Source organism: Zalophus californianus, chromosome 15 (genome assembly GCF_009762305.2).
Source record: "Zalophus californianus isolate mZalCal1 chromosome 15, mZalCal1.pri.v2, whole genome shotgun sequence".
In the NCBI taxonomy this organism is placed as follows: Eukaryota; Metazoa; Chordata; class Mammalia; order Carnivora; family Otariidae; genus Zalophus; species Zalophus californianus.
The window spans coordinates 50262483-50548721 of NC_045609.1; the positions used below are offsets into that span (position 1 = coordinate 50262483).

The 286239-nt window shown below is 49.3% G+C and overlaps 3 protein-coding genes and 1 long non-coding RNA gene across 18 annotated transcripts; 1 reads left to right on the plus strand and 3 right to left on the minus strand.

Moving 5' to 3' along the window:
- Positions 1-1229: 1229 nt before the first annotated feature.
- RASGEF1A (RasGEF domain family member 1A) lies at positions 1230-144351 on the plus strand. 8 transcript variants are annotated; one of them, XM_027589537.2, is made up of 16 exons: positions 1230-1300; positions 10984-11036; positions 11139-11297; positions 66816-66917; positions 132375-132575; positions 134970-135092; positions 136708-136845; positions 137699-137920; positions 138551-138625; positions 138953-139045; positions 139502-139604; positions 139692-139771; positions 140514-140705; positions 141578-141701; positions 142170-142242; positions 142546-142707. In XM_027589537.2, the coding sequence occupies exons 5-16, from the start codon at positions 132381-132383 to the stop codon at positions 142568-142570; spliced, it is 1443 nt and encodes a 480-aa protein (XP_027445338.1). In that variant the 5' UTR covers positions 1230-1300; positions 10984-11036; positions 11139-11297; positions 66816-66917; positions 132375-132380; the 3' UTR covers positions 142571-142707. The 8 variants fall into 8 exon arrangements, with proteins under 8 accessions (XP_027445338.1, XP_027445348.1, XP_027445331.1 ...); XM_027589530.2 differs by lacking the exon at positions 1230-1300 and adding an exon at positions 7394-7500; XM_027589547.2 differs by lacking the exons at positions 1230-1300; positions 10984-11036 and adding an exon at positions 7390-7500.
- LOC113919943 lies at positions 143808-147519 on the minus strand. The gene is made up of 3 exons (XR_003519175.1): positions 146389-147519; positions 145496-145634; positions 143808-143942 (listed from the first exon to the last, which is right to left on the minus strand). It is a non-coding gene; the product is annotated as an uncharacterized LOC113919943 (long non-coding RNA).
- Positions 147520-151962: 4443 nt separating this feature from the next.
- CSGALNACT2 (chondroitin sulfate N-acetylgalactosaminyltransferase 2) lies at positions 151963-196768 on the minus strand. 7 transcript variants are annotated; one of them, XM_027589431.2, is made up of 8 exons: positions 196685-196768; positions 179441-180376; positions 177038-177254; positions 175594-175695; positions 172154-172332; positions 170482-170576; positions 160173-160254; positions 151963-154117 (listed from the first exon to the last, which is right to left on the minus strand). In XM_027589431.2, the coding sequence occupies exons 2-8, from the start codon at positions 180099-180101 to the stop codon at positions 153825-153827; spliced, it is 1629 nt and encodes a 542-aa protein (XP_027445232.1). In that variant the 5' UTR covers positions 180102-180376; positions 196685-196768; the 3' UTR covers positions 151963-153824. The 7 variants fall into 7 exon arrangements, 6 of the variants coding, with proteins under 6 accessions (XP_027445232.1, XP_027445254.1, XP_027445278.1 ...); XM_027589447.2 differs by having other exon boundaries at positions 153825-154117; positions 196597-196708; XM_027589442.1 differs by lacking the exon at positions 196685-196768 and adding an exon at positions 196325-196590 and having other exon boundaries at positions 153825-154117.
- A 10035-nt stretch (positions 196769-206803) lies between these two features.
- Positions 206804-260744, minus strand: RET (ret proto-oncogene). Of its 2 annotated transcripts, none has more exons than XM_027589376.2 (20): positions 260666-260744; positions 234532-234798; positions 232475-232762; positions 230016-230260; positions 228635-228830; positions 227797-227996; positions 225476-225734; positions 224602-224727; positions 223940-224050; positions 223282-223404; positions 222153-222409; positions 219633-219780; positions 218035-218142; positions 216772-216986; positions 216566-216688; positions 214569-214639; positions 213160-213297; positions 211919-212018; positions 210227-210374; positions 206804-208870 (listed from the first exon to the last, which is right to left on the minus strand). In XM_027589376.2, exons 1-20 carry the CDS (start codon positions 260736-260738, stop codon positions 208713-208715), a joined length of 3354 nt encoding a protein of 1117 aa, XP_027445177.1. In that variant the 5' UTR covers positions 260739-260744; the 3' UTR covers positions 206804-208712. The 2 variants fall into 2 exon arrangements, with proteins under 2 accessions (XP_027445177.1, XP_027445185.1); XM_027589384.2 differs by lacking the exon at positions 260666-260744 and adding an exon at positions 237314-237393.
- Between the last annotated feature and the right edge of the window lie 25495 nt (positions 260745-286239).

The window sequence follows — 286239 nt, forward strand, 5'->3', positions numbered from 1 at the left end:
TGGAGATTCATGTAACTAGCCCTACACTCAAGACACAGAACAACTATGGCACCTCAAGACTCCCTCAGGCTGTCCTTTATTGACCTCCACCCTCCTCTCTCCCTCTCCTCTCCTCCTCACCCCCAGCAGCCACTAATCTGATTTCCATCTCTACCATTTTGTCATTTCAAAAGTGTTTTGTAAATGGAATCTTACAGTATGTTGCCTTTTGAGTTTGGATCAGTGTTACTTTTCTCACTCAACACAATTCACTTGAGATGTGCCCAAGCTGTTGAATGTGTTAGGACGCTGTTCCATTTTATTGTTATTTCCTGGTGTGGATATACCACAGTTTGTTTAACCACTCACCCACTGAAGGACTTTTTTTTTTTTTTCCAGTTTTTAGCAATTGGGAATAATGCTGCTATGAACATTTGTGATCAGATTTTGGTGTGAACATAAGCTTTCATTTCTCTGTGACAGATGTCCAAGAATGTGATTGCTGTGTTGTATGTGAGTGTATATTTAGTTTTATAGGAAACTACCAAATTGTTTCCCAGAATGGCTGTACCATTTTACATTCCCACCAGCAATGTATGCATGATCTAGTTTCTCTGTATCCTTGTCAGCATTTGGTGTTGTCACTATTTTTTATTTTCATCGTTCTGATAGGTATGTAGTGATATCTGATTGTGGTTTTAATTGCATTTGGATAATGGATGATGATGTTTAACATCCTTTCATGAGCTTATTTGCCAACGTATATCTTCTTTGATGAAATGTATGTTCATGTCTTTTGCTCATTCACTGATTTTTTTTTAAATTTTTTTTTGTCCTCATTGACTTATATGAGTTATTTATATACTTCAGATTCAAGTCCTTTGTCAGATATATATTTTGCAAACATTTTCTCCAAGTTTATAGCTTCCCTTTCCATTTTCATAGCAGTGTCTTGTATCTTTTGAAGAACAAAAGTTTTAATTTTGATGAACTCTACTGGTTTTTGTTTTGTTATGAATGATGCTGTTTGTGTTTTATTTAAGCAGTCTTTGCCAAACCAAAGGTCACTGAGATTTTCTCTTTTGCTTTCTTCCAAAAGTTTGTGCTAATTACACATAATTATCTTCAGTGTTTGATTGTTGAAATGACCTACAGGACCCATAGTTTATACTCATATTTTATTACAGGTATTGCAGTGCCAGCAGAAGGAGGATATGCACTGCAGGGGTCTGAAGATCTCAGGTGGAGGCTTCTTTGAACTTCTACCACTCAGTTACCAGGATACACTTTGCTTTCCAGTCTCAAACCACTTGTGTACTGTGTATGTGAAGCCCCTCAGTATTGGAAGCCCAAGTGTGCTCAGGGTGGGGTCTTATATTTATATTGAACTGGTCACAAATGCACATTACAGCTATTTGACCAGCCTTAACTTTTAACATCCCCCAGACCTCATTAAGACTAGGTACAAATAATAAATTCAGTGCTTACTGAACGGTGTTGGCAGGCTGGTGGTCCTGCTCTGAAACAACTCATTACCCATGGTTTATTTTTTTATTTTATTTTTTAAAAAATATTTTATTTGTTTATTCATGAGAGACAGAGAGAGGCAGAGGCAAAAGGAGAAGCAGGCTTCTCATGAAGCAGGGAGCCTGATGCGGGACTTGATCCCAGGACCCCGGGATCATGACCTGAGCTGAAGGCAGACGTTTAATCGACTGAGCCATCCAGGCACCCTCAGCAGGTTCTTTATGCAGTTTCAGGATTTCTCAACATGATCTCTTCAGAAGCATAGAATTCTTACATGGCAGCTGAGAACCCCAAAGCTGAGTGTTCCAAGAGACATAAAATCCTGAGCCCAAATCTGGCCCAGTACTATTTCCTCTGTATTCTGTTGGTCAAAGTGGCTAAAGAGCTTGCCCAAATTTAAGGGCAGAGGACGAAGACCTTATCTTTCTATGGGAGAAGTTCCAGAGAATTCATGGCCATCCTTCATCTGCCACAATGGAACAGCCAGATTCCTCCTCTGAGACCCAGCCAAGGACTGATGAGTTGGGAGGGAAGGAGGAGACCACCAGGCAGAAGTTATAGGGCAGGTAGTCTGCCAAGGTAGGGCTTCCTTCAGGGTCAAGAGCCTTAGTATCTAGTCAAGGCTATTCCATGGCAAGTCTCTGTGCTCCCCCAGCCTGTTTTCCTTCTATAAAATAAGAGTTGATGATTTCCAGACTGTCCAGAACTGTACAGCATCCCACACATTTTACCTTGCCTGTGGCTGTGAGATTTCCTGCCTCATGAGACAACAGTCATGGAAACCAACATGTCCTGGGGTAGGAACTGCCACTCTTCTGAATATTTGCCATCCACCTTCCTAAAGTCAATCTCTGCCCAGCCACAGGGATGAGATATGGTGTCATACAAAGAGGCCTCATTAAGCAGTAATCCTCAAATATCGTAGGGTACTATTTATGTAAATTATTTTTAAAAACACAGTAGTATATCTGTATCAGCCAGAGTTCATGTCATCAGAGCTGGTATTTATAATGACCTTCTTCATTACCCATTCTGCATTCTCTGCCTTTAGAAAACACCTCAGCTGGTTGTGATTGTTTACTTAGTAGGGTGACCCAAATCTTCGTTCCTGAATGGTCTGGGCCATTAGCAGTTGTGCCTGACTTGGCTGTTAGAGTTTTCTATTGATTTTAATCACAGGGCATGGTAGTATAAGAGACTCCCTAAGGGATCTTCTGTATTCCAGACATATTTCCTTACCTCCATTGTGTAGGAGCAGCCCAGTTTGCCCTTGGTAATCAGGATCAATCACCTACATAACACAATGACTTCATTTGCTTGTTGGTTCAGAGGCATGAAGAGCCCGAAGTGGTCAGGTGGCAGTCTCAACTTCTAGTTTAGTGGAATCATTATTGTGCCTCCAGGGGCAAGCATTCCTCCCTTAGATCAGTGGAGCATAAGGCGGTGGGGATGGGAAGAAAAATTTTTGCTAGTAGATCATGAGGGAGAATAGTGAGTGGAGCCACTTCCATTTCCACTTCTTGATTCCTGGACCTATGAATCCTGGCTATGGGGAAAATAGCATCATATTGGATGGTGATTTCTGCATCCTGCGGGACACTGTGACAGTCCCTCAAGGTATTTCTACCCACCTGGCACCAAAACTGAGTCTTTGAAAGGCCCTTTCACCATTATGTCAAGCCACTGCCCTAGGATGATGGGAAACATGGTAAGATCAGTGGATTCCATGAGCACAGGCCCATTTCTTCACTCCACTTGCTGTGAAGTGAGTTCTTTCACCAGAAGTGGTGCTGTGTAGAACACAAGATGGTAGATAAGGCATTCTGTAAGTCCACAGATGGTAGTTTTGGCAGAAACATTGTGGGCAGGAAAAGGGAGTCCATATCCAGAGTAAGCTTTTATTTCCATAAGACCAAAGTGCTTGCTGTCATTTCCATGATGGAAGCTGTCCAACAGAATCAACTTGGGAATGGTGCAGTCTCTGCTGCTGGCAAGTGAGGCAGTGGCTGCAGCCAGGTTGGCCTTGGTGAATGGTCCCTGTTGCTGAGCCCATGCATAACCTCCATCCCTGTGGTCAGGGCCACTTTGTTCTGATGATAAGCGCATCGTGTGATGAGTGGGGTGGCTGAGTAGTAACCATGGAGTGGATCATCCTAGCCACTTGATTATTACAATCCTCCTCTGCTGAGGTCACCCTTTGGTGAGCATTCACACAGGACACAAATCATGTTTCTTAGCCTCCGAGAGGTCTATCCACATACCTCTTCCCCAAAATTCACCATCACCAATTTTCCAATTGTGTTCCTTCCAAATCCCTGATCATCTAACGAAACACTGGCTACAACCCATGAATCGGCAGAGACTCATGCCTCTGGCCATCTCTCCTCCCGGGAAAAAATAAACAACCAAGTTTATTGTTATTCTCCAAGATCATTCTGTCCCCTCACTAAATAGGTGAGTTGAGTGGGGATGCAGTGGAAGTCACTACCCCTGCATCCTTCAAGTCCCTGATGGTGGCAATAACCTCTGCAAACCTTCCAAGAAATATTGTTTTCCTAGGCAGAGGCAGTTCTAGTGGCTTCCACTTGGCCTTTCCCGCCATAATAGCCCTCACTCCACAGGTCAGGGAACCAATATGAGAATTCTGCCAGTTGCTGAGCATGTCTGTTCCAATTCTGGAACTGGACAAGTAACCACAGGGTGGCATCAGGGACCCACTGTGCCCACTGAGAGATGAACTGGAGCTAAAACTCCATGGATCACCTGTGCTCCATAAGCCCCTGCTCTGAATGGTGGGTTTCCAGGAATCAGTTCAGAGTCAGTGTCCAATAATCTCTGAAAGGTATAATTTCTTCTTTTTCTCCAACGCACAGCAGTGACCCTGGCAAATAGCTATTGGTCCCTTTGGGGAAGGCTAAGAGAAAGATTAACAAGATAAATTTTTGGCAGTTTAGTGGCGTCCTTCCTCAAGAGGACCTGGCCTTAAATAAAGGCCTTCCCTTTATTTAAGAAGTTCTGGGTCTGTGAAATGGCTTAAGCCTGGGAATTGAATGAAGGCTGTAACTCCCTGTTTTTATGATTCAAGTGAGACTTTTGTTCACCTGACCTAGAATTCTTCTACTAATACAGATCTAATAAGAGTTTAGTAGACTGCTCATCTCTTTCTCTTCCTGGGACACCATGATCAATGAGCCAACATCATAGGGCTCTGTGAGTCAGACTGTTCTGATTACTGCATTGACTCTGTTGTCTGTACTACCTTGCCTGTTGGTGATTGAGGGCCTTTGCTCAGCCCCTGCCACCTCATGATCCAATTGTCCCCATTGCATTTGGGGATCCCAATTTAGTAGCAATTCCGACTGTAGTTTTTGACCTATAGTAAAGAGAAGAGTGACCAGATTGTTCTTTCAGGGATGCTGGGGGCCCCTCACAAATTTATTTCTTACAGTCATGGGGAAAATTGGCTCTTCTGGACCCTTCTGGGGCGGGTGACCAGGTTTTGCATCATAAATGCACTCTAATATTACAATCTTCCTAAGCATTTGGATACTTTCCTCTACAGTATACCAAGGAAGCTCTGGCATTTCAACTTAATTTAGTATCGGCCACTTTTGGGTTCAGCTTTCAGTCAGCCAAAAAACCCATTAGAATACTTCCTAGCCCCTGGAGCTACAATAACCTGTAATCTGTACTCTCTGCTTAATAGGCCTACCTCATTAAATTTGGCCTGATCTAACTTTCTGTTCTTTCTGCCATCATCCCACATCCTTAATATCCATTCCACACATCACAGGGTGAGCAGAGAGGAGGCACTAGATCCATGTTGATGGTTGAAAAACCTCTCACAAGACCCCAAATTTGATTGTTGGCAACTGAAGACAGAGTATGTCAGTTCAGATGCTCTGGGTCAAAGTGAGGAGTGCAAGAAGTTTGTTGGGAGCAACGCCTATGGAAGATAAAGCAGGAGGACGCAGGCCTGGACAGAGGGAAACTCAGTCCATGATACAGCCCTGAGCAAGGCCTGGTCAACCCAGCGGGAGTTGAGAGCAAGGACTTGCCTTTTGAATAGTGCAGTGCTGAGTGGAGATGGCCAAGCGAGCCTCCTGCCTTGCTTAGTTATTGGGGGCTGCTCTGGAAGAGTGGGCTTTGGTTTCAACACCATGAATTAACAGAGAAACAGTAAATTATCATAACTTGTAAAGTCTTTCAATAACTCTGATTTCACTAGTTGAGAGATTTTGGAAGTTTGTGGCCTGCCAAGGGAGACTGAATAGTTCAGTCCTCTAGTACAGAGCTGTGGGAATTTTTGTAAATAACAGAGGGCACCTGTTTTCGTGCCAACTGACTCAGTCTATGAATAAATCTCTGCTTCCTATCTGCACTTGCCTGTTTAGTCAAGAATAATTGTAGAACATGCTGACCCCTGGGAGATTCCCATCTCCCCAGGGCACCTGAGGCTGGGGGGCTGCCCTCAGCTTCAGCCCACAGGAGCCCTGGCATCAGAGGGAAATGGAATCTGAAACATTCCTTGCCATGGTGGTACAATTTATTTTCCTTTTCCTTCCCGTGGTTCTTAGCCTTGCCCTTCATCTCCCAAAGAGATGCAATGGGACAAGAATAAATTTGTAAGCCAGGCTGAAAATTGGGTGAGCATAAAGAGCTAGAGTCTTGGAGCTCACAGGGATGCTCAGAATGGCAGTCACATGTGGAAAAATTTGAGCCCTGGAGACTGCATCTAACTCCTTATTTTGCTCTGCACTGGCTGTGAGATGTGGAAGTTCCTTTAACTTCTCTGTGCTTCCCAACTAATGTGATAATCACCGAATCTATCTTCCCAGGCTGAGAATGCAATGAGTTACTCTATGTAGAGAGCTCAGATCAGTCGGTGACAGGCTTAGTGAGGGCTTAGTAAATGTATCCTGTCATTATATCTACTAGCTGTTGAAATGCTGAAATAAAATAATTTCTCCATGCATTGGTAAGCCCTACCTACCCTACAGCACTGTCCTGATGGCCAAATGAAAGTTACTTGATGTCCCCCCCATCACAACCCAGTCCCCCATAGAACTCCCCAGAGGAAAATGGCTCCCAAAACTATATGCTCAGAATTCCTCCTGACAACCGATCCAAGTTTCAGGTGTTCAGGCAGGGGGCCACTAGCACCTCTGTAAAGGTGTCAAGAAGAGCACAGGGCTCTGCCCAGCTCTGAGCCCCTGAGGACACCTCATGGGCAGCCTTGCCATCCTGCCTGAGCCCCTTTGGGCTTCATTCCAGGCATCCTGGGGTGCATCACAGGCTACGGTTCCACTGTGGGGCCATGGTCTTCACGTCCTTCATTGTTGTCTGTTGTCCTAGGTTGTCTTTTGGGATCCGTTTCTTGGGTTTTACAGAGGAAGTTTCTTTGGGGAGTATGGGGGCTCAGGAGCGGCCAGGGGGAGGCTATTTTTTATGCAACTTAGGCATTAGTGGCATTCCCTGGGGACAGTGTTTTGAAGTCTCTGTCCCTACTCTCTAGCCTCTTCACCCCAGTGGTATGGGACATACGCCTCCTTTTTTTTTTTTTAATTTTATTTTTAAGTAATTTCTACACGCAATGTGGGGGCTCGAACTCACAACCCCAAGATCAAGAGTCACGTCCTCTGCCAACTGAGCCAGCTAGGTGCCCCTGCCTCCTTCTATCTTTGCCAGTCCCTCCCATGGGGCTTTCCTTGAGTGTTTGACCAGCTCCCTTAGCCGCAGCTTCCCCGCCAGCTCCCAGGTGGCTCCTAGGCTCCGCCCTTCTGCAGGCCCCGCCCACACCACACCTGCTGGCCAATCCTGGGCTCCGCTCTGCGCGCATCACAATAGCGCCCTTGGGACCGCCTCCTGCAGTCCTGCCAGGGCCGAGTATTGCCATGGGGACCACAAACAGCCTGGGCCAGTAGGAGAGAGGAGGACTTTCCCCAGAGGAAGCGGCCTCACCTGGGGAGACACTCACACGTACCCAAGGAGCAGGTGAGCGGCTGAGGGGCTGCGAGAGCACGAAAACAAGTCTTTCAGAGCCCCCCATAGCCCTCCTTGTTGGTTACTGAAGATTTGGGCTGTCCTTCCTGTCTCCTCACCCGTGTCACCTTTCCAGATTCCTTCTGCTTCTCGTACCCAGGCCTCGCAGGTCCTTGACTCTTTGTCCCCGACACCAAAGTTGTTTCTTCCCCAAAAGTCATTCCTTTCTTCTTCGTCAAAGTAATAACATTCTTTGGGCGTCTTGAGCAAAGCGCTCTGAGCTGAGTCCCCTGAGGCCCTTTTCCTGTTGTCAGACATTGGATTGGAGGGGAGAGTCTGGCCCAATTCTGACCTGTAGGACTGGAGACCTGGGACTGGGTGTGTGTGGTCTGGGAGTGTTGTCTCGGGGAAGTGACGTGTGGAGCTGTGGTGCCCTCCGTGACCACCAGGAAGGAAGAGCTTCTTGGGGAGGTGGACTTTCAGTGGCTGAGAAGTTGAACTGACTCCCCACAGGTGATACCCATTTCTAAGCCCCGGTCACACCTCCAAGCTTTCCACTTTATCTCACCTTCCCTCTTCCTTGAAGCTCTTTTCCCACTTTGCTTGAGGTGACATTCCTCGGTCTTTTCTCAGTGGGCCCCCTGAACCTCACCTTCTCCACAAGGGATGGTGGCAGTACCACAGGATTAGCCCTTGGATCTTTCCTCTTCTCTTCATCCTGCTAAGTGAAGTTATTGAGGCTGTGGGTTCAAATCCTGTGGGCTGACTCTCCAAACCTCTGTCTCCAGTCTGTTTTTCTGGACACAAGGCCCAAACAGCCAACTACCTTATATACATCTACATGTGGCTGTCTAATAACTATCTCAGATTGAGCATGTTCAAAACAAAATTACTGGTTATGCTTCAAAAAACATGAACATCCATTAGCATTCCCTATTTCCAGGAAAGGAGCCAGCTTTACCTGGAGACCCAGGCCTGTTTTCTATCCCATCTCTTATCTGGTCCATGTCTAAATCCCATTGCTCCCCACTGCTCTAAACTACTGCAAGAGCCTAAGAAGGGATCCCCCTGTTGTTTCTCTGGATTCTAATCAACTCTCCCTACTTTTTAAAAAAAAATATTTTATTTATTTATTTGACAGAGAGACAGCGAGAGAGGGAACACAAGCAGGGGGAGTGGGAGAGGGAGAAGCAGGCTTCCCGCTGAGCAGGGAGCCTGATGCGGGGCTCAATCCCAGGACCCTGGGATCATGATGTGAGCTGAAGGCAGATGCTTGATGACTGAGCCACCCAGGCACCCCATCTCTCCCTACATTTTAAATGAGAACACATCACTGTGACCTGGATGGCTGGTACCCTCCTACCTCCCCTGCTTCCTTGCTTGGCTCACACTTGCCCCTATGCAGTCTCCTAATGTAACAAGCTCATTGTTACCTCCAGTACTTTTGCCTTCTTCGACCATCATATCTAAACCTGCCCACTGGTCTAAGGCACTCCCAAGAAGGCACTACTCCAAAGAAAGAAATACTGCTAATAAGCATGTGGAATTGTTTTCAGTTTAACAGTTGTGGTTGAATTACTGGCTCTGGACATTGAGCTAGGCAGGTGGCTTGCTCTGGCCAATGAAACTCTTGTGGCTGTAATGTGAGCAGAGGCTTTTTCTCATGTGTTTCTGCCATTGTGAGCAGAAGAATGTGCCCAGGTTGTCCATTGGCCCCAGGAGAATTAAAGACCCAGGGAACAGACCTGAGCCCATCCTGAGGCCAGACAAATCCGAGCATATTGGCTGACACCCAGCCACCCCACAGATTCATGAATATGAAACAAAGTCTTATATGCCACAGAGACTTTGTGGCTGGCTGTTACAGAGCATGATTCTAGCAATAGTCAACTGATATACTTTCATGGGAACTTTTGTAATTCACAAAGACATACAATGTTTCATCTAGGAAACTGGCAGTGATTTATAGAGATACAGAGATAGAGACTATGAAATATGCATTTGGCAAAGGTTCAGGAAACAATAAGAGTGTAAATTGGTAACAACCTGTTTGAAAGTCTTTTTTTTTTTTTTTAAGTGGACTCCATGCTGGGCATGGGGCTTAAACTCATGACCCTGAGATCAAGCTCTGAGCTGAGATCAAGAGTCAGATGCTTAACCAATTGAGTCACCTTGGCGCCCTCCTTGTTTGGAAGTCTTATTTGGCTATCTGTGTCAAAAAAAAATTTTTTTTAAAGATTTTATTTATTTATTTGACAGAGACACAGCCAGAGAGGGAACACAAGCAGGGGGAGTGGGAAAGGGAGAAGCAAGCTTCCCACGGAGCAGGGAGTCCGATGTGGGGCTCGATCCCAGGACCCTGGGATCATGACCTGAGCCAAAGGCAGATGCTTAATGACTGAGCCACCCAGGCGCCCTCTGTGTCAAAATTCTCATACTAGCTCAATAATTCTATTACTAAAAATTTATTCTAAGAAACAATTAAGGGCATGCACAAGATAATTACTGACAAGGGCATTCACTAAAATGTTATTTCAAAGGGTGGTGAAATGTAAATGTTATCAGGGGACATTGTTGCTTTATAATTTCCAAATGATGCACACTAGAGTACTTCTGACAGAAGCATCTGTTATGTTGAATGCTTGGCAATGTGCCAGGCAAGTAGGTCTCTGAGGGAGGACTGAGTCCCATGTGTCCATGGCCCACCTTCTGTCCCATTGTCCAGAGTTCACCCTCAGGTCTGGCAACATGGAGAGAAGCTCAATCATGGCTGTTTGCTCACCTACCCTGTTCCTGGGGGAGCAGAAATTCTGCCCTGAAGAAGTGGAGGCAAAAGCAGAAACAGGAGGGATTTTCCAGCAGGGAGGGGGTGCAGATAGGTACTGGGGCTCTGGCAGGAGCCTAGAGCTACAGTGGGAAGGGAACAACATTGTTCTAGGGAAGCTACAGAAACATACTGTACTGATTTCCCAGGCATGCTCCCACGTGATCAATGAGTGCCCTTGATGAAGCACTTACCCATGATCTTAGTTGATCTCCAGACTGGGGCTGAAACAGACAGCAGTCATCAAAGCTCAAAGGGACAATCTTCCTTCAGGTCTCCAAGTGAAAACGAGATATAACATCATGATGCTGTGCTGTTCTAAGTTCTTTGTACACGTTAATTCATTTAAGATTCATAACAAGCCAAAATGGTGAGGCCCTCACCATTATTCTATGAAAAGGGAGAACAGAAATGTAGGCCACGGCTAGCTTGTGGCAGAGCTGGGACATGAACTCAGGAGTGTGTCATTCAGGTTTCATACGCTCAGCCACTATGGCTTGGATCCCAGCTGGCTGTCAGTGGCTCTAAAACACCTTCTCTGCCTCATTGCCTTGCTCTGGAGAAAGGAGCAGACTGAGGGCTGGGAACAGGTGGATTGTCCTGGCTGGCCACATCAGGGACTGCTGCAACATGTAAGATTACTTCTTAATACCAAGATTCCTTTGGAGCAGGGCTGAAGCAGAGGATGATCCTGGAGAAGTGCGAGCTACAGACTTCTCCCCAGGTATGAGCCCAGTCATCTGTTGTCTCATCCTGGGGGCTGGGGGCGGGAGGGAGCAGGAAGCATGCTGGGCTATCACTGAGTCTTTATTTTCTTCTCCCCCAGAGCCCAGGCCTGTCTCTGTCTATTCATGGAGTTTGTAAGTCAGCGTGAAGGCTCATTGACTGAGGATGTGTGACTTTGTTCCCCCTGGACGCTGAGGGCAATGCAGTACCAATGCACAATGCAACGACATACAAGTCTCTATGGATTCTTGAAACACAGGTCAGTGCCCCAGCCCCAGTCCTGTGGTGATTTGCTTATTTCGCTTCCAAAGAGTCCTAGGAGTCCTTACCCAGTTCCCTGGGACACTCTTTTTTTTTTTTTTAAATTTTATTTATTTGAAAGAGATAGAATGAGAGACAGAGAGCACAAGAGGGAAGAGGGTCAGAGGGAGAAGCAGATTCCCCGCTGAGCAGGGAGCCTGATGCGGGACTCGATCCCGGGACTCCAGGATCATGACCTGAGCCGAAGGCAGTCGCTTAACCGACTGAGCCACCCAGGTGCCCTCCCTGGGACAGCCTTACAGGTAATGTTAGCTGATGCTAAGAATCCTGTACCCATGAGTCTTTTTTTGTAGCATCCTTTGCTTAGTATCCAACCAGTCCCTTCCACTCTGGCTTTGAGACAGTCCTTTGTTGGACATGCAATTTCTGGCTTTTAGCTTATAATGGATCTTCTGGCAAGTATGGTAGGAAAGCAGAAACCATCTGCTGAAGATAAGACTGAGTCTTTAAGTTATAACAGTAGCCAGCAATATCAGAATGAAGAGAAGTAACCTTTTGTGGGGTTTGATACAGAACATCACAAGGATGTTCCCAGGGGACATGAACACATTGACAGAGCCAGGCTTTTCAAGTCATCCTGTAAAGCGTACAAACTCTAAAATGTTTTTATTAATATAATATTTTATTAATGCTTTGTACATTTGCCTATACAAAATTAGCCTCTGAATGACTGAACTTCACTTTTAGATTTTATAGCTTTTCCTACCCTGTGGGCTGGCTAAATAAGTCAGCAGGTCAACTCCTTAATGTTGCACTAATACAAAATGTAGAGCTAATGGAACATAAAGGATAGCACTGGGCCTGTTATGTCGAGGGTCTCTTGCATGTGATTGCCATGTCAGGGTGGTTAAGGTTGAGGGAGCAAGCCTCGGGGGCCTAGTGGCTGGCCAGGAAACACCAAAACACCAAAATTGGGTGTAAAACCATGCTGACAGTCTTAGTTTTTTTGAGCTTAGTGTCTGATTATAAGGAAAACAACATCTAAAAGGCTTGTCTGAAGAGACTGGCCTCTTGGTTGGGGCTGAATCCTAAGTATTTGAGAAGAAGACCTAGGCACAAGGCCATGGGTAGAGAATGTCCTAGGGCATATGAAGCTAGCCCTTTCAGGATATAACACAAATGTAGTAAAACTACAAAGAAAACCAATCGAGGAAATCATTACAACTGAAGATAAAAGTGGACTTGAGGATGGGTCAAGGGGTTATGTCCATATCCAAGGCCAATGGTTTGTACCCTTGAGATGTAGACTCAGGCACACAGAGGATGTCTGAGATAATAGTGTGTTCTCTTTCATAGACTGAGTCTTTACTTATGAACACATTGGCCCATATTTATTAGTGCTCTTTATATCTTACCTTTATAACGTCTCATGTACAAAATATCACATGTATTCTTTTAAGATGAGAAACGTGATTACACACAAAAACTTGAATCGCAATAAAATCTGTGCAATCCAAGGATACAACTATTGAGTCTCCCTGGCATAAATGTCCTATGCAAATATGGTTCAGGAGAAACTTATCATCAAGATGAGTTAAGGAAAAAGAACCAGCAAAGGATCACTTTGAAGATACTGCCCAAAAAGAGAAATAAAGGGTACACAAAGGGACGAGGGAGAAGACTGTTGCTGCGAGGTACATGGAAAGCTTGACCAAACGTCTTGTATCACATGACACAAGCTGATAAAGGAGTCACCTCTGCAAACAAGGGACACATGTTGTGAGACAAGAGCTGAGGGGAAGGTGGCAGGACCTCAGAGGAAGTGAAACGTGATCTGGCAGAGCTCAGGGATGGGGAAGCCCAACTGGGAAATGATGTCCTCTGGGAGCAGGCAGTGGGGAAAGGAGAAGGGAGTTGCTGTTTTCCGTGATGCAGCCTTAGACATTTGGCTCTTCAAACTGTGTGATCTATAACTATGATTTGAAACATTTACAGAGAGCCTCTTTCTTCACTCCCACCCAGTGTTGGAGTCCTCCGAGCGGCCTTGTGCCTTCTGCACCCAGCTTGACTTCTTTGAGGTCTCTTGAGCGATTCCCTGGGTGAGGCGGAGTCCCGTTCTCAGGCACATTCAGAAGCCAGAGAACCAGTTTTGGACATTGCTGACAGGTTGTGAAGGACTTTCCTAATTCCAGGAGGTGGGCCAATAGAGCCCTCTTGACTCAGATGTTATTTTTCTGGAAAGATTTTATGAATACATCTGGGAGCTGGCTTTTGGATTCCAGCCTTGTGGGTTTTTCAAAAGGTAATTCTGGGGCGCCTGGGTGGCTCAGTCGGTTAAGCGACTGCCTTTGGCTCAGGTCATGATCCTGGAGTCCCGGGATCGAGTCCCGCATCTGGCTTCCCACTCAGCGGGGAGTCTGCTTCTCCCTCCGACCCTCCCCCCTCTCATGTGCTCTCTCTCTCTCATTCTCGCTCTCTCAAATAAATAAATAAATAAAATCTTCAAAAGGTAATTCTGCTGCTTTACCCTTCTAGAGTCACAGGAATGCTAAGGAGTCTGCTCACATGTCTGCAGCAGCTGGGAGGCCCAGTATAGGACTGCTCTGCAGTGGAGGAGGCTTTCATTAGGACAAGCTGTTCTCTCCCCTCGCCCCATGGCTCCCTACTAGCTGGTCCTAGATCTCTGCTTTCTGGGGCTCCAGGAACCTTCTAGGCTCCCTCTCCTGGGCTTTTCCCTTGTTTCCTAATCTAAGCTTCTCACACCCCAAATTCCTGGTCCCTCCCAGGTGGTACAGCTTTGGTCCCTAGCTTCATAGTCCCTGACCTCAAGGCCCTCTTTATCCTGTCAAAAATACCCTGGCCGTCTTTTCCCCAGGACCCTGGCCCTCCAATCAAGTCTCCTATTTCTTTCTGTTCTGGCTCATTGCTTCTGGACATCTGAGCACTGAATTAAAGATGGGGATGTGGGGACCTGGAAGTGATGCAGAGACAAAAGTTTAGGTTATATACCATTACCATGGAGACATCCGGTCATGTGCTCTGGGTGCAGCTTCATGGGGTGGGACCAGATATAGACCAGGAGGAGTGCCAGACTCCCCCCCATATAGTGTTTCTGAGCAGCTCCTCCTGGGTCTCTTCTCTCCCCCTAATCTTCCCAGACCATTGGGTCCCTGCGAAGCATCAGGTTCCTGGGGTTCAGTGAGGAATTGGGAAGCTTCACGATCAAGGAGCTGCCCCACTTCTAGCTCTGTGTGTGAGGGAGGCAGAACAAGTATCAGATAAGGCGCCCATCATAGGACAGGTAGAGCAGAATAAACACCAGCTAAAGGAGATCATTGGAGGACCCTCAGAATCAAAGGCCAGAGTGAGAGAAGTGAGGAGGTTCACTCCGCATCAGGGAAGACCAGAGAGTGGAAAAACAAGTCTTGGAATGGAAGCGCATGAAGAGGACTGGATGTACTAGAGACCCATGTGGCCCCAAGAACTCAATACCTCTGACTCTGGCTTAAAAGAGGTCCAAGCTGTCAAGCTGTGGTGAGGTCAGGGCTTTTAATGAAATGGCATCTGTTAAGGAGGACTGGGTGACTTAAGGGCTACCCTGCCCAAGGATCCATGGCCTGGGCCAGTTTCTTGATGTGTTCTGGAAGCCAATGCTTATTACCACTTTATTCTTGGAGACATGGAGTGAATCAACAATGAACTGAGCCAAAGTCTAAAAATATATGCATAGAAATGTAACAAGTGCTGAGAATATGGCCAGATTGTGAATAGAAGGCTAAAGCAGCAGAATTACCTTTTGAAAAACCCACAAGGCTGGAATCCAAAAGCCAGCTCCCAGAAGATATATTCATAAAATCTTTCCAGAAAAATAACATCTGAGTCAAGAGGGCTCTATTGGCCCACCTCCTGGAATTAGGAAAGTCCTTCACAACCTGTCAGCAATGTCCAAAACTGGTTCTCTGGCTTCTGAATGTGCCTGAGAACGGGACTCCGCCTCACCCAGGGAATCGCTCAAGAGACCTCAAAGAAGTCAAGCTGGGTGCAGAAGGCACAAGGCCGCTCTTGCTGATGCTCCAGAGGGGCATGCTAGCCTGCAGAGGTTCACAGGACCAGAGTGAACAGCAGTGAAGGCCTTAGATATGCAGAAAGGAAGAGGGAAAGGGAAGGTAAGAGAAAGTGCAGAAATACAAAGCAAAAAGCAAAACCCATCAAAGCAAGTAAAAACTTACAAGGAGAAGAGTCAAGAGTAGGAAAAATGACAAAACTGTGGCTCCATCTGGAACGTAGGCAAGCATCTTTGGTACCAGAGAGCCCTTGCCCTCCCCACCTCTGCTAGGGGCCACAGGGCAAACTCTGGTCAAGGGCAAGACAGAAGTGACAGCTCCAAAATTGTCATAGCAGTGCATCTCGAACTGAAGTGTTTCAAAGACAAGCAGTGTAAAATCATTTCTAGGAAGACATGGGGGTGGGGTCTCATGGTGACACTTTCTTTCTTTTTCATGGAGTAGAATATGGGCTCAAAGCGGGGCCTCCCCCTGGCCTTTATTTCATTTAGGGATTGAGAAGTTTAGTGTAAATGTAATTCTTTTCAAGAATGTTTTTCCCTCCCAATTTCTAGAATTTATTGTGAAGTGAAAGTTTTATGAATCTGTGTCAACGATATCTTAGGTTTAAAGATCTCCCTATTTGTGCATCTGTGGCTTCATGTGAAAAAAAAATTTCAAAATTAAGAATAATAAAAAAGAATGCTTTTGTTCTATGTTATTTTAAAGAAGCTCCCCTAGAGAGTCTGCTGTGCCCTGTGGGATGGGCACCATTCATCCTGTCAAAAGGAACTGGGATGTGAAGAATTTGGAGTTCATGACCATGTTTCTGCTGGACCCTTGACAAAGCACTTTACCCATCATCCCATTTGTCCCTCAGGACTGTGCTGTGAGGGAGGTGGGTTTCCTGAGGGCCACTGAAGTTATCACACCTCCTCCTCCACAGCAAGGGCAGTGGTCAGGAGAGCCACACTGGAGAGCTCCTGGTGCTTCACCTCAGTCAGAACTTACAACCACCAAGGCCGAGAGGTCCTATCTTCCAGCTCCCAGGACTCCCCTGTGCTCGTCCTTGGTGCGCTGCCTCAGCCTCGATCTCCTCTGTCTCAGTCCCCCCAGTGATGGGTGAGGGGGCCCAGCAGAGTCACTTCTCCACAGAGTCACTTTCTCCACCAAATATTTGATCACGGAGGGGGTTGTGAGCTCAGACACTGCTCTGTGGGTGATGGAGTTTATCATCAGCATTTGCCCCGCAGAGGGGGGTGCCCTGCACTGTCACCTCACCCCAGATGCTGCAGCACCTGAAACTGTGCAGGTTCTTATTGTTTCCATGAATTCTCTTTTCAGTTTTCTTAGGCTCTTTCTGCTTTCCCTGTGTTCTTGTCAGAGCACTTTCTTTAAGGTCAGAGAGGTGGGGGCAGTGACCTCAGGGCCAGTGGGGCTGCAAGGGAACCCAACACATTGCATCTAGAGGCCACCCCTGACTCCCTGAGCCCAGAGCTACCTGCCCCTTTCCCAGTCCCTCTTCAGCCTGCTCCTGGAGGCAAGCACTCTTGCTTTCATGTTGTCAGGATGCCCTTGGGAGCCCCTGGCCAAGGCTGATTTTTCTGTCATCCTTCCAGGGCACTTTTTTGTTGACACAATGGTAGGACATCTTTCCCTGCCCTCTGCACTGTTGGTCTAACCCCCGACTGACCAAAAAGCTGCCTGGCACTCAGTTTGACTGCTGTCTAAAAGGACAGGCTCAGAATTTCTGAGATCAACCCTCAGAAGACAGTTGTCTTGGTTGCCTGGGACTGGGTTCTCTGACTGACACTGGCAGTGAATTAATTCCTTCTGCAAGCTCTTGACTATCTCTCCAATGGATGACCTGGCTAGCAGCTCCCTGGTTAACTAAATAACTAATGTCTTCTCACAAGGTGCTGGGCCCATGTCTGCTGTGTCTGAGCTGGGAAGGCCAGAGAATGCTGACGGCCCCCTCCTCATGCTCTGCCTCTGTTGGGATCTCAGGGGTCCTCAGAAGCAGGTCTATCTTGAGGAGCACTCTTAATTGGAGGCCCATGGAGCCTAAAGGTGCCTGACATCACATTCAGTGTTGTGTGTGGAGATGATGTATTCAGAATTGTGCATGGATGACAATGTGCATTTTCTGAGGAGACGGCCAATAACATTTGTTGAGTTCTCAAAGGGTCTAGGAGCCATGAGAAGTTACGAATCATTTATCTAAGGAGACCCATCCATCTCAGAAAGGCCCAAGATTGACTCTCTGGATCCTTTTTCATTCCTGTTCCCAGACACCAAAGGGACAGGGAGGGGACGTGCAGGGAACCTTGTGGCCTGGGCTGAACAAGAATGTGGGAGGCAGTTCAGGACCCTGTGGTCTTCTGGGTCCCATTCAGGGTCCTGCAAAAATGACTTAATGACCCCCCATCAAGGATCATCAAGCTTCAGGGGTCCATGAAGTACACTGCTATAGGTGGGTGTGGGATTCCCACAGAGGGTCCAAGTCTGCTTGTACTGTGGTTCTGGAATAGTCCAGAGTGGCCTGAGGCTGACTCCTGAAGTGGCTAAAGCATATAACCATGTTGCTGTTAGGCTTGTGCACATTTACTTTGGGATTCACCCAGTTTCCCTTGGCTCCAATCTCTTGTAGTGAGTCAGCTGGTTTCCTGGGCAACTGGATTTTACTATTAGGTGACTTTTTAGACACAGCAACAGCCAGGCAGCCAAAATCAGAAACTCCCTATCATGTACCTTACCAATACTGGGGACTTCGGTGGGGGCTAAAATCTTTGTATGTGGCCTTTCACTGAGCTGGAACCTTGACGGTGGAAGGCCAGGGAGCAGGGGGTACCTATTCGGAGGCTGTCTCACTTTCACAAGTCCTAGAAGACATTTTTCTTTGCTTTTGTATGTTACAAATATCCTTGGCTGACACCTAATTTGTCTTGCAAGTGACTCCAAAATGTTACAATGCTATTTGGCTATCCCGTAGGGGTATTTTGGTAAAAAACACCACTGAATGGTACCCAATGACTGATCATGGGATTTGTGACACAAAAGCCTACTTATTCCTACACACAAACTGGCTGGAAACTTGTTGCTTGCTTGCTTGCTTGCTTGCTTGCTTGCTTTCTTTCTTTCTTTCTTTCTTTCTTTCTTTCTTTCTTTCTTTCTTTCTTTCTTTCCTTTTTTAAGATTTATTAGAGAGAGAGAAAGAGGGAGAGACTCTCAAACAGACTCCCCACTGAGCATGGAGCCCAGTATGGGGCTCCATCTCATGATCCTGAAGACATGACCTGAGCCAAAACTAAGAGTCGGACAGTCAACCAAGTGAGCCACCGAGGCGCCCCAGAAACTTGTTGCTTTCTTTTAGGATTGCCCCTGATGTTGCCCAGTGTCCATTCTGGCCCATCAGTTTCTCCTCCAGGGAAAAAGAGATCAGGTAACTTACTTCAAGTAGGAAAAAAACTGGGCCTTGACTTAAAACAGAAACCCTAACCACTTAAGGGGAATTCTAGATTGCTTTTTTCTTTCCTCATGCCTCTTCACTTCATGCTTTACAGGAGACCCAGAAAATGGACTAGTGCTACGGACTAGCAGGTGAGTTAGATCAAGACATTGAGGCTATAGGTCTCCTTGATTAAGAGGTTTTTGAAAAAGGACTGGGAGTCGGGTGAAGCAGGCATGGCACTCAGCTTAGGGACATTTAAGAGGCTGTCAAAAAACCCTGTAATCCAGCCAATGTGTTGTTCTGGTGGTGGAACAGTGGATTACCCTGTGCCTGGCAAAATGGAGCTCGTGAATCTGGCTGTCTTCCCCCATCTGACTGTGGTGCTGGGCCCTTGGCTTGCTCTCTACCACCTGGTTCTTCATTTATGAAGTTACCTCCACATTTATGAAGTACACTTGGGATATCCACAAAGAGCTTCTCATCTTCTTGGTGTCCTCACTCTTCCTGGGCTTTGGAGTCCTCTTCCCCCTGCTCTGGGTTGACATCTACATATGAGCTCCCAAGGGTTCCAACCAGGAAGCCTCAGTGAATCCCTGCTTTTGTAAATTAATTTTTTTTTACTGTTGCTAGAAGTGTCCCACCTGCTGCTCACAATAAAGGCAGATGTGTGACTGAAAAAAACCCCAAAACAACCTAACCCTGTAATGAAGATAATATTTTAATGTAATCTTTTTTTAAAAAGATTTATTTGAGAGTGAGTGAGAGTGAGAGAGATCACAGAGGGAGAGGGAGAAGAAGACTCACTGCTGAGAGGAGAGTCCGATGCAGGGCTCGATCCCAGGACCCTGAGATCATGACCTGAGTTGAAGGTAGACGCTTAACTGACTGAGCCACCCAGGTGCTCCTTAATGTAGTCTTTTTAAAAAATCAAAACTAATTCCAAAAAGCCCATGATAAACAAAATGTCATTTTAGATAAAGAAGGCTCAGTAACAGTGCCATGCTCAGCTGTAGTGGAATTTGAGGCTGAAGGAAAAATCAGTGATGCTGATCCTGTTTTTATTTAAAACTGTGTAGATGCTGAAAGGGCCACCCCCAGGTGACACTCGAAACAGATGGAGATGTGCAGGGATGGTCCCAGGTTTGATGGACCATCCAGGGGTGCTGCTCCCACAGCTCAGTGTTTACATTAATGGAACATTACATTAATGTTCTTACTAGGCTGCCTTCTTCAACATAACCTCACTCTCCTAAGAAACTCTCATAAACAACTTTATTGTTCATTCTAACAACATCTGGAAAGACACATCAACTCCTCAATAGGAAGCAGGAAACAACAGTTTAGACATTAAAACACTTTGAACCTTTGCCTTGCTATGTCCACCAATCCTAAACTATCATATCATGAGCTTATGCAGTTCTAAGCCCTCGAGTTGAAACACCCACACTAAACCAGACTTCAAAGTCTCAAAACATCTTGGCCTTGCTTTTTCCAACCAACATGCCCCACAACACTCTGTTGAGGTAGTTGGTGTTCTCCCTTCTCAGTTTCATCTTATGGAAAGAAAAGGAGGGAAAGAAGGAGGTGGGGGAGGAGAGAGGGAAGGAAAGAAAAGGAGGAAGACGGGAAAGGAATGAAGAAGAAAAGAAAAAAGAAACAATGGGTGTATCAGATGAGTTTCTTTCTATTCTTGGTCTTCTATTTATTATGCAAACAGTAAAAAGAAGTCAAGAGAAAAATAATTACCTAAGATGCAATCTTGTGGAGGAATTAAATTTGTTTTTTCTTCTCTTTTCCAGTATCTGTTAAAACCATTAATAATTTAAAATAATCAGAAGAGATCATAAGTAAATTTTTATATTCCGCATATTTTTAAGTGAAATAAAAATGGAAAAACCCTGAAGCCACACCCAGCACAGGCAGAGGGAGTAGAGACGGATGGAGTAGCTATGCCTGCACTGGTTTGGGAGGGATCGTGTCATCCCTGAGCTAAATCTGAGAATAAAATCAAGATTTCAGTGAAACCTGTCCCTCTAATCTGAATGTCTCCTTCCCAGTGTTACAGCATGGGGGTTTATTGAAAGAACATATCCTGGGGCAGCCTGGGTGGTTCAGTCAGTTAAGCTTCTGCCTTCAGCTCAGGTCATGATCCTGGGGTCCTGGGATTGAGCCCCACATCGGGCTCCCTGCTCAGCGGGAAGCCTGCTTCTCCCTCTTCCTCTGTGCGCTCTCTCTCTCTCTCTCAAATAAATAAATAAATAAATAAATAAATAAATAAATAAATAAATTATTAAAAAAAAAAACAAGAAAGAACATTTCCTGACATTAATATCTGAAAGAAGTTTGTTTGAGTGGTCACCTGTCTCAAGAATAAGACAAATAGAAATAACTCTCATAATTTATAATTGAAGAAACAGAAGCCTAGAGACAAAAATATTAGTATCTGTTCCCAAAATGTTAGTATAAACCCCCATATACAGCATCATTTACACTTCAGTGAACTTCTGGTAAGTGACATCTTTTTAGGGTTCATTTTTATCCTTTGAAGAACTGAGATGAAATCTCTGCAGCATTTCTTATTTATTTATTTATTATTTTTTATTAACATGTAATGTATTATTTGTTTCAGGGGTACAGGTCTGTGATTCATCAGTCTTGCACAATTCACAGCGCTCACCATAGCACATACCCTCCCCAGTGTCCATCACCCAGCCACCCCATCCCTCCCACCCCCTCCACTCCAGCAAACCTCAGTTTGTTTCCTGAGATCAAGAGTCTCTTATGGTTTGTCTCCCTCTCTGGTTTCGTCTTATTTCATTTTTCCCTCCCTTCCCCTATGATCCTCTGTCTTGTTTCTCAAATTCCTCATATCAGTGAGATCATATGATAATTGTCTTTCTCTGATTGACTTATTTCGCTTAGCACAATACCCTCTAGTTCCATCCACGTTGTTTCTCTACAGCATTTCTTCCTGCGTTAAAGCACACTGATTGGGAGCAGGGCAGCCATGTACCCATTCAAAAGGGTATCTTTTCCAGCCTCCCTAGCAGCTGGATTCCCTGTGTAGTCCCTATGACTACATTTCAGGCAATCTGTATGGAAAAGACTATGTGTGGTTTCTGAGCAATGTTCTTACTAGGGAGGGTGTGCACCCTTCTCAACCCTTCTTTCTCTTTGTTGTCCAGAATGTATATATCATGGCTGGAGCTCTAGCAGCAATTCTGGGCCATCCTGCCCTAGAATGACAGTGCAGAGAGCTAGGAGCCCACATCCCTGTGGATAAACAGAGTGCTATCCATGTTTACACTATAGCTCTTTGGGATTTGTTTGGGGATAGAGTTAATCCTTCCTGATAAAGCTTCTCTCTTGGAGTTGCTGTGTGGACATCCAGAGGAAATCTACAAGTTGGTCCATGTGGTGTACATCTTTTTTTTTTTTTAAGATTTTATTTATTTATTTGAGAGAGAGAGAGAGAGAGCACAGAGGGAGAGGGAAAAGTAGACTCCCCGCTGACCTTGGGATCATGACCTGAGCCGAAGGCAGACGCTTAACTGACCGAGCCGCCCAGGCGCCCCATGTGTGGTGTACATCTGAGGGAAAACCTGAAAGTCCACAAAGTCGAATGTTTAACATGACCAAATTCAGCACAGGTGGATTTTAGGTAATTGCCACTTTTTTCCTACTGCTTGACTTTTTTGTTTTTATTAATTTTCTATAATCAAGTATCACATAATAAAAACTAAAACGGAATATAAAGAAAACATTAAGAACATTAAGGGGCATCAGCAGATAATTCACAGAACCAGAAGTGTACTTTTAGCTGCCATGAAAAAATGTTCAACTTCTTGAGTTATTAAGTGAAAACCCAAATCCTGAGATTCTCTTTTGCAGTTCTCAAGAATCAGATTATCTTTACATAATAATACCCAGGGTAATAGAAGACATGGTGAGCCCATCTGTCACAAATACATATAAAACCTCCCCAGTGAGGCACAGGACAGATGGGGGTGGGAGATGTGGTAGGGGCAAGAGAGTTTGCTAAAGTTCTTCTTGTGTGGGGCGCCTGGGTGGCTCAGTTGTTAAGCGTCTGCCTTCAGCTCAGGTCATGGTCCCAGGGTCCTGGGAGCCGCATTAGCCTTCCTGCTCTGCGGGAAGCCTGCTTCTCCCTCTCCCACTCCCCCTGCTTGTGTTCCCTCTCTTGCTGTCTGTCTCTCTGTCAAATAAATAAAATCTTAAAAAAAAAAGTTCTTCTTGTGGCAAGAAAGAAATGGATACTGTTAAGTTTAAGAAACAAATATAAATAAATATAAGTATGGCTCTTAAGGACAACCATTATAAAAAACAAAGTGCATTGCTTTTTAAATTTGTATTTATTTTTTTGAGAGAGAGAGTGCACGTGCACATAGGGTTGGGGGGGCAGAGGGCAAGGGAGAGAGAGAATCTTAAGAGGCTCCACACTCAGCACAGAGCCAGATGCGGGGCTCAATTTCACGACCCTGAGATCATGACCTGAACTGAAATCAAGAGTTAAAGGCTTAACTGACTGAGCCACCGCTTTTAAAGCACTAGGGAAATACTCCCCCAGATTTGATCTATACAATGGACACATGAAAGAAAAGTAGATAAAACCTCTTAGTAAACTAGATCTATAAGGGAACTTCCTTAATCTTGTTAAAGTTATAAACCCAAACCTTAACATCTACTCAATTTAAAACTTTAGAAGCATTCCCTTTATTTATTTATTTTTAAAGATTTTTATTTATTTATTTGACAGAGAGAGACAGCGAGAGAGGGAACACAAGCAGGGGGAGTGGGAGAGGGAGAAGCAGGCTTCCCGCGGAGCAGGGAGCCTGATGCGGGGCTGGATCCCAGGATCCCAGGATCATGACCTGAGCTGAAGGCAGACGCTTAACCGACTGAGCCACCCAGGCGCCCTGAAGCATTCCCTTTAAAACCAAGCACAAGATCTGATGTCCACATTATAATTCCTGCTTAGCGGGGGGGGGGGGGGGGGGGAGTCTGCTTCTCCCTCTCCCTCTGCTCCTCCCCCACATTCATGCTCTCTCTCTCTCTCTCTCTCAAATAAATAAATATAATCTTAAAAAACAACTCCATTGTTAAACATAGTTCCAGAGCCTGGCAAAACTCTAGGATAAGAAAGGGAGGGAGCGGGGAGAGGATAGGTAGGTAGGTAGGTAGGTAGATATCTAGATAGATAGGAATAAATGAGAGGAAAGAATATAAAGAGGGGGGAATAATAACACTGACAGAATCTACAGGCAATGTGATCATCTGTTGAGAATATCCACTACATAAAACAACTATGTGTTTTGCCCTAGAGCTTCAGGAAGCTCCTCCTTAATCTGGATGTCTTCTCTTTATGCCCAGGTTGTCTTTAGGGAAGAAGTTAGGACATACCCAGACAATGGTAGTTCCAACAGTAGGAAAGTCTTTGTTTCTACCTCCAGCATCCCAGGGGTAGCATGAGAGACAGAAAGCCTTGGGATGACCACGGCTTCAAAAGCCAGCTTTTCTGTTTTTACTGTGTTAATACGTTTTGTATCAGTACATAAATATTATGTGTGTTGCTTTCTCTCTCTCTCTCTCTCCACACACATCCACACACATTACCCCTCTCCCCGCCCCCATGCACATGCACACGGACCCTTACCTTGACCAAAGAAGTGCAAATCAGAATCAGAAAAGTATTCACTAAGTGACATTTCAGGTTGTGGGCCATTAGCTATCTTTTAGGTTTTACCTTAGAAAGACTGGTAATTTTATAATTGCCTGCCCATCCCAGAGGAGGGAAAATCAAGTGTATGTATTTCACAAGAAATAAAGCCAAAAGCCAACAGCAGCCAAAGGAAATTCTGATTTACCTTCTCTGGCATCAACTCCAGGATATGTTCTGATTGAAAATTCAGGGACCAATATATGATCCCTGTGATTGTTTCCAGGAACTGAGCCCAGAGAAAGTGAAGGCTTTATAATTAAACCCTGGTTAAATGTTAACATCCTTAGGAATATATTTCCTTCAATGGGCACTTCTTGCTTTTCCAGCATGAATTAGAGATAAGTTGATGGGACATGGCAAGTTAAGCACTTAGCCCTGTGCCTGACAGGCTGAGATTTCAATTCTACAAACTCAGATGGCACAGATGGCCGTGTGCTTCAGGACTCAAGGATGAGAAACCGGGATGGTGTCAGGACAGTCACATGGGCTGCATTGGTGTAGGTGGAGGGTACTTCAGTATTTCCTTCCATCTACATGGTGAGCAAGAAGGACATGTGGAAGACTCTCCTGTTGTCAGGAAACATATGTAAGAAAGAAGCCAAGTCCTTATTAGCAAGCTACTTTGTAATAGAAGCCCAATCATTTGAGTAAATAAAAATAAAATGTTAATCTGTCAGGCCAAATACAGATTGAGATGCACAATTGTTAAAGAATTATTAAATAAGTGGCAAGTTTCATATAAAAAGGAAAAATAATTTGGAATGTCAATATTTTCTAACTCCTAAGAGATCTCAATTGAAAAATAATAGGAAAAGACTTAGCTGGAAAATAGAGTTTCTTTCTTTCTTTTTTTTTTTAAGATTCCATTTATTCATTTGAGAGAGAATGAGAGAGTGAGAGAGCACAAGCAGTGGGAGCAGCAGAGGGAGAGGGAGAAGCAGGCTCCCCATGGAACAGGGAGCCCTATGTGGGGCTCGAAGGTAGACGCTTAATCCACTGAGCCACCCAGGTGCCCTGAAAGTAGAGTTTCTATGTCAAATCTGTCCAACATGCCTCTGTTCAAAACACCTTGGAGGGATTCTTTTTAAAAGATTTTTTTTTTTTTTAAGACTTATTTATTTGAGAGAGAGCGCATGTGTGCACGCTGGGGGAGAGACAGAGGGAGAGGGAGAATCTCAAGTAGACTCCTTGCTGAGCTCAGAGCTCAACTTGGGGCTCAATCTCATGACCCTGAGATCACAACCTGAGCCAAAATCTAGTTAGACCCTTAACCAACTGAGCCACCCAGGTGCCCCTAAAGATTTTATTTTTAAGTAATATCTACACCCAACATGGGGCTTGAACCTACAACCCCAAGATGAAGAGTCTCATGCTCTGATGACTGAGCCAGCCAGGTGCCCCTAGAGGGATTTTTGGCAGATTCTCAAGGTCTCATGTGGAATACCAGTGCAGGGGGCCTGGGACTGGGCTGGGAAAGGACAGTTTAAGAGTCTTGAGGTTTTACATTGAATCGACAGTGACCCTAAGTTAGCCATTCATTTTCTCTCCAAAATCAGATAAAAACAATTATGATCTTCAGATAAACTAGGTGGAGCTGAAATGCTGAACCACCAAGTAAGAGAGGAGCCATAAACAGGCAGAGGAGGGAGGGCTCAGAATGAGCTGCAGGAGGAGTACACATCCTGCCCTGCAAAATGTAAGCACCTTTCGTGCAAGATCAGGTTGGTGTGCAGCAGCCTTCTCTGTGTGGAGAAAAAGGAGTGGGTACAAATAAGGAATCTCACACCTAAACCATATAGACAGGAAAGAGTCAGTTTGGTGGAGAAAAGGGGGACTCTCCCCAAGTCTGGTCACTGTTGGTGAGAACTGACAAACCCATGAAAGATGTGAAAGGCATAGAATAGTGGGTCATCCCTGAGGGTTGGAGTATCCACATGGTGGCCACTTGGGAAACCAGCTTGCTGCCATCTAGCAGGGCTGACTTTAGGCACGTCCTAAGTCCCAGCCATACATGTCCAAAGGAGCAGACCCCAGCAGGACTCTGGGGTAGGGGCCCGGGGGGACTAGGCAGCTTTGTTGTTCTAGATAGTCTAGATAGGTAACATGATAGAGCCTGGGGAAGACACAAAGGTCCTTCTACAGAAGAATAGGGAAATTGTGTACAGTCGTTGAAGTGGAATGCTGCCCAGCAGGGACGATGGCTAACAAATGTTACCACTTCCTCCAACTTGGAGCAAGCTCTCAAATAAAATGTTGGTTAGGAAAAGCAAATGGCAAAAGAAGATATACAGCATAAAACCACATCTTTGAAAGTCCAAGTATATGTGAAACAATTTAAGTGTAGGGATTAAAAAAAAAAAAACACTATCTATGAAGTATAATAGGTGATTAGTAAGCACATATTTAGGGTCATGGTTGCCCTGCAGTGGAGGCACTAAAGGGTCCCAAAGATGGTGATAACACCCAATTCTGCAACCTGAGTGCCAGGTACATTGGTCTTTGTTCTATTTTCTTCTTTATCTTAGATATATGTTTTATATTTCATAAATTCTCTCATGTGTCAGAGATTTCATTTTTTTAGGATGGAAAAAGATAATTACATATTAAAACCTTGACTAGCCCTGGGCCCTACTTCACATGGACCTTCTGCAAAGAGCGGGCTCAGAAAACACCTCCAAGGAGATGAGTTATCAAAAAGGGATCAGAAAAGGATCTATACAAAGACATTACGAGGAAAAGGGAAGGAAGAGGAAAACAAGAATGCTCAGATAAACATTCTACAAGGTCAACAAACAAGGTCTATGAGACCAACACTTTGTACTGACAGAGACTGGATGGGGGGAAGGGTGGTTTCAAATACCTTGACAAAATGGAGTGTGGAACTGCTAGGGACCTCTGGCTAGAGGTCAGGGAGGAACGAGAATGTTCCCCGGAACTAAAGCTCTGACATGGGAGATTGTCTTAGGGATCTCCCCAGTCTCTCATCTATCATTGTAATTGAACCATTTAAGCCATTTCAAGTGGTGTCTATTTTTAACTCACTCAGCCCCTGTTTAGAGATCTTCTTGTGTGCCAGGTGCTGTACCTGCTCTGGAGGCTTTGGTGTCTGGAGGTAGAGGTGACAATTACATGGTGCCATGAGAGGGGGATGCAGGGTTCCTCCAGCAGAGGGTCTAAGCAGTCCAGGGCTCTGGGAAACTCGTCAGAGGAAATAGCATTCCAGGTGGAGCCTGAAGGATGAATGAGAATCAGTCATGGTAGATGAAGGGTGGAGGGTGGGAAGAATGTTCCAGATGGGAAAAATATGCAAAGGCCTAAAGGAGGCAGAGGGTGTGGAGTTCTAAAGGAGAGGCTTGAGCTGCAGGCCAAGCCCAAACAGGGATGCCTTGCAGGCCAAGTTAGAGAATGTGATGCTATCTTACACGAATTGGACAACACTGTTTTAAGCAAGGGAGTTATATGATCAGATTGGTTTATTTTAGAAAATTCACTCTTTCCCATTACATCAATTTTTACCCCATTGAGACCTTTAATCTACCTACTCTCCTACCTTTAATTATCCATCACCCTCCTCACTTCCTTACCTACAGAGCTCAGATTCCAAGAGTCATCATCATAAACACTCCCTCAGTTCAACTTTCCCTTCTCTTGCTCTACTCTCTCATTGCTGGGCTCCCCTGGCTGCACCCCACAATTCAGCCTATAACACTCTGGGGTAAGAATAAGGTGTTGGCTGGATTATATTCCTTCTGGAGGTTCTAAAGGAGAATTTGTTTCCTTACCTTTTCCAGCTTCTTGGCTCTGCCCACATTCCTTGACTTGTAGCCTGGCATCCCTCCAGCCCCTGCTTCTGACCTCAGATCTCCTCTGATTCTCCTGTCTCCCTCTTTCCCTTGTGATTACATGGGGGCCACCTAGATAATTCAAGATAATCTCTCCATCTTAAGATCCTTAATCACACCCACGAAGTCCCTTTTTCTATGTAAGTTCCCATTCCCACTTTCCAATGATTAGGATGTGGATGAACCATTATTCTGTCTACACACCATCTTCTAGGACAATATATCATACCCTCTTCACTCCCCTCTCTTTCTCAGCTCTGTCTCCCCACCGTATCACATTTCTTTGGAAAAACGAACTCCATTAGACCAGAACTGCTTGTCATCCTGCCATCAAAATGATAGGATGACAAAAGGGTACCATCCTACCCACCCTGCATCTGGACTCACACTCAGCTGGGCCTCCTGTCATCCTGGATGCTGTGTCCCAGCTCCCATCTACAGTGAAGACATTCACCCTTGCTCTGGCTCTTCTCATCAGACAGTTCTCCGTGGTGTCTCATGTTTCTGCACATTTAACTAGGCACTGGCCTTTGTTCTGGATGATCTTCACTAACAAACAGCCTTGGAAGATAGAGATGCTATCTACTCCTGAAGCAAAGGGCAGCCATGTATCTTTTACTAGCATTCATGAAACTTGGCAGGCTAACTTGTTAGCTTGCAAATGGGGTAAAATCTCAGTCCCTTCAGTTCTCAGCAGAATCCATTTCCTCTAGCTTCTCAAGGTCTTCATACCTCACTTGCTTTTCTCTACCATCCATTGTTCCCTTTTTAATGGCTCCTTCTCATCAGCATATAGTCATGCTCCAGCATATCTCTTCTGAAGACCAAAAAGAAACTAAAAACTACTCTTGTTTGACATCTGCTTGCCTTCCCACTACAAATCCATTTCTCTGTTCTCTTATCAGCAAAAATTCATAAAATTATTGTCTCTAGCAGTGCTGCCCAATAGAACTTTCTGGGGGGGGGCGCCCGTGGCTCAGTAGTTGGGTTTCTGCCTTGGGCTCAGGTCATGATCCCAGAGTCCTGGGATGGAGGCCCACATCGGGCTCCCTGCTCTGCAGGGAGTCTGCTTCTCCCTCTGCCTTCCGCTTCCCCTCGCTTGTGTTTCCTGTCTCGCTGTGTCTCTCTCTGTCAAATAAATAAATAAAATCTTAAAAGAAAAAGAAGAACTTTCTGGGATGGGGGAAATGCTCGGTCTCTGCATTGTCTAATTTGGCAGCCACTAGCCTCAGGTGGCTGTTGAGCAATTGAATGTGGCTAGTGTAATTGAGGAGTGGATTTTTAATTTAAGTTCAATTAAATGTAAATAGCCACGTGTGGTTAGTGGCCACCATATTGGAGAGACAGATCTCTAGTGACTCTCTATTTCACATGCTCTGTCTTTTTCCTATCTGACTTCTCAGCTGTACTTGACCCGATTGACCTATCTGTTATTCTGAGGCATTTTGTCTCTGGCTTCTATGACTCAGCTCTTTTAATCCTGCTGTTCTACTCTCCAACTCAGTCTCCTTGGTTGGCCTCCTCTGCTTGACCTGTAAGTGTCTGAATGCCACAAAGATCCATCCTGTGCCCTGTACTCCTCTGCCTACACTTCTCTCCAAGTGACCTCACCAGTTACCTAGTGTTAGATATTATCTACAGGCTGATGAGTCCCAAGTGTGTGTCTCTAGCCCTGTCCTCTTCTCTGGGCACTGAACACTCAGATCCAATTGTCTACTTTACATATCTGTGTGGGTGTTCAACAAACATCTCAAACTTAATACATCCAAAATAGACATTTGATTTCCCTACAACGTGTTCTTTCAGCTTTTCTATCCCAAGAAATGCATCTACTCCACCCAATTGCTTAAGACAAAAACGTGGGAGTTTTTGCCGGGCCTTACTGTCAATGCTGTGGGCTCTACCTCCAAAATATATTCATATCCATGTCTTTAGTGTCTACTGCTAATTCCTGACTTTAAGCTGCCATCCTTGCTCCTGGTTTATGGCAATAGCCTCACCACTGCTTTCTTTTGCCCTGTTCTATGTATGATGACTGCACAGCAGCCAGAAGGAGCTTCAAAAGTACAAATAATCTTGGGGTACCTGGGTGGCTCAGTTGGTTAAGCATCTGACTCTTGATTTTGGCTCAGGTCATGATCTCAGGGTTGTGAGATCGAGCCCCTTGTTGGGCTCCACACTCAGAGCAAAGTCTGCTTGTCCCTTTCCCTCTGCCCCACCTCCTACTCACACACACACACACATACTCTCTCTCTCAAATAAATAAATTAAATAATTTTTAAAAAGGCACAAATAGTTTTGAAGGTGTTTTTTAAAAATCCTCTAGTGGGGTTCTCTTGCATGTAAAACATGAGATCAGTGAGCTTGTCAGCCCACCTGGAAACCTCCCACCTCTGTGTCTCATGTTACATGAGATTCTGCACTATCCTTATTGTTTAAACCACTTTCATTTAGATTTACTGTTACTTGAAGCCAAAAACATCCTAACTGACCCCAATGCTCATTAGAGAATGGCATATTAGTAATTAAAAGTTAGAAATGAATGAAATAACCCAAACTAGAGAACTGATTATGAAACCATTATTGTGCAATGGAATAGTATACAGGAGAGAAAATATGATGTAATAGATATCTGTTTGTTGACATTAAATTATGCTTATTGTGTAATGTCAAGTTTAAAAAACATATTTCAGTGGCATTTATATATGAATACACATACACACAGACACATACATATACACACCCATTATAGTGAATAATTTGTTTCAGGTGGACGTAAACACATCCTATAAATGTATATACACACTTTACCGTGGTTATAACTGGGTAGTAGGATTACGAGTTTTTGTTCTTTATGATATTTTTTGATATTTTTAAAATTTTAACAAAATAATTTTATAATGAAAGCAATAAAGGCATTTGACATGAAAATAGTATTTTTAGGGTGCAACTGGTTAAGCAGATTGCCTTATTTATTTATCCCAGCTTTATTGAGATATAGTCAACATCCTCACAGTTGTTTAGCTTCTTCCTTTACTCACTTCCTTGACTTACTCGCTTTGTCAAGGTGCTGTCAGGTCAACTTGAGGTGTCCTGTAGTAGAATTGCCTTTAGAAATGTTGTCAGAGCATGTGGCAAGAAAGGTGTCTGCAGGGGGCCACCAGGCTGAATGAAGCATGGAGGGGGTGGGTCCTGATTGCCCTTCCCAGGCAGTGGACAGACAGTGACTTCCCTAGCCCCTCCCTCCCACTCACGGCAGGAGGCCTGTGGCAGTGGCCCATACTCAGCCACCCTGCAGGGGCCCCTCATGGGGCGCCCAGACAGGCCCCATCTGCCACAATGGTGCCAGATGTAGCCACAAGAGGGCGAGCAGAATTCAGCTGATGTTTGGAGTTGCTCCCTTGACAATGGAACAAACATAACCTGGCTTCTGTTTCATAATGCCGATCTGTTCAGCTGAGTTCCTATACTATTGTGGTATGGGTAAATCCCCATTTACTAGAGTTAAGTATTAAAAAAATTCCCTCTGTTCTTCAGGGACATAATAAGGGGTATTTCATCCTGATATGACTTTACAGTGTGTGTTTGTGGGGAGGCCCAGACCCTGAGCCTGCCTGATGCTCCTGCTGTGAGGACAGGAGGGCCCAGCACACTGGGCTACTGCTGAGGGAAACCTGTGCGCACCTCAACAAACAGAGGGAGTCTGTGTTCACGGATTGGATGATGCAACATCATTAAGGGGGCAATTCTCTCCAAAGTGTCTATAGATTCCATGCAATCTTTTTCAAAATCCCAGCAGGAATTTTCTGCAGAAATTGGCAAGCTTATCTCTGAGGGCAAAGACAGCCAAAAGAATTCTGAAAAAGAACAGAATTGGAGGGCTTACATTTCCTGACTTCAAAATACTGTAAAGCTTCAGTAAAAAAACAAACAAAAAATAGTGTGATACTGGCGTGTGGACAGACCTATATATCAATGGAACAGACTTGAGAGGCCAGAAATAAACCCTTATGTTTATGGTTAATTGGTTTTTGACAAAAATGTCAAGGCAATTCAATGGAGGGAAAGGGTAGTTATCTTAACAAGTGGTGCTGGGACAAAGTAGGTTAGTGGTTGCCTGGGGATGGGGTAGGAGCAGGGAAAGAAAGACTGCATATGGGGTGATAGAAATGTTCTAAACATGGATTATGGTGATGGTTGCTTAACTCTATAAATTAACTAAAAATCGTTGAATTCACACTTAAAATGGGTGAATTTCATAGGCGAGGGAGAGGAAGACACCTCAGCCCAGAAGCAGGTGGGGTGAGATGTACCAGCACTGAGTGCGAAGTGGGAGGGTCTGAGCTTGCTTCACCCACCCCCTTGCTGAGCCTTTCAAAGCCTCAGCCTCTTCAAACTGGAATAACTAAACTTGCAGTTGATGCCGATGTGAGGCCCCAGGCAGGCCCCTCCCCTGTGGGGTCTCACTCAGCCCTCAGGGCCAGGAAGGGAGCCCTGTCCCGGACCCTCCCTGTCTGGCTTCAGAGTGCCCAGAGGCCATGAGAATCTGGGGATGGTGCTGTCCTGTAGGAGCGCCGTGTGCCCCCCCCCCCAAGGACACTTAACTGTTCCAATGGCTGCGTTTAAAAAGTAAAGCAGGTACTTCTCAGGTACAATTCATTTTAATACTATATTTATTTTTATTTAGTTAGAAAAAGATTTTATTTTTAAATAATCTCTACACCCATGTGGGGCTCGAATTTACAACCCCAAGATCAAGAGTCACATGATCTACCAACTGAGCCAGTCAGGCACCCCAGTACTATATATTATTAACCTCCTATACCCCAAATATTATCTGACATATAATCAATGTAATAATTATTAGCGAGATAGCTTATATCCTCTTTTTCTTACAAAGTCTTCCAAATGTGACATGTATTTTACACTCAGCACATTGCCGTTTGAACCAGCCATATTGCAAATGCCCATCAGCTGCCTGTACCTCCTGATCACTGTAGTGGAGGGTGTAGGCCTGAGGCACCTGACAGACACAGGGCAAGATTCCATGTTACATTGTAAAAAACACATGTGTGGCCATCTTTGGAAAATACTGCTGGGGGGCTCCCTGGGTGGCTCAGTTGGTTAAGCCTCTGATCCTGGATCTTAGCTCAGGTCTTGATCTCAGGGTCCAGAGTTCAAGTACTGCGCTTGGGCTCCACACTGGGCATGGAGCCTACTTTAAATAAACAAAAAACCCAAATGCATTAGGGGTGCCTGGGAGGCTCAGTCTGTTAAAGCATCTGACTCTTAATTTCAGCTCAGGTCTTGATCTCAGGGTTGTGAGTCCACATTAAAAAAAAAATACTGCTGCAAGAGTTCCTAAATTAACGTGCAACCTAAATCACAATCCATTACAAAAATATGTAGCCCATCCTGTACAGCTCTTCCTGTATCTTTCCAAAGTGACTTCACACCATTCCCCTACCTTGACCGTTGAGAGGCTGCATTATCCCTACCCCCACAGGCAGATTGCAACCTTTTGGGTCCTGGAGATCTGAGTTCCCACTCTGGTTCTGCCACCTCTAAGCTGTGTGGCCTTGGGCAAGTCTTCTAATCTTCTTAGGGTCAGTTTTGTTGTTTTAAAAGTGTGGATGATAATTACATCCCTTTTGTGAAACAAATATTTATTTACTTTTAAAAAAGTATTTTTATTTATTTCTGAGAGAGAGAGAGAGAGAACAAGCAAGCAGGGGGGAGGGGCAGAGAGGGAAGCAGGCTCCCCAATGATCAGGGAGCCAGATGCAGGACTCGATCTCAGGACCCTGAGATCATGACCTGAGCTGAAGACAGATGCTTCACCAAACCCAGGCAACCCATGAAACACATATTTATTGAGCTCTACTATATGCTGGGCCTTGTTCTAGATGATTGGCTGCAGTGGTTAAAAAGCCCTGCCCTCATGGTGCTCACATTCCAGGCAGCTGCATCTGCCTCCTGAGCTGTTGAGAGAATTTCAACAAAACAACACATGCACACAGGCACTCAGCTCAGCTTGGTCAGAAGGACTACTGGGGAATACAGGTAGTCATTGCCTTCATCATCATCATCATCATCATCATTGCTGTCCTCTCTTCAATGCTCGTCCTCCTAGGACAGGCAAAATATGTTCCCACAGACTACAACACACAGGAAGCCCTAAGACAGGGAACTTGTGCTTCAGATTAAGAGTCTGAATCTTTTGGGACAAAGAAAGAGAACTGGCTGGAAGAAAAAAGAGCATTTCAAGCACATCATCACCAGCACTATAATCACTTAAAAACAGTTAAGTCAACCATGAAATTAACAAGGAGCAGAAATCTGTGTTCCTTCCATTCAGATCTCCATGGCCGGGCTTCACATTTACTGAGATAAATGTCTCCCATGATCACCCTGTGCCGCCAAGAAGAGTGTCCCTTCTTGGAGATAATATTCTCATTATTGCTAGACAAACAGCATTCAGGCTTCAGCAGCAGTCCCAGCCCCAACAATATCTGACCAGGTGACAGTCTCCATCCTCTGGAGAAGACTGGGCTGGAGATAAGGAGAGAGATCTTCTCCATGTGGCTCTGCCCTACATCCAGCCCACCTCACCCACCCTGACCAGTGCACCTGTGCTCTGCCTCCAGCCTTTGACTTCCCAGCCCATCCCATCATACCTCTACAAGAGTGGAGCCAGAGTGACCTGGGGAGTTCCACAGGAAATCCCAGCAGTAACCAAGGTGGGCAGAGGGACATGTGATACTCAGGGAGATGGCACACAGAGGTAGGTGGAGTTCTAGAATCCAGTCAGACTGGTCAGGAAGGGGCACAGTTGTCTTTAGGAGGTGGGCAGGTTGGCCCACAGGTAGGAATGGGGTAGCTGACAGGAGGGGAATAGGTTAACTCACAGGACAAGAATGGGGTGGCCCACACGTGGGTTAGCCTTTCTCCATCGGGAGCAAACCCCTTAGCTCTGCAGAAGCCCATCTACATTTCCCCTTTGTGCCTTTCTTTAGGACTAAGGGAGGACTTGCCTGTCCTGGCTAACAAGGACCATGTTTTGCCATCCCTAGTTTCTCCCTCCATGATCTTGGGCTCTCAGAAAGTGGGCTCAGTGATCCAAGGCAAAAAAGGCTTTTGCTCACAGGTATTCTCTGAATCCAGAGGACTGTGGGGGCCACTTCCCCTGATACGGTTCAGTTCAATGAAGTTTAGCAACATAGTCTTTCACCACCCACCAAGTCCAGAGTTTGCAGGCAGGAAGAGGCATGGAGTCCTTGGTCCAGGCACTACCATGAGGCTCCTTGGGCCCACTGGCAGAGAAATGGGGCTTCACAGTCTCATGTGGTTTTCTTTCTGGAAATCACCCAGTTGCAGAGTTCCAGAGTTGGGAGGGATTCAGAGACCCTAGAGTCCAATAGGTACACTTTTACACCTCAACATTTCAGAAATTAGGACCTGCCTCTCCATTGGCAGCCCTAACTTTCTGTTGCCTAGGTGGCAGCCCTGAAGTTAATATTGCTTCCTGCACTTGTCACTCCTCGTAGCTTGACTGGAGGATGTCAGCCCCTCAGTGTTTCCATTAACAAACCATTGAAGGCCCATTGGAGGAAGAAATGAGTCCTGGCTGGTGTCTGAAACATTTTGCTGACACCTTCTGGTAAGATCGAGAAAGTACTAGCATCAAACCTTGCAGAATGGGGATCAGTGGCATGGGAAAGTATCCAGAAGGAGATAGTGGGGTTCTGTGTTCAGAAATGCCACATTATCCATTCTCCTGATGGCACAGAGGATGGTGTCGTGTGCAAAAACATGGGCATTGATGTCTCAGAGTCAGAAAGTGAACCTCAACATGTCTCTCTATGTCTCAAACACACACACACACACACACACACACACACACACACACACACACACACACACCTTTTCTGCCCTGGGGATAAAATACCTCCCATGACTGGGCAAGACTTGAGTTCTCTCTTCTTTTTGCTCCTGGGGGCCATCGTGACTGGGAAAGCAGCCCAGGAATACACGTTAAGCATCACTAAGACCCAGCAGGTGCTTTCACTTGTACACCTGTTCTTTGTCTCAAACCAAATCAAATCCTTTATATTTGCATTTGATTATCTTCTAATTAGACCAATAATACATGAACATGTTCTATTACTTAAAACAATGAAACCTACAGATGCCACAGAATTCCTCCTGCATGACCACTCACTCCCTGCCATTAAGCCCAAGGCGTTCCCCAAAGATGACATTGTAACTGGTGTGTGTATCCCCACCGACAGTTTTTTTTTTTTTTGCTTAATTTGCTTTTGCATAATTTGGATTTCATCTGTAAGTTAACATAAATGGTATCTTATGTATTCATGCTTTTGCAATATGCTTTCTCCACTTAATAACATAATCTTGGGAGAACGTCTCATATTAATGCATATAGGACAACCTCACTTCTAAATAGTTGAATAGTGAATTTATTTACATATTTCATGTTGAGAGACATTTGGGTTATTTTATATAGTTGCATTGCTATTATAAACGATGCTCAATAAACATTCTTGTATAGCTTGTTTATGCGTAGGTGAAGGAAGAGTCTTTTGGTCTAAGGGATTGTACATTTCCATTTTAGAAGATATGGCCAAATTGGCCTCCAAAATTGCTGTACCTTTTTGCACCGCCATCAGTCTTAAGTAGCATCAGCATTGACAGTTTTTTCCAAGTTGATGAGTGAAAAGTGTATCTTGATTCTTGAGGATGCACATTTTTTTCATGTCTCTTGGCTATTTCTAGTTCCTTTTCTTTGACCTACTTGTTCAATCCTCACACCCCAGCATCGCTGAATTTTCCTTACTGATGTCACAGGGACTTTCTTGCCTATTTAATACTCTTGCCTGTGATGGATGTGGTGTGTGTTGTGTTCATGCTGTAACTTGTCTTTTACAGCTGCATCTAGTGTCTTTTATTGAAGAGAAAGTTTTTATTTTAAATTTGATATAGCCAAAATTTATTAATCATTTATATTACAGATTTTGTAGTCTCTGTCTTAAGAATGACTTTCCAACCTCAAAATATATATATATTCTTCACTTATAAAGGAAATATTTTAAAATATTTCCTTCAGGGGCACCTGGGTGACTCAGTCAGTTGGGCGTCTGACTCTTGACTTCAGCTCCAGGCATGGGCTTGGGATCATGGGCTTGAGTTTTGCCTCCGGCTTGTGCTGTGTGTAGGGCCTGCTTGGGATTCTCTCTCTGTACCGCCCCCCTCACCGCCACCCCCATTTAAAAAATATATATATGTATTTCCTTCAAATGATTTTTATAATTTTGTTGGCATACCAGATGATTTATGCCAACAAAATTGTCTGAGTATTGGGAAGAAACTACCTACCATTATTATTTTATGAATGGATAGTTAGTCGTTCCAGTAACATTTTTTGAATCTGTATTTTTACACTCTTAGTTTATATAGTAAATTCCTAAATGCGTGAGCCAGTTTCAGGACACTATCCTCTTTCAAAGTGGATATCTATTCTATATATTTATTCTTACATAGTGTTTCAATTATAAGTTCATTATATATTTTTATATATCATGGAGAATTTTTACCTCATTACTTTCCTTTTTCATAACCATCTTTACTATTCTTGCACATTTTCTCCTTCAAATATAAGAATCTGTTCATCAATTTCATTGGGAAAGTCTTGTGTGGTTGTAATTAATGCTGAATTTAAATTCTACACTAATCTGGGAAAAACTGACGTTTGTATTATATTTAATCTTCCATCAAGGACACAGTGTATCTATTTATTCATGCAAATTTTAATTAAAAATACATTTATAGACACTACCTTTGATCATTTGCTCCATATAGGTTCTGCACAGTTTTGTTTCCTTTACTCCTAGCTGTGTTGCAACAGTGTTGCTATTATGAATGACATTTTTCCTTATATGTTATAATTTATCATTGCTGATAGATTGGAGGGCTTGGCATTGACCAGCAGGTTTCTCCACCTAATGGAATTTGTCCTATTTATTCTTTTTTCTTTAAAGATTTTATTTTATTTATTTGACAGAGAGAGAGAGACAAGGAGAGAGGGAACACAAGCAGGGGGAGTGGGAGAGGGAGAAGCAGGCTGCCCGCGGAGCAGGGAGCCCGATGCGGGGCTCGATCTCAGGACCCTGGGATCATGACCCGAGCCGAAGGCAGACGCTCAACGACTGAGCCCCCGAGGTGCCCCAGTCCTATTTATTCTTAAAGTTTGTTAGTTCAATTTTCTAGGTAAAAAATCACATTGTCTGAAAAAAATGACACTGCATTTTAGGGTAAACCTTGTACTCTTGTCCATTTCCTCCCTTGCAGTTATTAGTTTGTTGGGATTTTTTCACTTGATAATTCATGTTTTCCCATAGATTTCTCCACGATGTCTATGCTTTCAAACCTTTTATTGTACATACTGGCCTACTATGATTTATGTAATTTCTTGTATCTTCTTTCATCTTCCTGATATGGTCTGCCTCTGTTTTTTCCCATTTTCTCTTGGTGAGTCTGAGCAGGCTTCAGGGCCCAGGTTTCAAACGTGCGTGTGGCAGAGCCCCTCAGCGACTGTCCAGACTCAGCATTGCTACATTCTGGGGGCTGCTTTGGGTTTTATCCATTACCCGGGTGTGTTTTTTCCCATTATATGTTTCATTTCTATTTCATTACTTTCTTTCTCCTTTCTCAATCACTTTATTTAACTTTTCCTGGGTTTATTTTGATGTTGGCATTCCTGCTTTTGAACTAAGATAATGGTTCATTTATTTCTAATCTTTTTTTTTCTCTAATAAATGCATTTAAGGCTTTAAATTTTCTTTGGATACTGTTTTGAAAATATTTTCAAGTTTAAAAAGTAGAGTACTTTGTCATCCATTTCTTAGTGGTTGGTAATTTCTGTTGTGATGTTCTTTAAAATCCAAGAGTTATTTGAAAATGTTTTGTAATTTAGGGGATTACTCATTTGAAGCCAGTGAATATGGGCTGCCCAAATTATACTTTTGGATTTTTTTTTAAATTTTTTATTGTTATGTTAATCACCATATATTACATCATTAGTTTTTGATGTAGTGTTCCATGATTCATTGTTTGTTCATAACACCCAGTGCTCCATGCAGAATGTGCCCTCTTTAATACCCATCACCAGGCTAACCCATCCCCCTACCCTCCTCCCCTCTAGAACCCTCAGTTTGTTTTTCAGAGTCCATCGTCTCTCATGGTTCATCTCCCCCTCTGACTTACTCCCCTTCATTCTTCCTCTCCTGTTATCTTCTTCTTTTTCTTTTTTCTTAAAATATGTTGCGTTATTTGTTTCAGAAGTACAGATCTGTGATTCAACAGTCTTGCACAATTCACAGCGCTCACTATACTTTTGGATTTAAGAAATACTTAGAAGTTTATATCTCAGGAAATTTTTGTGTTTTTTAAAGATTAATTCTATTGTTGGTAGAAAGATTTTAATGAAATAATTTAAATTATCTGTGTATCTACTTATCATCCATCATTTTTTCATTTTCTCTGTTGATTTCTCAGTGAACTGGGTAAAAAATTCCCACTATAAGGGGAGCTATTTTAATATTTCCTGATGTTTCCATCAGTTTTTTTTTTAAAGATTTTATTTATTTATTTGATAGAGAGAGAGAGAGAGACAGGAAGAGAGGGAATACAAGCAGGGGGAATGGGAGAGGGAGAAGAAAGCTTCCCACTGAGCAGGGAGCCTGACACGGGGCTTGATCTCAAGACCCTGGGATCATGACCTGAGCTAAAGGCAGATGCTTAACAACTGAGCCACCCAGGCTCCCCTCCATCAGTTTTTAAAGATAGCTTTCCCCCCAGTTTTACTGAGATATAATTAACACAATACACTGTATAAGTTTAAGGTGTACAACATGACTTGACATACATATATATTGCAAAATGATTACCACAATAAGTTTAGTTAGCATCCATCACCTTCTATAGTTACAAGAATATTTTTCCTCTTGTGATGAGAACTTTTAGGATTTACTCGTAGCAACTTCCATATATACCATACAGCATTGTTAACTATTGTCATCATGTTGTGCATTACCTCCCCGGTGCTTATTTATCTTATAAGTGGAAGTTTGTACCTTTTGACCATCTTCACCTAGTTCCCTACCCACATCCCACCCCTGCCTCTAGCAACCATTAATGTGGTCTCTTTTTCAATAAGGTTTTTTTTAAGCTTTTATTTATTTATTTGACAGAGAGAGACACAGCGAGAGAAGGAACACAAGCAGGGGGAGTAGGAGAGGGGGAAGCAGGCTTCCCGTGGAGCAGGGAGCCTGATGGCGGGGCTGGATCCCAGGACCCTGGGACCATGACCTGAGCTGAAGGCAGATGCTTAACGACTGAGCCACCCAGGCACCCCAATAAGTTTGTTTTTTTAAGATTCTACATATAAGAGTGATCATACAGTATTTATCTCTCTCTGTTGTCTCAAATGGCAGGATTTCCTTCTTTTTGATGACTCCATTTTATCTATTTATCTCTATCTATATTTTTTAAGATTTTATTTTTAAGTAATCCCTACACCCAACATGAGGCTTGAACTTACAGTCCTGAAATCAAGAGTCTCATGCTCCCCTGACTGAACCAGTCTATCTATATTATATATATCTCCATATCTCATATTTTCTTTTTTCATTCATCCATGGATGGACACCTAGGTTGTTTCCATGTCTTGGCTATTGTAAATAATGTTGCAGTGAACATAGTGGGTGCAGGTATATCTTCAACATAGAGACTTTGTTTCCTTCAGATATATACCTACAAGTGAAATTGCTAGATCATATGGTAGTTCTATTTTTTAATTTTTGAGGAACCTCCATACTGTTTTTCATAGTAGTTGTACCACTTTCTGTTTTCATGAATAGTGCATAAGAGTTCCCTTTTCTCTACATAGTTGACAATATTTATCTCTTCTCTTTTTTTGTTGATAGCCATTCTAATAGGTGTGAGGTGATAATTTATGTGGTTTTGATTTGCATTTCCCTGATGATGAGTGATGTTGAGCATCTTTTCATGTACCTGAAGGCCATCTGAATATCTTCCTTGGAAAAATGTCTATTCAGGTCATTTGCCCATTTTAAAAATGGAACATTGTTTTTTTTTTTTTGCCATTGATTTTTACAAGTTCCTTATATATTTTAGGGGCTCCTGGGTGGCTCAGTCGTTGAGTGTCTGCCTTCGGCTCAGGTCATGATCCCAGGGTTCTGGGATTGAGGGCACATCGGGCTCTCTGCTCAGCAGGAAGCCTGCTTTCCCCTCTCCCTCTCCCTGAAGCTCCCCCTGCTTGTGCTCACTCTCTCTGTCAAATAAATAAATAAATAAAACTTAAAAAAAAACAAAAAACAAAAAAACCAAATTTCTTATATATTTTGGACTAACCCTTTAGCAGATACATGATTTGTGAATATTTTCTCCTGTTCAGTAGGTTGCCTTTTCAGTTTGTTGATAGTTTCCTTTGCTGTGCAGAAGCTTATTGGTTTGATGGAGTCCCACTTGTTCATTTATTATTTTGTTGCTTGTGCTGTAAGTGTTGTAACCCAGAAATCGCTGCCAAGATCCATGTCAAGAAGACTTTTCTCTATGTTTTCTTCTAGGAGTTTTGTGGTTTTAGGTCTTACAACTAAGTCTTTAATCCATTTTGAATTAATTTTTGTGAGTGGTGTAAGTTAGGGGTCTAGTTTCATTCTTTTACATGTGGGAAAAAACTTTATTGAGATATAATTCACATGCCATAGAATTCATACATGTTAAGTGTGCAATTCAATGGGTTGGGTATATCAAATTACTAATTTAAAAAAAATGGTGGTAAAGACATATAGCATAAAATTTGCCATTTTATTTATTTATTTTTTATTTTTAGAGAGAAAGGGAGAGTGTGCGCGTGAGCCGGAGGTGGGGTAGGGAGAAGCAGAGGGAGAGAGAGAATCTCTTTTTTTTTTTTCAAGAGAGAATCTTTTTTTTTTTTTTTTAATTTGACAGAGAGAGAGAGAGTACAAGCAGAGGGAGCGCTAGGCAGAGGGAGAGGGAGAAGCAGGCTCCCCCAATGTGGGACTGGATCCCAGGAGCCTGGGATCATGACCTGAGCTGAAGGCAGACGCTTAACCGTCTGAGCCACCTAGGCGCCCCTCAAGAGAGAATCTTCAGTAAGCTCCATGTCCAGCGTGGAGCCTGACGTGGGACTCAATCTCATAATCCTGAGATCATGACCTGAGCCGAAATCAAGAGTCAACACTTAACCAACTGAGCCACCCAGGCGCCCCTAAAATTTGCCATTTTAAAGTGTACCATTCAGTGGCATTAATTACATTCACAGTGTTATATAAATATCAACATTATTCCCAAAACTTTTTCATCATCCCGAAGAGAAACTGTATCCAATAAACAAAAACTCTCCATCCTCTCCCCAGCCCCTGGTAATCTTTAATCTGTTTTTAGTCTCTGAATTTGACTATTCTGGGTGCCTTATATAGGGGAATCATACAATATTTGTACTTTGTATCTGGCTTGTTTCACTTACTATATTGTTTTCAAAATTCATCCATGCCGTCGTATGTATCAGGGCCTCACTCCTTTGTATGGCTGAATAGTATTTCATTGTATGTATATAACACATTTTGTTTATCCATTTATTTGTTGATGGCACTCAAGTTGTCTTCACCTTTTGGTTGCTCTGAATAATGATGCTGTGAACACTGGGATACAAGTATTTATTTCAGTTCCTGTTTCTGTTCCATGGTTTCTATTTCTAGGTATCAATACCTAGGAGTAGAAGTGCTAAGTCATCCAGTAAATCCATGTTTAGCTTTTTGAGGAACTGCCAAACTGTTTCCCATAGCAGTGGCACCATTTTAACATTCCCGTCAGCAATCTATGAGGGTTCCAAAGCTGTGCTTTTGGTGTCTAATCCAAGAAATCTTTGCTACATCCAATATCATGAAAATTTCATCTATGTTTCTTCTAAGAGTTTTATAGTTTTAGCTCATATGATCCATTTTGAGTTAATGTTTATATATGATGTTAGGTAAGGGTACAACTTCATTCTTTTGCATGTGGATATCGAGTTTTTCCAGCACCATTTGTTGAAAAGACTGTCCTTTCCCATTGAATGGTCTTGGCACCTATGTCAAAAATCATTTGATCATATATACATGGATTTATTTCTGGGCTCTCTATTCTATTCCCTTGCACTACATGTCTATCTTTATGCCAGTACCATACTGTTTATTTTTTTTATTTTTTAGAGATTTTATTTATTTATTCATGAGAGACAGAGAGAGAGAGAGAGAGAGGCAGGGGGAGAAGCAGGCTCCCAAGGAGCAGGGAGCCTGATGTGGGACTCGATCCCAGGACCCTGGGATCATGACCTGAGCCAAAGGCAGACGCTTAACCATCTGAGCCACCCAGGTGCCCCAGTACCATACTGTTTTGATTACTGTCGATTTGTAGTAAATTTTGAAATCAGAAACTGAGACCTCAAGCATTGTTCTTCTTTTTTTAAGATGTTTTGTCTATTTGGGGTCCCTTGATAATCCATATAAATTTTAGGATGGATTTTAAAAATTTCTTTTTTTTTTAAAGATTTTATTTATTTACTTGAGAGAGAGAGAATGAGAGAGAGAGAGCCCATGAGAGGGAGAAGGGTCGGAGGGAGCAGATTCCCTGCTGAGCAAGGAGCCTGATGCGGGACTTGATCCAGGAACTCCAGGATCATGACCTGAGCCAAAGGCAGTCGCTTAACCAACTGAGCCACCTAGGCGCCCAGGATTTTAAAAATTTCTGTAAAAAACATTGGGATTTTGATAGGGATTGCACTGATTCTGTAGATCATTTTTTTTTGTAGATCGTTTTGAATAGTATTGTCATCTTAATAATATTAAGTCTTCCAGTCAATGAACATGGGATGTTTTCTCCTTTATTTATGTCTTCTTTAATTTCTTTAAGCAACATTTGGTGGTTTTCAGTATATAAATCTTTAAGTTTCTTAGTTAAAATTATTTCTAATCATTTTACTCTTTTCAATGCTATTGTAAATGGAATTTAAAAAATTCCTTTGGATTGCTTATTACAAGTATATAGAAATACAACTGATTTTTGTGTACCAATTTTATATCCTATAACTTGGCTGAATCATTTATTTGGTATAACAATTTTTTTATGTGACTTCCTTTGGGTTATCTACATATAAAGTCTGGTGCTTGTTTTGGCAGCACATATCATACATGTAAGTCTGCAAGTAGAAAAAAATTTACTTTTTCCTTTCCAGTTTGGATGCTTATTATGCTCTTTTCATGATTAATTGCTCTAGCTAGAACTCTCAGTACGATGATGAGTAGAAAAGTTGTTAAGAAAGGACATACTTGCTTCTTCCTGATCTTACAGGAAAAGCTTTTAGTCTTTCACCATTGAGTATGATGTTAGCTGTGGGTTTTTCATATATGACCTTTATGATATTCAAGTAGTTTCCTCTCATTTCTAGTTTTCTGTGTACTTTTATCAGGAAAGGGTATGGAATTTTGTCAGATGTGCACTTGTATGCATGTTATTTTCTTTTAATTGCATCCATTTCAATAGGATATTATTATCAGATCTTTTTTTACTGTATCCAATCTGAGATGTTTATTGTTTTAATAGGAGAATGTACACCAGGCTCATGTATTGTGATTAAGGATGTGCTTGGTTTAATTACTGCCAGTTTATTTTGTGCTTTCAATTCCCATGCTGGTTGTTGGTTTTACATTTCCTTTTCTGTTCCTCTTGTTATATTAAGTTTACTCCATTTATTTTATTTTATTCTCTGAGGAATATTTTAAGCCATGAGAGAATAGCATAACTCTTAAAGTTTAATCTCATGGTATAATCCTTAAATTTTTAAAATATTGCTAAAGTTTTTTCTATTGATGCCTAGCATTGATCGCCATTTCTACTTTCTTCCTAAACAAAATTCTCAGCACATTTTTTTTACCTCTGTCCCTTCCATCATTTCTCATGAAATTATGAAGTAGTATTCTTTTCCAGATTATTATTCTATATTTAGTGTCATCTGCACTTTTTTCAAATTAACATTATTAGTTTTCTTTTTTTAAGATTTTATTTATTTAGTTTTTTAAAAAGATTTTATTTATTTATTTTACAGAGAGGGAGAGTGAGCACAATCAGGGTGAGTGGCAGGCAAAGGGAGAGGGAGAAGTAGGTCCCCCACGGAGCAGGGAGCTCAATGCGGGGCTCCATCCCAGGACCCTGGGATCATGACCTGAGCTGAAGGCAGACTTAACCAACTGAGCCACCCAGGTGCCCCTATTGGTTTTCTTTTCATCATAACTTCTTGTATTCTTTTCCTTCCTCTGTATCTACTTTGCATTCTGCTAGAATACATCTTTTCATAATTCTTTCTCAAGTTTATGGGTATTAAAGGTTATATGTAAGTGCTGTATGTCTGAAGACTTAAAAAATTATTCTTTAAATGAGTATTTCTCTGTAAACAAAATCTATATTCAAAATTATTCTATTAGGATTTTGGAGGTACTATTCCATATAAGTTGCATATTTGTGGAAAAGGAGAAGCTTTATGCACATTTCATTTCCTTCAGATAAAATCTCTTTTATTTTAAATCTCTGGAAGTTTTAGGTATCTCTATTTTTGGAAGTCTGGAATTTCAGTGAGATATTATTAGAGGGGTGTGAGTGCATGTGCACAATTGAACGATTTTTAGTAAAATAAATTTATTTATTTATTTATTTATTTATTTATTTATTTATTTATTTATTTATTTATATATACACAGAGAGAGTGAGGTGGAGGGGCAGAGAGAGAGAGAGAATCTAAAGCAGGCTCCACATCCAGCATGGAGACCAATACAGGGCTGGATCCCATGACCCTGAGGTCATGACCTGAGCTGAAATCAAGAGTTGGACACTTAACTGACTGAACAACCCAGGAGCCCTTATTTTTAATAAATTAAAAAAATATATTTATTTATTTATTGGAGTGGGGGGAGGGGGCAGAGGGAGAGGGAGAAGAGAGAGAGAATCTCAAGCAGACTCCCTGCTGAGTATGGAGCCTGATTCGGGGCTCAATCCTAGGACCATGCAATCATGACCTGAGCCAAAATCAAGTCAGTCGCTTAACCAACCCAGGCGCCCCTGATTTTTAGTAAATTTAAAGAGTTGTGGCAGGCCTGGGTGGCTCAGTCGTTAAGCGTCTGCGTTTGGCTCAGGTCATGATCCCAGAGTCCTGGGATCGAGACCCGCATCTGGCTCCCTGCTCTGCAGGAAGCATGCTTCTCCCTCCCCCACTCCCCCTGCTTGTGTTCCCTCTCTCACTGTGTCTCTCTCTGTCAAATAAATAAAATCTTTAAAAAAAAATTTAAAGAGTTGTACAACCATCGCCAGAATTCAGTTCTGAACATTTACATCATCCCAAAAAGATCCTTTATACCCATCTTCAGTAAGTACTTATTCCTATTCACAGTCCTAGGAAATAACTAATTTGCTTTTTGTCCGTAGATTCCTCTGTTTTGGTTATTTCATAAAAATCAGGTCATATGATGTGTAGTCTTTTGCTTCTGGTTTCTTTCATTTTACATAATGTTTTAAGGTTCATCTCTGTTGTACTTCATTACCTTTTATTGCCAAATAGTGTTCCTTTGTATGGATACATCACATTTTGCTTATCAGTTGATGGACATTTGGGTTATTTACACTTTGTGACTGTTGTGAATAATGCTGCTAAAAACATTTGCATACACATCTTTGTGAGGAGATAGGCTTTCACTTCTCTTGGGTAGATACCTAGGTGTGGAATTGCTTGGGTTATATGGTAAATTTATGTTAACCTTTTAAAGAAACTTCCAAAATGTTTTTCCAAAGTAGTTGCATCATTTAAATTTCATCAGCAATGTGAGTGTTCTAGTTTCCCCAAATTCTCACGAACAGTTTGTATGGTCAGTCTTTTTTACTATGGCCACCCTAGTGGTTGGAAAATGATATCTCACTGTGGTTTTACTTTGCATATTCCTAAATAACTAAAGATGTTGAACATCTTTTCATTTGTGTATCAGCCCTTCCTATATATTCTTTGATGAAGTATCTCTTCAAATCTTTTGCCCATTTTAAAATTAGGTTGTTTGGCTTTTAAAAATATTATTTATTGGGGCGCCTGGGTGGCTCAGTAGGTTAAGCATCATGCCTCGGGTCATGATTGGCTCAGGTCAAGATGCCAGGGTCCTGGGATTGAACCCCACATTGGGCTCCCTGCTCTGAAGGGAACCTGCTTCTCCCTCTGCCTGCCACTCTCCCTGCTTGTGCTCGCTTGCTCTCTCTCTCTGTCAAATAAATAAATAAATAAAATCTTTAAAAAAATAAAAATATTATTTATTTACTGAGTTGTAAGAGATCTTTATTCTAAATACACTTTTTAAAATCAGGTATAAGATTTAAAAATATTTTCTTCTAGACTGTGGCTTGCCTTTTAATTTTCTTAGTCATGTCTTTTGAAGTATAGTTTTAAATTTTGATGAAGTCTAACTTATCTATTTTATCTTTGGTTGCTTGTGCTTCTGTTGCTTCTCATATCTAAGAAACCATTGTTTAATCCAAAGTCAGAATGGTTTACACCTGTTTTCTTCTGAAAGCTGTATAGTTTTAGCTCTTATATTTATGTTTTAGATATGTTTTCAGTTATTATATATGGTTTGAGGTAGGGGTCCAAGTCCATTCTCTTGCATGTAAATGTTCAGTTGTTTTAGCACCATTTGTTGAAAACAATATTCTTTTCTCCATTGAATTTCTTGGCAACCTTTCCAAAATCAATTGCTCATAAATATGAGGGTTCATATTTTGGACTTTCAATTCTATTCCATTGATCTATATCTCTATCTTTGTACTAATACCACACAATCTTGATTACTGTAGCTTTGTAGTAAGTTTTGAAATCAGGAAGTATAAGTCCTCCAATTTTGTTCTTTCCCCCACCCCAAGATTGCTTTAGTTATTTTGGGCTCCTTGAATTTTCATATGAATTTTAGGATCAGCTTGTCAGTTTCTTCAAAGAATTCATCTGGGATTTTGATAGAGATTGCTTTAATCTGTAGATCAGTTTGGGGAGTATTGCCATCTTAACAATATTCAGTCTTCCAATCATAAACACAGAATGTATTTCCATTTATTTAAGTTTTCTTTAATTTCTTCCAATTATGTTTAGTTTTCAATGTACAAGTCTTACACTTCTACTGTTAAATTTATTTATAAATATTTTATTATCTTTGATACTATTATAAGTGAAATTTGTTATGGGTTGAATTGTATCTCCTCAAAATCCATATGTTGAAGTCCTGTCCTTCAGTATACTAGAATGTGACCTGATTTGGAGTTAGTCTCTACAGAGATAATCAAGTTAAAATGAGAATATTTGAGTGCGCCCTGATTCAATATGACTGGTGTCTTATAAGAAGTGAAAATTAGTATGCAGATATGCATACAGTGAGAACACCCTGTGAAGATCGAAGTTATGCTGCCACAAGCCAAGGAACTACCAGAAGCTAGAAAAGGCCTGGAACAGATTCTTCCCTCACAGGACTCAGAAGAAATCAATCCTGCCAACACCTTTAATTTTGGACTTCCAGCTTCCAGAACTGTGAGACAAGAAATTTCTGTTTAAGCCATCCAGTTTGTAGAATGTTGTTATGGCAGCTCTAGCAAACTAATACAGTCTTATTTTCAGATTGTTCTTATGTGGTATATAAAAATACAACTGATTTTTGTATATTGATCTCGTATCCTGCAACCTTGCTGAACTCATTTATTAGCTCTAACAATTTGTGTGTGTGTGTTCTTTAGGATTTTCTACATTCTAGATTATGTTATCTGCAAACAGGGATAGTTTTACTTCTTCCTTTCCAATCTGGATGTCTTCAAAATTTGTAATTGAATATTTTTCTGGCTTTTTATTCACTCACATCTCTACTTATTCTAAAGTGTATTCTGTTTTCTCAATTAACTCTAGGTCCTTAAATGTTGGTTTCCATTGGATGTATTGACTTCCTCTTTTGTGTTTATTTTCCTTGGTTGTGTGTTAAATTATAGGGACACTTGACTGTGTTCACTTTTGCCTTTGCCATTTCCTGTTTACCCACATAGGAACGTTCCCGCAGCCCTGCCCAAGGAACATGTGTAAGCCCAGCAGTCAGTTGTGAGCCCAGTGGTGGAGGTTCCTGGAAAGGGGCTACTTGTCTTCTTGGGAGTTGCTCCAGGCTCTGTCAGGCCTCTGAGGCCCAAGTGCCTACACCTACTGTCTTTATCTTGGAGCAAGGGAAGGAGGAGGGCAGAGGGCCCAACCCCCCAGTTATTGTCCCCAGAATCCTCACCCCTCACCCCTCAGTAGCCCAGGCCCCTCTGCTCTTGTGACTCCTTCCTCTCAGAGCCTCCAACACAACCCACCTTTCACAGTAGTCTTCTCCTGTTATGGTTTCCTTAAAAAAATATTTCGTTATTGTATAAATTTATGGCCACAAGTGACTAGAAAACTGACCTCGTTGGTTTCATCCTCTCATCTGTACTATAGACATACTATTTCTCTCTTAAAAGGTCAACATGGAAAGGAACACAGAACACCTAGGAACTGAGGTGCATTCAGTGTCCAAGACTGCCCTCATCACCTCACTGCAAGCAAGTTAGAAAAGTGCCTATACCACGCTGGCCTGTCTGTGGCTCTGAGACCCTGACCAGTGGGTGGCCAGACTCTACAGGAACTTAGAGGAGCAGAAAAGGCTGAGCACCTTCCCAACCTGGCTCCAACCCCTGGAGAATTCCAGAAATTCCAAGCTTTACTGCCTTTGCTGGCAGTGCCCACCATGATGGATGCCCAAGCCCATGGTAGTGGACATGTGATTGATGCTCACGCTCATGGGTGCATGCTCACACATGCAGTGCTCACATATATGCCTCCTACCCCTGCTTCACATATGTGCACCCACATAGACATGCATATGCACTACACATGCCCAAGCATGGATGTGCACACATAAATGTACCCACACAGTTTTATTCTTCAGTTTTTCTCTTTCTTCTTTATTTTTTTTTAAAGATTTTATTTATTTGTCAGAGAGAGAAAGCAAGCACAAGCAGGGGGAGTGGCAGGCAGAGGGAGAGGTGGACTCCCCGCTGAGCAAGGAGCCCGACCTGGGACTCAATCCCAGGACCCTGGGATCAAGACCTGAGCCAAAGGCAGATGCTGACCGAGCCATTCAGGTGTCCCTCTCTTTCTTTTTCCATAGTTATTATCTCTGCTTCTTTATATTTTCCTGTTCCCTTTCCACTCTTTCTCAGGGAATCTTCTCTCACTTCATCTGTCTCCCTCTCTGTTCTCTCAGCCTCATTTTTGGTTTTCTGTGTTATTTTACCAGCCCTTGGCTATGCTGCAGGCAGAGAAGCAGTGGTTGATTCAACACCACTCTCTCCACCATGGCAGCCCCTTGTGGGGGTTTGGCCCCAGAGCGTGGGAGATAAGGAAGATGCTGCTCCACTGCTCCTAAGGAGGGCTGGGTCATGGTAGGGGGCATACAGTAGTGTGATAATCAGAACCAGAGACCCAGCGCAGTGAGCTCACACAGCACAGTCACTGCTGTCCTAGGATGTGGCCCAGGGTGCCTGCCCAGAACACCTACTCTCCCTTCCCTCATTCCCTGGGCAGGGGTTTATGGGCCACCCCCTCTGGGGAAGCTGTGGTTCCAATCCTGGGGTCATCAGAGAAAGCACCTCTGGTCCAACCTGGAAGAATGACTGGGGGTCTAGCTATAAACACCTCAAGACCAGGTAAGAGGCTTCACAATGAATGGGATGGGCCTGTAGCTGGGTGATCTGGAGTCTGCCTAATCCTTGCCATTGGCTTGGAACAAGTTTCCCAACTTCTCAGGGCTTAGTCTTCTCCTTTGTAAAATGGTTGCCTATTTCCCCCATAGTATGTGAGTGTAGCAAGACCCGAGTGGCCATCTTGCCCAGCTAAGTGAACATGAATCCTTCCTTGCATTTTCCACTTCTGTGCCTGTTTTTTTTCTATGCATTCATTCACTCATTCATTTATTTAATGAGCATATGCTGAGGGCATGGTACCATGCATCAAGAGTGCAACAACATTACCTAGCCCTGACCCTTTGAAAACACTCCTGTTTCCTCTTTCACACACTCCTTCTCCCCTTTTCTCTAAGAAGACTTTAGCTTGTGGGCCCTCCCAACCCAGAGCCAATTGTCTGCTTTCTTGAAGCTGACATTTAAAAGCAGATAAATCAGAAGGATGGAGAAAACTTTCTAGCCAGTTATAATCTGTTTAGATTAAAAACAAGTACTGTTAACAGTAGCATCCACATAGGAACTTTTTATCTACATTAGGGCTTTTTATCCAAACGAGAAGAGTCATTTAATTTGTGGAGGAGAGACAGAGTTGAATTTTGACAAACACAAGCTCCAGAAAGACAGGGGTGTTCAACTGGTGGGAACATAACTCCATCTGTGTTTGGCTGTCCCCTTTCTAAGGGAGAAAGGAATGGGGAAGGGGAGATAGGAAGGGGGCATCCGCACACCATGGGTGGCCTGACCTATGCTGGGTCAGGAGCCTGGGAGATGAGAGAAGCTGGCAACATGGCCCAGGGGACTCCATGTCCTTCCTCTTCAAGACCAATCATACCTTGCTTCCAAGGAGGCCCAATGTGCTGTGTGGGAGACAGGGCACTAACTATACTTCCTGAGAAATGCTATCAGCCTCTAGGCATTATCACTCTCAAATTAATGTTTCCATTATTCAAAACCAGTCTCCAGTCTTGGAGAGCTTGCCCTGCTGGTCTAGTTAAGCATGTTTTGGGAGGTGTGTGTATGTATTGTCAACTTCTGTTCACTGCCATGTGCTGGGCACTTTCCTGGTGTCTTCCATGTGTTACCTTCTGCTTTATCTGAAAAAGGGGCCTCAGTTTATGCCACTTTACTGATATGGAAACTGCTGCTTGCAGGGTACAAGAAACTTGTCCAAGTTCAAATAGCTGGTAAGTGGCAGATCTGGCATAAGAATTAGCTATGGCCACGTCCAAGCCCTCTGGGGCCAAAGCCCTCTCTGCCTCTAGTGCGGGCATCCCTAGTGTCCTTTGCCTCTCAGTTTGGGACAACAACCCTTCCCTTCAAACTCCCATGCTTTGTGGGGTCCTAGCAATTCCCAATATAGAGACATCTTGCACTTCCAAAGAAGAGAATTATGTGGCCAGGAAGCCTCACAAATTGACCTTCAGCAGCACAGGAGTGAAGGAAAGGCCAGAGAGTGGCTGTTGGGAAGACCCCATCCACTTCACCCCAGGAGAGCAGATCCACTATGATGCCACCGTGGAGGGGCTGCTCCACCTTCATGACCTCCAGTTGGAGACCTGCTGCTAGTGACTCAGTGTCCAGAAGGAATAGGTTCAATTCACAGGTTCTCAGCATGCATCCAGGAAGGTGTTCATGTTTATTGAGCATGTATGTTGGGCCAGACAACTTTTAGTGGAATTCCTCCCTTAGGCACTCCTGTGAGAAAGACATGATTGTCTCATTGAACAGGTATATAACAGAGTCTGGGAGGTTGACAGTGCATGATTATTTGTGCATTAATGTTGGCCTTCCTGCTGGACTCTTGGCTTCAGGAGCAGAGACCTTATAAGCCCAGCACCAAGTAATGCCATTTTTTGTCTGACCCCCAAATCTAAGTGGCTTTGACTACCCAGAGAAGGAATGCTATGGAACCCAGATGTGGTGTATCCTTTACTCCAGAATCATTGCCCCAGGAATTCTCTGCCCTTGGAGCCATGTAGTACAGAACAGGGACATTGGTGTGAGGCAGATCTGGGTTACAGTCCTGGATTCACCACTCACTGGTTGTGACGTAGTATCTCTGAGTCTGTTTCTTGTCCGTAAAATGGGAACAGCAGCAGCAGTACCCATCCCACAGGATTTCTATGACAATCAGAAGAGAGGAGAGATTAGTGTATGTGGTCATTAGAAGGTAATCCCTATTAGAAAGTGGTCAGTAGAAGGTAATCCCTCAGGGGCAGAGAAGGAAGAGTTTTGCATCACTCAGTAGTTCTGGGAACAGGGAGTTTCAATTCAAATAGAGCTAGTGCCCAACCCAGCAGCTATGTTGGAACCTGTAGTGTCATCCCAGTGAGACTCACTCTCTCTTGCAGTGGCTCCTACTACTCTCAGAATTTCTCCATATAAAGTTGGAACCGTAAAAGCACTTTCTTTCCCAATTCAAGGGCTAGTGGAAAGCAAAGCATCTCAGAGTCAGCAGTGTAAGCACTCAAACCAGAAAGAGAAAGCATGTTTTGGCCAGGAGGCAGAGCCATGAGATCAGTCTGTGTCGGTCAGGCACAACTTGACATTTTGGGGAACACATCACATATTTCTCTCCAGGGAGGTTGCCCAGCATCCAGTGCTCTCATGGCATCCATTTATATCTAATATTTGGCCTCCCAGCCCTTAAGTGACTTGGTGCCTCATACTTCAGAAGGTGCAGCTAGATTACTCAAGAAGGAGCATGTCAGTGGTCTGTGGCATTTGCAGGGCACTTGGGCACATCCCTACCCCAACTCCTCCTAGTGTCCGAAAGGAGGTTCAGACGGCCAGGAATGCCCTTAGACGCTGGCCTGGGCTCTGTCCTTGGTGCTGACCAACATCGCACCTCCTGGTGGCCAGCTGCCAGGGACCCCTCAGGCAGAGAGTGGGCTTTCCAATCTTTGTATGAAGCTGGATTTGGCGGCAGAGTTGTAAGTCCCTGAGCCTTCATGGTACCTGAAGACTCTAAATCCTTAGAATTTCCCAAGTGATAGGATTATCTTTGTTATTCATGGTGGGTCCTCAGACCACACCAGAGTTTAAGCTTACGAGGTGACTCAGGATAGGGGCTAGTCATACCAATCCTGTGATTAGAGGGTTGGGCCCTTGAGTCACATGACATCAGTCCAACTTCTGGGGAGGGGAGGAGGTTGGAGATTGAACCACATGGGCAATGAATAATTCAATCATGCTTACGTAATAAAACACTGGACACAGAAATAAAACTCTGAACACAGAAGCTCAGGTGAACTTCCCTGATTAACAGTACTCTGTGCTGGTAGGGTGACACATTCTGACTCTGTTGGGGGAGGACATGGAAACTTTGTGTTTGGGACTCTCCCGGATCTTTCCCTATGAGACTCTTTTTTTGGCTGGTCCTGATTTGAAACTGTTTTGTTATGGTAGGACTGTAATCATGAGTACGTGCTTAGCTGAATTCTGTGAGTTCTTCTAGTGAATTACCAAACTTGAAAGGTAATGGGAACCTCTAAATTTGTAGCCAGTTGGTAGGAAGCTTAGATGGCCTTGGGACCCCTAAGCTTGCAGCTTGTGTCTGAAGTTAATGTAGTCTTGTAGGGACTGTGTCCTTAACCTGTGAAGTTTGGTCTAACTTGGGGTAGTTAGTACCACAGCTACATTGCACAGATCCTTTTGTATTAGTCCTGCTTTAAGACTGCTACACTGGTTCCTCCTTCTGTTGGAACACCTCGCCCCAGATGGCCACATGGCACCATTTTCAACCCCTTCAATTCCTGGCTTTGTGTCAACTCAGTCAGAAATACCATAGAATTGCAGTCTCTAACGCTGGTACCTTTCATTTTCTTCCCTGCTTTTTGTTCTTAGCACTTCTCATCTTTTAACATACAATATAATTTCTTTTTAAAAAATGTTTATTGTAGTCATCTGCCCCTAGAATACCCATGTGGTAAGGGAATTTTACTTGTTTTGATCACTGTTCTGACCTAATGGCTAAAGTAGTGCCTGGCACATAGTAGGTTCTCAAGAAATATTTGTTTAGTGAATGAATGAATAATGCAAAAATACGTTAGCTCCCCAAACATCAACAAATAGTAGACCAAATAAATATAACAATACCAAACAATAGTCAACATGAATAAGCTACACTCATCAGTGTGGTGAATCTCACAAACAGAATATTGATGATATAAGTAAGTGACTGTAAAAATAGAGTATGATTCTATTCACAAAAGTTCAAGAATATCCATACATATCTAGGGATAAAGGTTTAAGCAGAGACAGGGAAATAAATATCAGGATAATGATTACCTCTGGGAGGGAGGTGGTAGGGAAAGGGTATGAGGGCAAGCAATTGGGAAAGGATGCAAAGGGGCCTTCTTGTGTACTGGCAGTGCCCTATTTCTCAACCTAAGTCCTGGTTCCATTGGTATTCTCATTATGATCATTCCTGAAACTGTATGTACACACTTCATCCATTCTTCTGTATGTATCATATATTTTCACAATTTAAGAAAAGGAAAGAGGGGCACCTGGGTGGTTCAGTTGGTTAAGCATCTGACTCTTGATTTCAGCCCAGGTCATGATCTCAGGGTCCTGGGATTGAGCCCCTTATCAGGCTCCACACTCAGTGGGGAGTCTGCTTGAAGATTCTCTCTCTCCCTTTCCCTCAGCCCCTCTCCTCACTCATGCTCTCTCTCTCTAATAAATAAATAAATCTTTTAAAAGAACAGAAAAGGAAAGAAAGAACTGTAGGAGGATGACTGAGTAGTGTTGAGTTCTCAGTTCCACTGACGAATTTATTGTGAATTTAGAGTGGGAGCAGGGCTGTGTGATTGCCTCTAGCAGCACATAGATACCTGAGGGGACATCTGGAGAAGGCAGAGTTGGATTTATCTGTCACTGGAGTTTTGCCAGGTGGGAGATATGAAGGTAAAAGAAGCAAGAAAATCCAGGGTATTGTCAAGGGAACAACTGAAAACCCATTCTATGGAAACAAGGGTAAAAAGGAAGGCAAGTAAAGTCAGGAGGGAGAAAACTGAAATCCTGGGAAGAACTGGTTTGGACGGAGAATCAGAGATCTAGAGGACCTAGTCAGTGAACTGAACTCCACGGAAGTAAAAATCTGTAAACCAGTGCAATTGTTGTGATGAGAAGTCTTGAAGGGGGACAAATTTGAGGCAAGACAATGTCTAGGTGCAACAGGAAGAGTGGGTGGCTGAATCGTCACGGATTTTAGTTCCCAGAACCTGCAGAAATCCCTCTACCCCAAAGCCAGCCCAAATAAAACAACACTCAAAGTACTACCAGTGTCCAGCTAGGCAGTTGCATCTTGGGATGTGCTCCAGAGCATGGACAGCAAGACTGCTTGGGGCAAAAGCACTGTTGGCTTTTCTCTTTTTCTCTGACCCAAGTACTTTTGGCTTTATCTGCAGCACATGTCGAGTTGCAAACACTTCTTATCTTCATGAGCATGACTACCCTGTTCTAAGCAACCATCATTCATCATCTGACTATCAGAACAGCATTTAACTTCTCCTTCCAACTCCCCTGTGCACCCTACTTCTTCATTTTTTGACAACAGTGGTAATGCTATATTCATTGGCAGTAATTAGTCACCCTGATTCCCTCCATAATAGATATAGCAAAAAGGTGGGGAAAACAGAAAACTTGTGGACATCTGAACAAAAAAGAGATGACAAGGTAGCCACAAGAAGCTTCTAATTATGGGCGCCTGGGTGGTTCAGTTGGTTAAGCGACTGCCTTCGGCTCAGGTCATGATCCTGGAGTCCCGTGATCGAGTCCTGCTTCGGGCTCCCTGCTCAGCAGGGAGTCTGCTTCTCCCTCTGACCCTCTTCCCTCTTGTGCTCTCTATCTTTCATTCTCTCCCTCTCAAATAAATAAATAAAATCTTTAAAAAAAAAGAAGCCTCTAATTATATTGGAGATTAAAATTACTTTTTAATTTACAGACAGTAAAATTCATTCTTTTTGGTGTATGGTTACTTTAGGTCTTGGCAAATGCATAGTCATGTGACCACCACCACAAATCAAGACATGGATACACTTTCATGGTCCCTAAAAATTTCCCTATCCTGTAGTCGATCCTTCCATCCCACCTTCCATCCAGACCACCGATCTGTTCTCCACCTGTACAATTTTGCCTTTTCTAGAAGTCATATAAATGGAGTTTGAATCCTTTTGAGTCTGGCTTCTTTCACTTAGCATAATGCTCTAGAGAATCATTCATGTTGTTGTTGAGTGGTATTCCATTGTATGGCTGTGCTACAATTTATTTATCCCTTCACTCATTGAAGGACTTTTGGGTTGTTTCCAGTTTGTATCAAGAACTAACAGAATACGAGGGGCGCCTGGGTGGCTCAGTCAGTTAAGCATCTGCCTTCGGCTCAGGTCATGACCCCAGTGTCCTGGACCCGCATGTCGGACTGTCTGCTCAGCAGAGAGCCTGCTTCTCCCTCTCCCTCTGCCTGCCGCTCCCCCTGCTTGTGCTCTCTCTCTGTCAAGTAAATAAGTAAAATCTTTTAAAAAAAGAAAAGAACTAACAATACAAATTACATCCAGTAGCAATATAGATTTGGACCTGATTAACCAACCTGACCTGATTTATGCAGAATATTCATTCTTTTCAAGGGCATATAAGACATTTACCAAAATAGAACATATTCTGGGCCATAAATGTATGAGTAGATTTCAGAGAATTGAAATTATTTAGAGTTCATCCTCTGCCTCTGCCTGTTGTATAACTAAACTGGAACTCAATAATACGAAGATAACTAGAAAACCTCCTAGTATTTGGAAATCAACCAACTAGAAAACCTCCTAGTATTTGGAAACTAACCAACACCCTTCCAAATAATTTATGGGCCAAAAGAGAGACAAAATGGAAACTAAAGGGTACCTGGGTGGCTTAGTTGGTTAAGCATCTGCCTTCGGCTCAGGTCATGATCTCAGAGTCCAGGGATCAAGCCCCGAATCAGGCTCCGGGCTGAACAAGGAGTCTGCTTCTCCCTCTGCCCCTCCCCCTGCTTGTTATCTCTCACATAAATTTAAAAAGATGGAAATTAAAAAATATCTTGAGCTAAATGATAATAAAAAGCTTAAAGCTTGTGAGAGACGGTAAAGCAGTGCTTGGAATGCATAGGTTTAAATGCATATATATAGAGGGGCGCCTGGGTGGCTCAGTCGTTAAGCGTCTGCCTTCGGCTCAAGTCACAGTCCCGGGGTCCTGGGATCGAGCCCCACATCAGGCTCCCTGCTCTGCGGGAAGCCTGTTTCTCCCTCTCCCACTCCCCCTGCTTGTGTTCTCTCTCTCGCTGTGTCTCTCTCTGTCAAATAAATAAATAAAATCTTTTAAAAAAATTAAATGCATATAGTAGAAAAGAAGGCTTAAAACCAATGAGCCTAGCTTCCAACTTAAGAAACTGAAGAAACAAAACAGTAAATATCTTCACCAAAGCTGAAATACAGACATAATCAAACAAAGGGTAGACATCAATGAAATAGAAGGCACAATAGAGAAAACTCAACAAAGGCAAAAGTTTTCTTTGAAAAATATGGTAAAATTGACAAAACTCTAGCAAGACTGATCAAGAAAAGAAAGAGAAAACAAAGATTCCCAGTATCAGAATGAAACATGGTACATCACTACATATTTTGCAGACATCTGTGGGCTAATATGAGGATGTTATGAACAACTTGTCAGTAAATCTGAAAATTTAGCCAAATTAAAAATATTTCAAAAACACAATTTATCAAAAGTGACATCAGAAGAATTAGATAATCTGCAAGGCCCTCGATCTATTAAAGAAAATGAATCTAATTTAAAACCTTCCCATAGTGAAAATCAAGGTACAGATGGTTATTAATATTCTCATTGAAAAGCAATTGAGCACAAATTTATGATCTGTATACCATCATTTATGTATATTATACTTTAAAAAGTTATAAATGTTCACTTAATAACAAGCAAATGCTCGCTTGAACAAATATAGTGATGGGTGAGGGTACTGGTGAAACAAAATTGGCCACATATTGGTAATAGTTGATGTTGGGCCATTGGGCTTACTACCTTCTTAGCTCCCACTTTTGTAAATGTTTGAAATTTTCCAAAATAAAATGTTTTTGTCAAGAAAACTCAGACCATAACATTACTCTGCAAAACCCTCCCCACCAGCTTGGCATTGAGTCAAAACCACAAGGGCCAATGGCCAACCAGACTCTCCCTGATCTGGTCACCTGGGCACTTCCTGGAATCTCACTCTCTACCACACTCTTCACTCATTTGCACACCAATCTGTCTCCTCATTATCGCTTGCACACATCCAATGCATATTCTCACATCAGGGCCGTCGCATCCTATGCCTCAAATATTCATTCTTTGGATTTATCATGGCTTGCTTCACTCAGGTCTTGGCTCAGATGTCACCCCTTCAGCAAAGACTTCCCTGACCTGCCAAAATAAAATAACTCCCAAAACTGGACTCCCTCCCTATACCCTCTTTCTGCCATGCTTTTCTCCAAAGCATCTGCATCATCTGACATATGAATATTTTCTTGTGCTTTTTATTTACTGCCTGCTTCCCACAAGAATGCAAACTTCAACCAGACAGGGGGATTCACACCTGTATCCCAGTGCCCAGAATGGCACCCAGCATCCAGTAAGCACTCAATAAATATGTACTGAATGAATTAATAAGAAAGGTCCTTAGCCTCTCCAAGGCAGGGATGGGGGATGTCTATGGAGTACTTCACCATTCTTCCACCCAAACCTCTTCATCCTGTGAGCTCCCTGGCCCTAGACCTGTTCCATATTCACTTGAGTCTGTGCCTGAAAGGGTCACTCCTGACCCCTGAGGTTGTGACCAGAGAACAAAGATGCCTGTTCAGAGAACGGGAAGCTTCACTGGGAGCCAGAAGAGCTGGATCCCGCATCCTCCTCATGGTGGTTTTGGAGAAATGGGGACTATGGAATCTCTCAGGGTGGTTTTTGAGCTTTGCTTTGCCTGCCTGATCCTGCAGGGTCCTTTCACTTCCCTACCATCAGTTTACTTATCTGTGCAATGGGAACAAAACCAACACCAACCTTATAGGGTGGTTGTGATGGTAAAGGGAATAATCAAAGCGACCAGGAATTGCCCACGGAAGCGGTTTCAGAAGCCAACATTTGGGCAGCTCTAGGGAGGCCCCAAAGGTTCTTTCACATGAGGTGGCCACATCACCTTTGGGGCGGTTTGTTGAATTACCCTTTTTTAAATGAAGGCTGGCTCGCTTTCTCCCTGCACTCTCTGCCTCCTACCCCAGAGTCCTGCGCCCTGCGCCCCGCGCCCTGGCTACGCGCTTTACCTCTCCTTCCACCTTCGTCCTGCACTTTCCCTCTCCACGCTCCCGCCCCGCGCCCTCCCTCTGCCTGCGCCCGCCCCGCACTCGCGCCCCGCGCCCGCCCGCTCCCCGCGCTCTCGCGCCCGCCCGCTCCGTGCCCGTTCCGTGCCCGCTCCGTGCCCGTTCCGTGCTCGCTCCGCGCTCGCTCGCTCGCGCTCCCCGGCGCCGGCTGCGGAGGGAGCCGCTCTGCCCGCAGCTGGCGCAGCGCGGGGGCGGCCGCGGGTGGGCGGGTGCCGCGGGCCCCGGCGCCGAGCATGAGCCGCCGGCGGCGCGGGCCGCGCGTTGCTCGGGGCCCGACTGCGGCGCGAGGGCTGCGCGGGAGCTACGCCGGCCCGGACCGAGGTAGGCAGCGGGCGCCGCTATCCTCAGTCCCTCGGTCCCTCCCTGTCTCCCTAGGGCCGTCCCCTCCGGTGGCCAGCGCGGGCGGGGCGTACGCGGGCCCCGGGTCCCGCCCGGCGTGACCGTCGCGGGGTCGGGGCACCGGTTCCCGGCACTGGTCGTGGGACGCGCGTGCAGGAGGGCGTGCGGGAGCCCGGCGTGGAGTTGCCCAGAACTCCGCCCCGGGCTGGACAGCGCCAGGACCCCCCGGCCTCCAGCGCCTGCGGGGCACCGGGCAGTCTCTGCCTGGGCGTGGCGGGAGTGCACTCCGCAGGCGGGCGGGGGCACCGGCGGGCAGGTCCGCTGCCCCGGGCCTGGCGTGGGGGAGGGGGCTGGGAAATCTGAGGACCTTGGGGTGGCGCAGTTGGAAGTTTCCATTTGCTTGTCTGCATTCTGGGCCCCGCGGTGGCATCTCACGCCTTTGCTGTGTGGCGAGGAAGTGGGGCGTGAGCTCAGCATTTGAGGGGAGACGACCAGGGCGAGATGCCCCTCTCTGCACCGTGGGCAAGGGTCATTTCAAGGACCGTGCTCTCTTTGCCCCAGGCCTTGCAAGGTGCAGCTGGTTCCGCTCTGCGTGTGTGTGAGGGGGGAGGGGGCTCCTGCTGTCTGGGGAGGACACGCAGCAGGCCCTTGCCCCCTGCATCTCTAGCTGCTTCTGAGCGCTGGAGCTGCTGGATATTTACAGGGAGGCTGCCTGCCTCTTGGGAGCCACCTGGGGGCTGAGATGTGGTGGTGGCCGGGCACCCTGGTTCCCTGCTTGGATCTGTGAGCCCCATCTGGTTCACCCTCCCCACTGCTGTCATTTTTCTCCCATCCTCTGGAGCAAGGGCAGGGCCCAGACGGCCACCAGGACATATAGAGTCAGGTTGGTATTCAGGGGAGCCTCAAAGAGGCAGTGATCTACTCTGCCCCTCAGGGGTCTTTCACCTGCCTCTGGACACAGTTTTGCCCAGTGCAGCCGAGCTTGGGTCCAGGCCCTTCCCTCCCCAGTAGGAGGCCTAGAGTGCAAAGCAGCAGCTCTTGTTATGAGAAGGGAGCTAGGGAGTCGGGAGGCCACAGGTCTTGACTTCTGAACTGAGGACAGACTGCGGGCCTCTCAGGGACTCAGCTTCCCCATCTGTAAATGGTTTCAGTGACTTTTAGGAATATTTCTGCCCTGACATCCAGGGACACTTTGTATTGGAACCTCAGGATCCCAGCCCAGAATAGGAGGAGGGCCTCCAGAGTGGGAGGAAGTGGAAGACCTTGGCTCTGGACCCGTGGATGGGTTTTGTGCCCCTCTAGCTTTTATTTGTTGTTAGGGACATGGGTCATAGTGACCAGCAGCCTTCTGGGGGGTCATGGCTGGGTAAGGGGTGGCAGTAGAACCCTGAGAAGGGAAGGAGCGGTAGAGACCCACATGCTGACACCCTCCCAGGGCAGCTGTGTACTCTTGCACATGGCTCCTGGGTTTGGGAGCACAAGCAGGTGGCCCCAGGTATGCCATGGGGGCCTGAAAGCCAGCCAGCAAGTTTGTTTTTCTCTGGGAGGCATCCTTGAACTGCCAGCCTGATGGCTCCCTTCCACCTGGCAAATTGTGGAAATGGAACAGTTCACACAGAGCAGAGGGTTTTTTGGTGTAACTTAGCAACTGCAGGCGGAGGAGGAGGGTGGGGGAGAAATACCAGCGCCGCCTGCATTTGTGCTGGGCTGACCTGAGTGAGGCCGGGGGCTGGTGGGCCTGGCCAAGTGGGGAGGGCAGCCCAACACAAGGGGCCCCCTTAGGCTGACCAGGTGAGGAACAGATCCGCTCGTCCATCCCCTGGGTCCTTCAGGGGAGAGTAGTGGGGGGCGGGGATGCTCAGGTATGGCCTGAGAACCCCCGAGTACACCTGTCTCCCCAGCTGCAGAATGATGGGCTGAATGGGCTGTATTGGAATAGCTCTGGTTGATTTTTGTTTTTTAACCACCGAACCCTGTTCTCTAGCCACATGTTTCACAGAAGCCAAATTTGTCAAATAGGCCAAGTGAGGTGCAGGGCTCAGGGCATCCAACCACAGTCCTCAGAAGTGGGGGCAGTGACATAGGTGCACCTCTGCATCACCCTACCCCAGAAGAGGGGCTCCAGACCTCCCCAACAGGGCCTGCTGGTCCCAGGGCCATGGTGGGAGAGAGGACTGGGGATGCAGATCAGGGCCTGTCCTGCTGATCATAGCAGTGTTTCTCTGGGTCCAGAGCACCCTGCCCCGGCTGCCCCCTGCTGGGACTCCTCCTCCCTCCCTCTTTCCCTCCTGAGGCCGTCTGCTTCAGCCCTGGTCTGCTCTGGCTGTTTTTCCCTCGGAGCTTCCAAATGTTGAGCAGAAATCTGCCTCCTATAACTCCCACCCACTCCAGGCTGCCTCTCAGTTCCTTTGCCCTCGCTTGCCCACCTCCCTCCTGTGGATGAGTGTTTACTTAGCAACTTGTCTTCCAGGCAGAATCTGAGGAGGAAGCAGGGTAGGAGGGAGGGAGGCCTGTGATCCTGGGGTGCTGAAGTGACATCAGGTGGGGAAGCTCCCAGGCCCATGGCCATGAGGGGAGGGCCTCTGACACCCACTGGTCACATGTCAGGCAGGGTGCCCTGACCTGCAGGGGTCTGGGGAGGATGCTCTGCCCTTTCTTCAGTATGTGCCCTTCTCACCTCTTCCTGGGCCCAGAGCCTGGGGCAGTGGGACTGTGTGTTTATGTGTCAGAGAGTGAACAGAGGGGGTGTCTGGCTGGCACAGAGAGGGGGGGGCTATGATCCTTTCAGAATGTCCCTGGACTGGGGACACCAGGCAGTCCTAATCTGACAACCTTGGAGCAGGGTTTGGGAAGGTCAGCTGATGTCAGCTCGGCAGTGGCATGGCAGGAACCATGGAAGGGAAAACCTGAAAGCCCCATTATGTCCTGGCCTGTTCAGAGCTTGGGAGGGACAGGGACCAGCTACGGAGGAGCAGGGCTCATCCTGGGGAATGGAGGGCCTTGGGGATTCACCTCCTGGGACAGGCTTCAGAAAGGCTTGTGAGAGGTGTCTGGCCAAAGTATGAAAGTGTTAGGATCCACACGGATCCACCCCAAGGGGGTGGCGGGATGACTGCCCCCTGCTACCTGCCCACCCTGCCTGAGGGGGGGACCGTAGTATGGCCTCAGGTGTCTGAATAGTCTCGTCTGCAGAAGCATTTCCGAAGAACCATGTAGGTGCCTTTGAATATGGTTCAGAGCATCCCCCAGTGATCCTGTCTGGGGAAGCTTCTACCCTCCTCACTTATTTGCTAGGGAAACTTCTCAGGATCCATGAGTGGTGTCGGGATGTGGACATAGCGCAGGAGAAAAGAGCCTTTCACCCCACTTTCCCACCATGAGCGCCTATGCTGGGTCTGGGGGGACAGGCTGCGGGACTTTGCTGCCCTGCGTGGTGGGTGGTGGTGGGAGCTCGGAGCCTGCCATATCCCTTCTGAGCAGCTGTGGGGTTCTCTGTCATGCAGGGTGAGTTCAGGGAGCTGTGGGCAAGCACCAGCTCAAGGAGAGCCTTGGCGCTGGGCCTCACGGAGTCTCCCTGACTCTTTAGAGGAAAACACCCCATTTTGCCCGTGGACCACACACTGTGAGCCCCCTGAGTCAGGGAGCCAGCCCCGGGGGCAAGACATTAGGCACTCAGGGGGCACTTCATTCCATTTGTCCAGCTCTTGTATCACTTCCTCACAGGGGAGGGGTTGCTGCCCTAGTTGACAGGTGATGTCATCAAAGGTGATATTACTTTCTTTTTAAAAAATTTTTTTAAAAATTTTAAAAGGTTTTATTTATTCATTTATTGAGTGAGAGAGAGAGCACACGAGCAGGGAGAGAGGCAGCGGGCGAGGGAGAGAGAGAATCTCCAGCAGCCTCCACGCTGAGTGTGGAGCCCTACCTGGGGCTCCATCCCACGACCCTGAGATCACAACCTGAGCTGAAATCAAGAGTCTGACACTCAACCGCTCAGCCAGCTGACTGAGCCACCCAGGCGCCCCTACTTTCATAAAGCTTCTTCAGCTTAAATACAACAACAAACTGCTCTCTGCCCTCTCCCCCTCCAGCTATTTTCCCCCTTCTCTCCTCCCCTGCAAGTAGGCTGACTCTGAAGCCGTGTTCTCTGCTTGCTCACTCCACATCCTCACTTCCCACTCGCTCCCAGCCCACTCCAATCTGGCGCGCCCTCGTCACTCCAGGGAAATGGTCTTCAGGTGCCTGTGGACATCGATGGCCCTCTTGGTGTTCACGCCTCCTGCTCCCAGGCATTTGTCCCCTGGGGCTCTGCAGCCCCCGCCCCCCGCCCCCGTGTGCCTCCAAGTCCTCTGGCCACCCTGCAGACCTCTCTGCAGGCTCCCCCTCCTCTCCTGGGCCCACTCACGATTCCTGTTCCTCAGGACCTGGACCTACGCCCTCTCCTCCCCAGCCACGGCTCCTGTTCCCTCCTCGGTGCTGATCCCATTCTAAGTCCTTTCAGCGTGGCCTGTTCTCTGGGCTCTGTCAGCGGTGCAGCCTGGGCCGGCTAGATGCCGTTCAGATGACCATGGGCGGCCTGTCTGCTGTGCCCCCGAACCTCACCTGCTCCAGGCTCCCCATTTGAGCAGTCGGTATGGCCAAGGCCTCCCTCTTGCCTCTGCCAGGTCTGCCCTCACAGTGACTGCGTGGTCAGCCTGTCACCCCAGGCCTCTCTTCCACTCCCTTCCCCTGCCCGCTGCTCTCTCCACAGGCCGGGCTGCCCCTCTGGCCTGCACACCTGCAGCGGCCTCCTTCCCCTGCAGTTCCTTCCCCACACCACAGCCAGGTGACCTTTTTAACCTTCTCTTTGTCAAAATGCTCGGAACCTCCTGTTCCCAGGCAGGACTCCCTATCCCCACCTAGTTGGCTCCCAGCCTTCCTGGGGGGTGCCTTCCCAGAGTGCCTGGGCCTCTGCAGCATGTCACCCCTACGTAACTGTGATTTCTTGGAGTCAGGTGTACACTTGGCCTGTTTTCCCCTCAGCTCAGACGGTGGCTGGGCTGGTAGACTCGGCAAGCCTTCCTGGAATATGTGCGAAAGCATGAGCCTGTGTGTGTGATGGGGCAGAGACACGCAGATCTGTGTGGAAACATGGGCCCGGGGCGCCTGGCCTGGACCGTGTTGCTGTCCCCGCTCAGGGAGAGGAGAGGGGAGCAGACCCAAAGCTCTGGGACCGGCAAGGGGCAGTCTCCGGGGAGCTGGAGTAGTTCAGGAAGGAGTAGTGGGGGTAGGGCTGGGAGGCCAGGCTCCTGCCTGTTGTCACCACCACTTCCGTTTCTCCAAGTGTCACCCTCAGACTCTACCTTGAAGAGAGAGTTCTCCCTGGATCTGGTTGCCATGGCAACACTGTTAACAAAGAGTAGCTTTCGTGGAGGAGGCTGGCTCACCCAGAAGCTGAGGGGGCTGGGAGAGGGTGTGCCCGTTCTGATGGGTTTGTTAGCTGAGCTGGTTTCCCCACCCCCAAGGCTGCCTGACCGGCAAGGACCCCTCCCTAGACCCTCTCTCCCTGTGGGGCTCTCTGGGCCTCTGGTACTCAGACCCTTCCCATGTGCATGTCATGAAGTCTCTGGATTCCGTCTGGGTGTGGCCTGAATCCCAGCCACTGCTGGGTCACTGGGGCAGACCCAGGGAGGCTTCTGACTTGGGACGTGGGGGGATGTGCCCAGCCCCAGCCCAGGCACTTCCTGGGGTGAGGAACCCTATTTTGTTGCTGTAGAAACCCAGGCTCAGAGGCCCAAACTTCTCCTGCCTAGGATTTCCTGAAGACTGGTTCTGTGTCCAAGCCCCTTCCAGCTGTGAACTGTGAACATTTGGGTTCCCTTCCTCCTCTGAGGCTATGGTCTTGATCGCATGAGGTAATGACATGCAGCGCTGGGTGGGAGCCTGGAGCTTCACAGCCCTGGCTGTGGTGACTGGGGAGGGTTGGTCCCCCTTGCTGGGACCCAGGTCTCTGCCTTCAGAGCTGAAGGAGAGGGATGCAGAGGGGAGGCTGGCCTGTGAACCAGCGGGGGGGGGGGGGGCGGTGGTTAGAGTTGGATGGGGTTGGAAGCTCACATAGAAGGAGCTCATGGAGTTCCTAGGGGGAGCCTCTGCAGCTTTCATGAGTTAATCACTGAGAGCAAGCAGGAGGCTGTCAATTATTCATTTTATTATTGTTGGTATTAGTAGTGGGTGGCCCCTACTGGGTGGATGAGGCCAGGAGCAGAACATCAGGGCTGCCCTCGGGAGAGCCCACCTCATTTCCACCCTGCCCGTGGACACCACCCCATGAAGGGGCCTCCCATACCCAGCAACCCCTCCCTCCTCTGGCCTGGGAGCCCAGCTGACCTCCATCAAGGTGAGCGTGTCTGTGAGTGTTCCTGTGAGTGATCGCTGGAGTGGGTGACCTGGGAGCATCTGGTCCCCAGGTCCCCCACTGCTGGGTCAGCAAGTGAGGTTTCTCAAGGATTTAGGAGGGGGGATTGACAGTGAGCAGGGTTGGCCAGAGTCCAAGCTGTTGCTCTGGCAAAGGCCAGCGCGGCCAGATCACTTCCAAGAATGTGGGGAAGGGGGCGTTTGGGGTAGGGCATGGAGGGGAGCCACCCACAAGGCATGAGTCACCACCTGGACCACGCCCCCAGCGATGCAGTGGCTGGGGTGCTCACAGGTACTTGCCGAACCACGAGGTCAGCTATCTGCAAACTGGCTGTAAAAACACCTCAAGGAGGGGCGCCTGGGTGGCTCAGTCGTTAAGCGTCTGCCTTCGGCTCAGGTCGTGATCCCAGGGTCCTGGGATCGAGCCCCGCATCGGGCTCCCCGCTTGGCGGGAAGCCTGCTTCTCCCTCTCCCACTCCCCCTGCTTGTGTTCCTGCTCTCACTCTCTCTCTCTCTCTCTCTGTCAAATAAATAAATAAATAATCTTTAATTAAAAAAAAAAAAATAAAAAAAAAAAAAATAAAAACACCTCAAGGATTACCAAAAAAACACTGTGATACAGGCAATGTTTTCTACCTACAATGCAATAATGATAGAAATTAATAACAAAACATAACTTTAAAAAGTCTAATATTTGGAAAATTTAAAACACGTGTAAATATGCAGTGGATCAAAGAAGAGATAATAGAAATTAGATTATAATGTATTAAATGATAAAAACATAAAGAGGGATACTTGTGGGACACAGCCATGGTGGCCCTGCAAATGTGTCGCTTGCCACCACCAGCTGACCCTGTCTGGAAAGCCCTCGGTCTTTGAGAAATCCACACACAGTTGCCTCCTCCTTGGCCCCGGAGATGGGAAAGAGGCTAGGAAGCGGCGCCTAGGAGAGGGGTTGGAGGCAGGGTGCTGGTGACCAGAACCCCCGCGGACTGCAGGGGTCCCTGAGGGAGGTGCCAAATCTCCCAGCTTGTCCTTGTGGTGGGGCAGCCTGGGGCCAGGGGAGCTGCCCTGCCTGTGAGCCTGCAGAGACTGGGGGGGGGGCGTTTAAAGCCCACTGTCTGGCCGAGGTGGCCCCCAGAGTGCAGCTCCAGGTCACAGCAGGTCATATCCCTGGAGGGGGGATGCCAGGCATGTCTACAGTTGGGCTGAGATTTTGAAGAGCTGTTGTTTTGTGGGGTGACCGTGGCGCTGTGAGGGGAGGAAAAGGAAGTCGTAGTGCCAGAACAGCCCTGGGTTCCAAGTGCGGAGAGCAAAGGACAGCAGGCAGTGTGGTGGAGGTCGGGGAGTCAGTGGACCCCCTGTCTGTGCTCAGACCTTGGTACGCAGGGCGCGTGTGTGGGCTCTGCGTACGCGTGCATGCGTGTGCATGTGTGTATGTGTGTGTATGTATACATGCATTCACGTGCACACACCAGGAAGTGGTCCTTGACCAGCTCTCTGTCCCAAGGGCTCTGCTGTGTGTTTCACTAATAAGTGACTTAATTTAATGTCCTAAATATTTTTTTTATGCTGGCATCGTTATACCCATTTTGTGGATGAGCTTCCTCTCTGGAGAGAAGGGCAGAGGCAGAATTTGAACCCAGGTCTGTCCTCTGTGCCAAGGAGCACTTTGGAGAGTGGGTAATGTGCTCCTGCTTCTGCCCGTGGTGTCCTGTGGCCTGGCTCACAGCACTGGCCACCTTGCCATGAGGTCTCATCTTCCTGAGGTGTATCCTCATGTGTCTGAGTCTTCTGCCTTGTACTGCTTACTGCTGGGCCCCAGGACCCAGTGCTGTGCTGATGCATGCGGGGCGGGGGGAGCTGTGTGCTCTCTCAGTTTGTCCAGGGAAGGACTGACAACATGGTCATCAGCCCTGGGCCTGATGCTAGGAGGCTGGGCAGGCCAGGGATGGGAGAACCTGAGACTGAGGGCTGTCCAGGGCCCACCAGACTTGAGAGGGGCACATCGGCCTGGGCCAGTAAGATAGTATGGGGTGAGGATCCCTGGCCTGGGGATGTGGGGCCTGCATTCCAGCTCCAGCCACTGTTTTCCTGCCTTGCTCCCAGCTGTCCTGCCTGGGGCTAGTTGGCTCCCTGGGGTCCCCACTCAGGCATGTCCTGTAGCAGGAGGGCCCATGAACCCTCCCAGGCTTCTTGCAGCCCAATTCAGGGGTGGGGGCACCTGGGACTGCCTGGAGAGAGGTGTGGAGAGGCTGAGCAAGTGGGCAGACAATGAGGGCCAGTGTGGGTGTGGTTGGCACAAGGATGGGCTATGGGCCTGGCCCATGAGACGCCCGGTGCAGCTGGCCTGCTAGCTTGGCAGCCCACCCCACACTGGCCGGGCCCCTCTGTGGCTCCCTGCCATCTAAACCACTTGGCCTGCCCTAACCACATATGGCATCACACACAGGGTAGCAGGTGGCTCCGTGGGCAGCCCCCTGAGGAGCTGAGGGCACCAGGCACCAGGTTGGCCATGAGGATGAGGCAGGGCAGGGGCAGGGAGAACTCTTTACCCTGCCCTTGCCTTTCACCTCAGGCCTCCTGACAGGGCGGGCTCATTTGGCAGTGCCAGCAGTGGGCACCTCCACCCATGAGTCTCCCACCGCAGAGTTAGACACCCCCATGCCCACCTACTCAGGTGATGCTGAGTTAAATTAAACTGACTTGCACCTCAGTTAACCCATCTTTCCGTGGCGGGTTGACTGGGGCCGGGTTTCTGGAGCCCCAGGGCCCTGGGTAGCTCAGGGGCAGGCAGGCCTCTATGAGAAGGCTTCCATGCACGCGTGCCCGCCTGTCCGCTGCGCACCCCCGGCAGCTCTGAGCTTACCTGTAATGCACGTGGCTTTTGCCTAGGGGCGTAAATGTTTTCCCACAGGGAACCGCTGCGCCTCTACAGCTCTGATGTTGGAGGCTCTCGTGTCCTGGCCCTAGCCTGCCACCCTCACCAGGCTGTGGCCATGCGCCTTGGCCAGAAGTGCTGACTGCCCAGTTTGCCAGGCCCTGGACAGCGGGAGGAGGGCAGGCTGTCAGGCCCGACGGGGCACACCATTCTCCAGGCCCGCAGGGATGGCCAGAGCAAGGCCCCCGAGTTCCCCAAGGGAACCCAGTGAAGAGGAATCCCGGCTGCAAACAAGGCATTTTATTGCAGGGTTAACAGTGATAAACACCGCCTAATGTGGCAGACGCCAGGCCCGGCATTGGAGAATGATAATGTGTCTCAGGCCTGCTTTAGAATGGGGAGGGTGCCCTGGCCTTGGGAACCTGTTGTGGCCCAGTGCTCTGTGCACCCACAGCCAGGGCAAGGGAGGTGGTGGGGGGCTTGGCAGAAGACCGTCGCTTCATAGGACACTGGAGCTGGATGGGTCTGCAGGCCAAATAGGACGGAGGTGGAGACTGCGGCTGGGAGGGGGGTGGGGCCCAGGTGCCAGGAGGCGAGGTGGGTGTGGAGGGGCGATTAGACCCAAGCGGGCCCAAGGAGAGCATGGACATTGTCACGGGTGTAGCAGCAAGACTCCGAGGGGCTAAGAACCCTGCCCGAGGCTGGATAGCCCAGGCCTGCCCCTCCTCACTACCTCACTGTGACTTCTGGGGCCGAGAGAAACCCATGCTCTGAGGTGCTGCCTGCCCTTCACCCCTTGCTTGAGAGGGACTTGGGGAAAGGTGGTGAAGAGCCAAAACAATGTGGGGAGATGTCTGATCTTCGTCCCATCCACCGAGCGCGTGTGGAGAAGCAGCGTGCCAGGCCCTGCTCAGGTTCTGGGAGTGCAGACAAAATCCAGAAATAGGGAGGGAATGAGCAGAACATTAGATAATTAGAAGGTGCTTGGGGGAGGAGGGAGGGAGTGTGGGGAGCTTCCGTTTAGAACAGGGTGGTTAGAGCGGCCTCACTGGAAGGTAGAGCTTGAGCCCCTTGGACATCTGGAGGCAGGGAGCTCCTTGCAGAGGGAGCAGCTGGTCCCAGGCCCCAAGGTGGACATGGGTTGCCATGTCCAGGAAGCCAAGAAAGCCAGGGGACACAGTCCATGGCAGGTGGTGCCTGGGGGCCACTGATGACATGTCACTTTGGGGTGAGCCGTGGACTTGTGACTTTACTGGGGTCTCATGTCTCCTCTGCAGCTTAGCCGTGTGCACATGTGGATGGTTCCAACAGAGGGGCAACTGACCCGCCACACCAGCTGTGTCCTCAGCCCTGTGCTTCCCCCAGGAGAGAGCCTAGTTGGGGAGCCTGCTTGGGGGATGTTGTTACATCGAACTTGAGGTGCCCTGGGAAGCTGAGAGAGACATGGTCTGTGTGCGGCCATGTGGGCGGGGACTCTGGAAAGGTCACCCTGGGTTCCTGACCCGCAATGCCTCACCTTCTTTCTCCCCACTCTGCCTTTCCTCCTCTCCCACTCTTCCTTCCCTGGGATTCCCGCCTGCCTCCTCATAGGGCTGCCCTTCCCCCTCCTCAGTTTATAAAGTTTGGCATATTGTATTTATTTCACTAGGCATTCAACAAGTAAAAACGGTCCATGTGCAGCATGTCTCCTCCCTCATCCCTGCCAGCTCCTAAAGGCTGAGGGAGCCCTGATGCGGGGCTTGATTGCAGGACCCCAAGATCATGACCTGAGCTGAAGGCAGACACTTAACTGACTGAGCCACCCAGGCGCCCCCAATTTTATTCTTATTTATTTATTTTTAAAGATTTATTTATTTATTTGAGAGAGAGTGAGAGAGTGCACTTGAGCCCATGCACGCAAACAGGGGGAGGGGCAGAGGGAGAGGGGGAGAGAATCTGAAGCAGACTCTGTGCTGAGCACGGATCCCGAGTCGTGGCTCCATCTCACGACCCTGAGATCGTGATCTGAGCCGAAATCAAGAGTCGGGCGCTTAACCAACTGAGCCACCCAGGCACCCCATGCATTGCTGGTTTTAACATCTGCGTGGCCTTCTGCCGGTGGATGCGTGGTAACTCATTCCTCCAGGCCCTGAAAAGTAGCCATTCAGATGGTGTCCACTCTCCTTTATAAGCAGTGACTGCAGCAAGCATCCTTGCCCAGATATCATTTTACTCCAGGTGTGAGCATATTTGTAGGATAAATCCCTCAGAATAGAACAGTAGGGTGAAATGGAGGTGCATTTGTAATTTTGATAGATTTTGCTAAGCTGTCCTCCTCAGCCATAGGAATTTATACTTCTGTTGGTGATAGATGTAAACACCTGTTTCTACATCCCCTTATCTTTGCCGATCTAATAGGTGAAAAATGGTATCTCATTGCAATGTTAGCGTTTCTCTATGAATGAGATTTGAACATATTTTCATATGTATAAGATTTACCTGTATTCTCTCTAGTGAACTAATGTCGGAATTGGCTGATGGTATTTTTCTTTTTCTTATTGATTCATAGAAGCTTTCTATATATTAAGGAAACTGACTCTTGGAGAATGAGTTGCAAATCCTTTCCTCAACTTATTGTATTTTCATTTTGTTTGTTCTGGTTTTTGCCATGCAGAATCTAAAAAATTTATGTAGTCGGTATTGTACATATTACATTTGAACCTTGTGAAATTACTGTTTCTATAGGTCAAAAATTGTTGCCCATCAGTAATTTCATGAAGTTCAAACTAACAGAAAAACTTCTGTACCATGAAACTATAAAGAAATACTCTCTTGTGTTCCTCTTATAGGCGTATGGTTTTGTTTTTCAAATGTGAGTATTTGATTTATCTGGTAGGACTCCAATTTTATTTTTTTCCAGATGGCCACCCATTTGCCCAACACCACTTATTAAACAATTACCTTTCCTTCACTGACTTGAAATATCACCTTTATTCATATACTAAGCTGTTATATGTGTTTGGGGTTATTTCAAGACTTTCTTGTTTGTTTCATTGCTCTGACTCTATATTCATGTGCTGATACCATGTTTTAAGTTTAACTGTTATGAAATTTGCAAACACACCGAAAGGTAAAGAGAACAGAATAATGAACCTCCATATTCTCATTGCCCAGATTCAGCAGTTAAGATTTTACCAGCTTGCTTCACTTACTCATTTTTCCTGCTTCCTTCCTTCCTTCACTCCCTCCCTCCCTTTCTTTTCTTTTTCTCTTATTCGTTTTCCTTTGGGCTGAAGTATTTAAATCAAATCCCTGCCCTCCATAATTCGCCCCTATTTACTCCAGCGTGGATCTCAAAGGAGGCTATCTGCAAACAGAACCAGGCGGTCATTATCACACTTAACAGAATTAATAGCAATTCCTTGCTGTCATCCAATGCCCAGCACATCTTCAGTTTTCCTTAATTGTCTTAAAAATCCTCTTCTACAGTTGACTCTTAAAATTAGTAACCAAATTGACTCCACGTGTGGCGTGTGGCATGTGGCTTTTATTTGTCACAAGCCTCCGTAATGTGAAGCAGCCCTTCCTTTCCCAGTCACCTTTCTTTAAGCCATTGGCTTGTTGCAGAACCATGGTGAGTCTGTGTCCCTAGAATGTCCTGTTTTTGAGCCTTGTCTGTTTGCTTCCTCGCAGTGTCATTTCACGAGTTCCCCCGCTCCTAGTATTCTCTCCAAACCGGAGTTTACCTCAAACAACTTCGTTTTACGGGGCTCCACGTTATTTGGCAAGAATGCTTCGTGGCACAGGCCCGGACGCCGCAGGAGTCTGCCACGGCAGGTCTGGTGGCAGTGGGCGTGAGCGTGGGGCCGATGGGCCCTCATCCCCCTGCATCCGTTCCATCCTCTGGAGGTCTCAACTCTTGACAACCCGTCTGAGTCAAGTATCCCATCAAGGGCTGCAACGCGGCACCTTTCTAATTGTTCCTTCCCAGTGCATTCGGGATTCTTCTGTAAGGAACGTTCTCTCATCAACCAGGGCTATCCGGTTACCCCAAAATGATTTCAGTAAAAAAAAGGCAGGGTAAGTGCTAAATTCTCTCCTTTGCCAACACATGGCTCCTTCTGATTTTGCAATCTGTGCTTGTCTCCATAACTCAGCAGCCTCAGCCCGCCACACCCTTTTTCATCAAATTGCTTTTGCCATGTTTTTCAGGCACAACCCTATATTCCCGCTAGTGCTTCTGTGTCTGGTAAGACTGAGTTTGCCCCGTTAACCGTGCTCGTGTTTCCCGCGGCCGGCACTGCAGCTGCCCGGTTGCCGCTTGTGACGTCACAGCCCGGGGGTGGTCGGCCCGACCTGGTTTTCCCATCTGTCCTGCTATGTGGAGGGGCAGCCTTCCAGCAGGTGAGGTTCCCCCCCCCCACCAAGATTGCTAGATCTTAGTGTAGCAGAGATGACTGCACGTCTGGGAGGCTGGTGAAGAGGATGTGTGGATGAGCCTCCCTGGATCGTGGGGAGAAGTGCCTCCTAGCTGTCTCGTCCTCTCTCCGTCCACTGACATGAGCCATCTCTGCGTCAGGAAGGAGGCTGAGAGGGGAAGCTGAAGGCCCTGACAGGCCCAGATCTATTGTAACCGAAGAGGTGCTTTTGCAGGGTTGAGAACATTCAGGAACATCAGACAAGTGGCACCCTCATGACATGGCAGAGGTCCCAGCTTGAGGAGATGCCGTACCCAGAGCCCTGGGGAGGCAGGGCACATGCAGAGTACAGAGGAGAAAGCTGGGTGATGAAGAAGGACCTCAGGAGCCGGTCCATAGCAGCCCCTTGAGGCATAGGCCTGGGCCCGCAGGAGAGCAGGGCCACCTGGAAGGGCCAGTCCTGCAAGTCCCTGGGCTCCCCTCCCTAGTTCAGTGCCCTGAGGCATCCTTGCTGACTTTTGGGGGTCTGAGCTCTGCTCCTGAGCTGCTGTGCTTGCATTTGGGGTCCGATAAGGGCCCCTGCAGGTGGGTTGATGCTGGGGTGGACCAGGGACAATAGGTAGAGGGTGTCTGACTTCACTGGCCAGAAGAACCCACTAGGAGCAGAATCCACTCCTCCTAAAGCCCTTTGCCCTCTCTTGCCCAAGGCCCTTCCCAGCCTGGCCTTGATGCCTGGCTACGCCTGGCTTAGAGCAGGGACTCCAGCAGCAAGGGTATAGTTGTGCATGGATTAAGGGGTCAGAGTGTTTAGGTGGCCTCCTCTCCCGTCCCCTCCCTGCAGAGCCAGTGCTCCCAGGTGGAGCCCCCCGGCCCCAGCTGATGTGGGCTGAATGAATGAACCCGCAGAAGCTGCCTCCCCAGTGATGCAGAGCTGGTGCCACGGAGGTGGCCGCCCTGTCAGCGGCCTGGCCTGCTGCATGGACACTGTGGTGGGCATCAGGAGGTATGCCCCCCATAACAGTGGCTCTGCTCAGTTGAGGGCTAGAGAGTCCTCCCCTGTAGAAGTGATGAGGAATTCTGCAGGCCGTGAACAAGGGCTCAGAGGCAGGGGCAGAAACATTGGGAGGAAGCAAGTTTCTGGAAGCTCCTAGGACCCCCCTCGCGCCCCGGTGTGTGGGGCAGTGCTGGGCAAGGGTACGGCAAGCCTAGGGTGGCCTTCATCTTGAGCTACCTGCTTCTTGGCCCTGCCTCGCCTGGCCTGGGCTCCAGCTGATCCCGCAGGTGGGGCACCAGGCTCAGAGTGCCTTCTTGCTTCTGCTTCCCAGGCCCTCTCCCAGCTCTAATTTTAGATCATTGGTTCTCAAAGTGGGATCCTAGGACCAGCAGCATCAACATCCCCTTGGACTGGTTTTTAGAAATGCAGGTTCTCAAGCCCTATCCCAGACCTCCTGAATCAGATACTCTAGGGGAGGAGGCTGCAATGTGTGTTTTGATAAGCCTCCGGGGGATTCTGATGCCCACTAAAGCCTGAGAACCACTTCTTAATAGCGAACAGCTCAGCCCAAGGGGTTCAGGCCTGGACAAGAATAAGACCCTCCCTCTTGGTTCTGAAAACTTCCCAGGCTACAGCCTGTGGTTCTGAGCCCACTGAACCTTACTGAGTGCCAAGCCTGCTCCCAGATGCTGACCCACCAGGGTCAGCCCAGAATGTTCTGTCCACTTGGGCCCCAGATGCTCACCATGCTGGGTATGTATCTGACTACCAAAGGCACTACAGTGCAGGGAACTTTGAGTTCAACACAAAATGGGAGCTTTTCTGTTCATCATATTTGCTTTGGTCTCTAGAGAGCTGCCCATGGCATTCAGCTGACTCAGCCTCGGTCACAGCAGAAAGCTTCCCCAGCCCAGGCTGACTGGACTTTTGGGATGGCTCAGGGGCTGTGGTCCGTGTCTTGATCAAAAACCCTCTAGGGGAGGTTAGTGGCTGGCCCAGAGCCAGGACGTGGGGGAGCTCCCTTCCCGGGGCAGCCCTGCCTGTCACCCCCACACACATTCAGCTCAGACAATCACTCGGGAGTAACTGGACCCAGTTACTCAGAGCACAGATGAATCAGACTTCCCGTAATTGGCATTCAGGAACTTGGGAGCTTGGAAGGGTTTCCAGGACACTCGGGGTGCTGACGTCTCTTGGCATCTCTCTCCCAGCCCGGGACAAACAACATCCAGGTTAAAGAGCCACTGCCATTAGAGAGAGTTTGTACCTGGCGGAGCCCCTCTTTAAATGGATCATTTGACAAAGGATCCCTGACGTTGGGTGATGGAGGGGGGTGGGACGGGAGGGAAGGGCATCATATCTGGGGACCCTTTCAGATGAGATCTTTTCACTCTCACAGAGCTCCAGGATAGCGGTTTGCCCCAGGTCTACAGAAGCACAAAATACAGTCAGAGAGGCTGAGAAACCCAACAAAAGTCACGCAGCAGGAAGGCTCAGAACTGGGACTCGGACCCTGCCTGGCTGTCCCCACAGCTCCAGGCCCTCCCATCGTGCAAAACCCAGGGTGTGGCCTCCAGGAGCAAGTGTCTGGCCTGGGCTTTCCTCCCCCTCCTTGCTTCTGCAGAAGGGCAGGGAAAAACGTTTAGTCATTAAATAAATCAAATTCAGGTCCTTAACCATGCGATTTGCTGGCACTGTAATGTGTTTGTACGGTTTCTGAAGCTTCTGGAGGAGAACAGAGTGGACAGAATCTGTACAGCCCCTGGGGGGCAGGGGAGAGACACCGTGCTCCGGGATGGTGTATGGGGGCCCCTGGGCAGGGCAGCCACAGAAGCAGCTATGGGCCACGGCTCCAGGAGTGGTGTCGGAGAGGCTGAGACCCCACCGGCAGCGTGGTCCTTCTGGTCTGCCTGCTGGGGAGCAGTCCGGGCCCAGGGTACTGGACATGTTTAGGGGAGGGGCAGGTTCCATGGTGGCCCACGTGGCCCCAGCGCCCACAGCCTGGCTGCCCTCCTTCCACTGGGCAGAGGGTCAAGGCTGCGTCAGACCTGGTGGATGGGGAGCCAGTTGTGAGGAGTGGACAGCACCCCATGAAGTCCAGGGAGGTCACTGGGGAGACCACGCATCCAGAGACTGTCTACCCATGAGGCCCAGGCTGCAGCACCTGCCTTTCCCTCAGCTGGTCCAGAGCACAGCGCCAGGGGCTAGTGAGTGGAAGAAGTGTCCCCAGGACGGGTGTCACCAAGAGAGCTCAGAGGGTGGATCTTAGCCGCCCAGCCCCTGCCCTCCCACCGGGCCTCCAAGCTCTCGGCCTCCCCAGGGTCCTGGGTAGATGTGGGCCAGGGAGACTGAACCCAGGGAGAGTGGGGGACATGAGCCTCTGACCCTTCATAATCCGGGGGGAGTCCCGGGTGGGGGAGGGTACAACCGATTCCGTGAAGCCCCATTCCATTCATTCTCCCCTGTAGCTGGGCTCGCTGTCTCTGGAGCCCACAGCCTGCTGCCCACCCGGCCTTTTCCCTTCACCACTCTCTCCTGTCACCCACAGTGCCCCTTCCAGTGCTTTCCACTCTACCACAAATGGTTTCCCCCTTCTCTACCTCTGCCCACCCTCAGCCTCACTCCTGTGGGCCTTTGTTTACCCACTGACCGATGGCAGGCCAATGCATGCCCTTCCCATCTCCAGCTAGGCTGTTGCCCTTCCTCTGCACATAAGCCCCCAGCTCCTCCTTGCCCTCTGGTCCACTCCCCAAGCCGAATTGCTGGGAGCCTGGGCCCAGGGCCACTGTGGGTCCTGGGCCTGGAGCTGATGTCCTGGCATGACTCTGTGTTTCTGGGCTAAGGCCCTCCTGGACCTCCCTGAGCCCCTGCCCAGGCCCTGCGCTGACTCTGGCTGGGGGTGGGGGGTAGCCTGTTTCTGCACTGCCTCCCTCTCACCCTGCAGCTGTGTCCTAGCCTGGCTCCTACCCCCTGCTGGTCCCCAAACCCTGGACTGCCCCTGTCCTGACTTCCACCTTCTTCCTCTGCAGCTGAGACACCTGTCCCTGCCCCGTCCCCCTTGGGGCGGGGGGAACAGAACCCCAAGCCAAAGTTGAGGAAGCTCAAGCCCAGACCAGGGTGACCTCTGGGGCCTTTGTGAGACAGAGGAAGGAGGAGAGGGAGTGTCCACAGGGCCCCTGCAGCCACTCTCCCTCCCTCAGCCCTGCCTATAGCCCAGAGACCCCGGAGACATGCCTGCAGGCCCGCCCTCCCATTCTGGGGCTGCGGGCACAGGGGGCTCAGGTACACTCCGTGGGCACGGGCACTTGAGGGTGCAGGTGGGGGGCATTATGCTGGTGATGCCTGTCCCTCACGATGCTCTGTTAGGGGCTCTGTGGGCCTCTCACCTGCATCAACTCCTCTAGTCCCACCAACCCTGAGGAACAGGGCAGTTCCTGCCACCATCTTACAGGGGAGGGAACTGAGAGGTTAAGGGAGGTACGAGCTGGCTCCGGGCCGTGCTACTGCCCCAGAAAAGGGGTGCTGCAGGGGAGGGCAGGCCCAGGTGTGGGGCCTCGCATGGGAACTCACTTCAGGAGTCAGGGGGCCCCTTGGTGGGCCTTGGACCCTCGGTGCTGCATTCAGAGATGCCTGTGGTGACATTATTGCAGGTGGCAGAGGCCTGTCCTCCTCCTTCCTCCAGGGCCTGTGAGGCCCAGGGGCCAGAGGAGGGCAGGGGCCTTCCTGGTCAGATGCAGTGAGAGGGCCCAGGAAAGCTCCCTAAGGGGTGCCCGTAGGTTCTCTGAAGGCTGGGGATCGTCAAATATCCAGGCTTGTTGCCAGGGCTGTTGGGTTCCATTGTGGTTTCCTGGCTTTGTTACCTGGCCTAGCAGATAGCAACTCTGTGTGCACGCTCCTGTGGTTCACAGGTCTATGGCCACGCCTGGCAGATTTGGCTTCTGAGTTTGCCCACAGCACCCCAGGAGAGCTGCCCTGGGAAGCAGCGTCTCAGGCACTTTCTCTGGCTGCCTCCGCTGGGTGGGGTAAGGCGGCCAGACGTTCCTTTCCTTTTCCTGTTCCCACAACGCAGTGGGACCCACACTCTAGGCTGCCAGGGTTAGCCCAGAGCCAAGGCCCCTAGCCTGGCTGGGCCCAGGACAAGCAGTGTGGCACCTCCAGCCTCAGTTTCCCCATCTGTGAGGCAGACAGCCAGGTCGAGGCTGTCCTAGCTCTCTCAAGGGTGAACAGAAGCTCAGCACACACTGCCTCGCTAGACCCCAAAGACTGTTTCCCTGAGTGCCCCATGCCGGTGGACTGGCTACCTTCCCTTGCTACCCTTTTCCCTTGGCCTGCTCAGCTCTGCTGCCTCTTGCTGACAAGGGGCCCCATGGGCCTTTGGTAGTTTGGGGGCCTCCTCAGGACACAGGTGGTGGGAGATGTTAGCGACGCCAGGTGGAGACCCTGTTCACAGATGCCTTGAAGTCAGAGATGCTTCCTGCCTGGGGGTTGTTGGGCTGTAGGTCTGGCCCTTATTACAGCTCTCCCCCAGATGCCCGTATGCCCGAGCCTGACTCCCCAGCACTGAGCACTTACTCAGGACTGGGCTCTCTTCCCTCTCCCTCATGTCCAAAGCTGAGAGGGGGGCCAGGAATCAGGGAGACCACCTTCCCCCATGACCCCCACAGCGGAGAGCAGGTGGTGAGGGTGCAGCTCTGTCACCCACCTCCCCCTTGCACACGTTGCTGCTCCCTCTGGGGCTCAGATGCCTTCTCTGCAAAAGGAGGTGACCCATAAGCTGTGTTCCAGGGCAAGGTGACGCTGCACATTGCTGGGGACCTGGGTGTTCTCTGGCCTGTCTCCGTCTCCAACTCTCCCACCTGGCAAGGGGCCCCCAGGGCTCCCAGCTCCAGGCCCACCTGGGCTCCACCCAACTCAATCTCTCGGGGTCCAGGTCCAGGAGTGGGGGAGCCCCGGCCACCACCCAGCACAGAGAGTCAGCAGCCCAGCCCTGAGCTCCCTGCGGTCAGGTGCACTGCGGGCCGCCTCCGGGCCCCTTTCTGCAGTGCTCCCCCCAGGCAGGAGACCAGCACACAGCCTCTACTGGAAATCTGATGGGGGAGGGCGGGGGTGAGGAAGGGGAGAGAGGGAGGGAAGGCCAGAAGGACCTCCCTAATTCACATTCATGAGGTAGCTTTTAGTGTTGCCTGGCAGCCAGAGGAGAAAGGAGGGTGTCCAGAGCCCAGACCATACTGATGCCCCAGCCCCACTCCGGGCTAACCTTCAGTGGACAGACAGAGCTGGGAATCAGGCCCCAGGTGGCTCCAGGTTCTCCCTCCAGGGCTGTCTTCCCAGAGGAGCTAAGGGTGATGGGGCTCCCAGGACTGGCCACACCCCTACCACCTGATGGTCCCGAGTCAGAAACTAGGTGTCCCCCTCCCCCAGCACTGGGCTCCAGGGCGCCCCTGATGTGAGGGTCTGGGCTTTGTTTCTACTTTGACCCTGACTAGTGTCTGTGTCCTTGGACAGACTTTCACATCTCTGACCTCAGTCTGCACTCCTGTAAAATGGGCCAGTAGCACTCATAGGAGTTACTGTGAGGAGTAAGTGACAAAGATGTGATGTTTAAATCCTAGGGGCCTTTCTGTCCTCAAGGGCACACTGAGCCCCCGTAAGTGGGGCTGCAAGACACAAGAGGTCCCACGAGGGGCCACCCCTGCCCCCAGGAGCTTGCAGGCTAAGAGAAGATGAGGGTGACAGGACCCCCCTAGACTCTCCCAGGCCTTTAGACAAATTGGACAAAAGTGCAGATGTGAGACTGGAATAGGACCGGGGTCAGCTTTGCACACCTCAGCCTGCACGACTGTCCAGGACATCCTTAGAGGGGTCCAGACCCAGAGTGGCCATCGAGGCAAGGGTGGTGGTAGTAGGTGGAGCGAGAAAGAGCAACACTGAGCAGGTGGCCAGCAGAGAAGTGAGGACATCAAAGTCAGCTGAGGCAGTGGGGAGCGGGGAGGGAGGGTGGCAGTGGATGTTGGCTCCTGGGAGAGGCCTGTGGCAGGACAGTGACTTTGGGAGGGTTTTCCTGCATCCCCATGCATTTCCCTCCCTGGCATTTCCACCTCAGCCAAGCCAGAGGGCCTGGGCTGAGCTGGGTGCGGCTCCAGTCTGCCGGGCAGTGACCAGGCGGTGGTGGAGGGGACTTCCCAGGAAGGTGCTGGAAACCCCAGAGCCTCCCGGTTTCCTCTCCAAATGCCTGGGAATTCAGTGGCCTCTGCCCAAGAGGAAAATCCCCAAATTTCCCTGCTGTGTTCTGTGGCCAGGGCTGCTGAGACACAGAAGCCTGCCGTGGGTGTGGGGTCCCATGTGGTCAGACCCCAACAGGACATGTCGAGTGTCACTCCTGTCATTGCTCGCATGCTATGAAGAGGCTGCCTCCTTTGGTCCCTCCTGTTAGCCATGACTCTGGGGACTCCAGGGAGAAGCGCTGCCTGAAGCTCACCCCACGGTGACCTTGAGCTACAGCAGTGGTTTCCGACTTGTTTTGGCAACACTCTGCTCAGTAAACACAGCCTTCTGGAGGGGCACTGCCAGAGCGACGGCTAGCAGGGTGCCCGCGGGACCTCCAGGACCCCTGTCCTGCACCGTGGGGACCCTGTGAGGCGGTGGTGTGGTGTGCACGTGAACGTGTCAGTTCCAGGCCCTCCAGGCCAGCGGGACTGGACTGGACACACGAGAGAGGGAGGGAACCGGGGGCTGGGGTGGCGGCGGCAGCACGTGAGCCAGGAGCCGGAGAGGAGGGGGAGGAAGGCCCAGGCGGGAAGATCCGCAGACCACAGTGGGCACCGTGCAGGTCCAGAGAGGCAGCTGCGGGGCCGGGGGGCGGGCAGGAGGTCTTCGACTCCTTCCAGCTATTGTGGTACCGTTGTCCCATTGAGGGGCTCGGGAGGCCCTGAGGGCTCCCTCCTCTGTCCCCCGCTGTGCTCTCCGCGTCCCCTCCAGCTCCTGGGCTTCCCACATCGGCTGTTTGGTCCAGCCAGGTTCCCCCTCCGCCCCTCACGCCAGGATCGCAGGAGGCGTTTCTGGATGGAGGCCTGTTTGCTAGATGCCAGTGTGTGACCACACGTGCCGGGCCCCGTGTGCCTGTCTCCCTCAGTCCTCACGGCAGCCTTGTGGCATGGGGGAGAATGTGCCAGACCCAGGCCCCACTCCTGAGTGCATCAGGGGCAGGCAGAGCCGTCAGCTGGGTGTGGTGGCCTCCAGAGCCCCCGTCAGATGGCCTGGAGCCGTGGAGCCCAGGAGGTGGGCGAGGCCCCTTCCAGGGGCCACCCCAGCCACATTCCGGTGCTCTGAAGCAGAGATGGTTGCCATGGCCCTGGGGCCTGTGCAGAGTGGCTGCCCTAACAAATTGCCACCAACTTCGTGGTTTTGGGAACTCACACTTGCCATCTTACGGTTCCGTAGGTCAGAAGCCAGTGCAGTCTCAGGGGGCTAAGGCTAAGGTGTCCCCGCTGTTCTTCCTCCCTGGAGGCTCTGGAGGAGGGTCGGTTCCTGCTCCCCTGGGTGTTTGTTCTTTGTGCTGTAGAGCTGAGCTCCCCGTTCCCTGCTGGCTGGCGGCTGGGGGTCCCTCAGCCCCAAAGCCTTGCCCATGGCTCCCTGCGTCTCAGAGCCAGCAGTGGGGTGTTGGACCCAGCCCTCTGACCCTGCCCCATGGTTAAACCTCTTTCTCTCACCACAGCTGGGAAGGCCCCCCGATTTTACAGACTTGTGGGATTAGATGAGGCCCACCTGGATGATCCAGGATGAGCTCCCCAACTCAAGAGCCTTACTTTAATCACATCTGCAAAGTCAAGTTGTCAGTGTAGTCCCTTTGCCGGAAGTCCCTTTTTCATATTCACAGTTACAGGGATTAGGTTACGGGCATCTTTGGGGACCATACCCACTGTCGGGGCCTTACATGGGCATCAGAGAAGCCTCTCTAAGCGGGGCCTTCAGTAATCACAGCCCAGGGCAGACCCTGTTGGGGCTCCCCTGCAGCCCAGCCTCCCCCGTTTGGGAGTAACAGGTCCCAGCGCCCTCCCCAGGCCACACATAAGAGTGTGTGGGAACGACAGTCCACCATAGTGGGGCTTTCCCTGTCTAGGGGTGGACCCTAGAGAAGATGAGGTGGTCTTTCCCATGAGCCGGCTCCTGGTGAGCTCTTGAGGTCCTGGGGGAGGGGTGCATGCTCTGTGAGGGGAGTTTGGGGCCAGGCATTTGCCTGCACTGGGGAAGCTCTGGCAGGGTTTTGAGGATGAGTGGTCAGCGTGCAGAGGGAGCACCTGCTCAGAGCAGGGCACCTGTGATGGGGGCAGAAAGGGTCCCCAGGGCCTCTGTCAGGGTGCTGGCAGCCAGAGAGCCGCAACCCAGCCACCTCTGCCACAGGCAGGAAGGGCAGAGTCCCTGCCTCCGCTGGGAAGGCCAGCCCCAGTTGGGGGAGGGGGCAGGCCCGAGAGAGTGTGGCCACAGAGGTGCTCGCCAGCCACCTAGTCGATTCTGGCAGCCCAGCCCAGCCCAGAAATGGCCTGCTCTAGTGCTACTGGAGGCCCCAAGCTTAGGATGGGAAAGGGGAGAACAGATCTAGAAAGAGCATGGTGGGTGCTCACCGTGTGCTGTGAGGGGTCTGAGTCCGGTGAACCCCTGTCTCCCTCCCACCCATCATTTGTTTGTCTCTGTGCACTTGCTGCCTCCCCAATGCCCCCCAATCCCACCCTCTGATGGATGTTCTGTCTGGCCCAGCACCCCTGCCTGGTGGCCTTCTAGCCACAGCCTGCATACGTTCCCTCCTACCCCGGCTAGAAAGGGCTGCTGGATGTTGAGCCCGAACCTGTGTCCAGGCCCAACCCACTCTACCCCACCCCACTGTCAAGACTCCCGGGGTTGAATTTCTCTGCCTTCACCAGGCCTGGCTTGGGGAGGGTCAGCTCTGCTCTATCTGGGGTGCCGGCTCCACCTGAGGACACCTTTTGATCTGGCTGATGGGGAGAATGTGTGTGGGGGTTGGGCAGCACCATGCACATGTGTGGGAGGGATGCGCTGGTTGGCCTACCCAGGGCTCCAGGCCCTGTCTGTTCTTGGGGGTCTGACCTGGGCAGGTCTCCATCCTGGCTTCTCCCAGCATTGGTGGGGGGACAGGTGCCCCCTGTGTCCTCATTTAGAACTCTGGCACCACACCCCATGGCCGGGGTCAGGTGGGAGTTCGGTGCCACGCCTGTGTGTCCTCAGGGGTGCTGGCACCCCCCAAGGTAGGGGCTCCTTTCCTGCCTGTTCCCACATTACCAGTGATCACACATGTTGTGGGGACTCCTGGGGCATAGCCCCTTCACTTGTCTTCCCGTGAACCTGGTGATAATAGAGCAAACGGTGCTCAGGAGGGTCGGGGGCCAGTCCAGGCCACCTGCCAGAGGCAGAGCTGAGCCACAGCACAGCTTGGGTCCTTGCCCAGCTGTGCCCTGCCCACCTTCCGGGTCTAGTCCTGGGGGAGCAGTCCGAGGTTAGGGGCAGCTCACGGGCGCCCGTGTGGCTGAGCAAGGCTGCGGAGCCTGGCATGCTGAGGCACCCACCCAGATTTCTGACAGTGCCAATGGGACGGCGGGCTCGCCAGCCACCATAGCCCGCACACCTCACGGTCTGGTCAGGGGCGGCGCAGGGAACAGGCCCCATTTGGAGGGGAGACGGCAGGGCCGTGCGCTCTGGGCTGACATCTCAGTTTTCACAGTGGCTCGTGCCTGTCACACACACCAAAGCCTCCTGCTCTGCTGCAAATGAGGAACAGCAAATCAATCGATGTGGCTTTTTCTTTTCTATTCAGTACCTGTGTGGGTATGTTCCTGCTCCAGCATTTGTGCCTCCTGGGGAGCTCCTAGTAAAGCTCCAAGTCACAGAATGGCGAGGGGGTGGCCTGGGGGGGCAGGCAGGCGGCATGCAGCGCCACACGCTGGGGAGTGACCCTGCGGCCTGGCTCCCTGGGCTGCCGCTCACGAGCACGTGAGGTGGCTGCTCCCAGCTGATCTGCTGGGCCTGGGGTGGGAACGGAAACTGAGTCTCAGAAATGGGCTCACAGAACAAGTGAAGCCAGGCTCCAATCCCCAGAGTAGCCTCTTTCCACAGCCCTTCCTGTTGGATGTCTGGGTTTCTGGCACCTCCCCAGCCCTCGCCGTGTGGGTCAGGGGGGTGACTACTGCCTTCTGTGCCTTGTGGCCCTAGAGGTGCCCTCATTATGCAATTTGCACTGCCCCGTGTGATGGCCGAGCCCTGACAACTCTTATTTTGTGAATTGGGGCAGAGGCCTCACACCAGTCCCTCCAGCTGCTCAGCAGCCTGCAGGAGCGCCTGCCTGGCCCAGGACAGATCCTGGTGGCAAGGACCCAGGTGTCTCAGTGCCTTGAGGACTGTCCTGCCTGAGCCTCTGGCTCTCTATCCCCTGCCCTATGGGAAGCTGCGCTTGGCCAGGGGGCAGGTAGGCAGACAGCTGAGTCATGATGCCCCTCAGGTGCCTTTAACATTTTGGGGGTTGGGTGAGAGGCAGACAGCAAAGGGACTGGCCTGGGGTATCTGGCCCACCTCCCCTGCTGCATGTACACCCACACCCAGTGGTTCTCAAACCTGGCTGCACATTAGAATCCCCCTCAAGCTGGCAAGAAGCATAAATTCCCAGGCCACATCCCCAGAGACTCGTTCAGTCAGTCTGGGGGTGGGGCCCAGGGATCCATTTTTAGCCCCATTGTTGGGTGAGGAAGGGGGACACTTTTTGAGAGTGAATTATGTCAGACAACCGGCAGAAGCAGGACTGTCCTTTGTCCACTGGGGCAATTGTCTCCTGGTGGTTGGTGACAGAGTGCACTGAACTGGGAGCCAATCTCTGCATCACCCAGCATAGAGTCGGCAAAGTGGCTTGGTGCTGTGGTGCGCCCTCTGGCCCCAGGTCACCCCACCAGTGCCGGGAGAGGCTGCTGGGCTGGGAGCTGTGCCCTCCCTCCCCGGTGTACATCACAGGCTGCATTTCCTAGAAGAGGAGACTGAGGTTCAGAGCGGTGAAAGGCTTGTGCCAGCGCCCTCAGTGGGGGATGCAGAGCTGGGGACTCACCAGGCTGCCTGGCTCTGCTGTGCGTGCTGGGCCGCCTCCCTCGGGGGCTGTACCTGAAGAAGGCAGTGAATAATCTTGCTTTAAAAATAAACTTGAACCACACAAATTGAAACATCTGCAGGAGCATTGCCCTGATTAAGGAACTCTCAGACCCTGGAGCTGAATGCCTCAATAGCTTAGGACCCAGGCAAGGCCCCTCACTCGGGATGCAGTCTCTTGTCCCGTCTGCACCTGACCAGGGACCTCTGTCCAAGGTCCTTGGCCTCAGTGCTCACTTGGGAGTGTTGAGCCCAGATTCCTGGGGATGGAGAGTGAATTGTTAATGTGCCTTGTAAAGAAGGTTTATTCACAGCAAAAATCTGCAACAGTCTGAAGGAGGGCTGAGCCCACACCGGGAGCCTGCTACACTTCTGTTCTCAGGCCCTGTGTCCTTCCTTCCCGCTGAGAAGGGGTGCTTGCTGTCTCCTGCTCCACAGGGCGCCCCTAGGCCCCCACCCTGCCAGAGACAGGACTCAGGCCAGGGGCTCCCTGCAGGCTCAGCCTGTTGCTCTTTCCACATTGGAGGTGACATGGTGTGTGGTAGGTGGTTTCAAACTTTCTTTAGCAGTGAAAGAAACTCAAGATAATGCAGAATAGATCCTAGGGAACCAGGCTGTATTTGAAAGGAGGTGGGGAAGATGACTGAGAGTCTGGTAGGGGAGACAGTCTTAGGGTGGTCCCAGGAAGAGCCAGGCAGCGGAGGCTCCTCCTCTTTGAGCGCCGGCAGGGAGGAGATGCGGGGGGCCAGGCAGGAAGAGCATTCTGAGCAGACCGAACAGCCTGTGCAGAGTTCTGTGGGGGAGGGAGCAGAGCCACCCAGCAGCCATGGGGATAGGGTCAAGGGGCATCTGCAGCTTGCCAGCCAAGTCACCAGGTTTTGTCTTTCTGGAAGCAGTGGGAAGCCATTGGAAAGTTTTAAGAAGTTGGGGCAGGCCAAAGCCACACACGTGATCCTATCTGTGGAGTGGTTAGCAGCTGGGGAGGGGCTGGAATGGGGGGCTAGCAGTGACACAGGGACCCCTGGGCGGAGGTTCCCGGGGGGAGAGAGATGGCCACTTGGCCTAAGCTGCCAATGGGGATGGACAGAGAAACGCCGGACATGGGAAATACAGGGCAGGCAAAACTGCTGGGGCCGGGGATTGGATCTGCGGCAGGGGTGGGGGAGGGGTCTTTGTAGCTCTTTTGCAATTGCTTCTTTTAAGACTTGTTGGCCTAAAGTATGTGTTTCCTCTGGGATCAGTTCTTCCCTTGGCCCTTTGGCATTTTGCTTTCATGCTCTTCATCCTTCTCTTGTGCCTGTTTGTGCCTGCTGAACTTGGGGCTGTCTGTTTTAAGGCAGGGGTCTGGGGGCTGGCTGAGCACTTCCTCTGCTGTCTTGGGGTCAGACTGTATCCCACAGAGTCTCGTCTGCTGCGTGGAATCCCCAGGCAGACACTGAGCGGTGGGGCCGGGTGAGTCAGCACTTGGTTCTCAGGCCAGTTTGGGTGCTAGGGGCCGGCTGTCGGCAGCACCACCCCTCCCCTCGGTGCCTGAGCTGTGAGCGCTTCACTGGGGACACCTGGCTCCACACTGGACATCTACTTAGAAGACGGTTTTCTGGGGCGCCTGGCTGGCTCAGTCAGTGGAGCGTGCGACTCTTGATCTCAGGCTTGTAAGTTAAGCCCCATGTTGGATGTAGAGTACTTAAAAAAATAAAATCTTTAAAAAAAAAAAAAAGAAGACAGTTTTCTATGTGGGGGTCTGCCCCTGCCCCTCAGCCTGGTAATGACCTGTCCCTGTCCTGTGGTGGGAGGGTGGGCAGAGCCCTCCCTGCGGCAGACCTCTGCATGGTCTCTTGTCTGTAGGCCCAACCTCTCCCCTGAAAGGTGGGGTTTCCTGTTCTGGCTTTTCTGTGACTTGGTTCATCCACCCACCCCCACCTGCCTTCCGTTTTCCGGAGGTGTGAGTCATTCTTGTCCACCAACGACCCACCCTCTTCCACCACTTTTCCTCTGTGTTCTTTTATCTCATGGAGGTTGGGAAGGGTGAAAAGCAAGTACATGTGCTCCGTTCACCGTCTTGAAGTCAGAAGAATTTCTTCCTGTAAAAAGTGCTCTTCCAAATCCATAGTTGCGTTACCATTTCTCAGGCCTAAAGTTGGGTTGGCATCTTTGTTTTCTCTTTCTCTCAGAACCCACATCTGATCGATGAGCACATCCCATCCTTGATCAAGTTCACAATCTGCCACTTCCCATCCCTTGCTCTGCTACCTCCCCAGTGCAGGCCACCCTCCTACGGATGTAGACTTTGCGAGAGCTTCTACCTGATCTCTTACCTTGACCTTGCCCCTTTGTCTGGTCTCCATAAATCAACCAGAGTGGCTAAAAGAGATTGTGTCATTCTCCACTCAAAGCCTCCAGTGGGAAGTAAAGAGAGTATATGGGTGGATGGAAGAGGCAGGGGACACCACAGAGAGGCATAGACTCCAGGGGTCTAAAGAGAAGCCCTCTACTGGGGTGAACAGTATCCCCCCAAATTCATGTCCATCTGGAATCTGTGATGTGACGTTATTTGGAAATAGGGTCTTTGCAGTTGTAATCAAGTTTAAACGAGGCCAATGACTGGGTGTCCTTGTAAGGAGAGGGAGATATAGAGACATGGAGGGAAGAAGGCCGTATTATGATGAAAGCAGAGATTGAGGAGATGCATTTATAAGCCAAAGAATGCCGGGCCTTGCTGGCATCCACCAGAAGCCGGGAAGATGCAAGGAGGACTCTTCCTTGGAACCTCGGAGGGAATGCTGGGCTGCTGACACCTTGATTTCAGATTTCTAGCTTCCCAGACTGTGAGAGGATAAATTTCTGTTGTTTTAAGCCACCCAGTTTGTGGCAATTTGTATGGCAACCCTAGGAAACTAATCCAAGCCCTTTTCCTGGCCCACAGGGGTCAAGGTTCGAGGCCTAGCAGGATCTGTTCTTACCTCTTACCACCCTCACTCTACCCCCAGTAACACTGGCCTTGAACAGGCTGTGCCTTGAACAGGCCATGGATGCCCCTGCCCCAGGGCCTTTGTACTTGATGTCCCCTTAGATCCAGATGAATTACTTCATTCAGGTCTTGCTGAGAAGTCATCTTATCAGAAGGGCCTTCCCCGACTGCCTGATGGAAACAGCAAAGCCCCCAGCTCCCCGCTCCCCCCAACCTCCACGTACCCCGGGCCCTCCCTGCTTGCTCTGGTTCTCTCCACAGCACTTCCTGCCAGCTGGTCTGTGCTCACATGTTTACTATTGGTGTCTTCCCTCTACCGTGCGAGCCTCACGAGGGCCAGGACTTTGTCGGTTGTATTTACGACTCTATCACCAGTACCTAGAACAGTGTAAGGCCTATGCTCGCTATGTAATCACCGAATGAATAAAAAAAAAAAAATCCAGGAGCCAGTTGAATAAAAGGGAACACCCCCAAACAGGCAGTTCAAGACAAAAATGCCTCAGTCTCACTCATAATTAAAGAAATACAAATTAAGTCTGCAATGGGCTCCTTCTCACCTATTACTAGATTGTAGTGAACGGAAGGGAATGGGGTGCTGTCCCAGTATTCCAGGGCAGTGAACTTGGACCAGCTCTTTCCTCCTTTTTTAAAAAGTTGAAATATATAATTCATATAAAATTCACCCCTTTAGAGTGAAAAATTCAGTGGTTTTTAGTATAGTCACAGGGTGTAGAACCATCCCCACTGCCTAGTTCCGCTACCTTTTCTTTATCCCAGAAAGCATCCCCCACCCCCATTAGCAGCTGCTTCCCATCCCCTACCTGGCAGCCCCCCGGGGCAGGCACTATCTATTGTGTGGCCTGGAACTGGCCTATTCTGGACATTTCACCCTTATCATATATGGTACGGCATACAAATATTTTCTCCCATTCTGGAGGCTGTCACTTTGGTATCTTTATAGTATCCTTTGAAGCACAAAAAAATTGAAATTGTGATGAAGTCTAGTTCATGTCTTTGTTATTTGGTTGCTTATGCTTTCAGTGTCATATCTAAGAAACTGTTGCCTAATTCGAGGTCACAAACTTTTCCCATCTGTGTTTTCTTCTAAGAGTTCTATGGTTTTAGCTCTTATAGTTAGTCTTGGATCCATTTGGAGGAGGTAGGGTAGGGGTTTAACTTCATTCTTTTGCAGAAGGTTATTCGGTTGTCTCAGCACCGTTTGTTGAAAAGACTATTCTCTCAGCCCAATGAATTGCCTTGCTACCCTTGTTGAAAATCAATTGAACATAGATAGATAGGTTTGTTTCTGGATTCTCAACCTGTTCCCTTGGTCTAGATGTCTGTCCTTGTGCCAATATCTCACAGACTTTATTACTATAGCTTTGTACTAGGTTTTTAAATGGGAGAAGTGTGAGTCTTCCAACCTTTTTCTTCTTTTTATTTTTATTTATTCTTTTTATTTTGTTGTTTATTTATTTTTTTTTAAGTTTTTTTTTTTTTTATTCATTTGCAAGAGAGACAGAGAGAGAACAAGCAGGGGGAGAGGCAGAGGGAGAGGGAGAAGCAGACTCCCTGCTGAGCAAGGAGCCCGATGTGGGACTCCATCCCAGGACCCTGGGATCATGACCTGAGCCGAAGGCAGAGGCTTAATCATCTGAGCCACCCAGGCACCCTTCTTTTTAAAGATTGCTTTAGCTGTTCTAGGTCCCTTACAATTCCATGTGAATTTTAAGAACAAGTTGTCAATTTCTTCAAAACCCTCCAAAAAACAACCCCTCTCAACACAGCGAAAATTGTGACACGGATCACATTGACTCTGAAGATCGATTTGGGGAGCATTGTCATCTTAACAATATTGTCTTCCAGTTCATGAACGTGGGATGTCCTTCCATTTATTTAAGACTAAATTAATTTTTTCCAAATATGTTTTGTAGTTTTCAGTGTATAAGCCTTACACTTCTTTTGTTAAATTTATTCCTAAGTATTTTATTCTTTTTGATGCTGTCATGAATGGAATTATTATCAGTATATAGAATTATAACTGATTTTTGTAAATTGATTTTGTATCCTACAACCTTGTGGAACTTATTAGTTCTAATAATGTGTGTGCGTGTGTGTGTGTGTGTGTGTGTGTGTAGTCCTTAGGATTTTCTATCTACAAGATCATGTCACTTGCAAGTAGAGATCATTTTACTTTTTCCTTCCAGTGTGTATTTCTTTTATATGTATGTCCTTAACTAATTGCCCTCGTTAGAACTTCCGGTACAATATTGAAGAGAAATTGAGGTCTTCTTTTAAAATACAGACATTTATGGCTGTAAATTTTCATCTAAGCATTGTTTTAGCTGCATTCTGTAAGTTTTGATATGTTGTGTCTTCGTTTACATTTATCTCAAGGCATTTAAAAATTTTCCTTGTGATTTCTTCTTTTCCCTGTTGTTATTAGGAACATGTTGTGTAATTTCCACATATTTGTGAATTTCTCAGGGTTTTTTTTTTTTGTTATTGACTTCTACTATTCCATTATGGTTATAGAACATACTTTGTATGATTTTATTTCTCTTTTTTAAAAAAGACTTTTATTTATTTATTTGAAAGAGAGTGAGAATATGAGAGATTACAGAGGGAGAGGGAGAGGGAGAAGACTCACCACTGAGCAGGGAGCCTGACGCAGGGCTGGATCCCAAGATTCTGAGATCATGACCTGAGGTGAAGGTGGACACCTAACCGATTGAGGCACCCAGGCTCCCCAATTTTATTTCTTTTAAATTTATTAAGACTTGTTTTATGGCCTAACATAGGTTTGCTTGAGAGAATGTTCCATGTGTATTTGAGTAGAATATATATTCTTCTGTCTAGTTGGTGTACAGTATTGTTCAAGTCTATTTCCTTACTGATCTACTGTTTAGTTGTTTTATTCATTATTGAAAGTGGGCTTTGAGGTTTAATACTATTTTTGTTGAATTGTCTTTCTCCCCCCTCAGTTCTATTAGTTTTTGCTTCTTAAATTTTGGGGCTCTGTTTTTAGGTTCATATGTTTATAATTGTTAAACTCTTGTTGGATTACCCCTTGTTTCATTATTTTTTAGCAGTCTTAAAAACATCTATTTTTTTAAAAAAGATTATATTTATTTATTTGAGAAAGGGAGGGAGAGAGAGAGAGAGCATGAACAGAGGGAGGGGCAGAGAGAGAGGGATAAGCCGACTCCCCCCTGAGTGGGGAGCCCGACTTGGGGCTCAATCCCAGGACCCTGAGGTCATGACCTGAGCTGAAGTCAGATGCTTAACTGACTGAGCTACCCAGGCATCCCAGAAGCACCTATTTTTATATGTCTTCATACACAGCTGTACATTATTACAGAATTACTCTCACATCCAATAACTGACATAACACAGTTCAACATAATGAGTAAGTAGCAATCTTAGAAATAGCTTTTTTTTTTTTTTTTTAAAGTAGACTCCCTGCCCAGCATGGAGCCCAACACAGGGCTTGCACTTAGAACCCTGAGATCAAGACCTGAGTTGAGATCAAGAGTTGGATGCTAAACTGACTGAGCCACCCAGGTGCCCCTTAGAAATAGGTTTTTAACATGAGTCTTTTTTTTTTTTCACATGAGTCTTTAAACAATGCTGTAATTGGTTAGAGATTGGAATCATATCCATATACCAAAATAACAGTTTTCTCAACCTTCTGAGTAAGTGGCACTCTAGAAACCTCTTTTATATTTGTCTCTTTTAACATGTCTCTACATGCATTATAGACGTTTAAGCACATCTGTTCACAGAAATAAAACTGTTCTCATTTTGACAAGCCTGGCGTGTACATAGAAATGTGTGGTTTTTTTTTTTTACATGTGTGTTTAGTCAGTTTTTCTGTATACAATACCAGTTGGTCAATACACACACCTAATTAAATTACACCTTTCTCAATTTTCTGAGAGGATGGCATTCTTAGAAACATTTTTTTGTATATGCATTTAAATACTTTTCTAACATGTATTACACAAACACATTTATTGAAATACTATTCTCAACCTGACAACCACAAAAGAATCATACAAACATCTTTTTTTCACATATCTAGTAACAATTTTTTTCTTAAGTCTATTTTGTCTGATAAATTCTATGTTGTCTGATATTAATGTCTATTTTGTCTGATATAGCCATTCTAGCTTTCCTTTGGTTATTATTTACACAGAATATCTTTTCCTATTTCAACCTATTTGCCTTTGACTCTAAAGTGTGTCTCTTGTAGAAAACACAGCATTGGATCATGTTCTTAAATCCATTTTGCCAATCTCTGACTTTTAATTGAAGTGTTTAATTCATTTGCATTTGATGTAATTACTGGTATGATAGAGTTTGCTATTTGTTTTTCATATGTCATGTCATTTTTGTTCTTCTGTTCCCCCCTTGTTGCCTTCTTTTGTGTTAAACAGATATTTTGTAGTACCATTTTAATTCCCTTGTCATTTCTTTTACTATATATTTTTGAGTTTTTACCTTAGTTGTTGCTTGGCAGATTGCCATTATCATCTTAATTTATAACAATGTCGTTCAGATTAATACTAACTTAATGTCGGTAACATACAAAAACTTCGCCCCTCTGCAGCTCTGTTACCTTTCTTCTCATTTGTGCTCTTGTCATCATAAAATTTACAGCCTTATACATTGTGTACTCATCAGTACATACTTATAATTAGTGATTTATGCAGTTGTCTTTTAATTCAGATAGGAGAAAAAAGTTATAAGCATCAAATACATTTGTACTGTCTTTTATATTTACCTACATAGTTACTTTTACTACATAGTGCTCTTTATTTTTGCGTGTGGATTTGAGTTTCTGGCTAGTGTCCTTTCGTTTCAGTCTGAAGGACTCTCTGTAGTAGTTATCCTAGGTTAATTGTTCTCATGATGAGTTCTCTGTTTTATTTATCTGGGCAATTTCTCCTTCATTTTTGAAGGATAGTTTTTCTGCATAAAGATTTGTTGGTTGACATTTCTTTTTTTCTTTCTTTTTTTAAAAAAGATTTTATTTATTTGAGAGAGAGAGAGTGTGTGCAGGAGCAGGGGTCGGGACAGAGGGAGAGGGAGAAGCAAATGCCCTGGATGCTGAGTGGGAAACCTGACGTGGGGCTCAATCCCAGGACCCTTAGATCGTGGCTTTAGCCGAAGTCAGACGCTTAACCAACCGAGCCACCCAGGAGCCCTGACATCTCTTTTTTTCTTTCAGTTTTTTGTATATGTTATCCCACTGCTTTCTGCCATCCGTGGTTTCTGATGGGAAATCTACTTGGAGTTTGTTGAGGCTTTTGGATGTGTAGATTAATTTTTTAAATCAAATTTGGGAAGTTTCAGCCATTGACACTTTGGTTATTCTTACTGCTCCTTCCCCCACCTTCCCTCTTTTTCTGAAATTCCCATTATACATATGTTGGCATGTATGATGGTATTTGAGGCTCTGTTTATTTTTCTTCATTATTTTTAGTTTCTCTTCCTCAGGCCGGTTGATAGCAGTTGACCTACCTTCAGGTTCACTGATTATTTTTTTTAATCTGTTCAAATCTGCCATTGAGCCCCTCTAGTTAAATTTTTTATTTAGTTATTAGTTATTATAGTTTCCAATACCAGAATTTCTCTCTCTCTATATATATATATTTGAACCCCTTTATTGATATTCTCCATTTGGTGAAACAGCTTCCATACTTTAATTATTGAGACATGATTTCCGTAATTTTTTAAGTCTTTTTCCCCCCAGTTTTATTGAGATATAATTGACATATAAAATTGTATAATTTTAAGGTGTACAACATAATGATTCGGTATATATATATATTTCAAAGTGATTATGCAATAAGTTAGTCAACATCTATCACTTCACATAATTAGAAATTATTTTCCTTGCGATAACTTTAAAGATTTACTCTCTTAGCAGCTTTCAAATATGCTATACGGTATTGTTAACTCTAGTCATCATGTTGTACAGTACATCCTCAGAACTTATTTATCTTACTGGGAATGTGTACCTTTTGACCACTTTCACCTAATTCCCCTACCCCTGCCCCCCCACCTCCTGCCTCTGGCAACCCTAGATCTAATCTCTGTTTCTAGGAGTTTGGTTGTTTTAAATTTCACATAAAAGCAAGATCATACGCCATTTTTCTTTCTTTGTATGACTTATTTCACTTAGCATAATGCCCTTCAAATTCCACCCATGTTGTTGCAAATGTCCGGATTTCTTTCTTTTTTATGGCTGCATAGTATTCTATTCCCATTTTCTTTATTCATTCAGTGATGGACATTTAAGTTGTTTCCATGTCTTGGCTGTTGTAAATAATGCTGCAGTATGTACATGGGTACAGATGTCTCTTTGGCATAGTGTTTTTCTTTCCTTTGAATATCCAGAAGTGCAATTGCTGGATCATATGGTAGCTCTATTTTTAATTGCTTGAGGAACCTCCATACTGGCCGCACCAATTTACATTTCTACCAACAGTGCACAAGGGTCCTCTTTTCTCCACCTCTTCACCAACATTTGTGACTGCTTGTCTTTTTGATGATAACCCTTCTAACAGGTGGGAGGTGATGTCTCATTGTGAATTTGATTTGCATTTTCCTAATGATTAGTGATATTGAGTACCTTTTCACATACCTTTTGGCCATTCGAATATCTTCTTTGGGAAAATGTCTATTCTGGTCCTTTACCCATTTTAAATGGGATTATTTGTGTCCTATATCTATCTGTCTATCTAGCTAGCTAGCTAGCTCTTGAGTAGTATAAGTTTCTTATATATTTTGGATATTAACCCCTTGTCAGATGTATGCTTTGCAAATATAACTTACATTCTGTAAGTTGCCTTACTTAATTTCTTTGAATACATTTTAAAAGGCTGATTTAAACTTTTTGTTTAATAAGTCAAATGTCTGGAGCACCTGGCTGGCTCAGGTCTCATGGAAGAACATGAGACTCTTCATCTTGGGGTCATGAATTTGAGTCCCACATTGCGGGTAGAGATTACTTTAAAAAAATGTCAAATGTCTGGACTTCCCCAGGGACGGTTGTTAGTGGTTGCTTTTTTGCTCGTGGACCATATTTTCTTGCACGTCTTGTAATTTTGTGTTGAAAACTGGATATTCTAAATAATTGATGTGGCTACTGTGGAAGTCCGATTCTCACTCTTCAGGGTTTGTTGTTATTGCTGTTTGTTGAAGTCATTGTGGTTTCTTTGTATAGTGACTTTTCTGAATCATTCTGTGGAGTGGCCACTATAGTTTCTTTTTGGTTATCTTAGTTGTCATTTAGTAATTGGACAGAGATCTCCTTAAATGCCTGGAACCAGTAAGTCTCACGGTGTCTGCCCAGGGGCTCTGTGTGCATATGGGGGGCACACCTTCAACTCTCAGCCAGGCAGTGGACAGTTCTGCCTTAGCCTTCACTTCCTGTGCACACGCCTGAGCATGCATGTGGCCTTCTGGATTCCCAGGAATACACTGCAACTTCTTTTGTTTTTTTTTAAAGATTTTATTTATTTATTTGACAGAGACAGAGACAGCGAGAGCAGGAACACAAGCAGGGGGAGTGGGAGAAGGAGAAGCAGGCTTCCCACGGAGCAGGGAGCCCGATGCGGGGCTCCAACCCCTACCCTGGGATCATGACCTGAGCCACCCAGGCTCCCTACATTGCAACTTCTTAAAGCCCCTGTGGACCTCTCATTACTGAGCTTTGTCTTTTAAGCTTTTTGGTTAGTCTACTCTTTGCTCCAACTATTATTCACTGCCTCAGGCAACTGTGAAGTTAAATGCCTGTAATTGTTTCTGCCAATCAACCCAGGGGAATAGGCTTTTCCTACTGGATGAGCTCTGAGTTAGGTCAAATACAGACATCCTTACAAATAGGATCTTCCAGGGAACCACCATTATTTGCACCACACATCAAATAATGAATTTTCTGAGAATGAGGCCTTGAAAGAGTTTCAGCCCTGTTCTGCACTCTGCAGTGGCTTCCAGGCTGCTGATTTTCATGACAAGTATGGGGTCTTGATTTTCAAGGCATGGGGAGCTAATGGGTGGAGGATGGGACTTCAGCAAGTTAAATGGCACAAAGCCTACAATTCTTAGTGAGACTCAGTTGTTTTTTTTTTTTTTTTTTTGAGACTAAATGCTTCCTGGTTTGCTCCAAGTCCCTAATTAATTTCTAAAGTTCTCAAAAAGTTGATTCTGATCATTTTTGCTAGTTTTCTTGGGGAGAAAGATTTTATGGGGAGAGGATTTTCAGAGGTGCTTCCTCTACCATTTCACTGACACCTGACCATCCTTTTTGGAGAGCACTTCTGTGATGTCTCTTTAAATTTATAATGCATGTAATCTTTGATCTGAACCATCCAATTTTAGGAGTTTATCCTTCAGATATGATCATGTTTGAATAAAAAGACCCTTGGCCAAGGATGTTAAGTGTAGGAATGTTTGTGGTGACCACATCCCACCTGAGTGCCTTTTGCTAAGGGATCTGTCATGCATGCGACACTCCAGCTACCTAGCAGAACGTCCTACAGCTATTATAGAACCTGAGGAGTTGCTCAGGAAAAAGAGCAAGTTGAAAATAGTGTGTGTGGTGGGAGCCCTTTAGTTCAGAAAAAGAACCATGTATGCCTATGTAAATAATTTCATGAACACAGAATGATTCTGGAAGGTTCCACACAAGGCACTGTTAATAGTGGGTCTCTGTCGGGGGGCTCGAGCCTGGGGTGAGAGGGGACTTACTTTTTCTCATATAATCTTTTGAACTGTTGGTGCTGGCTGGGGGAATGAAGAACACTTCTCTGCAGGCCATGCTCACCACTCTCCCTCCTACAGGGTCCTCAGGACAGGGGTGGGTCCCCAGAGGGGAAAGAGCATGTGCTCTGGTCTCAGCTCTGTGACTTCACTGGGTATCCTCTGGATAGCCCCGTCCAGTCCTGGCCCTGGGCTGCCACTCAGAGAGTGAGGACCAGGAACTGGGGGCACTGGCCCGGGGACCACAGCTGTCTGGGGCAAGAGAAGAGGGTACAGCAGCATCCTTCGAGAACCAGTGATCCTGAGAAAGAGAAAGAGCCCTACAAGGAATGTTTGTGTCTGCTCAGGACTAGACACGTGTACAGCACACAGGTTTGTGCACACAGAGGTCACCTCATGTCCAGTTGGCAACGAGCCCCCTTCCACCAGCCCCTTCCACTAGCCCCCTTCCACCAGCTCAAGATAGACTCTGGCTGTGCACAGACGCTCACGGCAGGCAGCTTCAGACCCTCCCCAGGGGCGAGGGCACAACTCTCAGAGGCCTGGTGCCTGCTCACACACCTGTCAGTCCGACAAGCCTCCCCTGTGATGCTCCTTTGGAGTCCTCCGGTGCTCCTCCCTTGCTCAGAGGCCCGAGGGGCTGGCAGGCCCTCCCTGTCCATCATAGGCAGCTTCTCCCCACTGGAAGGGAGAGGGCGAGGGGAGGGTGCACAGGACCCTTACGGTGACCCTGGGGCCTTTTCAGGGTTTCAGGACCTTTGAAGGATTACTTGTGACCATATCTGAAGGTGTGGGGGCAGGATAATCAACAAGGAAATCAGAGGAGGGACCCAAACTCTTCCTCAAACCTATAATAAAGTATAAGTACACTGTCAAGAAATGTAATGACTTCAAATGAAATGACTTCAAAATATTTGAAGTCAGTGAAGTAAATAGAGAAGCTCAAGCATAGGAGACCATATGTTCTTCTGTGGTTCAAACCTTTTCTGAAGGTGGAGCTCAGACGTACCTGTATCAGGCCCTGGCACCCTCTGCCCGTTCGGCCCCTTCTCCCCTGCTGGCTCAGGGACTGTACTAGGTCCCGATGGGCCCCACAACGTGCCTGTGCCCTTAGTTCAGTGCTGGGTGGGGGAGGGGTGGCGCGGTTTACTCCCTGGGCCACACAACCGCCTGTCCCGGGGTCTGTTGCTGGGCTGGCCCCCCGTCCCTTCATCTGTGCCAGGAGGAACTTTTTATGGATTCCGGCCTGTTTATTCTTCTTGAAAAAACATTTTTGAAATATTGAGATAACCGAAGTCCACAAGAGCCATGCTTGCATTTCCGAGGTGTTACTGCCAGCATTTGAACTCAGTCCAAGAAGAAAATGCCAACAGCCAAGAGGCTAGCCCCTCTGGGTGCAGGAAGGGTCCAGGGGACACGCAGCCTCTGGCTTGGGGTCCAGAGGAAAGAGGCAAGGACCCTAGGTAATCTTGGGACATCGTTCTGGGAGGGGGGGATGACACGGACATGGGAAGACAGTGGTTCCCTTGATTCCAAGAGGAAGAGGGAATATGTATTCCCAAGCTCTCCTCCTGCCACTGTGGCTGTGGAGTTGGAGATGTGGGCAAGAAGCGAGGGTTCCCAACCCACCCTAATGGCTTCTGCCTCCTTTCCCCCTTTTAAGAAACAAAGGCTTGACCTGAAAAGTCAGCCGTCCACTGCAGGGAATCCTCATGAGCCCCAGAGGAGGGCAGGTGCCATGTCTGTCCTCAGCCCTGGAGGAGAGGCAGAGTGGGGTCTGGCCAGCCCAGTGACAAGCAGCCCTGAGGCCGCACACAGATGGCTAGCCTGGGTCTAAAACAGTGAAGCTTCCACCCACATCCTGCTGAAAAGTAGCCATTGCCAGGTCAGCCCCAAATGGGTTCAAGCTGGCACCGCAGCTGTACTGGTGCTGCTCAGGGCCTCACGTGGGGGTGCCAGAACCCTGAAAGGCTTTCCATAACAGAAGAGATGAGAGCCTCCCAGGTAGTGCACCTCCCCTCCCACCCCCCAGCCCCAGCCCCAAACTCAGCCATTCTGCTGAGCTTCTGGGGAATTTCCAGGACAGCCATAAGTGGCCAGCTATCTCTCACTGCAGGCTCCCACATTGGTTTTTCTGTGCCTTGAAAGCACCCAGCTCTTTCCAGCTTTGGGGCTTTTGCACTTGCTGTGCCCTCTGCCTGGCATGCCCACTGGTGGCTTTACCGGATGGCTCCAACCCAGCAGGCCCATCTCTGCTCCAGGCCCATCTCCCAGGGAGGCCTCCTGTGACCCACAGCCTCGATGTTATTGCCTTTCTCATCACCAGCTCTATTTTGTTCACTGGCTTACTTGTTTGCCATGCCCTGCTCCCGTGATCCTGAGAGTAAACCCTGAGGGCAGTGACTGTGTCTTGGAGAACTTGGCACATTGTGAACATTCATTAACTTCTAAAAATGAGTAAGTGAATAGTCTTGTTAGGAATGCAAATTCCCAGCCAGTGGTTGAAGAACCCACCCATGAGGAGCTAGGGGAAAGGATGCAGATCCAGTGAGGTGCTCCCCTCCTAACCCTCACCTGAGGCAGACATCACGAATGTAGCCCAAGGCGTTTGATTCCTTGGAGCCCAGACATGAACTCTGATCCTCACAGCGACAGAGCCGCTGGCTGAGAGGGGGTGAGAGGAAGACTGGACTATAAGGTGCATGCTTTGAGCGGGCTGGCAGTCCATGGGCGAGGACCTTGAGGATGTCCCAAGTCAGGAAGGCTTTCTGGAGGAAGTGACAGGGTGGGCACTGGGGGCAGAGGGGGAAGGATGGTTTGGAGGTTCGGTAATACCACAAGTCTTAGAGGTAAGAATCCAGTGAGCACGTCCCGAAGACAGTCCAAAGCCCCCTGTGTGGAGACGGGGGCACTTGTTAGGCTGGCTCGGGGGCCCACTTGCCTGCCCCCAAGCAGCTCCCACAGCATGTCACTGCCTGCCATCGAGTAGAGCCTTCTGGTTGGCCAGCCGGAGGGAGAAGCTGGTGGGGTGTGTGGCGAGGGGTGACGACGACTGCTGAGCACATGCACCCATCGCTGAGGCAGTGCGTCAGCCTCTCCCAGGTGCTTTATGACAGAGAGGAGAGACTGCCCCCCGAGGACACACGTGTCAGCCCTGTGCAGCTGTGCTCCCTGATGCAGCCTTTCCTGACACCCAGCCAGGATGGTTCCCAGCCTTTCTGACCTCCCATACTCCCTATTCCCGTCTGCCCTGGGCACCCTCCATGCGCTGGTTACACCTCGGCCAGTGGGAACAAGTCTCCCTTCGCCAGGAGTCTGTCAGCGAGCTCGAGCCTCAAGTCTTGGTTTTAGAAAAAGAACATACATTGTTTTAGGGCTGATGACAGAGCCATTCGCGTTCTTTAGGGAAAATTTGGGAAGTACTTGACAAGGATAAATGAAGGGCAAAGGAGGGTGTGAGGAGAGGCCATCCAGGGCCTGCACCCTGATTAACCTTTCAGTGTGTCTGTGCCGGTCAGTTTTCTGAGCACATGCACACACACGTGCACACAAATGCACACACAGGCACATGCATGCACACACACCCACACACCCACAGATGGGTGTGCACACAACAGAGCACACACATGCACTTACATGCACACACGTGTAGCACACAAATGCACATGCATGCACACACACCCACACACCCACAGATGGGTGTGCACACAACAGAGCACACGTGTACTTACATGCACACACGCACACAAATGCACATGCATGCACACACAGACAGGTGTGCCCACAACACAACAGAGCACACAGTGCACTTACATGCACACACGCGTGCACACAAATACACATGCATGCACACACCCACAGATGGGTCTGCACACAATAGAGCACACACGTGCACTTACACTCACGCACACGTGCTCATGAAAAGTCACATGTGAACTTGTGCACACAAACACACACATGGATTGTTGTGCTCTAAACCAGGCCTGCCATCAAGAAGTGGCTTTTCTCCCGTGAGGTGCCTTGTGGGGACCCATCTCTGTCACCCACTTCTGGCCTTCTCCTACCCTGGCCTTCCCCGACGCGTACGCTAACACTCTGTATTACCTTGAACATTAATTTTGCAGATTTCACAGGGGAAAATTGATTACTCGGGGCTTTTTGTTGCCATGAAGCCATTTGCTCCTTGTTGATGGGTTTTCTGCTTCTTCATTTGCACAAGCCTGAGTTCCTCCCCCTCTTTTGGGCTCGGAGGTGGTAGCTCTGCAGGAGGCACAAGGACCTTCTTGCCGTGTCATTGTCTCCCTGGGTGTGGGCCTGTTCTCAAGGCTGTGCGGGTGAGGCGGTGGGTGTTGAGAGCTTTTGGGGGGAAGGGGCTCCCTCTATCTTCCCCTTGATACCCCGTGCCTTCACCACCCCCACAGAGACTTCATCGGGCCCCTTATGAGTGCCTGGTTTCTGTCATGACCTGTTTCATCTGGGGAAGTCACCTGCCCCAGCCCCTGCCTGGGTGGCCCTGGCCCCTCCTACTACGCCTCCTCCACCCCAGCCCCCGCCCCCTGAGTCTCACGGGGTCCCACTACTCTGCGCTCCTGCACCCCTCTCCCTGAATGGCTTCTGACCGTTCCCTCAGTCCCATGGCCCTGCTCTCCAATCTGGGTCCTGATGCCGCCTCCAGGAGCAACAAATCCCCACACACCCATGGAGGCAGGATCTCTGGGGACTGGGCCTGGCAGGTGCCTTTTCTGCAGGTTCTGGGAGGATTTGTTCAGCTTGAAGAGCCTCGTCTGGAGGAACCCCCCTAGCCCAGCCTGCTGGCCTTTTCTCCCGCCCCTGCGCCTGTGGCCGCTGCACCTTGCCGCTGAGTCCTGGATGGGGGGCCTGGGGTGGACCCCCGGCCTGCAGAGCCGGCGGAGGGGCCAGCACACCACGCCGGGAGGAACTTCAGGAGAGGTCTCGTCCCCTTGGCCTCCAGGAGACAGAAGCAAATGGATGGATTCTTGGAAGCCTTGTGTGAAAAGACATCAGGAATCCTCTGTGGCCCTTTAAGGCATTTCCCAAAGGCGCGCATTTGTGCAGGTGGAGGGTCTCATTCTCCGATGACGGGGGAGACATGTATATTTACAGTTTCCTGCCAGGCAGGGGCCTCTGTGGGGCAGCCCTGAGCCTGGATGCTGGACTTGGGTGTGGCAGGGCCACGGGCAGGGCCAGGGCTGCAGACCCACAGTGGGCCCTGGGGCCGGGTGGCCCGCCAGCATGGGGGGACTGCAGAAGGGTCTTCCTCAGCTGCTGCAGGGTCTCCTGGAACGTTTGGGAGGAAGCAACTCTGGTCAAATACATTTGAAAAATGCTCTATCCAGCGCTCCCTCCAGTACACGGCTGTCACAGAAGGGCGACAGGCTAAGGGGTGAATGGGCTGAGAGCCAGCTTGCCTTCTGCTTGTGACCAGGCCCTCCTGGAGCGAGGGGGGCTTTTTTCTAATTCTCACAAAGGCAGGGCAAAGACTAGAATTTCCCACCCCCCTAGGATCTACAAGACACTGAGAAGCTCTGGGCAGAGAGCCCTGTGTCCGCCCAGCGTCTATCCCGAAACGCTGCCCCCTTGTAGCCCATCAGGGGGCGCTGGCCAGAGGCCATGAGAGAGTCTCCGGAGCCCGGCTGGCCCCATGTGTGCCCCACCCTGCTCTGCAGCCTCAAGCAGGTTCAAGCTCTGCCCTGGGCCCCATCTTCTCACCTAAGAGTCGCATCTTCTCACCTAAGAGTCGTGTGAGGTTGGGTCCAAGCTGCGCTGGTTTCTGGGCGGATGCAAACCCGGACAGCAGCTCCGCCAAGGGCCCCCTGCTCGGTGCTTGTCATCACAGTGACCGACTTGTCATCATGGTGACCGACAGGCCCGCGGCCATGTGCGATGAGGTCAGATGAAGTGGGGGGGAATGACACTCTGTGACAGAAACAGAGGACAGTGGTCTGGGCTGTCCTCACTCCCCCTCCTGCCCTGGAACCAGGCCCATCTCTGGGCCTCTGCCCCATCCCTGTAGGATGGCATCAGGGGAAATGCTAGACCAAGCGGTCCTTCCCTCTGCCCTTGCGCCCCCGCCCCAGGTCGGCCCTGATTTGGTGCTCGCCTCCCTGCCAGACAAGGCCAACTGTGTCGCCTCCCTGTCCTGCCGGGGTACTTGCTCAGCTCCCACTGCCCTCCTGGGGGCCCCCTTACAACCCTCTTTGCTGAAAGGCTGCATAAGAAGTGGGGCCCACCCAAACAGGATTTGGCTCTCAGCACCATCTTGTGAGAAAGCCTGTCACGAGTGTCGTTTTCATTTGGGGTTGGGGAGGAGGGACTGAGGCTTACAGAAGCTGTGAACTGCTCCAGGGCTGTCTGCTGATGACATCACAGCCCACGTGCAGCTGACTTCCTACTTCCCCACCGCCCAGACACCAGCCACTCTCCTGGACGCTGTGGCCTGCTGTCCCCCAAGGCCGGAGGACTGCCCAGCCCGAGGTCATGCACTTATGGGGGCCCAGCCTCAGGGTTTCTGTCCCTCCAGCCCTGGGACCCTGCAGAACCCAGAAGTCTCACCCCAGACCTGATGTCCCTGTGACCATTCCAGGGTCAGCTTCCTGGCAGCATGGCTTCCAAACCCAGAGGCTGTGTTCCCTTGGCAAAGGAAATGTTCTCTGAAGACAACCACTGCTGATCATACAACCAGGCCCCTCAGTGCCCGGCCAGCCTTTCGGTGGGGCCAGCATCCATGTCAGAGGAATGGGAACTCTCGGGGTGCCGCGGCGGGTCGGGCCTTGCCGCTCTGGTCTGGCGGGAATCTGACAGCGGTGAGCAACCAGCGCTTCCTCTGCAATGTCCGTCCGTCCGTCCGTCACTGGCACTTGTCAGGGAGGCATGTCTGGACTTCCTTCTGGGTGCTTCTCTTCTCACCTTTCCTCAGTAGAGCGTTCTCTCTCCTTCTCTGTTCTCAGAAGATAAATGCTGGCTGCTGGTGTCACACAGAGGCCGGAAAACAACCTCACTCCATAAGCTGGCCCGGCCCAGGGCTGTCACCCAAAGGGAAGTCTCGCTTGTGAGAAAGTAATTTATTTCTTCATGAGCAGGAATCTTGAGTGTGGCCTCTCAGAGGCCTTTTGTGGGGCGGTGGAGAGGGCCAGAGTGTGGCCTCAAGCAGCCCTGGTGGTAGTCACTTGCCCACCCCACACTGGTTCCTGGGCCAGCTTGCCTACTGGTGGACACCAGGGCCGTGTCCTGTGGCAGGTCACCGCATCTCTGCCTGGCAGTCCAGCCTGTACAGCGCACGACGGTCCACGCTCTGCCCGCCTCTGCCAGCCAGGACGGGGGGAGACTCCGTGCGAAGGGGCAACAGGACCCAGGGGAGCACGCCCAGGTCGGGGGCCCTGCTAGGATCTGACCCCCCACAGGTGCTCACGGCCAGGCCTGGGTCTTTTCTTCGCTCCTTCCTCAGGTGGCCTGGGTCTCACGGAGGGACTTCACCGGGTTGGAGGAAGGACCCTCCTCCTACCTATGTTTCCTCCCTCCTCAGAAGCAGAGGCCAGGCTGGGCGCACGAATGTTCTCCTCACACACCCCCGAGTGTCTCTCTAACAGTCTGGCACCTGCTGGCACCCTTTACGGGAGCAGGGTACCCCTCCAGAGAACCGGAATCTCTGTGTCCTCCCAGCCTCCACCAGACGTACCCCCAGGCTCTTCCCCAGTACCCAGGGCCCCTGGGGAATTGGGCTCTCCTGGTGCAAACCCAGGATGCCTGCAGAGTGGACAGAGGGTGAGCCAGGGCCAGGCCAGGTGGAAGGGCCCCAGGACCTCTAGCCTTTGGGGACCTTTCGGTGGCAAGGGCTCTCCAGAGCATTCCAGGGAACATCCTGTTTTCCCAAAGTGGGTGTTGAGGTATAGAGGTGTACAGAGGTGAGGTAGCCTCCGGGGACCCCAGCACCAGCCCCGAGGGTGATGCCCATCCCTGGCATTGGGTCCCCACGTAGCCCACCTCCACCCCCCTGTACTCCTGCCACCCACGGATCCCTGTGCTCAGGGAGGAGGAGGGGAGGGGCAGGGGAGGGGTGCCCTTAGGCCGGTAATGGGGCAGTCTGTGCAGTTAGTTAGGATTAGTTACATGCTGCGTTACACCTGTGTGGTTAGTTACTCACCCTGGGGGCAGGTGAGCAGCTCTCTCCGAATCTGTTATCACGTCAGGACGAAGGGGAGGGCCTTGGTCCAAGGACAAGTGCAGGCTGTAGGGAGAGGCCTGGGAGGTTCCTGCCTCAGGGTGGTGGTGGGGTCATTTATTTAGGAAGAGCCAAGTTATCTCTGTGGTATGAGGAGGGAGGCATCAGAAGGTTAACTGTCCTCCCCAACTCTGCCCGCCCCACCCTTTCCTTCAGTGATGCCTAAAACCATTAGTGATTTGTTTGCTTAGAATGTTCTTCAACAGAAGGGAGTGTTCATGGGACAGTTGTAGGGAGGTGTGGAGGCCTGGGGGGCTTCCCCAGTGGACATTAAATAGTGCCTGCTTGGCCCGGGTCCCCTGGGGAGAGCATCAGCACCTGAGGAGAACTGGCACTCCTCGCCGCTCCCCGGGTCCGGCCACAGCTGCCGTGGAGCTCATGGGCGTGCTTGGGTATGAGCTCCACAGGGGACAGAGCCGCTCTGAGAGAGCTGACCGGCCCACAGACCGCGCTGTGTCACACGGCTTCCTAGTAAATGCTCTTAGCAAGGGCTTCTGAGTAGACTGTTGCTGAGTGTAGACAGCCCAAGCCATCTCCCAGGGGAGGCCATAGCCTCTGGACAGCGTGAACCCTTGGAACTAGAAGTTTCTAGAAGTGCTTGGTTTGTTTTGCTTCGTGTTTTGCCAGCCACCCTGACAGTTGTGTGTCATGAATCCTGCTTTCTACCCGGAAACAGTAAGTGAGAGAGTCCCAGGCTTGCCCGTGACGCTGAGGGGTTGGAGATGGAGCTCTGCCTGCACAGCTGTTCTGGGTGACGAAGGGCCCAGGGGGCAGGGAGTCAGTGCAGGAAGCAGAGCCCCACTGTCATCTGCTCCTCGCCCTCAGTGCCCCCTTCCTGCGCGGTCCCACAGGTGCCACACAGACTTTCAACCATGCCTCTGGGCAGCCGGGCCTCCCGCCTGCAGCTCAGGCCTCTGCGGTCTTAGCCTCTGCAAGGTCCTTGCTGTCCTTGTCAGCAGCCCCTGTGGGGGCACTTGGGTTCCTGCTTCCTCTGTTCTGTGAGGTCAGTCAACCCAATTTAGGCCACCTTCCATCTTCCAACCAACACCTTGCAGACTGCACCTTTTAAAAGAAGGGAGCAGGTGTTTTCACCAGAGGGGCCTTTGGTCTTGGGCAGACGAGGAGAGGGAGGCCAAGGCCCCAGTGTCCCTGAAATGCTCCTTCTCCCGAGTCAGCTTCTCTCAGGTGTGGCCCACAGCAGACTCAGAAGGTCCCTGAGCTCAGGTGGCTTCTGCCTGACCTGCATCATTATCTTTTTCTTTCTCAACTTTTAAAACATAAACTGTTTTGAAGTGTGCTGTACATCCAGAAAAGTGCGTAAGTCATCAGTGTAAAGCCTTGGTGTTTTTTCATGGGATGAACACATGGGTGACGGGCACCAGCCCCAGCAGCCACCTCGGAGCTTGATGTGCATGAGGTCCTGATTAGATGTTCTTTTGCGCCTGGCTTTTTTAGCTGCACACGGTTCGGTGAGATGGGTCCTCGGGGGTGGTTGACTTCGTCCAGTCTCATGGCCGTGGGGCTCCCCTGGGTGGGTACACCGCAGGGCAGGTGGAGGGCAGCTGGCTGCTTCCCAGTTAGGAGCCGTGGAGAATATTGCTGCTATAAACGCTCCTGGGTGTGACTTTTGGGGTGAGTCTGTAAGCATGTCTGGGAGGGGCTGCACCCCAGGAGGAATTCCTGGGTGGGGGCATGCTCCACTTTCCCATGCCTACGGGGACCCGCTTCCCATGTGGCTCACTGAGTCTCGCTGCCACTGCCCGCCGCTCGGAGTTTCCCCTGGGTCACAGCCTCACCGGCACTTGGCATTTTCTGCCTTTTCATTTTAGCCATTCTGGTAGGTGTTCGGCAGTGTCACACTGTGGTTTTAATTTCCCTTCCCCGATGACGAATGAAGTTGAGTGTTATTTCCTTTTTCTTACATTTATCACCATTTTGGAGATCCTTTTTTGTGAAATGCCTCTTCGACACTCTTGCCCATTTTTTCAAAATTGGGTCTTTTGACACTTTTGATTTGTAGGAGTTCTTTATATATTCTGGATATGAGGCCCGTGCTGGATACCTCCATCTATCTCTGTATCTGCACGTAACTGCACGCGCACACACACACACACACACACACACACACACACACACACATTTATTCAACAGATCGGTGCCGAGTGCCCCCATGCACGAATGTCACAGTCACGGGGGGACAGGAGGGAGCCTGAATTCTCCCTAGAGGAGACTACCGAGGAGGTAGAGGGAATGTGTGGACTGCAGAACAGTGAAGAGAAAAGTTCAGTGGGGGAGGAAGTGCCGCAGTGGAGGTTAAACACTGTAGATCTGTCACCGAGCAGGTGACAAGTCGGTCAGGACCTCTGGGGAGAGCAGAGTAGGCGGAGGGAGGGCGGGCAGGCCTGCGGGGGCTGGCACAGAGTGAGCGAGCGCTGAGTGGAAGGTGGCAGGCCTCCGATGGGGGCAGGTGGGCAGGTCACTGGGACTCTGGCTGTCATTTCACTGGGGGTTCTGGGCAGGGGCGGATGGGGCGTGATTCAGGACTTGAACAAGGCCCTTGGCCCGGCCGCTGTCTTGAGCAGGCATGGGTGGAAGCAGGGACACTGTTTAGGAGCTTGTTGCAGTAGGTCCAGCCTCCTGTCCCAGGGTCCCATCTGTCCTAGGTGTACGCACTGGTGAGGATGTCCAGGGTCACCATCACCCCAGACTCAGGCTTCCCTGCTCTTTGCCATCCTCGGCGTGTCCTCTCAGGGTCATGGGATGGACACACTGTTCTTGGCCTCATGTGCAGCTCCCATCATCTGGGCATCTCTTCCTGTGTGCCTTGTCTTTCCAGGAGCCCCCAGTAGATGTCTACTGCCCACACCGCACCTGGCTCATTCTCCACTCTCTAAAGCCAAATCTGGCAAGGTAACAAGATTCTTCTGTCAGTCCCCACGAGTCCTCCCTACAAGCTCTTACTCCCTGCACCCAGCTCCCCCCACCCCCAGCTTCAAGCAAGGGAACAGCCCAGCAGGGGTCAGCCCCGGCATGCCCATCTCCCTGCCTCTTCGGGCACTGGGAGGGGTATACACACACAAATGCTGCGGTCACACCTGTGAGCAAAGGAGAGCATGCTATCTGCATCTGCAAGGACATTCCCACTGTGGCGACAACGGGCAGAGAGGCCCTCCTTCCTCCTGGCGAAACACCTACCTTATTGCGGTCCTTGGGGACGCTGGTGAAATCTGTGGGTGAGCACCTAGGGAAAAGTCTCTGTGTCTGTACAGGAAGGTGCCGTGGGGCAGCTCAGCCACCTCCTCGGGGCTGGACCATCTAGAGCAGCAGAGGAGAAGGCTTGCTCTGGGCATAGGTGGCAGCAGGGGTGGTAACTGCCCACACGGACTCCCTGAGACCACACTGTGGCCACCTTAGGGCCCAGGTGTCATGCAGGGTTGTGGGCCAGAGCTGAGGACCACACAGAGCCTGGCAGGCTTCCCCAGGGCAAGAAGCCAGGCCTCACACTTCCTGGTACTCTGGGGCCATCTGAAGGGGTAGGGTGGACAGGCCCAGGACTCAAAAGCCAGGCTAGTCCCAGTGCCACAAGTCACCTGCCAAGTCCACCATGAGCTTTGTATCCTCCAGCTGGCCTGAAACGAGACGCAGAAGCAGCAGGGGCAAAGGACAGTGCGAAAGCTTGGAAGGCTGATGCGCCAGTGGTCTGTGGCCCTGGCCATTTCTGCCTGATGCTCCTCCCTGCCCCCACTGCCCACCCACAGGAGCCGCCCGAGGCTGCAGTTAACGGTGCAGGTGCTGGAGCAGTGAGAGCTGGGCTCCAGTCCTAGCAGAGAGAGTGAGGGGTGGTGGACAGAGCTCCAAGAGAAAGACACCTGTTTCTAAACTCCTGCATCCTCTAGGGGGAGGCGGGTGAGTGGACCCTGCACAGCCCCTAATTACACAAGACAGGAATAACCGTCCACGGGACTCAGCCTGGTGGCCAATCTTGGGACAGTTAAGAGAGCAGGCAAACAAGAAGGGGTAGCTGGGAGGAGAGATGGCTGTCTCACCAGGCTGCTGGGCATAGGATGGGCATCCTGGGACTGGTGTAGACACAGACAGAGTCACCTCTGCCCAATCTTGCCCCAGGGCTTGCTCATGAGCTCTCTTGGGCTTGTCTCAGCCTCTCTGGGCATCCCCTCCTCCTCTCTATTATGTGTAAGCTGAGAATGTCCCTAATCCTCTCTAGTGGTGACTTGCCCAGAGTCCCACCCCAGCTTGGTCTCCCACCTCAGCCTCTGGGCTCTCCAGTTCCAGATCTCCCAGGGAGGGTGCTCTTGGCTCAGTCCATCTTTTCCATCCAAATTCTCAGCGCCTGGGTTGGGGCCCACCGCAGGCACACGATGGAGGGGGTGACCTGTCACCTGACAGGATTCCTTCCGTGTGCTGGGGCTTCTGAGGGTGGAATATTGCCACATTGTGCCATGTGTGCCAGGACAGCCCCACGCCATGTCTCAGATTAGTCCTCCCACAAAAGCAGCTGCCGTATCCCCAGTGTTCACTCAAGGAAATGGAAGAACAATGATCGGTGTGACGCTTGAGACCAGAGTGAGCTCCCCGTCAAGAGAAGCGTTCAAGCCAAATGCTGGCCAAGCACCTGCTCTGTAGTGGCTATCTACGATGAGGTGAGGTCGCAAAGGTGGAAGAGATGCTCAAAGGGAGGAGATGGGGTCACAGCGGGGCTCTCCGCGAGCGGGATCTCACCAACACATGTGCTGGCATCCCTCACTAAGTCCCGACCGACAGAGCACCCCTTCGCCCGGTGGCACATAGGCGCCCCCAGCATCGACGGCTGGTGCGGCCGCCCGACTGACGCCACGGCCCCCCGCCGCGCCCTGTACTCCCAGCGCTCCGAAACCCAGCACCAGGCCCGTGCGCCCTGCCCTCCCCGCGCCCCTCGCCGAGCCCCACCCCGTCCCTTCCCCACCGCCCTCCGAGCGGCGCCCCGCCCCTAGGGCCCCCCCCCTGCCCCGCTCCGCCCCGCCCCGCCCCGCCGCGGGACGCCCCACTCCGTCCCCCGCCCGCCCCCGGCCCCGCCCCGTTTCTGGCTTGACCCAGCGGTCCCTCGGCCCCACGCGACCCTGCGTTCCCCCGGCCTAGCCCCGCCCCGGGCCCCGCCCCGCCCCGCCCCGCCCCGCCCCGCCCCGCGAAAGGCTGTGAGCTCGCCGGAGGGCAGAGGGCATGGGGAAGCCCTCGGGCGGGGTCAGGGGGCGGGAGCTTCCACCGCGCTCGGGGAGAGGAGCGGCCGCACGCCGGGCGCCCGCAGCGCAGGGATACAGCGCGGGGAGCCGGCAGCCAGGATGTTTCTGGAGCCCCAGGTAGGGCTGCGGCACGAGGCAGGTGCAGGGGGACGGGTCGCGAGGCGGCGACGTGGGTGCGCACGCAGAGCAACCCCTCGGCTGCGGCAAGACAGCGGGCAGGGGGTTCTTGCACCGCGGAGATCTTGGGAAGAGGTGCTGGCCATCCGGAACATCTCTGGCCCCTCTCGGCTCCGAAGGAGCCTACCCTGGGGAACCACTCCCTCTGCGTGTCCCCACTCGGGCACCTGCTGCCAGGTGGGCGGCTCCAGGGCTCAGAATGGGTGGATGGCTCAGGCTGCCACTGCCCTCCCTGGCCTGGCTTGCTGATGCCAGTGATCATCTATGGCTGGAGGGCACCTGCAAACCTAGTAGGGGCCCCTGTGGGGTGAACGGGGCCAGGGAGGCAGGAGACAGCAGCCCCAGCAGCAGGGCCAGGAGGAGGGTCGCTGCCCTGGGACTGGCGGTCAGGCTTGTTAGAGCCAGGACGACCCTGGATCCTTTCCGAGACTTGAGGGGCACAGAACCACCTGTTTGCCCGGAGGAGGTGGGGGAGAGGAGGAGGTCTGCGACGAAATGCCCGTGGGAGGTGTGTATGTGTGTGTGCCATGTGTGGGCGAGAGTGAGAGTATGTGAAAATGCAGGCATGTTTATATATGGGGTGTGTGTGTGTGTGAGGGAGAGAGGGAGAGAGGGAGGAAGAAGTGTGTGTGTGGGGGGGGGCAGGGCTGTGCGTATGGGCCCACAAATGCCTGTGTATTTAAGGAGAGTGAGCTCCAGGGTGGGGCTTCAAGGAGTGTGGGCTCCAAGGTGAGGGGCAGCTTTCTTTCTGCAGGAAAGGAGACTGAGAACATGTCCTGGACTTAATCCGAAGCATGAGGCAGGGTGTTGCATTTCCATGGCTGTTTATTAGAACCCATCCTTTTGGGACGGACTGGCAGTGTGATTCAGGGACAGGGTGCTGTCCCTGTTCCCAGTCCCCTTAGCATGAAGCTGACCGCACAGACCTGAGAGCTCAGGCGCAGTGAGGGCGGGGGGCACAGAAGAGGCCTCGGCTGAGCTGGCTCGCACTGGCTGTGCCGGAGACACAAGATGTGTTTGTTTCCTCATTCATCACTTATTCAGCACACATTTATTGAACACTTGTTGTGGGCAGGTACTGTGGCCTCAGCGGGGAACCAAACACCACAGCCCCTGTCCTCCTGGAGTTCACCTTCTAGCAAGTGAGACTGGGGGAAAAGCACGATCAATAGATGCAACATGAGGGGCACCTGGGTGGGTCAGTTGGACGAGTGTGCAACTCTTGATCTCGGGGTCATGGGTTTGAGGCCCCTGTTCGGTGTAGAGATTTCTTTAAAAAAAAAAAACTTAGAAAAAATTAAATACAACGTGGAATGTTGCATGGTGGTAAGTGCTAAAGAGAGAAAGTAAAGCAAGAAAGGGGAACAGGACATATGGAGGGTACGTTGGTCAGAATAGTTCAGGTTATCTGCAGAAACAGAACGACCCTGCCCCCCAAATCCAGTGGCTTTTAACAGCACAGTGCAATTTGGACCCTGCTCTTGGGGCGCCTGGGTGGCTCAATCGTTAAGTGTCTGCCTTCGGCTCAGGGTCCTGGGATCGAGCCCCGCATCGGGCTCCCTGCTCAGCAGGAAACCTGCTTCCCCCTCTTCCACTCCCCCTGCTTGTGTTCCCTCGCTGTGTCTCTCTCTGTCAAAAAAAAAAAAAAAAAAATCTTAAAAAAAAAAAATTTGGACCCTGCTGCAAGCCTTCTTCACTCAAGCTCCCAGGCTGACAGGCTCCATGGCAGAGTGGAAGAGAGGTTCCTGCCCTAGAATGTTCATGTCCCACCTGTCACTTCTGCTTGCTGCTCTTGAGCCAGACGAGTCACATGGCCCCCTCAGTATCACAGTAACGACAATCCTGCTCAACCTGGTAAGTCGGGCCCAGTGTACTGACCACCACCGCGGGGGTGCTGTTGGTGCCTGGGATAGGCAGTTAGGGGAGACCTCAGCATGTGTGGCTGCACACGTGAGGAGCTGCCAGAGGCGGAAGGGAGGTAAGTGGCATGGGAGTGGAGGGGCACACCAGGAAAACGCTAGGCAGGCCTTTGAACAGGAAGCCACCTCTGTGTCCAGAGGCCAGACCGGAGGCTGGATGTCAGGAGCAGAGCGAGCAAGAGGGAGAGGAGGTGGGGCCAGCACTGGGGCCCGGGGGCTCGGATCGGGGAGGCAGCGGTGCAGGAGAGAAGGGCCGATCCAGACATGCTCTGAAGTAAAGCAAGAGACCTTGCTGGAGGCCAAGATGTGGTGCTGGGGACAGAGAGAGGCAGGCTGACTCCAGGAAGGAGGACATTGCCCTCAGTAAAAGGTGGGAAAGGATGCAGGTGGAACAGTAGGGGGTGGGCAGGAGGCAGAAACAGCTTGGCATCCCCTGGGGAGATGTCGCCCCACAGTGGGTGGGCAGGCTGGAGCTTGGGGAGAGGTCTGGCATGGTGCTAACTTGGAGCCCCAGCTTGTCCTACCCTGTGGGCCCCTTGCTGCCTCCTGGCCCACTGCCTACACCTGTGTCTGCTGGTCCTGGGCCCAGCCTGCCCCAGGCCGCACACCACCATCTTGCTGGTTCTGCCCACTGAGGCGGGGGCCCTTTGTGTGAGCTTCGCCAGGGGCAGCGAGGTGGGCTTCGGGAGCTGCAGAATCTTGTGTTGACCTGGCTGCCCTGTGCATCTGGGACTGGCCAAGGGCAGGAGTACTGGCGACACAGCACTGGCTGCAGGTCCCGTACCTACTAAGCACAGGACCACAGTGGTGCAGTCTTTAAGGGCCAGGCAGTATGGAGGGCTGCTTGGGGGAGAGAGTCACATGTTGCTTTGGAAGAGGTAGGGTTTGAATCAGGAATGACGTGGCCTATGTTGGAGCTGGGGTACCTGTGGAAGCTGCCTGTACCTTCCATACCTCTGGGCTTCTGGGGCCTCATCCTCCAGAGTAGCTGCTGGTGAGTGACCTGGAGAGGGCTGGGTCTGTCAGGACTGCTGTGTCAGCCAGGAGACCAGTTCTGTCTCCTTGCTCTTCCTTCTCCTAATGTACTGGAAAACCCCTGGTCATCCTTGGAAGCCCACCTCAAAATCACCTCTTCCAGGAAGCCCTCCTTGACTTCTTCCTACAGAGTTAGTCCCCCGCCCTTTGCTTCCTCAGTTTTCAGCACAGACTCTGGTCCTGAGCTGCTCACGCTGTGCTGTGGTATTATATCCGTCTGCCCTGGCAGATACCGAGGTCCGTGGTTCTTCCATCTCCAAGTGTGCAGCACAGATCTGTAAGGCCTCATGGATGTTGGTTGACTAAGTGAGGGAAGGAAGGAAGGAAGGAAGGAACAAATACAAGGCCTGAAATGGCCCGTGGAGATTGCTTAGTTCTACCTCCTTGTTTTACACATGGGGACACTGAGGCCCGCAGTAGCCTGGCTTACTTGAGTTCAGCTAGGAGCTCAGGGGCAGAACTGGCTCCCAGACCAGGATGCCTCCACTGTGGCAGGTTCTGGGCTGGCTGGGTCCCTGAGGGTTCCAGGACAAGGGGGATCCCAGAGGCGGACAGGTTGAGGGGCCCTGGGGTGAGTGGTCAGGTGGGAGCATATGCATGAAGGCATCAGGGTTTTGGGGTCTCAGGAGAAGGAGGGCAGCCAGGGACCTTTACTGGGGTTCTTTGGCCTCTCCCCTCAGAAGTCCTGCGGCTTGCAAGGGCTCTGGCCCTGTGGCCTCCTGTCACTGGTGGGGTTTCTCTGGCCAACCCACCGCCCTGCCCCTCAGCCTCCAGTGGAATAATCCCGCCCTGACTGTCCTGCTCTCACCCGCCTGCCTGACTGGGGCCAAGCCCACGGCATTTCCCAAATGTCAGTGTGGCTGCCCCACCAGCCGCCCCCTGCCTGAGGGGTGGGGCTGGCGAGTGTGAGTCAGAGGACCCCGAGGGCCAGCTTCTGGGTCTCCCTTAACCCTTAAGAGGTCGCTGTGCCAGTAAGACAAGTGGAAACCCAGTCTCCAAGGTCAAAGGCTGCGGAGCTGACCTTCATCCTGGAGCTAACTGATCCCAGAGCCTGGCCTTCCTGTGAGCCCCAGGGCCGTGAGCAACATCCTTAGAAGAGGCTGGCAGGTTCCCAGAGGAGGCTGGAAACTGGCAGTGCCCAGTCCAGAGGGCGCAGATGGGGTCACAGATGTGTGGTCAGCAAAGCGTGCTCTGGGCCAGGTGGCTGGCCGGGGTGGCTGACCTGCGTGGACACTGTGTCCCTGGCCAAAGGCTGGGACACCTGCAGAGCTGGGAGGTCCCAGGGCACCGGCTCACACACACCTCTCCCTATTGCTGCCACTGGAGTGAGCAATCACAGCCTCTGCTCCACATAGACTGAGTGGGGATATCTTTGGGGACAGGGACACCTGTACCTAGGGGAGGTAGATAGGTAACCTATTCATTTTTTTAAAATGTATGTTAAATTAATTGATAAGTGGACTCTCTCTTACTAGTTTGAACAGATTTTTCAGTTTGGCTTCCTAGAAAGCCTAAGAAATTAATCAGATTATCTGCATATAAGGAACATTCTAGCTCTTCATTTCTAATGTATCTTTTATTTATTTTCTTATCTTACCGTGTTTTCTGAAAGGGGCAAAACAACATTAAATAATGGCAGTTGTCCTTGGCTTGATCTTCATTTTAATGAGAAGGCCTGAAATGTTTTACTAAGTCTGAAATTGGCTCTGAATTTCAATAGATATTCTTTATCATGAACAGGATGCTCTTCTCTTTCATTAATTGCCAAGAGTGTACACCGAGAATGGATATTAAATTTCATTGAAAGCCTCCCTATATCTAGCAAGATCATCAAATTCCTTTCCTCCTTGGACCTATTAATGTGTTGACTTATTAGCTTCCCTGAGCTTAATCATCCTCATGTTTCTGGAATAAATCCCACTGGGTCAGACTCAATTGTGCTTTAAAATGCTTCTGGGTTCATTCTACTGATAAGTTGCTTAGGGTATTTTTCATCTATATTCATAAGTAAGAATTTATCTGTACTTTTTATTAGGGGACAGATTTGTCACATTTATAAATCATAGTTATGTCAGCTTCGTAAAACAAGTAGGAAGGGTTTTCAATATGAATTGTGTGGTTGAAATAGTTTAAATATATAAAATTATCTTATTCTCCAAGGCTTGAAATAATTCATTTTAGAAACTGTCTCAGCCAAGAGTTGGTTTAATTTTTCCCTACGGTTTGGTTGGCTGTCAACTTACTTTAATTTGCACTATGGTATTGGTCTTTTGGGGTTTTAAGCATTTTTCATCTATTTTGGTTATTTATATTTTCTAAATAATATCCCAGTTCAAAATGCTTTCGGATCTTTTAGCACAGATTTATGTAGTCGATTCTTTTAAAGTTTCTCCTCCATATCTGAGGCTAGATTCCCTTTTTCATTCCTAGTAGCTGTATTTTTGCATTTCCTCCCGCCCACCATCTCCCCCCCCCTTTGTTCCCTCCCTCCCATCCTCCTGCTTTCTTTCCTCCTTCCCTTTCTTCCACCATTTTGTTGATTAGAACTGCCAGAGGTTTCTCTTTCTATTTTGTGTTTTGAAAAAAAAAAATCAGCCCTTGAATTCAGTCAGCAAGTTCTACTCTCTATTTCATTAAATACACTAATTTATCTTTCAGTAATTACTTCTTGTAGTTTGCTTTGCTGCAGGTCTGTTTTGTTTGGAAGCTCTTTTTAGCTTTTTGAGTCAAGTGCTGAGTTCATTTCCATTTTTTTTTGTTTACTTAAAATATATTGAAGTCTATGAATATTTCTCTGAGAACAGCTTTGGCCATATCATATTTTATGAGGAGTTTTCTTATAAGGGTTATTTCTCTGATGTGTCTGTAATTGGAGTTTTGATTGTCTCTTTAACACAGACATGATTTAGGGAAGTTTTTTAATCAAGTGGGTAGACTTTTTTAGTTCATCATTTAGTAATATCTAGCTGTTGTGTTAAGTTGTGTCCACAATGTTCGGTCACCCATACATTTCAGTTTGGGGACTCCTTTGGGGTTTCATTGGTGATAGGATGTGTGAACAATGCAGGTAAATACTCTGGATGGAAGAATATGGCTTTCTGTTTTGATAGCACGGTTTCCATGTACTGTCTCCTCATGCTTCCATGCCCCTGGTTCAAGGGAATGCACTGCCCTCTATTTATTTCTTTCTACCCCTTGTCTCTGGGTATCCACCACTTGTCAGAAATTGTAAAAGGTTCTAGTTGTTGTTCTGCTGTCTGTCTGGTCCATGAAGGGGAGCTCACTGCATTGTGCTTGGACTTGGACCGCTGACCCATTTCCTGGGCTCAGCAGGGCAGGTAGAGTCTCCTGTTTGCTTTTCACTTTCAGCCCTTGGCAGAAAGAACCAGCCTGCAAGAGGTGACATGGCTGGACCCCCAGCTCTGCCTTGTCAGACTGCATGGCCTTGGGCTGTCCTTAGCCTCCTGGTCTGCATCTCATCTGGAAAGTGCACAGTATGCCTTGGAGGGTGCTGTGGGGAGGTGCAGGATGGCCCAGCAGGGGGGAAGCTCTCTGTGAATGTCACTCATTGAAAGTGAGGTTGCTGGGCCGTTTCAGGGAGGTCCTGAATCCCTCCCAGCATGGGATTTCTTGGGGGCACATGCACGGCTGGTCCTGGGACCCTGGCCCGACCACTTCCCCCCACAACCGCAGCTGCAGTGCTGCCCTCCCCGGCCCCTCTCTGCACACTCCAAGCAGGTGGCTCCATCTGGGCCAGGCTGAGGCCATCTGACAGAGCCCTGGCTGGCTCCCACCTGCCTTCCTCTCACACCTGCTCTTCCTTCTCCCGGGTCCGTGCTGATGGTTCTAGGCTTTATGTCAGATTGCGGTGGTCACACTCACCAGGCTTCAAATCTCAGCCCCCCACTTTGGAGCTGTAAGATCTGGGCTGATGCTGTAAGCCCTTTCAGTCTGTGTTCCTTCCTCTGGAAAATGGGATGACAGTATGTGTGGTGCCTTGTGTGGGGAAGTGCGTTGCCCTGGGGAGGGATGGACGCCTCTGTGCCCTTGGTATTCCTGGGGGCTGGCCAGGTTCTGGGCCAGGAGACGTAGGGGGTGTGTGCAAGGGAGTGTCCACAGGAAGTGACACAGGGAGTGGGAAACTTTTTGTTGGAGAATGAAGACATGTGTCTTGGTCCTTCCAAGAGGCTGTGGCCACCGGACAAGGCCATGGCTCTCTGGGCTCAGCAGGGAGCCAGGAGCCCCCTGCCTTCCACCCCAAGGCCGGTACACAGAACCCTTCGGCTCCCACAGCACAGCGGGGTCCCAGGGGCACCACTCGGGGCGTCTGCCAGGAGGATGACAATTCAAGTAAAGGAAATTGATTTTTATTTGTTTTTTAAACACAAAGGAAAATCGTTGCTCAGCCTAATTAGATGTCATTTAAAAATAAAGGAACTGTGTGTTCTTATTTTTCCAGAACCCAGCAACGCCAGGCAGCCTCGGAGGTGGAGGCTGACTATCACTCCTAGAAAGGTCTGGGCCGCAGCCGGTCCCCCACCCCACCCATCCACGCTGAGCGCCCAGCCTCCCTGCCTCTCAAGGACCCTCAGCTCTGGTGTAGTCCCCTCACTGTCGCCCTCCTGGAACCTGGGCTCTTCCTACCTGACAGGCGGAGCCCTAGTGACGGGCCAGGCTCTGAGTGCCAGCCTCTTGGGTGGCTGCTCCGCGGGGAAAGGGGACCCTAGAGGAGTGGGTGCAGTAGAGGTGGGCATCTGTGCCCACGGGGCATCTTGAGAGGACTTTCCAGAAATGACAGGCCTGGCTCCCAAGTAGATCTCAGTTTGCGCATCCTCCTGTCCCAGCCTGCGCCTGGCTCAGCCTCGGGAGTCCAAGCCGCCCACGTGCAGGAGTGCTGGGGTGACCCCTGCGGAATCCAGTGGAATGGGCCAAGGGGGAAGGAGGCCAGAGGAGAAGGGGCGGGGGAAGGGGAGGCCCCAGGCCCCAGGCCCCCGCCTCCGGCCGAGGACCCCGAGTGGCCCGGGTGGGAGGCCAGCGTGCCAGCCGGCCGCCCTGCGGGAAAGGGCAGTGATTCTCTGAAATCCTACCTGCTCTGTCCCTGGGCCTCTCAAGGCTCAATAATGGGATGGTTATTGGTGGACAATGACATTTTGTCTCCCGAGCAGCCACCAGAAGAAGCTGACTAGACAGAAAGGGAGGAAAGAAGGAGGGGGAAAAAAAAACAAGGAAAAAAGCCGGGCTCGGCGGAATTTGTATTTAGGAGTGTGAAGACGAGATGGCAAGATTCCTTCACTCAATTCAAATAGTATTTGGTGCTAGGAAGGAATTCAGAAGGAAAAACAATGAATCCTGCGTCTGTAACAAAGCTTTAATTATCAGCATCGCCCCCTAGGCCGGGCCTTTGTCGAGGCGGCGCCCCGCGAGGTGCTGCCTGGCTCTGGTTCCCATGGCAGCCGCCTCCTGGCTGGAGTCCGGGCCCGCAGCCCTCCTCCAGGCCCGCAGGGGACGCAAAGGTAAATATGGCCCTTCCTCATGGCTTTCGTGGTGTGATTTCTTGAAGCTTGGCTGATGTAAAAAATTGTCACTCCTTGCCCTCCAGGAGCTCCTGCTGCGGGCCTGGCGGGGCCAACAGACCGGTGGGAGCGGTAGGGTGCTCCCGTGGCCCGACCTGCAAGGATGGGACCAGCCAGGTCCTCCCAAGGACTTCCCTGCTGGAAAGGCCATGGGGGTGCAGAGGGAGGAGGGCTGAGGACCTGTGCACAGGGGTGTGTCACCCCCTCCACTCCCCCAACCTGGGGCAGGGGCCAAGCAGCCATCCCGAGGCCAGACGCAGCTCTGAGCCCCACTGGCCAGGTCAACGGATGTGTCTGCCTGGAAGCAGGAGGTAGCTTCTGTCCACTTTCCTCCTGTGGGCAGGAGGGGCCCGCTGCTGTCCTGGGCATGGGGTGGTGACAGGGACCCCAGAGGTGGGGTCAGGAAGACGCCAGCACCAGCCCCCATAATCTGTGTCTAGGAAGGCAACAGGTAACTGTGATGACAAGTCCACCCAAATCAGCAGGTACAGAGCATGTCCTGAGCCTGTGGCCTCGTGCATGCTTACTGTCCCCGCTGTGGATTTTTGCAGAGGAGGGTGTGGCTCCAGCTGGTGGGGTGGTCAGACCTCACTGCCAGTCTGCTGGATGCCCAGCTCAGGCTTGCAGCCAAACCCCGTATATTTGCGGCATGTGGCCCCAGCAGACAGGACCGGGCTCCCTGGTGCTTAAGGGAGACACACTGCGGTTCAGAGTTAGGAAGATCTGAGAGCTGGGGCTTGGGGAGGGGGAGGACAGCCCCCCGCCCCGAGCGGGAGGTTCCTGCCTTAGGAGTGTCTGAATTCAGGCTGGGGCTGCTTGTGCCCTGCTGCTGTTGGGGGCCGTCCTCCGTTCCTGGGGGTGGAGGAGCCGGAGGATGGGCAGCAGGTCTGGAGGAAGCTGCTCCCCAGTGGCCCGGGATCCAGCCCCTGAGCCAGAGGGCAGGCCTGGGGCCACATGTGGCTTGCAGGGTCTTGGCTCCTGGAAGCTCTCATACCCACCAGAATCTATGGGAATGACTGAGCTAAGCAGGCAGACTCTCAAGCAGGTGTTACCTGTGCCCTTTGCAGATGATGCCCCCAGGGCTTGGCCACTGGCAGGTCACCGGGTGGTCTGCCCGAAGAGCTGCCAGCACCACCTGGCCCCAGGAGGGGAGGGAGGCCGCTCGAGAGTGTTCCAAGGCCCAGCGCAGGGATGCAGCCCCAGCTCTAAGGGACTGGAGTAGGAAGAGGAGGCGAGGGAGGGAGGGACTCTGAGCTTGTCATGAATAACAGGTGTTTTAGGGAGGGGGGAGAGGCGGGAGGACCGGAGAGGGGAGGTGGTTGCCCTTGGCGGGGTACTCCTCCTCCCCCTGTCTCCCTTCAGACTGCCCCACCCCTGCCTCTCCCCACTCCCTGGCTGCAGGCACTGTGCCCCCCACCCCGCCAGCCCAAGGGTCTAGCACACAGCTGCCCCTGCTAGTCTGGGCTCTTGGGCTTGGGTTTTCTGCCAGTTAGTGGGATCCGGGCACCCTCCGGTCTCTCCCCATCCCTCGGCACCCTGCAATGAGCGTAGGACTGCGGAGGCCATGGTGAAGTGACCTGTCTGTCCCCTGCGGGCTCTCTGGCTTTGTTGCCATTTTCTGGTCTGTGACACGATTTGGGAAACAGCAGGATCACAGGATAGGGGAGATTAAGTGGGATGGTGGGGGGACTCACCAGGCCCCGTCTTCCCCACCTAGCCTGTCTTGCCTGGGGCTGACGTCTCAGTCTGGCCCTGTGCTTCCCAGCTGGAGGGAGGGAGGAAGCCCCAGGATGCTGGCCACAGCCTCCAGGCACAGAAAACACAATGTGTATGATTGCCTGAGCTTCTGTCCAAACCAGGAGGACTCTGAGACTGCCCCCTCCCCCTCTCCCAGGGGTGGCAGAGCCGGGAGGTGAGTTGGGCCCCTTGGCTCACCTGCTGAACATGCAGCTTTCTGCTCCTCCCCCACCCTAGGGGGCAGATTCTTAGTTATAATTTAGAGTCATAACATTCCGGAGAATCGAGGCCACCTTCACCATCCTGATAGCCTTCTCCTGGCAGGGGAAGCCCCCTCCCACTGCTGGCCCCCCTCAGGTGGTGTGACTTGAGGGGGTCCAAAGAGTAGGCAAAAAACTTCCTTGCTGCAAAGGATCCACTAAAGGTTTACCGAAAGATTTTGCATATGCGCAAGAAATCCCATAAAAATGTTGAGGGGGGCATGCATTAAAACAAGCATTTTATTTACAAATTTGTTTTGTCTTGCAACCTCCTGCTTACAGTTCCTTGCTGTGTAAAGTGAGGGTCGCCTCAGCCATTCCTCTTCCCAGTCTGCACCCCAAGGGGGTCAGCTTCAGATCCCAGGAGAGCCTCCTGGAAGGGGTGCTTCATCCTGGACAAATGCCAGAAGAGTCTCCCCGGAGCCCCATGTAGGCAGTGGAGGAAGGCGGGGAGGGCGCCCTGCCCACTGCAGCCCTGCATAGAGCCGCATTTAGCGTGGCTGAAAGACAGATAATCGGGAAATATTTGTTTGGAAGTGAGCAAGCAAGACATGCTCCAGGGAAGATTTCCAGGGAGCCAGTGGGATGGAAGACTCATAGGTCTTGGGGCCTGGAGGCCTTGGCACCAGCCCTTCCCTCTGCTCACCGTGCTCTTCCTTTTCTAGAAGTCTCCTTTAGGGAGGCCAGTCTCTCTACCTGAGAGTTACCATCTGCTCTGTCCCCACACTCCTGATCCTCTCCCCTTCCTCTGCCAGAGCACCGATCTCCTTCAGACCTCTAATAGCACACCCGTAGGTACGGATCGTTGTGCATGGCAGCCACGGTCTGCTCCAGTGGGGGCCCTGTGGGCACCCCCGTGGGCACAGAGAGCCTTGTTTCCTTCAATGGTGGATCCCCAGTGTCTAGGCAAGTCTTTGGTAACATTTGTGGATGGATGGATGGATGGATGGATGAATGGGCAAGGAGTAAGGGTTCTGTGGGACACCCTACCTCCTACCGCACCCCAGTGCAAATGATTTTAGAGAAGCAGACAGCCTAGAAGGGTGATGAGGGCCATGGTGCTCCTGCCCAACCTTGGCTGCCCCAGAGTCCCCAGCAGGGCTGGGCTCTGTGTGTCGCTGGCCCTGGTCCAAGTAGCCAGCATGATTTTCTCCCCAGTTGCAGCCTCTGAGTGCCAGTGGGGCTCCTGCCTGCTCCCACCAAGGCTGGATTTTTCTAGAGCCAGGATGAAACCCAAGATAGCTCCCTGAATGCACTCATTCTGAAATATCTGCCAAAGGCTGCCCTCTTGGTTAAGCTGTCCACCAGGGTGGCCCACAGGGCTGGTACCCAGCTCTCTCTAGGAGCACGTTCTCTCTCTCTCTCCCGCTCCCCCTCCCCTCCTCTGTCTCTCTGTCTCTCTTTCTCCTCCAGCCAAAAGAGGGGAGACTGGCAAGATGTGTAATTTTCAGTTGCTAATTGTGATGCCCTGCAGCTTGCAGAGCTAAAAATAGTCTTCGTTTTTGTTGAGTAGGTTAAAAAATAGAAGCCCACGTGCTGCCTCCAAAAGAAGCATCCCTTGCGAAGCCTGGCGAGGCGAGGCCAGCGGGGGCCCCTCTTCCACCTCCTGGCACGTCCCTGGGCACTCATGCGGGATGGGCCCGGAAGGCCATTTTTGTTCCCCGTTTTCCAAGAAGCTGGGATTCTTAACTTCACATCCGTAGGTGAACTTCTGGGAACCCATCAGTTCCTGGAATTACATGCAGAATGCTGTGGAGTGTGCATTTATCCATGTGACCAGGGCGAGGGCCTCAGCCTTCCTCCAACGCTCAGAGGGTCAGGTCCCAGCCAGGGACATTGTTGAGCAGGAACGACAGTCCTGAGAAGGAGCAGGGATGTGGAACTGACAGAGTCACCACCATCTACCTGAGCAACGTTATACAAGTGCTGTGATGAACCGTGGGGGGTCTCTGTGCAGCCCCCTGGCTTAGGGGGCGTTGCATCATGTGACATGTGTGATGCCCAGCCTCTGGCTCGGCTCCAGCTCCTCATGACAAATATTGGAAGGTTAGTCAAAAGAAAGCTTATCCCCGCTTCTGTGTTTCTCAGAAATTGCCAGAATTGCAGACTCCACGATTTGGAAGGGGTTCTAAAATTCTGACTGTCCTGGGAACCTACCCCCATTCTCCCCTTCGGAGTCAAATGGAGGCCTGACACCGTTCCTGTCCTGCTGTGCAGGGGACTGTCCCCTCCAAGGGCTCTTGTCCCCACTAACAGCGGGGGCAGAGTTGGCTCTGTCTGAGGTTAGCCAGGTATCTTCTGTGTTCCTCCCTTAGTCCCTCTGGAGCTGAAGGAAGTGCTTGCTTCCTGCAGATGCCCTGGGTCAGGTGGAGCCCTGCCTCCCGTTGCCCAGGACAGGCCTTCGGGGGCAGAGCTGGTGTGGGGAGCCCAGCAGTGGGGCAGGCCACCACCCCTCCTGGGATGAGGCTCCTGCCGCATCTGGCGGCTCTGAGTGAAGCCCCTGGGGAGTGCAGCCATGAACTGGAGGCTCCCTCCATGGCTGGGAGGCCGAGGATGAGGGCCCGTTCATGGGAGAGCAGGCTGGGCATGCGGACATCTCCGGGAAGGGGGCCGGGGCTGCCCGGACAGCCGGGAACGCGGACGGCTCGGCACACAGTGCAGTAATTGGATGTTTCTCCAGAGTCAGTGTCTTTTATACTCCCTCCCGGGGTATGTTCAAGTAAACTGTGAGGACGTCAGCTCGTCCGCGGGGGGAATGTTTTACGAGACCGCTGGGCAGTGTCAGGCTCCCCTGGGCCTCGCAGGGTGGCTCAGCACAGGGAGCAGGAAAAGCCCTCGGGAAGGAGGGTGACCCTTACCCAGGCCTGGGCGGACATGGGTGTATGGGACACGCAGTGATGGGGCGCATTTGGGTGCTCACAGCAGGCTCTGGCTGTTGCAGTGAGGCCTTGGCCTAGAAGGATCTGGACCTCCGCCAGAGCTGCAGCTCCCAGGAGTCTGGGGGGCTCTGGGGGAGACGGCAGTGGGGTGCAGGGTCTGTGAAGGCCGTCTTGGGCATCGCGGGGGTTTGTGAGTTGAAGGACTGTGCCCCAGGTTACAGAAGGTGCACACAGGAACGGGGCATGGCTGTCCCTCCCAGGGCGAGTCTGGCTTTTGCACACATGTGGCCCTCTGTGTTTTGCTGCCCGAGGGAGGGGCACGGACCCCGCAGGGCCCCAGTTTGCTGGCGCCACGTCAGGAAACACTGTGGCAGTGGGTGGCACTCACATCTCTAGCTGAGGTCTCTTAAAGAGGCTGCATGAGGGAACTTGATTCATAATCTTCTACAGAAAACTCCTAAAACCCCTCCTTCCCCATCTCCGCCAGGTCTCTCGGGCCACCGGGGCTGCCTGTGTTCTCACCCCTTAGCCTTTCCAAGTCTCTGAGACCGGCTGGCACCCCCCCCACCCCACCCCACGCTGTGCTGCCCTCTCCTCCTCCTGGGCTCTCCGTGCACACTCTGATGCTTTTGTCCTTTTGTCTGTGCGCGGGGAGGGGAAGTGTGTGGAGAGGCGGGGCAGCTGCAGATACTCAGAAGCAAAGTACTTTGGCTGGGTCCCCAAAAGGGGCCTTTGATCTGAGTTGCGTGGATGCAGAGCTCCAGACTGCCCCCCACGGGAAGGCCCCCAGGCGTCCAGGACCACGTGCAGGCAGTCGGTGGCCCGGCGAGCAGAACCCGGAGACCGGGGTTACCTTCTGTACTGTGACGGCCTGGCCTGCGAGCCCTTGTCCTGGGCCGGAGCAGTCCTCCGGGCGTTCTCCCTCTGCACTCCCCAGCCCTGCTGTGAAGTTCTGGGGCCAGTGCCCTGTCCCGTAAGCTGGGCCATCAGCATGTGCCTATTGTGGGTGTGGCACGGGGGACAGGAACAAGACAAATGGATGCTCTTCTCCGAGCCCAGCTTCCCCAGAGATTGGAGCGTGAGTCAAAGCTTACGTGCCTGCACCTACTGGGGAGTGTGGTCCCCGGGAAGCAGGCAGGAGGGGATGGATGCGTGGGATGACTTCCTATAGGAGTCCCTCTCACTGGATGTCTTTGGAGAGGCTCTGTAAAACTTTTCTATCTCGAACAGTCCATCTGGGGTGAGGAAGGGGAATTTACCTCTGCCTCCCATGTCCCATTGATCCGAGCTCACCCCTGGGGTGTACCCTGGCCCCCCTGACCTCTGGGATGCACAGAACGTGGCCTCAGCGAGAACCCACAGCTGAGGGCAGGAGGCATGTGGCCTGCTCAGGGGTGACGCCCTGGGCCAGGGGCTGGAGGTCAGAAGTGGTGGCCCCCAGTGCTGGCCACTCAGGTGTCACTGAGGTCAGGCACAGAGGTGGCGGGCCATGGTGGCATCTAGCACCGCTCCCGGGGCTGCTGGCTTCCATTTTCTCATCTAGCCCACACCGCCACCCTGCCAGGGAAGTGAGGCAAGAAACTATATACCCAGTTGCGAGAAGAAACACAGGCTCAGAGCAGCTCAGAGCCTTCCCCGTTGTCCTTGAGACAGTGTGTGTCTCCTAACTCCATTCTGGACTCTCCCACTGAAGTCCCAGACCTGAACCCCCATGAAAGGACCTGGGCGGGTGTGGGTGGGTGGTCACGGGGTGGGGTGCAGACGAGGAGCATTCAAGGAATGGAGTTGCAGAAGGCTGGAGGTTTCCCAAGGTCATGTCCCTTGTTGGGCCATGGAGGGGGAGCAGGAGTGAGCACTGAAGCAGGGGTAGCTGCAGGACCCCACTGTAGCCACTTCCTGTTCTGGGGAATAACGGCAGATATGCCAGATGGAGTGGAGTGGTGTGGGGAGCCCCGGGAAGGAGCCCAAAGATGGATAGGTCGACGGTGCAGCTCGTTGCTTGGCCCACCTGGCCTGCCTCACCTACGGCCAGCCTCCTGGACACGGCTGGTGGCAGGTAGCGGAGAGTCCCTGGGACCAGCCCTCCCTGCCTGCCCCCATCCCACGCCAGCCGCCACGGTGCCACTCTGCCAGGGCAGGAGCAGTGGGCGTGGCCTCTCCCCCCCCCCCCCCCCCCCCCGCGCCGGCCCCCGGTCCCCTGGCTGCCTTTGAGACTTGGGGCCCAGGTGCAGGCAGGACTCCTCCGTAGGCGCTCCCGGAGAGCAAGTAACACCAGGCGCGAGCCGGGCCCGCACTGGCCCGTGGCTGCTGCCTCTACACTCGGGGCCGGGTATCTCCCGCCCGCGCCTGGGTACTGGGGCCCCGGACCTGCCCTTGTGCTCACCTGGCCCTGTGAGGACGGTGGGAAGCTCGCGAGGCCCAGCTGCCAGGAGGCGGTCAATCACTTTCACCTGCCTCGCTGTGAGCCGAGTCTATAATTGGCAGGTGCTTGCCTTCCTGCCCGAAGAGGAGGAGCCGCAAGGAGCGGAGGAGGTGGGGTGTGAGTCCGTCTCCCACTCCCCGCAACAGGCTGCTGCTCTGTCCGGGTGGGCCCCAGTCTCGGGCCCTGGGGAAGTCGGTGTGGAAGGCTGGCCCACTCCGGCTCCATCCTCCCCCGTCCTGGGCCTGGCCTCAGGAGGCTTCCAGAGCTCTCCTCCGAGTGTCCACAGCCTCCGGTCGTGTCTGGGTGTAGCGAAGGGCAGCAGAGGTGAGTGAGAGGCCCCCTGTATCCCCTGCTCCCATTTTCCCCCAGAAAACCCTGAATACCGCCCTGGCCAAGTCCAGTTAAGTCAGGATTGCTGGGGGCGGGGTGGGCAGAGTGTTTTCTTAAACACCCCGGGTGCTTCTGGAGTCCGGCGGCAGCACTGCCCCCGGGGAGGCAGGCTCTCCTCACCTGCAGGCGAACGCTCTCCAAGGCCCAAGCCTGTCCCACAAAAACGCCGTCTTGACGCGGCAGGCAGGCCGGGGCTGGAACCTGTCCTGCATTTTTGTGAGGCGGCTGGTGGAGGTGCTGCTGGTTGGGCCTCGCCTGGAGCAGAGCCGCTTTCCGAGAGGATCGAAAACTCCCGAGGACCGGTGAGTTCCGACCGGGGCCGAGGCACCCCGCGCACAAGTCCCCTGGTGGTGCTGCTGCCGTAGCTCGGGCACCGCACTGGCTTGAGGGCATCCGTGCGGGGTCGGGCTCTCTGAGGCCCCTGGGGGCCTGTGCGTCCTGGGCAACCCTCATGGCCCGTGCGGGGTGCTGAGCGGGCACGTCTGTGGAGTTGGCTCCTCCGGGATGGGGAGGTGAGAGAATGTCTCGCGTGCCACACTTTACACAAGTGCCCATTTCATCCTCCCAGCAAGCCTCAGACATAGCCCACCCTGTGCCCATTCCCCAGATGAGGAAGTGAAGGCTCCGAGAGGTCGAGGACCCTGACAGAGCTCCAGGTGGCCGGGCCACGCGCAGGTTCAGGTCCCCCGACTGCCTTCGCGGCCATCCTGGCACTGCCGCGATCTAGCTGTGTGACCCGGGCCAGTTCCCTAGTCTCTCTGTGCCTTGTCCTCATCTGCAGAGTATGGAGAATAACAGGTTTTGTGCGGGTTCTTGTGGGGTCCGTGAGGAATAGCGAGACGACTCGGTGCTCACATTGGTGTCACTGATGGCTCGTGTGATGGACTCAGTCTGAGCTTTCTTATTATGATGACACTTGCTGTGTCTCCCCCACCCAAGACAGGAGCCACTTTGAGTGGCCCTTCCTCGAGAAGGGGGCCAGTCAGGGACAGTGGTCACACAGGAGTGTGGCCAGTGATGGCAGTTTCTGCTCTTGCTGGGATGGGAGGGGAGGATGCCACATGCAAGAATAGAGGGGACCATGGAGCCAGGTGTGGTGGCCCGCGGAAATGCCAGGCAGGTAGAGGGCTCCACAGGGCTTGTCCCCAGCCCCACTTAATGGCTGCAGAAGTGGAGGCTGGTTAGATTTGGCCAGGGGCAAGGAGCTGGCTGTTGCAGAGTGGGCTTCAAGCCCGAGGGTGCTCTCAATCTTTGCCCACTTGGCATTGTACCTGGAGACCCCTCAGTGCTCATGGCTGGGGGTGGGGGCTCTCTTAGGGACTGAGAGGCCCCCAGGACCCGTGAGCTCAGTGCACAGAGGAGGCAAGAGAGGAGGACATGTGGGCAGGCAGCATCCCTTGGGGGGGGTCCCCGGGCAGGGTAGATTCGGGGGTGGTCCCGTACAGCCCCCGTGGGCCCTCCCTGTTCTCTGAGTGGGTTCCAGACCCCTACCTCGAAGCCTGCCTTTCTCTGGGGACCCGAGGTGGTGGCTGTGCCTTCATCCACAGGCCCAGCCTCGGACCTCAGCCTCTCTAAAATGCCTTTATAAAAAGTGCTGGTTTCAAAACTCAGCCTCTTTGCACTAAAAAACAAAGTTATTTTAAAAATGACAAAATGGATGTGCCATTTAGAAAAGTTACCAAATAGCTTGCAAATGTATAGAATGGAAAGTGAAAGTCTCCTCCTTCTCCAGCTCCCTTGTAGTAAACTCTGTAACGGGTGTGGGGGTGGATGGCCACGTGTTTCCGGGCATTTATGTAAACTTATATTGATGTCTTTGAAAAAATGGGCAATATGGGATCTTGTGCAGTTGGAGAGTCCAGTTATGGGGTCCTCAGCCCAGATGCTCCCCGAGCCAAAGGGATGGGCCTCTCCTGGCAGCTTCTCCCTGTGGCCCGCTGGGCTGGGCAGAGTGTGGGTGGGGTGCACTGGAGGACTGAGACCCCCATGAGGGTGAGGAGCCTTGGGGGAGGAGCAGAGTGATGACTTCTGGGCTGGCCACGGGCAGGTGGCTGCCAAAGACACAGGGACTTGAGCAGCCTCAGATGCCGCCGCCCCCTCCACCCCCGACAGCTTGCTAAGGCACAGATCACGGGCCGCGCCTGAGTTTCTGACTTGGCAGGTCTGGGGCAGGGCCTGAGAATGTGCATTCTGCCATGTGTTGAGGGGTGTGTTCTGGGAGTCTGAAGCCCCATCCCAAGTGGGGCAGCTGAGCCTGGGGACCAAGGGCATGTCAATCCCTCGGGCTTTCCTTGAGCTCTTACTCTCCTTACAGAGGATTTTTTTGAGAATCCTAAGGCAGCCTTCAGGTGTCTGTCACGTTAAGCCTGCGTTATTTGGGCCAAGGGCCCTTTTCCCCTCATGCGAGGCTCAGCTGATATGCTGTGGGGTGGGAGTCGGATCTGCTTGTGTAGACCTTGGAGCGCACTGGTCCTGGGCCCTCTCATGACTAAAATAATCATGACTACTGTTTGCTTGCACAGTGGGAAAACTGAGGCCACACGGGCTCAGAAGCTTGTGCCAGCTTGGGTCTTCTGGGCTGGGAGCAGCCACGGCAAGGGTGTATATGGGGCGATCTCCACCTCTGGGGAGGCAGGGCCTCACGGCTGCCTGGGGAGGCTGGTGCGGGGTGGTGGTGCCTGCTGGCCGGTGCTGGCCGGAGCACAGGAAGGCCCCGCTCTTCCACTCTGACCTAGACCTGCCTGCCCTCTAAGCGGGCAGACGGTGCGACTGGTCAAGCCAGCAGCTTGGGCGACTCTGGCTGCAGGAGGAAGAGCACGCACGTGGGGCACTAGAGGCCTCGGGCTGCAAATGTGCCTCACTTGTCCCCACGCGGCACCTCCCAGGCTCTCCCAGCTGCCGCGGGCAATGGGAAACTGAGGCACAGGAGGGCTGCAGACTCCCCTAGACCTCAGGAGGACTTCCAGGAGGCTCTGCTGCTGTGTGAGGCCAGGCCAGGCCCCTGTGGGCGGCCCCAGCTCTGGGAGCACTGAGCACCCCCCAGACTGCTGTCTGACATGTCAGTCTAATAGGCATTTCAAATTCAGCATGTCCAAAAGCAAGTTCCAGATCTTGCCCCAAACCCCGCCCTCATGTTCTTCCCCATGCTAGTCAATCACTCAGGCCCAAGAGCATCCTTCACAGCATCCGGAGTCGACCCTGCTCCCCTCCTCTGCTACCACCTGACCTGAGCAGTCTCTTCCTGGGTTATGACAAAATCCACCAATTGGTTTTCAGATCCTCCCTTGCTGGGTCTCCACACAGTAGAAATAGTGACCATCACCCTGAGTCAGGTCATTCTTGTGCTCGGAGTCCCCCTGCCTCCTGTCTCACTCAGAGGAAGAGCACATGGCTCCCTAGCCCCCAGGTGTGCATAGTCTGGTTTGTTACTCCTCAGTTCTCTCTGCTTCTTCCCTCCAGTATACACTGGCCTTAGGACCTTGGCACCTGCTATCCCTTATGCCTAGAATGTTCCTTTCTCATTCCAGGATGCTCCATGACTAACACCATCAGTCTATTCCAATGGTATCTTAGCTGAGGCTGCCTTGACCACCCCTACATTGCTTCGTGTTCTCCTCCTCCATAGGTTCTCTTCTTCCACTGGAATGTAACCCCAGGGGCAGGGTTTTGTGTGTCTAGGCTCCAGGAATGAGGCCTCGTATGCACAGAGCATGTTTTGAAGAAACATTTATCAGACACCGGTGGCTGCAGGCCAAGGAGTCTGCCTGCCCACCCGAGCTGAGCCCTAATGCCCACCCTTGGGTGGGGTGCCCCTCCTGGCCCTGCTGGGGCTCGCACTGTACACCTGTACACACTCAGGATGCAGGCTGGCCTGGGAGGAGGAGGGCCTGGGAGGGGGGCCTGGCGGCTGGGCCTCTGATGCCTTTTTCTTCTTCCCAGGAAACTATGCCCCAGACGTCCATTGTCTTCTCCAGCGTACTCGGGTCCAGCTGTAGTGGACAGGTGCAGCCCGGCATGGGGGAGCGAGGAAGCGTGGCTGGCAGCTCAGGGGACCTCATCTTCCAAGAGGGACGCCTCATCTCTGGGTCCCTGGAGGCCTTGATGGAGCACCTGGTCCCCACAGTGGACTATTACCCGGATGTGAGTCTCTAGGGCCTAGAGATGGGTGGGACTGGTGGGGGCCACCCAGGTTCCAGGGGAGGTTGCTTCTGGGATGGGAAGGGGCAGGCCATCAGGGAGCCTCAGCCCTACTTCCTGCCCTGCCCCTTGCCCCCAGCCTAGGGGAGAGGAGCCTGCAGTGACTTCCCTGCTGACCGCGGGCAGCTGGGAGAGGGCCTTGATGGCACAAGGAAGCAGATACACAAGGGGGTGGAACAGGGACCTGAGCTCTGGACAGGGTCTTCAGGGAGGATGAGGAGTCTAAGGGGTAAGACTGGCGCCTTGGGGTCCTGGTGAGGGTCCACCCAGCATGTGTCCTGTCCCTGAGCTGGGAAGTTTGTTTTGTGCATGAACTGCGATAGTCCAGAAAAAGGGGAGACAGCGCAACCATGCCTGGCCAGCATGCAGACCCCAAGGCACGTGGCTGCGTGGGCAGAACTGGCCTTCGGCAGCAATTCAAATCCTCCCTCTTCATTTCAAGATGCCACGGGCACGTTCTTAGAAAGATTCCCTTGTCACGTGTGGCTTCCCTTTTGCCTCCGATAAGGGGCATCCTGTAGCAGCAGTGGTGTTGGGCCTGCCCGCTCTGTTTGGAGAGTCAAGCTGCGAAGGCTTGTATCTAATGGTGCTGGAGCCAACTCAGTTTCTGGGTATTCCTGCCCCACCCCCCCCAACATGTCAGGCCTCCTCCCTCCTACCTGGGGTTCTGTCTACTCCATCCTACTTGAAAACCCTCCCAGAGCTGGGCCGGGGCTGCTATTGGTGGTGCAGACCTGGCAGCTGGGGACCAGTGGCAGAGCTGGGGAGAGGGGCCCTGAGGCCCTGAAGAAGCTTAGGGCAGGGCATTGGCGCCCAGGGGCTGGCACCTCCAACTCCAGCACCGCTCTGTGGCCTTGTGGGAGGAGCTACTCCTCTTTCAGGTCTGTCCCAGCGGAACCTCTTCAGCCGTTACCCAGTATTATCGCCCAGACACTGTGCCCTGGTATCACAGCCGGCCTGCCAGGAGAGTGTAAAGGGGTGGTAGAGCAGAAGGGTACGGCTGGCAAACCCAGCCGGGCACCAGCTCCTGCAGCCTTCCTTCCCCCACTGCCCCTGCGCCATGTCTGTGGGCAGCTGGGGATGCGTGCGCACCATTGAATCTCTGTGCTCCTTGCAAGTGCAGGGCTGCTCCCTGTGTGCTCTTGCCTTGGCTGAGAACTCCAAGGTGTGATGCCTGGGTGACTGTCATCACACTTCTGAGCCATCTGCTTAGAAGAGGGCCACCGACCAGCTGAGATCTCTGAGCACGCGTGCTGCACAGCCTGGGGACCAGACATAGGAAATGTGTGTGTATGTGGCAGCGGGTGGGTGGGGGTTAAGAGGAACCCCTTCTGTTCCCAGGAGAGTTTTCTCCAGTGGCCTCTGAAGCCTGCGTGAGGGCAGTGAGGGCCTGAGGCCCTGAGTCCTGTTCCACAGGCCTGTGCTCTCAGAAACATGGCCCAGCTTGCCCAGACTTGCCCCTTTGGGCCCAGAGTGGAGGCAGAGGGTCCTAGGCAACCCCCCCGGCCTGCAGCAGCCATGTAGGGGTAGAATATCCAGGAGAGCCCCAAACAGCTTCCCCCACTCCCAAGTCCACCCTGTCTGTAGGCGGGGGCCAGTGTGGAGAGCTCACAGGCGCTGACCCATGTCAGACAAAGTGCTCCAGAGCAGGCCCAGGGCCCTGCTCCCTTTTAGTTCAGATCATGAGGCCCCCTCAGAACCTGGACCAGACAGCCCAGTGACAAGGGCACAAGGCTGTGGGAAAGAGGGGCCCTGGTGTGCCGGTGGGTGGGGTGGGGGGAGATAAGGCCCACAGCTGGCTGGTGACTGCTTGCAGCGGTCCCCTATTGTTGGGTGCTGGCTCTAAGAACACCCCACCCTGCCCCCGACTGGCCTCCCCAGGCAAGGCCAGGGGCGACCTGGAGAAGCACGCTTGGAGCCTGGCCCTGGGGGCACTGTAGACTAGGCGATAGGCTCACACAGGTCGGGAGAATCCCACCAACATCCAGGCTTGGGTGTTCTCTCCCCTCGTGGGGAAGGACAGAGGGTGGGGGAGAATCCCAGCAGAGCAAGACTTCTGGGAGCTGAGCTTGTCAGGGGACGCCCCCCGGAGCTGCCGGGAAGTGGGATCTGATCTGTGCCTTGCGGCGGGGGGGAGGGGGGGCAGGACTTGGGTAGCAGTGAGAGAAAAGGGCGTTCGAGGTGCAGCAAGCCGCGCAGGAGAAGGCGCGGCCGCTGGATGGTGCTGTTGGGCCTGGGAGGTGGCTAGCCAGGGTCTGAGCAGACCTGGGGTGGGGGGTGGGGGCCACACCGGCTATGACCTACTCTTCCTCCTCTCTCCTGGTCTCTTTTCTTCAGAGGACATACATCTTTACATTTCTCTTGAGCTCCCGGGTCTTCATCCCCCCTCATGACCTGCTGGCCCGCGTGGGGCAGATCTGCCTGGAGCGGAGGCAGCAGCTGGAGACGGGGTCTGAGAAGGTAAAGGTGCTGACGGGGGCTACCTGTCTCTGCGTCCCCGCTCCCCCCAGCTCACACTGGGGAGAGAAGCAGGCTCTGAGTACGCCCGCACGACAGCTCTGGCTGACTGGGCAAGGCTGGCTTGTCTCTGGCCCTCTTGGCACCCCTGGGGCATGGCTCCCGTGGGGCATGGAGTATACACAGAGCCAAGCAGTCTTTATGGGACGCTGAAAGTAGCTGGTCTCAGTGGGCACTCACGCCTCTTCTCAGGAGTGGCCCGCAGCAGACAGCCAGCGCCAGGCCCCCTGCTGGCAGAACAGCCATGACTCTGCGGGTGGGGGTGGGGGTGGGGGGCAGCCCTTGCAGGCTGACTCCTGCTCAGAGTGGCTTGCAGTGACTTCAGTAGGGCTCTTTGTCCCTGTTATCTCTTCTGATTGAGCCAGGCTCTGGGTGGCCAGGATGGCTGGGGGCGTGTGCTTCGGATGAGGCTTTTAGAAGCCCAGTCTGGTGAAGATGGGGCGGTAGGTGTGCGGCCCGAGAACTGGCAGGGCCGAGTCTGGGCTGCGGCAGAGCATGTCCCGCCCCTGTTTGCCGATGACTTTGTCCTCTACCTTCCCTCTCCTGTCCCTGCGGGTTTGCAGTTCAGGCCTCTGGACTAAGTCTCCTTGTCAGAGGAGGCCATCCCAGGGTGCAAGGAGACAGGCATTGACCACAGAGGATTAGGAAAGGCTCCTGAAGAGACAGGTGGAAATAAGGCCAAGTGGGGTGGGCAGGGAGATGAAATTATAGGTGGAAGGTCAGCGTGGGGACAGTAGAAGCCTGAGAGGAGCCTGGGGTGAGCCCGCCAGGCTGTGTCCATGGTGACATACATTGCAGGGCCTCTGAGTTCAAGGCTCTAGCTCCTGCTGAGTGTGGGGTGCTGTGGTCATCTGGGGGGAGTGCCATCAGGGCCTCCTGGATGCTGCAGGCACTGGACCCTGGCGAGGAGGAATAGCTACAGGGAGTGAGGCGGCCAGCTGGGAGAGGCCCTGTAGGGCACGAGAAGCCATCGCTAGGGAACCAGCTGGGTACGTGGCCAGGATCAGGCCGGCTGGAGGCAGCTCAGCAGGGGTAGGGCAGATGTGGGCAAAAAGATGTGGGGATGAGTGGCTAGAGGCCCCCAGGGCAGCAAGAACAGTCTGGATTGGGCAAGTACAGGCAGGCAGGGAGCTGGTCAGTGCTGAGGAGGAGCCGTGGTGGGCACAGGAGGGGTGTGGGCACGTGTGGTCATTTCAGTGGGACAGTGTGGGGTTGGGCACTGAGGACCAGTGGGACGCTGTGGCCAAGGCTTCGGCACACCTTCCTCAGACCTTACATGTGTGTGGACCCAGGGCAACAGCAGGGGTGCCCGCCCATCTCTAAGGACATGAAGCCGGCAGAGGGATGCCTGCACTAAGGGGAATAGGAAATGAAACGGGTACAAGAAAACCACAGGTGGACAGGGTGGGGGATGTCCCTACCTAGCACCCTCACCCCAATGGGGGGGGAGGGTAGGTCCTGCAGGTGGTAATGGGTGTGGGGGAGATGGGGAAGCTTGTACCACTTATCTTGTTGTCAGCTCTGGAGGGTGACTTTACTCTATGCCCTGCTGCCCCAGGCTAAGCTGAAGTCCTTCTCAGCCAAGATTGTACAGCTGTTAAAGGAATGGACGGAGGCCTTCCCCTACGACTTCCAGGATGAGAAGGCCATGGCCGAACTGAAGGTCATCACCCATCGGGTCACACAGTGTGATGAGGTGAGGTCTTCCTTGGACCCTGTCAGAGCTCCTTGGGTATATGTTGGGGGGAGGGGGTCGACTCTCACAGGAGGGTGGGTCTTCTATGCTGTCACCCTTCCAAGATGAATGCTCGGTGGCTCCATTTGTGTCCCTCCCCACAAGACTCCTCAGCTGTCCAGCCATGGGCCAGGCTTGCCCTCAGCACCCTCTGCATATGGGAGACCCTGTGGCCTGAGTGGTGGGCCGGAATGAGCCCAGGCCCCACCCTTTCCTGGGTTTAGGGTGAGTCGAGTGGGAACCTAGTAAGAGGTTGTAAGAACCTGTTTGCATTTCTGGCCCCCAGCACACTCCTGGTCTTTTGTGGATACAGGAAACCTGGGAATTGCTGTGAGCTCAGCAGCTTGTCTGGCTGGAGGGCTTGGAAAGCCCAGGGAGAGCTCTGGGCAGGGCCAGGGCTGCTCCCACCCAGGGAGTGAAGGTTCCTGGTCCTGGAGGAAGCCCTTCCAGATGCTCTCTTCCCTACTGTGACAGCCCCCCCCCCCCCGCCACCCCTGCTGTGGGAAGGCCAAAAGTAGTAGCTCAGCTGGACACCCCTGGGGAAAGCCATGGTTTTCAGACCCAGAGGCCTACCCCTGGCTTTGGCCTGGCCCTCAGCTCCCATCCCCACAGGATAGTCAGCTAAGCCACCCTCAGCTGTGCTCAGAGGAGCTCACACTGTATTTCATTGTCTTCAAAGGCCCAAATGCTCATCGCAGGTTTGAGTAGGGATGTGGGTTCAAAGTTAGGCATATCCTTAGGAGATAGGTTCCTTGGGAGAGGTGGTGGTCTTGTCAGCCCACACCAGCACCTTCACTGTCCCCTGCCCCCACAGGAGAACGGCACAGTGAAGAAGGCCATTGCCCAAATGACACAGAGCCTGCTGCTGTCCCTAGCTGCCCGAAACCAGCTTCAGGAGCTGCGGGAGAAGCTCCGCTCACCAGCCATGGACAAAGGGTCTGTCCTCAAGGCTAAGCCGCCAGCCACTCAGAAGGACATCCTGGGCGTGTGCTGCGACCCCTTGGTGCTGGCTCAGCAGCTGACGCATATTGAGCTGGTCAGTGCTGCCATGTGCCCTGCCTCGGGTGGGGGTGTATTCACCAATGCTCATTCAAGGCCACTGGACTCCCCCCGCCGCCAGCATCTTTTTCAACACAGTGCTGCAGGGCCTCCCCAGCTGGTCAGACTGGGGTGTCAGGTGAAGCTCACTTGCCAGCTCCAACCACCGCTTCTGGGTCCCTGGATCACAGCAGCCCTGTGTACATGGGAGGGGCTGGGGTGATTGGGACTGCAGTGGCCCCTGGAAGGAGGACTGGCCCAGGAGGTGAAGGGCTTGGAGGGGGACAGCCAGTTCCCCCCACCCTGTCACCTCATCTTGCCTGTGGCATGGGCTGGGAAGGTACCCTGCACCTAGCAGCCACTGCCCCAAGGCTTCCGCCTCAGTCCCATGAAGCGCCATTTCCTCCCTTCCCAGGGGAGGGTCTTTCAGACCCCTGGGGGGGGGTTGCACTTGGGGGGGGCAGGCAGGGCCTGCCCACTGGGTGGGTGCTCTGATCAAGGCGGGGCTATGGTACTCACCTGCAAGGTCTTGACTGCTACTCTGAATGTGGCCTAGACCTTGAGTGTGGGGCCTGCCCAAAAATGGCAGGCTTGTCACCCTCCTGTGCTATCTCCTTGCCCATCCTAGGAGAGGGTCAGCAGCATTCACCCTGAGGACCTGATGCAGATCGTCAGCCACATGGACTCTCGGGACAAGCACAGGGTGAGGGCCTGCTGTGTGCTCTGGGGTGGCCTTAGGGTGGGCCTGGTACCTATATATACCCCATGGGGGTGGGGGCCTCAACCAAATGGATATGGGTCTGGCCTGGTGCCTACTTCAGAGGGTCAGCAGACAGCGATGCAGGGTGATACATACTGAAAGGGGGCGCCTGGGGAGGGGGCGTCCTGGGAGACCTGGACCTGTCTAGCTGCCCACACCCCATCTTCAGTCTCTTTTGGCCATGGCTCCCGCTCATTTCTGGGGGTAGGACTGGGGTAGCACCTGCTGGCAGGGTCCTCAGACTCCCTGTGACCTGTCGTGTTCCACCAGTGCCGAGGGGACCTGACCAAGACCTATAGCCTGGAGGCCTATGACAACTGGTTCAACTGCCTTAGCATGTTAGTGGCCACCGAGGTGTGCCGGGTAAGCGCTGCGTGGCCCATATGGGTGGGGTGGCACTGTCACTTCTCTGAACCCACAGGGCTGCCCGAGGCTCTGACTTCTGTACCCCTTAGATGATGAAACTTTGAAAGTGGAGACAGAAACCTTCATTGCCAGGCCCACCAACATCCCTGTTACCCCTAACCCCGCCCAATCCACAGTGATTTTGAGACCCCCATCCGTGGAGCACACCAGCATGGTCCGGGAGTTCATCTGGGGCTCCCTTAGTACGCTCAGACTGCTCTCCTGCCCCTCTGCCCAGCATCGAAAATGCCACAGCTGCATTCCTGCCTCTGCAGCCCTTGAGCATCTCCCCAGCCCTGGGTTGGACGGCTCAGGGCCCAGAGTAGCTCCTGTCCAGGCTGTCCTGCAGGGACAGGTGGTGGAGGGGATGCTCCTGTGGTGGGCTCACCCTGAGGCTGTCTGGCTGCTCTCAAGGTGGTGAAGAAGAAGCACCGGACCCGCATGCTAGAGTTCTTTATTGATGTGGCCCGGGAGTGCTTCAACATCGGGAATTTCAACTCCATGATGGCCATCATCTGTGAGTGTCCAGGCCCCAGGGGCTTCCTGTCCAGCTTCTGCATGGCTTGCCTACCCCTGCCCTGACCCTACCTGCTGTTCCCTGCAGCTGGCATGAACCTCAGTCCTGTGGCGAGGCTGAAGAAAACGTGGTCCAAAGTCAAGACGGCCAAGTTCGACGTCTTGGAGGTAGGCACCTCAGCCTTGTCCTACATTGGCCTGAGGAGGGATGGGCCTCCCATCGTGCTCTGCCCCCTTGCTCAGAACCCACTGCACACAGTGCCATCTGGTATAGGGCACGTTGAGCTGGCCTGGCTGCTCTAGGTGGGTAGCTGAAGCCCTCTTCAGCCTTTGGAACTTTAGTCAGAACTGGCATTGCCTAAAGCAAGTTCTGGAGAGTGCTTAGGAAACAGTTTGACAAAAGTGGGCCTGTGAGCCCTGTGCTGGGTGATGCTGACTAAGCCAACTGGCCTTTTCCTGGCTTGAATTCTTGTGGTCCTGGATCATCTGGGTGGCCCAGGAGTGGACAGGCAGGTTTACTTGCAGCCTTCCCCGATGTATTTGATCCCAGAATCCACTTTCTGCAAAGGTCTCATGGAGCCTGTCAGGTTTGGGAGGTGTTGGTCCAAGTAGAGGGGCAAGGAAGGTTTTGAAAGGAAAAAGGTGAGACCCAGGCTCAGCAGGGCAGGGGAAGGGTGTGTGTGTGAGCTGTGAGACTTCTCTTTAACTCTCCTGATGATGCTTGGACCCAAACCCTGTACTGAGCCAGGTGCTCACTCCTAGAAAGGAGGCCTCTTCTGAGGACAGTCCAGGGCTGCCCAGTGGGGAAGGGCCTTCCCCCATCACTGTTTCCACTCTGCAAAGGGGCATTCTGAGCAAGTCACAGGTGCAGGGAGAACACTGCCCACCGAGTCCTCCTCTCTGCCCACAGCACCACATGGACCCATCCAGCAACTTCTGCAACTACCGCACCGCCCTGCAGGGGGCCACACAAAGGTCCCAGATGGCCAACAGCAGCCGAGAGAAGATTGTTATCCCTGTATTCAACCTTTTCGTTAAGGACATTTACTTCTTGCACAAAATCCATACCAACCACCTGCCCAATGGGCATGTTAACTTCAAGGTGAGCTCAGCCCCCTTGTGGTCTGAGGGGAAGGGGGCCAGACTGTCCCCATCCAAGGCAGAACAGACCCTCAGCCTTATCCTAGGGCAGGCAGAATCTGTCTGTGCCACTAGAGCTACAAGGCAGTGGCCCTGTTACAGAAAGCCTTTAGGACTGAAAGCTCCAGGGTGGGTTACGTGTGCTGTTTGTGAAGTATAAGGGTGGCCTCAATCCTTCTGGGTGGATGATCTGGTTATAGGGCTTGGAGCCACAGGAAATTTATATTTACCCAGGACCCTGGTCCCAACACTGACCCTAATAGGGAGACAGAGAAGGGGCTACTCCTGGGGCTTTGGGAATGAGGAAAGCATTAGGCAAGAAGGGACCTGAGCGGGGAGGAGGAGGCAGCAGATTTCCAGATGGAAGCTAAGGGTAGCAGGCAAAGGGTAGAAAGTAGGACAAAAGTGATTGGGGAGGTGTAGAGGAAGTGGGGTTGTCCAGTGTTTACCTCACACAAGTAAGGGGTAGGAAGGAGTTAGGGACCCTTACACAGGCCCCGAACAGAGATCATGGCATGTTCTGCTGGGTGTGGCTGGCATACCTGCCTCAGCCTGGAATCCCAGATGGGGCCTTCTTGGGTCTTGCCTAGGGGAGGCACAGACCCTGCTGCGGCCTGATGGCCTAGGCAGAGGGCAGGACAGAGTGGTCTTAGGGACACTTACTGGCTCTGATGTTGCATCAGGTGCTGCCGTGGCCAAAGTCAGCTGAGTAGGGTCACTGTCCCATCTTGCTGGGATGCAGAATGAAATTAGAACCTATATCCCTTGCCCTAACCAAGGATTTCAAGCTTAAGGTGACAAATGAACAGCCAGTTGGTCTTCTGTTATCTTCAGAAATTTTGGGAGATCTCCAGACAGATCCATGAGTTCATGACATGGACTCAGGTAGAGTGTCCCTTCGAGAAGGAAAAGAAGATTCAGAATTACCTGCTCACGGCACCCATCTACAGCGAGGAAGGTAAGGCCCAGCTCTCCATGGCAGCACACCCACCTCCCTACACCATACATGTCACCCTGACTCCCCCACATCCAGGGTCTCTGCCCTCAGGGCATTGCCCTGGGAGGCAGGCCTGATCACTGTCCCCATGCTACACAGGGGAAGCTCAGCCCCCAGGGGTGAGTACATGAGGGTGGGCTATGGGTAGATGACAGGATGAGCACGAGAGATGGGGCTCTGGGAGGGAGCCAGAACAGGGTTGGGTTCGTGCTGTAGAACCAGGAAATTTCTCAGTCCCTAAGCGGGAAGCTGGGAGCTCTAGACCTCATGGGCCCTGGAACCTCAGGCAACAGAGACCTGTGGAAAAGCTCAGACCAGAGGTCACTGTCTTTGCCCGGGCCCAGCTGCTCCCCTAGAAAGGAAGGGATAACTGGTGTGGTAGGCAGACTGTACGAGGACATGGGTTCTGAGGGGCTTTTCATCTCTCAGCTCTCTTCATCGCCTCCTTTGAAAGTGAAGGTCCTGAAAACCACATGGAAAAAGATAGCTGGAAGACTCTCAGGTAAGAAAACCCCAGGGATAGGCCTGTGAGCTCTGAGACCAGTCCCATGCCTGGGCCTAAAGGAAGGGAGAGGACTGGGGAGCATGATGGATCTGCCCTTCTGAAAGGCAGCCAGGGGTAACTCCACACAGGCTGCCAGTTAGTGGGAGGCTGAGGACTTGGGTCTGAGTGTCCCTGACCCTTCCCCTGATGGCTGGTTCTTAGAATCCAGGTCCCCCCAAATAGCATGGCCTGCCCTCTGCCTGCTCAGGGAAAGGGCCTGCCAACCACCTCACCATTTCCTTGTGCCCTGCCTACCTCTAGGACCACTCTCCTTAACAGAGCCTGAAGGCACGGATGCAGCCTGCCGACGCTGGATGAAGCACACACATGCACTGAGTTTTAATCTTGATTGATAAGGGTTGAGATGAGGAGGCCTCACTGGTTGGGGTCCATTTTGTATATAACTTTTATGAAAAAAAAAAATTATTTCATGCATCAACCTTTGGCACTTAACAAAGTTTTTGTTTTTTTTTTTTTTTTGGTTGTTTATTTTAAATAACAGGGCAGGGCCCTGCTTCGGGGAGGGGTGGGGAAAGAGTATCATGGGAGATGGCATCCATGATAACATCTTATTCTAATGAAATGTAGATTTTTATTTTCTACTTTTGATTATTAACATCTTATGAAAAAATATTAAAAAAAAAAAAACCCAACCAAAACCAATGTGAGCCCTGCCTGCTTGGACGCCCTTCTAGCCAGTGTCTCTGATGTCGGGGTTAGTGCCTTAGAGAGTACTGGAGGGCCGGTCTCCCACTCCGTTCTTTTAGCCCTCAGGCAGCCAGTGCCGCCGGGGAAATGCCAGGAAAGCTCTGCCCTGGGCCACAAGGCACCTGCCCTCAAAGCCTAGGCCAGAGAGGTTCCAGTAAGAAGGGCTTGGCTGGCCAGGGGGCCTCATTTGCATACTTCTAGAAGCAAACCTTGAGTACAGGCTTTCCAACGTTTACATTTTCATTTTCCTTTATCAGGGATTTAGGGGATTGGGGAGGGGCAGGGGGATACCGGGCAGCATATTTTCTGTTGGACTATGTCTGGCAAATTGTTCAACTACATTTTAGGAAAAGAGAAAATCTAAAATAATATAGGGGGAAGGTGATGGAATTGTCTGTTTTCCAGGCTGTAACAGGTACACTGAGCTGTAATGAGCATATGAGGATGGGGACATTTAACGCAGTTCTTCAAACTCCACTACAAAGTGAAAAGAAGCAACTCACAAATTGGTATTCTAGTGGACAGCCTCCTCTGTTCCTCTAGGTTGGGGGGCTCCCCTAAGGGAATCTGAAACAGAAAATTAGCCAGACCAGACTGCTGGAGCCCACTCACATAAAACTGCCCAGCATTTGGAGGTATTTTTCACACCCAAACTTGAGGAGTACACTCCCATTTTCTGTCTTTCTGGCTGTGGGATGGCAAGTCCTGGTCCCTCAAAAGCCAGAGGTGGGCCATCGCTCTGACTCTCTCTCCCTCACAGTGGGGCTTTCATTCTGCACAAGCAGATTTGGAGTTACGCACCCTTGTTGCTCTCTGCACGCCTGGCTTCCTCCCACAGGAGCCTGCAGTTAGTTGCTAATTCCCAAAGCTCCTAGGAGAGCCTGGAGATGTGGAGGTGAGGCCTCAGGAAGGGGTGGCTCCAGGATCCACTGCTGACGGTGCCCTCAGCCCTGGGTGGAGCAAGAATATTTACACTGTATTGTCACAGTGTTTTCGCACTTTTCAGACATTCTAGATAGTACATATTGTATCTTGATAGGACATATTGCTTTGTTTATGTATTTGAGACAAAGAAAGGCTAAAAACTTGAGAATATATATTTGGAATACAATGTTAGAACACTTTCCGTCTTGCGTTAAGGAGCTTTCATGTCAGTGTGCATTTCACTGGATCATCAGTTCTAGTACCTACGGGATACAGTATCTATGTTTGCTACTTTATTTTCCCAATTTGATACACACCCGATGATGTTTTGGTATTTTGAGATGAACTCTGAGTACAAAGCTGTACCATAATGCAGGATGTCAGTTGTTGGTGTTACTGGACCTACTTGCATCAATAAAAGAACATGTTGCTCCCCTTGCCTGCCTGCTCTCTGTGCGTAGCTGGCGAGGCCTGATGGCTTGGCTTCTGGCAGGAGGTGTGGGGATGTCTAGGTCCTCCACGGCCTTTCAAATGAGCAAGGAACTCTCATCTACACAACACATTCTGACAAACGGTTTTTCAAATAAATAATGCAAAACAAGACAAAGTGTACAAGAGGCATGTTCTAGTCTGCTTTCCTCAAACTAAGATCCAAAAGTGTATCACAAGCTGATTGTATCACATGGCCCTGTAAGTTGGGGAAACCTAACCTAAATAAGATTGTAAAGGCTCCTTTACTGCAGGACTGATCAGAACCGTCAGTGTCCATGGGCACTGTGGGTCTCTCCTGGGGCAGGGGAAGTTGGGGACACCTCCTGACATCTTTCTGCAGAACAGTTTGTAGAATGCAGTTCTAGATGGTGCTCTTTCATTGTGATGAGTCACATTCAAGAACAATAAAGGGATTTGTTGAAAGGCACACATGAGTTTGTGGAATCGAAGGAAAAGAACTGAGACACTAGAATGGAAGGCAAACTCCTACCTGTTCCTCTCCAGCCTGTTCCACTACCACTCTGTCAACAACGCTCAGGCTGCATGAGATCTACTCTACAGCTCAACGACCCTCACCCTGCTCCCTTAGAGCTAACTCAGTGCATTTTTAAATGCCCATTGGACCAGCACTGCCCAACTGAAAACTTTCTGTGCTTGAGTGCTCTGTATCTGTCTGCCCTGCTGCTATTTACATATAGGTACTGAGCACTCAAATGTGGCCAACGCAACTTGGGAATGGAGTTTCTAATTTTATTTAGGTTTAAATAGCTAGTGGCCACTGTATTAGACAGAAGGCTAGGCCGGTGGAGCTTTGTCACCTGCTGCCCTTCCAGTGGCTTGTGGAGTGGGTGGCACACAATAGGTGCTTAGGTGTTTGTGGAGCAAATGAGACATCTGTGAGGAGGCCTAAGTGAGTTTTGGGTAAATGACAACATTTTTTAGGTCTTTATAATTCAATGGAATTCTTAATTTCCTGGTAAAGTTATTTTTGGAAGTTTCTACCTAGCTCAGCTGAAGAAGGGGCAGCCCATCATTTGGTGTGGGCCTCGGCCATGGAGCTGGGGCTGGGAGTGGGTGCTGAGCTCACCTGGCTAGCTGTGGTGCTCTCCTTCACCCACGGGGTAGTCCCTCCAAGGCAGTGCTTCTCAAGTTGTGGCTCTTGGACAGCGGTGTCAGCAGCGTTGGAAACTTGCTCAAACTGTTCTCAGGTCCGCACTGCAGGCTCGCTGAAGGGGAAACATGGGGGTGGGGAGTCTAGCACGTTTGGGAAGCTCTCCTGCCAACCCTCACAGACCGCTGCCCCAGGTACAGCCAGTTCTCCCAGGTGCAGTCTGCTTCACAGGCACACTGAACCTCCAGCTCCACTGGGCACCTCCTCTAATACACTGTGCTCCCGTCCGCATGCACGTTCTTCCAGAATCTCCTTACAGCTTCCCTGGTGAATGGTGCTCCATGTTCCTCTGGGCCCTACCTGTTCTCTCTCAACACATCACTGGCATCTGTCTCACCCATTACTCTTGGCTTTCTGTGTAGGAGCCACTAGCCAGCGACTAGCATGGTGTGCAGCTCCTACCACCACCATATGATGACTGAATGCTACCTGTCACTTCACACAGACATTTCAGGAACAAAAATCTATGTTACAGTATCAGCTGTGACAGGAAATAAGCTAAGGATCTCTCCTAAGGCCATAGAGACTTCCGTGACAAAACTAAGATTATTTGTGAAATATATACCCACTACACCTGTACATAAAGTATATGTCATGTTCCCCAGGGAGGCAAGACAAGAGAAGCATAAGAGCAAGGAATCAGAAGTTAAACTGTTTGGATTTGAGTCCTAGTTTCCTGTTCCTAGCTGGGTATCCTGGGAAAAGTTGCTTATTCTTTAAAGCCTCCATTTTCTCATGATTAAGAGGAAATTATAATACTTTCTGACTCATGGGGTTGTTGTAATGATACTTGGCCGAAAGTGCAGTACCTGGTTCATCAGAAGCAGTGTTAGCTGGGTACTAGCAGTGGCACCCCTGATGAAACCGAACCCCACTTCTCTTGCAGAAAGCAGAATCTCCTGGAAAAAGTGAAACAAAGAATTATAACTGATCTTCTCGAAGGAACAACTGAAGTCCTGGTCAATACAAATATATTCTAACATTACTAAAGTCACTTAAGTGTTAAATTTAATCAGTATATAAACATATATGGGAAAAAATTCCCTCAAATTTGGGATTCAAAACTACTTTCTAAATGAAAAACCTACTACCCACATATAGGCTAGTAACTTTAGATCATACCAACGCAATTTCTATTTTTATTCCCAAAAAGGAAGTCATGATACTGTGAGGAGGGTGAAGGGCTGCCATCCCTCCTCCACCAAATATCTATTATAACATACCTTAAACTCGGTATGGATCTTCAGCAACAATGTTGAGGAAATAGTGTTGTCAAGAATATAAGAAAATTGGGCACCTGGCTGGCTCAGCTGGTGGAGCATGTGACTCTTGGTCTTTGAATTTTGAGTTTGAGCCCCACCGTGGGCATAGAGATTATTTAAAAAATAAAATCTTAGGGAAAAAAAAGAATATAAGAAAGTTGTGCACCTATTTCTGGCAGCATTAGACTAAGTATTTGCCTGCTGAAATCAGCTGCTAAAGTTACACAAAATGTAAATATCCAAGCAAAAACCCAGAGAGGTAAAGAAAACTCTGAAGCCAGCTTTTGTCCTGAGGGCAAGGATTATGAGCTTCCATTTTCAAGTCCACATGGGGATAGAGAAAAAAGTGCAGGGCCTGTTCAAGAAGAGGGGTCAAATAGGAGGCCCCAGCCCATAAAGCTGACATCCCAAAGAACCACCCCTCACCATAACAGTGAACTTGAAATTTGCAGCAAACATCACTCTGGTCAAAAAAACGTTAAGCTGAAAATCTAGTTTAACATGGCTCTGAACTACGGGTACCATCCCTAAGTTAGCCAGCAGAAGCAAACATTCTGAGATTCTAGTTTAAAAAGTCTCTCCTTAGCTGTCTTTTTAATCCACGTGTTGGGATTTTTAAAATTCATTTTCATTTCTTGAAGAACCAAATAGAGGTTCTTCCTCAAATTCGTTTGGTTGTAATTCTGAAGAAACTACCAGAATGTAACACAGAGAGAAAAGACTGGAAACTATGAAATGGGTTAAGAAACATAAAGGGCATGGTGGACACAACAACAGGTCTGACATGTTATCAGAGCTTTTGAAAGAAAGAGCGAATGATAGAGACAATCAAAATATAATAGCTGAAAATCTTTCAGAATTGATAAAAGATAATTCAAGGAACCCAAAGAATCTCAAGCAGGACCAGAAAAAAAAAACAAAAAAAAACAACCCAGCACACAGACATATCATAGTGACACAGAACAGAAAGAGGAGATCCTGAAGGCAATCAGGGAAAAAGGTTGATTACTTTCAAAGGAGTATCAACTGTTAAGCTGATAGCTTACTTTACAAGGGAAGTAATTGAAGCCTGAAGACAGTAGAATCTAAACATCAGAGTGCTAGAAAAAAGAAAAAATTCCCAACCTAGAATTCTATACCCTTCAAAAAATATTTTTTAAATGAGATAAAGATATTTACAAACCAAATGGAGTTTGCTATCAGCAGACCTTCATTAAAAGAAATTCTAAAGGTTGAATCATATACTATATACAAAAATTATTTCTAGATGCATCATAGATCTAAGGACGAAAGGCTCAACAAAGATGAGAAAGGGAAGTTATAGGCAATCTTACTCAATAAAGTGTCTAAAAGAAAATATGAAAATTTCTTCTTTACTTTGGACAAAGTTTTGTCAAAGTTACTTTAGACAAAGGTTTCTTAAACTGGGATACCAAAATCACTAGCCATATAAGAAAATAAAATGGACATTATTAAAATTAAGAGTTTTGTTTATTAACACATCCATTAAGAGAATGAATAGTCCCCTGACTAGGAGAAGATATTTGCAATACATAAATCTGACAAAAGACTCACATCCAGAATACTGAAGTAACTCCTACGAGTCAAATTAAAAAAAGGCAATTAAGGGGTACCTGGGTGGCTCAGTCAGTTAAGTGTCTGCCTTCGGCTCAGATCATGATCCCAGGGTCCTGGGATCGAGCCCCCATCAGGCTCTCTGCTCAGCAGGGAGCCTGTTTCTCCCTCTCCCTGCCGCTCTGCCTGCTTGTGCTCACTCTCAAATAAATAAAATCTTGAAAAAAGGGTAATTTAAAAAAGGCAAAATTACTAGGCATTTCACAAAAGAAGATACTCAAATGGCCAATAATTATATGAAAAGATATCATTTCCTTAGTGATAAACTAATAAAACCAAAATGAGATAACTGTACACACTCAACAGGATTAAAAAGTCTAAATTGAAAACACTGAAAATACTGTGTTGGGACAATGTGACAAAACTGGATCCCTCATATGTGGCTGGTAGGAATCAGTTATTTGAAAGGACTGAAAAAACTGGCCAGTCTCTGACAAGGTTAATCAAGGAAAAGCAAAAGGCACAAATAAACAATACCAGGAATGAAAGAAAGGCTATCACTATAGATCCTGTACATATTACAGACATAATAAGAGGATATTGTAAACAACTTTGTGTATTTCATCTAAATTTTCAAATTTATTACTATAAATTCCTAGAAGATTGCCACCTTACCTAAAATAACTCAATCAAAAATGACTTTCCAAAAAAAGATTTAAAATGATGAAACCAGAGAGGGAGACAAACCATAAAATACTCTTAATCTCAGGAAACAAATTGAGTGTTGCTGGAGTGGAGGGGGGTGGGAGGGATGGGGTGGCTGGGTGATGGACATTGCCCAATGCTGGGCTCGATCTCATGACCCTGAGATCATGACCTGAGCCGAAACCAAGAGTCAGACGCTTACCAACTGTGAAAGCCAGGCGCCCCAAAACTGACTTTAAAAGAAACAGAAAATCTGAATAGTTCTACAATCATTAAATAAATTGAACCAGTGATCAGAAATCTTCCCATATAGAAAACTTCATGGTCAGGTGGCTTTCAGGTAGTTCTGCCAAACACTTAAGAAGTAATTTGTCTTACAAAACTTCTTTAGAACAGAGTAAGAAAGAACACCTGTAACTTAACTTTACAGGCTAGCATAACCTTAATAAAAAAAAGCCCAACAAGCATGAGAAGGGGCATTCTTACTCATGAACACAGATGAAAAACACCTGAAATATATATACATATACACACCGACCCACACGAATATATATAGATATGCAAATGAAGTGTGTGTGCGCGCATATGCACAAACACCTCGAATCCAGCAATGTATAATAAGGATAATACATCATGAAAGATTGGAGTTTACCATATGAATGCAAGGGTACTTCAGAAAACTAACTCAATTTAACATATCAAAGATGGAAAAAATAATATGATCATCTCAACAGATACAGGAAAAGTATTTGATAAATGCTCTCAAGCATGATAAAAACTCACCAAGTAGTAATATCAAATAACCCTGTTAACTTGATAAAGGGTATTTATAAAAACACCTCCAGCAAATATCATACTTACTGATGAAACACTGAGAGTGTTCCCCTTGAAATCAGAAACATGGGCAGGAAGTCCACTATTATCACTTCCAGTCAACACTGCACAATAAATCCCAATAAGCACAGTAAGACAAGAAAAAGATACAAAATTTGAAAAGAAACAAAATTTTCACTAATGTGATTGCATAACAGAAAAAATACAAAAGAAACTAGAAATACATTACTAGAATTAAGCATTTTGGCAAGGTTGCTGAACACAAAAGCAATTGGACTTCTAAATACCAGCAACAGACAATATAAAAAAATAAAAGTTACAATGGCATATAAAATGCAAAGTATCTGGGAAAAAATCTATAAAATAATACATGTAAAACCACTGTGTGGAAAAGCATAAAATTTAATTGAAAGACAATAAAGACCTAAATAGACATGTCATGTTCAAGGATTAGAAGACTCTATCATAGATGTAAATTTTCCCCAAAGTTATCTTATAGATTCGATGAGATTCCAATCAAATTCATGAAAGTTTTGTGAAACTTAACTAGCTTATTCAAAAATTTATGTCAAAGTACCAGGGCTACAAAGAACCATAACAATCTTTAAGAATAAGGCAAGTGGACTAGCTCTCAGAGATACTGACTTGTACAAAGTTATAGTAATTTAGACCATGATGTAATGGTATGGTGATGGACAGAAAGCCTGATTGAACAGATGAGAGCCCAGAACCAGACCTGTGCATTTGGACATCTGATGGGTGAGAGTGGTTCTGCAGGTAAAATATGGACTATGTTGTAAGGTGATGATGGAAAAAAGTATAATGCAATCCTTACCTCATGTCATACACAAAAAGTTCTTCCAGTTGGGTTAAAGACCTAACTAGGAAAAGCAAAGCTATATATGAGGTATTCAGAAGACAATATAGAACAATAGCTTTATCTTTCCTTAATATGAGATCATAAGTCAATAATAAAAAGTAGAATACATAAAAGAAAAAAATCAGTCACATTAGAGTTAATGTTTGTTAATGAAAAAGTACCATCAAGAATGGGAAAAGACAAGCCACATCCTGGGAAAAGATACTTAACCAACAAAAATTGGTATCCAGAATATGTGAAGAATTCCTAAGAACTGATAATAATGGGCAAGAGGACTGAAATGCAAACTGTAACTACAATTCATGCCTAAGGTCTATTAGATTAGCAAGAATTAATAAACCTGACAAAATTAAGTGTTGCCAAGGATGCAAAATGAACCTCTCATAGTGCTGGAGATGGTCCACTTTGGAAAGGAAGCTGAACATACACACAATCGATCTCCCAGCATCATTACTCTTAGAGAAATTCTTGTACACTTACAAGAGACATGTAAAGCAGTATTCATGACAACACTGCTTCTGATAGCAAAAGTAAACAACAAAAAACTATGAACACCACAAATATCTATAAAAAAAGAATTACTGAATATTCAGTATATTCATACAGTGGAATACTAGTCAGTAAAAAAAATGAATTTTGAGACTAACATGAATGAACATCAAAAATACTGAATGAAGTTAGAAAATATATAATGAAATAATGTGTATATAAATTCAGAAACAGGCAAAACAGTCTTTTGAGTAGAGGTACACACACAGTTGGGAAAACTAAGAAAAACAAATGAAAAACTATCACAGAAATCAGAATGGTTACTATTATGGAGAGTGAGGGTGTGTGATCAGGAAGGGGCATGCAAAGGCCTTTCACTGATAATGTTATCTTAATCTTGATAGCTGGTGCACTTAATCTGCATAGCTGTTTGCTTTATTCTTTTTTTTTTTTAAAGATTTTATTTATTTTTTAACAGAGAGAGAGACAGCGAGAGAGGAAACACAAGCAGGGACAGTGGGAGAGGGAGAAGCAGGCTTCCCACCGAGCAGGGAGCCCGATGTGGGACTCGATCCCAGGATCCTGGGATCATGACCTGAGCCAAAGGCAGACACTTAACGACTGAGCCACCCAGGCGCCCTGCTTTATTATTCTTTAAAGTACACAATTACATGTTATATACTTTTTTGTATTTATGGTATTTTGCAACAGAAATTAATTTATCACATTTTCATTTAACTTTTGGTAATAAAATACTTTATTGGTACCGTTTAATGTCAAAAACACAGTATATACTGTTTCCATTGCTTAGCTTCCATCTTTAAATTAAAAGCTCATTAAGGTAAAGTCATTTGATTCTGTCAAAAAACAAGCTGCAACTTACCTTTGCAAATAATTAGGTTCTCTCACTTTAAATACCTAAACTCACTGGTCTTCATAATAAATAACTGTATATAAAAGGAGATATTGGCCTGAATAATTCTGCAGAGACTATTTTACACATCTTAAAAAAGCCTAAATGCTACCCAACTTAAAACTTGTAAGAATAATTCATTAAGAGTTACTGTAAAATGAATTCATGTAGCACCAAGAAATTTGGGACTTATATTTCAGATGATATGATCTACTGAGTAAAAAGAGTGATTTTTCTTCTGTCAATTTTCAGGGGTTTATATACAAACAGAAAGGATACAATATAGGTCCTTTTTAAAAGCCAAAGGTTCAAAATCTGTGCATGCCTTTCACCATATCTCCAATTTCTGGATCTAGCAATGGACCTACTAAGATCCATGTGTGATAAACAACATAGTACAGTCCTATCTGAATATAACTTCTTATTCATCTTGTCTCATTAACATAATTTATACCTCAATTAAAATTTTATTCTATCTGCAAACAATATATTTCTTTAAAATATTTTGCAATTCAGATTTCTATTCAGACCACCTCTCATCCACCTCTTTTCTCAAATCAGTGTAATTTTATGGTATACCTTATTAAATTGTTTTTTCTCCCTTCAGTGAAACTCTGTCAACTCAAAGTATCACAGTATTACAAACACAGATGTAGCATATATTAACATATTAGAAAAAAAGGATTAATAAATACATATGGATCCATGCTAAATAAGACAATGCAAAGCAAAAAACACGAAACACCATGCTATGTTGATCTATTCTGAATCACTACAAGGAGGCCCCGACAGCACCCTGGCTCATGTAAACTGATGTTCCCAGATATCACTAGTGCCCTGTACTCCAACATAATTAAATTTTCTATTAAAGACATTTCCATGTTTATTTGCTTAAAACAATCTACAGAAACTTTGACTACTAATTCTGATAACAGTAACAAAACATTATAGTTTTAATCAAGTCATAGATTCTAAGCTAAGTATTTTCTACTATCATCCATTTATTTAAAAACACATTCAGGGAGCTAAGCAACATTCAGTTTAAAGGGGTTTTTATTTCTGATTTCTTTTGATTGGGAACTTCAGATGTGTTAATCATCCTCTGCTTCAGTGAAAAAGAATTCTTCAAGCAACTGACTAAAGATCTTAATTTAAAAGCAGGATGACTCAGTGGTCAGCAGGTGAAGAACCCATATCTACACACTGCATCCATAACCCTTTCCTCTCTGCAGCAACTGGATGCTCCTGACCTACCATGAGCAGAACACATTCCATCCTCAACCCAGATGCAACCAGGGCACATTAGAACATGGGTGCAGGGTAGAAACTAAAAACTACTTTTGGGGCAAATACCAGATTTCGATTTGTCAGTGATTCCATAGTACGGTATTCCCACAAAACAGGCTTTGCATTGAAACACTTGATTTTTCTTCTCATATCAAGTTAAACTGCTGAAGTAAAACAATGTCAGAAAGAACATAAAAGATAAGCATGTCTTCTCTGAAAGAGGCACTGCATCTGGAATTGGAATTAAGGCTAAATAAATAGTGCTGGTTTGTGGTTCAGACTAATGTGCCAATGATTACGTTAACCAACAGCTTCGCTATTTGTCCTGTATGCCTGTTTGTGAAGATGCGTCTCTATCTCCTCCCTGAAGACCAGCATTCCCAGGTGCGAGTGAGAGGCCTCGTTCATGGCTTTGGACTGGATGCACATACGGTACTGTTCAGGAGTCAACTCATCAGCACAGCGTTTCTCGTGCCAGAGGTGGAAAAGACCAGGAACTGGAGTCCGAATCACAATCAGGTCACCATGTAAGTATTTTCGATAAAGATGAACATCTTCTCCACCCCAACCTTTTACTTCCATGTCAAATCCACCTGCAGGATGAAAATTGACACTATAGGTAAATGCCTGACAGCCAGAGCACAGTCAACCCTGATAGAATTAAGATGTTCTGCTTCAGATAAGATGGCACAGTACAGCCTAAAGACACCTGATATAGAGGACTGACGTCCGGATTTGGAAGTCCAGTTAGGAGCTGACATCTAGGAGCTCAAACCTGTTATTCAGAGTATCAAAATGAGATTAAATACTTGAGACTGCTTTGTAAATGTCTAAGTTACATAGAAAATCTAGAAAATCAAAGGAGAAGGAAATATAATTTCACCACTATTAATATTATAATTAATGCAGTTATCCTTTGAGATACAAGTTTTTCTGGGTCACAGACAACTTTCCAGAGGAGAAAACAGAAGAAATGGCTAGGCTGAACATCTATATTTGAGAATGGGCACACAGGTGATTTAAAGCCACAGGAATGGATGAAATTACTGAAGGAGTTTATAAAGAAAATAGGGCCCAGATCTAAATGCTAAGCAATACCAATATCTACAGGTTAAACATGCAGAGAAAGATAAATTAGCAAGACTGAAAAATAGCCCCAGAGGATGGAGAAAATTTTGGAGAATGAGCTATCAGAGTAGTCAAGTGAAAAAAGTGTCTTCAGGAAGAAATGGTCAAGTGTATGCTGCTCAATAAAGAACTTAAAAACAAAAAAACAAAACCAAAAACAAACAGACCTGGCAAAATAAATGTTACTTATAACCTTACCTACTAGAACAATTCTGATGGAGTGATGGGGCAAATGGCTTACTAGACTGGGTGAACACATGAAATGGGAGATAAAGTTGAGACTATTTTCAAATTGGCTTAAGCTGAACAACAAACTTTCTTTTTTTAAATTTTTTTAATTAACATATAATGTATTATTTGTTTCAGGGGTACAGGTCTGTGATTCATCAGTCTTACACAATTCACAGCACTCGCCATAGCACATACCCTCCCCAATGTCCATCACCCAGCCACCCCATCCCCCCACCCCCCTCCACTCCAGCAAACCTCAGTTTGTTTCCTGAGATCAAGAGTCTCTTATGGTTTGTCTCCCTCTCTGGTTTCGTCTTGTTTCATTTTTCCCTCCCTTCCCCTATGATCCTGTCTTGTTTCTCAAATTCCTCATATCAGTGAGATCATATACTTGTCTTTCTCTGACTTATTTCGCTTAGCATAATACCCTCTAGTTCCATCCACATCATTGCAAATGGCAAGATTTCATTTTTTGATGGCTGCATAATATTCCATTGTGTGTGTGTGTGTGTGTGTGTGTGTGTGTGTGTACACACCACATCTTCTTTAACCATTCATCTAACAACAAACTTTCTAAAGAAGCATAGAGAACACAAACCATTTGGAATTTTTTGAAGAATCAGCAAGATTCTTAAAAACTGAGAACAAATTAATTCTTCAATGAAGAGCTAGGTTTCCAAATTATGTCTTCTAGCTAATAATTATATGCCACTTAGTTTCATACTCACAGGATGACAACAATCCTGAGATCTCTGAAAAGTATTACCTTAAATAGTCACAGCTTTACTAAACGCTATGTCTAATACATATTGGTTTTTTTTCTTTGTAGACATAAGCTCTTCAAATATTAAAGATGGTGTAGATACTTAAAATAAATGGGGGACTTCCAGTTTCTGGTCCAGCATATACAGAGCTTAGAAGTCATATCATCCTAACAACAAGTAAAAAACCAAACAAACTGAAAAATAAACAGATCCCTGAGAGAAATAAGGTCACAGAGCGAACTGCCACCTCCAAATTGGAGAGAACACAGAATCACAACTATCAGAGCAGAAACCCACCACTAGAAATCTCTAGGGGAACCAGGACTGGGGTAGGGAAAAAAAATCTGAACTATAGATGATGAATGGCTAGAGGTTTAGTGGACCAAGTCTGAGAGTTGAAAACTCTGGGGGAGGGGCAGTCATGGGAGGGTCCCTACAATTGTGTGAGTTTTACCTTTAGGAGCTCTAGCAGGTTCTCACTGTAAAGACTGGAGCAAAATCCCCTAGTGCTTTCAGCAGGGGCAGTGGGAACGTAATCATTCTGAAATATGCTGGAACACTTTCTTCTTCTTCTTCTTTTTTAAAGATTCAATTTATTCATTTGACAGAGTTAGAGAGAGAGCATAAGCAGGGGGAGTGGCAGGCAGAGAGAGAGGGAGAAACAGGCTCCCCGCAGAGCAGGGAGCCTGATGCGGGACTTGATCCCAGGACCCTGGGATCATGACCTGAGCCAAAGGCAGCCGCTTAACCAACTGAGCCACCCAGGTGTCCGCACTTTATTCTTCTTAAGAAGGCCTGCCCTCAGGAGAAACTATTTTACTAGAGTCAAACCTACCTGGGGGAAGGACATACCCAACTCCAGCCTACTCTAGCCATCCTGTCCCACCTAAGGTTGGGGGCAGTGTCTGAGAAACACTTGTGAAGTTAACAGTCCAGATACATAATCTCACTAAAGGACTGAGACCTAATCACAGGACTATAGAATGCTTCCTCTTTCCCCACACCTCACCACCGATTACTAAAGGCTTATTTATTGCAGTTTCCTTTGCCCAATACATCATATTTAGCTATGAAGAAAAAAATGAGGCATACTAAAAGACAAAAAACAGATTGAAGACACAGAGCGAGCATCAGAACCAGATTCAGATATGGCAGGGGTACTGAAATTATCAGCCTGGGAATTTAAAACGACTATAATTGATATGCTAAGGGCTCTAACAGAAAAAGTAGACAAGAACAGATGGGTAATGTAAGCAGAAAGTGACAGATTCTAAGAAAGAATAAAAAAGAAATGCTAAAGATAAACAATGTAACAAAGGAAGAATGTCTTTGTATTGGCTGAGGAAAGAAATCTCTGAGCTTGAGGACATGTCAATAGAAACTTCCAAAACTGAAAAGGCAAAAACAAAGAGGACTTGGGTGGGGGGAGCCAGATCAGAACAGAATTCCTAAGACCTGTATACAAGAGGTGTAACATATGTGTAATGGGAATATCAGAAGGAGAGGAAAGAAAGGAACAGAAGCTCCAAAATGAAAGAGGCCAAATTCCAAACAAGTGCTGCTGAGAGGCCAGGGGCTCCCTTTCTCATCCAGCCCATTGTCATAAGGTAGAGAATACACCCCAAAAGGGAGTGAGACCCCTGACCCTCCACTCCATCTCCTACTCATAACGCAGGGGTGTCACTCTGAGAGAAGTGTGCCACTGTCTCCATCCCCAGCTCCAGAGAAGGCTCAGCGAATCGCAGGGGAGGAGCCAGTACAGAAGAACAAACTGCTTCAAAGCTCTTCCCAAAGGAACTGACTTTATTTGAAACAGTCTGCAGAAGTTTAAGCCTAAGGGGGCTCTTGAAAATAATGGAGATTTTGGTGATAAGCAATTAAGAGAAGGCTGATAGCTCCATTAGAGCAATAAGCTAAAATGTAGGCCGGCTAGTTCAACTGGAGAGAAACAGGGAAAGAGACAGATAAGAACCTTACTGAGGTCTGAACAAAACTCAAAGATGTGCCTCAAAAACTACCTTGCAATAGGGCTCAATTTAATTAGGTCAGACTGTGGAGCAGTTTATACCCCAGAGCACTGTCAAAAACAAGAGAGCAATGAGTGGAGCCTAACAGGTGGGAGTGTTACCAACAGAGGCACAGAGACAGTAAAGACAGCCCTACTAGGGGCACGTGGGTGGCTCAGTCGGTTGAGCACCTGACTTTGGCTCAGGTTGTGATCTTGGGGTCCTGGGATCCATCCCTGTGCTGGGCTCCGCGCTCAGCGGGGAGTCTGCTTCTTTCTCTCCCTCTGCCCCTCCCCCTGCTCCTACTCTCTTTCTCTCAAATAATTTTTTTTTTTAAAAGAGAGCCCTACTAAATCCATGTCATCCCAGGGTGACTGTGCACATGCCCTAAGGAGTGACATATTGCTGGGGAATGGGGAGATAAAATTCACTAAAATAGTAAAGCCAAGTTAATAAACAAGCAAGCAAAAACAGAAAACAAGCCCAAGAGTCAGGGGATAATCAATATCCAGACTTGCCACAATATATTACCTAAAATGTCCAGTTTTCAAGAAGGAAATTATGAGCCATGTAAAGAAACAGAAAAGTGTGACCCAAATACCAGAAAAAGTAGGCCACAGAAACTGTCTGTGAGAGGACCCAGATGTCAGTTTTTACAAATTTTTCAAAGCCATTATAAATATGTTTAAAGAATTAAAAGGAATCATGCTTAAAGAAGTAACAGAGGCAAGATGACAATGTCTCATCAAACAGAGAATATTAATGAAGAGACAGAAATTATATATATAAAAAGAACCAAATGGAAATTCTGGAGTTAAAAAGGACAATGCAAATGAAAAATTGATTAGAGCAGCTCAATAGTAGATCTGAACTAACAAAGAATCAGCAAACTTGAAGACAGATCAATTGAAATTATGCAATCCAAAGAATGGAGAGAAAAAAAATAACAAAAAATGAACAGTCTCAGAGAAATGTGGGACACCATTAGCTATATCGACACATACCAAATAGGAGTATGAGGAGAAAATCATGAGAAAGGAGCAGTGAGAAATACACAGATTAGAAGGCAGTGATGTATCCTTGCTGTTTTATTAAGCCAGAAATCAGGGAAAAGGGCATTAGTTTCACTTAATAGTCCTTTTATTGCTATTTGCTGTTTCCATGATTCAAATGTTATAATGATAAAGAGACAAGGTGAAGGAATTTCCAAAATAAATGGCTGATTATAAAAATGAATGTAAGATGGACCTAAAAAGTACACAAAATGTTTTTTTTTTTTTTAAAGATTATTTATTTATTTGAAAGAGAGAGCACGAGCACAAGCATGGGGAGTGGCAGGCAGAGGGAGAAGCAGGCTCCCCGCTGAGCAGAGAGCCTGATGCAGGGCTCCATCCCAGGACCCTTGGATTATGACCTGAGCCGAAGGCAGACGCCTAACCGAATGAGCCTCCCAGGCGTCCCCACAAAATATATTCTATTATAAAATGTAAAAAATATATACAAATATGTGCACGTGTATATATAGATATGTATGTGTATATATGTGTGTACATATATATATACATACACATGCATAAATATATAAAATATATTCTTATTTACTGTGGAAATGTAGCCACTGACTGATCAGGAGACATGGAATCAGGTTTCAGCCTTTTTTTTTTTTAAAGATTTTATTTATTTATTTAAAAGAGAGAGAGAACAAGCGGGGAGGAGGGGCAGAGGGAGAGGGAGAAGCAGGCTCCCCGCTGAGCAGGGAGCCCAACACGGGCTCCATCCCAGGACCCTGGGATCATGACCTGAGCCGAAGGCAGCCGCTTAACCAACTGAGCCACCCAGGCGCCCCTCAGCCTGCTTTCTTAAACTGTACTCTGACAATGTATTTTTTGCTAGGTAAGGCTGAAGCTAGAGTGGGGCAGGAGGCTTAGACCGGATTCTTCAGGGTCATTCTGGCTTCAAGGAGTAGATGACTAAGCCAGTGACACCAAGTCCCCCACTCCAACTTCAACCAGAGCTGGAAGGATCAGCTGTCATTTCATTTGTTTTAAATACTAGGATTTTCTTAACAGTTCAATAGAAAATTAAAGGGGGTTTCATCTCTAAATAAGAAAATGCAAAAGCCCTTGGACTAGATAATCTAACATTATTTCCAGATGTAACAATCCATGAGCACAACACCAAAGTTATGCAGAGATCTTTCCTAAGAGTATTCAAAACAACTGCAAATAATTGGTAACAAGCCAAACAGATGTTTTTAAAAACTAGTGTTTCGATTTTAAAGAAACAAGTAAATAGTCTATTTTACCTTAATTTTTTCTTTATGATCTCATTTTTGTTACTTAGAGACATTAATTATAAACTTACTTTGCCTTTCACACCTCCAGATACCTCTTTTTAGCTAATTTCATTCATAATTTAATAGGAAAACACTTGATTCTGAGACCGTTGAGAAAAATGCCATTAGGCACTACAGTAAATATGTACAGCCCTATCCTTAAATGTAAGGTATACTTACTTACCAATGGTCAGGAAATCTGATCGATACTGACAAGTCATTCCAAAGCCAAAATCTCGCCAAAAGCCAGAATCTTTTTTGTGAACCTTTGGTTAAAAAAAAAAAAAAATTCAATTTAATCCCTCAAGAACTAGAAGTTTCAATCAACAATGAAAAAATTTAAAATACTTTTCAAATAATAATTTTTCCTGTCATTTATTATGACTGACAATGGATCACAAGTATTCACATGATTAAATCCTTACAAACCAACAAAAATACAGTACTCTCCATCAGCAAAGGGTTCTAGCCACATTCAATTTAACTTAAGGCCTGTACAAGGTGCAAGCTGAGGTTACTAATAAACAGTATGGTGCCTGAGCTCAAGGAGCTTACATTCCATTCTGGGAGGATAACTGTTGCACAAACTCATACTATAATACACCGTAATTACTTCTACATAGACCTTATAAGGTGCCTACCCTTGGCCCTTACCTGACTGTATACAGTTTTGCTCTGGTAATTACCCAGCCCCATGTAGCCCATGAGCTTCAGAGAAGCTCCTCCCACCTGTAGCTTTAGATTGGACCATGATTACTCTATACCAGTGGCACAGTGTCACCCACTTATTGTAGGAATTGATTCACTAATGGGAATTAGACAAAATTCAGGCCAACATGGTAAAAGGGGAGGGTCGTTGGGAACTCTGGAAAACAAAGCCCCTTCATTCCTCTGAGAGAGCTACTAGAAAAGACACTTGCTTTTTTTGGATGGTGTAGGGCAGGAGTCAGCAAACTACAGCCTCCAGGCTAAATCTGGCCTGCCGCCTGTTTTTGAAAATAATTTTATTGGAATATAGCCACACTCATTTGTTTATAACCTGTCTATGTATATTTCATGGTACAGTGGCATAGCTGAGTAGTTGCTATAGGGATTTAACTATATGGCCCACAAAGCCAAAATATTTTCTATGCGGCTCTTTACAGAATAAATTTGCCAACTCCTGGTGTAGGGTGTAGATGTGAAGCTTGGAACTGCTACAGTCTTTTTCTACTACAAGGGAAACAAGCTTTAAAATGAAACTGTCACCACTTAAGTCCAAACAGAGAAAGAAAAAGAAAATCAGGGCTTTGATGATATACAGCCCCAGAATCAAGTAAAAGTTGAAGTCTGATAAACCTTCTTTATTTTATTCATGCATTTAGCAAGTGTTTTAATCCATCAGACATAGTACTGAGAACTGGGACACAGCAGTGGATAGAGATGACAAAGTCTCTGCCATCACAGAGCCTCTGTTTTGATGAAAAAATAGCAAATAAATAAATATATATATCAGGTGGTAATACATGCTAGGAAGAAAAATGTAGTAGGACAAGGGGAGAGCATGAGAAAGAAAGCATATTTTGGATATAATGGCCACATGGGGTCTCTCTGAGGAGATAATGTTTGAGCAGGGACCCTAATGAAATATTGAAGTGAGCTGTGAAGTATCTAAAGGAGATCATTCCAGGCAAAGAGGGTAGCATGTATGATGGCTATGAGGCAGGAAGGGAATGAGTGGGTCAAAAGCAGAAAAAACAAGGGCAAGAGCAGAGGAATGAGGTCCTGCGGACAAGAAAGGGCTATTAATATTTTTTAAAAGATAATTGTTACTACAGAATTTTTGTATGCATATGGTAATGATCTAAAAGAAGCATAATGTTAGGATAGGAGAGCATGATGGTTGGCTGGAGGGGAGTCCTTGTTTAGGCACGAGGGATGAGCTCTAGTTCAAGAGAAAAGAACAGGCTGGCCTTACAAAAGGACGTGCGCAGTTCCTCCACTGGGAATGGAGAGGCTGATGGGTCTCATGATAGAATAAGGAAGTGAAATGTCTGAATACTTCTCTATTCTAAGTGAAATACGAAGCAAGGTTTGTGGAGAGTGAGGAGCAGTGAGGGGTGCTGGGTTGGAGGACAGTGTGGCTGGCTTGCAGGATGGACAGCAGGTAGACTACGGTCAGGTGCAGATGTCAGGGCAGCTGCGGAACCTGAGGTCTGTGGTCATGTTTTTAAAGCAGTGGCCCTATACTGGGGCTGTGTATTTCTTACCCTCCCTGTTCCACTGCTCAGGGGCCTGGGTAAGAGTTGCCCTTAACCAGGCTGGGGTTCTAAGAGAAAACACTGGACGGGGTGAGGGATGCAGGTGAGTATAGCAAGGAGGCTGTGGATAATGACTACAGAGTTGGAGTTGGGTAAGGAGAGACATGAGGATGCGGACATGAGGGAGATGACAGAAAGGAGGGAGTTACCTCATCCAAAGTGCAAGGTTCTAAGACAGCCTCCTCTGAGAGATAAGCAGGAGTTAGTCAAGTGAAAGATGTGCTGGGGAAAGTTCTAGACAAGAGAACAGGCTGTGCAAAGACGAGATTAGAGAGAGCACCGTGGGTAAAGGATGGTGGGACCACATTAGAGACAGAAGTAGAGGTGCCCACAAATGTAGGCCAGAGCTCAGCAAACTTCTGCAAAAGAATAGACAGTAAATATTTTAGGCTCTGCAGAACATAGAGTCTGTCACAACTATTTAACTTAGCCACTGTAGTGTGAAAGCTGTCATAGACAACAGGTAATCAAATGAGCATGCTGTGTTCCATAAACTTTATTTATGGCTGCTGAAATTTGTATTTCATATAATTTCCATATGCCATGAAAATTATTTTGAAAATCTTTTTCAACCATTCTTCATTCATGGGCCGTAGAAAACTAGGCAGTAGGCTGTTTTGGCCAGCAGGTCATAGACTGATGACCCCTGGTCTAAGAGACCCATGAGGCCACATCAAAGAGAACGGGATACCTGGTCACATATTTTGGGTCTATCCTAATAGCAATGGAAATTCTCTGAAGAGTCAAGGCAGAAGGAACAATGTGATCAGGTGACATTTTTGAAAGATCACTCTGGCTAGAGTATAAAGGAGATATAAGAGGGGACAAGAAGGGATGCTGATAGGCTGGTTAAGAGGCAACAGTAATAATCTGGGAATGGGAAGCCGGTGGTTTAGACTATCATGATATATTCAGAAAGAAAAAATTGCATGGGGGTAAAAAAAAAGATTGAGGACAAAGAATTGATAGAAGTCAGGAAGTGATTGAATGGGCAGGAGTTGGGGTGAGAGGAAAGGATCAACCAAGAGTGACAGCAGGCTGCTGTCCTAATGGGTATGTGATAGTGCCATCCCCCAAGAGTGGGGGCACTGAGGAAAGGGCCCAGAGCTGAATGATGCAAAGCTGGGTGCTGAGCATAATGAATGTGAGTGATCTGTAAGGCAGCTACATGGAAATCACTGCAGAGAGCAGGAATGAAGGGAATATACAGGTCTGTAGAGGAGGCAAATCTTGAGAAGAGTGGGAAGAGTCTGAAAAAGCTGCAGTAGGTAATGGGAGAATTGGCTGAAAAATAGAAGAACAAGGCAGCACTGAGGACTCAGCTTAAGTTGGAGCTAATAAATGAGGTATGCATTTTTTTTTTTTTTTTTTGCAGGGGAGGGCTTTTTCCCCTTCTAGAATGTAAAGCTCCTGGAGGGCAGGATTTTTTGTTGATTTTGATCACTGCTATATCCGGAGCACCAGAACAATGCAAGGCACATAGTAAGCTTTCAATAAACATTTGTCAAATGAAATAAATAAATTTATAGAGGCATAATTTCTGTGGCAAAACCAGGTTCCAATATTCTTATCTTCTTAGTCAAAACATAATCCCTCCTCACCCCCCACCCCCGTGCGCAAATAAAATAAAACACTCACTCTGATATTTCTACCCCCATGACAATTCTGATTTTACAAATATCAAGACTTCCTTTATAACTTAGTTTCTTTAAAAAAAAAAATCTCCAAATATTATCACACTTGGGGAAAGGAGTCATTAGTTTTGATTTTTAAAGCCATTTCCACTGTCTATAATCCCTAATTGTTAATATTTTATCGCATTTTTATCTGTCCCTCTCTTAAGCATCTGGGGGATGCAGCCACACATAACCTACACCTCCAGCCCCCAGCCGCTCACAGGCTGCCAGGTTCACAAATCCATGTGGCAACTTGACACCTTCCCTTGGAGATCTAATACACAACATATACAACCATGCTCAGGTTGAATCCCTGATCTCTCCTTCTGCCCTTCCTGTCTTTCGCTCCTCACATCTAATCCACCAGCAAGTTCTGTCAGACAAATCATATCCTAAACTTTCTCCACAATTACCATCCTTAACCAAGCCACGGTCACCTCCTTGGTGCACTGCAAAAGCCTAACTAGCTATTTGCAGCTGGAGCCACACACCATCCATTCTCCACAAAATCAAAACCCTCCCAGGGTTTCCTATCACATGTAGCCTAAATCTAAACTCCTTATAACTCTACATGACTGGCCCAGCTTTGTGCCCTGTTGCCCACTGTGTTCTAGCCACCTTAGGAAACCCATTAGCTGTTCCTTCTGCCTGGAACTGCCTTTCCCCAGTCACTAGGTAGCAGGTTCTTTCCTGTTAGTTGGATGGCCTCTCCAACAGCCTCATCTCAGAAAGGCCTTTCTGACTAAACACACCACAGAAACACCTAATCACTTTTCACAACTCAGCCTGTTTTAATGATTTGCATGGTATTTATTAATTGACTTTATCTTCTGTCTCTACCTACCAGAATAAAGATTCTTGTGAACAATAACCATGTCTATACGGTTCTAGGTGCTGGGAATTCCAGCTGCGAATAGTGGCTGGCATAGAATGAACCCTATTGGATGAATTAAGGTAACAGAGGCAGTTTGTGCAGTGGATAAGCGTGGAGACACACTGCCCTGGCTCCTGGCCCCATCCTTGCCAGCTGTGCGTCTGGGCAGGCACTCAACCACCATATGGCTGTGTCCTCATCTATAAAATAGGGGTAATAATAGCATATACCTCAGAGGTGTAAGGAGGATTAAATGAGTTAACATGTATGAAAACCAGAACAGTATCTTACACAAGAAAAGGGTAGATAAAAAATTAGCTATTATTAGCATTAAAATATCATTGAAAATACACATATATAATTTCCCCCTTTTTAAACATTACATTTTCCTCTACATTTACACTGCTGTATATATTTACATTTCATGAACATTTTCCTCCTGCTACATATTCACCATCATATGTACTATAATTCATTATTTTATTATTAGAGTTTTACTTGCTTCCAATGTTGTCAATAGTATTATATGTATTGCTGCTCTACGGTTCTGTTTCCTCAGGAGAGATTCCTGGGAGTGGAGATTACTGGATTAGAGGGATGAACCTGTTTGAAAACTCCAGACCCAGAAAGCCTGCCTGCATTCCTACACAACCAGCATGGATGGAAGAGCCCCCACCCCACCAGCCGCACTTGCATGGCTGTTTTTAAAACTGATTTTACAGCAGCAAAAAAGTATTGCACTGTTGTTTTAATTTATTCTTAGTAAGGCTGGTTATTTAAATGTTTATCGTGAATTATTACCAACTGTCTTTTAGCCTTTTTTTTCTATTGGTGTATTTCCCGTTTACTTTTAATATCAAGGAGATAATATTACACATTAAGGAGAGCAAGCTTTTGTGTTGTTTTAAGTGGGGTGATTGAAGTTTAGAAAGGGTAACCTGCAAAGGTTACAAAGTAGTGAAACTACAACTTGAAGTGGAAGTATTTAAACTTTTGTGTGTAACATCTAGAATGAACGAACATTCAAATCATTCTTTTCCCACATTCTTCCAAACCAGACAAGAATATTAGCTGCTTTTACATTCCTCTTCACCCTCACATATTGATTCCATTTAGCACTTTGTTTACCAAGTAATTTTTTTTATAAATAAACTTTATTTTGGAGTAATTTTAGATTCACAGAAAAGTTGCAAAGTAGTAAAGAGAGTTCCCATATACTTCTCACCTAGTTTTAACTTTCCCTAAATGTTATTTTTTTTAAGATTTTATTTATTTATTTGAGAGAGAGAGAGAATGAGAGATAGAAAGCACGAGAGGGAAGAGGGTCAGAGGGAGAAGCAGACTCCCTGCTGAGCAGGAAGCCCAATGATGTGGGACTCAATCCCGGGACTCCAGGATCATGACCTGAGCTGAAGGCAGTCGCTTAACCAACTGAGCCACCCAGATGCCCTCCCTAAATGTTATTATCTTACATTGTTGTGGTACATTTATAAAAACTAAGAAACCAACTATTAACTATATTTTATTCATTTATTTTTAAAGATTTTATTTATTTGAGAGAGAGAGAACGTGCATGAGGGAGAGGCAGAGGGAGAAGGAGACTCTTTGCTGAGCAAGGAGCCCGATGCAGGACTCAATCCCAGTACCCTGGGATCATGACCTGAGCTGAAGGCAGAGGCTTAACTGACTGAGCCACCCAGGTGCCCCCACCCAGGTGTTACTATTAACTAAATTTTAGACTTTATTTGGATGCAGTTTTTCCTTTAATGTTCTTTTTTCTGTTCCAGGATCCAGTCCAAGGCACCACATTGCATTTATTTGTTATGTCTCCTTGGTCTCCTGAGAAACTGTCATAATTTCTCAGTCTTCCTTGTTTTTGATGATCTTGACACTTTTTATTATTTTTTTAGTAATACCTACACCCACCGTGAGGCTCAAACTCACGACCTTGAGATCAAGAGTCCTGTGCTCTTCCAACTGAGCCAGCTAGGCACCTCTGATCTTGACACTTTTGAGTATTGGTGGGGTATTTTGTGGAATACCCCTCAATTTGGGTTTGTCTAAAGTGTTTCTCATGATTAGGTTTTTGGAAGGAAGGCCACAGAAGTGAAATGCCCTTTTTACTACATCAAATCAGGGGTGCATAATAACTCTGGTAATGTTAACCTTCATTATTTGGCTTAAGGTGGTGTCTGCCAGGTTTCTTGAAAAGTTCTCTTTCCATACTCAATTCTTTAGAAGTGAGTCACCTAGCTCCACCTACTGGAAAAGAAAGTATCAACATAAGTTATTTGGAATTCTGTAGCAAAGATTTAGCTCTTCTCCCTTGTCTACTCTTATCTAATCAGTTTATTATTATTATTTATTCACTCACTAATTTATTTATATCAGTATGGACTCATGGATATTTATTTTATGCTTGGGGTTGCAATCCAGTACTATGTTATTTTGTTGCTCAAATTGTTCCAACTTTGCCATTGGGAGGGAGTTCTTGCAGGCTCCTGTGTCCCTTTGACACACCCTCATCTTTTTTTTTGAGTACTGCCTTCCTTTCTGGAGCTTCAGGCTCCTTGATTTCCTGTCCCTGCACCAACATCTGGGAGCTGCGTATGCTTGTTACTCTTACCGTATTACTGCTTCTAGGTCCTCTCAGGGGACAGAGCTAGGTAATACACATTTGTGTGTACCCTTTGAATTTTAAATCCCCAATTGCTATTCATTTCTTTTTTATTATGTGTTTCATCAACAACTATTTAAACAAAAGTTTTACTGGGGTTTTGGTGGTGGTGACTACTGTTTTATTTGCAGGTCTTCTTTCAATTCATTTCTCATTCTGCTGAAGAGGTCTGTAAGAAGTAAACTTTGAGTCCTTAAATATTCAACAATATCTATTTTGCCCTCAAATAGGTCAAATATTACAGAATTAAAGTTATTTCTCTCACATTCAAGGTATTGTTTTATTGTCTCCTAGCACCAATATCATCAAAAAGAAGGCCAATGCCAATCTGATTCATACTCCTTTGTAGACAAATTCTCAAATGCCAGACTTGTCTTTCCTTAGCTCTTTGAAGTTTTCGTCTATTTCCTCCACTGTCTGTTCTCTCTCTTCTGGAACTCCTATTAACAATTTTGGGAGCTTCTTGAGTGGTTCCTCATGACTCATTTTTTCACTCACATTATCTCTTGGTCTTTGTGTGCCCAGATGTCTTGTCTTCTAGTTTACAAGTTTGTTTCAACTGAGACCATTCCACTATTCAGCCCATTTAGTGAGTTTCAGATTTTCACAATTTCCAAGTTGAACTTTTTTAGCAACAAATCTGGTCATATGAATTTAATGTTTTCTCTCTCTAAAGACATATTTATCTTAAAGTTGTTTTCATTCTGTATTCATATTCTCATGTGTTATCTTTTCTGTTTATTAAAATTTGGTGCCTCTCTTTCGTAGTGTTGGTTTGGCTACTCTCAGTTAACTGCTGATTTTTGTTTCAAAAATCATTGTTCAGGGGCGCCTGGGTGGCTCAGTCAGTTAAGCGTCCAACTCTTGATCTCAGAGTCTTGAGTTCAAGTCCTGTGTTGTGTTCCAAACTGGGCGTGGAGCATGCTTAAAAAAAAAAAAATCATTGTTCAAAAACCCTTGGCTGTTAGGTATGATTACAGGGGCCTATCTCCAGTAATAGTGGAAGAGGGGCCGAATGTGGTCTTGGGCACAATGTGCCAATAGCAGCTCCTTTTCAGAGCCCAGGGCTCCCTATCCATCCTACAACTCAATATTCCCAAAACCCTACACTGCCTTTCTTGTTCCAGGAACCACACACACTGCCACAGCCTGCAGTCCAATCCCTGTGATGCCTGTTGCTTAGCACATGCCCAGAAAATATGTACTCCACCACTCTCTGTCTTCTATGAGCTCAGAGGATACAGAGCAGCCCCATCTTGTGTTCTTCTGAACATGTTCCAGATTCTTCTTTCCTCTCTCAATCCTATGCTAACTACTGCCATCTTACATAAATTTCTCAGAATTTTCTACCAACGGTACTTCTCTCATTTTCCAATGCTAATACACTTTTTTATTTTTAGTAATTCACTTTTACAAAGGATTTAGAGTGTTAGATAAGGCAAATGTGCGTACTTGGTTCTCCATTTTGATCCCATTTGTGTCTATACTCCTAAATAATACCGGCCTACAGATAAGGTAGAGGGGTGTGTGTATATAGACACTTTGCCAGGTGTTAGTCTGAAGATAATGTTGGCTTCATAAAATTTATTAAGTAGATCATGTGGTACTAATTTAACCTGTTCTTCGAAAGTTTGGAAAAACTCACCAGTAAAACATCATATCTATGCACCTGCAGGGTAATTTTTTTGATAACTGTTCTAATTTTTTAAGTGGTTCTTAGTCTTTTCAGAGCTTCCATCTCTCCTATTTATAAAATGCTACCACAAACGTTGCTTGTGTTAATAGTTTATAAATTCTCAAATCTTTTATTTAGAATTTTTAAAATGTACCATATAAAATTGATTTCTCTCAGTTGTATTTTCCTTTTTACTCCAAATCTGCCCACTTTGGTTAAAAAAATTTTTTGCACATAAAGAATAAGCTCCTATATATTCATAAAACTATTATTTTTGGTTCATTAATTTCTGCCTTTATTTCTTTCCTCAGAGTTATTCATTTTTTTAACATCTTAAATTGACTTCTTAGTTGTTTCCATTTTTATTTAATATTAACAATAAAAGACTAAGACTTTTAGCCTTAGACTAAGTGCAATATAGTATTCTGGACTGGAACCTGAAACAGGAAAAGGACATTAGTAGAAAAACTGGTGAAATCCTAATCTATAGTGTAGTTAGCAGTAACTTGCCAATGTTAATTTCTAATTTTGACAAATCATTATGTAAGATATTAATCTGAGGGAAAACTGGGAGAAGTACAGGAACGCTCTATACTATCTTTCCAACTTTTCTGTAAATCTAAATTATTCCAACATAATGTTTATTTAAAATAAAAAAAACTTATAACTATCAATAACTGTAAGTTCTGTTACATGGCATTCCCACTCCAAGACTTTTTAAGTAATTTCCCACAGAATATTATTCCTTTTTATTTTGTAGTTTTAATTTCTAGTTAATAAGGTTTTTAAAATTAAAATTTATTTTTAGTATTACTGAAAATACATTGGCAGAAGTGACTGTAAAATCTTCATAGTCTAGAACTTTAAGTTTTCTCTGTGGCCTTAACTTTTCTTTTCCCCTCTAGAATGATATTTAATTCTAAAACAGTAAGTGGGAAAGCATCTTATGGGATACTATGATACTATGAAAATGTGTTTACAATAACTACAGGTTTTTGGGGCTCCTGGGTGGCTCAGTCAGTTAAATGTCTGCCTTTGCCTCAGGTCATGACCCTGGGGTCCTGGGATTGAACCCCGAATCAGGCTCCCTGCTCAGCGGGGAGCCTGCTTCTTCCGATTTCTCTGCTGCTCCCCTTGCTTGTACTCGCTCTCTAATAAATAAGTAAATAAATAAAATCTTAAAAAAAAAACTACACTTTTTTATTGAAACTTTCTTTTCTACTTGTGAAACAAACTTAAAGGAACGTAACAAGGAGCTTTGTGGCCTTCCATAACTGACAATGAGTCTTACCAGCTGTTGCTCCACAGGTGGTGGCACATCCTGACTGGCATAAACAATGGCAGGGTTGTAAAGACTGAACACCACAGGGTAAAACACCTTTTTACCTATAAATTAAAATATATGGTTATATCACGCAATGAAGTCATAAAACGAAAGGCTGATCAGTACTGCGTTATCAATATTTAATACTGGTATTTCTTTGGTCATATATGATGACTTTATCAATACTGTATTTTGTCCATTTTCAGGCTACCAAACATCATGCTGATTTGATGAACATAATGATGATTTTATAACATATCAGTAGACCAAGCTACAAAGTTATAACCTAAAATAGACTAAAAAACAGACTAAAGGGTGTAACACACATTTACTCCCTTTGACTTTGGAGAGATACACAAAGGTATTTGCTCAGTTATTCAATAGGTGAGCTATTTATTATTCATCATTTCATCAAATTAGCAGTGACAGATGTAGGTTAACCTCTGACAATCACCAAGAACTTAGAAACATCTGTTAAATCCACCCTTCGAAATGAATCATAGAAACAGTAAATCCAAAGAATACATACAATGAACAGATTTGTACAGAATAATTAAAATACAGAACTGCAGATAGATTTGGTAAGATTTGGAAAAGTTGGGAAGAGTTAAAAATACCTGATCTAACAGCCTCTGCAGAAAATCTTGTCATTAGTATTCAAATTGAAGCAGTGAAGGGACCTGTAAAGACTCAGGAGCCCATCTCCCCTCCACAGAGAACTCCTTGCTAAGACTGGCCTCAGTCAGACGTGATAATATGAAGTGCTCAGTAACTGTCAAGTACCTGTGGCAATGTGGCAGCCTTTCTATTACAAGATCCCTACTAGATGCTCATCTCACCTTTGTTAAAACTCACTTAGGGATGGAAGTTCAATTCTCAGTGACAAATCTATTTCTAGACATTAAAGTATTTCTTTTACATTGAGCAAATGTTTCCCTCAACTTCCACATTGTGAACTTCATACTGTCTGGTGCAACAAAAGTAAACCTAACCCTCATTTATTCACTAGGTGCTCAAAGAGTTCCTGACAATTATCCCTCATGAAAATAATAGGGTAATAATTTGCATAGTATGAATAGTTCTACACAAAAAAACATTTACTAGGGGATTATTTTTGGCACAGAAAACTTCCTTTCACATTTAAAATAAGATTTGAGTTATAAAAATGTCAGTTGCTCATACATTTTCAAAAAATACCTACAACATAAAGCAAAGTATAGTAAATGATCCCCAAATACATAGTATGGATGCCAAGCACCGTCTGTATCTAGATTTCTTCATGTGTGTGTGCCTCTGTGCTGGCACCACCTGCCTGAGGTAGAGTGCTTCTCTCACACATCTCCACGTTGTCTGCTTGGCTCTTTTTCTGATAAGTGCTGCTTCCTCCTTATCAATTTTAAGACATTTTCTTTGCTTTTGTTTATTTGGATTCAAATTTTGGCAACAGAATTTGGCCACAAGAGAACAGGGGTATGAACTGCAGAGGGGCAAAGTTTCACTTTTCTACTTAATATTCCAGTTAAAGTATGCTTAATATAACTTTAAGAAAACATAATTAACTTGATTCAAAATATGGGATGTGCTGGCACTGTTTGTTCTAAATTTCTACACTCAGTTCATCTACCAACATTTTACGCACCTGGCTCAGCATTTAACCGGCAGCTGTTAAGGAATTCGGCTGAGAAATATATATCAACATCACAGAAAAACATCAAGACCTCTCCCTTGTCCCAAGCTCGGGCACCGACATTTAGTCCTCGTCCACGATTAAATTCTTCATTCAATGAGACCAAAGTGTAATTGTGAAAGTTAGACTCACTAGGAGGAAAGCATATACAGCAAAGGGTAAGTCCCACTTAAAGTTTAACAACTCTCTTCTTTCAACAAGACTTACAAAATATGTTTTATACTTCAAGTATTTTATTTTGGTTCTAAAGTCATACAGGGAAAGGAAATCATCAGATTCACATGTATGATCATCATCAGGAACAGATATTACTAAATGCCCATATCTGAGGCAACATGCTGGTGGTGTGAGTTTAAAAAGTGTTAAGGGGTCACTGCCCTTCAGGATCTTAAAAACTTATTGGGGAGATAAGAAATATAAACATGGAAAAATGGCCATAATGTTTGGTAATAAACAATGCATTCCATATGAATGGTACATTCAGAGTGCTCTTGTGTTTTTCTGATCTTTGCTTACATGTCCCCTTATCAGAGGGATCCCCCTCGTGCCATTTGTGAAGTTGCCCTGACCTCCTTCTCTTTAATCTTTATCCCCCTGCCCAGCTTTGCTTTCCTCAGCACCACCAGACATGTTTGTTCGAGTGTCTCCCCCCATTGGAACGTAAACTCCATGAGAGCAGGGATTATGTTTTGTTCATTACTATGGATACAGTGCACCTCCTCAAAGAGTAGGAGTTCAATAAATATTTGCTGAATGAATGAATGAACAGCAGTTCTGAGAAAAAGATTGCTTTTGTCTGAGAGTAGTTAGAGACTAGAGATGTTAGAAGCAGAATTTAAGTTATGCTTTGATTAAATTCCTGAATTCAGTAGTGAGTTTAAAGGTTATTTCAATTAATTATTCTCAAAGGCAAAGAGGTAAGAAAGTAGAAACATTTTAGAGAACAGGGATTAGACAAACTGGATTAGAACAAAGGGATCCTAAAATGGGAACAATGAGAGAAGACCAGAAAAGGGTCAGACTGAGGAGTGCCTTCTGTGAGAAGTTAAAGAAGTTGGTCAGTGTCCTCAAGGCAAGGAGGAGTTTTTCTGCCAGGGCAGTGGTTCTCATAGTGAAGTCCCTACACCCACAGCATCAGCCTCCCCTGGAAAAGCATTAGAAATGCAAATTCTTGGGCCCCACCCCAGACCCCTGAATCAGATACTAGGGGTGATGCTGAGCATCTGTGTCTCTCTTGGGATAAGTCACTCCAGGTGACTCTGATTGTTAAAGTTGGAGAACTGCTGCGCTAGGGTATGGCCAGGTCAAAAAGGGACATTTTAGGAAGATTACTCTTTATAACTGTAGAATGGGGAATGGAGAGATGGAAGCAAAGGCTCAAATAGTTTATAGAGTGGACTCCACATGCTCTGAATGGCCACACTGCCCTTCTCATGGGATATACATCTCTCCCTTCTTTTGGGAAAACTGCTGATTACCACCTCACACTCCCAGCACCCGGTGGAGGAACTAATAGAATACCCCAACCACAGTAATTTCCTAGGGGCGGGAACCAGACTCAAGCTGGGCCAATCACAATACCCCCACCCCACCTGGCCATAGTGACCGGCTCAAGAGTGGGCAAAACTCCTTCCCTGGGCTTTTCTCAACTGGATCTGGGAGAAAGCTCTTTCCTCTCTGATGGCAAAGCTGAGAAGATGTGAGCCCAAAGCCGCCAACAGCCATATACCTCACATGTGGAAGAAGCCAATCTGCAACAGGAGAATGAAGTCAACATGCAGAGAAAAACAGACAAGAAGACAACAAGAGAATTTTCACGGTATTCAAGTCTCTGGTTCCAGTCCCTAAGATATCAAAGCTGTATTGGTTTTCTTCCCCAAATTTGGCTGTAATAATCCCTTTAGTTTGGGAGCTATCCAAGATTCTTCCATAACACTCCAGTTTCCTTAAGCAAGTTCAAGATGGGTTTCCGTCATGTGCCACAGAGGAGTCTTGATTAATGCAGGGACAGCTTCAGTAATACCAATATAAGTGCCTGGCACTTAGGGGTGACCTGAAAATGGTAAAAGAGGGAAGAGAAGGAAAGAAATGAAGGGAGGGGGAACCTGGGTTAGGGTGGTGGCAGCAGCGAGGAGAGGACAGGGAAGAGGTCCTGTGCAGTAAGCAAGAACTGACTAGAGGTAAAGAATGAAAGATGCTAGCTCTCAGACATTAAGCCCAGGGGATCATGAGAATGGTCTTAGTCTGAACTGAAAGAGGGCCACCAGGAGAAGCAGCTAGTGTGTAGGGGGAAGAAAAGACAATATTTGTTTTTTATACATTTACTGTGAGAGTCCCTTTAGGGTGGGGACTGTAACACCCTCTTCTGTGCCCATCTATTCCAACCACCCCAGTCAGACTCCCGAGCAGTGTACCTGGAACATAGTTGGTGGGACTCAAGGAATGTTAGTTGAATGATTCGAGAAGAATGGCCAGCCAAATCTGGACTCTTAGGGAATGGCCACAACTAGCAGAAAGGTAAAGAAGCAGGTAAAGGATACAGAGTTGGCTTGGTCGGAAAAGACAACCTAATATCTTACATTGTAACATATTTACATTTACAAAATATATACATTTTACAAACATCAGAGGAACGTGTCAAGAAGGAAGTACTGGTTAGGCATCAAATGTAAAAAAGCGATCAAAGACGATGACAGAGAAAAGGTTGAATTTGGCAGTTAGGTCATAACTTTGGGCCCATAACTTAGAGATGAAAAGGCTGAAAAGCTATAGAATTAATAACGGAGTATTAAGGAATTACTAATTCATTCATTCAAACCTCTGAGTACCTACTATGTGCCAGGTACTATATGAGTTGCCCGATTAGAGAACTATTGCTCTCTGAGGTGTAGCTATGAGAGGACAGAAACCTACCAGTAGCTACTGGGTACTACAGAGTCATGTGGTGGTGGCTTAAGGACAGGAGAGACCTAAGCATCATTTGCAGGGCAAGAAGAAGGAACTTGGGAAAATGGAAAGAAAGGTGACAAGTGAGAGAAAAGCTCAGGAGATGGTATCAAAGTGAAGGGATTAGATTTAGAGAAAGGGGAAGAGTCCAACAGAAGGGAATGAAGAAGTAATAAACAGAGGCAAATAAATAGAAGGTGGGTGGGCCACAGAGTGAGAAGGCCCAGATCATGCCAGGCTGTCTGCCAAGAGAACAGGGAAGATGAATCATTTAGAGTTGCATGAGTGAACTGAGGGGTGAAATGAGGAACTTATTAGCACCACCACTCATGTGCTCAGCCAACTTTTAAATAGCAGCTATTAAAAATTAACTCATTTAATATGTGAAATTCTCGTTCTTCTAATGTTATATATCAAGGACTTCAATTTGGACATGGCTCACCAACCTTGTGACAGATTCTAGGATAGACTTGACTTTAGATAGTCCTTCTTTACCAAAATATACCACTGTGAGATGAATTCTCTTGTCCTGATGAATACACACATCCCTAACAGAATTGAAAAATAAAGTTCATTCAAAAAAATATATAAGGCACTACTCATTCAGAAAGCAATCACATGGAGCTTTAACAAAACAAATGAGGCATTACTCATACAGAATGATACTTCATGAAGCTTTAAGTAAATATAAAAGTGGTAATATTGCTGAATTATTAAAGGCATCAGAGCAAACGCATAACAACATAAGCACATGAATATAGCCCTTGGAGGTCCATGGAAGTTGCCATATTTCAAAATATTTTTGGAACTTTTGCTTTGGTATTGCCTTCAGAAGCAAATTACAAGTTACTCAAGGAAAGAAGTCTAATCAGTTCAAAACCAAATAAATATTCAAGTTGTTGGTCAAGAGTTATTTTGTCTTAAAACTGGCTAATTCCGGAAATTATACCTATCATCAAGGAATAAATATTTGCCATGGCTGAGATTATTTACTGTAAAGAATAATGTAGCATCTGAAAGCAATTCCAAGAAAAGCAGTAAAAAATGCTTTAGAAAATCAGATCTCAAGTAAGCTATTTCAAACAGGCAAAACTCATTGGGAAGCATGATTTCTAGATATTCTGCTACAGAACAGGATTAACTTTTAAATCCAATGATTTCAATATGAGAATAAAGACTGGGATTATAAAGAATCAAAACTAGTATATTAAAAACATGGCATTGTTAAATTAAAACAAAAAGGTAAAACTTTCCTCAAATAGCTACCCTAATACATACTTTTTTAACACTTCAGCATTTTAAAATATCCAAATTTAATGACAAAAAAAGGAAAAAATTCTTTTAAAAATTGTTATAATCTCTGCTTCTCAAGATGGAGTAACTTTCTCATTTTTAGTAATGTTTATATTTCTAAAATTTATTTCAATTTTAAAATTCCAATTGTTCTCAAGGGAATTTTCTGGAGAAATAGCAATGTCCTATATGTTGATTGGGAAAGCAATTATGAGTGTACAGGTTTGTCAAAAGTCATGAAACCTGTATCCTTAAAATATGTGGGCTTTATTGTATGTAAATTATGCCTCAATAAAGTTATTTTTTAAAAATTCAATTCATCCTAAAATGAACTCACACACAATTATAAAGATCATCAAATATAGTTTCTAATAGTTGTCACTCTCAATTTACTTCAAAGTTTAAATTGTCAATAACACAATATATTATACACGCTTTAAAAAAAAGAGAATATCAAAAACTAAGATTACCCAAAGTCTATAAAATTACTCTGTAATTCTAAGTAATCACACTCAGTGAAGATAAATTAAGTAAATCTGCATGAAATGTAATTTTTTTTAGGAGTGCTTAGCCAAATCATTAAGCCCTGAGAGTTACCTGAAGTTCTGCATGAACTGCACAAATGCTTCAGTTCTTTCAGCAAGTGGCACAATGATATTAATAATTGATCTAGTAATATCAATCATCTCGCTCTTCACTTTCATGAGAGGTCCAAAAGGGCGGAAGAGGGTCACATGTCTATATTCCATAAGGTCTGCTTTCTTAAAAAAGAGTTCATACTGTGTGCCCTTATCTCTCTCGGTGCGATAATAACCTAAAGGAAAGAGTTAGGGACAAAGATGTCTCCATGTCAAAGTTTATAAATTCAATGTGAATACTGATTTTACTCAAAGATCAAAAGTACAAAACCAGACATGTAGTGTTTTTAATCATTTTGTGAAAATAATTATCTCCATTGTACAGTTGTAAACAATAATTTCTTTAAAAGGAGAGGTTAAAAAAAAATGTTCACTGCTCTATTATTAGTCAATCCATAAATATGCTCCAAATCACAATTATTCCTTTTTACATATGACTTTTTTAGTAGTAGAGCCTATCAACACAATAATCATACGATAAAAATAAATTACTTCTACCAATATTAAATTCTAGACTTGAGCATCAAAACTTCTATTGTTTGGTTCAGTTCCATTAAATGAATGGAGTGCCTTTGTGTCACTCATTGGTGGTATAAAGAGGGCTATACAGTCCTGGTTTTGAGGAATGGTTAGTCTAGTGAGGGAGACAGAAAAATAAGGAAATAAAAACAATACAGTGATATATCTTTCACTCTACAAACACACACACACTTACTCTCTCTCTCTGAAGAGAGTGAAGTCAAAGAAAAATCAGTATAGACTTAAATATGGTGACCTGAGATACCTCCAGGAGAAAAGTTTGGAAGTCTACTGGGCAATCTGATTTTTAAGTGTGACATTCAGGAAAGAGGGAAGACCTATAGAAGTGTGAGTCAGTCAATATCTGGGAATAAAACAATGAACAAGATAGACCAATCCACTCTCTCCTGAGGCTTACAGCCTAAGAGGAACTACAAATCAGGAAATGGGCAACACCATATACTACGACAAGTGCTATGAGAGGGGACACAAGGTAGAAGTTACAAAAGAACACAGGAAATACTGTTATCTTAAGACTTGCAAGTTAGAGATGACTTCTAAATGAAGCGACATCTAAGCTAAAGTCTGGAAAAGGAATAGGAGTTACTGAATAATGAGTAATTATTTTTTATTTTTTATTTTTGCCAGGGGGGTAGGAGAGTGGAAGAAAAGTGGGGGACAAAATATGTTCCATGCAGAGAAAAATCCTGTCAGTGAAAGAATCCAAAGAGAGTTATGAGATAAGCAGAAGCTATAGAATATAAAACTGACATGGCTTCTTTTTTTTTAAGGCAGATGTGAAGATGTTTTATACTTTAGTGAGTTATTTCCTCAGCAGCTTTCAATTCTGCCATAAGCTACAAATATGGTAAAAAGACAAAAAGCTGAGCTTGCAGAAAAATTATAAGAGTTTTGAGAGAAACAACCCATCCAAAATTGTAGGAAGTGGCTACAATGCAAAGACAGCTGAAGTATCATGGAAAAGCACAATGCTCTCCCTGATGGCCTCCAAAGGTCTCAAGGTACTACTATCTTGTAGTATAGCAAGTACTATCCACGATGATTCAAGGCCAAAGAAACTATATGTGGTATACTGTTCACAGAATCAAGCAAAGAGAACTTTCAAGAGAGATTTATATCGAAAATGGTTTTGTCATTAAATATCGAGCAGGAGGTATTAAGATGGAGATGGGTGGGGATCTGTATTTCTATCAATCAGCAAATATCTTAAGTTTACAGAAGTGTTCCTCAACTTTTGAGTCATACTCCATCCTGATATGTATACATCCCATGCCCTTTCTGCAGGGCATTTCTGTATTAGGAAAACAGGTGATTTCTTTACTTTTCCAAATACCAAATATGCTTTTCAAAACTATATATGCCCCCTAGACGTTCTGACATGTGCTTCTCCTCCCCTTAAAATATAGAACAACCATCAATCTACTAAATTAAGGTTTTTTTCTTTCCTTTATCAAATGGTTTTCAAATCATGAACCTTAGTTCATACATTTTGAAAAATACAAAAAAGGAACATCAAGACCAGATAAGAGAGGAATGCAAAAACATACATGTACAAATACATACATAGCCCTAAGAGCCCTTCCACTTGAGCCCTATATAGTATTCTTCTATATAAACTTAGATTTATTCTATTTCCCTGGTCCTCTATTTTATTACCATCACATTATAACTTTTTTTAAAAAGCCACTTCAAATTCTTGGTGGAATGAAGTGGGTAAAAACTCAAATATTTCAATACTGTAAATAATGACTGACTTTACCAGCATAGAATAAAAGCATTGTCATACTAACGTAACTATGGACCAACATATTTTTCACATTACCTTCTATGAAGTCATTTTCATTAAATATCATTTTCTCTCCAAGGGGACCATCCTCATCTTCCTGTTCATCATCTTCATCAGGATTATTAATGACCTCCAAGCCAGCTTCAATAACTTCTACCAATTCATCTCGCTTGTCTTTTCTAACTGGCTTTTCCTCAGGATGGCGAGTGAGACCCATTTCCAACTGGAATACTTTCATTAAGGTAAAACTTTCAAAGGGAATGACTCCATACTCACTAGGTAATTTGGCTCCTATGCTAACTTCAGCTTTGTCAATTTGGGAATGAAGAAATTCTAAAAGATCACTAGGTGTTTGTTCTTTGTTGCCTTGATAGCCTATGCCATTAGCCCCTATATTTTTTCTCTCTTGCAATGATCTCATCTTCTCACTCATTTCTTGCAATTCTTGTTTTAGTTGGGCAATTTGACGTTTTAGACTGGTAGCCCTGGTTTGGTAATGTTCTTCTTGCTCCTGTAGGAGGGCTTGATAATACTCTTTACCATAATTTTCCCCAATAATACCAGGAAGAGGTGCATTTCCATCAGTCTGGGGGGCACATTCCAGAAGGTACAAAAATAATACCAAACTGCAGAGTAAAGCGAGACCCAACAGTAGCCAGTGGGTCCGGGTCTGAAGAATCAATCCTCTTCTAGGCATTCTTATTAATATGGACTTGCCTAACAAGATAAGTTCTTTGGTTGTTCATACCTTTCGCAAAAGGTTATCAAAAATTAAAAACAAAATCAGAATTTCCATTAAAGGTACCAAGATGAACTCTGCTATAGCTTAAAAAATTTCTTCCTTCAGCAGTGAAGACTAGTTGCAGAAATGAGAAATAGTGCATACTTCCTGTATTGTTATCATGATATCCAGAATAAAGAAATCTGATCTACAGAATCAGATAAAATTCCATTATATGGGTGGTGATTTTTCTGAAAGAAACAGATAGAATCAATCAGAATCTTGTTTCCTTAGGCAGATCAAATTGTTGGTAGTTTCAGTAAACTTAGCAATGTGACTTTTATATGTAGAACACCAAGAGAAGTGCTAATACAATGTAGAATATGCAGTAAATGCTGGGAGAAAGTATTAAGAGAAATATCTTACAAAACACTAAAATGCCACATGTAATACTTTTAACCAGAATGTCTACACAACCATAACCTCCTGAATGAAACAAAGAAACATTAAAATTATGTTTAGCATACTCTGTGTTATAGAGATACTATGGTTTCTAATTATTTGAAAACCTTAACACTCGTAACTCTTTATTAACATAATACTTAGATTAATATGCCATCTCCCACCTAGAGCATATCACCATTTGGGAACTGAGTTTCCATAAATTGTTTTTGTTACATTGATAATGGCTTACTAGGGAGAGAGATTTTCTTCCAGTTTATTTAATTCAAGCATTCTACTTCATTAATTTCTATGGCTGAACCCAACCAATATAAGAGCCGTACAATTAAGTGTGTATGTGAGGGGAGGGACAATTCCAAAAGGTCACAGACACCTGGAAAACACACTAAGAAACACTTTTACATCCCAAGTCCTCCCATAGATTATTTGAGCATTAGATCACATAATTCTTTCCACTGTATTACACAGCAACAGATTTCCTACAAGTCTGGAAAGGTTTAAAGTCTGTTTGAAGAAAAATCATGACCATTTTAATATTTATCTACTGGGAAAAAAATTCAAAAACCATTTATAATGTAAAATCACACACTACTAGTTCATACCATAACCAGTTGTGTGAGCTCTTTCATATTTCTTTTAAAACTAAGGATCCTTAATTCTCTAAATAGAGGGCATTAAATTTAGGAGACAGGAGGCAAAGGAGGCCTCCGCTGCAGAGAGCTTTCATTCTAACTAAGTATTTGTCAAGAAGGATATGTGATACTCCAGCAGGTTTTTTTTTTTTAAGATTTTATTTATTTATTTGTCACAGAGACACAACGAGAGAGGTAACACAAGCACAGGGAGTGGGAGAGGGAGAAGCAGGCTTCCCGCTGAGCAGGGAGTCCGACGTGGGGCTCGATCCCAAGACCCTGGGATCATGACCTGAGCCTAAGGAAGATGCTTAACGACTTAGCCACCCAAGCGCCCCCCAGCAGGCTTTATTAATAGAGATGGTTTCTACCAGTGCAGCAGAACCTATGGAAGATCACTGGGGAACATCAGTCCTAGTCACCTTCTTAGTGATTAGGAAAGCCTGAATGCCTTTTTCTTTTTTTTTTCTTGTGGCACATCTCTGTATAAAAATGTAGGATAGATTCAAACTTCTTATAGCTAGTAGACTAAAAATGATGGACTTGACTACCCTTAGCCATTTATTACTTTCATTAACCAAATGATAACCAAGTATCATGAAAATTTTAATTCACTACAAGGAAGTTTTGATATGATGGCATGTTTTATTGATTGTAAAGCTTGTTTCAAGTGATGTACGAAAAAGATAGGAAAAAATTTCAGTATAAAGAGAAGTATCTAATTAAAAAATAAGGATGCAAAGTTAATATTAGTCCTAGGACTTTACCATGTCTCAAAACCATAATTCTTAGGATAAGAAATGACTGGAATGTCATTATTTGAAAGATAAAACTCAGAGGTATCTCTTTTAACTATTTATAAGTTATTACTAGCCTGCTTATTAGGGAAAAGAAAGACTAAAGCTGAAAATGTAGAGTCATAATTTTGTATTAGTTATTAATAAAGTAATACATATTTAACTAGGTTCCAGGTAGTTTTGTTGTAAGCATCTTTGCCACAAGCATTTTCACTGCATAGCTAATAGGCCATAAGGCAATTCTGCTGTAAAAGATTAAAAAATAACAGGCTGACAGTTTGGTTTGACAGTTTCTTTGTCTCATCGACTGGATGACAGTTTGGTTTCACTTCTCCATTGACGCAGTACTCCCGTTTTTATATCATATAAATCTTAGCCCTCATAATGATCTATACAGTGGCAGAGTTTTGAACCCACATTTCCCATAGAACTTTGGAATGTCTATCAATGGACACCTGACAATATGCCAAGAATAAACAACAGTGTAGAAGGCTCTCACAATACAACAGAGAGCTCAGTTACAAATATGTATCCTAGTATTTGGAAATTGATGCCTCTTTAATGAAGGAAAAAATTTTTGGGAAAAAAGAAAGTGCAATGCTGAACAAGGGCATGAATCAACAAGCAAAAAAAAAAAAGTATAACACTATGAACAAAAGACTTTGGGGGCGCCTGGGTGGCTCAGTCATTAGGCGTCTGCCTTCAGCTCAGGTCATGATCCCAGGGTCCTGGGATCGAGCCCCACATCGGGCTCCCTGCTCGGCGGGAAGCCTGCTTCTCCCTCTGCCTGCCGCTGCCCCTACTTGTGTTCCCTCTCTCGTTGTGTCTCTCTCTGTCAAATAAATAAATAAAATTTTAAAAAAGAAAAAAAAAAGCCTTTGAAGACAAGTGCTTTGGTACAATCCACAAAATAAAATCAGTTATTTGTGTAATACTACCTTGAATCTACACACATTTTAAAATAAATATTTTGTATTTTACAGCAGCCTTTTAAATTTTGTTCTTCATTTTTCATGTTTCACTATGTCCTTTTTAATAAATGTCCTTTTGTCCCCCCATGATTTTGCTTTACAGCCAATTAGCTATACAGCAAAAATGCTTATGGCAAAGATGCTAATGGTGAAAATAGTGGAGACATGATTTAACTATACTATACTCAAACTATTTTGAAATCAAACTTGATAACAGAACTAACAGTACGTAATCTAAGTACCTCTACCTTTTATTAATATAGTACTTCATAGATTTTTTCTTTATATAGACAATATATTTTAAACTGTGAACTGTGACCCATTTAATGGGTCATTACTAAATAAAGGATTACTGGGACGCCTGGGTGGCTCAGTCAGTTGAGCATCTGCCTTCGGCTCAGGACATGATTCCAGGGTCCTGGGATTCAGTCCCACATCGGGCTCCCTGCTCGGCGGGGAGCCTGCTTCTCCCTCTGTCTGCTGCTCCCCCTGCTTCTGCTCTCTCTCTCCCCGACAAATAAATAAATATCTTAAAAAAAAAATAAAGGATTACTTTTCAATTAAAGAGAACAGGAAATACCAGTGTATACCACAAATAGTGAGTTTTGTATTGCAATTATATATATGTATATGTATGAGATCTCTATATAATATGTATTTATAAGAGGGCTGCAGTCCAAAAATCCTGAAGAATACTGGTTTATAAAGTATTTTTATACATTTCCTATGTCATCCTTTTAAAATGGTGTGGATATTATCTTCATTTTGGATAGGAACAATAAGCTCAAAAATGAAAGGTTTAAGTAAGGTTCTATGAATATTAAGTGGTATTATTAAAGTCAAGTTCTTCATTTTCCCCTCCCTTATGCAAAATACAGGTTTTGAGATACCTTACGTGCTTATCTTTCAGTTAAATCTTTTACAATTGAATATTACCACTGAAATGAAAGAAAAGTTGCTGTAATTACTTTAGAATATAAGTTTTATTTGCATACCTCTGTGGTTGTTACAAATAAAAGATATCAATTAAAGTCTTATTTGCCTAGTTCCTGAATGGAACTCTTTAGCCAAATCATAGAAGACTAGATTATAACAGTTCTAAATACATTATGTTGGAGAAAACATCCATTTTTCAGCTGTTACACCTTGATTGCTATCATTCTATGTAATGTGTTTATATCATAAATAAGGTTCATTCATAACACAGAGTTGATCCCAAGCAACTTTCTATGCACAAACTATTTCTTTTTTTTTTTTTTTAAGACTTTATTTATTTATTTGACAGAGAGAGGCACAGCGAGAGAGGGAACACAACCAGGGGGCGTGGGAGAGGGAGAAGCAGGCCTCCCGCAGAGCAGGAAGCCCGATGCGGGGCTGGATCCTAAGACCCTGGGATCATGACCTGAGTCGAAGGCAGACACTTAACGAATGAGCCACCAAGGCGCCCCTGCACAAATGATTTCTAAGCAAACAGTTAAGTGCTGTGAGGAGAGAATGAGATAACTGGGAAAATGAGCTGTTAAAGATATAATACAAAATCAAAGATCTCAGAGTTGAAAGAAACCTTAGAAGCCATGCCATCAATTTTCTTACTCTTTAAGACAGACTAAAGAGACTTCCTCTATAGCCTAGAGAACAACAGGGACCAGATTTACTCTTGCACGTGAAAGAATAAAAAACCAACCAATAAAATCCAGAATCCGCCCCTCCCAATATAAAACAATGGTTTTCAAGATACTGAACATTAGGTAATAAAGGACAGTGATCCTTAGGAGAAACAAAAAACAAACAATTGCCCAGCTTACTGACTTAGGTTCCAGGCCATAACACAGGGAGTCCCCTCCTAAGCAGAGCCCAGCTGACTTGCTGAGTTGAAGAGATGGAGCTGACAGTCCGAGGGGACCAAGGCAGCTAGGTTGAAAGGATACAGTACCAGAGGAGAGAGCTGCCCAGAGAGAGAACTCCAGAGATCTGAAGAGCACACCCTTTAGGTATTGAGCAGAGCGCTGACCAGTACAGGCATATAAAGAAACTAACTGAAGCTAAAAAAAAAGAGAGGACACAGAACTCAGCATTCATACAGGGCCAGGAATAATGTGCATGTTCCCACCAGACAGGCTGGAAAACCTCAAATTCATGGGGCACTGGGTAGAGTATTCAACAAGGTCTTGCCTCAGTAATGGGAAAAAATTAACTCTAGACTAAACATGGCTCTGGTCTTGCCTAACAAATCTTAAAAGCAAGACCTGAAAGGATCAAATTGTTTTCAAGTAACTGCACAACAAGCCTCAAAATATTTACAAGAATATAAAAATATCTAGCACCCAGCAAAATAAAATTCCACAATGTCTGACATCCAAACAAAAATGATCACACATACAAAGAAAAATAAAAATACAACCCATAATGAGAATAATCAATGACTGAAACTGATCTAGAGCTGACACAGATGCTAGAATTCATAGAAAAGGACATTAAAATGGTTACAAGTGTATTTAAAAAGATATTCGTGTTCAAAAGACTAAGCAGAGACACAGATGACATAAAAAAACTGAACTTCTGGAGATGAAAATGTCAATGTCTGAGATGAAAAATACATTGAATGGGATTAACAGTAGATATGATATTTCAGAATAAAATATTAATGAATTGAAGACATTGCAATAGAAATTATGCAAAATACAGAAGGAAAAAAGAATGAAAAACATTAATAGAGCACCTAGAAAGCTGTCTCACAGATTCAAGCAGTCTAGCACATACGTAATTAGAGTCTCTAAAGAAGGGAGAGGGGACAAGGAGAAATATTTAAAGAAATAAGTCTGAAACTCCAAATTTGATGAAAAGTACTAACAACGATCCAAGAAGCTCAATGTTTACCAAATACAAATGCCATAAAGAAAACTAAAACCAGGCACATGATAATCAACTTGCTCAAATCCCATGATAAATAGAAAATCTTGAAAGTGGCCAGAAGAAAAACACATATCACATATAAAGAACAGAGTGGAGCATCTTTAAAGAACTGAAAAGGAAAAATATGTCAACCTAGAATTCTATATGCAAAAAAGTATGTCAAGAACAAAGGCAAAATAATTCTTGGGGCACTGGGTGGCTTGGTCAGTTAAGTGTCAAGACTCTTGATTTGGTTCAGGTCATGATCTCGGGGTTGTGGGATGGAGTCTGCTTGAGATTTTCTCTCTCCCTTTCCCTTTGACTGCCCTCCCCCTTCACCCGCACACAGGCAGTGTGCTCTTTCTCAAATAAATAAATCTTAGAAAGAAAATAATTCTTTAGACATTAAGAAGCTAAAAGAATTCATTGCCATCAGACCTGCACTACAAATTCCTTAGGCAGAAGTAAAATGATACCAGGGGCGCCTGGGTGGCTCGGTTGTTAAGTGTCCGCCTTAGGCTCAGGTCATGGTCCCAGGGTCCTGGGATGGAGCCCCGCAGCGGGCTACCTGCTCAGCAGGAAGCCTGCTTCTCCCTCTCCCATTCCCCCTGCTTGTGTTTCCTCTCTCTGTGTGTCTCTGTCAAATAAATAAAATCTTAAAAAAAAAAAAAAAGTAAAAAGATACCAAATGGAAAACACAAAGCAATGAAGAAATCAGAAATGTTAATAATATGGATAATGATGTTTTCAAATTATTTATCCCTTTAAAATGTAGACACAACCACTGAAAGTGACTCAAGAAGAAACAGTAAATATGAATAGGCTTATGTTGAGACTAAATTAATAATCAAAAACTATGCACAAAGAAAAATCCAGGCCCAGATGTCTTCACTAGTGGATTCTACCAAGCATTTATAAGAATTAATATCAATTCTTCACAAACTCTTTCAAAAATGGAACACACTTCCCAACTCATTCTATGAGGCCAGTATTACTTTGATACCAAAATCAGATAAAGATATTGAAACTACAGACCAATATTCCTTAATGATACAGACACAAAATCCTCAACAAAATATTAGTACACTGAATCCATCAACACATAAAAAGTAGCATACAACATGACCAAGTGAGCTTTATCCGAGAAATGCAAGACTGGTTTAGCATCTAAAAATCAGTTAATTTGGGGTGCCTGGGTGGTTCAGTTGGTTAAGCATCTGACTCCACTTAGGCTGAAATTTCAGTCTTGGGCTAGAGCCCCAAGTTGGGATTCCCGCTCACTGGGGAGTCTGCCCCTCCCTCCACAAGTGCCCCCCAATAAATAAGAAAGTGTGGTACTAGCATAGGAATAGACATATAGATCAATGGAATTTAGGGTCCAGAAATAAGCCTTCACGGGTGCCTGGGTGGCTCAGTTGGTTAAGTGACTGCCTTCGGATCAGGTCATGATCCCGGAGTCCTAGGATCGGGCTCCCTGCTCAGCAGAGTCTGCTTCTCTCTCTGACCCTACCCCATCTTGTGCTCTCTTGCTCTCTCTCAAATAAATAAAATTAAATTAAAAAAAAAAAGAGAAAAAGAAATAAGCCTTCACATTAACTCAACTGATTTCCACAAGGTGGAAAGGTAATCCACCGGAGAATGAATATCTTTTCAATAAATGATGCTAGGACAACCAGGTATTTACATGCAAAAGAATGAAACTGGATTCCTACCTCACCCTGTATTAAAAAATTAACTCAAGGGGCGCCTGGGTGGCTCAGTTGTTAAGCATCTGCCTTCGGCTCAGGTCATGATCCCAGGGTCCTGGGATCAGGCCCCACATCGGGCTCCCTGCTCAGCGGGAAGCCTGCTTCTCCCTCTCCCACTCCCCCTGCTTGTGTTCCCTCTCTTGCTGTGTCTCTCTCTGTCAAATAAATAAAATCTTAAAAAAAAAAATTAACTCAAAGTGGGTCAAAGATCTAAATATAAGAATTAAAAATATAAAGCTCTTAGAAAACATAAATCTAAATCTCTGTGGTTTTCAATTAGACAATTATTTGTTAGATATGACACCAAAAGACCAAAGACAAAATAAATAAATTGGACTTCATTAAAATTAAAAACTTTTGTCCTGCAAAAGATATCCTCAATAAAGTGAAAAGACAACTACATAATGGGGGAAAATATTTGTAAATCATGTATCTGATAGGGATGTGTGTCTAGAATATATAAAGAACTTTTACAACTCAATATTAAAAGGATAAATAACCCAATGGGCAAGAGATCTGATTAGACATTTCTCTAAAAAGATTAAGAATGGCCTATAAGCACATGCGAAGATGGCTCAACATCGTTAGCCAACAGGAAAATGCAAATCAAAACTACAATGAGATACTACATCACATTCACTAGGATATAATTCAAAACGAATCACAGATCTAAATGAAAAACCTAAAACTATAAAAGTAGAAGCAAGCACAGGAGAAAATCTTTGTGACCTTAAGTTAGGCAAAGGCTTCTGTGATCTAACAGTAACAGCATAACTGATAAACTGGGCTTCATCAAAATGTTAACTTGTGGTCTTTGAAATACACTGTTAAGAGAATGAATAGACAAGTTACAGACCTGTAGAAAATAGGTGCAAAGCATATATCCGATAAAGGACTTGTATCAGAATATATACTTAAAAATTATCGAAATGCACTAATAACAGAACACAACTCAATTAAAGCTTGGCAAAATGTTTGAGTAAACACTTCAAATATGCACATGAAAAAATGTTCAACACTGTCAAACCACAATGAGATACCATTACATAGAATGGCTAATTTTAGAATGGTTAAAATTAAAAAGTGGTGTGTTGGTGACAATGTGGAAGAACTAGAACTTTCATATACTGCTGGTGGGAATGTAAAATGGTTTTACAGTTTCCTAACAAGTTAAACATAAGCCTATCATGATTGAATCATCTCATTCCTGGATATTTATCTGAGAGACATGAAAGCATATGTCCATACAAAGACTTGTACACAAATGCTCATAGCAGCTTTAGATGTAACAGCCAAAACTACAAACAATTCAAATGTTTATCAACAAGTGAATGGATAAATAAACTGTGGTACAGCCATACCGATACATGCATCATCATGGGTGAATCTCAGTAATTATTCTCAGTGACAGAAGTTCAAAAACAGAAGAGTATGTATTGTATGATTCCATTTATATAAAATTCTAGAAAATGTAAGGTAATGTGTAGCGACAGAAAGCAGATGAGTCAGTGGTTGCCTGGGACCAGGTGGGGGTCCAGGGAAGTGGTAACAGGAAGCAATTATAAAAGGGCACAAGGAAACTTTTGGGAGTGATAGATATGGTCTATCTATTTTGACTGTGGTGATTTCACAGGTGTATACATATGTTCAAATTACCAAATTATATACTTTATGTACAGCTTATTGTGTATCACTTATACCTCAATGAAACTATTTAAAAAATAAAACCAAATCAGATTTAGTTTTAGCAGTAGCACCAAAGAAGCATTTTAAAGAAAACTCCATTTTGTTCATTAAGAAGATGAGCATGAAGATTTGTTGACTCCAAGTTTGAATTTATTTATTTATTTTTTTAAAGATTTTATTTTTTTATTTGAGAGAGAGAATGAGAGAGAGCATGAGAAGGGGGAGGGTCAGAGGGAGAAGCAGACTCCCTGCTGACAGCAGGGAGCCTGATGGGGGACTTGATCCTGGGACTCCAGGATCATGACCTGAGCCGAAGGCAGTCGCTTAACCAACTGAGCCACCCAGGCGCCCCCAAGTTTGAATTTAAAAAACAAAAATAAGAGGGGCACCTGGCTGGCTAAGTTGGTGGAGCATACGACTCTTGGTCTTGGGGTTCAGTTTGAGCTCTACACTAGGTGTAGAGATTACTTAAAAATAAAAAACAAAAACAAAATTAAGCGACACCTGCTCTCTTAAAAAAGTAGAACACATATTACTCTGAAGGTCTTATTATATCTTTTCTATTTGCCTTGTGATTTTGAGACAACAGAAGAGTGCTAAAGATAGTTCATTCTATGACATTGATCCCTACATAACATGACCTTCAAGCAGTTTCTACTCAATCTTTTGATTCTATAATTTCATAGTACTACTCATACATATTTCATACATCATTTCCATGATACTTACACCGCAGTGTGCCAAAATAACTTCTGCAGTAAGAGTAATCTACTGCCTTTTGCAAAATACAAACAATCCATTTGAATCTATTTACTTTAAAAGTTCTATTCTGTATAGTCTTCCTAAATTTCTGTACAATTTCTTACTAAAGTTTTAAAAAACTAAATTTATAACTTTTAGTTCATTTTTTACACAACAAAAACAAAGTCACAAAATTATTTGGAAAACACAAGCACTGTCAGAAAAACAAAACTGAAACATTATGAAGTATCAATATTTATAAGGGAAAGAATTAGAACCTTTTATTTCTTGAGCAACTGATGAGTTACAATGATACATGGATTTTCTTAACATGTTATTGAACAAATGGTTTGTAAGTATTTAGAAATAAAAGTACTGATCACCAGAAGGTAGTACTCATTAAAAAATATTAGAGTACCTAGTGTGTGTTAGGCACTGCAACGGACTGAACGTTTCTCTCCCCAATCATATGTTGAAATCCTAACCCTCCAATGTGATAATATTAGGGGATGAGGCTTTTGGGAGGTTAACTAGGTCATGAGGGTGCAGCCCTCCTTAACGGGATTAGTGCTCTTATGAAAGAGATCCCAGAGAGCAACACAGTCCTCTTTCTGCCATGTGAAGATACAGTAAGTTGACAGTCTATAACCCAGAAGAGGGCCCTCACCAGAACTCAACTATGCTGGCACCCTGATCTCAGACTAAGAGAAATAAGTTTCTATTGTTCATAAGCCAGTCTATGGTACTTTGTTATAGCTGTCCAAATTGACTAAGAGATACACTGTGTTGGGTGCTAAGAACAAGTAATACAAGATAGATCATTTTGAGACGTGTTTCTGGATTAAACTATATTCAAGGTTCCCAGATTTCAGCAAAACAAATGACAGTAATATTCATGCTACCATTACAGGTAAAACAGAAAAATGTGTCAAAAGCAGCCTGTGGCACAGGAAAAACAACTAAAAAACTCAACTGTAAAAGCGGTGTAATCTTGGGCATAATACTTAACCTATCTGGCCCTCATCTATAAAATGAGGTAATTTGGATGGCCAAGATTCCTTCCAAGATGTTTCAATTCCTTTGATTAAAGATAAACTAAAAATAGACACACACACACACACACACACACACACACACACACACACACACACACACACACACCCCTTATTTTTTGGAGGACAAATCTGATTTAATGCACATGCTTTTTAATCCAGCAATTCACAATTCCATTTTTAAGATTTTAAGACTCTATACTGTGGAAATACTCATACTAGTATATGGTCACATGCATAAGATATTTACTACTGCTACATGTAACTGCAAAATAAAAGCAATTTAAAGTCTATCAATAGAAAGATTAAGTAAACTGCAGACATTTATACAATACTCAAAAAGAATGAGGTAGACCCAGATGTGTTGACATAGATAATACCTATAAAATGGTATTAACAGATTATAAACATTTCTCTTAGTTTGTCTTGTCCATATAATTGGCTTAGGAGCCAGATGGCCTAAAATCATATATCTGCTCTACCACTTTCTAATCTTCATTATAGATAAGTTTTTTAATCTCTATAAGCTTTAGTTTTCTCATCTGTTAAACGGGAATAATTATAGAACCAACCTTTCAGTGTTATTGTAACAATTAGTCAAGTAAAACATGACAAGCATTAAATGCTCAATAAGCGTTAGGTGTTATTTCACTTACGTAAAGTTTTGTTTTGTTGCTGTTGTTAATGGAGTCAAATGGTCTCCTCCTGAATGACTTCTCCATTTTAGTTTCCCTACTGGAAATAATCCTAATATAAAACTTATTTTCTCAAATAGCCAATTCTTACCATTTATTTAATAATCCACGTTCTTGTCACTAATTTGAAATCCCACTTTTATCATAAGCAAAATTCCTATACATATGGAGGTCTATTTCTGGCTCTAAACCAGGGATTAACAAACATTTCAAGTAAAGGGCCATGTACTAAATATCACAACCAGTCAACCCTGCCTTGAAGCACAAAAACAGCCACAGGAAATGTGTACTCCAATGGATACTGAAATTTGAACTACCTATAATTAATGTCACAGTATTATTCTTTTGTTTTGTTTTGAAGTACTTAAAAATATAAAAGCCACTCCTAGGTCACAGGTTATACTGAAATAGGTGACCAGCCACATTTGGCAACTTGTGCTCTGAATCTTTACATTTTCGTACACTCTTAAAATTTTTTTACATTTCTAAAATTCCATGAAATAAATACATGTGAGAAAAAAAGTTAAACATGATATAAGGGTATGCAGTGAAACCTCTCCCGTCTATCCCAGAGGCCCAGTTCTCTTCACCAGTTTTTGTGTATCCTTCCAAACCTACTGCCACTATTAAACAACCCAGCATAACATGTGGAAACATGTTATTTCACCTACAGGATAAATCTCTGAAAATGTAACTGCTAAGTAAAAATTCCTTAAAGTATTCATTCCAGCATGTAATTGGTCAGTATCTATAGCTTTTCCCTTGCTCAGGGAAGCCTTCCAACATGGCTTTACCTATTTCCTACCTTGACAACCAACATTTAAAATCATGTTAAGGGACGCCTGGGTGGTTCAGTCGGTTGGGTGGCTGCCTTCGGCTCAGGTCATGATCCCAGTGCCCTGGGATCGAGTCCTGTATCGGGTTCCTTGCTCAGCAGGGAGCCTGCTTCTCCCTCTGCCTGCAGCTCCCCCTGCTTGTCCTCTCGCTCACTCTCTCTCGCCCATGCTCCAACCAAAAAAAAAAAAAAAAATCTTTAAAATCATGTTAAGTATTTGTTCCAGATTACAGATTTTAAACTATAATTACTCTGGTCTGTGAATCCTTCCTTAGCATTGCATTACATGTCTTAGCTATGGTTATTAATGCCTTGGAGTTAAGAAATAAGTTATACTATTTTCTTTGGTCACTGTTTCTTGAATTCCACATCTCTTTTTCTTGGATTAATTTTGGCTTGATACAGTACGTCCTCTGGTATTCTTAGTGGGTGCAAATGACTTTATTTTGCCCCTACCCCCCCCTTTTTTAAGATTTATTTATTTTAGAGAGAATGAGAGAGTGAACAAGCACGGGGAGGGGCAGAGGGAGAGAGAAACTCCAGCAGATCCTCACTGAGCTCGGAGCCCAACACGGGGCTTGATCTCACAACCCCAAGATCGTGACCTGAACTGAAACCAAGAGTCAGATGCTTAACTGACTGTGCCATCCAGGGGCCCCTATTTTGCCCCCACTTTGAATGACAGGGTGATTAGGTATAAGTTTCTTAGTTCAGAGATAAGCACTTTTTAAATACTGTTCCACTGTTATCTAACATTCCATGTTCCAGATTAGAAGTCTAAGTGCACATCTGATTTTCACTCCTTTATAGGTAACCATATGTTTCTCTTTGGAAGTTTATGAGACTATATTAATTTACCCATGAAGTTCATAAATTTCATTGGAATCTAGGTGTGGCTATCAATACTCTTTAATGACTCTCGGTCTGGGGGTGCCTGAGTGGCTCAGTCGTTAAGCGTCTGCCTTAGGCTCAGGTCATGATCCCAAGATCCTGGGATTACGCCCCCATTTGGGCTCCCTGCTCAGCGGGAAGCCTGCTTCTCCCTCTCCCACTTCCCCTGCCTGTGTTCCCTCTCTCGCTGTCTCTCTGTCAAATATATAAATAAAATCTTTAAAAAAAAAATAGACTCTCGGTATGAATGGACTAGCCCATTCATAAACTCAGATACTTAGAGAAATTTCCTTGTTTCCTTCCTTTCTTCTGACATTCTACCATAAGTTAAGAATGGGAAATCTGGCCTCTATTGTGAGTTGCGAGGGGAGAAGAATGGGAAATAGAAGCTGTTAGCATAGCCAGAAACCCTTAACCAGTGCCACATCTTTCTATAAGCTTGCTGGAAAGGTGTAATTATTGATCACCCCCACTACACAGATGAAATGGAGAACAGAGAGGGAAGGGCTGATTTACATTTGCCAGTACTTTGTCTCCTGATACATCTTTCTGTTTGGCTCTGGATGCCCAAGATTCGGCCTGAATACTCCTACCCTCATGATCTCTGTGGTTATCTCTCCTAATTTCTGTTCCTTCCTGGAACTGCTATTAGATGTTCACTGACTCTTCTGGATCTATTTTCCATGTCATAGCTATTTTTTCCTATATCTACTTTTTAATATTCAAGAACTGATTTTCAGGGCAGCCTGTATATGTTCATTGGCATGATGCCCTCCCAAATCTGAGCATACTAATATTAATTTTAAAGTTTTCTTCTATTCCTTACATCAACTCCATTGCTTCAGCTCTAGTTCTATGTATCTATCTCTCACATGCTACTGATTTCTGTTGTCTGTCCCCATTATTATCAGTATCTCGGTATACATGGAAATCACTGTATTCCCGCAGTGAACTCACATTTGTAACTAACCCTATAATTCAATTTTACATTTACACCTAGCACTTGTATAGTATGACAACAACAAGATAAGTTCTTTGACTTGCAATCCCATGATTCTTCAATCCATTTTTTAGTCATATCCTTTTGGTGTTTCATTTCCCCTAACAACCACCAACTTGAGTAACAAAATTCTTACCTAAGTGTTATGCAATAAGCTTCAGGAACAGATCATCACCAGCTCTAACAGACTTACCTAACAGTTAAAAGTAATGACAGTCTGGTAGAAGACTGTCATAGGTGTGCAACCCAAGAAATAAATAATAATACAGTAATGAATCACTTAAGTCTTGAACTCAAAATAGTTATGCTTTTTACCAATCTTTACAGAAGTTAAAATAACAAATTCTACTGAAAAAGAGAGACTCCATGTTGGTTAAAACAATTTTCTAATTTATGATAGTTATTCCATAGCTGACAGAAATGTACACAGGTGTTCACCAAGAACATTTATAAGAATGTTCATAGCATTCTTCAAAATATGTCAAAACAAATTGAAAACATAAATATCCATCAAGAGAATAGTCATAAAGTCATACCAATGGAATATTAAACAGCAATAAAAAAAGAACGAACTTGGGGCGCCTGGGTGGCTCAGTTGGTTAAGCGACTGCCTTCGACTCAGGTCATGATCCTGGAGTCCCAGGATCGAGTCCCGCATCGGGCTCCCTGCTCAGCAGGGAGTCTGCTTCTCCCTCTGACCCTCTTCCCTCTTGTGCTCTCTATCTCTCATCCTCTCTCTCTCTCAAATAAATAAATAAAATCTTTAAAAAAAAAAAACGAACTACTGAAACATGAAACACCATGGGTAACTCTCATAAGCAATGTGCTGAGCATTCTGCATGACTCCATTAACATCAAGCCCAAAATAGACAAAACTAAGAGATGATGACAGAAATCAGAACACTGATTGGAGGCAGGAGTAAAACTTGGAAGAAGCAGAGGGAAACTCCTGGGATGATGGAAATGTTCTGTAAGTATAATCTGGTCTAGCTTGTGGTTACACAAGTTAATAAATATATAAAAATCCACTCAGCTGTACAATTAAATTTATGTACCTGATGACTTCATATGTATTTTATACCTCAATAAAAGTTAAAAAAATGTAATTTCCAAACTGTCAATATTCAATAAATATTGGAATAGTTAACCATATTTAGCCATAAATATTGGAAAACCAACATCCTTTTTACATTCTTTTAGTCGTAAAACAATTTTAAACAAATGGTATCAGAATAATAATACAAAATGAAGGTTAACATTTGGAGTCATACAATACTTGGTTTCCCACCTCCAAGTTTGGAAACACTGTTTTAATACAACATTTAAAGACAACATTAATTCCACCAGAAATGAAGACCCAGCTCCTGAGAACCTTCAATGAGGTTAAATGTCCAGACACTGCATATAAATCTCAAGAACAGGCTGAAGGACAAAAAATTCAGATTTGTAATTAAATTTTCATTCTGCCAATAATGTCATCACAAATAAAAGCATCACTATTGCGTTTACAGATTATTCCTCCGCAAGCTGTTCAGGAATAGCGCAATTTTCCAGATGAAGACTGAAAATGCAAGAGGCTCCCTGTCGTGTAGTCTCCTCGGCCCCACTAATTCCTACACAAATGTGCATCTTTAAAGGCGCCTGGTGTCTGGCAGATACAGCGAGGGACTGCTGTCAAGAGACTACTACTTTAACATCATAAAGTGGTAACAGCTGACTACAAAGTTTATGCACTGAGAGATGCAGAGGGTGGTGAGTTAGATTAAAAAAAAAAAAAGTGATAAAAATAAAACACACCCAAACCAACGGTCCTCTGACAGCATCGTTCTCAAAAGGGAACTCAAACCGCTCCGAAAAACTGTGACTTTTCCTGACACCGCAGCGGCCTCCCGGGGGCTTGTCCAGGAGGCGACCCCAGCCGGACAGGGCCCCCCGGCGGGCTCGTCCGTGAAGTGATCCGACCCGGACAGGGACCCACAGCCCTCCGCCCGCGCCCCGGCGCCCGCACTGCCCCGGCCCGAGCCGCGAGAGCCGCGGGCAGGCGAGGCCGGGTGGGGCCGGGTACTCACCGCACTCACCAGTCCGCGCAAGGCCACCTCCGCCCCGCCGCCCCGCCGCCCCGCCGCCCCGCCGCCTCCTCCCCGGCCGCGGGCATACCCGGCGGCGCCTCGCGCACAGGTGTTACCACCGCCTCACAGCCCAGCACAAGCCACCGCGCCGACAACCGCCACTTCCGGCGCGCGTGAGGAAATGAGGCTGCTGCCGCGGCGCGCGCCTGCCCCGCCCCGCCCCGCCCACACCTAACCCCGACAGCCCCGCCCTAGCTCCGCCCACTTCGCCGCCCGCGCCCAGTGCCAGGTTTGAGAAGCTCAGTAACTGGCATACAGTAGTGATTAATCGATTATCTGTTTACAAGATGTGTGTGTAGCTCCAAAAACGACTTGTGGAGACTGGGAGAGTGCCCCAGGCAGAAAACCGTTCTTACCGGAACAAGAGTCTGCAGGGACAGGAGTACCAGCTCCAGCGGACCGCTGACTTTGCGAGAGGGAGGGACTTAGCCGAAGATGGCAGCGCAGTTCTGCCCGGAACCCCCGTCCTGGGAGCCCGAAGGGGCGAAGAGTGCCTTCATGGGCACTGAGCTAAGGACTGACAGGTCGCCAGAGGTGTTCCAGCATCCTCGAGTGTGCTGGGCTGCGCGTGAGGCCCCCAGTGAGGAAGTCCCGGCTGTCATTGGCCCTCCCCTCCCGGGCTGCCACTGGCCATTCCATTACTTTGTATCTGGGTTTCCTTATATGTGAAACGAGGTAGACATTGTGGAAGACGGCTTGAGATCTGACATTGTATGATTTTAGTGAGTGGAAAAAAAGAAAGCCCTTCCCAACATCCCTTCCACTCAACGGCTTATTTCAGAACATCTCCCAAGGCACTTTGTCCTGCCCTGGGGAGTGATGGCCTGAGCAGGGAAGGGGATGTCAGGCAGCACCAGCTCCTGCCTGTGTCCGGGCAGGACACGGAGGTGGTAAGAGCGGCTCTGGAGTCTGCCTCCCACCAGGCTCTTCTTTCCTTAGTGGCTACCTTGGCAGGTTACCACACTTAGCCTCTCTTAGCCTGTTTCCTCAGCTGTGTTGTAGGGACAGTAACAACAGCATATGCTTCCTAAGGTTGTTGTGAGGGTTAAATGCTATTAATATTTGTGTCTGAAGTGTTTGGCACTCTGCCTGGCAGGTGGCAGGCAGTTGGAGCTCACGGTCATCATTAAGTACATTAGTTAGAGCAAAAGACTGGGGTGACTATGGGATGCATCCTGTAGAAGTGGCATTCCTAGAAGGATTTGCTCCTAATCACAGCTGTCTTCATTGGATGATGGTTATTGGGACATCTTTAACACACATATTCTCCTCAGATATGTCTTGTGGGAAATCCCACCGGTAAGAGAATGGATAGCCTACTTCTAAACCAGGCTTGCTGGATGTCCAGCCTCTTCCTAATATCAAGGTGTCATTCTTCTCTCATGTCATTTCTGAGCAACTGTAAATGTTTACAGTTTTAACACTCCTTCCCTCAACCTGGCCCAAGAGAAAATAATTCATCTAGTCATAGATTCCATGGGTCTGTGACCTTGTGAATATAAGGACCATGTCTTCTTCATCTACCACTACTTTGCACATAGGAAGTATTCAATAAATGTGAATTGAATTGATTAAAATAAGAACACACAAGGATTATGTGTTCATAATCCAGAATCTCTCCCTTATCCAGAACCTCCTTTATCCAGAATCTCATGCCCCTCAAGCAGATGGCATGAATGATTAAGTTTACTGTCTGACATAATAAAGCTTTCTGTCTGGATGCCTCGTTATGCTCTAGTATGGCGATCAGCCTGGTGTGAGTCTATTTAGTGTAAATTAGTTATCTAGTGTTTAAGCCTGCCATGGGTGTTTTTGTCCTGTAGGCCTGAGGACCCAACTTGGGAGTGTAAATGCAAATGTAAATTCTCATGGGAGAATTAGGGAGTGGTACAGAGCACAGCATTGGTGGATTTAAGAGGATAAGACAGAAGTTCTTTAAATACTTAAGGCATTACTGCGAGTAAATGTAAATGGCAGGCCACTGAACCGTCAGGGGATTATGTTCCTAGGCTGGCAGCTTTGAAGCCCTCAATCCAAGTCTAAGTCCACTACATATTGTTAGTTAAGACGTTATAATCAGTCTGTACCTGACATTCCTGCTGATGGCCCTTAGGAAGTCTACATAAAAAGGAGTATCTGGACCTTGTCCTCTAGTCTCATATCCAATAATGGCAAATGCTTAGGCTGTTCTCTCTTTCTGCTGTCCCTAGACACTTTAAATTGGATGAGACTATCTGTTCCCCTAGGGCAGGGACATGGCCTCTCCTTTTCTCTCAGGTACCCCTAAGCCAGGCACAGGGCCTGACCCATTATACATGCTCACTGCATATCCACAGATGTGTGAATGAATGAAGACTGGTGAATTCTACAGCTCTAACTTTCCTCTAGTGGGGGCCAAAGTAATAGCAAGATAAGTCTCTACTTCCACTAACCAGATGCAAAACAGTCTTACCTCCCATTGTGCTGCAATGCACAGAACCATTCCCCTCCACATTAAACATTCTATTGTCTACCTTCACTAGCCTTTTAAGTGTTGGGTTTTCTTTTTATTTATAACGTTTGTTTTTCTTACTTTATCCTACACTTCCCTTACTGATCATGCTGTGTAGCCACGTCTGGCACGAGCAGCAGGTGCTTCTCCCAGTGCTCCCTCTGTTTTAACCCCTCTAAACCTCTTGACATCCCTATGGAGTAGGTTATGGTCCTCATTTTACAGTGGAGAAAACAGAAACTCAGAGAGAAAACTGCAGAGCTCTCCCAGGACAGGAACTGACATGAAACTGACAGCGGGGTTAGGGTTAGGGTCACTTCTTGTAAACTGCTACTTGAATCCTTCATTAGCATTGTTGTTTTTAAAATAATTGAGGATTTACACTAAATTTACACTAATTTACACTAAATCCATCAGTGGATTTACATTGTTAGCTTTTTATTATTTTTTGAATTGCTAAATCAAATACTAAATGTATGTAATTTAAATTTGGAGAGGCAATAATGCATAATTCAAGTTCTGTGGCAGATAATGGGTGATATGCATAAAATAAGTAGTTCATTGAGAAAAATACTTAAGTACTGTTGTGGTATATTAATATCAGAAGAATGTAGTTTTTTCCTCCAATAATCTCCACTCTGAGGCTTCATTTTTTTTTTTTTAACTATAAATCTTTCCCACTCCCCTAGCCTGCTTTTGAGCTCCTGCCAAATGAAAGTGATGGGGACTGACTCCCTTGCTATAGCAAGCTCTGAATAGCCTTTCCCATTCTCATTTGGGCCATCTTTGTTTCCACAGTTTTCCTAGTGGCATCACCAAGATATGGTCTTCACTGCTTTATTGCCTCAGACCACAGCCTTCAATCAGGCATGGTATTCACAGAGGCCCCTTATGCCTTGCTGTTCTTGGTTTATCAAGTCTACAAGGATATGGTAAATTGGCCCTGGGCCTGATCTCTGCTTGCTTTGCATTGGGTTCCTTGGCTGTTTAGTCTCAGTTTGGGAATCTGGTTTTGTTATTGATTCCCATTTGTTCAGCATCTTTGATGGAGTCAGTCCATTCCTTTCATCTCCTTTTGCTGTCTTTTATGTTACTATTTGTGTGCTTTCTAAAAGTGTTGTTTAACATACAGAGAATCATAGGCCAGAACACTGGCATAGGCCCTAGAACCCTGTTGCTCAAGCTGGTTCACAGACCTGAGCTTGGGGTTCTCTCCAGACCAGCGTCCATCTGCATATGGTATTCTCCCCTGTGTCTTCCTTGTGTCCAAATTTCCCTCTTCTTATAAGGGTACCAATCATTGGATTAGGGGCCACCATAATGCAGTATGACTTCATCTTAACTTGATTGCATCCACAAAGACGCTTATAAGGTCAAATTCACAGGCTGTGGAAGTACAAACTTGAATATATCTTTTGGGGGGTCAATTCTACCCACTCTAGATGGCAACCTCATCAATTTCTGGTAGGTTCAGGTGCTACTCTTTCTGCATTAAACCCTGCCACTTTTGCTCAATCTTTTCCCAGGAGTAAACATATGGCAGATGGTAAGCATTTCAAATAACCCACAGATTTTCTCTATTTCCTAGACCGTAACTGTAAGCATTGAGCCCTTGATTGACAAACATTACTTCCTGCTCTGTGACATTGTCTCTGCAAATGTAATAGGGAGAAACTTATTCTGCAATATTAAATGCACACCAGAGTACTTGGGACTATTTGTGAGATTCCATAGGATCCTTTTATTCAGAAGCAAGTTGATTCTCCTCTGGATATACCTTTTGTCTTCTCCATTAAATTTGATACATATGCTCAGATAATTTTCTTGACACTGTACCTGACACTTTATGGGCTAAAAATTCTACTGTAATGGAAAAAAATAATTGGAGCAGAACCTATTGAAGTTTAGAGAAAACCTACCAAACCATTACCCAAACTTTCCCAATATCCCTTGAAGTCAGAAGCAAAGGAAGGGATCAAACCTATAGTTGAAAGCCTTATATCCAAAGGTCTTCTCATACCCTGCCCTTATAATATGCCAATCCTGGCAGTAAAGAATGGCCTCAGGGCCATTAACAAAATTGTTATTCTTCACTTTCTAACCCTCATATCATCCTGTGAGTCACTTGCTGAAGCCACTGGCTGTAGTGAATCTCTGCTCAGCTTTTTACAGTGTGATTCTAGAACAGGACAGTTAATAACTTTTTGTACATATTAAGAGCAAATCTCTGTAACATAAAACCTATAATTTTAACCACTTTAAGTATGCAGTTTGGTGGCATGAGGTACACTCACATTGTTGTATAGCGAACTCCACTATCCAGCTCCAGAACTTTCTCATCATCCCACACTGAAACTCTTCCCCTGTAAACACTAACTTCCCACTTTTCCTTCTCTCAGCCCCTGGCAACCACCATTCTACTTTCTGTCTCTATGAATTTGACTGCTCTATGTACCTCATGTGAATGGAATCACAAGAATATTTGTCTTTTGAATATGTGTTTGAATGATGACAGTACCTTTCTTGCCTTCACCTGGGGAGGACAACTGTCCTGAAGGACAGTCATGCCCCCAGGGTTCGCTGAAGTGCCCCGCTATTTTTCCCGGGTTGTTAATCAAGATTTAAATGATCTACATTTCCCTTGTGATTGTTATGACATGCTATGTAGATGATCTCTTATTCTGCTCAGAGAAAAAGGAGTCCATTTACTTATCCTCAGCCTTAGAAGAGGGTCATAAAATTTCAAAAGATAAATTACCATTTTGCCAGAATGCAGTCTATTATTTTTTAGGGCATGATCCAACTAGAAGGGGGAAAACATTGTCTTCTGATAGATTAAAAACAACTCAAATCTATGGTAGATCCCTCACAAAATGACATTTGAGAGGATTTAAAGGTTTAACTAGATTTTGCAGATAATGGGTGCTAAATTTTTCTGTGATTTTGATACCAGTTTATGAACTAAGTTCTTAGTAAGAGAGTCTTTCCTCTGGGAGCTCAAATATGAACAGGCTTTCTGGAACCTGCAGGTGGCTCCTCAATGGCCTCCTTCCCTAGACATGTGAAACAAGAGAAAGCCCATTTGCCTATTTGTACAAGAGCAAGCTGGACAAGCCCTTGGAGTTTCATAGGAATTATCCAAAACCCATCATTTACTATAGCTTCCCTTGACAAGCTGTAAAGAGTTACCCTCTAGTGTTAGGGTAAGTGCTCTGCTACAAAATTTGTTGATGCTTCTGCCGAGCTAGTTCCAGGCTCCTTGCTTGACCTCATGATTCTTCCTGAAGTGGAGACATTACTATTGACTGGAAACACAGCACTTCTCAGCCAGCTGATTAACCTCTTATGAAATTCTATTACTCTCTCCCTCTCAGGTACTACTTACTGCTACAACACCCTGAATCCAGGCACTCTCCTTCCTCTATCAGAAGAAGGGAAGCCTAGTGGTGATTTTAACTCAGATAATTTGGGAACTCTTTACCTTACTCACATGTATTATAGTCTCATATTGAGAACCCCAAGCTAATCCTGTTCGCCGATGGGTCATTCTTGAAGCTAGAAGTTATCAAGCAGCATATACTATCATTAATTGAAGATCTCCTTTAGAATATAGTCCTCTCCTGAGGTAAAATCCGTCCAAATAGCAGAATGTATTGCATTTACTAGAGCTTGTTAACTAGCCAAAAACTAGAGATAAACATATACATAGATAGGAAATATGCTTTTGGAGTACTACATGACTTTGGGATGCTAGAATCCCCACAAAAATGGACAGCAATTTAAGCAGTTTTTATACACACTCTATTTACTACAAAGGTGGCTATTATGAAGTTCGAGAACCATGCAAAAAGAGACAATGTTGAAGCTAAAGCAAACACTCTGCAGATTATCAGGCCAAACAGCTAATTTTCTCCCTGAAACTACTCATAGAGCACAAATTGATTACTACCTTAAATCAACACTGGAGAAGCTGTAAAGAGACAGTTATGTTGTTCTAAATTTCATGTGGGTTAGTCATGGCGTGTGCCATTCCTAATATTGTACTTGGATCAGGGACACAGGGAAGGTGGGGCAGGCTATACAGTGCCTTAACAGCAAAAGCTACTTGCTCTGTTAGGTTGACCCTCATAACCTATATGGAATTTATTCTTGGCCTGGGTTAGGGTTCTGGGTTCAAAGCATCTTACAGAGGTTATTAATTGTTCTTGTTCTTATTTTTGTTATAGTGGTCGTGATACTGGTCCACTGCATTCTATCCAGGGTCTGAAATGCTTCTGCACAGCTACCTCCTCATCAGATGATCCCCATGATGATATAACAGAAAGGTTGAGAAGACCTCATGATACAGTTGGCCATGGAGATGACCAGACAATCGATCTCACCACAAAGCGGTAAAGATCTGGATTTCTAGACTTCCCTAAATTCTCCAACTTCTCACAAGCAAGAAAACAATTAGAAAGGAGGACTGAGAGACTGAACATGCAAACAGACAATGATGGGACCACATGTGAACTGAGAAACTCTGACCCACACCTCTGCAGGAACCAGCCCAGAAATGGTCAGGGCTTGGTCAATGACTGTTAATTTCCCCACTTTTGCTATTTCCAAATCAGGACCAACCAGAGAAAGCCAAGTATATTTCCCAAAGCAAATCCCAGAAGATGCCCGGCTTCTAGGTAATCAATCTCCAGCTTCCCCATGCCAACAACCTCCAATCACAAGTGCCTGAAGTCTCCCTCCCTCACCTATTTTTTTTTTTTTTTTTTTTTTTTACTATAAAGCTTTTCCCTCCTCTGCCTGTCTTTGACTTTCTGTCAAAAGCAAGTGATGGTGGTTGACTCCTTTACTATAGCAAGTTCAGAATAAATAACCTCTGTTCATTCTCATTTGGACGGTCTTTACTTATTTCTATGAAACTAAAGATTATAGCTAATTGGACTTGTCTTAAAAAATACAATTTTCTACCATAATACTTCTTTTACTTCTTTCAATGACTATCTTATGAGAGACCAGAATCCTTGCATCCTCTGTGTCACTCCTTTTCTTAAAAATCATTTCTGATAATCTTTTCTTTCCACACACTTAGGAGGTCCCTCAAACCCTTGGCATGCACCTGGCCTGCCAGGCCCTGTGGGCACAGAACTTCCAGGAAAAATTTCAAGCTCTTTAAAACTCTCAGGAGGCACAAAACACGCAGCACATCATAGGCCGTTGTTGAGAGAAGCCCGTCTGAGGACAGGGACTGTGATGCAGGTAACGTGTGGGCTCCCTGCAGTCCTCCGGGCTAAGTCCCTTGCCTCAGTTAGCAAGAGGCAGCCTTGCATTCTTCCTCCTCCGGGTCTAGACCCTTTCTGACACACAGGAATGACTTTCCTCCATGAGGGGAATGACAGGTGCAGAAAAGGACTGGCACAGAGGTGAGAAATAAGAACAGCCAAAAAGTGTATGGCTTACTCTGGCACTGTTTACAAAATTGACCAAGATAAACAGAAACAGGGGATGCTTAAAATGAACATCACATTTTTATTCATGAAATTGACCCTTTTCATGGCAAATATTGTCTGTGTATGAAATATCAAAATGATTTCCTTCTCAAAAAAAATTTTTTTTTGTTCTTGTATTTTTTTTTTTTTTTTTTAGTTTTGGAATGTACTTACCTAGCTTGCTTATGCTAACTTTGAACTTGAATTGCTCAGTGTCCTCTGAAAGGATTCAGGATTATGGTGCTTCCTGGTGTGGACTACAGAACTCCTGACATCGCAGTGCTTGGGGTGGTCTCGGGCTGTGACTCCTTCCATGCTGCCTGGCCCAGTTCCCTGTGACACTGATGTTCCTGTGGTCACCACATTCTTGTCGATGGCCTCCATGTCACCACTCTGGGCCCAGGCTCCCGTTGAGAGATGTTGGTTGGCCAGGTCCTGTGATTTAGCACATCCTAGAAACATCTGCAAAAATATCTCATCGCTTGACACAGCCATCAAAACCTGAGTGGCAAAGATTAACCGTGACTTCTTCCGGGCCCTGATAGTGTGTGCCCCTTAACCCTGGGTGTGAAGCGTATTCTCCCTGCTGCCACACTGCCACCCATGGGGCCTTGGCTGCAGACATGGAGAGGGGTTCCACATTGAAAAATGCTCTACACAGAGGTTCTGATTCTTCATGATGTCAGCTAAGAATCCTTCCTGTGAATCCCTACAGTTCTAACAAGGCCATTCAAGCCCGCTGTCTGTGAAGGAGAGATGAGAACAGAGCAGGTGGCCTCAGTGGAGAGGGGTGTTTTCTGTTCGTATGAGGGCAAGAGCAGCAGATAAGCCCCGCACATATCTTCATGCCGAAGGGATGAGGAAGCCCCCCCCCCCCCACTGCTGCACATGGCCTTCAGACCAATGCTATGTCTTTCCAGGGCCACAGAGGTAAGGATTTCTCAGGCACCTTCTAGAACCACCCTAAATGCCACCTGCTAAATATCCTACATGTGAATATGCTCAAAGGAGGAGAGGAAACCATTCACTGGGGGAAAAATGCTTTATTTATACTGGGGAAGCTTATGCTTTTCCTTTGAATTTTCTTTTATATATGAAGTATTTGTCCAAGCCCCATTCTCAGACATTATCTTGAACTAAATTTCCACCCTTAAAATAAGCTGGCCTTATGGTGGGAAAGCATCCTTTGTGGAAGTTGGTGGAGAAATGTGCTTTTTAAGACAAATGAACCAAACACACAAACACTCCTGATGGAAGTTCAATGCTCTTGAAAAAGGGGCTTTTAGTATTTTAGTATTAGCTTTTCTCAGCATGGGTTTCTAAACATTCAGAGGAAAAGGATGTAACAAATAGTTCACCCTAGAAATTACATTTACCTCCAGTTCCTGTGATCCAGATTGAAGGAAGACACCAAGAGCAGAAATGGGTGCTGAGGGCCAGGAGCTGGAGCTCTGGGGGCCAGGAGCAGCTCATGTGTGTGTGTGTGCATGTGTGTACATATGCCCGTGGGAAAACAACATGGGCCCTAAGCATCTACTGCATGACACAACCATAAATCAGATTTATGTTGGTAACGACTTGTGTTTGTCAACTGGCCCGCCTGCTCCCTGCCAGGCATTTGAGGATGAGTTCAGAGAATGCCTGCCTAACCCAACAGGACAACACAGAAGCACTTAGTCTTTTGACCTTCATAGTGGTTCAAAATGTTTCCTCTGACCGTAATGGGCCTATGGTTATGACTATGCATTTTACATCCTCTCTCATACACCTGTCCAACTCTGGCTTCAAGAAATAAACCACATTTGCTGGAGAACCAAAAAGACCCGAACTTGACATAGCTGCTGCTCTATTTCGGGAAGGAAACATAAAGGAAGGAATTCCCTGAAGGGTAGAATTAGAGGAGTTTTAACAGTTACCCTCAATGTGCCTATTCACACACATATTGTGAAAGACAAGTCAAAGGTATTGCCAAGCGCCTCCTAGTTCTTTGAGCATTGTTACTTCCTCAGTGGTGACCACCACAGATTTCCTTGTGATAGTTCAATCCTTACATGGAAACTTCAAAATCAGAAACCTGATGTTTCCAATGAGGAAGTTAAAAAGAGAAAAGAAGTTTACACATTTTATGATACATGATTTTATTTACATAACTGAAATTATTTCCTTAGTCACCTTGATTACAAAAGCAAATTCACATGGTATGGTTTAATGACCTTTCATAAATAGATTTTACAAATTTTAATAATGGACAGATTGCTACTTAATACTCAGTAATACTTAATACCTAGTAACTTCGGTGTATATGCATACGAAAATTGTCCAATAGGACTAGTAAGTAGGAGTGCTTTTAAAACTCAGGAATAGACAATTAGATAACTGGTCAAGGGTTAATTCCCCATCACTGGGTCAGCCAGTTAGACCTGGAATTCTCACCCTGCCAAGAACAAACCTACGGTGGCAACTTGCACTTATTGAGTAGGTATTTTTTTAACAAGTTGAGAGAGTTTATTCTTTTTTTTCTGCATTTAAAAAGACTATCATTAAGCACATCTGAAAACCAGAAGTTGACCACAACTAGATATTTCTAAAAGAACTCACCACAGTATGTCTGAAAAATGGCCTCAACTAAAGCCATGTTACCTCTCTAGTAAGTGTTTTTCCAGCTCTTTCTCTGGGTTTGTGTGCGCACGCATACACACACACCCCGTGAGGCTCTGATACATACTCATCCAAGCTACAAAAATGCCCTAATTTTACTGCTTTTGTGAAATGCCTATAAGATACAGTATTTGGATGAGACACTGTCAGTCCTTCACCGTGCTTTCAGTCTGAAGACCAGGCAGGGTGTTGGTAACTGACTCTCTCCGGCGAAGTTACAGAAAAGAAGAGCTGCCGGGGACTTCCCAAAAGCCACCCCCATAAGATGGGCGGAGTGCTGAGTGTCCGTGACCACAAACAAGCAGTGAAGAATGACAAGAAGCTTATGAGTCATGGTCAGAATCTAGTAAACAAAAATGTCCTCCTAGAGCAGCATCACGTTACAAACACAGAAAAGAGTGGATACACGTACCTTTTCACACAAGCTCTATGAGAGCCAAAACATTGTCTTTTCCACATCAGAATTGTAATCAGAGGTGTAGCAGTCCTCGGTCCTTGTCAGCGTTACTTCTAATATAACTAGCTGAATTGTCCCTTTTAAACCGAGCACTAACCCCACCCACTCCTCTTGGGTGAGATGAGCCACTCTGCTTTTGGGGCGCCAGACGTGCGGTGCGCTGAAGGCTGGCAGCAGTGGGCTTCACAGCTGCCAAGTCTGCTGTCAGCAATCCTTGGACCGGAGGCCACTCCACTCAAACGCCCCTTTTCTTCATACTGTTCTTGTCAGGGGCCCGTGATCACTCAGTGATGGGGACCAAAGTGTCTGGTGAGCCCTCTCCCCTCACACCGCCCCTCTACGTCACAAATCTGGCAGCCAATCTCTCCATTGTGCTACATTTAAGAATCATTTAAATCATGATAAAAATCAAATGTCTTCGTAAGAAAAGGTGCCATGATTCTAAAAAAACCGTTCTCAGGATCTCAAATGCTGAGGGGAGGCCTATCCCGAGGTCCCCTCATCCCTCCCAGCCCTGGCAGGGCTTTGACCCCACTCTAAGGCCTTGCTGGGCTCTTGCTCTGAGCAAGAACATGTCGTTTGGGCCAGTTTTTGTTTTGTTTTGTTTTGTTTTGTTGTTGTTTTCCTGTTGCCCTTCTGGTGTGTGTGCTTCATGTTTAAATCTTGTGGCCCTGTTTGGCAGCAACCAGAAAAATCAAACAGCTCAGGTAGTGAGTGAGGGACCCACGTGTGTGAGCACAGAATGTGTGGTGGTCACCGGTGAACAAGGACCCACACAGGGTGCTGCTGAGGGCCGAAGAGGAAGGACTAACTAAAGGCTGGACTTGCAACTCTGGTCCAGTGGCTACGTCTGCCAGGAGGGAAAATCACCAGCCAAGTGTCAAGTGTACAAAGGGGGGGCCGGCACACTTTCCGTTCTCAGCATGTTTCTTCCCCTTGGGAGTCCGTTACCTTTCACAAAGAAATGTTAACTATCAAATGCGTCCGTTAATTGTGCCGCTGAGGGTGAAACCATCCAGTTAGCATATACACTATCATTTGCATATCTTGGACACACAGTGTTAGTGCCATCAGCTCTCGTGAGTGGTACAGGACTCTCTTCAGGCCAGTTCGGGTCTGACATGCCTAAAAATGAAAACAGATCATTTGTTCTGCACTGAAGAACCAAAACTTCATGTGCAGACAGTAAGGCCTTGGCAAAACTCCCTTTGAGGTTCAAACCAAACTTTCTGGTTTCTGTGCCAATTACATGAATGCTTTCGTGCTCCAGGTTTCCAAAACACTGTTATATTTTTGGGGGAAAGATCACGTGCTCTCTTGGTAACTGGAACTTAACAGAAACTACCAATTTTGCTTTTTTTATGAGCTTCGAACTCCGAAATCTGATATAAATATTTGTTGACCTGTTTAAGTCTTTTTTCTAAGACAGCATAAAGCACTGCTGAATTAAAGGGCTTACTGCAGTGGGAAGCTTCTATAAAAAGTTCTCTAACGTAAGAAGCCTACTCGTCTTCCATCCAAGCCCACCACGGAGGAGAGAATCTTCCAAATCAGGGGTGCACGCGGGCGAGCCCCACAGCGTCGACAGGACAAATGGCGTGTAGCGCTAGACCCAAAGCCAGCAAGGAATCAGTGACTCAGGAGGCATGCAAAAGGAACAATCTCGGCTGAAAAATGCTTGAAACTCCAAGATTTAAAAACAATCAATGATCAAGTTAGGAAACAGAAAAATTTTCAAGTATTTAATCAAAGACAAAAGAAGGAGTTTTGGCAAGAACCATATTTACTGTCCATTGCAAGACCACAGCACCACAGACTATGTTCTTTCAAAAGCATTTGCTCCAGCTTTTAGCACTGACTTCATGAGCGACAACTGTCATGACAGTGTGTAATGCAAAGGATGTGAAAACATCAGTCTGCAGGTGTCCTCCCTGGTGGTGGGCATGTGGGCGGAGCTCAGGCCGGGCCGGCCAATGCTCCCTAGTACCGAGTGGCCTCTGAGAGCCACCTGCCTGCCCAGATGGGGTCTGGGAGTGACCACAGGCTGTGCCCTCAGTGCAGGCAGGGTGGTGCTGGCTCCTCCTGTCTCAATTAACTGCCTCCCCAGATTGGGTAAATTTATCCCAGTAGTTAAATTAGAAGTACTATGACTTGATACATACCCACCCCAGAGACGACTTATTTATCATTTTCTCAATATCCCCTGAGAGTTCTGCCCAGCTCTCTTTCTTCTCCATAATCATAAGTTGCCGGGCAGTGTGGTAATTATACTTATTTTCACATCCTTTTAAAAAAACATAGTTTCAAAAAAATGCCTGAATGTAAACGGATGCAAAGTCAGACATTTACAAATAAAAAGGTTCAGGGAGAACTTTGGTTTCATTCAGATCAGAAACACTCTTAAAAAGCATTACAGAGAGTAAGGATAGTGCAGAGAGGAACGATGTTGCTAGAATCTAGTAAATGCATGTGAAATTCTACCATAGAGTTTGTTTTCAATCCACGTGGAGGGGAGGGCTCGAGGGAGGGGAGCATTATTACAGTCCACCAGGGGCATCTCCTCCTCCGAGAGGCCGTCGTCGTAAAGCAGGGAGTCCGATGGGGTGGACGCGGCCAGGTCCAAGTAGTCCTGGAAGAGAGAGACGGCTGGTCACCCTGGCGTGGGCCACAACTGGACTTGCACCCTCCCCCTCCCCATCTGAAGGCAGAAGCCCTGGTTGGGTCCCACCCCCTGTTGGCTTACTAGCCTCTCCGTGAGACCTGAGCCCTCGCCAGAGAGCCCGCTCTCCCCGGCTCTGCTTCGCTGGCTCTGCTCCACAGCCATTATTGCTTCCCCTAGAAATTCACCTTCTTGGGGCAGAAATGGGCTCCTCCATTGTCCTAATGCTATCTCTTGCAGCATGATGGGGGTACCACACCCAGCGCCGGGGTACTGGCCTTTTTACCAGACCTGAGGCTCTGGAAGAGCCCACTGCAGCCCCATTACTCATGTGGGAGTGTCAAGAAGCATCTCCGGTTTGCTGGACACTTTTCAGCTTTCCTCGGAGGACCCCTACTGTCTAGAACAGCACGTCAGGATGCAGAAATCTGAAGTCCTCGATGTGAGTTTTGCGTAGGATGCTGCTATGGGCTTTAGCTCCTAAGCCTGATGATTTCCCAGAGCCTTCCACTGCCGCCGCCCTGGTTAAATGTGTCAAGAACAGTTCTAGCATTTTCCTGGCTGTTTCTCAGCTCTGTCCTAGGAAGGCTGGCTCTCTTGGCATCACTTGTTTTTTTTATTTAATGTAACCCTGTGTTCACAGGATTTGGAGGCTTGGCCCAAGTGGTACACTGATGTTAGGTTTTATTACAAGCAGCCTTCATACACAGTTTTTGTGTATGAAGAAATGCCAACTTTTCGTCAATGTGTCAATGCTAAGATGAAACCCTGAAAGCAAGATCTGTGCCTGTCTTGTTGACTTGTATTTCCAGCATCTGAGACAGAATATGATACACGGCAGTTGCTCAATAAATATTAGTTGAAACTTGTTGGCTTTCTCATTTACCTTACAGAGTTGTAAGCTGGAGGCACACAGACTAAATCTAGCCTCCCAGATATGCTTTATTTGGACCAGACTGAGCGTTTGGAAATTTAAATGAGTTATTAACATTAAAGATTGGAAAACTTAACATAAATATCCTTTAAAATTCAGAAGACCTGACACTCTGGCACTCATATTCCTCTAGATTGTGTGTGGCTACAGCGAGGGATCCTTCAGAGGGGCTGTGTGCTCCTGGTCGCCACAGCCCCCACCACTCCCTAGCCACTGCCAACCTCCAACCAGGCCCCTCGCAGCATTTGAGTTTAGGATACCCACTTCAACTCTACTCTCTCATGTTCCATTACTAAAAATTATTTTAACCTTGGAATATTTGCCTCCCACACCTGTCTGTGGAGAGTTCTTTCTAAGTATAAAGAGAAGAATCTTGGTTTATGATTTGAGAAGGGGCCTGGTTCAAGGAGAAGGGTTCAGTCATTAGCTGCCCTTGGGGGACAGCACGACCACCTCCCTTTGCACAGCCTTGCTCTGCCCCTGCCTGGGAACTCCATAGAACTGGGGTGAGGTGGGAAACCCCCACTGCCATGTTCAGGCTGCAGGTGGCCGACACCAGGAATTGGCTCCAGGTACTCACTCTGTTCTTAACCATCATCTTCTCCAGGTCTTTGCTGATGTCAGCAAACACTGGCCTCTTGTCTGGTTCCTGCTTCCAACACTGCAGCATTAGACCATACCTGGTGGGGAGCACGGATGGGCAGTTAGGACCCAGCTAGGACTGCCCCATCATGGCTGTCGCACCCCGCACTGTGCCCTGGGCCCAGAGGGCTCTGTTCTCAAACCCCAAAGCCATCTCTGCATCATTGGCATCCTTCTCTGAGCTGGGCCAGGATCTGAGGGGTCACTAGGCGCTTAGGTGCCTAGTGCTGTGGTCCAGTGTCTTGTGAGTCTCCTTTCCCTTGAGAAAGATTTGTCTTCACTTCCCTTTCAGAGATGCTGATAAATAGCTGACAGGACGCCATACCCCCTATGGTGGCTAAGGGAGCAACGCCAGTCTTTCAAACACTAATGAAGTGTGACCTGGTTGTAGAAACAAACAAAACTTCCGCCAGTCATACCTCTTTCTGGTGCCTTCCTCACTTCCTCACTTCCCTGGGTTCCTGGCATGGCTGCAGGGCCCCCAGGGCTGCCATGTGACTGTGTGTTAGGCCAGCCAGCTGCCGGCCCAGGCCATCCAGGGAGATGGCACCTACCCACCCCTGCACTCCCGTATTTAGCTCTGAGCCAGGCACATGGCAGGCACACAACAGATTTTGTGGGACGAATGGACCAGCATGTTTCTGCTAGCGATGGGCCCTTTCTCATGTGTTCTCAGCCTGTCCTCTGAGAATCATCTGCTGGAACCACCATACGTGAAGACTCTGGCGCTCTCAGGCTGTGGTGCTGGGTCTTCTTGCCTGCCCCCTACCGACCTCTCTCTCTCCACGTGGGCACTCCCCACCATGCACCCCTAAGGTCATCCTGAATCGCCCGCCCCTCCCCAAGGGTCCTGTGGGGACAGGCCTTGGGCTTAATCTGCTCCCTGGGCCTGAAGCACCCTTTGATCCTTTCCACTACTTCTCGTTGGCCCTACTTCCTCTCATCCATGTAAGTCTCCCCCCGACCCCAGGAAGCTCACTCAGCCCCCAGCAGAGTCAGGATGCCCAGCATCTGCTGTCATGCCCAGTGGTGGTTCTCCGACTTCTGCCTTGGCATGCTCTCCCCTGTTCCTACCTACCACCCGGTTCACCCTGGTGCCCAGGGCTGCTCGGGAGCAGGGAGGGAGGGAGTATGTTGTCTGTGTCTGAGGGAGGCTGGGCCAAAGGAAAGCCTGCTCACATCTCCTCGCTGCAGTTGTCGGGCCTCTCCATCCGGTATCCTGTCTTCAGAAGGTTGAAGAGCCGCTCCGGAGGAATCCCGGGGTAGGGATTGCCCCCCAGAGTCACAATCTCCCACAGCAGGACACCGAAGGACCACCTAAGGGGAGCGAGACAACCAGTGAGCGGCCGTACTGGGCTCAGCAGACCAGATGTCCACCCTCCCAGCAGCTGTTGATCCCATCAGCCCCCGGTGCAAAGAGCCAGCCAAGGCCTGACTGTATGGATGCATGTGGAATGGAGGTGGGGAGAAGCCATCTGCTGGCCCTGCTCACCCCTGCGGTGCTGAAGCCCCACCAAGCCGCTGCCCAAGCTCGGACCCCATATCCACAAGGGGTACTTGGCTGGCCCCGTGGAGATGCGCCAAAGCATGAGAGACAGCACAGAGCTGCCGAGCAAGTCAGCAGCACGCGGGGCGGGGACCTAGACCACGGGGCATGGGGCTGCCTGCACAATCCCTTCACCTTTCCTGTGGGCTTGGCAATTTTCATAAAATCTTAGAAGAAAAAGGCACTGCCACAGAAAAATATTTAACTGTGAGGGAAAATTTACTGTGAAGTGGGAACAAAATCGTATCACAAAACAGCATTATCACGAGCCCACTTACAGCAATAAAAAGCATATACCTGCACACCATGGAAAACACTAGAAGGCCCGTGTATGTCAGGACCTGCAGGAGTTACGTAGGGGCAGTGGGATCCAAGTGACGTCCAGTGTCTTCATTACCCTTATCTCTGCATTTTCTAACTGTCTACGGTCAGCTTTACGTAATCTGAACACAGCTGTTTAAAATTGTTCAGGAACTGCCTTTCCTCAGCTCACATTATTCAAGATATGCATGTCTGTTGATGACAGAACACTTAGAAACAAGTCTGTTGTATTTCTGAAAACTACCAAGTCTTGTGATTTGACCTGAAAGGCCAAGTTTTGGTTCCCTTCTATGAGCAGTTTGGGACACACCAGCCTAGCAACTCACTCCAGGCCACCCTACCTGTGGGTGGGGACCACTCCACTCCCAGGGAACCTTGCCTGAGCCCAGCCCACACTCGGATCCACAGAGGGGAACTGTTTGGTTGGGCCTGTGTGGCACTAAGATGCCCAGACAGGAGAGGGAGGGGCTGGGAAGGGGAGCAGCGAGCAGAATTTGCAGTTACCTGCTCACTGCTCTCATGCATTTCACTGTGACTCTCAGAACCACTGCGTGGGCCCCTGCCATTTGCTGAACGAATACATGAAGCCTCTTCAGCTTGGTCATTGCAGATGGTTGGTACAAGCCAACAGGCACTTGTCCCCCAGCCAAGCTGCCCAGAGAGGCATCACGGCACACTATGCATGTAACCTGGACCCCAGGAAGGCAACACCCACACTTACACATCACTTTGGGTGGTGTAGATATGATCGAAAAGAGACTCAATTGCCATCCATTTGACTGGAATCCGACCCTAAAAAGGGAATGAAGGAAAGGCATTAACATCGCCCTGACACCCTGGAACCCAGAGGTCAGGGCTGTGGAGGAGGGTGAGGCCATGTCCCAGGCATTTCCTGCTCTGGAGGGATGCTGAGTAACGATGTCCAGAGTACGCCCAGATACAGAATTGGCAGCATGGCCTCAGAGGGGCTGCAACTCTAGTCTGGGTCTCCCAGGCACAGCTGAGACACTGGAGGGAGTCAGCTGGCCTGCTCACAGCTACACAAGGCGTCCTTGTCATGCACCACATCCCTGCTGAGTAGAAACCCAAGGAATCATGAGCATGCCCAAGCCAGGTTTCCCTACAGACAGGTCCAGAGGGCTCTGGGGTACCCTGAGTGATGATGCCCAACGTGTAGGCCAAGAACGCCATCCAGCAAGATCTCCCCATTTCTGAGGGGGAATGAGTTTGGGAAACCAATTTCCAGCGTTTCCATCTTGGGGACTTATGACACAAACCAACACACTGAAGTCTTTTCCGAGAAGCCCTGAGGGAAGAAATCTGTTTCCATGCCTTGGGGCTGCTTTTTCCCCTATGACTTTAGCCTGTGAATCTTGTTAGCCTCCTCTGAGAGACTGCCCCCACTGTAGAGGCACTGGGGTCAGACCTAACAAATGCTTTCCAATGGAACTTGAGAAACAGCTCAAGTAGGTAAGTCTTACGACACAAACCAACCAAAAATGCATGCATTGCATTTTAATGCAACATGTCCTGTAATTTCTTTTTCTTTAAAGCCTTCTTTAGGATTTGCATCTTTAACGAAGTGTGATTTTCTATAACAACACTGCTTGCTACCTGGGCTCTCTAGGGGGCTTCGTGCTTGGACACCTGTACTTCTCTGCTCCATGACATGGGCCGTTCTTGGGGGGACTGGTGCATCAATAGAAAGACTCTGTCCACACCCCTGCACAGGGTGGGAAGCAGCCCCTCTCCACTTCCCCTTCGGCAGTTCTGAGATATCCTGTCACAATGGAAACCCCAGAAGAAAGGAAACCCCATCCTCACAGCCTGTGGCGGCACGGGGCTTCTCCTGACCCCTTACAGCAGATCTGAGGTCTACACAAGTTGCTTTTTGTATGTTGTTTTGAGCAGTGTCTGTTCTGAAGGCCAGTCAGCTATGACTCCTGAACAGCCCCGTGAGTGGCCCTGTCTGTTCTGTCACAAGGAGGCTGCAGGGGAGCGACTGACAGAGCAGTAGAACTAGGAGGGTTAGGACAAGGGCCACAGGGAACTGAACAACATGGCGAAGCAGATTTCCGCCGAAGGGCCCCAGACCACCTATTTCAGAGGTTTGGAGAAAGTGTCTGGGAACCCTACGCCGGGTCTCTGGACTCCATCTCCAGGGCCTCCCTGTGGGCCTTGCAAACTCACCCAGCCAAGGGTTCCCAGGCCCCCGGCCCAGGGGAACCCCCACCTGTAAAGCAGTTCATTCCTTCCTGCCCCAGAATGACTGCTGCACTCAGGTGTATTGACTTCAGTCTCCTTTGAGCGAAGAGCTAAAGTTACACAGAGAGGAAACGGGACTTTCATCCTGTAGAAGCGAGAGGAACAACTGCAGAGACAACTGTCATTTCTGCAGCACTAGGTGACCTTCAAAGGTGGTGGTGATTAAAAGCAAGAGACGCTGCGGGGCCCCGGTTCCCCAGTAGGTGCTCTGAAAGGTCGGGTGTGGCGCTCAGGAAGAGAAGGAACAGACCTGGGGTGAGTCCTGAGCTGGGTCTCTGGGGACCCAGGAACCAGGGAAGGATTTGCAGATGAGGGCTAGAAGTTCATACCCTAAGCCTCTGCTCTCTGTTCCCTGGATGTTCTAAGGGCTCCGCGCCCACCCACTGTGGGAATGCTGCTCCCTGCCCTACACCCTGCCCAGGAGCCCTGGGTCACCCCCCGGGGACCAGGTACCTTGCTCCTCTTCACGTAGGAATCCTCTTCATAAACATCTCGGGACAGGCCAAAATCCGAAATCTTCATCTTCCGCCCCTCGGCTACCAGGACGTTTCTGGCGGCCAAGTCCCGATGGACAAGCTGCGAGGAAGACAACAGCAGGGACCCCTGAAACCTAGGTCCCCATCATAGGCAGTGGGGGCCCCGGCTTGCGCGGCACACACCTTCATCTCCGCCAGGTACCGCATCCCCCGAGAGATCTGCCAGGCGAAGGAGATGAGGTCGCCCATGGTCAGGGCCCGCTCCTCGGGGTTGTCCAGGTAGCTGGAGCTGCGGCTGCCTCCACTGCCCACGTAGCCTGGCCCCGCCTTGCGGCTCTCTCGGAGGAAGCCCCGCAGGGAGCCGTACTTGGCATACTCCACAATGAGGAAGAGTGGCCCTGGGTGGGGGGGGCGGTGAGAGGGGGCTGTGAGCTGGCCGCCTGCAGGGCCCTGGGCTGTCAGAAGTCAGGCCAGCTCTGGGAGCACGGGAGGAGGGGGCAGGGTCCCCAAGCAGGCTCTGCACCCTGCCAGAAGTGGGCAGAAGGAAATAGCCCTGCTCTGGCCACTGGCCTGGGCTTCACACAGCACAAATACATGTTTCAGTCCCAGCTCACTCTTGCACGGCTTGCTCTCCTTGCACCGCCCATGCCAAAGTGGGCTCCCTGGGCAGATGAGCACAACCTTCTGGGGTGCCCATGGCAGGCAGCCACTGTGCTCAGTGCTCCCCTGGGAGGCACGCCCTTGCTGCTAGGATGTCATGTCTTTCTACACCTCGGCCCCACTGCAGCGCAGGCTGGGTATGGTAGATGCAGGCAGAGAATCCGAAGCCTCACGTGGTGCCTGCTCCCTGCTCCCTGTTCTCAGCAGCTCTGAGGCTGCCATCTTGGCCGAGGCCCAGCCTTGAGTCCTGCTGGTGCCGACCAACATCCTTGCTGCCCTCTCCCTGGGGGACCCTGCCCTCTCATACTCACAACACGCACATCTGTGCACACGTGCACACACATGGTGAGAGGCCCTGGAGTGGCACAGACCAGGACAATCTCCTGTGTCCTTATGTAAGAAATGGTGACAATGCCTTCACCATGCAGGGCTGCGGTTGGGGTCACTTGAAGGTCATGGCACGCCTAGTCCCCAGTCCCCAGGACACACCATCTGTTTCTAGAGCTCCCTGCCCTGGGGCTCCTCCTGGAACAGGGTGCTGACAAACCAGGATGTCACCAGAGGCCTCTGAGCAGCTGCAGCAGGCCCAGGGAACATGCTCGGAGCAGAGGCCTCATGCAATGCTCCTGCGGCAGCCCCTCCTGGTCCTCTCCCCGACAAGGGAGGACGCAGGCTCCAGATGGGGGCTGGAGCCACAGAGGACAAGGAAGGGGAAGGAGGAAGAATGAAGCAGCCCAGAGCCCTGAGCCTGCACTGGGCAGTTGCCTGCCCCTTGGCCGGCCTTACCATCCTGGCTGCAGGCCCCGTACAGCTTGATGACATGAGGGTGGTTGACCTGCTTCAGGAGGTTGAACTCTGACAGGAGGTCCCGCAGCTCACTTGGGGAGGCGTTCTCTGAAATGCACATCAACACAGAGACTTGCAAACCAATCCCTTCTAGAAGCCCCTTCTGTGAACACCCTGGGTCACCGGACCTACATCTTAGGTCTGTATAGACCCTGGTTATCTCCTTCCCACACAGCCTACCCAGGTTTAGACAAGGCCCCCAAGGACCCTGCCGCTCGGGACTTCTCTTTGCCTGTAGGATGGTCAGCAGTGGCCTCATCTGCCTCCAGGGAATAACCCTGACAAGCAAACTTCTGCATCAGGAAAGTCTTTCCATGGAAACCCTTCCTGGACCAGGCCGTGTGTGTGTGTGGCAGTATTTCCCTGCAATTGCCATCTTTCAAGGACAGAGGTGCATAGAGACCGTCCTCACAAATCCTTCTGGAAGGTAGGAGGACTGTCCCATGTCCTAAAGCACCTGCTGACCAAGCACTCAACAAGAGGGTGAGGCCCTGGAGAAAGCTGGAGGTGATGGGACTTCACAGAGGTGGCCTCCTGCCACGCTGAGCATATGCATCCTGAGGGTGGCAGAGCTGTGCTTGGGCTCCCACCAGAAGCTGACGCCTGAGGGGAGGGATGTGCAGTCAGAAGCTGTGGCTACACAGGCCTCCCAGGGCAGTTGCCCCACAAGCCCCTGCCGAGTGGTACCACATCGCCCTCTGGCTGCACGCTTGTCTGGAAGAGAGAGGACAGCTCTCTCTCCTGAGAGGGTGTTGGGACCCATACATGGTGGCCTGGGGGCTGGTCTCGATGTGCCCCCTTAGTGCCTGGGGCCTCAGGGAGGCATGGGGAGACCCCAGTCTGAGGGCCTAGGTAAGCATTCAGAATCACCCTGCACAGTGTAGCCCCGAGTGTTAAACTAGAATTCTCATGTGCACCTGCCAACCTGTACCCACTGCATGGCCCCTGGGCCCTTGGTCCATGCGAACCAGAGTCTGGTCATGGCAGAGGGCCGTCCACCCAGTCTCAGCTCAGAAACACTAGTGGGAGAGTGTGTGTTTGGGTGAGTGTGTGCCCACTTAGAGCCAGACTTAAGGCACAACTGGTCACAGAGGCAGGGCAGATCCATGGGGGGCCACCGGGGATCAGGCCAGGCAGGGCCCCAGGGGCCAGGGGCCAGTCCTTACAGGTGGCTTCTTCACCAGGACCCCAGAGGCACTCGGCTGAGAGGAATGAATGGGGCAGACTAGGATGGGAGAGCTGTCAGTTTTTAATTTTTGAAAAACCCAGCTCTTTACCCAACATTGGTGCAGAAGCAGCACACTCTAGAACCTTCCAAGTGAGGAAAGTCCTCTTACCCTGTTTCTCCAGGGACTGCCCTGGCCCGTGTCACCCATGCTGGTGGTCTCTAGAATGCAGCCACTCAAGAATAGCAACAGGGGCGGGGGGGCTCTTGAGAAGGCCCCGGGCTGGCTGCCAGCACCCTGGTTTTCAGGGCAGCTCTGTCCAGCCCTCGGGGCTCCAACAGAGCCACCTGTTCCCACTGCCTGGAGGGGTACCTTTCAGCATCTTCACGGCCACGGTCGTGTATCCTGCTTTGCCTTTAAGCCGGAAGGCTGTTGCCTTAACCACTTTTCCAAATTCCCCTTCTCCCAGAGTTTTTCCAAGAACCAAGTTCTTCCGAGGGAATTCCCACTTCGGATCCTCCTAGGTGGGGTTGAAGGAAGGGGAAGAAGAGGAAAAGGGAGAAAGTTGGTGAGGATAAGAGGAAAAGAAGACAAGGCCCATAAATGAGCCCCCAGCAGACAAGCTCCAGTGTGCAAACCACTGCCACGTAACCCAGCGGGCGCTGGTCATCCCCCTGCACCAAGGGCAGGACCTCACACCTTATGGGAAGATAGCTGTTGGCCCAGAATGGCCTGGACTCTGGATGCCTGAACCCTTGCTTGTCCCCGGTCTACCCGAACATGGCCTCAGCCTTCCCTGACCCACGTTCTTGTCTCTCAAACAAGAAGTTCAGGGCTTACTTAGCACCCAGGGGGTGCTCACATGGATGTGGCTTCTTCCCTCTACCCACCCTGCCTTCCCACTGAAATCCCACTCAAGATGACTCTGGGACAGCTTCCCAGACCCCAGCCTGGCCTCACATCCTTGAACTCTGACTGGGGATGCCAAAGCCTGTCCTGGGGATGCTGGAACCTCCCCTCCTGTGCCAGCACTGGGCGTCCATTGCCCCAAGTCTCCCTGCAGCTGGATGTGGGTGTGGCCTGGGGGTGCTGCTATGATGCACCCTGCCAGACTCGCCTGACCCACACAGATGACACCACTGGGCCTACTGTCCTGCCAAGCAAAGCCATGCTTTGAACACCCAGGTATAGGTGTGTGTGAGTGCGCTCCTTGTGGGCAGAGGCGGCCTCCTCTCAGCACCGTGTCTCAGGCTCCTGCTGGCTAGCTCCTGGGCATCCTGGTGTCAGCTCAGGTTCCCCAGGAACCCACAGTCAGGGACAGAGTTGACAACATCATCATTGTTACCCTGGTGTCCTTACCTCCACACTGCACTGGATAAGCATTCACTGCACATGGAAACTGCACTAAATCTGTGCGGAGAGCACTGATTTGATCTTCTTAAAAGACATTAAAAATTCTACTTTATATAAGAGACAACTAAGGTCAAGCAGTTGAGTAATGTGCCCTCAGAGCTGGTCAATGTAGCCCTTGGGCCTTAGGCTGGGTTCTGGCTTCTCCGTGCTGCAGGCCCAAGCTGACGTAGGCTGAGGGTGGTGTGTGTCCACTTGTTCGAGCACCCACCAGCACTGCCCTTCTTGTGACCTCTCCGTAGACTGCCTGCATTTATAAAGGAATCAAATGGCTCATCCCAGAGGCCTCCTGTGGAGGCTGAGATGCTTCCCAGGACAGGGGTCATAGACCCCATCTGCTGAGCGACTGGAGCTAGGAAATCTAGGATAGAGGCTGCGGTGTCTACCACATGTGAGAATGGCTCCCATGGCCCAGACCCATACTAAGGGGTGAGTACCCTTGGGTGGCTCCTCCTACAAACCATGGCCACCTCCCAGCCCTGGTTGGGTACTGCCAAAGGCCTGGTGACTCCTGAGCTTTCTGCTTGGAGGTCCCTGTCAAGGGGCGATGTTCCCTGCCAGGCCTTGGAGGTGGAGCTTCTGTTCACACACACCTCTCCTCAGTCCCTCTTAGAATCTGGCTTCCAGCTCCTTAGCAGTTGCCAGCAGGGACACAGAAGAAGCACCGCAGGCTGAGGGGAGGCCTAGGCAGGATGGAGGCTCTAAGGAGCACACAGTAACTGCAGGCCCAGGTCCTCCCACGGAGAAGGGGGATTGGAAGCCCGCTGGCTCTGGCCAGCACGCTCTATCAGCCCACTGCTTACAGAGTCCTGGGGCCTGCCTCTGCCACAGCCGGCTCAGAGGCCCCACGGTGGCCCTTTCTCCACTCCCCAAATGAACTCCCCTCCCCACTGCTGCCACCCTGGCCCAGGCCCTGCCTGTTGCCATCTTTTGCCTGGACGAGGAGAGTGCTTCATCACAGGGCTCCCACTTTTGCACCCACACCATAGACTCCCCAGTAGAGCAGCCTGCAGAAATGAAGGCCAAATATGGGCCTCTTCCACTGAATCCCCAAACCCCAGTGCCCCACCCTCTGAGAATAAAATCCACAGTCTTCCTCAGGGCCTCTCCACCCCCCCCATCCTTGGGGCATCTGCAGGACAGTTCCCTATCAGGTATGGCGTGGCCCACCCTCCCAAATCTCAGTCCACCTAAATTAGCACCTAGCACTCTCTACTCTGCTCAACTGCCCCATGCCCTCTGCAGCCCTCCACCCGCCTGCCCTCCCTGGAAGGCAGCTCCGCGAAAACTCGGGGTTGCTCATGGCATCTTCCTGGTGGGCGAGGATGCATTAGCTGCTTGTGAGCTACAGGACACTTGGCACCAGGGAGCCCCGTGTGCCCTTCCCCACACCTCCCTGCTTCCCCAGGCCCGAGGCCAGTGCCCCCTGCAGGGCCTCCAGGATGGCGGCCTCTCAGGCCGAGGCCCTGCTCTGAGCCTCACCGGGATCTTGAAGGCGTCCACAGACACCTGGTTCTCCATGGAGTCCAAGGAGGGCCGGCGGGCGCCCGACGAAGAGTAGCTGACTGGGAAGGCCTGGGCTGGCCGGCGGAAGGTCATCTCGGCGGAGGCGACGGGCGGCTTGTGGGCATTCTTGTGGTAGCGGTGGATGCAGAAGGTGGAGAGCAGCATGGAGACAATGAAGGAGAAGAGCACGGCCGCCGCGATCACCGTGCGGCAGAGCTCATCGCACAGCGGGTCTGCGGGCAGGGGTGGCCATGAGGAACGGCGCGCCAGGAGGGCCCGGTGCCCACCGCTGGAGGGCTGCCTGGCAGCCGGAGCCGCCGGCAAGTGCTGCTGGAACCAGCATGCGAGGGCAACACAGACGCTCACACGGCACCCGCCGCTCGGCAGGCACTGTGCCGTACGTTTTCCCTATGGAGACGGTTGTCACCCTCCTACAGAAGGGCCAAGAGGCCCAGGGAGTTTGAGCAGCCTGCCCGAGGTCACAGGGCAGAGGCAGCATATGCGCCACACCAGGAGGAAGGTGTGGAAGGCTGCACCGAAGCCGGTGGGCCCTGGAGCGCTGGTGGGGAGGCGGAGTCCCTCTTCCATGTGCCTGATGTCGTATTTTCTTTATAAAACCAGGAGACGGAAGGAAAGTGGCTCCCGATCTAGCATCATGCAGCAACAACTCAAGAGCAAGAAAACTGTCCTTGGGCTCAGGCAGGAAATCTCCCCGGGTGCTCAGGCCCAGGCCACCCACGGCACCTGCTGGCCCAGAAGGCATACCTGCAGGCTCTGGCTGGGAGGGCGGGGTTCCGGCCAGACGATGCCATGGGCCCAGAGAAGACCCTGCCCAAGGACCATCTGAGTAGATGCTGAGTTATTTGGTGAAAGAAATTTCCAGCCCAATCTTTCCCATAGAACTCTGGGCTGGAAGTCACTCTGTAGAGGCCCTGACCTAGACCTGTCTGCACAGATTGGGGAACCGAGGCCCAGAGAGAAGGACGAGGGTCTCCCGGGTTTTACCAGCCTTCCTACAATTTTCCTCCCTGGCTCACTGGGGCTCAGGGAGGTGTGAGGAGCCCTGCCCTGCATGTGACCCCAGCAGTGCCCTCTACCCACTCACCCTGGTTGTCTTCAGGCTCACAGAAGCACTTCTTCTCTTCGGGGAAACAGTTGCAGATACCAAAGCCAGCTTTTATCCCCCAGCGGTCCCCTGGCTCGTGCCCACCAATGATGCTGCCGCCCCCTGGTGACAGATGCAGCCCACTAAGCCTCCTGGTGTGACCACACAAACCAGGACCACCCAGGCAGAAGCATGAGAGGTCCCTCCCCACACAATGTCAGCATGCTCAGGCCCAGGGAGGGCAGTGAGCTCTGAAATCTGGGTCACCTGGGTAGGAATCAGCACAGTCTGCCCGCAATCCAGTTCCCTGACCCCAGCAGGTAGGAGGAGGAACCCACAGGCTGCCCAGGACCCTCGCTGAGGTCCACACATGGTTACTTCACAGAGCAGAGAAGGGGCAGCAGGGAGCCACAAGAATCAGGGGTCGGGAGCTGTACCGTGGCCAGGGAGACACTGGAGAGTGGGTCAGGGCACCAGGCTCCAGAGTCTTGACAGGGCAGAGCCCTTTGTTCAAAGGAAATGTTAGAAAAAGTCTCGGCACATAAAACTCAGGAATGAGGCTGGTTTGGCTGAAATGCAGGTGGGAGTCCAAGCCTCTCCCGCTGGCTACCCCTACCCACACCAGGCCCTTGAACTTGCAGGCCCAGTGGTTGCTTACGGAGGCAGTCCTGGGGGCAGATGTTGACATTTCTGCTCTCCACAGCATCACAGTGGCCATCGGGGCAGGTCTTGATGCTGGGGGAGCAGGTGGAGAAGTTCCTGGTGATCCCTATAACACACAGTGGGCCGGTCACCACCATGTGGGAGTACCCGCCCTGGTCAGACTGCCAGAGCCAGAAGGATGGCACCCCAGGGCCTCCCCAGCCAACCCTGTCCCCTCCCGAGGAGCAAACTGAGGCCCAAGCAGAGAATCTGTGAGTGGGATCTTTGTGGTGGTGGGCACAGCGTGGACTTGGCTGCTGTCTACGCCCCAACCCTAATGTCTGGGGCCACATGCCCTGGCCTGCAACCTCCCAGGTAGAGCCTCTCTGTCCCCTGCACATCCCAGCTTTGGCCCAGATCTTCCCAAACCCAAAGGGACCTGTGGCCCCACAGTGATGAGGAGCCTGAATGCCCTCGTGCTGTGCCTACTCTGCATCCACGCTCACCCTCTCCCGACATCAGACACTACAAATGTGGACCGGATTCTGGGCAATAGATGCGGAGAGGGGAGGGCCATCACAGTGGCTGGCAGGGCCCACACGGACCCCGTTTCCACTCAGCCACCATTACCCCTCTTGACCTCCTGGTCGCAGGTCCCTGGCTCTGCGTGGGGCCTACCTTTGCCATCTCCCTGTCTCCACTCGCACCTGCCCGTCAGAGAGCCCAGGCCGCCGCACTCCTCACACTCAGGCCTCCTCTTGCTGACTGCACAGGACAGGGGGCAGCCTGGCTCCTCAGCCACATCTGCAGGTGGCAGAAAGCTGGTCATGGGGGCTGGCCTGGACCCAGTGTCCAGCCGGCATCCAGGGGCAGAGGGAAGCACTGGCCAGGTTCCTCTCATGGGGAGGTGTGCCCTGCCTTAGCACCAGGGCACAGGGCGGTGATGGGGCCCACTGAGGAAGAGGGCTGTCACCACAGTCACGGCAAGGGGGGGGGGCAGTTATTGGGCTGGGCTAAGTATGGAGGGAGGATGTGAGGAGGCTAATGGCTAGACTCAGCCCAAAACACATATGCCCAGTTAAACCTGTATTTCGGATAAACACTGGCCCTTGCTTTGTGTAACTGTGTCCCTAACATTGCATGGACGTACCTGGAAGTTTGTCTTCTAAGAGACTCTGCAAAGGGACATACTTACACCAAAAAATTGCTTGTTGCTTACCTGAAGTTTAAATTTAACCAGGGTCTTGTATTTTCTCTGGCAGCTCTAAAGCAAGCGCATGTACAGAACGCATCGGCAGTGGTGACAGGGAGTAGTGACCATATGTTATGCGGTCACTCTGGGCTATGCTGTTTTATTCTTTCTCCTTGTCACCCTCCCAGCCCAGCTCCGCAGGGTGCACTGCGATTCTCATTTGATAGGGAAGGAGACTCAGGCTCAGGGACACTGCCATTAGGTGAAGGGGAGCAGGCCCGGGCCCCTTCTGTGTGGGGGAAGCCCATGGCTCTGCCACACCCTGCCTGTCCCGACCCTCCACGGGGCCCTGGCACTCACACGTCCCCTCCACGGTGACGACCAGTGGGGCCTGGGTCTGTCTGCGGGTTGGCCGGTCGGCGGCCACCACTGTGTACTGGAGTTGAGAACAATCGAGCCGCTGCAGGGCTTCTGTGTCATTCACGAACAGGGTCCCCGTGGTGTCCTCGGCTGAGGTGACCACCCCCAGGACACTGCAGTTGGTGCTGGACAGCTGCAGCTTGTACTGCACGTGGATGCCGCTGAACTCCTGGCAGTTGTCCACACAGACTTTCCCAATCTAGGCACGGGGCACAGGGGATGCCTCAGCCGGGTGGTGCACCGGCCTGTGATGGTGGCTGGGCGGGGGGCTTCTGGGCAGCCCAAGTCCTGGAACTGTCCCCTACTGGGTCCAGGGATGACAGATACCCCCTCCCGCCAAGTTCCCATCTTCCACGTCCCTGGAACCTGCAGACCCATCCACCTGCCTGGCCCTGCCCTGCCCATCACACCACCACCCACCCCTGCTCCTGGGAGCCAGAGGCGAAAGAACACAGGGCACTGAGGTTTGGTTTAGTGACTGCCTCGAGAGGTGCCCGTGCTCCCAGCTCATTCTTTACTCACTCACTCGTTTAGGCACGAAGGCTGATTGGGTCCCTCCTCCTCACCTCCCTCGCTTCTTCTGGCCAGGCCAGTTTTGTTCTGGGGACCACCAACTGCCATCCTCAGTGCATGTGGCTGGGGTGCTCCACCCCCTGCCCAGGTCACCTGCCCGGGCAGTCAGAGCATTGCACTGGGGCCACAGGATTCATGCAGCATTGCTGCCTGTCCTACCCGAGCCCCAAGGGGCCTTCCTGGGACTCCGGCTGGAAGCCCTGGGAAAGAGGATGCTAGGCTGGCAGTGCCACTGCTGGGGCCCAGAGCTGGGCAGCTAGAACTCTCCTTTTTATCCTTCAGCCATATGAATTAGAATGAGAGTTTCAGTGGCTTAAAACCAGAAAATCTGACTAGTCAAGTTGGGGCAGAGGGCAGGGGTGGGGCAGGGCGAGGCCCTGCCTGCAGCCACTTAGCAGGTCCTTGCTCAGGCTTGCTCAGGCCCAGGGCAGAGCCAGGCTCCTCCACACCCGGGCCTGACATCGCAACCAAACCACCTCCCGGATGTCCCAGCACATCCCCATATAAAGCATGCTCGCTTCCACTCTCCCGTAGGGTCCTCCAAATTGCCCAAGGTCACTATCCTCAATTTACAATCATAAAGACTGGGGAGTGGGGGTGAAAGATCACAGCTCAGTTTGAGGCTGGATTGGGACTCAGGTACCTGTGATCTTTTGAGTACAGGTGACACATCTCCTGCAGTGCTTGCTCCCATTCGATATCCCCTCAGACACCCTTTGGGCCCCTCTGCCTTCTCACCTCCCACCATCCTGGACCTCTGCCTCCATGAAAGGCCATGGGTGGCAGATCAGGAGCTTGGATATGTCCATGGGTGGGGTCTTTTGTGTGCAGGACCTGGGTGGCTGTCAGGAGTAGAGGGGGCATGGGAACCAACCACAGAAACTGGGACAACTGGAGATGGCCCTAAGCATGACTTTCTGAAGAGGATGTATCTGAAGCTGCTCCATTAGGAAGGAGCAGTATGTGAAGTCATATGCATGCTGCAATTGCAAGTAAAATTCCAGACGTCCTTAAGAGAAACGTTCTAGAAAAAGCTGTACCAAAATGCCAAGCACTAGTTGATATGGCGAGAAGGGGTCAGTCCTCTCTGCCCTTCCTCTTCCTTAATGGATACTTCACGTTTTTTCCACTTCTAACTTATTTTCCAATAACAAAGGCAAGATAAGCTCTAATAAACGCACTTGCAAAAGGCAAAGAGGAAGCGTTCCCCACCTTTCCCTGCAGAGGGCACCACTGTTAACCGCTGCCTGCATTTACGTACTGGCAAATTCAATCAATGAAAATTTGTTTTTGGAACATAAGGAGCCATGTGAGGCCAATATTTTTACAAACCACTTTTCACTTAATAATCCACCAGAAACATCTTTCTAAGTCGCCATATGTAGATTCAGCTGGCATTGCTGTCATGTTAGGACAAAACAGGCTTTAAAGAGACCAAGAACAGAGAGGGCAAAAAAGAGGCCCATGGTGCCCACCAACCCTGCCCATGACTCTGCCAACTTCGCCATGGCCCCAGCTTCCCTGGCCCTGTGCCCGTGGCCTCCCCGGGCCACTCTGTGTACTGGTTAGGCCAGAAGGAGTGTCTCTCACCCCCAGCCCTGCTTGCAATCTGTTAAACAGTGTCCCACCCTGGGGGTCCTCCACCCCTCCATGCCCCTCCCTGGGCAGGCATCGGGCTGTGGGCTCACCTGGGCGAAGCGGCGGGCCCGCCTGCTCACAGTGAAGGAGTAGGCGCTGGGTAAGTGCAGGCTGACAGGCAGCACCGTCACGTTGAAGTGGAGGCGGAGGATGCCCTCCCCCGGGCCCTGGAAGTCCGAGTCATTGACCAGCACGGCCAGCTGCAGTGAGCGGCTCTCCGAGATGGGGAGGCTCCGGTTGAGAACCAGCCCTGTGGGTGGAGGCACAGTGATGACTGCCTTGTTGCTTCGGGCCTGGGACCATTGCTGTCCCACGCCACTGCACGCCTCCTCCTAGCCACACGCCTGGCACATACACACATGTGTGCAAACATAGTTTTCACATGTGTGCTCTGTGGATCACAGACTTGGCAGGTGGGGCTACGTTGGAACCACTGTTTAAATGTTGGCCGTTGTGCTGAGCTGGACGCCGAGAGAAGCCTTCTCAGCGGGGAGGTCACCTGTATGTATGGTGGTGTGTGTGTGTGGGGGGGTGGGATGTCTGTGTGTGGGGTGGGATGTCTGTGTGTGTTGTGTATACACGTGTGGTATGTGGTATGCATATAGAGTGTGTGTATGTATGTGTGTGGGGTGGGATGTCTGTGTGTGTTGTATATACACGTGTGGTATGTGGTATGCATACAGAGTGTGTGCGTGTGTGTGTGCGTGGGGGTGGGATGTCTGTGTGTGTTGTGTATACATGTGTGGTATGTGGTATGCATACAGAGTGTGTGTGTGTGTGTGTGTGTGTGTGTGTGTGTGTGTGTGTGTGTGTGTGTAGGGTGGCTGGAGAAGAGTGGGCTGCCGGTTCCCTGGGGGGCCCAGCCAGGCCATGCCTGGCCCCTCTTACTGTAGTCATGCACAGTTGCCCGCACAAAGCTGCCGTTGGCCTGGGTCAAGGTCTCGTTGGGTGAGTGCTCGACACGGAATGTCTGGAGGGCCCAGGCATCCCCAGGGAGTAGTGTGCTTGTGTATCGCCTCAGCAGCTCCCCAGATGCTGGCACCACATCTGCGTCGAAGACACGTATTGTGGCCACCACAGTGCCCTGTGGAAAACAATGGGCGTTAGTCAGAGCTGGTGAGAGGGACCCCTCAGAGACCCTGCAGGCTGAGACCTCCGGAGGGCACATGCCCCACAGGTGGACCAAGTGTGTGCAGTCAGAGTGGGCTCTAGGGGCAGACTGACCTGTGTTAGAGTTCCCATGGGGTCCCTTGCCAGTCTAGCCCAGTCACCCTCCCTGGCCACTGTGCCTCACCTGTGCAACAGGTATGATAGACTTCTACAGACTTCCCATAAGAATGGATTAAAGCAGATGCCCAGGTGCTCCACTGATAGACTTCACCAGGTCCCACAGACAACAGCAAGCTGGGCCCCACAGGGTGGAGTTAGCTCCCTGTCACATAGCGATAGATGACAAAGCCAGATCCAAGTCCGCCCAGGTGTACGCCAGAACATTCTCCTCCAAACACCTTCTATATACCAGGCTGGAGGGGATCACGAGGAAAGTTCTGAGCAGTCACAGGACATCTTTGCTTTCGCTGCTAACCAGACTCCTTGTTGTCACCCCAAGGCAGCCCTTCAAGCTTATGCGATCTTTACCAATAAGATGTGCTTTCCTCCTGACCGCCCATCCACCAAACCAGCACCTGGGTTGCCCAGAGACCCAATCACACGTCTCCCGTTGCGCCCCTGGCCAGCGGGCTGCAGGACGGCCTACGGCCCAGCAGGTGGCAGTCACGCTCCACCTGCCGGACCGGAGCCGGGGCGGGCCGAGGTGGGCGGGGCCGTGCTGGGAGATCCCAGCCGGAGCCACTCCCGGTCTTGCGGCACTGCTGGGCTACCCTCCAGGAGTCTCTCTGACCCTCCAGTGAGGGCTGACAGAGGTGGAAGGGGCTGCCCTCCTGGCAGCTGTCCTCTCCCCCTCTCCGATGCGCGCCCTTGGCCTTGCCAGCCTGGTCAGACTCATGCTAGGCACCCGGGGTCCCTGGACACTCGTCGGGGGCCCGCTGGGCTGACCTCCCCTCTCCTCCTCCCCTCGAGACACGCAGAAAGCCCCAACACACAGCTGGGCGAACAAATGAAAGACAAATGGCTGGAGGGATGCTCAGCCACAGGGCTGGATGGCTAGACGGACAGCTCAACAGACCAAGAATAAATGGTGGACGGAGTGGCAGACACCCAACAGATGGACGACAGACAACAGACAAGCACAGTGGTGGCAGATAGGCACCTCCTTCCTCTTGAACTCCACCACAGCGCTGGCGGTGTCGAAGCCCCCAAGGAAGGTGGGCGCCGAGTCGTCCTCATCGTACACGGTCACGGGGAAGGGCACCATCACCACCTCCTCTTTGCGCGCACCGACGCGCACCGTGCACGCGGCCACCAGCTCATACTTTTCCCGCAGCTCGCGGTCCAGGGCCCAGCGTGTGCTCACCTCCAGGCTGTCCGGGGCGCAACGGAAGGGCAGATTCTCACCTACACACCAAGCAGACCAGGAACCCCAACATGACTCCCGGGGCAGGGAGCAGGGTGAACTGCCTTTTTCAGGGGCCCGCCAGGAGACGCTGCAGGGGAGGGTGGCCTCTGTGGGTCAGAGTTGGGGCGCATGCTGGCCCTGCCCTGAGCTCTTCCTCCCTGGCTCCAGACTGGAGGGGGGTGGGGCACAGAGCTCCAAGCACTGGTTGGCAGTGATGACTGTGCACTAATGAGCTTTCCTGGGCCTGCCAGTTTCACTCGGGCTGATGGGGAAGCTCGGGGAACCAGAAGGCCTGCATCAGGTCTTCACCCTGATGACCTAGGGAGGGCTGCTCACATCACTTCCCCAACCTTGCCTCCCCTGATGGGGATGGGAGTGTGGGGGACACCAGCTCAACCAGGCTGTAGGCCCAGAGATCCAGCTCCCAGCATTGGCTGGCTTTTGAAAAAAATAGTTATGCAATTTTAAAATTATGGAAATAATACGTGCTCGTTTTAGAGAATGTGAGAAATAAAGCCACTATTCCACCATATGAAAACAAACATGGTGGACATTTAGTGTGTGATTTGAAGTTAACACACAAATATTTCCAACTGCCTTTTTTGCATGCCCGCTTTATACCCCCTGGCTGTGTGACCCCAGATTGGTTGTTCCGCCTCTCTCTGCCTCTGTTTCCTCACCAGGGGACGGGCTAGATGAAGGCTAACATGCTAGCTCCCCACCAGGCCCTACTGTATGGTCAGTGACTCGTATATCTTCCCACAACCTGGTGAGAGGAGGACCAGTCAGGATAGCACACTCTTCAAAGCAAGCCTGTTCTGAAATTCATCTTCTAGGAATAACTCAGAGAAGGGGGAAATGCTGATGGCTTGAGGGTCAACACTGACCACCCCCACAGCCAACCACAGAGGTTACGTCAGTTCCACCCAGCAGGAAAGAGAACGTCCCTCGGTCCCTCACATCAGCGCCACGTATTACATTACACGTGGGAAATGCTTATCATATAATGTTTCTCTCTGTTGTTTATGGTTACAAAAACATGCTCAACAAAATTTAATTACTCAATCTTCACGAGGAAGGGCAGCTTTCTAGACCTGATGTTTGGCTGACAATCTTGCACAAAGACATTTATCCCTGCTGCAGGGCAAAGGTAAGGATCCTGGGGGAGTGGATGTCTCCTTTTCTTTACTGAGATTTTCTTTAACATCATTACCACGTGTGTGCGATAAACCTGGTGCGAATCCAGGTTCCACAGCAGTCTACCTTCTGTGTCCCAGTTCCTTGCTTTTAAATATTTCAGTGGTGCCTCCTGTCATCAGTCTGCTCGGGTGCCTTCTCTCACTTCCACTGGGATTCACCTCCTGGTCCCCCCTTGGCCAGCCTCCCCAGGGCCATCTTGTGGCTCGGTCGGCTGCCCTTGCAGCTGCTCAAGCAGAATCCTAGAACCAAGCTGGCTCCCTCTTTCCCTCAACACCCATGGCCAACTCATCAAGAAATCCTGCTGGATCTTCCTTCAAAACATGCCTGGAAGCCACCTGCTCCGCGCTGCCTTGTGGCTTCCACCCTTCTTCCAGTTTCCATCCTGCTGCTCAGGGATTTCTCAGGTAGCCTCCTGTTTCCTTGCTTCTACCCCACGCTGCCCTGTACCGGATCATTCCTAGCACAGCAGCCAGAATAATCCTTTAAAGGTAAGTCAAGGCTTGTCAATGCCACCCCCTACAAGCCTTCCATGACTCCCCAGTCCCTCAAGGAGAAACTCTCAGGAACTTCTCTGTTCTCATGGGCCTCTGGTCCCCCCACCCAGCTACCCAGGGGCCCCACTGCAGTGCTCTCAAAGGGGCTAGCCCAGCTTGTCTGGTGCCCTCCCACCTCTGCTCCAGCACCGCCCTCCCTAGCCATGAGATAGAAGCCTGTAGTCTCCACCACTCCACATCCTTGGAGCTTTACGTCCCAAACAGCAGTTCCAGAGGCCACCCCAGGGGAATGGAGGCTCCAGGCAGGCAGGATTTTGACTTGTTTAGTTCACGGTCACATCCTTAGCCCCTGGAACTGTATTTGGTTCATGACAAGCACACAAGAAGTATTTCTGGAATACTGAATGAACGAATGGTGTGGTGGTGACGAGTAAGCCAGATGGCTCATGTCAAGGGCTGGCAGGGCTGTGCCTGGCACCGAGCAGACACTGAGGGGGGCCCTACGAAGCCAGCACTCACCTTCTAGGAGCCTGTAGGACACGCTGATGTTGGGGCACAGGAACTGCACAGGCAGCAGCCGGAATTGGTGGAAGGTGCCAGGAGGCCTGTTCTCTCTGATGCGGAAGGAGACACTTGTTTCGGGAAAGCAGAGCTCCCGGGGTTTGAGGGAACCGCAAGCCGGGAAGGAAGTGTTGATGAAGGAGAAGTACACCCGGGCACAGCCTGGCCACTGGCACTCGCCCTCACGCAGGGACGCGGACAACAAGAAGACCTGGAGGTAGATGGTGAGCACAGGGAAGCCGCCGTCTGCAAAGAGAGAAGTCAGGCTTGGTGGGGCACCAGCCACACCCGCAGGTGGTGGGGAATGGAATGGCGAAGGGGCAGGAGCTCCAGGGTTGGTGTAAAGCCCAGTCCTCTCCGTTGTCCACAGGGCTCCACTGGGCTCTCGACCCTGGCCAGCCACCTTCCACTTGCCCTGAACTGCCCTAGACCTGGGGTCTGTCTCTGCTTCAGGATCTCATGGTTTTACTCCCTCTGCCTGGGGGTGCCTCACAGGCCCATCCCTCGTGTCATTCAGGTCTCAGCTCAAATACCACTGCCTCAGGTGCACTGAGCACTGGGGTCTATTGTCCCCCCTATTTCTCCCCACCAGCCTCTGGCACATCACTGCCCCCTCAGAGGGGTGCCCTGAGTCCCAGGTCTAACAGCAGGTAGAGCACTTCCCCAGGCTGGCTGCATGTGGGGGCTCTTCACCCTCCCGAGGGACTGTCCTCCTGGAATGCCTCTGCAGAGACACACCAATGGACAGACTTCCCCAGCTCCTGGAGGGGGAATTTCCAGCAAACTCCATCATGGAAGCTTTCTTCAACAAGGTCTGGATCTCTGTGAGAGTGATGGAGACTCTTCCTGGGCCCTCTCTCTCAGCCCTATAGTGGTTGCTCCCCCACATTTGCTCTTCCCATATTCAGAGTTCTCTTGCTTCTTCCTAGCCTGTCCTTTGGTGCTTCAATCTCCGGTTGTAGTTAAGCATTTTCTAGATGAACCTGCCCTGTTCCAGTTACTGTGTGGTTTCTCTCCTGACGGGACTTAACAGGTGCAATCATGAACAGAACAGGCCTCCCGGGAAATGTGGACCCTCGGCAAATTCCACTCTGGCCTCTACCCCTGGAAACCTAGTTTAAGTTCCCCACAGGGGCTTGGGATGGAAGCGGCAGCAACCAAGTACAAGCAGAACCAAGACCCATCTCAGATGCCACCTCCAGAACTGGGGGTGCCCTGGTGGCGGGCTCTGTCATGTGACCTTGGCTTTCCTTGGCAGACAGGGGTGCAGTCATTCTGCCCCTGCTGGGCAGTACGGCCCACTCTGCATTCATAGGCATGCCACAGGTCTCTTGCCCTCTTGAGGGGGCTCAGGGCCAGTGTGAGGGTGCAGTGAGGCCATGTCTTTGGAGGAGATGCTTGGAGGTGGGGAGCTATTGGGTATGCGATCACCATTTTGTGCCACAAGGCAGAAAGCTGCTCCACTCCCCAGTATCAGGGTCACATGTGGCCTTCTCTCTGCTCTGACTCCTGCTCTGAGGAGGCTGGCCAGGTCTTCCTTCCATGCTACTTTCCTCCCTGGCACCAGGCCTGAGTTCCCACTGGGTACCGAGGGCAGCTTGTTGCTGATGGGAAGACAAGCTTTCCGTGGAACTGCTACTTCACTAGAAAGTTCCAGGTCATTTGCTAAATCAAAACTTTCCAATTGTTCCAGCCCCTCTTAAGCCCTCTCTTGTAACCCCAAATCCTATACACCCAAATGGAAAAGGCATCTAAGTCCAGCATGGAGAGAGCACCCGATCCTTTCCAAGGGTTCTCCAAAATCCTAACAGACTCAGAAGGCCCAAGGGTCATCAGCGGCCCCCAAACTCATCCTGGTATCCTGGCCAGGCTGGACAGAGAGGCAGGCCAGCCTCACCTCACCCTTCACTCTTACACAGCAGGGATTGCCCAGGAACCACCCTCTTGAGCCTCACTGTGGGTGTGATGTGGGCTGTGGGAGGAGAAGACCGGGTGGGGTTAGGCGGCTCCCTTACTGCGGATGCTGAGCTTCTCCCAGGCGCTGTGATCTAGGCTCCGGTTAAGGTAGAGAAGGCCTGTGTCCTCCTCGATGCGGATCCAGTCGTTCTCATGCAGCCTCGCACGGTAGGCGATGCCGTAGAGGTGCTGGCTCAGGCGGAAGCTGGGCACCTCCTCGGGGACGTCCCGCAGGGCATGGACGTAGAGCAGGGGCATGCCAGCTGGCTGGTCCACATACAGTTTCTCCCAGTAAGCATCCCTAGAGAAGTAGAGTCCCAGTGGAGCTGCAGAAAGCAGGGAAGTGTGTGAGCGAGGGAGGAATGACGATGTCATGAGCAGGCCTCCCAGGTAGACCAGTACTCTTCAGGAGCTTTATTTCACACTTTGATAAAAACTTCTTTGTGGACCCCAAAATTTACTAACTTAAAATTCCAATCTAGCATGAGTAATAGTTTATAAGCAAAATTGTATGCAATTTCCTTGTTCTGAAATTGTAAGAAAGAAATCTCACCCTCCATAATTTACAGGATTAAAGACTTTCATACAGAAATAAAGAAACAATAAAATTCTGATCTGAGTAGGGCTTTCTCACTTGTAGACCTAAAAAGATACAGCACACACCTATCTGTGTATCTAAAAACAAGCTGCAAACGGACTGCCTTAAAACAGAAAAGGAAAAGAGAGGAGGAGGCAGTATAAAACACCTGCAAAATCGTCCTCAATTACCCAAGTTTGATAAGCCTGTGAACCACACAGAGCTGGGAGTTCACTCAGGTTCCTCAGAAAATCACCTGGATCCAGAGTTTTCGAGTGTACACAATGACACCATGCAAGCAGGGCAGGCAAGAGTCACCAAAAATGAAGGAGGGCACTTTATTGATTTATTCATAAGATTTACTTATTTGAGAGAGAGTGTGCATGTTGCGGGAGGGGCAGAGGGAGAGAATCTCCAAGCAGATTCCCCGCTGAACGAGGAGCCCACGAGATCATGACCTGAGCCAAAACCAAAAGTTGGATGCTTAATCAACTGGGCTACCCAGGCGCCCCTGAACCAGGGCGCTTTATAAGAGAAACAAATCTTTATTTATTTATTATTTATTATTTATTTATTATTTATTTATTTATTGGAGGTTTATTTATTTATTTATTTGACAGAGAAAGAGACAGCGAGAGAGGGAACACAAGCAGGGGGACTGGGAGAGGGAGAAGCAGGCTTCCCGCTGAGCAGGGAGGCCGATGCGGGGCTCGATCCCAGGACCCTGGGAACATGACCTGAGCCGAAGGCAGCCGCTTAACCAACTGAGCCACCCAGGTGCCCCAAGAGAAACAAATCTTTAAACATACTCTGACCATTTGACCCAGAAATCCTACTGAATGTATCCAGGAGAGGAACACATATGTCCATCAAATGACCTATTCACAAATGGCAGGGTTATTCACACAGCCAAGAACTGGAAACAGCCCAGATGCCCTTCAACGGGTGAGTGGATAAGCAAAGGGTGGTTTTCACCCCATGCAATCTTATGCTGCAATAAAAAGGGATGGACAATTGATACACACGACAACCTGGAAGGATCTCACAGGCATCATGACAAGTGGAAGAAGCCAGGCAAAAAAGAATACACATGGCATGATTCCAGACTAACTTTAGGTAACAGAAAGCAGATTTGCTACCTGTTAGGGGTGGAAGGAGGCAAAAGACTAGGAAGGACAGGAAGGAATGTTCTGGGGGATGTAAAAATTCCACATCCTGATAACAGTGTGGGTCATGCGGGCACATACATTTGCTGCCAATGTACAGATAAGAGTTGTGCATTTCAACTTATGTAAATTTTCCCTAAAAACCCGATCACTGAGGGACTGTGGATAGAGCTCTGATTGCCACAAGGAAGACGATGTGGACCATGGCCCCACTACTCTGCTGACTTTGTGTAAGTTCAACATTTTTCATAATAAAAGGTTTTAAAAAATAGTAAGAATTTTCAAGAAGCTGGATAAATAGGCGAATGATGCTTGAAAAACCACTAAAACCCTGTCAACACTCTATAATGCACAGAAAGTACCCAACATACAACACAAACATTAGAACCTATGTATTCGCTCACATGAAGGGAATTTCTCTTTTCAATCAGCTTGTTTCCACCTAGACCCCACTCTTTTCGTAGCTGTCGGGGTGAGCAGTCGGGCCAGGCTGCACCAGCAGAGGGGTGATACCCCTGGCACTGCCTCGGTCCTCAAGGACATGTTTGGGTATGGGAAACAAGTGCCAACTAGAGTCAGGGGGAGACCACAGGGAAGACCTTTTTAGATCTCGAAGCGGTAAAACAGTAAGCGAACAGGAAGGCTGCCTGCACTGTGGAATATTTTCCAGGATGACTTCAAAAGGCAGCCAGACTGTGAGTGCCAGCTTGGGGGGGAAGCGTGCGCTTGGCCCAGTCTGCTCCCTGCCAGACAGGCCTGGGCTGGGAAGGGGCAAGGGGGAGAGGGAGGGAGAGGGAGAGAAGGAAGGGAGGGGGAGAGAGAGAGAGAGAGAGAGAGAGAAGGGAGGGAGAGAGGGAGAGAAGGGAGAGAGATGCTTTGGTCAGGGCCAAAGGCCTGGCCCTGCACACCCCGCACTCAACACAGAGATGGAGGGAAGTGGGGGTGTGGGTGGAGGAACGACAACACTTATAACGTGGCCTTTCGGACCTCTGGAAATCTCCTGCCGAGGACAGGTGTCCCTGGAGTGGGACCTAGAATTACTCAGTCCCTGTGGGTGCAGTTCAGGGAGGGGCAAGCCAGGACCTCCAAGGAGCCTACCTTGTGCTCTGAGCTGAAGTTTCTTGGGGGAAGGATCCACTCCAAAGTGTCACACTGGCTGCCATTCAAGGGGGAGGGAGCTAATGGAATGCAATGAAGTCACACTGGGGAACTCTGGGGTGGGAGTGCCGAGACCATGCCTCCCCCACCCTGGGGTCTCACCTGCAGACACATGGGCAGGAGCTGCCTGAATGCCACCCTTCTCTTCCCACACCCTCCCCGCTGGCCCAGGAGGACATAGGTTCTCAGATGCATTCAGGGCTGACCCCCTTGGGATTTAGCAGCTGATGCTACAAGGGACAGGAGTGCAGCTCAGAGGGCTGTGCTGGCCCCACAGGGCCACAAGGCTGGCTGGTCTCTTGCTGCCCCTGTCGAAGGGCCGCTGACGGCGCCAGCACAGGGCTGAGCTGAGTGATGGGCCATGGCTGACAGGTCCTCTGAGGGTCCCTGCACACCTGGGATGCATTCCAGAGGCTTGCATGTCCCAGGAGAGGCACCCACACTCCCCACAGTGTGGAGCCCCAAAGAGGACCCTACCAACTCATCAAGTCATGACTCAAAGAGAGGAATGCTCCCTGTGGGTGAGGAGACACCTACAGGGAGGGGACAGTGGTAGGGGAGTCCCAGATGGGGCTTGGCAGCCACCCCCCAACAACAGTGTGCCAGAGCCTGCTCGGTGCTGCCTGGCAGGGTAACTCCTGGCTTGCTCTCCTCAGCTGGGCCGTCCAGGGTCCCCCACAGACATCTTTTATTACAGGGGCTCCCAACCCACCATGGCAGCATCTCAGCACGGCCACGTCCTGGACGGCAGGCTCAGAAGGGGGATGAGAGCCAGGCCCAGCACTGTGGCTCCACCAAGGGCCTGAATCACGAGCAGCGGCCCAGCTTCCTTGTCTTCCAACATTCCCCGAAGGCTCCACAAGTCAGAGCATCCAGCAAGAGCTCTGGGGGAGGGACTGAGTGGGGGGCTGCCAGGGAAGGCGATGCTCACTGCCCCATGGACAGGAAGAATGACTCATGACTCTCTTCCCCCACCCCCACCCTGTCCTAACCGCACAATCTTCGGAAGGGGCTGGCCCCCTGCAGTGCTGCCGCCTCTCAAAGGTGGAGTGTGGGGTGAGCACAGCCCGGCTGGGTGGCTCTGCGAGGCAGCACAGCATAAGGCCAATCCCCCACGCACACACACTGACCTTTCATCCTCTCCACAGCCCCAGACAGAGGCACCGTCAGGACCACTGCTCTGCAAACAGAGACACTGAGGCGGAAAGAAAGTCATTTGTTTGCTCAACGGCGCACACACAGACAGCAAAAGAACTGGAATTTGTAAAGCAGGGTTCCAGAGAGGCACATCCTTCACCAGCCCACTCACCTCCCGGGGCCCCTACAGCTGCCATGCTCTTGGGCCCCCACTGAGGTAGCCCTGCCTGCTGGGACATGCTTTGTTCCCCCACAAAGCCCTGAGCAGTGACTGAGGCTCCCGCAAGTCAAGAATACCGGCTCGAGGGGGAAGGCAGTCCTGATGACTCACCAACTCTCTGGGCAGCTTGGCATTTCTGGGCACAAAAAGGAGGAGAGACTAACATCAAGGGGCCTCACAGGGTGGTGGCCAGGGGCAGCCTGGGCCTGTGACACCAACACCAGCTAAGAAGGGGGCTCAGCCAAGACAAGTGCTGCCAACCTCCTCAGCACCCTGGCAGAAGGGCACGCGCCAATCACTCATGATCTGAGAGGCTGCCGTTGGGACTCAACTCCTGGAGCTGCAGGAACACTGCTGGGTCCATGAGATTGGGCACAGACCAGGGCAGCCCATGTCTTCCAGAGCCCGTGTCACCAGGCCACCAGCTTTCCTTGGTGTGTTTGACCCCTCCACGGAGAGATGAGGTCTGCCTTCTTGCCCCCAGAGGCCCAGCAAGGGGATGCTGCATGTCAACAGAGCTTACATCCTGAGAAGCAACACTGCTTCTGCTGGCGCTTTCTCTCAGGACACACATTCCTGGCCCTGGTCAGCAGGGTAGAACCAAGTAGAACTTAGCTGTTCTTGGAGCCACTGTGGGAAGGGACTTTCGGGGTGGCTCTGGTGACACTTGGGGGCTGCAGAAGACAGGTCTTGTCAGGGGGAGATACTCTACCCACAGCACCCCACCTGCTGGGTAGGTAGGAGCAGCTCCAGAATTGGGCTCCCCTCTGGGAGGCCTCCTTGACTGCACACACTTTCAGTGGTACAGGGGCCAGAAGGTAGGACGGCCTGAGCTCCCAGAGCTCCCCACCCCCAAGCTGGTGCAGTTCCCACCACGCAGACCACATGTGCAGGAGAGAATGGGTCCTGCCTGCTCTCATCGCACAGAGCCCAGCCCTACAGGATCCGTGTGGGGCCCAGTCGATTGCTGCCAAAAGGGATTTGTGGGTTGGGCAATGATTGTGAGCAGAAACAGACTTAAATGCACTTAAGTACCTCCCAGGTGGTCCCTGTAGCCAGGCATGGCTCCCTTAATGCTCCTCAATGTCACAGACACTTCTAGATGGGAAGGCAGGGAACTGAGGAGGTGGGTGCAGGGCCGGCCTCCGGCGGGTATAGGCTGGGCGGTCCCAAAGGGCCCCACACTTGGTTTAATGCTCTGACATCACTGTTTTGAAATTCTTCACAATTCTAGAACAAGGGGTCCACATCATCATCCTACACTGGGCCCCACAAATGTTGCAGCCAGTCCTGGCAGGTGGATGAGGAGAGCCTGAGATGGGCCACTGGTGTCCACTTCCACAGGGCTGTGCAGCCTCTGCAGTCTGCTGGCCTCCACCGCGTCTCAGTTTCTCCAGCTGCGAATCAGAGGGGGGCATGCTGGGGACAGGAGCTGACAGAGCAGGTTGCAGACAGGCCTCGCCTTTGCACAGGTATGTATTATACAAAGCTCGTACTTCAGATTCACAGCTGCTGTGTGTGGATCCCCTTACTACCCCATTTCACAGTTCAGAATGCTGAGGCTGGGAGGTGAGAAGCCTTACGAAAGTCAGTCGGCTGGTGGTTCTGAGTCTCTGGGTTTGGTACACTGGCTAACAAAGTGGCAGTGGGAGTCAGAATGAGGGCAGACGCTGAGCCTACCAGGAGGCTCGCTGCTGGCACCTTTCTGCCAGGAAGGGCTGCCTGGCCTGTGGGCTCATACATAGCAGGACCTGCACAGCCTTCCCCATCCATATCTCCCACTTCAGAATGCCTCAGGGTGCCAGAATCCTCCCCCACACCTAGTCTACGGTTTCTGCCTGGGTAGGGTTGGCGCACATCACCCCCCAGTGGCACCCCATGGTCCTGGTTGCTCAGGTTGCTGCTATTGCATTGCAACGTGCTGCAGGGTGAGGAGCTGGCCTTTCCTCTCAGAACAGTGGGTCCCTTGCAGCTCATGGCACCCCTGCCCAAGGCTCAAGTCACTGCTCACGTTCAGGGAGACCCCATCTGCTCCCACCCTGCCTGACTCCCGACAGGGAAAAAAGGTGTGGAACTAATGTCTGACGGGGTGAAATGCCGTCCTGCTCTGAGCAGGGCCTCGCCTGACATCTTATTTACAAGCAAATCCACCACAGTGTCTGCCAGGTGGGTGGCGGGCTACATTCAGTGCACTTCGTCACCCGGCCATGGTTTTGCCTTTACCTCGGACCATTTTGTAGCCTGCAAAGGTCATTTCCGAGGCTCCACATTTGGTTGGCATATTTAATTTATTCGGATTTGGATACAGATGGAACCAGGCCCACATCCCCCCTTCGTTCAACCCTTCACAGGGCACATGTGCTCGCACACACTCATACGTGCATGCTCACATACACTCTGTCCCCTGTGTGCACATCCTCGTGCCCACACTGGACCCTGAGCTCCTTCCTTTGCAGTGAGCAGGATGCTGAGCCTTGCCGGAGGAGGTCACTGCAGATGGTCAAGGGCTGTGCTCCAGCCTCTGGTTGCTGTCCCTCGCTTTTTCGGGCTCCTACCGCCTCGGGGCAGACAGCAGCAGAGAGGTGTGGGGAACATTCCGAGTGCTCCGCCCCATCCACCTGCCCAAAGTGCACAGTCCCGTGGTGCCCGCACAGCCCACACCTGAGCCTGGTGATCACCTTCCCGCAGACCCATCCCCAGCCTTGGCTGCTCTGGTGCCCTGGAGGGTTGTCTCCAGCCGGCCCTGAGGCTGCAGGCCAGCCCCGGCCCTAGCAACCCAGCCAACTCTTCCGTGAGTGGTGGGCTGCTACCCAGCTCTGCCAGCAGGCTCTGATCGCAGCCTGGGGTGGGGGGGTTCTTCCCTGGGTGCCCTCAGCCTGAGGTGGCCCACGGAACTCCCCTGTGCCCACTGTTGTTCTCTCAACACATAGCTTAGTAAGTTATGTGAACCTCTCCTGTTTCCAGTGCTGTGTGAGGGCTGCATCTTCGGTGAGCCCATATCGATACATGCGTCTCTCCTACACATACTCACTCTCTCACACGCACACGGTTGCGTACTCACACTTACACACTGGCCCACTCAGTGTAGAGTAGCGTAGTGGAGCCCAGTCCCAACTGTGGGCTCACCTGCACCAGCTCTCTGTGGGCCTGGCCACCCCTGGCCATTGGGGCCACACCCAGCTCACCAGAGGTGCTCCTGCCTTCCCTGTCACTCTCTGTGGTGGCGGTGCTGCCCTCTGACCATGCCAGTCCGGATCTGGCTGGGCGCCCCTGGCCTGTGACCTCACCTCAGGGCCTGTCCTCCCCACGGCTATGAGTGCCAATGAGTCACACTCACCATGGCACACAGTCGCGCTGCCAGGGAAAGGCAGAGAGCCCCCAACGGCTAAAAATGTCCTAGCACTGCAACAAGGAAGCTGGAATTCAGGGCTCTTCAGGAAGAAGAAAAAAGGTACAACGGTGTGATCTAAGAACGGGATGGGGTTAGGGGTAGTGCCTGCATGTGTGTGCAGGGCAGGCCCTTCCTGCAGAATCCACTCTCTGGACAGCCCTGGCTCCCGCCCTTGACGAGTGCCAGATTGCGTAGATGACAGTTTTATTATAACCCAGCAGAATCTCCTTAACAGACGATTTCCTAATGCCATAACTTTGCTGGGAATGGGAAACAGACCCCACCGACTTCTCCCCAGGGGCGGCCCCTCCCCCTGCAGGCCAGCTGTCCCTGTCGGGGGTCCCTCCAGCCCCAACGCCGGCGCTGGGCACTATCGCCCTCTCAGGACGTGGGGCCTGTCCACACCATGGCCCCTCCTCTCTAGCACATTCACAGCTGCTCTTTATTCTAGGGGCATATTTGATACACACAAATGCATCATGCGCAACGCTTACACTGAAAGTAAATCCCACAGTGCACGGCCAGCCTTACCGGACACTTAGTACTGCTGCTGCCCTGTGCGGGCCCCCACCTTCCACTTCACCCCACTCACTTCAGACACGAACCCAGGGCTTGGGTTTCTCTTGCCTTTTCTTAAATTGTTTTTTAAATAAGCCTTCTACCTCATTTCTGGAAGGTACTTTTGCTGTGTAGAGAATTCTGTAGGAAAGTTATTTTCTTCTCTCAGTCCTTCAAAGGACTTTTTTTTTTTGCTTTTGTTGCTGCTTCAGAGAACCCTATACTCGTTCTACTTGTCACTCCTTGGTATTCTTTCTTCTCTCTGGCTGCTTCTAGGACCTCCTGTCTGGTGTTCTCTCCAGATGCACTACAATAAGCCAGTTTGCCAACCTCCTGGGCTCGTTTCCTCCCCCTTGCCAGCCCTCTGGATGGCAGAAGCTCCTTGTTTTCTCTCCTTGTTCCCTCCAAGCAAACGGCAGCCAGTCCCACAGCATTCATAACATGTGTTCATGAGCCTCTGTGCTGATGACTGCCACGTTCGCCAGCCCCGACCTCATCCTCAGTGTCGGGTGCCAATCTCCACCGTCTCGCTCCGGCCCCTCCCACGCTCCAGTCCACGTAGAGGAGGACCCAGGCCACCCATCCCTGCCTGCTCCTCCCATCTGCCCGCCCCAGTCAGGGTACCATCCACCTCACTGCTGAGGCCACACACCTCAGAATCACCCCGGGCCCTTCCGTCTTCTACCCCTCCCACCAGCCCACAGACTGCCCCCCGCCATCCCCAGTCCAAGCCGCCATGCTCCCATTCCTCCCTCACCTGGATGACACCACACTGCTCAAGGTGCCTTCCTGAGTCCACTCTTAACCCCACAGGCCACCGTATAGAGCCCCCAGGGTCAGTCGGACCATGTCACCCTCTGCCTGAAGCCCTGTATTAACTGCCCATTGCTTGCAGAATAAAACACAACTTCTAACCAGGGGTGAGGCCCCAACTGTCCTCCCCCCAGCTAACCTCCTCCCTACTCTCTCGGGCACCCACCTTCCAGGCCTATCAGCCAACTCACTACTATAAGCTGAAAGAACAGACTAATGAGTGGCCCAATGAAGGAACAAACCAATAAACACATGGGTTCATGAAGGGGGGGCACGCTGGAGACTTTTGGGAAATGGTCCAAATTTGGGATGAGAGAGGGGGTGGAGCTAAGATACTCTGGCTTGGTCTGATGGGCACTGGGAGCCACAGGTGGAGAGTCAGCAGCAGGATGAGCCAGAAGAGCCACACGGATGGCCCTCCTACGTTCACAAGACTCGTGAGGGACGTGCGGGGCCCTCTAGTGCACTAGCCATCTCGGGGAGGAGAGCAGTGGGTGCCGAGCAAACAGCCCCCAGGCTGAGAACAAAACCTCGGATCCCTGCTTAGGACATGACTTACTGGTGTCTGAGGAGCACTGCCAACTGGAGACGGTGGCCAGAATGGGTGTGCTCGCTCACACACCCTCACCTGCACACACACACGTGCGTGCATGCAGGGTCACCCTGCAATTACTATGCTTTGTCTCAGTGGGAGGCTCTGCTTTTACAAGGGATTATAATGTATCTGCTTTTAGGAAAAAAGTACAGATCAAATTTGCAAATCAAATTTATAAATAACAGATTTGGGGGGAGGCATAAAAGGGAATCCCAGTTTTTAAAATTAATTGTGGTAAAATACACATAAAATTTACCATCTTATTTATTTTAATTATTCTAATGTCCCAACGAGGACACCAGTCACTGTGATCAGGGCAGTGCAGCCTCGGTTCCAGTCCTCCGTTCCTTCTTCCCCAAATGCTGCCAGAGTGGGCAGCCTGTGCCACCACAGCCACAAGGCTGAGTGGCCTTCCTGGTGTGGGCTGGGCACACAGCAAGGGCAAGCTGGATAAGCCCGCACACAGGGAGGAGCAAGTGGGAATCCTGGCCCACAATGGGTGCCTCAGCTTCACCTAATGAGCTCCGGGGCTCTCCGTGTTCCCGAAGGTTGCGTGTGGTGCAGAGCCCAGGGCTCCCGGCTGCCCGTCTGGCCAGGAGCTTCACACACGGCTCAGCTCTCAGGGCCCACCATCGTCCTTCCAGCCTCAGGCCTCACTGTGTGGTTCATGATGGCGAAGGACAGGGAACCCAATGCGGGGTGCAGTGTCTCCCCAGACACCTGTCCTCTTGGGCCTTGGCTGGGAAACACGGATGGCAGCTTGGGAGAGCCGGTGGATGGAGAAAGAGAGACCTGGGGGCCAGCCCCTGCCTCAGAGATACCACTCTGCACACACAGGTACACCCTTCTACCTTTGTGAAAAGCTCTTCCTTGCACACCTCACCTGAGCTTTTGCTGTAGGCCAGGGACATCCCTCCCCCGCACTTGATGATGAGAAAAAGAAACCGAGGTTCACCTCTCACATTCATGGTAGAAGTGCAGTCAGCGCCCAGGTGTCCTGACCCTGCCCACAACATCCAGGTAGCCATCTGCCAAGAGTGGGGAAGGGGTCTGGGCATGGTTGAAGTCTGGGGCAGTGAGGTCAATGACTGAGGTCTACAGCCCAGGCAATGTGGGAGCTAGTAGCCCGGACTTGCCCTTTGTGCACAAGTCCCAGCCTTCTGCTCCGAGGGGCCCGGGCCCCAGGCCGCACCCTGCATGCACCCGCAGCCACCACCCACACGTCCACGCCCATCCAGGCCAGCTGCAGTGGCCTCACAGAGATGATGGACGTTCCTGCCCAAATGTGATTTCCCAGCTGCTGTTGAGTTAATCACCAGCCTCACGAGCAGTTCCTTCCGGCTTCTATGCAAAGGAAACTGCCAATTAGGTTACAATTAATTTCTTACTCAGGGCAAGGCCTGGCTGGAAAAAGACTGGCCACCCAAGTGGCCTGCCGATGACTGTGTGCGGGTCACCAGGCCCCCGTGGCTCCAGGACTCGCATGCCCCAAGGCCCCAGCTGACTTCCGGTGTGCTGGCCCCAGCCTGGGGGTGACTGGCCAGGACATTATCAGCTTTGACCCTGGTGCCTCTGCCTGGGGAACCGTCCCTCATGCACCCAGTGGGGCACTGTGACTCAGACTTATACAAATCTGTCACCCCACCTACCTTGAGCTCCCTGAACAGAGATGGTCCTGCCCATTTTTGTCCCCCCCTGCCCCGTGCCCCAGCACTCCTTTTGTGTAACATTAACAGGCCAGACATCTACAGTGCATTTTCTGTGAGAGGTTCTGTTCTAAAGTACTTCACACGCATTGTTCTACTTAATTAACACAACTGCCAGAAGTAGGGATGATTATGATGCCTGTCTTGCAGAGAGAGAAACTGAGGCAGAGAGAGGTTAAAAGCATCTTGCCCAAAGCCACTCAGATAGTGAGCCAGGACTTAAGTTGGGTCCCACCTGGGGTGGTGTGCATGACCACCAACCTCTTCTGCTCAGTGACGGCCATGCACACACATGCAGAGAAGCCAGGGCCCTGGGACCTGGGACTCTGGGCCACCTACCCACCTGCTTGCAGACCAGGCTGAAAATGCCATCATAAATAACCATCCATACCTCCCTTAGCCTCTTCTAAAAAGCAGGTATGCCTAGAAGTCTCCTGGTATAAATTTATTAACATTTCAGTGAAATGGGGTGAAGCCCAGGTAAGTGTGACTGGGTGGGAGTCTGCTCAGGCAGTATCTGTCTGACATGGACAGACACAGTAATGGTTGCTGCATGCAGAGGGAGCACCTGGAAGGTGCCCATTGATGCTAGGGGCCCGACATGTCTATCTCTGCCGGATACAGAAGTGAGCCTTGAGGGATCCTTCCCTCCATCTTACTGGATCCTATTAATCACCAAATATTCGAAAAGGTGGAACCAGCAAGGTCCAGCTTCTGCACATGGATAGTGACCCATGACTTGTATCTCCTGGCGGGGAGGGGTCAGGGCAGTCCCTGGGAATGTAGCACCTACACGGGGTGACTGGGACAAAGGCACCTCCACGAGCCAGCAGCGGCCTGGCAGTCAGAGCAGGGCCTACTGGGACTGCTCTAGCTCGATGGGGGGCTAGAAGGCCATCCTGTGGTCTGGATGTGCTTCCTTGTCAAGTCTGAGAAGAACAGAAGGGGCCCTCTCAAAGGAAGGCCCTTTTCCCAAGGGCTCTGGGAATAGGCCTGCCTTCCCGCCCCCAGCACACACTCCTTCCCATGTGGGGCGGGTTCGGGAAGTCACAGTGCTCCTTCTGGGACCCCCCCCCTCCCTCCCTGCAGCTCTGGACCTGTTGCCCCTTCCTCCTGCTACTCCCCACTATAAGCAAGGGCAGGTACAGTCAGGTGAACAGCAGATGGGACCCCTGGCAGGGCCACCATGATCCCTGGAGCAGAAGCTGGGTTCTCTCTGGAGATGTGGGAAGCCTCAAAGAAGGCCTAAGGGTCTGCTCTGCTGGGAGGATCGAAGGAAGAGAGCTGGGGAAGCCTCTGAGAGAGGCAGGCTCAGCATAGTGTGGACCTGGGACCAAACCAGCCGGCAGGGCCTGAGGGCCCACTGCACACCAAGGGCTTTCCCCATCTATATGGTTTCCCCATCTATAAAATGACGAGGTTGCATCTGATGCTAAGGCTCCTTTTAATTCTGATTCCCCTACGAGTCTATGTGATGTCTGTGCAGAAGCAGTCACAGAATGAACTTCCTGACCAGGGACCAATGGCAGGATGGTGGGCATGATGGAAACTGAGGTGGGCTTTGACCGAGGTGGTTTCTGGGAGTGGGGCGTGGGCCATGGGATGGAGCAGCATTACAATCACAGGTGTCTTCCTAGACCACCAATGATGAGGCAAAAAGACACGAGCCTCGATCTGAAGGAGAGATTTTAGTGCAACACACGGAAACAGAAAGACAAGGGCAGAGCTGGGCCCAAGCCCACACTCCTTCACTGCCTCTCTGTGTAACCAGCGTGGCATGCAGTCTTTCCAGGTCGGTTCCCAGCTGTGAACCAGGACAGGCACTCCTCCTTGGAAGCATGGCTGGGACAGGCCAGGTACAGAGCACCTGCTGACAGAAGCCAGTTCTCTGTTCTCCCTCCTCCATTCTCCCTTGCCCACTCTGGAACCAGGTCTGCCTGGGGCCCACAAAGCCTTCCAGCTACGCCTCAGTCAAGGCCTGCCCACCCCCATGCCGCTGTGCCCAGAACTCCAGTCGCTTTTGGGTACAAGGGAGAGCAATGCCTCAGTTCACACTGCTGTCCCAGGAAAAAGGCTTCAAGGGACTGGCAGCATGACATCACACAGCTACAATTACGATAATCAACTTATACTGCATCTGCCTGGTTATTTTTAGACTCAGGACTGAGGTTGAGCAAGACAGGGCAGTCCTGGGTTCCCTGGCTGCTGAGTCCTGCTTGTCAGGTGGGCTGGGTGGGTTGCTGATTCCTGGCACCCTCCTTTCCCTGGTCCTTCACAAGGTGATCCCTGGGCATGGGCATCTCACACACAAGTTGTGACACCACTGCTTCTGGGGCATTGGAGCTTAACGTGGCCTCAGGGTCCAGGTCTTTGGAGAAGGTCCTCAGGGTCCCAATGGGGTTATGGTGACTCAGCCTCCCCCACCGAACATCCAATGAACCCACATCCTCCTTAAAAGGGATCTGGGGCTCAGACACTGAGAGAAATGTCACTGACATGATGAAATGCTAATGACACAAAATGGCTTCTCAGCAATACTTGGTGGAGGTTTGATAAAGCGAGGTAAACCCAACAACAAAAAGACACTCCACCCAGTTAACACATGGGCAAAGGACCTGAATAGATATTTCTTCAAAGAAGATGCAAATGGCTAATGAGCACGTGAAAGATGTTCAACATCACTAATCATTAGGAAAACACAAATCAGGGGCACCTGGGTGGCTCAGTCATTAAGTGTCTGCCTTCAGCTCAGGTCATGATCCCAGGGTTCTGGGATCGAGCCCCGCATAAGGCTCCCCGCTGGGCGGAGAGCCTGCTTCTCCCTCTCCCACTCCCCCTTCTTGTGCTCTCTCTCTCTCATTGTGTCTCTCTCTGTCAAATAAATAAATAAAACCTTAAAAAAAAAAAAGGAAAACTCAAATCAAAAGTACAATGAGATACCACTTTGTACCCAGTACTCTGGCTATAATTAAAACAAAACAAAAATCCAGAAAATAACAAGTGTTGTCAAGGATGTGGCAAATCAGAACTCTCACACACTGCTGGTGGGAATGTAAAATGGTGCAGCTGCTATGGAAAACAATTTGGCAATTCCTCAAAAAATAAAACAGAATTACCAGATGGCCCAGCAATTCCACTCTTAGGTACATACCTAAGAAGACTGAAACCAGGGACTCAGAGAGTTGTCCATGAATGTTCACAGCAGCTTTATTCACAATAGCTAAAAGGTGGAAACAATCTAAATGTTCATCAGTAGGTGAATGGATAAAGAAATGTGATATTTATATCCGACGGAATATTAGCCTTCAAGGAAATAAAATACGGATACATGCCACAATGTGCACACACTTTGAAAACATGATGCTAAGAGAAAGATGCCAGATACAAAGGTCCACGTATGTGAAATATCCAATGTGGACCACCCCACAGAGACAGGACACAGAACAGTGGTTACCACGGGCTGGGGGCGGGCATGCTAGGGGGCAATGCCTAGTGGCTAAGAGTTTCCTTTCGTGGCAGTGAAAATGTTTTGGAACTACATAGCAGCAATACCTTTGCGACACCGTGAATGTACTAAACGCCAATGAACTGTTCACGTACAATGGGTGATTTCATGTTATGTGAATTTTACTTCACCAAAAAAAGCAAACTGTAATTATCTGCCACCCGTCCCCACCCAGTCCCTGGGCCCAACGCAGGCCCTGGCTGTGCTGACCAGGAGAGCAGACGGGGAAGAGGTGGGGCTCAGGGGTGTGAGTCTGGAGAGGTGGCCCCCAAGAGCACATGCAGGTGCCCCAGTGTGTGCCCTCCCCTCCGCCACGCTCTCCTTTGTACTCTGGGCCTCTCTTGAGGGAAGGGCCATGTGACGGGATCCCAGCCCACAGAACACTGGCAGAGTGCGGGGAGCCCCCCCGGGCCTAGCTCTGTGCCCCTCCCTGAGCACATGGCTGGGCATGGAGTGGCTAGCAGGATGCACCACCAGCAGGAGACAAATGGACTGTGTTGTCATTGAGACTGTGGGAGTTTCTGTTACCGAGCACGGTCTCACCTGCCCTCAAAGATACGAGTGAGTGGGAAGCAGGGCAGCAAAGACTATTTGAATGGCTTCTCACTCAAGACCCTGCAAGGCTCTGTGGAGTCATGTCTGTGGTCCTTCTGGACGAGTCTCCTATGAAGACCACACTCTGGGTTGCCTACCTGACAAGGCTCATCCCTCCGGTGGCAAAGCATGTCCCCCAGTGCTAAATGCACGTTAAGTCTGCTTCCACCGGCGAGGAGGTGCAGGGTGGCTACTCCAGGGACTAAGTGCCTGCTGGAACAGTGCCCTGCTCCCCGACTCCACCTTTCCTTCTCCCCAGAAAGGACAGAAAGCAGTAGATGCCCCACAGCCAATGTCAGAAGGGCAGGATGGGGGAACAGGCAAGGAGAAAACCTGCACCCACCCAGGACCAGCCCCAGCTCTGTCTTTCACCATTTCACTGCGTTCTGTGCCTTGCTTGTTTCACTGGCAAGAGAAATTTAAGGAACAAACTCACAAGACTCTCTTAGCTGCCTGCCGTTACTCTGTATACCTCCAAGTCAACCCCCCCCCCCCCGCAACACCCCACCCTCAGGTCCTGGTACACAGAGTGCACATTTTCTCCAGTGTTTTCTAGGCCATTAACTAAATTTTAGGAAATCGCATTTTTCTCCCTTTCGAAAAGAGTGAGAATCACTGGAATTTTCTGGTGATCACACAGACACCTAGGGGGCACTGGAACCAGCTTTGATGGCCAGTACCCTGCTGGGAGATTTCTGATTTATTTTAGAAGCAGAGTCCTGTCTCCCATCAGAGAGCAGGTCAGGCTGGTGCTTGGGGCTGGGCTAAGAGCTTCGACTCCCCTGTGCCACCCGCCCCCCACCAGTGGGCCACATGCTGCCTTTTAAGCACTTCTTGGATCCCTGGGCCCTAAAAAACCCAGACATCAGCACCCCACGTCACATAAGAGCAAAGGCCCAAGATGGCAATGAGGGGCAGCTGCCAGCGCCTAAACTTGGGAGGGGGACTGGGGCCCCGGGACCTGGGCCTACAGGGGCACAGCATCTCCCCTGAGCTGGGCCTGGAACGGGGCCCTGCCTGTCACAGAACCCCAGCCTTGGGCCCACTGGGCTTTGAGATTGTCATGGAGAGCTTGAACCAGCCCGCCCACAGGGGCACAGGGGACTTTTCTGCAGAGGTGCCCGGGCTGCTGTACTTTGTGGAGCCACTCACAAGGCAAAAGCAAACAGAGGTGTTTGCTCGGGGCTGGCCACCTGCTCTCCTTGGGGGCCCAGGTGGCACCCAAACAGCCTCTCTCAAGGTCCTATTGGCATTGTCTATCCCACAGCTGCATTTTCTGGGGGAATCAGCTCCAGTGGGGGAGGAGCTGAGGGAACGATGGCACATTGCTGCCTCCCCTTGTCCCACTGCCTCCTTGCCCAGAGTCTCAGAGGGAACAGTGCAGGGGCCCCACTGGTTTCACGGCTCCAGTCTCAGGGACGAAGGGAGGTCCCAGAAGCTCCTCCAACCACACTGCTGTGAAGCCTGAGCTTGACAGGAGCCCAGGCCTTGTCTGGTCCCAGAGCTTAGGAAAGGTGGACAGTAGGAACACTAGACAGGGAGGGAGGGCAGGGAGGCCCAGTCTACAGGGCTCCCAAGTGTCCTGGAGCATTGGCCCAAAGACGGCCTCATCTGCTCATCTGCTAAGGTTTTCTGAGGTGAGGTGGAGCCCTGCCTCCGAAGTCACAGCATCCCTTAAAGCCCCAAATATGAGCCCCGGATTGGCATGCTGGGGTGGTGAAGGGAAAGCCAGGGGGGCTCTGGGAGGCCTGGGCATTCCCAGCCCTTCAAGCCTCCCAGGGGCACCCTCCCCAGGCCAGCAGAGGGCCTCCCGGGGTGTGGCCTCTCTGAGTTGTACTGATGCCCCAGCCTTCCAGGGGCTGAAGCGCCCCCACCCCATGGAGCATGGACAAGGGCCCTCAGAGAGCTATGGGAGGCTGAGGAGAGAGAGCAAGGGAATAGGAGGGAGATGGGCAGGGGGACCGGGTGACCCCCTGATGTCATCACCACATTGCAGCCCCTAGCCAGGAGGGTCACTTGCCTTTCTGGCTGCCCAAGGCCCTCTCCTACCCTGCCCCTGGCCTGTCTCCCACTGAGCACCTCCTCTGAAATCACACACATGCATTTGGGAGAAGTGATGGCTCAGTGCTTCCTTTACTGCCTGACCCTCCCTGCACAGTGACAGTTCTGAGGTCAAAGGGCCCTTATGTTGTTTCCCAAGGGCATCCCCTGCCCTGGAGAAGCTCCCTAGCCAGCAGATGGTCCCTCAGGGAGTATGTGTGCATCACTATTCCTGTTACTGTTACTGTTAAATCACTCAGAGAAACAACAGCAGAAATGAGGAGGAGGACACAGAGAGGAGGAGAAGAACATGGGGAACAGGAAGACACAGGGAGGAGGAGGAAGACACAGGGAGGAGGAGGAAGACACAGGGAGGAGGAGGAAGACACGGGGAGGAGGAGGAAGACACAGGGAGGAGGAGGAAGACACGGGGAGGAGGAGGAAGACACAGAGAGGAGGAGGAAGACACGGGGAGGAGGAGGACACGGGGAGGAGGAGGAGACATGGGGAGGAGGAGGAAGACACAGGGAGGAGGAGGAAGACACAGAGAGGAGGAGGAAGACACGGGGAGGAGGAGGACACGGGGAGGAGGAGGAGACATGGGGAGGAGGAGGAAGACACAGGGAGGAGGAGGAAGACACAGAGAGGAGGAGGAAGACACGGGGAGGAGGAGGAAGACACAGAGAGGAGGAAGACACGGGGAGGAGGAGGACACGGGGAGGAGGAGGAGACATGGGGAGGAGGAGGAAGACACGGGGAGGAGGAGGAAGACACAGGGAGGAGGAGGAAGACACGGGGAGGAGGAGGAAGACACAGAGAGGAGGAGGAAGACACGGGGAGGAGGAGGACACGGGGAGGAGGAGGAGACATGGGGAGGAGGAGGAAGACACAGGGAGGAGGAGGAAGACACAGAGAGGAGGAGGAAGACACGGGGAGGAGGAGGACACGGGGAGGAGGAGGAGACACGGGGAGGAGGAGGAAGACACAGGGAGGAGGAGGAAGACACAGAGAGGAGGAGGAAGACACGGGGAGGAGGAGGACACGGGGAGGAGGAGGAGACATGGGGAGGAGGAGGAAGACACAGGGAGGAGGAGGAAGACACAGAGAGGAGGAGGAAGACATGGGGAGGAGGAGGAAGACATGGGGAGGAGGAGGACACGGGGAGGAGGAGGACACGGGGAGGAGGAGGAGACACGGGGAGGAGGAAGACACGGGGAGGAGGAGGAAGACACGGGGAGGAGGAGGACACGGGGAGGAGGAGGAAGACACGGGGAGGAGGAGAAGAAAATGGGGAGGAGGAGGAAGACACGGGGAGGAGGAGGAAGACACAGAGAGGAGGAGGAAGACACGGGGAGGAGGAGGAGACACGGGGAGGAGGAGGAGACATGGGGAGGAGGAGGAGACATGGGGAGGAGGAGAAGAACACGGGGAGGAGGAGGAAGACACGGGGAGGAGGAGGAAGACACAGAGAGGAGGAGGAAGACACGGGAGGAGGAGGAGACATGGGGAGGAGGAGGAGACATGGGGAGGAGGAGGAGACACGGGGAGGAGGAGGAGACACGGGGAGGAGGAGGACACGGGGAGGAGGAGGAGACATGGGGAGGAGGAAGACACGGGGAGGAGGAGGACACGGGGAGGAGGAGGAGACACGGGGAGGAGGAGGAAGACACGGGGAGGAGGAGGAAGACACAGGGAGGAGGAGGAAGACACAGAGAGGAGGAGGAAGACAGGGGGAGGAGGAGGACACGGGGAGGAGGAGGACACGGGGAGGAGGAGGAGACACGGGGAGGAGGAAGACACGGGGAAGAGGAGGAAGACACGGAGAGGAGGAGGAAGACACGGGGAGGAGGAGGAAGACACGGGGAGGAGGAGGAGACACGGGGAGGAAGAAGACATGGGGAGGAGGAGGAGGAAGACACAGAGAGGAGGAGGAAGACACGGGGAGGAGGAGGAAGACACAGAGAGGAGGAGGAAGACACGGGGAGGAGGAGGAAGACACAGAGAGGAGGAGGAAGACACGGGGAGGAGGAGGAGACACGGGGAGGAGGAGGAGACACGGGGAGGAGGAGGAGATACGGGGAGGAGGAGGAAGACACGGGGAGGAGGATGAGACACGGGGAGGAGGAGGAAGACACGGGGAGGAGGAGGAGATACGGGGAGGAGGAGGAAGACACGGGGAGGAGGATGAGACACGGGGAGGAGGAGGAAGACACGGGGAGGAGGAGGAGACACGGGGAGGAGGAGGAGACACAGGGAGGAGGAGGAGATACGGGGAGGAGGAGGAAGACACGGGGAGGACGATGAGACACGGGGAGGAGGAGGAAGACACAGAGAGGAGGAGGAAGACACGGGGAGGAGGAGGAAGACACGGGGAGGAGGAGGAGACACGGGGAGGAGGAGGAAGACACGGTGAGGAGGAGGAGACACGGGGAGGAGGAGGAGACACGGGGAGGAGGAGGAGATACGGGGAGGAGGAGGAAGACACGGGGAGGAGGAGGAAGAAACGGGGAGGAGGAGGAAGACAGAGAGCAGGAGGAAGACACAGGGAGGAGGAGGAAGACACGGGGAGGAGGAGGAAGACACGGGGAGGAGGAGGAAGACAGAGAGGAGGAGGAAGACACGGGGAGGAGGAGGAAGACACGGGGAGGAGGAGGAAGACACGGGGAGGAGAAGGAAGACACGGGGAGGAGGAGGAGACACGGGGAGGAGGAGGAGGAGACACGGGGAGGAGGAGGAAGACACGGGGAGGAGGAGGAAGACACGGGGAGGAGGAGGAGACACGGGGAGGAGGAGGAGACATGGGGAGGAGGAGGAGACACGGGGAGGAGGAGGAAGACACGGGGAGGAGGAGGAAGACACGGGGAGGAGGAGACACGGGGAGGAGGAGGAGACACGGGGAGGAGGAGGAGACACGGGGAGGAGGAGGAGGACACGGGGAGGAGGAGGAGGACACGGGGAGGAGGAGGAGGACACAGGAAGGGGAGGACACGGGGAGAAAGAAGAGGACACGGGGACCTGAGCCGAGTGCTGCCAAGGTCAGGAGCCTCTGCACTATGGTCACACCAGCACGCGTCTCCCCTCCGTCCACAGGAAGAGGGAGGGATTCCACAGTCGAAATGGAGCCACTTCCACAGGACGGAAGGAAGCACTGCTTGGGAGGGTAGGGGAGTGCCTCTCCGACTCTGCCGTTTTTCCTGGGTGCCTGGCTGGGTGCTTTCCTCTCTCGGTCTGCCCCGGAGCTCTGCGAAGGAGGGCCCTGTCCTGGTCAAGGAGACACAGTCGCACCCATGCCCCCTGAAGCCCAGCCCCCCACCCCACCTCAGCACAGGTGCTGGGTGCCCAGGCAGAGGCTGCACCCCCAAACAGACCTTCCCCTGCCACACAAGAGCACCCACACTGCCCCCATCTTGGGGCTGGCTGTGCCAGGGCCATGCCTGGGGACTGTCTCCCAACCCGTAAGACTCCCAAACATCTGCTAAAGCCACGGTCTGACGTAAGAAATCAGCCACGAACCCAGAAGAGCTCCTGTTTCAAGCACAGTGCCACACCTCACTCCCATCGCTGGGCCAGGCTGGGGCCCTGAGCAGGTGAGTCACTGGTGGGTGAGCGGGCTCAGGGCTACCTTCCCTTCCCAGCACCCCTCCTCAGCCCCATCCCTGGTCCCCACCACCACTGGCCTGGAGAAGGCACTTGCGGAAAGCCAGAGGCCCGGGGGTGGGGAGTCACTAAGTCTTCTCCACAGGCTGTAGTCCACAGGCTATGTGGGGCTCAGTTTCCTCACCTGTGAAATGGGAAACCAAGGCCATGTCCCTCAGGGTTTCGGGAGGTTACAGGAAGCTAGTAGACATGCAGTGAGCAGAGGACCGGCAGGCTGTGAGCTCCCTGGGGTGGGTGCTGCTGACATCAGCCTTATCCAGTTAAGACCAGAGGACAGAGGAAGCCTCTCTCAGGTCACAGAGAAGGGGAAGGCCTCAGGGGAGGTGGCAGCTTCCGGGCCCTCCATTCCCCTTGGCACCCTGGGCTCCATTTTAACAGATACCATAATTTTTAATTAGTTTTCTCTTCCCCTGGCTAAAAGGCCATTAGCTCCCCATTAGGTGGATGCATCCCATTTTCTTCACACCACCAAGGAAACAGTGATTTACTTAGCTATCCCTAAAGCAATTCTGCAGAATAAAGGCAATTTAGCAACGGGCTCAATAAACTTCCCCATTTGTTCAGTTTGTAGGCTCCACCCTTAGGAGCCCCCCAGCTAGCCCATCCCCTGTGGCCTTGTGTTAGGCTAGGTTCTGTTGGGTCCCAGGGCAGGCAGTGTGGGACACAAGCAGCCCCCAGGGGTCAGAGGGGCTTAGTAGGGATGCAGGCTAGGGTGGAGGAGAAAGAGGGCCGGGCCCAGGTGAGCTGGTGAAGCACGACTTGTCTTCCACCAGTCCCTGGCCAAAGAGAGGAAGGGGCCAAAAGAAAGTAAGAAGTAGGTGGCGCAGCTTTCCCAGCAGGGGCTGCCCGGACATCTGCTGGTCCAGGCATAAGTGGCCTGCCCAGACCACACTGCAGAGGGTGGGTCTGGCATCCTGGGAGGGTACCTGCCAAGTCATGGTCAATCTTCCCTTCTTTGGTGCCGGGGAATGAAAGTCCCGGAGGTCTGCAGGGAAAGAGGGCAGGTCCTTCCTTGAAGCCACAGGTGCTGAGCAAAATGGGAGCCAAGAAACCAGGCCAGGAAGACAAGAGTTGGGAGGCCTGCTGAGGAACTGCAGGAGTCAGGGAAATGGTGCTGGGTGAGGTGTCAGCCTGGAGAGCCCCAGAGCTGGGACTCAAATTGCCCATCCATGCCATAAGGGTGGCTGTATCTGTGTTGAGCAGCAAAATGCCAAAAACTCTTCTAAGAATAAGTCTTGGATGGAAGGTCCCCAGCTCTGGTTCTAGGATCCCTGGGGCTGATGGGCTGTGTCCTTGAGTGTATGAGGGGGTGAAGGGCAGGAGTCCGTATGTATATACATGGGGGCCCAATATGTGTGAGTGGCAGGGAAAGGGGCTGGGTTCCCTGGGTGAGGGTGGAGTATGAGGGGGGGGTCAAGCCTCACTCATTGTGGGAGTGTGTGTATGTCCACAGGTGTCATGATTACAAATCCTTGCACAAGGGCAGGAGTGTGTCTTGTGATGACGAGCTATGAGTATGAGTGAGTGTGTGTGTGTGTGTGTGTGTGGGAGAGATCCTGTGTGTGTGTGTATGTGTGAGAGAGAGAGGGGGAACCCTATGTGTGCATGTGTGTGAGAGAGAGAGAAAGAGACGTGTGTGTGTGTGTGTGTGTGTGTGAGAGAGAGAGAGAAGGAGAGAGAGAGACAGGGAGATCGGTGTGTGAGAGAGGGAGAGAGACCCTGTGTGTGTGTGAGTGTGTGAGAGAGAGAGGGGGGAACCCTATGTGTGCATGTGTGTGTGAGAGAGAGAAAGAGACGTGTGTGTGTGTGTGAGAGAGAGAGAGAGAAGGAGAGAGAGAGACAGGGAGATCGGTGTGTGAGAGAGAGAGGGAGACCCTGTGTGTGTGTGAGTGAGAGAGAGACCCTGTGTGTGTGAGAGAGGGAGAGATCCTGTGTGCGTGTGCGTGTGTGAGAGAGAGAGAGGGAGAGAGACCCTGTGTGTGTGTGAGTGTGTGTGTGTGTGAGAGAGAGAGAGAGAGAGAGGGAGGGAGACCTTGTGTGCGTGTGTGAGAGAGAGAGAGAGAGAGAGACCCTGTGTGTGTGAGAGAGAGAGAGAGAGAGAGGGAGGGAGACCTTGTGTGCGTGTGTGAGAGAGAGAGAGAGAGAGACCCTGTGTGTGTGAGAGAGAGAGAGAGAAGGGGAGAGAGAGAGAGAGAAGGAGAGAGAGAGACAGGGAGATCGGTGTGTGAGAGAGAGAGGGAGAGAGACCCTGTGTGTGTGTGTGTGAGAGAGAGAGACCCTGTGTGTGTGTGTGTGTGTGAGAGAGAGAGAGAGAGGGAGACCTTGTGTGCGTGTGTGTGAGAGAGAGAGAGAGAGACCCTGTGTGTGTGTGTGAGAGAGAGAGAGAGAGAGAGAGAGGGAGACCTTGTGTGCATGTGTGTGTGTGAGAGAGAGAGAGACCCTGTGTGTGTGTGAGAGAGAGAGAGAGAGGGAGACCTTGTGTGCGTGTGTGTGTGAGAGAGAGAGAGAGACCCTGTGTGTGTGTGTGAGAGAGAGAGAGAGAGAGAGAGAGAGGGAGACCTTGTGTGCGTGTGTGTGTGTGAGAGAGAGAGAGACCCTGTGTGTGTGTGTGCGCGCGTGTGTGTGTGAGAGAGAGAGAGGGAGAGAGACCCTGTGTGTGTGTGTGCGCGTGTGTGTGTGAGAGAGAGAGAGAGGGAGAGAGACCCTGTGTGTGTGTGTGTGTGTGTGTGTGTGTGTGTGCGCACATGCATGCAGGCGCCCACACATGGATACCATGATGTGGGAGAGGAGTCTGTGTCGGTACCTTTTTTCTGAAGGTGTATGTGGTCACACACTATGACAGTGTGCACACATGGAGGGGGAACAAGCTGCAGGCGTGTTTGTCCCATGGCCTTGCTCTGGGCATCCCAGTCCCCACCTTCTTGGCTGGCTCTGAAGCAGCGGGGCTCCTTCCTCTGCGCTCTGGCCTAGGCCCCTGCCTCTTCATCTGGGTCACCTCCCTACTCCCCTCCTGTCAGCCGCCCCCCGCCCCCGCACACAAGAGAGCCTCCTGCCTTGGGGAATTGTCTGGCCAACCAGCGGAAGGTCTCATAGTCTAGAGACCCAGCGCTTCCCTGGGGCAATAGGCCTGGCCACTGGAGAGCTGCATCCACAAGAGGGCGCGCGGGGGCCGAGCTGCTCTCAGCCTGGGTGGGTCCTGGAGCCGCGGCAGGGCTCACTAGCGGCGGTCTGGTTCAGCTCAATGAGAACCGGGCTCCGCAGCTCCACGGCTGCTGCTTCGAGGGAAGGTATCCATATGCCTCTCCAAGGGCCCCAGCTGTGTCCTCCTGGGTGCTGCAGGGCCATTTCTCCACCCTCAGCACCCGCCCAACGGGGTTTCTTGGTCATTCCGAGGGGAGGGTGGGCGGGGTGGGACGCTTGCTTTCCCTGATTGGAGAGCCTGTCTTTGGCCACCAAATTCTGTGGGCCAGGGGTATGGAAAAGCCACCTGCATTCATGCCAAGTGCCACAGGCTGACCCTTGCACCCTGGGCCCCGAAGTCTAGCCCTTAATGCCTCGCAGGCAGCCCAGCTCAGCTAATGGCTGTGGAAGAGCATGGGGAAATAGCCCTGCAGGCTGCAGAGGCTGCCCAGGCTGCCCAGCACTAGCTTCCGGCTCACACCTGACTACACACCCACAACTACAAAGTTACAACTCAGGGTTACAAGAGATCTTCAAAACATTCAGTTTGTGTTTACTTGTGCCCTGACTGCAGCCTCCTAGGGGTCTTCTCCCATGCAGCCCAGTGACCCCAGAGTTTTAATATGGGAAACAGACTCCCTCCCCCTCATCCCTCCTCAGGGCAAGGGAAGGGCTTCTCTCTGCCCTCCCCATGATGGGCTGGGAACCCATTCTGGCTTCAGTATCTTCCAGAGAAACCCAGGATCCGGTCACACAAACGAAGCCTTGGGGCCGGTCTGTGAACCCAGTCTGCAAGACCAGGGACCAGAGGCAGGGTAACACTGCCTCTGTTCCCAAAGGCCACAGGGAGAGAAAGCCCTTTGTAAGCAGCAGGGTAGGGCAGCCTTTCCTGACCCTGTCCGAGACAAACTTGGTGCATACATAAGCACTGAAGGAGGAGATCAAGTCAGGGCTGGTTCGAGGGAAACTAAAATGCGTGGCCAACGGGGTCAAAGATTCTATGGCGTTAGGCTTCATTCTGTCTGAGTTTGGGGTGGGGGCGGTGACCAGCCTTTGCAAGGCCACATCCAATCCTCCCAGCACCGACGCTGGCCAAGGGCAGCACACAGCCCTGCCCCACTCTAAGATGGTCATACGCGCTTGGTAAAGGTTGGCCCAGAGCTGTCTCCTGGTCGCAAAGGCCACTCCCTCGGGTAGCCCTGCCTGGCCGCGGCGTGCGACTCTAAAGCTGCCTGTTATAACTCTGGCCATGGCGGCCCCTCAGCCGGCTGCACTGGGCCAGTCTGAGCGGGCCCTCGAGGGCAGTCTCCCAGAAACCACGGGCTTTTGGTGTATTAAAGACTAGGGCGGCAAAAACGCACGAGGGAAAAGCAACCTTTTTTAAAACAGCGGATCCCCTCCGCATCCCTGGGCGGGCCAGGACATCCGAGCTGGATGCACCGACGTGGAACGAGGAAAGGAAACCAGGACGGAACAATCTGCAGAGATGGAACTGCCCGCGCAAGTCGCGGGCTTTCTGGGACTACCCCACCCGGTCCCCCCCCCCCCCCACCTGCGCCGAAACGGCGACAAGATCCGTCCGGTTCGCTCCAAGACGCGGCTGCCGCGCGAGGCGCGACCAGGCTGTGATGCGCCGCTGCGGCTCAGGCCCTGGGCACCGACCCTGGCCGCCGGGCCCGCGAGCCGTTCCGGCGGGAGACCCGCCCAGCCCGGGCCTCGAGGCGCCGGGTCTGCCGCCCCACCTCGCTCCCGGCTCAGCCCGGGCGGCGGGCAACTGCGCAGCCCGCTGCCCGCCGCCACGAGAAAGGCGTTTCCGAGCGCATCTGCTCCGCCGCTCGGCGCCAGGCGCCAACTTCGCCCCGGCCGCTGCGAGCGCCGGCCCCCGGCAGGACTCACCTTCGCCGAGCAGCGGCAGCAGCAGCAGCAACCGCAGCCCCGCGGCGCCGGCCGTCGCCGTCGCCTTCGCCATGGCCCGTGCGCGCCGGGGCCGCGGCAAGAGGGCTGCTGGCTGGGGCCCGGGGTCTCGGCGGCGGGGTGCGGCGCTCAGCCTGGCCGCCCCATGCCCGCCCGGGGCGCGGCGGACGCGGGGGACACTGGGGGCGCAGAGCGTCGGGGCGCGGACTCCGGCTGTCCTCCGCTGCCGCGCGCCTGGCTCTGGTCGCTGGACTGAGGCGGGGCGGGCGCGGGCTGCGCCGGAGGAGCGGGCGGGGGCGGGGCGGTGAGGGGGGCGGGCCGGGGGCGGGCCGGGCGGGGCCAGGGTGCGGGCGGGGTGCGGGGGGTAAGGGCGGGGCTCGGGGTACCGGCCGGGGGCTCCTGGTGCGGATCCCGCCCCGCGCGGAGAGGAGACGGGTGCTGGCACCGGGATGCCGGCCGGGCCGGGTGCGAGTAGGAGCAAGGTGCGGGACGCGGGGTGCGGGCCTGCCACCCGCAGCCTCAGTTCGCGCACCTCCGCACGCCCAGCCACTCTTCCTCAGCCCGTGCGTCCGCTCCGGGTCCCTGCGCTTAGCCCTTTCCGGCCGCCCAGTGAGGGCAGGGAAACCGCGCAGGGCTGCGGGGTCTGGGCGGACTGGCCAGGGGTGCGCCCCAGCGGACCAGGAGACTAGGCGGGCGCCCCGCCTCCAGGCTCTCGGCGCGGAGCGCATCCTCCGCCATTTCTCAGAGCGGGGAGACGCGGTGGGAGCGCGGCCTCTCCTGGGGCCCGAGGCGGGAGGAGGGGAAGAGCCTGGGCAAGGGAAGGGGAGCCGGAGCGCTTTCTGCGCACTCCTGGAGCGAGCCTGGCGCGTGGCTTACAATGTCCGCGGCCGCGCTGAAAGACAGGGTAACGTCTCCTGGGGCTAGTTTGTGATCCCCCTCTCTTTAGGACTGGTCTAACCAATGGGAGCAGCAAACTGGCTCAGGCCTTCAAGGAGGCCTGGCACTGGCTAATGGGGTGCTTGGAGGGTGAGTGTCCTCCTTTCCCAAAAGGAAGAACTCTTAGGATGTGGACTGACTGGGTAGGAGAGCAACTAGCTGGAACCCAAAATAATGTAATTTTTGCCCAAATAAATGATGCACATAAACATATCCAATCCTATAAAGGGGGAGACTGAGACTCTGGGCCCCTAACATGGGGGGTCCTGGGGTGAGGTTGGAGTTGGATTCTAGGTCTCTGTGGGAAAAGTCCACTGTGCTCTTCCACCCCTAGCTGTCTTTTGACGTCTGGCCCCCACGTAGGTGAAGAGGACTAGAAGCCCATGGAGCCTTGGGTTGGGAGGGTCCAGGGCACGAGGCCCGGGGGTCCCCCTACCTCAGTGCCTCCTCTTCCTGCTGTGCAGAGCCCCGCCCTCTTCAGGGCTGAATAAGAGATGAGCACATCCCTCTGCAGATATGAAATCAAAGTGAAGTCACCCTCGCAGGCAGCAGGGGCTGCCAAGACAGAAGCTGGCTGGGGGTTCTGCCAGCGGAGATGTCCAGAGCAGGCCTGCTGGCGGGAGGCCAGGGCACAGCGCTGCCAGCTCAGGAGAGCCACCCTGCGGCCACCAGACCTAGTGTTGCTTGCCATACACCACCAGGGCCTCCGGCCCTTGGATTTGTGGGGCTGGAGTTTGCCATGGGAGGGCTCCCTTGGGTGCAGACAAGTCCTACTTTGTGGTGCTAATAAGGACCATCAAGGCTGTATACTTGGGCCTCTGCCCAGGGAAGGGACTTGAGTAGGAAGGAAAGGGCTGAGGGGGACTTCACTGCAAATCTCCTGTGGCAGGAGAATGCAGAAGGAAGAAGGGTGGCTTGGCCCATTCTTCCAACCAGCCTCATCCCCACCTCTCTCAGGGACCACCCTGGCAGGGCCGTGGCTAACACTAGACAGACTGGATGTCTGGGCATGCTCTGTGTGACCATCTCAAGGGCTGAGCCTGTGGTCCTGCTTGGACCCCCTCAGGCCCTTCCACCCTCTCTGCAGTACCACCTTTGAGGGTTTTGAGTGGACACCTGACATGGTAGGGGCATTGCCCTCTTCTTAGAGAAAGGTCTGGGTGGCTTCACACATAGTACCCCTGTACACATATGCATATGTGCACATGTATTCATATGTATATATGCCTGTGTTCACATAGGGGGACATTCCTACCCTCTCCCACTGCATGCCCGGGGACCTGGCCAGAGTGGCATCCAGGAGAGGGTGGAGGTGAAGACTTGGCCTTGTGAGCCTGAGAACTGCAGGGAGGGGAGCATTGGGTCACGCTCCCTAACATCAGAGCAGCAGGAAGGAGCTTCCTCACTCAGCAGAGAGGAAATAGATGTGGCCTCCCTGAGGTCCCACAAGAGGAGGTCAGAGGCCAAACTGGGGTAGAAGTCAAAGATGCCAGGCTATGATCCCCAGGAAGTCCTTCTCACTTCTCTGTCCCAGGGCAGCCCCAGGACATTTGCCTGGAAGAGTCTGCAGGAGGTTCTTGCTCCCTGTCCTGGCTTCTTCTAGTCATTTCTATTTCAGCCTCAGTTTCCCCTACTGTAAGCATCCCCCTCTCAGAAGGAAGAGTGAGGATAAAAAGACGAGTACATGTGAGGGTGAAGCTCAGTGCCAGGCACACAGTAAGTGCTCAATAAATCACGGCCATCATCTTGCCCAGGTTTAGGCGTTGGCTCTTAGCATCCTTGCCCCAACAGACCACAGTGTTGAGGGGTGTGGGCTCCCACAGGCACTGAGAGGCTCGCTGGGATCTGGGGAAGGGGTGCATTACAGTGTTGTTCAGTGCTCCCCACCCCTGCCCACAGACCCCTTGGAATATCACCAGGGCACCTTTTATCAATACATAGATCCCTGGCCCCCGCCTTCATAAAAAAGTCCACATAAAAAAAGTGCCCCAAGAGATTCAGACGTGAGATTCTGCTTTGAAGTGAGTCAGACCTGAGTTTGTATTTTGCCACTTACAGTCATGTAACATTGCACAAGTCACTTTACCCCTCTGAGCCTCAGTTTTGTCATGTGTCAAATGAGGGCTGAAATAGCGTCCCTCCCCTCACCTGTGGCTGTGAGGAGTGAATAGTGTTTGCAAGGCCCTGCCCCCAGCACAGGATAAAGTGCTCAGTGGGCGGGCAGCTCATATGTTATCCCAGCTGTGTTCTTTGCTTCTGAGCAGGTAAGACCTACCTGGAGGCCCTTGGATCTGGCCCCAAAGCACAGCACAGGGAAGGGAGGGTGGAGGTCAAGCCCAGCAGAGAGACAGATCCCAGCTAGTGCAGGCTTGCCCAAGTGGGGTGCAGCTGCTCCTGGGGGTAAGAGGAGGGCAGGATGCTCTGTGACCATGACCCAGGTGACTGTGGGGACTCAGGGAGGTCCAGGGGAGCTTCAAAGGCCAGGTGTTAGGAGTGGAGGCTGAGTGCAGAGACAGGAAACCCTGGCCCTGGGGGGGGGGTGTGTGTGCGAGGGGTGCCTTGCAGAGAAGGGGAAACAAAGATAGGAGCACAGTGCCGTCCTGGGGGCACTGGGAGACCAGGCAGTAGTTTCTGGAACTACTGACAGAGGCCTCTCAGGTCTTGCCTGGGGGCCAGATGTGGTCAGAGTGAGCATGGGAGGGGGTCTCAGTTCCTCCTGCAGGCGCATGTTGCAGTGGCTGGAAGCACAGACCGGGCCTGACTGTGTGAGCTATTAGCTAACTGCTCAGTGCCTCAGTCTCCCCTCTGTAAATGGGGGTAATCGTGTACCTACTACTACACTCTGTAACCCCAGTGGGTGTCAAGATGGAGGCAGGTCTGCTATCATTCCATGGCTTGCCCTTCTCTAGGCACAGCTGCAAAAAGAGCCAGTGCCCACCAGCTGGCTCTGAGGGGCCTCACAGCAGGGCTCCCCACTCACCCACCCTGATGTCAAACCTGCTATCTCCACAACATACTTACAACACACCATGATTGGGCTCACAGGATATGGCACAGGGACACTCTTCACCTTACTCTGTGCAGCCGCCCCCCACCCCCCGGCCTTGCCACCCACAGCTGGCATTTGCAGACAGAGCCTCAACCTGGCTGGTGGAGGACCCTCCCTTGGGCTTGACAAGGAGCAGGTGCCTGAAGCCTGAGCCAGGGCTTGGGGGCAGGAGCAACTGGGTCCTGCATATCTGTGTGCACATACATATAGGGACCCCTGTGTACAGATACACCATGTAGCTCACCTCTACCCTGGGGGCCTTACCTGAGCTCTTTGCCCCAACTCATCCTTCCATGGGCCCCCACAACAGCTTTATTTTTCTCCTCTGAATTTCCTCCCCTGACTCCCTTCCCTTCTCTGTTCTCCCCTTCTCCTCTGCCTCTTCCCTACCACAACCTCTCAAAGCAATCTCTTCTCCATTCCTTTCAACCAGCATGGGAACCAGGTTAGCTGCTTCAGTGGGGCCTGAGATTCTTCACCTGTTCCACGAAAAGAGTAATATGGTAACTGCCTTGCAGTGTTGTGAAGCTAAACCCATATGAAGCATTGACAGGATCGGCACAGTTCCTGGCTCAGTAGGAAATGGACATTTATTTTTGCTGTTCTTCCAGGGCTCCTCCGAAATCCGGGGAGCCGTCTGGGTGGTAAGCCGGGGGAGCTAGCGTGGTGTGAAGGTTGCAGATGGGCTCTGAGTTGTGTCCTCGTCTGTATTCTCGGCATGTTCCCAGAAGCATGCTGCCAGCGTCTTGGGATCTAGGTGGGAGAGCAGAGTTCCATTTCCCCCAGGTATCAAAGGACAAGTGAGTCCCCACGCAGTCAGTATGAGCTGTCATTGTTACCGTTGGTTCCCATCAGATCCAGAAGCTGGGGCTGAGAGGCCAAAGACGTCAGTGGACATGGTGAAGGTAGCACAAAAAGCAGGTGGTTCCTAACCCTGAACTCTCTGCTTCTCTGTGCCCTGGCTCCCCACTTGCATAAGGAACAGTTCACACCCGCATGGGGATGGCAGTCAAACGGGAGCCTGGTCCACGTGAGCCTGGCCCCTGTCACTCACCCACCCCCAAGGACAGGCCGCCGTCTCAGTGCAGGGAGAGAGAGCTCTGGAACCCCGGAGTCCTCTTGGCGCAGGCCCACTTATCTGGCTATGTCATTACACATGCGGGAGTGCTGGGTTGATTAATGCCTGCGCCCCACCACAACCGAGTCCCCAGCTCCAGGGCACTGCAGGCTGGATGCGGCTGGAGTCTGATGGGGCCTCAGGCCTGACAAGGCCCGCCTCTTGCATCACGTGGACGCCAAGGAGAAGGGCCATCCTGGCTCACAAGCAAGCCATAGAGATGCTAGGGGGCTTGAATTGGCAAGTCCAGCAAATGTGGCCTGAATGCTTTTTAGAAAACCATCTCCCAAGGCAGTTTCATAATCTGCCTTGTAATGCAGATTTAGACAAGTTTTTACGAATGCACTTTTTAAAATAGGTCTTAATGGATCCTTTGCAGTAGTTACAGTCCATTGTGTAAATGCAAACAGAAGGCTTTTTGAAAACATGTATTATTGATCAGAATGGCAACAGCAATTAGAAGCCAGTGTGTCATATTATTCGATACACACTTCCTATACAGGCTTGCTTGTACTCACTCATAACTTTCTGACAAATTATCCTGTCACTAGGAAGCCTTTTCTTTTCCCTTTTGCTTCTGAGAGCGAAGGAGGACTTCCCCATCAGTTACTAGCTGGAAGTGAATGAAAAATTAAGCTTATCTTTACTATAGCAAAACTTATTCACGACTTCTCCTTTGGTTTCAAGACTAAAATAGAAAAAACTTCAGGTAAGATGGATGATGCCTCTATGATCCAGATGGAAAACAAAAATGGAAAACAAAACAAAACAAAACTGGTGACAAGGTAGCAGTGTGCTACAGGAGGGCAGAATCACAAAGCAGGGGAGGTCAGAGCCGCAGGGCCCAGCAGGGAAGCCTGCTCTGCGGGAAGGATGCTGAAGCAGAGGGGAGAAGCAACCCAGCAAGACAATGAGGGTCCACAGGGAGAGGTGCCACCTGAGCCCCTAACGTCCCCAGGGTTATTGTTTTCCCTCCTCAGTCATGGAACCTAAAATGACCAACTGAGCGAAACGTTGAGATTTGTTTTTGCCCAAAAACTCCCGTGTGAATCTATACCCAATCTGCACATTTCCCCTTTACCCTCCTTGAAGAGTTCATTTATTTAACAACACTTCCTGGGCCCTTACTATATTCTAGGTGCTATTTTCAGCACTGGAGGCCCTACAGTGAACAAAACAAAGACCCCTCCCTTCCTGCTGCTTCTTGCTGACAATGACCAACACAGCAGGCACATAGGCAGTCCCAGACCGGGATGGGACATCTGTCAGGGCTGGCTGCTTCAGGGAGCCAACCTGGGGCAAGCTGTGGGGGGCAGTACTGCTCTCCCTGGAGATGGGGCTAGGGGTGGGAAGGGGCCTTGGAGTGAGCCCACACTGTCCCGCAGAAATGAAACGCCATCATTGGGTCTTCTTAGGAGAGCGCCTCCTCAGCAGCCTCACCTTTGCCTTCTGGAAGCCACAGCTCTCATCTCAGAGAGGGTTACAGCCTGCAGAGTCCGCAGAGCACATACTCTGGCCTGGGCAGTCTTTTGGAGCTGAAAAAAACCTGCCGTGCGCTTGGAATGCTGACAAATAGGAAGTCCATTGACTTAATGCCCTGTAATGGCTTCTACCATTCCGGGGCATTACAGGCATCCTTGCCCAGGATGGTGTGGGTTGCCACTCCAGGCATGATGTGCAGATTCCAGGTCCATCTGAGGCCTGGGTGTGGGTGCTGAGGCAATATGCTGTGAGCTGGATGGGCTGGAGAGAGGGGGGCTGGCAACCTACCTGTGGTGTGTGCAGAGCTGGGGGAGTGTAGCCTGGGTGGCTCCCCCAGCCCCTGGTCTGCAGACAGGCCCAGGAGCAGGGCACCGACCGCCCCCCCCCCCCCCCCCCCCCCCCGCCCCCCGCCCCGCCCCGGCCTGAAGCTGCAAGTTTCTGCAGAACTTGCCCGGCAATTTCAGAAGCCCCGGGCTGGTCTCAGGTAGATCACTGCTTGCACTCCAGCAGCCCCGAGGTTGCTCCCTGAGCCTAGGCCTGCCCAGAGTTCCCACCCTTGCTGCAGACCCCTCACACAGGCCAAATGGGGTCCTGTCTCTGCTTGCTGAGAAGTTGGCCAGCCTGGCCTTCTTCCCCTAGAACAGTGCTGTCCGATGGAACATTCTGTGATGGTGGAAACATTCCCCTCTGTGCTGTCGAAATGTGGCTACTGGGCACTTGAAATTTGGCTAGTGGGACTGAGGAACTGAACTTTTAATTTTACTGAATTTATCATAATGTGAAATTAAATAGTCGCATGTGACCAGTATACTTACTGGGCAGTGACGCTTTAAGAAACAGCTCCCCAGCCTCTCCCTAGACCTCCTGGCACAAACCACCCTTCGTGGAGTGAGGGCAGAGAAACCAGAGCCCTGGGCCATGTGGGTGTCCAGCGTGGTCCCAGTGGGCTCTGTGATCCAGCAGCTTTCTCTCTGTTTTCTGACTTTACAGTGGTTTGAAGTGGCCACAGCCCCAAGGAGAGGGGCAGTGTTGCTGGGGCACCCCCTGGTCACCCCTTGCCTTGGGGAACTTCTGTTCCTCATCAGGCCCAGTCCCAGGCCTGACCACGCCTTCTCCCAGGCCTGACCACGCCTCCTGAAACCCGGAGCGCGCTAAGCTCACTGCTGCAATGCCCGGCTCTCTGGGGCCTCTTCTGAGAGGGTCTGACGAGCTCGTGCGTATTAAGCTGCTGTGATGAAGGGCTGTCAGGGGACACTGTGCAGCAGCCTGAGACCCGAGGGCCTGCTCGCAGCCGCTGGGAGCTCAGCACCTGGCCCCTCTCCCTGGCACTCATCCCTCTGCCAGGGAGCTACCCCCAACCAACCTCGGTCTCAGACTCCCTGCATGTTCCCTGGCAGCCGGCCTCCCCTGGCCGTTCCTTCTGCCTGGAACACTCATCCCGCTTCCTCCTGACCCCTTCTGTTGTTCACTCAGAAGTCTTGGCTCCAAGGCACCGTTCTTCCCAACCCACAGAGATACTCTGAAGGGGACCCAGTGTGCCTCCTGGTCTGACTGTGCTGGATTTATCTCTGGACCCTTGGCTGGGGACCCAGTGGGGATTCAGACTGCTGGTTAAAGGTCCTGCTGTGAGAAACAATCCTCCAGGTGCTGGGCACAGCCTGGGCAAAGGCAAGGAGGTGTGCTCAGGCAGGCAGGTGGGGGAGCATGAGGCCGTGGGCTGAGACTGCCTCAGTCCTGCTGCCCCCCCATGTGCACCCCCATGCCCCTCGTGCCCCTTCTTCCTTTGGGCTGCCTTCCTTGGTGTGAATAGAAGCCATCTGTAAAAATCAGCCGAAGGAGCTACATGACCATGGGCTTGAGCTGCAAACTTGCAGGGAGAGAACAAGGCGCCCCAAATAAATCACTTGGGGCCTGACATTTGGAGCGTTTGAGTTTGAGACCAAACACAGATGCCCTTTAGATAAATACATTTTTGAGAAGTGTTCTGTAGGAGAAGTTTATGACTTTAATAGGTTTTTAGTGTCAGACAAGCATCAGGAAGTGTTTTGTTGAGAGACTTTCTCTTAAAAAGCTCAGAAACCTTCATTTCTCTCTGGCCCTTTAAACATAAGGATACAAGGATCCTCAGCCAGGGGAGTATATGCCTTTTCCAGGTTCCCTGGGGATTTGCCCTGGGCTGGGATTGCTCAACTGAGGAATGTTCAAGAAGGTTCTGAAGACCTCAGGACTCCAGGCCAGTGGGGGTGGGGGATGGGAGGGGTCTCATGGGAAACTGATTTAGAAGCTTCGAAGTGTCCTCATTCAGAGCAGCTCCCCTTCCCTCCCCAGTTCCCCCACCCTACCCTGGAGGAGCCTGGATGGCTGGTCCTCAGGAAGGAGAAGGGCTCCGTGTGGAGGATGTGGGTCCTCCTGAGGCCCCCAGAAGTTGGCAATTTTCTGTGGATTGGAAACCTTATGAAGTTCCCGACGCCGACGTCCGGGAGCACGAAGGAACTGAGCTCACCTTGGGCCCGATGCCAGAGAGGAGACAGGAGAAGGTCAGAGGCAGTCATGTCTGGAAACTTCTCCCTTCTGGCTCAGAGACAGGCCCCCACCTGCCCATCCCAGGCTCTGCCCCAGGGCCTCCAGAACCCCTGAATCCTGCAGCTGCCCTTTGCCCAGCTCTGGCCTGGACACCAAGTGGCCACAAGTGGGGCTGGTTCCACTACCCCTGTGTGTGCTGCCCTGCTCTCGGCCCCAGCCCTGCCCCCCAGGACAGGGTCTGTATTGTGAGGGGCTGGATGCCTTCTCAGAGTTGCAACCCATCCTTGAATGAGGCTAGCACCAAAGAACTACACCCCAGATCACCTGTGCTGTGGCTTCAGGCTATGGTGGAGGATGGGGGTTGTCCCTGGCCAAGCTGGCCTGACCTCAGGCTTGTCTTCCCATCAGAGTGGGTGGGCTGGGGACACACAGAGCCTAGGCAGGAGCAAGAGGGGCCCACTGGGTTCATGGCAGTGCAGGCTCTGAGGGCGCAGGCAGGCTGCATCCTAGCACAGCTGTGTGACGAGCACTGGGGCTAATGGAGAACACGAGAAGGGACAACTGTGTCTGTGCTATCCTCCCGGGGGCAGCAGAAATGTTCTAATCAACCAGTACACCAAGACTCCACACTGACTGCCCAGGTGACTTTTGTGGACACTTGGGACCATGTTTTCAACAGTCCCAGCTACTGTAATGGAGAAACCTGGCCTCCATTTTTCCATTTCTGCAGATATTCTGCCCTCCCACCCTGCCCCTCCATCTTCCCCATCCCTGCTGTGGCCCTCAGGGGCCTGTCTCAGACCCTCACCCCGCCTGGGACCCCACTTGTGAGAATGTTGCCATCTTCCTGGAGGGGAGTTTGTGTGTGAATGGGATCATGTGTGGTCAGCAGTCCCTGTCACTTTATCTGGCTGTCTTGGGCAGTGAATGGACGGGGTGGTGGGTGTTGAGAGACTGTGACCTGGGTGCCTCCCCCATCCGCAAGGGTCACTCTCCCCCACCAGGGCCCTGAACTCACCTCCTCAGTCCCTGGGACTCGCCAAGACCCTCATCAGGGTCCATATCATAGGTAGATGAGAACAGTTTAGACAAAGTACCCACAATCTTCTAAAGCTTCGCTCCTGTCTCATAATTTTTTTCCTTGCAGGATCCAGGCACTTGGAAGCAGCTGATTTCTTAGCACCATTTACAACCCTCTTTGTTTTTCCACAGTTATGTCTTGGAAGCAGCCACCCACAAACTGAAAGCAGCCCATAAACTACATATAATCTTTGAGGGCTCTTGCGACCTTGCCTGTTTGGGGCAGAAGGCAATGACCTCTGTTTTATTTCCCAGGCTGACACCCAGGCTAGGATCAGGGGTGTTGACTTGTTACCTATTTACATCTGTAACTTATCAGCATTCTCCAAATCCTAAAGGTTGAGGGTTTGATTAGGCCTGTCTGACCTCCGGAGGAAAGGTTCAGTGAGATGCTCTGGGAGGCAGATCTGTGGGGCCTGAATCATCTCTCCTAGAGCAAGAAGCAAGCCTCAGAGGGTCCTGAGTAAGAAGGGCTCTCAGCTATTGAAAACCCACCTGTAGAGAGTCCTGACCGGGAACCTCTAACTCACTCAGGCTCCTAGCACCTGCCTGGCGGGCACAGTATCCCACTTTACAGGTGAGGTGACTGAGGGGCAAGCCCAGGGGTTCTTTCTCTGGAGCCCTCCCTCCACATTGCTCCTGGTTCCTGAACTCTAGTGGAGGGCGGGTCAAACACAACGTGGTCCCCCCCCCCCCCCCCCCCGACCCTGGGTTTCTGAGTCTGGATACGGGGCGGGGCGAGAGACTATACTCAGCGCCAACTCCCGGGGGCTGCAATGCGGCTGGTTCCAGGCCCACAATGTGGGATCCATTGCTGCCGAGCAAGTGGGACAGCAGAGGGGTGGATGAGAGTCTCCGTCCTGGCTTTGCTGGGGACCCATCCAGAACACGCCTAAGGTGCTCCTGTATTTCCAAACAGCTCTGTCTCCTCCTAACACCCAATTCTTCAGCTAGGCCCTTCATGTTAGGTTCAGAGCCCTTGGAGTCCCCTTGGGAGGGGTAGCGTCCAGCACCTTCACTGTGCAGGCAAACAGGCTGGTCATTTCCATGATTGGACTGGATTCAATGCATGATCCGAGATCTGACCCTCGTACAGCATTAGGCTTCAGGGAATCTTCAGCAAATGCATTTTCCTCATCTGTAGAGCAAGATGGCTATTGCCATCATCCTGATGACCTTGTGGTCAGCTCTAGGAGAACTGGTCTTTGCCAAGCTGTGGTCACTTGGTAAAGGCTGGCTCGGGACATCTGTATAGCCCATGCAGGCCCGGAGAAGCTGAGGGCCGACAGGAGGACAAGGGATGCTGTGCTTCTAGTTGGGGGGCACCTAGGCCCCTCCAGGACAGCATACGTATAGGGATAGCAGTGGCAATGACTCTGGCTGGTCTGTGCATTGTAATTTCCAAAGACTAAGGCTTTGGAGCAAAGGAATTTTCATTCTTTAATGAAAACCTTGCAGCGAGGGGAAGCACCTCCCTGAATGACTGATACTCAACAAGATATGCACTGCTCAGAAATGTCTCCTAGTCAATGAAGAAGAGATAACAGTCAGTGGAATAAAAATTAATCTGGCCACTATAGGAATTAATATAAAAACATCAGATGCAGGACTTATAAGGGATGCCACCTCCAACTAACCCTCCCTGGGTTAAATACCCTGGGGATGGTGATTTACGTTCTGTGCTGTAGGGCTCTGTGGCATAATCGATAGGGATGAGAAATGGGGCCACTCAGCTGTGCCTGCCTTGGGGCTGGGGAAGGCAGCCCAGGGGGAGCACATGCTGGGAGCAGAGGCCCAGCCAAGCCCACTCACCCTCCTGTCTTCCCCTTCCTCTGTCTCTCCGCTGAGCTCCAGGCCCGTGGCTGACAGGCTTCAGGAGGCCTCTCACTAGGCCTCCTCCCACCCCTACCCCTCCTGGCTACAGGAGGCACCCAGGGGGGGAAAGGGCGGGGCAGGCTGGGCCAGGCGCTGCCTGAGACCAGAGCGGTGGGACCCCCACGCCTGCCCAGTAACCAGTCACACACACCCATCCTTGCTCTGTGAGAATGACTGCTCCAAACTCTTGGTTTAGGTGACACTGGCTTAAGCAACCATTCATTCCCACTACCCCTAACCTGGAGTCCGCTCTTTCCTTCCAGGAGACGTAAGTCCAAGCCCTTCGGCCAGTCCCTGGGGTACTTCTCTGCAGGGAAGCTTCTAGCTGGGGCTCACTGCAGCTGCTGGTCTGGCTGCCTGCCGTGCCAGGTGAGCGGTGAGGTACCCTCACTCCTTCATGGTGAGGCCATACTTGCTCCCTGCTGCCCCCCTGTGTGCATGTGGCACCTGGGCAGCCAGGTGGGCAAAGCTGTGTCAGGGCCAGCTGGGTTCCAGCCCCCAGGGAAGGGGTCTGCCCTCCAGCTGGCTCCCTGCTCCACACCCTTTCCAGACCTGCTCTTGAGGGGCAGAGGAACGCATTGCCCTATGTCTCTTGATACCAAGACCCTGGAAGAGACAAATTCAAGGAGGACAGAGGGTTTACCCCCCCAGCCCCTCCCTGCCAAGCCTCCACCTCCCCTCTATACTCTATCAGGTCTGGACTTGCAGCAGGTGCCAGGGGTCAGGGATACCAGCTCCCTACCACACCAGCCTCTCCCCACGTCCTGCCCGGCCCTCTGCTCTTACCCTGAACCGTAGTCACGGCCCTTCAGGTGTGCCCTCTGTATCTGCTGGGCTCTGCATTCCCCAAGGAAAATTCCTGCAGGGCTAGTAGTAAAGAATCTCATGGAGGAAGGCCCGGTTTCCTATTCTTTTTTTTTTTTTTTTAAGATTTATTTATTTATTTGCGGAAGAGAGAGAGAGAGAGCGAGCAAGTGGGGAGAGGGGTAGAGGGAGAGAATCTTTAAGCAGAACTCCCCACTGAGTGCGGAGCCTGACTTGAGGTTCAATCTCACGACCCATGAGATCATGACCTGAGCCGAAACCAAGAGTCAAAAACAATGAACTGACTGAGCCACCCAGGAGCCCCTTGGTTTCCTGTTTTTTATGACATGAGAACCTGGTCCTTCCAACGGAGGCCTATCAACGCCTCCTTTGTGTGCACCACACTGAGCCGCCCAGAGGGAGCCTATGTGTCCCCCATGCTGCTGCCCATGCTCACACTGAGCTGACCCAGGGCAGGCCCTCACACCTGTTGCCTAAAGCTAGGTACGAGTGACCCTGAACAATATCAGGGAGAGAAAGGCCCCAATCTAAACCTCATGGGACAGATGGAGAAACTGAGGCCCTGGAGAGACTGGCTCAGGCCACAGAGCAAAGCAGGCCTCCCAGCCTCCAGGGGAGTGCCCTCTGCTCTTTGCCTTTTCGACATGGCTGCAGGGTTGCCCATGAGGCTACCATAGTGTCATACTGAGTCATACTAAGGAGGTAAACATAAACCCAAATTTTACTCTTGGAATTGTGGCATGGGTTGAAATGTGTTTCCCTAAATCCATATGCTGGATTCCTAACCCCCAACAATTCAGAATGCGAACTTATTTGGAGATAAGATCCTTACAGAGGTAATCAAATTAAAATGACATCATCAGGGCAGGCCCTAAACAAATACAACTGGTATCCTAAGAGGGAAATTTAGACACCAAGACACCCCCAGAGGGGTGATGTGAGGAGACACAGCTGAGGAGAGAGGCCTCGAATGAATTCTTCCCTCCTGGCCCTCAGAAGGAGTCAGCCCTGATTTCAGACTTCCAGCCTCCGGAACTGCGAGAGAGCACATTCCTGTTCCAGCCACCCAGTCTGGGGCGCTTTGCTGTGGCAGCCCCAGGAAACTGCTACCGATGATAAAGAAGTTTATGATCATGAACTTAGAGCACTATTACTTTTATGTTTTGGTAGGGAGTTTGGTGTTTCAGATATTTTTTGGGCTTTTAATTTTTTTAGTTTGTTTTGTTTTGATGGACTCACAAATCGGAGTGAATTTAGTAACTTCCCAAGGTTTAGAGGCAGATGCTGGCGGGGAAGGCAGCCTGCTGCATTCTAGGCGCCGTGGCCCCTGCAGGAGCTTGGCTGCATGTTGTGGGACAATGGGCGCCTGGGAGTTGCTGGCTGTGTTGGCTGCTGAGGCACAGAGCAGATGAGGGGGCCACAGCCCACAGCCCACATTGCCCACTGTCTTGGTGACATTTTCTGCCCCCCCTTCCATGTCTCCGATGGCAGTGACATTGATCAGGAGCCCCATGGTGACCCAACTAGGGCACCACCATCCAGCCAAAGAGACGGAGGGAATGGGCTCCCGAGTGCTTGCTTGTCCTTTCACATAATAGCAGGTCAGTGTTATTTTAACAAAAAGAACTTCACGCGCATTACAGGTGTAGGCATCATTGTACAACCTGTATTTTAAATAAAATCACAGACCTTCGCTTGGCGCAGCTTGTTGCAGAGAATGTCAGGGTGTTGTTTAAAGCCCCCCTGACCCACTCAGCTTAGTGACAGTTTTGTTCCTAAAGCAGGCCCATGCCTGCTGCTTTCAGGGGAGGCTGAAAATAAGCCATTTCTCGTCAGGCCAGAATCAGCTCGCTGCAGGTTCACAGAAGGGATTCGGAGACCTCATAACCTTTGGGAAAATGACCAAATATCTAACTCAGAAGGCTAACGCCTAGCATTTTGCTACCATGAAAACATGTTCCCATTGACTAGAAGACCCCGGTCAGAGCTTCCAGGCATGAGGCACTCTCCCACTCCCTGTGTCCGGTGGATCCGGTTGAATGTGGCTCTCAACACTTCCCACAGACCCAGACTGGTTGGAGTTCCTCCGGGACGAGGAGCCCTACAGTCTCCCAGAGTCTTCCATCAGCCATCTACAGAGCTAGTGGTACATCCCCGGGACAGAAATCCCTGGAAGTCCGCGGCATCGCCTAGGCCACTGTGCTCATTATCCATCGTTGAACAACAAACGCTTCCCAAACCGTGTCTTAAAACACCATCCTCTCTTTTGCTCATGAGTCTGCCATTTGGGCAGCACTCAGCCAGGGTAGCTTGTCTCTGTTCCACTCAGCTGAGCTTGGGGTGGCTTGCAGGCAGGGCTGGAAGCAGCTGAGAGCTCCCTCATGGGACTGTGGCTGGTGCTGGTTGTCAGCCCAGAACTTCAAAGTTTGCTGGAGCTGATGGCCAGGACACCGACGCTCCGCCCCGTAGGATCTGGGCTTCCGTACGACGTGGCAGTCAAAGTCATAGGGTGACCTAGCCTCAGAAGTCACCCCGCATCCCTCTGCCATGTTCTTTTCACCACAAAGGTCACAATGGCCTGCCCAGTTTCAAGGAGAGTGGAAATAGAATCCTCTTAGTGGGGGTGGAGAGATTCTGGAAGAGCATGGAGGGCAGAAATATTGCTGTGATTATTTTTGGAAAATGCATCCTTGCCACACCATGGGTCAGAGGTCACACCAGGGACTCTGGATCAAGGGGGGGCAGGTCCCGAAAACGATTCACCACCAGGAGTTAGAGACACAGTCTGAAAATGCCTCCCCACCGCCACCAAAGTGAGGCTGAGCCAATACTCCTTGGGGCATGCCTGTGTTCCCTGCTGGTCCCATGGGTCCATCAGCACAGAGATCAGCCTGGAGCCTCTCTCAAGGCTCCTCGGCTCTGACCGTCTGTGATGTCAGGACTCTCCAGTCTGAAATGAGTCATCAGTGGAATCTCCTTCAGCAAATGACCCATTCAAAAGGAGGATTTGTCATGCCTGGGGCATTTTATAAATCTTGTTGCTCTGCCTGGTGAGCTGTGATTCCATCAGTAACGGCACAGCCAGCATGAGGTGATGTTGCCAGGGCAGACACTCTGATCAAGGGCAGGCAGAGAGGGACATGGGACCTCTGCTCTGGCTGCCTCCTCTCCAGTAGGGGCCACCCGAGCCCCCTCCCCTGCCCTGGGGGGTGGGGGCAGGAGACCCTGGGGGGCCAGCTCCTCCCCGGCCGGGATATTTGACTGGGGGGGGGGGTCTGCACACTCAGCAAGCTTGCACTTCTCTACCTGTGACACTCGTGCAAGGGACAATGCAAGGGACTCGTGCCCTGAGCCGGGCTCCTCTGGGACCCACCGCGAGGGAAGAATCGATGAGGATGCAAGGACAGCAGCTTGCACCCGAGGACCCAGGCCCACATCCTGCTCCTCCACTGCCTGGTGGGGGACAATGTTCACAGGCCCACTTGAGGCCTCCTTCCTTACCTGTCACATGGGCGACACCCACCTTGGAGCAATGTGTGTCAGAGGACTCAGGCCCAGGGGCACAGGGGTACCCTCTCCTCCTCTCTCACGCTTCCCCTGAGGCCTTGTACGAGCTGGGCACACACGGGGTCCTAGGTCGGCAACCTCTGGCCTCCTGGTCATTCTCAGAACAAGGACTGACTTGTGGCCACGACTTAGGGCTGCCAGGACTTGAGGAGGACTTGGTACCTCAGGGTGTCTGAGATGGGGTGAAGTGGGCAGGGCTGCTGCTTTCTGGCATCTAATTGGAGTTCTCTCTGAATGTCCATATTCTGGATTGGGGCTATTGGGTTTGAGACTTGGAAGGGGTGTCAGCAATCTCCAGGGTCTAGAAAACAGGGAGGAGCACTCCAGTAAACATTTTCTAAACCCTGCCATGTGCAGAACTTCTCACAAGGTGGGAGTCCTGGACTGTTTGGGTCCTCTCTCACCCCTGATCCAGCCCCACGTTCCCCTCCAGGTCAGCCCCGCCACGAGTCCCCGTGTCCCCTCATGGAGAACCTGCCCATTTATGGAGGCCTTCCTCAGCTGCATCTCAGCAGCGCCGGCTTCTATAACTCAGCAGCAAACCTCATGTCCTTGGCTGCAAAACCGGTTCAAAGTGGTACCCCGCCCCTCCCAGCGTGGTGGTGTGGCAAACCTACAGAGCAGGGCCCAGGCAAGGGCCCTGGGGAGTGGGCATGACAAGACACTTCATGTACACCCCCCCCCCACCCCACCCCCCCACCCCGCCCGCCGCCAGCAATGGCATGCTCTCTTGCTCACCTGGCTAAACCTGAACCTGAACCCTGGAGGAGAAGCACCATGCACTCAGCCACAGCTCCTAAGCCTGCCCTGTCTGCCTTTCCAGTCCTTTGGCTGCACCTCCCCCACCAACACCCCCCTCAAACCTACTGGAACATTCCCTTCAGAATGCAAACATGCTCCTCATATGGGAATCCAAACTCCAAGACCCCATGTCTCTCTTATTTCTCTGTTCCCTTGACAGAAAACGTCCTGCTCCCCCTTGACAATGTTATTCTCCTGGCTCCTGTACTCCTTGTGGTACCCACCACGCCCCTAACTCCGTCCCTGTCTAAGCCTGAAGGCCGAAGCCCTCTACCCCCTGGGCCTGCAGCGACCCTCTGCACCCATTCAGCCCCTGTCAGTGCTGGACGAGCCCAACCACCCCCTCCGAGGCCTCCCCTCACCTGGCTTCCCAGACTCCTGCCCCTCTCCTGCCACCAGGAAGAGGAGAGCCTCTTCCTCATCGGTGTGCCTTCCTCATCTCCATTTCTAAACATGAAAGTGTCCCCAAAGGATCCCCGTCCTGGGCCCTCTGCTTACTCAGCACCCATGCCTCGGCATCCCCATCCAGGCCTGGCTTGCCACACCGGTGCCCGGCTGCTCCCCCGGCCCTTCCTCCCGCGAAGTCCACTCACGGAGCTGCCTGCCCTCCATGCCCTCTCCCACATGGGCACCGAGCAGGCGTCTCAAGTTTAATGCATCCAAAAGAAACTTGATTTCTACCCTTTCCACTCCCCAAATCTTGCTTCTTCCTCAGCTTTTTCCCATATTCACCCAGTTTCTCAGGACAAAAAACAGAGTTGCCCATGATTCCTTTCTTCCTTTCATTCCCCAAATCTGATCCAACGGCATATTCTGCTGGTTCTCTCTTCGCTGTTTTCAGAGTCTCACCCACTCACCTTGGTCATGGCCATCTTGATCCAAGCTGCTGTCCTCTCTAGGCCGTTATGTTGGCCACCTCTGGGGCTCCTGCCCTTGTCCTCACCTCCTCCTAATCTGTCCTCCCCACTGCCCCAGAGTGATGCTGGAAAATAGCAAGGCCCCATCACATGGAGGAGGCCCAAGAGGAGGGGCTGATATCCCAGCAACATGCACTGGTTTGCCTGACCCAAGGCTGCAGCCTGAGGGGTGAGTGGTCAGGAGCCAGCTCTGATGGGTGGTTGCCCCCTCACCCCAGCTTACCCCCCACTTCCCTGGCCTCACCTTCCTCCTCCTCACTCCACTTGGGCCCCTCTGGCCTGTTCTGCTCTTCCCTGAATAGAGCAAGGCCATGCTGTATAAGGCAGTGCTCCCACATTGTCCCGGGTCTGCTTTGCGTGTTTCCTTAGAACCCTTTTATATTTCATCAGTGTATTTGTTTGCATGCTTATTTGCACGTGTGTGGTTTTACGCTATAAAATAAGCTTCTGAGGGCAGGGACTTTGCTCTTCTGTGTCCGTAGTGCCTAGAACAACGCTTGGAACATAGTAGGTGCTCAAAGAATATTGGTTGGCTAAGTGAATGAATGCGATGGTGATGCACCCCCATCGGGACGTCTGGCTCACTGCGGTCTTCCTGACAGCCGTCTGCTGGTCCACTGTTTGGGTGTGCCCCAGTTTACTGAACTGCCCCCCCTACTGGAGGACATGCAGTGTTTTTATTCTTTTGTTACTGTAAACAGAGTTTCATTGCACATCTTTGTACACCTGTCTTTGCATTCATGTGTGAAGGTAGTGAAAAATCAGTATTCCAGGCTCTGAACTTGCTGGGTCAACGAGTGTGTGCACTTAAAGCTTTGGTAGATAGTGCCAAACTGTCCCCTAGGCATGTTTTTAACAAATTATGATTTAAAAAAAATATTTGAAAACACCTATTTTAAAAGAATGAAATTGGCACCACTCTATTACAGAGCCCTTGAGATGATGAGATCAGGCCCTGGGCCTGAGTCTCATTTCACAGGGGCAAGGCCAGGCTCTGAGAGGGTGTGGGACTGTGATCTCCCGGCCACTGTGGCTGAGGTAATCAGGATGGCCCCAGCCAGTGCCTGTCACCAGATCACTGTGTAACCCCAAGAAAGTACCAGCACTGGGGGGTGGATGTCCATTACTCATGCTGCATTGTAAAGAGCTTCCTGAAGTTCACTAGCATCTACCCAATGAGCACTTGCTCTGTTCTGTGATGATGCTGTTGGAGGTGGTAGGGATACAGCCTGCAACAACACAAAAAATCGCTGCCCACAGAGAGCTTGCTTTCTACCCGGGGAGAGAGACCACGAACAGAATACTCGAGCAAATTTCATGGCATCTGATGCCATGATGAGAACAAATGCTATTTGAGAAGAACAGCAGGAAGAGCATGGTAGCCAGTTTCAGAAGTGGCTTCAGGTATTCACACCCCCAGGTGTTCACATACTTGTGCTATCCCCTCCCTTTGAGGGTGGGCTGGACCTAGGACTTGCTTCGAATGAATAGAAAAGGGAGAATGATGGAAGTCACTTCCAAGATGAGGTTGCAAATGATGGGGAGTCTGTCTTACTGGCACTCCCTTTCTCTCCCTCTCTCACTTTGATGTTTGAGCAGTGCTATGCTGGGCCCCTGGGAAAGGGATGGAGGGCAGCTCACGAGGAGCCAATTCCTGCGCACAGCCTCAGGAGGGAGCCTGAAGATCCAACCCTGAGGTGACCACAGCTCAGCCAACACCTTGACTGTAACCCACAAGAGACCCTGAACCAGAGGGACAGTTAAGCCACATCCAGATTCCTGAACCATAGAAACTGTGAGATAACAAATGTACAAATGTTTTCTTAAACCACTAAGATTTTGGGTTTGCTTGTTACTCAGCAATAGCTAACTAACACAGAGAGGAACAGAGAGTGTCAGGGTAGGGGGTGCAGGGAAGGAGTTATTTGAGATAATACTCAAAGAAGAGAGAGCCAAGGTGCCCCAGGAGCAGAGCTAGATTTGAGGACATGTGTTTGTGGGAGCTCAGGAGACAAGCTTTGTAAGAATAGAGCAAGAGAGGCAAGAGGCAGGGGGAGGAAGTGGGGGTGTCATGCTAGCATTTGGGTTTCTGCTCTAGCTCTGGAAAAGGGAGACTTTCAGACTTTGAAAATTTGCACATTTTAACAGGATCCAGGGGGGTGATAAGACTGTTTGGGGAGGTGGGTGGTAGCAGGGAGATGACCAGAGGCATCAGGTCCTGGGTTTCCTTTATAGGCGACCAGATGGCAGGTGGATATAAGGAAAGAGCTGTTTTGCATCAGAGGGAAGACGGAGGCAGGCAGGTCTTGGGAGGCCTGCAGGTTAGGGTTTGAGCCCTGAACACCTGTCTGAGCTTGCAGTGGAGGGTTAGGAGGTGGTTGGGCAGGGCAGCATGTAGAGACTTTTCGAGCCATGAGGCAGGAGATAGGAGGCAGTGGAGGAGAGGACCGGGTGCGGCAGGGCCAGGGTGGGGAGCCTGGAATGCAGGTGAGGATAGCATGGTGGAGCAGGGGCTGAGGTTCTCAGTCACCCTGACAGCTGTAAGGGGAGGCCAACCGCTGATTGGGTTTAGCAACTCGAGGGTCACTGGCAGTGAGGGTGTCACAAAGTCTTTGCAGAGGGCTTGAGAGAGCGTTCAAGGGGTAAACCAGATATAGGACCACAATTTGAACCAGTTTTACTGCCACGAGGAGCAAAGAAATAGGGCAGCAGCTGAAGGACAAAGTGAGTTCAGCGGAGGAGTGTCTTAAAGATGGGGGAAGAGCAGGATATAAACCCAACGGGGAAGGTTTGGCTAGAGAGGGAAACAGCAGGACACAGGAGGGAGGGAGACCGGCTGGAAATTGTCCCCAGAGAGGGAGCTGGAAATGTCCCTAGGAGCTGGTTGGGAAATCAGAGCATTGGATCCTCAGGAAGTTCCAGAGGATGCAGGTGCCCCTGCGGCACTCACGGGTCCCCTAACATCCCACCCTCCTGGCTGGCGGACAAGTTACCCTGGGGGTGACCAAGAAAGCTGGAGCCAAGCTGGGAGACTGCCCTTGGAATTTCCTGACCTGGACGAGGTTCAGCCTTTAATCTCATGTAGCATCTACAGCCTTGTTTCATGTGGTTTTCGAGAAGCTGAAAGAAATAAAGGTTGATAAGCTTTACAGAGGGGCAGTAGAGGCCAACCCTAGACATGCTTGACTGCCCTCAGAGGTGCTGGGGGCAGGACAGGGACTCTGGGGGGCACAGCAGCTGGTCACTGCCGAGGAAGGAGCAGACAGCTGGATATTTGGGCTGTGACGTCAGGCTCAGGACCAGGCTGGGGCCATGGTTTCAGGCAAGGGACTGCCTTCCCAGGCCTCAGTTTCTTCATCTGGAAAAATGGAGTGACGGAGAGCACAATCTCAGGCTGTGCGAGGGGTGTGCGAGGGAGGCTGTGGGGGCAGTGACTTTGTGCGAAAGAGGGATGAGTCTTCTACTAGGAGAGGAACCGAGATGGTGCCAACAGGACATGAGGTGTCCTGAACAGTCTAAGTACTGTTCCATCGGTGGGAGTAGGGGCTGGGGGGCTGGGGGGGTGGCTAAAATCATTCTGAAAGAAAATATAAACTTGCTACTGAATTGAGGGGAAAAAAATCCCTGTTTGAAACAGCATCTGGTTCCCTTCCTCTTCATCCGGGCCCCAGAGGATTTGCTGCCTCTCGATGGCCAAGAACGCAGGTAGTGAGAGCAGAAACGGAGGGCTGGATGTCAGGGCAAATTGAATTTTCCTTTTTTTCTGGCCTCTTGGGAGAGATGTTGTTTCCTCCATTGGTGCAAATGTGTTCAAAGTGCACTTCCCACAAACTCAGAAATAATAAAGTGCCTTCCCTCAAGGCCTGGGACCATGGCTATGGCTCTACAGCCAGAGGTGGCCCGTGGCTGGCCCCAGAGCCAGCGGTGGCCCTGGTGGACAGCCCAGGTGCCCTGAGCGGGGGCCAGGGGAACTGCCCGACGTGCGTGGAGGAGAGCAACCCCAGGACGCTTCAGGTGTGCTCCCTTCACTTTCCTGCTGCGGAACAGGGTCCTAGAGAAGACATTAAGTTCGCCGGGGCACGCAGAAGTCCTGGGCACCCAGCAAGTCCTGGGCACCCAGCCCATCGCTCCTCCTCCTCCACCACCCATCTCGGACCAGGCTTGTTTCTGGGAAGCTGTGAGAGGAGTTTTCAGCCAGGACTTTGGGTTTCAGCCAGCGGTTGGTATCTGTTCAAAGAGATGAAAAAGGTGAAGCTGTTATCAGGAGAGAATATCTGGGGTCTGAGTTCACTGTGGGGTCTCAGGAACTAGATACCATCAGCCTGGCCTGCCCAGCGGATGTGGGGCTGTCACACATGGGAGCCGCCTAATTCCAGGCCGGCCTGCCCCATGCCCCTGGGAGCCCGGAAGATGGAAAACAGGTTATGGTCCAGAAGGAAAAGAGCAGAGGCGCTCTTGCTGCCAAGGGCCGGGGCCAGCAAACTCACTGCTTCTGGCTCCTTCCGCCGGCCTAGAGCCAGCAGCAACGGCAGTTTCTGGCAGAGGGTTGGCTGCGTTGAGAAGTTGGATCTGGGGACTTTGGATGCCCTGGATCCCGGTCCGCGTGAGTCTCAGCTTTGCTGAGTTCCCAAGAGAAGGGAGCTCCCAGCTGGCCCGCACAGCTAGAGGTCCCTCCCCCTCCTGTTTCACTACAGGTGAGTCTCTCTTTAGATGGACCCCAAGAGCAGGAGAGGGACAGAAACACCACAAAGGTCTCACTGCTGAGGAAACATTTGCTGAATGCCACCACCTACTCCTGATTTGCTAAAACATGGTCGGTCACACGGATTTTTCTTTAATAGGAAAAAGAAATAGTGACAGGCTGTGCAGAGGTCATTCCCGACGTCCTCTCCCTTGGGATCTGCACTATTGAGGCTGAAAAGCTAACTATAGTCCCCAGCCTGTCTTGAACTAAGTGTGGTCAAATGACACCGTTCTGGTAAATGAGACATAATTGGCAGTCAGCTGGGGGATTCTGGGAAGGCTTGTTTTCTTGGTAAAAGAGCCACATGTGGTTGGTGCTTCCAGTTTTCTCTCCATTGCTCTTCTTCCTTCAGATGGATGTGATGCTAGGAGTTGGGGCAGCCGTGTTGCAACACTGAGGCAGAAAGCAGGAAAGAGAGGCTAAGCACTTGCTGAGACAGGCCCAGACAGGGCTGAGGTGCTGAACACAGACCAGCATCTGTCTACTTACAGAACTTCTTGTAAACTGAGGCAAAACAAAACCTTATTTGTTTAAGCTGCTGTGTTTGGAATTCTTGCAGCAGGAAGCATTCCTAACTAATGCACACCATGATGGCAAACTATCAGCGAGCCTCACAAGTAACACTGAAACCCTAGTGCATTTCCATTACATTTTGAGACAAGGGTGTGCCCACGGTAACTGCTAGGAATGATAATAATACAAATGATGTTTTTTCAAGTGTTCACTACATGCCAGCTACTCTCCTAAGCATTTGGCATATTTACTCATTTGATCTTCCTGCAACCCCATGGGGGATATTTTATAGGTATCAAAACTAAGGCATCGAGTGGTTGGGAGAACTTGTCCAAGCTGTTAAGCAGGAACCAGGGATGTGAATTCAGAAAGTGTGGCTCCAGGTGCTCATAATCACATGTGGTAGTACTATCTAGCTATAAGATTGGGAGGTTAGAGAGAACAGCACAGCCCAGGTCTAAGGCCTCTGGTCCTAAACCTCCTGGTCACCACATTCCCTCCTGCCATGCACCACTCTGGGAAAGCCATTTACCTTCTGAAGGAGGGTGGGGAGCCAGAATCAGAGCTGGGAGCGGACACCTGGAATGTTCAATAGCCTGGGAGAGCCTATGGGGCCATTCCACAGAGAGCCAAGACCTCGGGCCAAGTCCCTTCCTCTGCTCCAGGGCACGTGTGAGCAAACACCGCCAAACTTTTCTCTCTTTCTTCTTTTCTTCCTCTGTTTCCAAAGCTGTTTGACCCCACTTCTGATGAACACCTTTTTCTTTACTTTTAAAGCTAATTTACTGTTCAACAATACTGGCGAGTCTTCTAGGCTAGGAGCTGGCTGTCTCTTCTTCCCCTATTATCTCTTAATGCTTTTAAAAAAAATTATGAAAGAAATACAAGGCTGCTATAAAACTTCAAATAGTTCAGAAGTGTATGAAATAAAAACTATAATTTTCTGCTCCCATATTTTCACCTCTACACCCCTCTCTCTAAAACTCAGAGGGATAACATTGCCTAGGAGATTAGAGTGTGTCTTTCAGAGTTTTCTTACACAAACACACTCACTATGTAAGACACACACATCTTATTTTAAATAGAAAAAATTCAGACTACACACAGCAGTCTATAAGTTGCTTCTTATCCAATAATAATTCATGGACTTAAACCTGGCTCATTGTTTCCAACATATGATGAGTATTCTTTAGGAAGGAGGTATTATGATTTCTTTAGCTAACTTGTGTCACTGGACACTGTGGTTGTTTCCACTGTGTTGCTTTTATGTACTTGTATGCTAGTTTGGGTTGAAGAGATTCCTATACGTGGCTTGGCTGTGTCCAAGTGCACACCGATCTGCATTTGACAAGTGTGGCCAAATGTCATTCTTAAACTCCTGCACCGGTTACTCTTCCTCTGACTGAGAACAAGAGTGCTCTTTCCCCATGACTTCACTAATTCTGGATACTTTTAATCTTTACAAATTTTGCAAACACCCCAGTAGCAACATTCAGTGCCCAAATCTTGGTTTCTAAATATTGTCTCTGCTAAAAGGAACCAGGAATCACGGCTCCTTGGAGAAATGACTGATTCTAGGGCTAGGGCAGGGAACAAAAAAAAAAAAAAAAAATGAGCTTAGAACAGTTCTATTTGACAGATAGTAAGGAACTATTCAAAGAATGATGGGGACATGTCAAAGGAACACAAGCTAATTTGAAGGGGCTCCCATTGACACAATGGGGACATTTTGAGCATCAGAATAAATTATAGTAATGAATTATAGCAATTAAAATGAAAACTCCATGAGTCTATAATGATATTAAACAAATAAAGAAAATCTTGTACTTATTGTAGAATTTCAGCTAATCGATGTAGACAGAATTTAAAAAAGCATCATTTGGCAGCAATTATGATAATTGATCAGACAAGAATCATCAGCAAGTGCTAAATTTATGGGTGAAAATTTGAACAGGAATCACAGACTCAGGGTATCTTCCCACAAAAATACTTCCTTATTATAAAAGGAAAAGGAGCAACTTTATAATTGAGAAACCTAGTCAGTATCAACTTAAACAAATAATCAAAGTTAGTATCACCAGTGATGGAACCAACTCCCATGTCCATCTTGGTGTGACCCACTGAGAG

Coding starts and splice junctions, on each gene's coding strand:
- RET (XM_027589376.2), bottom strand. CDS start 260,738: ATGGCGAAGGCGACGGCGACGGCCGGCGCCGCGGGGCTGCGGTTGCTG. Junction 224,728..225,475: donor CGTCACCGTGGAGGGGACGT/GTGAGTGCCAGG, acceptor TGCCACCTGCAG/ATGTGGCTGAGGAGCCAGGC. Junction 208,871..210,226: donor GATTGAAAACAAACTCTATG/GTAGAATTTCAC, acceptor TTTCATTTTTAG/GCATGTCAGACCCGAACTGG.
- CSGALNACT2 (XM_027589431.2), bottom strand. CDS start 180,101: ATGCCTAGAAGAGGATTGATTCTTCAGACCCGGACCCACTGGCTACTG. Junction 160,255..170,481: donor CACCTGTGGAGCAACAGCTG/GTAAGACTCATT, acceptor TTTTAACCAAAG/GTTCACAAAAAAGATTCTGG. Junction 154,118..160,172: donor ATCAGATTTCCTGACCATTG/GTAAGTAAGTAT, acceptor TTCATCCTGCAG/GTGGATTTGACATGGAAGTA.
- RASGEF1A (XM_027589512.2), top strand. CDS start 132,354: ATGCCTTTTTCTTCTTCCCAGGAAACTATGCCCCAGACGTCCATTGTC. Junction 139,046..139,501: donor TGGCCACCGAGGTGTGCCGG/GTAAGCGCTGCG, acceptor GCTGCTCTCAAG/GTGGTGAAGAAGAAGCACCG. Junction 141,702..142,169: donor ACCCATCTACAGCGAGGAAG/GTAAGGCCCAGC, acceptor TTCATCTCTCAG/CTCTCTTCATCGCCTCCTTT.